At 40.4% G+C, this 288,358-nt stretch overlaps 3 protein-coding genes and 3 pseudogenes across 14 annotated transcripts; 4 read left to right on the top strand and 2 right to left on the bottom strand.

The window, feature by feature from the left end:
* The first annotated feature begins 68,102 nt into the window (after positions 1-68,102).
* CCDC90B (coiled-coil domain containing 90B) lies at positions 68,103-101,900 on the top strand. Of its 2 annotated transcripts, XM_004473849.5 has the most exons (10): positions 68,175-68,232; positions 68,483-68,603; positions 74,007-74,126; positions 75,972-76,075; positions 95,807-95,908; positions 96,472-96,513; positions 96,608-96,679; positions 96,791-96,844; positions 98,075-98,189; positions 100,238-101,900. In XM_004473849.5, exons 2-10 carry the CDS (start codon positions 68,504-68,506, stop codon positions 100,291-100,293), a joined length of 765 nt encoding a protein of 254 aa, XP_004473906.1. In that variant the 5' UTR covers positions 68,175-68,232; positions 68,483-68,503; the 3' UTR covers positions 100,294-101,900. The 2 variants fall into 2 exon arrangements, with proteins under 2 accessions (XP_004473908.1, XP_004473906.1); XM_004473851.5 differs by lacking the exon at positions 68,483-68,603 and having other exon boundaries at positions 68,103-68,232.
* A 1,154-nt stretch (positions 101,901-103,054) lies between these two features.
* ANKRD42 (ankyrin repeat domain 42) lies at positions 103,055-199,201 on the bottom strand. 8 transcript variants are annotated; one of them, XM_071218293.1, is made up of 14 exons: positions 198,458-199,201; positions 193,306-193,469; positions 180,958-181,099; positions 178,148-178,255; positions 174,274-174,420; positions 172,654-172,789; positions 161,001-161,201; positions 139,713-139,838; positions 136,855-136,960; positions 132,505-132,680; positions 127,697-127,823; positions 124,936-125,080; positions 112,845-112,927; positions 103,056-103,144 (listed from the first exon to the last, which is right to left on the bottom strand). In XM_071218293.1, exons 2-14 carry the CDS (start codon positions 193,368-193,370, stop codon positions 103,135-103,137), a joined length of 1,572 nt encoding a protein of 523 aa, XP_071074394.1. In that variant the 5' UTR covers positions 193,371-193,469; positions 198,458-199,201; the 3' UTR covers positions 103,056-103,134. The 8 variants fall into 8 exon arrangements, with proteins under 8 accessions (XP_023439007.2, XP_071074394.1, XP_023439008.2 ...); XM_023583240.3 differs by lacking the exon at positions 180,958-181,099 and having other exon boundaries at positions 103,057-103,144; XM_004473861.5 differs by lacking the exon at positions 180,958-181,099 and having other exon boundaries at positions 103,059-103,144; positions 174,301-174,420.
* LOC131273019 (vacuolar protein sorting-associated protein 54-like) lies at positions 106,820-108,940 on the top strand (annotated as a pseudogene).
* LOC101423855 (vacuolar protein sorting-associated protein 54 pseudogene) lies at positions 109,244-111,287 on the top strand (annotated as a pseudogene).
* On the top strand, positions 165,298-166,052 carry LOC101424298 (transcription factor BTF3 pseudogene; annotated as a pseudogene).
* Positions 199,202-206,952: 7,751 nt separating the features above from the next.
* Positions 206,953-231,635, bottom strand: PCF11 (PCF11 cleavage and polyadenylation factor subunit). Of its 4 annotated transcripts, none has more exons than XM_058306064.1 (16): positions 231,125-231,635; positions 227,224-227,349; positions 225,111-225,299; positions 224,588-224,782; positions 222,544-223,661; positions 221,951-222,131; positions 221,359-221,842; positions 219,267-220,834; positions 217,451-217,547; positions 213,681-213,800; positions 212,333-212,438; positions 210,704-210,887; positions 210,065-210,220; positions 209,589-209,681; positions 209,057-209,092; positions 206,953-208,073 (listed from the first exon to the last, which is right to left on the bottom strand). In XM_058306064.1, exons 1-16 carry the CDS (start codon positions 231,314-231,316, stop codon positions 207,858-207,860), a joined length of 5,061 nt encoding a protein of 1,686 aa, XP_058162047.1. In that variant the 5' UTR covers positions 231,317-231,635; the 3' UTR covers positions 206,953-207,857. The 4 variants fall into 4 exon arrangements, with proteins under 4 accessions (XP_058162047.1, XP_058162049.1, XP_058162048.1 ...); XM_058306066.1 differs by having other exon boundaries at positions 221,752-221,842; positions 231,125-231,629; XM_058306065.2 differs by having other exon boundaries at positions 212,333-212,435; positions 231,125-231,619.
* Positions 231,636-288,358: the final 56,723 nt, after the last annotated feature.

The raw sequence follows: 288,358 nt of genomic DNA, 5'->3' as shown, positions 1-288,358 counted from the left end.
TCCTTTGGAAAAAGGATAGCAGTTCCCTACAATACTAAATATATACCTATTCGATAACTCAGCTATCCCATCCCCAGGTATTAACCCAATAGACACAAAAATGTAAATTGCAGGGAAGCGGACTTGGCCCAGTGGTTAGGGCGTCCGTCTACCACATGGGAGGTCCGCAGTTCAAACCCCGGGCCTCCTTGACCCATGTGGAGCTGGCCCATGCACAGTGCTGATGCGCGCAAAGAGTGCCCTGACACGCAGGGGTGTCCCCCACATAGGGGAACGCCACACACAAGGAGTGCGCCCCATAGGGAGAGCTGCCCAGTGTGAAAGAACGTGCAGCCTGCCCAAGAATGGCGCTGCACACACGGAGAGCTGACACAACAAGATCACGCAACAAGAAGAAACACAGTTTCCCGGTGCCGCTGATAAGGATAGAAGCGGTCACAGAAGAACACACAGCGAATGGACACAGAGAGCAGACAACTGGGGTTGGGGGGGGAGGGGAGAGAAATAAATAAATAAATCTTTTTTTTAAAGTAAATATAAATGCAAATGGATGGATATTATAAAGAATAATGACAAAAAAATATCTTCATGACCTTGGGGAAGACAAAGATTTGTTAAACAAGACACAAAGTCATACTCATAAATAAATAAAAATAGTGTTAAACTTGACTGCCACTTATCAAAAACAGTGAGAGTGTGAAAAGACAAGCTATAGTGGGAGATGATATTTAGAAGATGTATAACCAATAACAAAGGTCCTGCATTTAGAATATTAAAGAAATACTATAAATCAGTAAGAAAAAGACAATAAACAGAACCTTGAATAGACCCTTGACTAAGTTGGCAAACCAAATGGTCAACAGATATAAGAAAAGATGCCCTCTCCCATATAATAATTAGGGAAATATTCTTTAAAACCTCAGGGGACTATGCAAATCTAAAAGATAGGCAAAAAAGATTTAAAAGACTGGTGGGAATAAGGAGGAAATAAAATTATTTTTCAATGCCATGATCAGTTTGGAAAACATAGTGGAATTATCTAGTGAGAATGAAGACAATTGTATTATTTATGGCTATTTAACAAATCACCCTAAAATACTAAGCAGCTTAAAACAATAAATATTTATTATCTCATTTTCAAAATAAGTACTTCAGATTACTCAACATAAAAGAGGGATTGTATCCTTGAAAGGAGAAAAAGCAGCCAAGATTACATATCTTAGAAATTAAGAATATACAGTCTTTTAAATCTGAAAAAACAGCTCAACAGAAATTTTTTAAAAAATAGTTTAGACACAGATGAAAGGAGATTGATGAGTTGGAAGACAGAATATGGAGAGTCACACAGAATGTAGCACAGATAAGTAAAGATATGAGTGTAAACTACAACGCAGACCACTATCCATGAGGTGCAGCAGTGCTCCAAAATGTATTCACCAAATGCAATGACTGTGCCATGATGATGCAAAAGGTTGTTGATGTGGGAGGAGTGGGGTGAGGAGGGTGGGGGGTATATAGGACCTCATATTTTTTTAATGTAACATTAAAAAAAAATAAAGAAGGAAAAAAAGAGATGAATAATATAAAGGAAAGATTATGAGCATGTGGTGAATACATGAAAGAGATTCAACATAGATCTAATGGACCTTTCAAAAAGAAAAAGAATAAATGGAGAAAAGAAATGTTCAAAATGATTATGGTTGAAAATCTTCCAAAATCCAACACATTTATGGGTTCCCATAATTCAAAACTCACAAATGTCAAGCAGAATATTTTTTTAAATATGCAAGTAGATATAATCCAGTGAACTTATGAAGATCAGAGATCAATGAGGGGAAGAGACTATTGTAGGGGATGATGACTGGGGCACTTGAGGCTGTGATGTAGTTCAGGAAGAAGAAGGCCTGGGCTGGAGTGATCTCAAGGGCAATGGAGAAAAGTAGACTCTTCCAGAATATATTTTTGAGGTAAAAATCAGCAGGAATTTATTCCTTTGTCTAATAAATATTTTTTTAAAGATTTATTTTATTTATTTCTCTCCCCTTCCCCCCATTGTCTGCTCTCTGTGTCCATTCACTGTGTGTTCCTTTGTGTCCACTTGTATTCTTGTCAGCAGCACCAGGAATCCATGTCTCTTTTCATTGCGTCATCTTGCTGCATCAGCTCTCTGTGTGTGCGGCACCACTCTGGGGCAGGCTGTGCTTTTTTCACGTGGGGAAGCTCTCCTTGCAGGATACACTCCTTGCTTGTGCAGTCCCCCTATGCAGGGGACACCCCTGCATGGCACAGGACTCCTTGGTGGGCCAGCTCACCACACGGGTCAGGAGGCCCTGGGTATAGAACCCTGGACCTTCCATATGGTAGGCGGATGCTCTATCAGTTGAGCCACAACCACTTCCCTGTCTAATAAATATTAATGAGTACCTATTATGTGTCCGGCAGTACTCATTACTAGAGACATAAAAGTGAATAGAAAAAAAAAATGAATAGAACAAAGAAGTGGAGTATGAGGAAAAGAAATGAATTAAGACTAATTATTAGATTTAGAGCCTAATCAACTGTGTCGGGAGGGGCACAATTTCATGGAACTGAGGAGGCAGTAATGAACATTTATTGAGCCCTTACTAAGACAGACATATGCTAAGGGCATTTTTAACATTATCTAACTTAATTTTCCCAATAAATTTAGAAGGTAAAGTAGTTCTCTGTTTATATATAAGCTAGTCCAAGGCATCCACTGGACTGAGCCAATATTCAAACCCGGATCTGTCAAGACCAGAGTCTATGGTGCTTTCCACCAGATGAAGCAGCTTACGGCTTACAACGTACTTCCACAACTGTGCCTTGATTCATCCCACAACAGTCTCATTAGATAAACAAGGATGTCTCGTCATTTTTCCCATTTCATGGATTAAGAAATTGAAAGCTCGAAGAAGCTACATAACTTGTAGGTAATAAATGACAATTTGGTTGCCCTTCAGCATCATCCGTAATCTCTCCACTCTACCTTGATCCTGCCTCCAAAACAAACCAGAGCCCAAGGGAATTTCAGAGAGGGCATTGTGATAAAGCACCATCCTTGCCTGGAGAGGAAACACTGAAAAGAGAAAAAGGCAGAAAGCAGAGAGAAGGAGGAAGGACATCTACTGAAATAAATCAAGTCAAGCTCCTCCTAAGTCGGTTTCTCTTAAAGACTGGTGTCCGGTTCATCAGCATCAGCATCATGTGGGAACTTGTGATAAATGCAGATTCTCTGATGCTACCCTAGACCTACAAAACTCTGGGTGTGGAGCCAGCAATCTGCTTTTACAAGCCCTCCAACGTGATTCTGATGTTTACCAAAGATCGAGAACTACTGTCCTAAATCATCACTTGCCTCGTGCCATGCCCCTTTCCTAGGACAGCTGAGGGAGCCCACCATCTTTCAAGTCAGCCCCTTCTATTTCTCACAGAAAATTATGAAAACGATGTTTAAATCTAACTCTGAGCCCTACACCTGAAGCTTCAGGGAAAGATATTTAAACAGAATTTCCCCAGTAAACCTGCAATAGCCAGCCTTTCCTCACTGTGTTTGTAAGCCATGTTCTTCCTCTAAGCTCAAGCTTTTTTACTTCATTTTTTTTTTCTTCCTAATCTTATTGTCTTGCCTAATTGCAAGTTCTTTCAAGGGTTCTTTCCAGGGAATACCCAGCTAAATTTCATTATGATTTCAAGGTTGATTTAAGCAGGATTAATTTAATAGTGTGTCATCACACATTCATGGATCCCATTCTTACATAATTCATAAATTTCATTTTATTGGATCTCCCTAAAATATGTTTCTCATAATTACTTTTTTCAAAGGATTCCTGGTATTTTTGGAAAGTCCCTTGGATTCTTAACCTTTGGAACCGAAAGAAGAGTACTAAACTTTCAAGGGCATTGTGAAAACTAGATACAATATAGTGTTTGTCACAGTATATACTTAATAAATGGTATCTAATGTTACCGGTACTTGCAGATTAGTCTATTTTATCTAAACTTCCAAAATGTCTGTTTCAGTTTCCCGGGCTACTCGTGCAATGGTTCAGCTTAAAAAATGGGAACTTACTTGCTTACAATTTTGAGGCTAAGAGAGAGTTCAAGGCATCATCAAGGCAATGTTTTCTTCCTAAAGACCGGCTTTCTGGGGTTGGCTGCCAGCCTGCCTTGGTCTTTAACTTGTCACATGGCAATGAACATGGCAGCCTCTGATGGTGTCTCCCTTCTTTTCTGGGTTCCACTGAGTTCAGCTTCTGGCTGCTCCCTCTGTGGCTTTCTCCCTCTGTGTCTGAATTTCATCCCACCTATGAAGGACTCCAGCAGTAGGACTGAGATCCATCCTGGTTGACCTGGGCCACATCTTAACTGAAGTCATCTCATTAAAGGTCCTACTTCCAATGGCTTCACACCCACAGGGATGGATTAAGGTTAAGAACATGGTTTTCTGGGGCTTCCAACTACCACAACAGCCAAAAAGAAAGCTTTTTCACAGTTAAAAAAAACTATGGGGAAACGGATGTGGCTCAACAAATTGGGCTCCCATCTACCATTTAGGAGGTCCAGAATTGATGCCCAGGGCCTTCTGGTGAGGGCCAGCTGGCCCATGTGGTGAGCTGGCCCATGCAGAGTGCCAGCCCATGCAGGGAATGTCACCCCTCGCAGGTGTGCCACCCTTCGCAGGAGCACCACCCTGCATGGGAATGCCGTCCTGCACAAGAAAGCCACCCCGCGCAGAAGTGCCAGCCGTTGTGGAGAGCTGGCACAGAAAGATGACACAACAAGAGACGTAGAGGAGAGAAAATAAGAAGACACAGCAGAACAGGTTACAGAGGTGGCGCAAGAGAGTAATCACCTCTCTCCCACTCCAGAAGTTTCCAGGATTGGTTCCTGGGGCCACCTAATGAGAATCCAAGCAGACACAGAAGAACACAGTGAATGGACACAGAGAGCAGACAATGGGGGGTGGGGCGTGGATAAATAAAAATAAATAAATAAATACCTATGAGTCAGCTGGAAAGATAATGAGAACTTAATTTTTTTGTTTTTAGGACTTTTTTTTTTAAATATTTACACATACTTTTTTTTTTAAAGATTTATTTATTTATTTAATTCTCTCCCCTCCCCCCCCCACCCCGGTTGTCTGTTCTCTGTGTCTATTTGTTGCATGTTCTTCTTTGTCCGCTTCTATTGTTGTCAGTGGCACGGGAATCTGTGTTTCTTTTTGTTGTGTCATCTTGTTGTGTCAGCTCTCCATGTGGGCAGCACCATTCCTGGACAGGCTGCACTTTCTTTCACGCTGGGCAGCTCTCCTTACGGGGCACACTCCTTGTGCGTGGAGCTCCCCTACGCAGGGGACACCCTGCATGTCAGGGCACTCCTTGAGCGCATCAGCACTGCGCATGGGCCAGCTCCACACAGGTCAAGGAGGCCCCGGGGTTTGAACCGTGGACCTTCCATGTGGTAGACGGATGCCCTAACTGCTGGGCCAAGTCCGCTTCCCGACTTTTAAATACTCAAGAGAATACTCCAATAAACACAGTAAAAGAAATTTTATATTTCTCTCTTTTTTAAGCCAAGTGGGTTTGTTCTTAAAGACCTATACGTTGCCCCACTATATAAGTGGGTTTTAAAGAGAAGAAATCACTCAAGAATGGCCCTAGCAGAAGATAGTGTGCTCACAGAGTGAGGGAACTTGAGGACTCCTAGGAAAGTGGGTGGTTTTCATTCTACCTCTTCTCTTCCAGAGAGGTGGAAAAGAGAATTTATACAGCCAGTGAGCTCTGGGCTCAGCTGCGAGCGTTGGAATCTGGGTTTCACCACTTCCCAGATGTGTGATTGTGCACAAATCACTTAATATCTCTGCACTTCCCATTTCCTCATCTCTACAGTGGAGACGATAGCTCCTAACTTGCTTGGCACATAAGAAGACTAAAATGTTTTTGAGAGCTTATTACAAGTCAAACACCATTTTCAATTCTTTATGTATATTAATTTACTTAATTCTTATAACAGTCCAATGAGCTGTCATCATTTTACAGCTGAAGAAACAGAGTTAAAGAGGTTGAGTAATATTTCCCAAAGTCCCATAGCCAGTCAGTGGCAAACCCAGGATGCAAACTCAGACATATGGCTCCAGAAACTACTCTTGGTCTACTCCCCTACGATATCCCCTCTCAACAAATAGGAGCTATTATTATTACCACTGTTACCCCCCTTCTATAGATTAGGAAGACATAACTTGCTTGTTCAAAGTCTCCAGAACCAACAACATTAATTAAGCACCCACTGTGTTCAGAACACAGTGTCAGGCATAACTCTGAAACTCTGCCCTTCCTCTAAGCAAATTCTAATCTATTTGGAGTAACAAGATACTCAAACATAGTGAGGCCAGAAATTGCTCACTACTTATCAGATGTGAGAAGGAAGAAGGGAAGGGTGTGAGAAAAGAGAGGGGAAAGAACCCTGTATCTTTCGTTTTCTCTAAATTGTCTCACCTTGCTCTCAAGTGCTCTACCATTGATGGGGGTGGTAGGGGAGTGTATTAGTCAGCCAAAGGGATGCTGATGCAAAATACCAGAAATTGGTTGGTTTTTATAAAGGACATTTATTTGGGGTAGGAGTTTACAGATACCAGATCATAAAGCATAAGTTACTTCCCTCACCAAAGTCTATTTGGAGCAAGATGGCTGCCGATGTCTGTGAGGGTTCAGGTTTCCTGAGTTCCTGTGTTCCTGGGGCTTGCTTTTCTCTGGGTTCAAAGTTCCTTTCTGGGTTCAAGGTTCCTTTCTTCCTGGGGCTTCTCTTTCCTTTGTGAGCTTACTGCCTGGGGCTCCAGCTTAAGGCTTCAGCATCAAACTCCAACATCAGAAGGCCCTCAACTCTGTTCTCTGCCATGCCTTTTTTATTTTTTTAAAGATTTATTTATTTATTTAATTCCCCCCCCTCCCCTGGTTGTCTGTTCTTGGTGTCTATTTGTTGCGTCTTGTTTCTTTGTCTGCTTTTGTTTCTTTGTCCGCTTCTGTTGTCATCAGCGGCACGGGAAGTGTGGGCGGCGCCATTCCTGGGCAGGCTGCACTTTCTTTTCACGCTGGGCGGCTTTCCCCACGGGCACACTCCCTGCACGTGGAGGCTCCCCCACGCGGGGGACACCCCTGCGTGGCACGGCACTCCCTGCGGGCATCAGCATCGTGCATGGCCAGCTCCACACAGGTCAAGGAGGCCCGGGGTTTGAACCGCGGACCTCCCATATGGTAGACGGACGCCCCAACCGCTGGGCCAAAGTCCGTTTCCCTCTGCCATGCCTTTTAATGTGAGTCCCCACCCACTGAAGGGTGGAGACTCAACACCCTAATCATAGCTCAATCATGCCCAGGTAAGATCAGATTACAAGCATAATCCAGTATCTGTTTTTGGAATTCATAACCATATCAAACTGCTACAGGAAGGGTTGGAATACTTAAGACTTGGGAGAAGATGTGCTTCTGCCTCATGCTGCCTCTCTGGTTCTTGCTGCTACTGCTGATGGGTCCATGACCTGTGTCCTCTGGGTCTATCTCTCACCATAGCTGCAGACTGAGGTCTTGCTCGCTGACTTGGCCCCCATCTTGGCTTGCACTGGAACTACTGCTCCTCTGAGGACTCTGCAGTTGCTTTGAGATCCCCAGCATGGGTGGGCTGCCCTGCTCTCTGCTACAGCATCTCTTGACCTCTTACTATTGTAAACAGTCCCCTTTGTCCCTCTGAGCTTATCAGCCAATGCCTTTCGGAAACCCCAATATCCCAAGGGGTGCATAATAATTTTTGGACCCCATGGGGAATAGACTATAGGGCATGAAGTCCCATCACTTAGGCCCTCTTTCAGTCATCCCTACCTTACTAGCTGGCACCTTGTATGCTGAGTGACATGGCAAATTCTGGGCTTCTCTATGGGTTTTACAATATCTTTGGGTCAAGTCTGGGGAAAGCATGGCACCACACCACATGGTTTCTATCTTTATGCTTCCATCATCCTGTCTACTAAGTCCACCACCAACTTTGCTCCCTGACCCCGGGCATGGAGAGAGGAAGTTCATTTGCCTCTGACCTTAGCCTCCCTTCCTCTTTCTCATCTCTTCTGCCCAGTACTGGAAGGACTTCCAATCTCCTCTTCCCTTTAGGAAGGGGTCTTCCTTCTGTCATAATCTCCTCCTCTCCCATCTTAGCCTCTTGGTGTAGTCTTATTAGAGAAGGCATTTTGGGAAAAGTAACAGAATTAACAAGAAGTGAAAATATCATAGGAGTTATTTTTAAAGTAAAGCTGTTACATACATTAAAAGTTAAGTAGTCCAAGAGGGTTGTGCTCAATATTTGATAAGGTGTGGAAACACTCAATGCTACTGGAGCCCAGAGGAGTTTTAGGCAGAACAACCACAAGCTAAGATAATCCAGGAAGACCTCATGAAGCAGGTGGGAATTCAACTTGTCTTGGACAAGCAGAACAAACTGGAGCTGTCATTCCGGGAAAGGATAACTACGTGAGCAATGGCATGGCATTTGTAAGGTGTCACCAGCATACCAGCTTGGTTGCAGCGGTGCACCAGTTTGGTTGTTTAGGGGAACAGTTCAAGACAGGTTAGAGAGGTCATTAGTGGCCAGATTAAGATGGACTTGATTAAGGCTGAGCAGCCAGTCAGTTACAAAGCCTGCTGTCATCAAAGTTTCATTCTCGCACAGACAAAAGAAATATGTATTTGATCTTCCCCAGTGATGTCATGAGGAGAGGTTATTCCTACCTTAGAGTCATTTCCAACTCTTGTGTGCACACACAGTTACCTGAGTCAACATAAAATCTTTGTGCAATCTGAACTTTGTGCATATGAAAATGTGTATGACAGGCATGACAGATACCATCTGCAACTAGCAGTTGAAGGCAAATTGAATTTTTTCCTCAATCTCTCCACAGGATGTATTTCCAAGTAAAGTCCTTCTCCACCTGCCATAGACTTTGAAAGCAAGGTGCACTCATATAATGCTGCTGTTACAAACTCCAATCAATCTACTTTGAAATGTCATGAAAAATTGCTTCTGTCAGAGTGTAGACCTTGGACATGAGACAGTTCTACTGGAGCGTTGCTGGAGCTCATTGATGATTGCTATTGGCCATGGATGGAAGTCCAGGTAGGACCGAGAGCTCAGTGTAAGGAGAGCCTTCAGGCAGGGGAGCTCTAATAGGTATGTGAGTGGCAGATCAGCTGCCCAGAAAAGACCAAGCTAGCACACACACTCCCCCAAGCCTCCAATCCATGCTCCAAACAAACCTATGATGGATAAGACTCTCAAATGGCACCCACTCTCTACTCAACACCTCACCTTAGATATCTAAAAGCAAACTTAGTGTGTTCCAAGGGAACATTGTTATTCTGTTCCCCCTTATCCTTATTGTTTCACTTCCAGTCTTCCCCATCTCATGAATGCCACTCTATGTATTCACGCCAAAAGAACTTCAGAGACAACTTTCATTCCTCCACTTTGCTCACCTCCCCCCGTACCCAATCCGACAGCCTTTCCTGTCTATTTCACATCCAAAGTATATCTGGAATCCACCCAGTTCTCTCCATCACCCCCTGATCTGAGTTACTTCAGCTTTTACCTGGAAAGCTGTGGCTGCAGTAGCCTCAGAATAGGTGGGCATCTTTTGTTGCCCACTCTATTGTCCATTCTCCAAACAGCAGCCATTTACCAGGTCATGTCCTTCCCATGCTTAAAACCAATACTATAAAGCCTGAACCCCTCACCATGGCTTTCGGGGCCCTCTGTGGTCTGGCTTTCTCTTTTTGCTGCTCCTCAGACAAGCAGAGTTTATTCCCGCTTTTGGATTGATGCTTTCTCTTTCTGCTGTCTGGAAAGTTCTGCCCCTAGATCTCCGCATAACTGGCTAACCACGGCTGTCCACCTAAGATGCGCAGGTTGTACATCCTGACTGGTACATCCTTGCAATTTGGGTTACGGTTCAGAAGTCGCTTCCTCAGAGAAGACATTCCTGACCACTCAAACTGAAAAAGGGCCCGCTCTTACATGCCCAAAACAGTTCTTTACTTTCCCTTCAGAATGATCACCCAGTTTCAGGTTCATTTTCTTGGCTTTCCCTTTAGTACCCTCTAGAACACCCACAGCACTGGGTGCAAGGCTGAAGGACCCTAAGGAAGGATCAGGCCCTTGCCTACAAGGAAATGCCCCCAAATAATTTATTCCTATGGGGTCAGAGTCCCCCGGGATGGAAAGCCTCAGAAGTAAAAAGTGTCCATGTTAGAGAGGGCACACCCATTCCTCTGCCTTGGGACAAGGGGCCATCATGCAGCGCAGGCCCACCCAGGCTTCATTTTAAAAAAGGCTGGAAGCAGGGTTTAGCAAGCTTGGCCCTCAAGCCTGGCTCACAGATGCTTTCAAGTGTTATGTCAAAGGTCTCTGAAAAGTGTAAATGTGAGATTTGGTTCTCCCTCCTCTGTTATTTTTGTTACCCCATCCATTGCCCGATTGTAAACCCTTAAAAAGAGGATTTATGTACTTGACTTTGGGTGTTGAGGACAGCAGAAGCTGGGGAGGCCATGCCCTTTGCCACAGCCAAGCTTGGCGGAGACCAACCCCAAGGGGCAGACCTAGGGGCGGCAGATATGGAAAGAGAAGGGAGCACTGGAAACTCCAGGGCCCCTAGGGAGAATAAAAAGGAGAGTCAGCAAGCTCGCTTAGGCCCAAGGGGTTGGGGAATAGGCTGAGCAGTACAAATGAGGCCCTTGGACTAAGGCTGTCAGAGGCTGGATCAGAACGGGGAAGAGGAGAAAGAAGGCAGGGATAGGGCAAGGTCGGGAAAGACCAGGCAGGTGACCTGGGTGCAGGCTGGGGCATGAATCTGAACTTCAGCCCCTCAGGGACACTGGAGTGCTAGGAGGAACCTGCCCTGAAACCAAATCCCATAGACTCATGGATCACAGAGGACACTGTGGATGGAAAGGGGGTGGGGGCTCACGCAGGTACACGGAGTACTCAGCTTAGGGAAGGGAGCGGGACCAATTCCATTAACGCCCATTGCGATGCTGGGGGTGGGCACACTTCCCCTGATGGGCTTTGATCGGTGGGGGTGGAGGGAGTTCGGGTGGGAATTGTGCTTGTGCATCTTTGAGGTCTGGGGCTGAGTAGGCCTGAGATAAACAGGAGCAGCAGTCACCATGTGCCAGAACCACATCTCCAGCCGCGCAGGGCCGATGCAGGCAACTGCAACCCAAATCAATCCTTAGTCACAGAGACCTTTGTTCAATGACCAGACTACGTGTATCAGGTGTTCAGAGCATTTTCTAATGTGAAGGAAGAATCCATACTAGTCAAAAACAGAAGAATGTTCATTGAGCATTAAAACAGAGAAAAAGGGCATTCCTTTATTCATTCAACAAATATTTATCTGCTACATATCAGTCACTCCTCTCTTCTCACCTGGGACTCAACAGTGATTGACATAGCTAATGTCAGCTTCCACTTAGCTTATGTTTAATGGAGAGTGATAGACAAACAAATAAAATACATTTTCAGTGGTGATAAGTGCAATGAAGAACAATGAGGCAGAGTAAAGAGAGAGTAAGAGAAAGAAAGAATAAAATATTTTATAGGAAAGGTATGGCAGTTTGATAGTTTATTAAATAAAATATATATATATAGATTATGTTTGTAAACCAATCTATTTTACAAACCTTTAATACCCTTTGACCGATTTAAATGCAAAGGTGTTACGTTTACTCTGAAGGCCATTCTCTAGATGCCGTGCAGACTTACCTCCAGTTAATGCATTGTTTCTGATGTCGTTTGTCTGAAATGGTACCATGTATGTGATTAAGTTGCAGTTGGTTCAATTTAGCCTTAAGGATATGTGTTGAATCTACTTAGATACTCCTCCATCTTCTCAGCAGCACATTCACAAAGCCTTTCTCAGGATAAGCCACATCCACTGGTGGTTCAAATCATCGGATTGCCTTCTGGGGTCTTTTTTATCTCCATATCCTGGTATTCTCTTAACATAGATGCACAGCTCATCTGCTTAGAGCAGGGGTGAACAAACCCTTTTTGTCAAGCTTTTCTGTAAAGGATCAGATAGCAAATATTTTAGGCTCTGCAGGCTGTACGATTTTTGTCACAACTACTGAACTCTGCTTTTGCAGTAGAAGCATAAACAGCTACTCTCCTGGGAAGAAGCCAGAAAAGTGACGAGACCCCAGTTTCTCCATGCCCAGCATGAAGCTGGAGCAGATGTGGTCTGAGTACTTCCATTAATCCTTCCAGTTCCCTCTAGGCTGCTCCATCCTGGTCCACACCCTGGGTCCTGACCTGTGTGGACAGCATTAGTAGGCTCCCTTGGTCTTGGGGAGGGGGCACCAATAGGAGGGGGCAGAGAGAAGGAGAAGAACAAGGTTGCGGTGTTTGTCCACCCACCCCCAACTCCCTTCCACCACCCCCGGCCACGTCCACACAATGAGAAGTCCTCTGGTTGGATTCTTCCCTTTCCTCCTACAGTGGCCCCTCAGTGCAGCTTTCTCTCCAGATTCTGGGTGCCAGTCTTCTCCTATTGCCCCTTCAAGCTCAGGGGGATAACAGCTCCCTGCTGTTACTATCTCCAGGGTGCTCTATCATTCCTTGTAGCTCTCCTAAATTATGTCTAGACCTTTGAACAGAAGGAAAATCCCTTTACTGGCCTCTTCTCAAGTATCCAGCTCTAGAGCACCATCTGTTTCCTGCCAGGACCCTGAGACTCATAGGAGACGAGACTGTTGACTTAAGCCAGGTTTAAGCCCATTGTTAGAGAAAAACAGCGCTCACTGCGACACGGAGACTGATGAGTGCAGGCAAAAAGTTTATGGGGAAGCTCTTCCAACTGAGTGGGTCTGAAGAATAGACTTCAGCCTGCCCCTGGCAGAGGTGGTCATGAATTTATACAGTCCATCTATAGGCAGGAACATGCTGAGTCAGGGGGAGTGGGGTGGTGGGCTAGGGGTGTGTAAGGGAGAAACCCCTAACACTCCTAACCCTGTGACATAAGAGGCACATAGGGAGGGGCGCAGGAGGAGCTTGGCTTGCCAGGTCAGTTGAGATTTTCAGATTTTGGAGGTGGGTGAGAGGAAGATGAAAGTTTTTGAGGTGGTTTCTGATGGTTTGGGACTTGGGTAAGACCCGAGGTCCAATACAGATGGCTAGGGGTGGTGGGCTAGGGATAGTGAATTCTAGGGGTGTCGGAGGGGTTGGTGGTGCCATGTGGCTCCTCTGTCTATTCTCGTGAGGAAAGGAGCTGTATCTGAGCACGTAAGCTCTGGATGGGGGCTGCTCTATGTCACACGAATGCAAGTCACTGTTTGTCGACCATTGTAAGCTTTGTGAGGGAGAAAACTCAACACCCATAAAGCAGAGAAGCTCCCTCCACAGTCATGAAGAAGCAGTCGGAGGACCAGCAACTCTCTGAGGACTTCAGGAAGAGGAGAAGAACCGAGCAGGAAGCAGGGGAGACCCGCTCTAAACACCAGGCAAAAGTTCATTTTGAATTCCTCTCCCCCAGGTTTGTCTTGCTGAGTAAATCCTTCCTGCACCTATGAATCACTCTCTTCTTTCTGTCACTGAAAATTCTACCCTTGGCTAACTTTGCAGAATATCCCCACAATTCCATTCAGAATTACACTGTGTTCAGTAGGATTGATATAAGGACTTGCTATGTATCTGTTCTAGTTCCTGAGATGACAGAGAAAGAGGCTGCATCCTAGCCCTGGCATGCTTATTAGTGGGAAATCAAAATTTAGGAAAATAATCGCATAAATAAATGCTGTCGGTTTTGAGGAGGAGGAGGAGGATGCTGAGAGAGACCAGGTTGGGAGAACTTGTCCTCACGGGACAATGGGGGGGGGGCCTTCCCTGAGCAATTGTCTCCCTCCTCCCAGGGAATTCTTTACTGGAAAACTCATAGATGTCTAGATGCCCTTGAAATGGTGACACTTAAAATTTTCCCTTAACCTAATTACAGTTACTCCATTGCAATTATTTTATGTATACCTTCTCGTGATCCTAATCCAATCTGTAGCCCAGAGGTGTGGATTTTCTTTATACACATTTCTATCATTTCTGTCTCAGGATCTATGTTTAGCTTTTCCTCCCCAACTTCCTTCAGAAAATGGGGCAGAATTCTCAACTGACTGTGTCTTAATGGGTTACTTGTTCCCTTTTTCTTCTTTATCTAAGCCTATTTACGTATATTACATAATCATAGCTATAAGAATAAGCCCTTGCTTTTCTAAACCGTACACTAGTGAATCTGAGACGAGCAAAGTTTAGTAAATGTCAGTGCTTTTTACCAAACATCCACATTGAGATTCTGCCCTTGAGTGCCACAGATAGAAGGACATCCTAGTTACAGCTACTTGGGAAAGGGCTACTTCGATGTACTCTGAGCTCCCTCCGGCTTTCAGTTTCTGTAAGGCAGTCCACTTTCATTCGGGTTTGACACCAGCGTTACCTTGGCATTCGTCTGCCTTGTCTGAGCTGGACTTTGTTCAAATTGCGCCCCTTTTCAGTCCCCACCCCAAGGACAGTCTCTCCATTCCCAGTTGTGCACAGGCACATTATTGCTTTTTCTTAACTTCTGGGCACGTAATTGCTACCCCTTGAAATTCTATTTTGCACCGTTTCTTCTGTACAGATGATCCTCAGAACACATTTTGTTTCCCCATATCTTTAGGTATTTGCATTGTTGGTTTCTCTGCCTAAGACACTGCCCTCCTGGAAATGATCCCCTGAAAACCCTTCCTTCACTCCCCCCAGAGGAAGGCAAGTGCTCCTTTCTCTATGCTTTCATCAAAGTCTAAATATATAGCCAACATTTAGAGTAACTTTCGTGTTCAATTATAATGCTCTTCAGATGTCCATTCCAAGGGACACTGAGATGCTGGAGGACAGGGACCTTGTCACATTTGTCTTTGACATCCTTAGGACCCAGCACAGGATGAGCATACAAAGGACCTTAGAGGGTGTTTGTTGAATGAATGAATGAATGGAGACTCCATCTTCTCCAAGACTTGAAAAATCTAGTTCAGTATGACCCAGATATTTTTTTTATGTTAATGAATATAACCACAAGAAACCCTTAATGTGGCGACAGTGTTCTATTTAGAGATTGATGGATAATCTGAACCTGTAGGCAATGAATCATATAAAGGGAAAAATAAGTTTGGGTCCAGGGCTGAGAGAGGATATGCCCATGCCCAATAATATATCGTGAGACCATATATTATTTCCTCTCATGACCTTCTTTACTGGACCCCTGAGTGGAAGTGGAAATGCAGCCAGGAAAGGTTTTTGAATTGATCTCTGGGTACAGCTTGCACATTGCCTGCCATCTGCCCTGCTCCTACACCACATGAAACACAGGAGAGATGGTGATTGATGCAGTGTAAGGTTTGTCCAATAAATTCAGAGAGGCCACTTCCCTCCCTTCCCACCCCTTGCTCTATATTTGACTCTTCAATCCCTGTATACGAAGCCTTGAAGGGGAGAAGTGAGGAGTATTTGGAGGTGTCACCATGAATTTTACTAACATTATGTTTTAAAGTAAATATTATGTTTGAAAGACCTATAATGGTATCATAACAGAGAAGCACATGAGGATGTTCTACCTAACTAGCAATAAAGAAAAATTGCTGGGGTTGCATGGGGATTTTATTTGATTTATTACGTTCCATTTTTAATGACATTGGTGAATTGAGCTCCTACTTTGGAACTATTTTTTGTGGTTTGATGTGGTTCTATAATTCTGTAATTTACAAGAAGGGTGAGTGCCTTGACACTTATTCATTCATTCAAAACACATTTATTGAGGCCCTGCACTAGGCAATGAGGATACAGAGATGAGTAAGACTCAGCCCCTCATGGCTGACAGGAAAATCACATCCATGAGCCATGTGGGATCTAAGCCCTCTCTTGATTTAGAGGAGGAGTGGCCATCACTATCCCAGCATCCTCAGGAAGGAGGAATAAAATATGGACTAGAGTGGACTTACTGGTATTCTACTATAGAATTATTGTGGCTCTAGCACAGGAAGAAATTATGTCATTGATGGGAAGACAGTGGCCATGGGAGTTGCTGAGGACAGGGAGAGGGAGGAAGAGATGTGATGTGGGGGCATTTTTGGGACTTGGAGTTGTCCTAAATGATGTTGCAGGGACAGAGGCTGAGCATTATATATCCTGCCATAAAACAATGAATGTACTGGGGGAGAGTGTAAACTACAATGTAAATTATAATCCATGCTGTGCAGCAGTGCTCCAAAATGTATTCACCAAATGCAATGAATGTGCCACAATGATGAAACAGGGTGTTGGAAGAGTGGGGGTTGGGGTATGGGGTATATGGGAACCTCTTATATTTTTTAATGTAACATTTTTTATGATCTATGTATCTTTAAAAAAAAGACAAAAAAAAAATTTTTTAAGACTCAGCCCCTGACTTCAAAGAGCCCAGTGGGGCAAGGCAGCCACATATGAATGATCTTAGTGGCAGCACAGCATTGTTTGTGATAATGATACACTGGAAACAACTGAATCTCTACAGTGAAGAGAAAATAAAAACTAATTGTGCAGTAGGCCCACAATCCTTAAACTCTGGAAACAGAAAGTGTCTTCAAAGCTCATCTGGTAGCAATGCCTTACGTGAACTAAAACGGGCTCATTTGTGCCTTTATTATTCCATCTAGTGTGGTTATTTCCTACATTTTAACCAGAAATATCCATGCATTGCATTAAAAATGCTTCTCTAGATCCTCCGGGGGGGTATGTAATTGATGGAACATATATCTGTAACCTTTAATAAAGTAACCCAATAAAGCCTGTGTTTGGAAACACAAATGCCCCAAGAATGTGGGCTGAAGATTTGGGGACTTGTGTACTCATATAGAGGAATTCTGCCAGGAATGAAAACGAATAAGTTACAGTTATACATATCAACGTGGATAAATCTCAGAATATGTTGAATGAAAGCAAGCAAGTTACAGAAGAAAGCATTCAGCATGATATGGTACATAAAGTTCAAATTCTACCAAACTTAGCACTTTATGGCTTGGAAATACACATATTTATTGTAAAATTGTAACTATTGTAACAGACATAGGGAATGAACAGTGACCCCTCTTTGAAGAGGAGGCAACTACAGTTTTAAGGCACAGAACAAGTGTTGCAATGGTGGCAGTGGCACAAATGCTTGCATCCACAGACAGGTCCCTGCTTCGGGCCAGGAAGAGAGCCAGCTGGGGTGTGAGACAGGGTATGGGTCCTACAAATAGGGAGGCTGCCATCGTCCTCCTAAAAGGACTTCTTTGCCCAGAACTCTTGACTCATTGGCAGTACATGTTGAATACCGTGGTGGCAGTGGGCATTCTTGTCTTGTTCCTGACCTTAGAAGGAAAGCTTTCAACTTTTCACCATTGAGTACGACGTTAGCTATGGGATTTTCATACATGTCCTTTGTCATGTTGAGCAAGTTTAGTAGGTGTTTTTATTAAAAACGGGTGATGGATGCTGTCAAATGCTATTCTGCATCAAATGAGATGATGTGTTTTTTTTTCCTTTGTTCTGTAAATACAGTGCATTACATTAATTGATTTTCTGTTAAACCACACTTGCATCCCTGGGATAAATCTTACTTGATCATGGTATATAATTCTTTTGATGCACTATTGCATTTGGTTTGCTAGTATTTTGCTGAGCATTTTTTTCTTTCTTCATATGGGATATTGGTCTATAATTTTTTGTGTGTTTGGTGTCTTCATCTGGGTTTAGTATGAGGATAATGTTGGCTTCAAAGAATGAGCTAGGGAGTGTTCCCTCCTGTGGAATTTTTTGGAAGCGTTTGAACAGGATTGGTGGTAATTCTTCTTGGAATGTTTGGTAGAATTCCCCTGTGGAGCCGTTTTGTCCTGGGCTTTTCTTCGTTGGGAGGGTTTTCATGACTGAGTCCATCTCTTTGTTCTTTATTGGTCTGTTGAGATCATCTATTTCTTCTTGAGTAAAGGTAGGTATTCTTGTGTTGCTAGGAATTTGTCCATTTCATCTAGGTTATCTAATTTGTTAGCATGTAGTTGTTGATAGTGTCCTCTTATAAATGTTTTTATTTCTGTAGGGAGTATCCCCCTTTACATTTCTGATTTTAGTAATTTGTATCCTCTCTCTCTTTTTCTTTGACAGTCTAGCTATGGTTTGTTGAATTTATTATTCTTTTCAAATAACCAATATTTGGTTTTGTTTATTCTATTGCTTTATTTATTTATTTATTTTTGAGGTACCAAGGCAGGAGATTGAAACTGGGACCTCGTATGTGAGAAGCCAGTGCTCACACCCTGAGCTACACTGGCTCTTCTGAGTTTCGTTTCTTTGTTTCTTCATTTTAGTTGTTAGGAGGTCCTGGGCATTAAACCCAGGACATCTTATATGAGAAGCAGGCGTTCAGTCACTTGAGCTATATCTCCTCCCCTCTCTATTGTTTTTAATTCTCTATTCCATTTACCTCTGCTCTAATCTTTATTTCCTTCCTTCTGCTGGCTTTGGATTTAATTTGCTCTTCTTTTTGTAGCTCCTCTAGTTTTAAGGTTAGATCTCTGATTTGAGAATTTACTTCTTTGTTAATGTAAGAATTTAGAGTTATGAATTTCCCTCTAAGCACTGTCTTTAGTGTATCCCATAAGTTTCAATATGTTGTGTTTTCATTTTGACTTGCCTCAAGATATTTCCTAATTTCCCTTGTGATTTCTTCTTGAACTCATTAATCGTTAAAGTGTATGTTGTTTAATTTCCACATAGTTGTGAATTTTCCATTTCTCCCTCTGTTATTCATTTCCAGCTTCATTGTATTGTGGTCAGAGAAGATACAGTGAATGATGTCAATATGTTCAAATTTATTAAGACTTGTTTTGTGATCTGACATATGGTCTACCTTACAGAATGATCCATGTGCACTAGAGAAGAATATGTATTCTGCTGCTTTTCCTTTTAAAGATTTATTTCTTTATTTATTGCTCTCCCTTCCCTGCCCCCCTCGCCCCAGTTGTCTGTTCTCTGTGTCTATTTGCTGTGTCTTCTTCTTTTGTCCACTTCTGTTGTTGTCAGTGGCATGGGAATCTGTGTTTCTTTTTATTGCATCATCTTGTTGTGTTTATTGCATCTGCACTTTCTTTTGCGCTGGGTGGCTCTCCTTATGGGGCACACTCTTTGCGTGTGGGGCTCCCCTACGTGGGGGACACCCCTCTGTGGCATGGCACTCCTTGTGCGCATCAGCACTGTGCATGGGCCAGCTCCACACGGGTCAAGGAGGCCTGGGTTTTGAACCACGGACCTCCCATGTGGTAGACAGACGCCCTAACCACTGAGCCAATTCCGCTTCCTTCTGCTGCTCTTAGATGAAGTGTTCTATATATATATATATATCTGTTAAGTCTAGTAGTTTAGAGTTTTGTTCAAGTTTTCTATTTCCTTCTTGATCTTCCATCTAGATGTTTTATCATTTTTGAAAGTGGTTTATTAAAGTCTCCTACTATTAATGTAGAACCATCTATTACTCCTTTCAAATCTGTCAGTGTTTGCTTCATATGTCTTAGGACTTTTCTGTTAGTTGCATGTATATTTATAATTGTTTTTGTCTCCTTGTTGAATTGACCCCTTTATCAGTGTCAGTATATAGTGGCCATCTTTGTCACTATTTTTTTAAAAATATATTTTATCTGATATTAACATTTCTTCCCCAGCTCTCTTTTGGTTACTACTGGCATGATATATTTTTTCCATCCTTTCATTTATGTCTTTGAATTTAAGGTGACTATCTTGTAAACTAGCATATGGTTGGGTCATGCTTTTTTATTTTTAAGGCATTCACTAATCTCTGCCTTTTGACTGCAGTGTTTAATCTATTTATATTTAAAGTAATATTGATGATGTAGGACTTTTTTGCCCTGCCATTTAGCTCTTTTGTCTTCATACATCTTAAAGTTTTTTGGTCCCTCAATTCTTCCATTAATGCCTACTTTCATATTTATTTTTTGTATTGTATTTGTTTAAGTTTCCTGGGCTGCTTAAGTAAATACCAGGAAATGGGGCCAGTTAAATGATGAGAATTTATTTACTCATGGTTCTGAAGCCAGGAAAATATCTACATCAAGACATCATTAAGGCAAAGCATTCTTCCCAAAGACTGGCTGCTGGCAATCCTTGGCTCTTCTGTCACAAGGCAGCATCTTCTGGTCTCTTCCCTCTCTTCCAGATTTCATTGATTTCAGAATCATGCTTCAGTGACTTTCTTTCTCTGTGTCTGAATTTCATTCTCTTGTAAAGGACTCTTTTATAATAGGATTAAGACCCATCCTAACTGAAGTGAGATACATCTTAACTGAAGTAATATCATCAAAAGGTCCCACTTAACAATGGCTTCACACCCACAATAATGAATTAGATTTAAGAACATATTTTTCTGGAGTGCATACAGCTTCAAGTCTCAACAGCTCCATTTTGAATCCCTTCTCATTTCTTTCTGAATATGCTTTCCCTACTTTTTTGTGTGTTTACCATACTAAAATTTAACATACTAAATCTCTAATAATCCCATTGAGTTGATACCCACTTAACTTCAATAGCATACATGCATACTTTTCTATACACTTCCATCCTCTTACCTTTTTGTTGTTATAAGTTAGATAATATCTTTATAGATTGTAAGTACAAAATGATAGATCTATCATTACTTTTTATGCATTTGCATTTTAGAATCTGTAAGAAGTAAACTGGAGTTATATGCCAAAAATACAATATAATAGTATTGGCATCTATAATTACCCATATGGTTACCTTTATGGGTAGTCTTTATTTCTTTATGCTACTTCAATCTACTATCTACTGTTCTTGCCTGTCAGTCTGAAGAACTCCCTTTAGCACTGCTTGAAGGACAGGTCTGGTGATGATGAACTCCCTCAGCTTTTGCTTATCTGGAAATGTCTTAATCTTTCCCCCATGTTTGAAAGATAGTCTCACTGGATTTAAAATTCTTGGTTGGCAGTTGTCTTCTTCAGCACTAAATATTTCATCACAGTATCTTCTTGCCTCCATGGTTTTTAATAAGAAATTGGACATGTAATTTTATTGTGATTCCCATGTATATAACATGTTGCTTTTTCTCTTGAAGTTTTCTCTTGACATTTGACAGTTTTATTACTATGTATTTGGGTGTGGTTCTCTTCAAGTTTATCCTGCTTGGGGGTTGTTGGGCTTCTTGAATGTGCATATTCATGTCTTTTGTTAAATTTGGGAGATTTTCTGCCATTATTTGTTTGAATATTTCTTCTGCCCCTTTTTCCCTTCTCCTTCTGGGACTACTATAATGCATATATTGGCATACTTCATGATGCCCTGTAGGTCTCTTATGCTTTGTTCACTTTTAAAAATTTGTATTTCCTTCTGCCTGAATCGTTTCAGTGGTCTTATCTTTGAGTTCACTGATTCTTTCTTCTGTAAGCTCTAATCTTCTGTTGAAATCCTCTAGAGTTATTCAGTCTTCAACTCCAGTGTCTTTGTTTGGCTTCTTTTTAAAATTCCTATCACTTTAATGAGATTTTCATATAGCTCATTCATTGTTTTTTCCTGATATCCCTTTGTTTTCCTTAATCTCCCTGAATATATTGAAGATCATTTTTTTTAAGTCTTTGTCCAAAGTCTGGTCTTCTCTGTTGATGGCTTCTGGACTTTTATTCCTTTGGATGGGCTATCATTTCATGTTATTTCCATTGTTTTGTGATATTTTGTTACACAGTGTGCATTTTAATATTTTAAGGTGTTACTCTAGGATTTAGAACATATGTCTGCTCACTCAGTTTGAATCCAGCTAATGATATGTCAGAGGTTTCCTTGAGTGCCAGAAGGTAATAAATACAAATAAAGCAATGCACAAAACCCTTCGATAGTCTTTCCAGATTGGCTCTGCATTGGCTGGTGCTCTCCTTCAGAGTTTAGCCTTCATCAAAATCAGCCTGAATTAAATGTGAAGTGTAGGGTCCTCTCTGTCTTTTCTGAGGCTGAATCTTGTCTTGGACTCATGCTTGCTTGTGGCCTTAGGAAGTTCCCCATTAACAATAATCCACCTGTTTCCTCTATTCCCTATGAATAGACTTTCTCCTGAGTGCTCTATTTTATGATTTCGTCCCAGGCCACTTTAGCTTAATTGTTTCTTACACTGCTGTAGCTGTCCTCTAGCCGCTTCTGCCAGGAGGGCAAGTTCTGGAAGGAGTTTCCTGTTTCATTCTATCACCTGATAGATTGGCATTGGCATTCAAGCACCCCAATATGTGCCCGGGAGTTACTCTGTTCCCTCAGGAACAGGACCAAGGACCTGAAGTTGGAGTGCAGTTTGACTCCACACTGTGCCGGGGAGGGATTGGAGAAGGGGTCAGCAAGGACACTATGAGCTTCTCCTACTTTTTTTGAAATTGTGTTTTCTTGATTTGACACTGACCCAATTATTCTAAACCTTTTTTAGAGATCTAAAGATAATGGCTCCGTCAGTTTTTGCTAGTTCCTATGATTAGCTTTTTTAATTAGGTTAACTTATCTGTTCTGAATCTCAAGTTGGTTTGCACTCTCATTAGCAAGTCTCATAAATTATTTGAGATGTATGTAAAGGTGAGATGCAAACATAGACAAATCACTTATACCTTGGCTTCCTGTTGAGTGGAGATTATTAATTGCATCCATTCTCATCATCACTCCCCATACAGCTGCAGCCTTTATTTTTAGCTCACCCCCTATTGCCAGCTCCTATCTGAAACAACTGCACTCTAGTCTAATCAGAGGATGTAAAGTTAGATCTAGGACAAAAGGGAAAGGTGCTTCCTGGAAATGTGTGTTATAAATGCTGAAGATGCTACTAAAACATGAGGAAGTGGATGAGAAAGGGCAGAGAAGTCTCCTTTAGAAGGTAATATTGACCTGGGTTTTGGAGGATGAGTAGGAACTGATCTGTGAAGAAAGGAGATAAGGTAATGCACATGAAGGTACAGTTTTGATCCTCATGAAATAAGTTTTATTATTCAGCATGGACCATTTAGTCATGAAGATACAAAATCTATTTCTTGTTATTTCCCTTCATTCTTGAAACATTTTTCAGGTGTTAGGAATCCACAGACTCCAGTTTGGACAGGAATAAGTTTCATAGGGTCCAACAGACCTAGTGTACATAATTAGCTTGGGGTGCCTGGAGTTTGAAAGCCTATGAACTATAAGCTTACACATTAAAAGAATAATGAAAATATTTTCCTTTACTTGAATGTCAACTCTGCCCCAGGTTTCAGATAAAGCACATTAAGTAACATCTCAATTAATCTTTGCAAAAACTAGATGATATTTGACAATGCAACTGAGGCTCAGAGCAATAAATTTACCTGCCCAAAGTCAAAGATAGTAGGTGGAATACCTGGATTTATTTGATCTCAGAGCCTTCTGTTCTCATGCAAATAAATTAATAAAGAAATAGTAAAGCTTTAAAAAATCATATAAACTTCTCCCTATTCCAGATCACCTCAATTGAATTTTTACAGGAGAATTTCATCCACATACCCCCACCTCCAACAGCCCACTGAAGGACCCACTTCTGAAACAGAAATTTAAATAGAATAGTAGTTTTGAACGAGTGACCTTTTAGAGTTCCTCATATACATATATATATAATTATTAGAAAAGTTGTGAATTACAAAACAATCATGCATAATGTACAGAATTCCCACACAACACCCCTCCATCAATACCTTATATTGTTGTGGAAAATTTGTTACAGATTATGAGAGAGCATCATCAGACTATTAGCACTAACTTTGGTCTATTGCTCACATTTGGTATGTTTTTTCCACACCACACCATTATTAACATAGTACCTTCTTTGATACTGATGCAAGAATATTACAATATTGTTGTTAACTATAGTCCATGTGTTACATTAATTGTATTTTCCCCATGCATCTCCATATTCTTACCACCTTGTAATGGTGATATACATTTGTTCTAGTTCATAGATGAACATTCTTGTATTTGTACCATTATCCACAATCCTCATCCACCTCTGGTTCACTATGTTATTCAGTCCCTAGATTATTCTCTAGCTTTCTTTCAATTAACATTTACATCCCTAGACTACCCCTTTCAGCTACAATCCCATTTATAAACCACCTGTGTTAGTTATGCTCACTATAATATGTTACCATCAACTCCATCCATTTCCACACTTTTACAGTCAAGCTAATTATAAAGTCTACATATATTAAGCATCAGTACCCCTTCTCAGCCCTCATCCTATCTCTAAGTAAACTATACTCTAGGTTTTAACTCTATGTGTTTATTCTTTGTATTTAGTTCATGTTAGTGGGACCATACAATATTTGTCCTTTTGTGTCTGGCTTATTTTATCAGTATAATGTCTTCAAGGCTCACCCATGTTATCATATGTGTTCCAGTTTCATTTATTCTTACAGCAGCATAGTATTCCATCCTATGTATATACCACATTTTGTTTATTCATTCACCAGTTGATGGACACTTCGGTTGTTTCCATCTTTTGACAACTGTGAATAACACTGCTATGAACATAAGTGTGAAAATGTCTGTTCACATCACTGTTGTCAGGTCTTCTGGATATATCCCCAGTAGAGGGATTATTGGGTCATACAGCAGTTCTATATTTAGCTTTCTAAGAAACTGCTAAACTCTTCCGCAGAGGCTGCAAGATTTTATATTCCCTGCTAATAGTGAAGGAATGTTCCTATTTCTCCACATCCTCTCCAGCACTTACTGTTTTTTTAATAATGGCCATTTTATGCAGTGTGAGATGATAATCTCATTGTTTTGATTTGCATTTCCCTAATACCTAGTGATGTGGAACATTTGTTCATGTGCTTTTGGGCCATTTGTGTTTCCTCTTTGGAGAAATGTCTATTTAAGTCTTTTGCCCATTTTTTAATTGGATTGCTTGCTCATTTTTTGTTGAGTTGTATGACCTCTTTATATAGAATGGAAATCAATCCCTTATTAGATATGTGGTTTACAAACATCTCCCACTGAGTGGGTTGACTTTTCACTTTCTTGACAAAGTCCTTTGACTTTGTGTTTAAGTTTGAGGCGGTTCCATTTATCCACGTTGCATTTGTTTTTTATTTCTCTCCCCTCCCCCCCCCCAAGTTATCTGCTCTCTAAGTCCATTCACTGTGTGTTCTTCTGTGTCTGCTTGTATCAGCAGCACTTGGAATCTGTGTCTCGTCTTGCATCAGCTCTCTGTGTGTGTGGCGCTGTTCCTGGGCAGGCAGCACTTTTTTTGCACTGGGTAGTTCTCCTTACAGGGTACACTCCTTGCGCGTGAGGCTCACCTACGCAGGGGACACCCCTACGTGGCATGGCACTCCTTGTGAGCATCAGCACTGCATGTGGGCCAGCTCATCACACAGGTTAGAAGGCCCTGGGTTTGAACTTTGGACCTCCCTTGTGGTAGGCGGACACCCTAACCATTGGGCCAAGTCTGCTTCCCCATGTTGCATTTTGTTGCTCGTGATTTCACTGTAAGGTTTAAGAATCCACCAACATGGTAGGCAGACACCCTAACCATTGGGCCAAGTCTGCTTCCCCATGTTGCATTTTGTTGCTCGTGATTTCACTGTAAGGTTTAAGAATCCACCAACTACTACCAAGTCTTGAAGATGTTTTCCTACATTTTCTTTTAGGAGCTTTATGGTTCTAGCTTTTATATTTAGGTCTTTGATCCATTTTGAGATAATTTTTGTATTATATAAGGTATCACATAGGGGTCCTCTTTCCCTTTTTTGGATATGGCTATCCATTTCTCCCAGTGCCATTTGTGGAATAGACTGTTCTGGCCCAGCTGAGAGGACTTGACTGCCTCCTCAAAACTCACTTGACGGTAGTGTCTTTCCATTTAAGTCTTCTAGGGTTTCTTTTAGCAATGTGCTATAGTTTTCTGAATACAGGTGTCTTAGGTCCTTGGTTACATTTATTCTTAAATATCTGATTCTTTTAGTCAATATTGTAAATAGAATTTTTTTCCTGACTTCCTCCTCAGATTGCTCATTACTAGTGTATAGAAACACTACTAATTTTTGCATATTAATTTTGTATCCTGCCACTCTGCTAAACTCACATATTAGCTCTAGTAGCTTTGTTGTAGATTTTTCAGGACTTTCTAAGTATAGGATCATATCAGCAGTGAATAATAAAAGTTTTACTTCTTCTTTTTCAATTTGGATGCCTTTTATTTCTTTTTCTTGCCTGATGCTCTAGTTAGCACCTCTAGCATTGTATTAAACAATAGTGGTGACAGTGGGTATCCTCGTCTTGTTTCCGATCTCAACAGGAAAGCTTTCAGTCCTTCACAATTGAGTACAATGTTAGCTGTGGGGTTTTCTTATATGGCCTTTATCATGTTTAGAAAATTTCCTTCAATTCCTATATTTTGGAATATTTTTATCAAGAAAGGATGCTGTATTTTGTCCAATGCCTTTTCTCTGTCAATGGAGATGATCATGTTATTTTTCTTCTTTGATTTATTAGTGTGGTATATTATGCTGATTGATTTTTTAAACCAAAGTGTTGAAACACACTTGCCTGCCTGGTATAAAACCTATTTGATCATGATGAATAATTCTTTTAATGTGTTGCTGGATTTGATTAGCGAGTATTTTGTTGAAGATTTTTGAATCCATATTCATTAGGGAAATGAGTGTGTAATTTTCTTTTTTGTAATCTCTATCAAGCTTTGATATTAGAGTGATATTGCCTTCATATAATGAGTTTGGTAATGTTCCTTCGTGTTAATTTTTTGGAAGATTTTGAGTAAGATTGGTGTTACAACGTCTTTGAATGCTTCATAGAATTCATCTGTGAAACCATCTCGTCCAGGGCTTTTCATTTTGGGGAGTTGTTTGATGACTGTTTCAAACTCCTTACTTGTGATTGGTTTGTTGAGGTCTCTTTCTTCCAGGGTCAGTGTAGGTTGTTTGTATGTTCCTAAGAATTTTTCTATTTAATCTATGTTATCTAGTTTTTTTGGCATATACTTGTTCATAGTATTCTCTTATGATCTCTTTTATTTCTATGTGGTCAGTAGTAATGTCCCCATTTTCCTTTCTTATTTTATTTATTTGCATCTTCTGTCTTCTCAATTTGTGAATCTAGCTAAGGATTTGTCAATTTTGTTCATCTTCTTGAAGAACAAGCTTTTGGTGGTTTTATTAATTCACTGTATTGTTTTCTTGTTATTGTTCTAGGTTTCATTTATTTCTGCTCTGGTCTTTGTTATTTCATTCCTTCTGCTTGCTTTGGGAATAGTTTGCAGTTCTTCTAGTTCCTCCAGGTGTGTAGTTAGATTTTCAATTTTAGCTCTTTCTTCTTCTTTAATGTGAGCATTGATGGCTATAAATTTCCCTCTCAATACTGCCTTTGCTGCATCCCATTGCTTCTGATATATTGTGTTCTCATTTTCATTCATCTTGAAATATTTATTGATTTCTCTTGCAATTTTCTTCTTTGAGCCACTGATTATTTAATAATGTGTTGTTTAATTTCCATGTGTTTGTGAATTTTCCCTTTTTCTGCCTGTTGTTGAATTCCAGCTTTATTGCATTATGATCAGAGAAAGTGCTTTGGATAATTTCAGTCTTGTTGAATTTATTGATATCAGATTTGTGACCCAACAGATGGTCTATCCTGGAGAAATATCTATGAGCACTTTGGAAGAATGTATATCCTGATATTTTGGGGTGCAGTGTTCTGTATATGTCTATTATAATAGGTTTAGTTCATTTATCATATTATTTCAAGTTCTCCGTTTTTCATTGATCCTCTGCCCAGATGTGCCATCCAATGATGAGAGTGGTGTATTGAAGTCTCCAAAAATTATTGTAGAGATGTCTATTTATCCCTTCAGTTTTTCTAATGGTTACCTCATGTAATTTGGGGCCTCCTTATCAGGTGCATATGCATTTATAATTGTTATTTCTTCCTGGTGAATTGCCCTTTTTATTAATATATAACGTCTTTCATTGTCTCTAATAACAGCTTTAAAGTGTATCTCATATGACATAAGAACAGCTACTACAGATTTTATTTTTTATTTTATTTTAATTCTGCAGGTATGTAATATCTTTTCCAACCTTTCACGTTCATTCTATTTGTATAGTGGGTCTAAAGTGAGTCTCTTGTAGACAGCATATAAGTGGCTCATATTTTCTTATCCATTCCACCAGTCTGTACCTTTTGATTGGGAAGTGTAATCCATTAACTTTCGATGATATTACTGTAAGGTAGTTCTTTTGACTTTGGGGTTTTTTTCTATCATCCCTTATTTTCACCACTCTTTTTACACTTTTACTTCTACTGATATAATCTTCATTTCTACACTCCCTTCCAAACCTCTCTCTCCTGTCTTTTCTTTTCAGGCTGTAGCACTCCCTTTGGTATTTCCTGGAAAGCTGGTCTCTTCATTACAAATTCTATTTCTGTTTATCTGTGACTACTCTAAACTCCCCCTCATCTTTGAAAGACAATCTTATGAAACAGATGTGACATAAGCAATTGAGCTCCAGCTTACCACATGGGAGGTCTGGGTTCAGTTCCTGGCACCTCCTGAAGAAGACAGAAAGACAGTGAGCTAACACAATGGGCTGGTGCAGTGAGCTGATAAAACAAGAGGATACAACAAGAGACACAGAGGTAAACATAATGAGAGACACAACAAAGCAGGGAGCAGAGGTGGCTCAAGTGATTAGGTGCCTCCCTTCCACATGGGAGGTTCAGTTCCCAGTCCTTCCTGAAAAAAGAAGACAAACACACAACAGACAGACACAGCAAATGCAAACAATGAGGGGGTGGGGAGAAATACATCTTTAAAAATCTTTTTTTTAATAGTCTTTTTTAAAAAAGAAATCACAAAAAAATGTCACATTAAAAAATATAAGGGAAGAGGACATGGCACAACTGATAGAGCATCTGCCTACCATATGGAAGGTCCAGGGTTCGATACCCAGGGCCTCCTGACCTGTGTGGTGAGCTGACCCATGTGCAGTGCTGCCACATGCAAGGAGTGCTGTGATACACAGGGGCACCCCTGCATAGGGGTGCCCCATGTGCAAGGAGTGTAACCAGCAAGGAGAGCTGCCCCACGTGAAAAAACAGAGCCTGCCCAGGAGTGGTGCTGCACAGATGGAGCAAGATGATGCAGCAAGATGATGCAACAAAAAGAGATGTGGTTTCCCAGTGCTGCCTGACAATGCAAGCAGACACAGAAAAACACACAGCAAATGGACACAGAGCAGACAACAGGGGGGAAGGGGAGAGAAATAAATAAAAAATAAATAAATCTTTAAAAATATATATTTATAAGAGGTTCCCATATACCTAACACCCCACCCCACCCCTGCTCCTCCCACATCAACAACCTCTTTCATCATTGTGGCACATTCATTGCATTTGGTGACTACATTTTGGAGCACTGCTGCGCCACATGGATTGTAGTTTACACTTTCCCCCAGTCCATTCAGTGGACTATTCGGTGGGCTATGGCAGGATATATAATGTCCACCATCTGACCATGCAATATCATTTAGGGCAATTCCAAGTCCCAAAAATGCCCCCATATCACAGCTCTTCTTCCCTCTCCCTGCCCTATATGTTCAGTGGCAAGGCAATTTCTTTCATTCCTTCCTCAGTGTCTACATCCTTTTATTTTTTTTCTAATTTTTAATTTTGTCTTCAAAAAACTTTAGATCACAATAAAGTCACATATAAAATATAGGGGACTTCCATATATCCAACATCAAACCCTTTTCCCCTTCCCCAGCAATGGTCTTTTTACATGTTCATGTTATACTTGCTGCAGCTGATGTACAGCTATTAAAACATAGCTACCAAACATGGTTCCATTTTGGCTTACATCATGGTTTTTACTTTAGACTGTATACTTTTCTAAATTTTTAGTTACATTATGGTTTGCATTATGGTTTACATTTTATTTTTTTTTTTTTAATTTTTTAATTTTTTATTGACTTTGTAATAATATTACATTAAAAATATATATGTGAGGTCCCATTCAACCCCACCCCCCCACCCCCCCTTTCCCCCCCCCCAACAACACTCGTTCCCATCATCATGACACATCCATTGGATTTGGTAAGTACATCTTTGGGCACCTCTGCACCTCATATACATTGGTTCACATCATGGCCCATACTCTCCTCTATTCCATCATGTAGGCCCTGTGAGGATTTACAATGTCCGGTGATTACCTCTGAAGCACCATCCAGGGCAGCTCCATGTCCCGAAGACGCCTCCACCTCTCATCTCTTCCTGCCTTTCCCCATACCCTTTGTCCATTATGTCCACTTTTCCCAATCCAATGCCACCTCTTCTATGTGGACACTGGATTGGTTGTGTCCATTGCACCTTTATGTCAAGAGGAGGCTCAGATTCCACCTGGATGCTGGATGCAATCCTCCCATTTTCAGTTGTAATCACTCTAGGCTCCATGGTGTGGTGGTTGTCCTTCTTCACCTCCATCTTAGCTGAGTGTGGTAAGTCCAATAAATCAGATTGTAGGTGCTGGAGTCTGTTGAGGCTCAGGATCTGGCTATCACATTGTCAGTCCAGAGATTCAAATCCCCTAAATATATCTTAAACCCCAACATTAACTGCACCTCCAGCACATTAGCATGAAAGTCTTATGAAGGGAGATCCCATCTGAGTCCAGATTCATCACACGTAAACACCATTTCCAAAGACGGGCCATCTGCCCTGGTAGTTAACCCCATCGGCCATGACCATAACTCCCATGGGTCTCTTTAGCCCTCAAAGGAACCAATATCTGGGGGTTGTATCTGCTTTATCTGTCTCTCTGACTCTGCTCAGTTGTGCATGAGGGCAAACCTTCTGCCAGCCTCCAGACTCTTTTTTAGAAACTCGTAGCCATATAAACTCATTTCTCCTTTCCATTTCCCCCTTACTTTAGGTCAAACAGCATTTTAAAGTCATGGTATTTTATGTAGACATGGATATTCTGCTGATCCGCATTGAACCTTCCGTATAAGGTCATTTTCCAGTTGCATCATCAGTTGGTAGTTGATAGTGGTCCCTCGTTGCCAGGGAGGCTCATCCCCGGGTGTCATGTCCCACGCTGGAGGGAAGGCATTGCATTTACATGCTGAGTTTGGCTTCGAGACTGGCCACATTTGAGTAACATGAAGGCTGACAGAAGGAAATTCCCAGGCACAAAGTTGCTCTAGGCCTTGTTATTATTTTGGGTTTATCAGCTCACAAGCATAGTCATTAGTATCAGGGGCTCACTGTTGAACCCTCACTCCCTCCCGGTCCCCACCACTGTATCTGGGAGACTGTCACTGCTCCCCTAGGGACCACGACAGAGCACCACTGGCCAGGAACCCAGTACCCCCCCTACTGTGGTTTTTAATTGTTGCCACTATGAGTATATCCAAACATTATATGGTTTACATTTTAGACTATACATTTTTATAAATTTTTGGTGAAATTTAATATGTCCTATAACCATCATTGCACGATCTTGTGGAACACTTCCACTGCTCCCCAGTTACCCCCTCTTCCATCTATTCTATTCCTCTCTCCCCCTCCCCTCAGGGCCCACAGTGACAACCAAACTTCACTGCTTGAAGGACCAGATTTACAGGTATTTGCAAAAATGCTAAGGGCTTCACACATTAGACTGTCCTCCCCCATTGGGAGCTACCAATTCTCTCAAGAGACACTGTTCCCTCTGTTTGAGAACATCAGGCTTCCCCAGGATAGGGGTACATCTTCCCACTCATTGAATGGATCTCCACCCAATGATATAACACAGCCTATGACAACATGAGCACTCAAACAGTCCCTAGAAGGCTGCCTCTGTGCCAAATTCCCCCCATTAAGCACCTTAAACAAGTAACCCTTCCTTATTATATTTTCCAAAGGGTTTTCTCAATATTATAGTTTCAACCACATACCCATCAATCTCCCATGTTCTCCATGTTCCCCCATGCTCTCCCCAACTCTCCCTCCAATTCCTGGGGCCATCTGACCCATCCTCCCAACCCTAGCCTCCTCAGGCCTGCAAAGCCCCATCCAATAGTATCCCTATGCCCCCGCCATATACCTTCCATTTACAACTATGTACCTCCTCTTTATCATAGATTTCATCCATGTAGGCATCAGCTCACAACCTTCCTCCCCACCCCCCAATTTCCTGTAAGCTTGTCATCCAGTCTCTAGCTCTCTGAGACAGCTTGATTTGCTTAATTCATATCAGAGAGATCATATAGTATTTGTCCTTCAATGCCTGGCTTGCTTCACTCAACATAAGGTCCTCAAGATTCATCATGTTATCCCATGTGTTTGTACTGTATTCCTTCTTACACCTGAGTAATATTCCATTGTATGTATATACCACTTTTTGTCTATCCACTCATCTGTTGATAGGCATTTGGGTTGATTCCAGCTTTTGGCAATAGTGAATAATGCCACTATGAATGTTGGTGTGTATATATCGGTTTGTGTCCTTGTTTTCAGTTCTTCTGGGTATATACCCAGCAGTGGAATTGGGTCATATGGCAAATCTATAGCTAGTTTCTTGAGGAACCACCAAACTCTCCTCCAGAATGGTTGGATCCTTCTGCATTTCCACCAGCTGTGGATGAGTGTTCCCATTCCTCCACATTCTCTCCTTCACTTGTAGTCTTCTGGGGTTTTTTATAGCCACCAGTCTAATGGGTATAAGATGGTAACTCATTGTAGTTTTGATTTGCATTTCCCTAATAGCTAGTGATTTTGAACATCTTTTCATGTGCTTTTTAGCCATTTGTATTTTTCTTTGGAGAAGCGTCTGTTCAAATCTCTTGCCCACTTTTTAAATGGGTTGTTTGTCTTTTTATTTTCACAATATAGGATTTCTTTATATATGCTGAATATTAGTCTCTTATCAGATATATGGTTACCAAATATTTTCTCCCATCTGGTAGGTTGTCTTTTCACTTTCTTGACAAATTCCTTTGAGGTGCAAAAGCTTTAATTTTGAGGAGGTACCATTTATCTATTTTTTCTTTTGCAGCTTGTGCTTTGGGTGGGAAGTTCATGAAGCCATTTCCTACTACAAGGTCCTGTAGTTGCTTCCCTAATTGTTTTCCTAGGTCTTTATGGTCTTGACTCTTATATTTAAGTCTTTTATCCATCTTGAGTTGATTTTTGTATAAGGTGTGGGATGGTAATCTCTTCATTCTTTCACATATGGATATCCAGTTCTCTAAGCACCATTTGTTGAAGAGACCATTCTCTCCCTGTTGTGTGGGCTTGGTGGCCTTGTTGAATATTAGATGACTACCTATGTGAAGATCTATATCAGAACTATCAGTTCATTTCCATTGGTCAGTATGTCTATCCTTGTGCCAATACCATGCTGTTTTGACTAGTGTAGCTTTGTAGTATGTTTTGAAGTTAGGGAATGTGATTCCTCCAATTTCCTTTTTTTTTTTCAGTATATCTTTGGCTATTTGGGGACTCTTTCCTTTCCAAATAAATTTCATAGTTAGTTTTTCTAGTTCATTTTTAAAAATGCTGTGTTGGTTTCTATTGGGATTGCATTAAATCTGTAGAGTAGTTTGGGTTAGTATAGACATCTTAATGATATTTAGTCTTCCTATCCATGAACACAGAATATTTTTCCATTTATGTAAGTCTTCTTTGATTGCCTTTAACAGTGTTGCATAGTTTTCTGTGTATAAGTCTTTTACATCTTCAGTTAAATTTATTCCTAGGTATTTGATTTTTTTAGTTTACTATTATAAATGGTATTTGTTTCTTGATTTCCTCCTCAGATTGCTCATTATTGGTGTACAGAAATGCTACTGATTTTTGTGTATTGAACTTATAACCTGTGACATTACTGAACTCATTTATAATTTCTAGAAGCTTTGTTGCAGATTTCTCAGGGCTTTCTATGTATGGGATTATGTTGTCTGCAAATAGTGAAATTTTGACTTCTTCCTTTCCAATTTGGATGACTTTTATATCTGGTTCTTGCCTCAGTGCTTGAGCAAGTACTTCTAACAGAACGTTAAATAGGAGGGGTGATAGTGGATATCCTTGTCTTGTTCCTGATCTTAGAGGGAAAGATTTTACATTTTCACCATTGTAAATGATGTTGGCTGTGGTTTTTTCATATATACCCTTTATCATGTTCAGTAAGTTTCATTCTATTCCTATCTTTTGCAGTGTTTCCATCAAGAAAGGGTGCTGTATTTTGTCAAATGCTTTTTCTCCATCTGTAGATACGATCATGTGGTTTTTTTCTTCGATCTGTTTATGTGGTGTGTTACATTGATTGATTTTCTTATGTTGAGCCATCCTTGCATACCAGGGATATAGCCCACTTGGTCATGGTGTATAGTTTGTTTGATGTGTTGTTGGATAGGGTTAGCAAGTATTTTGTTGAGGATTTTCACACCTAGGTTCATTAGAGAGATTGGTCTGTAATTTTCCTTTCTTGTGGTGTCTTTGTTTGGCTTTGGTATTAGGGGTGATGTTAACATCATGGAATGAGTTAGGCTATTTTCCTTCTACCACAATTTTTTGGAAGAGTTTAAGCAAGATTGGTGTTAGTTCTTTCCAGAGTGTTTGGTAGAATTCACCTGTGAAGCCATCTGGTCTTGGGCTCTTCTTAGTTGGGAGGTTTTGTTTTGTTTTTTTATTCTCCTCCTTTTCTTCCCCCGCCCGCCCCCCCACCCCCCTCGGGCTTGCTTGCTGTCTCCTCTCCATGTCCATTCACTCTGCATTCTTCTGTGTGCCTGTATTTTTTATTTTTTATTAATTTCCCCCCCACCTTGTGGCTTGCTTGTTGTCTGCTCTCTGTGTGAATTTGCTGCATGCTCTTCTGTGGTTTTTTATTTGTCTCCCTTTTTTGTTGTGTCACCTTGCTGAGTTGGCTCTCTTCAGTGCTTGTGGGCCATGCAGCGCTCCATGGCATCTGTGGGCCGGGTGGCACTTGCAGGCCAGTGGCTCTCCACGGTGTTGAGGCGAGCCTGCCTTCACAAGGCCCTGGGACACAAATCCAGGGCCTCCCATATGGTAGATAGGAGCCCAACTGAATGAGCCACAGCTGCTTCCCAGCTGGGAGGTTTTTAATGACTGATTCTATCCCATTAGTTGTGATTTGTTTGTTGAGATCATCAATTTCTTCTTTCATCAATGTAGGCTACTTACATGTTTCTAGGAATTTGTCCATTTCCTTTTCAAAAAAAAAAGACAATCTTGCTGGATATAAGATTCTTGACTGGAAGTTTTTCTCTTGCAATTTTTTATTATATCATACCACTGTCTTCTTGCCTCCTTGTTTTCTAATGAGAAATCAGTATTTAATCTTATTAGGCAGCCCTTGTGTGTGGTGCATCACTTCTCTCTTGCTGCTCTCAGGATTCTCTTTTTTTCTTTGTCATTTGCTGTTCTGATTAGTATGTATCTCAGAGTAGATCTCTTTAAATTTATTCAGCTGGGAATACACTGTGCTTCTTGGACATACCTATGTCCTTCAATAGGGTTGGCAAATTTTCTACCATTATTTTCTCAAATATTTCTCCTGCTGCTTTTCCCTTCTCTTCTCCTTCTAGAACACCCATGACACATGTATTTGTATGTCTCTTGCCATCATTTAGTTCCCTGAGACCCTATTCAATTCTTTATCTGTTCTTTCATGTTTGCTTTCAGAGGCCATGCCTTCAAGTTCACTGATCCTTTCTTCTGCCTCTTCAAATCTGCTGCTATATGCCTCCAGTATAATGTTTTAGAGATATATTTATTTATTGAAAACCCCCCATTGTTTTTGCACTACTGTCTTCTTTCTGTGTCCATTCACTGTGTGTCGTCTGCTTGTCTTCTCTTTAGGCGGCACTGGAAAATAATCCTAGGACCTTCTGGAGTGGGAGAGAGGTGCTCAATCTCTTGCACCACCTCAGCTCCCTGGTCTGCTGCATCTTTTATTGTCTCTCCTCTGTGTCTCTTTTTGTTGCATCATCTTGCTGTACCAGCTCTCCATACAGGCCAGCACTCCATGCAGGTCAGCCCTCCTGCACAAGCCAGCTCTCCTGCATGGGCCAGCACTTGGCGCATGCCAGCACTTGGTTTGCGCAAGCTCTCTATTCAGGCCTGCTTGCCGCACAGACCAGCTTGCCTTCATCAGGAGGCCCTGGGAATCAAACCCTGGACCTCCTATATGTAGATGGAAGCCCAATCACTTGAGCCACATCCTCTTCCCATCCAGTGCATTTTAAATTTTATTTATTGTGCCTTTCATTTTCATAAGATCTACTATTTTTCCATGTTTGCTTTCAAACTCTTCTTTGTATTTCCTTAATATCCTTAATCTGTTTAGCCATCCCATTGAATTTATTAAGGAGATTTGTTTGAACATCTATGATTAGTAGTCTTAACTCCTTTATGTCATCTGGAGGCTTAACTTGTTCCTTTGGGCCATATCTTACTGTTTCTTGGGATGGATTGTAATTTTTTGTTGGTGTCTTGGCGTCTAGTTTACTAGATGTATTTAGTCTTGGTGCAGTTTCTCTTTTTTAGTCTAGGGCTTTCTATTTGATTGGCTTTGTGCTACAGCCCCTCTTTGATACTCGGTTCAACTTAATTTGGAACTTTATAATGGCTCATGTTTAGCCCATGTGAAATTTTTTCAGCTCTTTTTCATCTGTTTCTTGCCCTTTCTCCCTTGCTGGTGCCCAGTAGGGGCCAAGGAGGCAGTTGGTACTGTAAGCCACAGAGGCTGAAGATGTCCATGTTGCCCCAGAAACTGATGAAACTCTGCCACCTTTCTTCCCTGCCCGGGGTAGGGATGGAGCCATAGCTATGTGCACTAATCCAAGCTGTGCAAGCCAAGACCATCTGTAGTTGCTGAAAGAAACTGATGAATTTTCAAGCCCCTTCCTCTCCTGTCTGGGGAGGGATGGAGCTGTAGCTGTGGGCAGCAAACTAAGTTGTGTGGGTCAAAACCGACCACATTTGCCCAGGTAAACTGATGAAGTACCAGATCCCTCCTCCCCTGCCAGAGGTGGGGATTGAGCTTCAGGAGTGCCCAAAAATCTAGTCTGTGCAGGCCAAAAGTGCCTGCATTTGCCCTGAGAGGCTGAAGGAGTACTGTCTCTTCTGCTCTTTCAGAGGCAGGGATGGAACCAGAGAAGTGCCCAAATCTAGTCCGTGTAGGCCCAAGGCATCTGCAGTTGCCTGGAGAGGTTAAAGAAACCTGGCCACCCCTTCTGTCCTATTGGAGGTTGGGGGTGGAACCACAGGTTCCCAACAATCCAGTCCATGTGGGCTGAAAGTGCCTGCAGTTGCCCAGAGAGGCTGGGAAATGCCTCTCTTCTATTAGATTCCCTCTTACCTCAAGTGATCCACATTCCTGAGAAGAATTTCCAACATATCCTTACATTATAAATTATCAGTATAACTTCCAAAAAAGAACTCAGCAGACAACAACTCTGGCTTCAATAAAATAATTAGAAGTTATAGTGTGAGGTGGAGAATTTTAATACTGGTGAGAATTATACAAGTATATCCCACTTTCTCTAATATGCAGCAACAGAAGCCTAAAAGGAACAACATTTAACAACTCAAAGGAATAAGCAAACATTAATATTAAATAACACACCCTGGCATAAACAAAGAAATAAGCCCTCATTTCTCTTTTTTTCTTTTTCAACTTTAAAATTTTATTCTGGGGAAGTGTATGTGGCTCAAGTGATTGAGCACCTACCTACAACATGGAAGGCCCTGGGTTTGGTTCCAGGTGCCTCCTAAAGAAGACGGGCAAGACAGTGAGCTAATACAATGGGCTAGCACAGTGAGCTAATGCAATAAGATGACACAACTAGAGACACAAGGAGGAAAAACATATTAAGAGACACAAAGGGAGTGGAGGTGGCACAAGTGATTAGGCACTTTCCTCCCATGTGGGAAGTCCTGAGCTCAGTTCCTGATGCCTCCTAAAAGGAAGATGAACACACAATGAACAGATACAAAGAGCACAAATAATGGGGGAGGGGGGGAGAAATAAAGAAAATAAATCTTATTAAAAATTTTTATTCTGTGCATGTGATTTAACTATTCGAGGTTACCTTCACCTCTCTTAAAAATCCTGAACCATTTCTTCAGCAAAGTATTTCTGAACCACAACCTTGAATAAAAAAGAAATTCTCCTGCATTCCAAATCTCATGTACCCAACTTTCCAAACCAGGAACATGGAATTATTCTAGAACCTTTCTCCTCCTTTACCCACATACCAAAGTTGTGAAAATACAAACTCCCCAGTATTTCTAGACTTAGTTTCTTATTCTTTATTCCCATGCCTATTTCAAACCACATTCTATACCAGGTCTTCTAGCCTGATGCCTTATCTTCCTCTTACATTTCAAAACCATTAAACTCATTTCTTGCCTTACAAGCCTTCAGTGTTTCTTCAGTGTTTACTAGACAAAATCCAAGTTCCTTAAAGCATGGCCTAAAGGCTCTTCATGATCTTGCTTCTGTTTGCCTTTCCAGCTCATCTGCTACCCCTGAACCTTACTCACCTAAAACCTGGACAGCTATTTGGAAGTGCCAAACATCCCAAAACTTTTTCATAGAGCAGTGAAAATTCATGCACTGCTCTACCCTCTAGTAACACCTTGTCCACCAGGCAAATGCATACCCCTTCATCCTCATACCACAAATTTTCCTTCTTCCCTGACCATTCCCATCTTTGACGTCCATACTTCCTTCAATACAGAGGTACATTCTCCTTTCTTTGAGTTCCCATGCACTTTATTCTTACTTTCATAGATCACATTTCGTATGCACATTAAAATATACCTATTTACATGCTTGTCATCACCATTAATATGTGATTTCCTTGATTTCCTTTTTTTTTATATGTGATTTCCTTAAATGATTTAATTTTTGGCTTTATTCATCTTGGTATCCTCAGTTTAAAAGATAAAGCCTAGTACAGTGCATCTCATTAGTCAACAAGTAATAGATTTCTATAATGGTCTACTTATTTATTTATAAACATCTCCTTCTAGAATTACATGCCATAGGAAAATAATTGTGCCTGTTTGGTTTGCCCATTATCTAGTTAAGTGTCTGCTTTTAGAAGACACCTAACAAAGATCTGTTAGATGAATGCACACCTTAGCTATTAAACTTAATAATCTCAACCTCAATTATTGTGGCAATTTGATATTCTTTATGAATTCCAAGAAGAGATATTGATTATGCTGTAAATGGTCTGTTCCTCTGGGTATTATATCCTATGATTGATTTAAATTCAAAGGCTTTACATTTACATGATTAAATCAAGTTTAGGGCTTTGACACGACCACATCATTAAGGTGACTCAGTTTGAGTCCCTGCCCCCTTTGTGGGCTATATAAATGGATACTCAATCAAGAATATTCCTGTGAGAAAAGATACACGGGAATAGAGAGAGCTCCATAGACACAGAAGAGGGGGGATCCTGCAGCCTGAGGAAGAGAGATGAGCCATTCACCTGATAGTTTACAGCTGACTTTGTGAAGAGAACAGAGAAGCTGAGCCTGGAAAGAAATGAGCCCTCCAGCCTACAGCTGAGATAGGAAGAAGCTGGGACCGTGGAGCCTTTAGAGGAAAGAGGAAGGCTGAACTCTTGCAGATATTGGCAGCCATCTTGCTTCAACAAGTGCCAAAAGACATTTGGTGAGAAAGTACCTCTTAGGGTACTTTGAGTTGGACTCTTCAGAGCCTTGTAACTGTAAGCTCCTACCCAAAAGCCAGTAGATTTCTGGTACTTTGCCTCAGTGCCCCTTTGGCTGACTAATACAGAATTTGGTACCAGGAGAGTGGGGTAGTGCTTTTATAATTACCAAATATGCTGGATTGGTTTTATAAATGGGTAAGGGATATTTTTGGAAGGAACTGCAAGATGCTTGATAGAAAAGGCTAGATTGCTTTGAAGAGACTGTTGGTAAGAATATGGATGCTAAAGAGACTTTTGATGAGGACTTAGAAATAAATGAAACTATTATTGGAAACTGGGGGAAAGGTGATTTATGTTTTAAAGTCACAGATAGCTTAGCAAGATGAACTCCTGATGCTTTACAGAAGGCAGCATTTGAAAATGGCAAGCCTGGGCATTTAGCTGAAGAACTTTCCAAAGTAAACTCAGAGAAAGTGGCTTGGCATTTCCTTGCAGCTTATAGTTAAATGCTAGATGAAAGATATAAGCTGAGAACTGAATTTCTGGACACAAAGAAACAAGAAACTGATTCCAGAAATTACAAGCCTTTGAAAATCAAACCCCCAGATGATAGTGCCCCATTTGAGGAATTAACTAAACTTGAAACTTATATGCCAGGATTGAAAATGAAGTTATCCAGGAAGGACTTGTGGAAAGTTTTACTGTCTTATGGCTTGGACCCCTGCTTTTGGCATACTAAACCAACAGCTTTTTGAGAGAGCTGTATGAACAAAACCACTGTCAGCCTGGACTAAAAGGGACATAGAGAGGAGAAATGAATGGGAAGATAGTTTTAAGAGGAAAACCATGGGAGCTGAAGTATGGAATTAAGACATCTCCTTGGGCCAAGAGAGGAACCCCAACCATTTATACAGAGATGGTGGGTTTGCCCCACTGTTGAAGACGGTGGATGTTCCAGCCCACTGTTCAGGGAGAGTTTTGCCACCTCAGACTACAGAAAGGGTGGAGCACATTCCACAAGGGTTGGGGAGAGTGAGGTTGACACCCCATAAGTCTGAGAGGGGTAGACCTGTCAGCCATAGATTAGGGAAGGACAGGTCACAACTCATTGCTCTGAGAGGGTTGGGCCTGTACACCAGAGATTAAGGAGAATGTTGCCTCTGCCTCACTGTACTAAGGGGATTGAGACTCTACCCCAGAGATTGGGTGAAGTGTGGCCATCACCCCAATGTTCTTGGAGGGTGAGGTCTGGAGCTCAGTAGCCACCCTGATGCTTAATGAGAGTGGAACCAAGAAAATGGGCATTGGGCAGTTCTATGGAAAGTGTGGGCCCTTATAAGGTCCCAAGGATGAGAAGAAACCATCATCTTATGAATGACTCTCAGACTTTGAAATCTATTGAAGTATTCCCTGCATCTTTTCAGGACTGTAGGGGACCAGTGACTGGTGTTTCCTACCCAAATTCTCCTTATGGTAATGCAAATATTTATCCTTTATCTGTCCCTTTGTATATTGCAAGAAGATAATTGTTTTGTTAGCTTCACAGATCTATAGCCAGAGGGGATTTTGCCCCAAGACAAATTATATTTCTAGCCAACAGATTTCTGGTACTTTGCATCTGCACCCCTTTAGCTGACTAATACAATTATCTTCTCAATTTTTCTTGTACCAAAGTCTTCAGATAAGTAGAAAGGTTACCCTAGGCAAAGACTAATCCAATTTTGTTTCTTCTCCTTTCTGCCCCCGCTCAAACGGGGGTCTAGCATAGTACAAGGTACATGCTAGAGACTCAATAAATACTTGATGGTTAAATGATGAATATGTTTTACATCTGCGCATTCTTTTCTCTAAATCAGTGCTTCCTTATGTCAAAATTTTTCCCTGAGCCTGTTGTAGTGAACTGTGGAAAATCAGGCTGAGTGAGTCTCCCTAACTAGGTCAATTCTGCCCAGGAGAGATGGAGAGCATGTCTCTTGTGATTAACCTGCACACATCTCAGGAAGGCACACACCTATACTCTCCAAGAGGATTATATTTCATCATGATGATCAAATGAAGAATGAGAAGGGGAGAAAAGAGAGCTCCATATATGTTACTTGGGACTAAAATGCAGTCAGAGCTAATTGGAGCTAAATACCTTTAATGAAATTGCAGCTTCATCTGAGCCAAGATTTAGTAGTACCTCTTGGGCAATAACAGCCTGGAAGATGAAAAGCCTTTACATCAAGAGTCTCTGAGGGAAGTGGATGTAGCTCAAGCGATTGGGCTCCCATCTTCCATATGGGGGGTCCAGGGTTCGATTCTCGGGGACTCCTGATGAAGGCGAGTTGGGCCAAGCAGAGAGCTGGCATAGCAAGTTGATGCAACAAAAAGAGACAAGAGGAGAGACGATAAGAGATGCACCAGACCAGGGGGCTGAGCGGGCACAAGACAATAAGCACCTCTCTCCCACTTCGGAGGGTCCCAGGATCAGTTCCCGGTGCCACCTAAAGAGAAGACAAGCAGACACCAAAGAATGCACAGTGAATGGACACAGAGAACATATGGGGGTTCGGGGGATGAATAAATAAATCTTAAAAAAAAAAAGTCTTTGAACAGAGTTTTGGGCATCCCAGCCCCATACAAAGCAAGTGTCGTAGTCTCCCACATCTCATTCCCACCTTCGCTCTTCACTTCTACTCTGTTCTTTTTGCCTCTATCTAAAGTCTCTAGAACCATAGTCAACCCTCCCAGACCTGAAAACAAAAAAGCCTTCTCCCAAGTGACCCTCAGCCCCACTCTCAGCTGTGGTTTTGTGGGATAAGCAGTGTAGCAAAATGGAAAGAGCAGGGGCTTTGGAGTCATCAGATCTGGGCTTGAATCCCACTCACAACCTAGGCTACCTTGACCTTGCTTAATGGGTTAAGGTAGATTTAATAATATCTACCCCCTAGGGTAGAGTTGTATATTAAATGCTATAAACAGTATGTTATCAGAGACAGTATCCAGGTTCTTGTCTTTGTCATGAGAACGAATTCAAGGATGAGCCACAAATTAATCAGGCAGGCAGAGAATTTATTGGGGGTAGAGCAAGAGAAAGAAAGGTCACCTTCAGGAATGAAGGCAGGCATTTTCGAGGAAGAAAATGCAAGCTCTGCCCGGGGTCCCCTTCTTTATGGAGGTACTGGACTTCAGGGTCTGTGCTGATGAGCAAGAGCTTAGGGTGTGGGGACCCAGCGGTGTGGGGTGCCTAGGGGTGAGGGGGTTGCTGTCTGGTGGTGATTGGCTCCTGCCTGCTGTCCATGGCCTCTGCAGGGCGAGTTGCCTGGTGGTGATTAGCCTCCAGTCATTGTCCATGAGGTGTACTGTGGCCTGAAAACGAGGGGGGTGGGGGGTGGGGCCCCTCCTGTCCCCTCTCTCTTGGCTGGCTGCCTTCTGATAATACAACTTTTGGAGGAGTGTGCTGCAAGCTGCAGAGTGCGTGTCCTTGTAAGCTGTCCCTTCCTCACTATGTGACGCAGCAGGCTAATGCCTGTAAACTGGCCAATGCCTCAGTTTCTCTTACCAGGCTTCTTAGGTTTTCTGCCCCCTTCCTCCTCAGGTCCCTAGTCTATCCCGCCTCAAATAGTAGCTATTATTACCATCCTTTACCCACTTTCTCTAGCTGCTTCTGCCCTGAGATGAATGCCTTTCCCCAGCTGGCCTCAGTCTCAGGCACTCAACCCTACATTCCAACATGTCCCTGTGAGGGATAAATCACACAGGAAAGTTCTCTGTTCAGGTCCCTACTGGTTCCTTAAAAACACCATCTTGCTCTTCATGAGAGAATTTTTGAAAACTCAAGCCCTGAACTGAGAGCCTCATCATCGCCATTCGCCTTAGGGCATTTGGGGGTAAGAGGAGGCATTCTGCCTTCAGGTGGAGGGCGAGAAGGAAGGAGCAGAAAGCCCCAGATCTTTTTCGGGCCACACGAATTGAGAGAACCAGTGGTTCTTCCCTCCTACTGTTTACAGGACATCGTGGAGAGTCTGATCTTCCAGCTGCCAGGCTTCTGGAGCTAAATCACAGTCCTTTAGAAAATCAGTACCTTGTTTATCTGTTTTTCACAGATAAAATATTCTCTCTCTTAGGCCAGGGCAGGAAGCTCTCTCAGAAATTATCTGTGTTCTAAGGTGACTCCTTTCAGTCTTCCAGTTCATGGAAACATCTTTCCATCCAGGAATCCAACCGGCATTCCAGGCTCTTCTCCTTATGGAATTTGGACACTTGCAGAGATGTAAGGGGTCTTAGAAGTCTCATAATTCATCTCCAACCTTGTACAGAGAGAGGAAAGGACATGACCAAGAAGCAGAGCTGGCAGAGTCTAGATTCCTGTTTAGATGCCTGTCGTACCAGGCAAAGAGCAACCACGGCCATTCACCACCAGTGTTACTCGTTAGAAGTGCTCCTCAGAGTGTGACGTCTGCACGAGAGCACCAGCATCCCCTGGGTCCTTGTTGGAAATGCAGACTTCTAGGATCTGATTCCCCTGCCCTCCCCCCTCCGCATGGCTCCCTTGCCTGTTTGCTTGTTTTTGCTCATTGTTTGCACTCTTTGTCTGCTCGGGGGTTGTTTAGTTTGCTTTTTTCCCACTCACTTTTTTTTTCCTCATTGTCTGCTTGTTTTGTTTTTTTCCTTTGGTAAGCACTGAAAACTGAACCCGGGACCTCTGATTTTAATAAGGGTTTGAGAAGCACTGAGTTAAATTACCTAAGCCTCAATTTCTTCATCTGTTAAATGGGATAATAATACCGACCTTGAATTATAGTTCCAAGAGTTAGCAATCAGGAATGTAAGATGCCTGGATTTGAAAGCTCAGAGAATCTTTTCAAGGAGGTTTAAAACTCAGGCATTTGGCAGCATTAAAATAATGAGTATTTCTGTACTCCAATTTTTTTTTCTGTGCTCCAATTTTAATTCAGCTACCTTACAACTTAGGGTGATGATTAGAGCATGAGCTAGAAAATCATTCAAAACTGAGAGACAATATATATAGTTGTTGGTTCTGGGCTGAGATTGTCTTCATTTACTGGAGAGGGAACCTTGAGCGAAATATTTACCCTCAATAACCTCAATTTCTGCATCTGTAAAGTGAGAATAACAATGCCTTGTGTGGTGATGAAAACTCAGCAAGATAATCCATGCAAAGCGGTTAGCACAGGGCCTGGCACGTGGCACAGTCCCCGAGGTCAACTCCCACCACGGTCGGCGTCATCTTCATGACGATCATTCCCTGTACGACCGCTATGCCCTCACCCGATGATGGTGACTTGCAGAGGTCACAGCACAACCTTCCTGACGAGGGACAGGGCAGGACCTCCCCCTCTTTGATGTGAATGATCAGGTGAAACTTCCGTTTTCCTTCCTTCCATTAAGATCCCCTTCTCAGTGGCAAGTATGTACTCAGCGTCCTCATATTTAAACCAGACAGCTCCAATTCCTTTCCAGTTCTCTTTGTCCCGGCTAGGTAAGTGAATTTTCTTCTTGCCAAACATTTTATGGGGAAGATCTCAAGATGGTCACATGCAGCCTGTGAAATGTCTTTTTTATCTCCTCCCACTGAGGTGAAATGATGGCATTTCAGCACCTGAGCAACAACATTCGGTTCAGAATTACTAACTAGATTTTCACCAAGTTTCTGTACTATATGCAATGTAATTTTCCATAAGAGCTTTGTAGTATACTAGGATTCTAGTTACCTAACTCGTCCCCCCTCCCCCATGACTTATACAAAAAGGGCTGCCTCTATCATTCACATCAGAACAAGTGCCAGAAAAGTCTTGGTAATTGCCCAGAGTTACATTGTTGGTCAGAAGGGACAATACTTGGGTCTTAAACAGATTTGAGGTACATGGTCCAGTGTCCCCCAACCCTTAAAACCACGCTTACTCTTCCCAGTGTTCAATCTCATCTTTCCGACTTTAGTTCAAACCCATTGGCTCTTATCCTGCCACCTACACAGAAATCTTTAGTGATGTCTTTTTAAGCCTTACTCCCTCTGCCCTTTTCACAGGTAATTTCTTTTTGAAAAATCAGTTCACCTCATTAGCCCTATAACCCACCTTTAACCTGTTAGGGGGTATGGCACACAGTGTATTGAAATGCTATTAATGATCTTGAATACCCAAAACATTGTAAACACATTGACCGCAATTAGAATACAAACAAATAAAGAAAAGCATGTTTTTGTAACAAATAACAACAGACATTGGTGCAAGAATATGATAGGGACTCAGTTGGTGCCCACCAGAGGGACACTCCCTTGATAACTACATTCTTAACCAGACCTCGAAAGTATCAGGTAGGGACAGATGGACACCTGTCACTCTGACCCCAGCCCCAGTGCGCCTGCTGTGCTGCGCTACAGCCAGCACCTCCTGCCAATAGCTTTGGATCCTCCACTGACTGCAAGGTCAGACCAGCTTCCAAGACCTCTTGTGAAAGGTACCCACCTGCCTCATGTCAGCCCTCGGGCTGATGGTCGTTAGAGACTCCGGTATCCTCTACCTTAAATGTGTTGTGTGCCCTTGACCTGGATATTGCATATAGATTGCATTGGCAGCTTGAGATTAAGCAAGCAAATAGAGTGCATATATCCAAACTATCATCATGCCAAATCTGCCTTTAATTTCTTCAGGTCACTTTACAACCATTTTACCATGCATGACAAGGTGGAAGGAGAAGCAGCAGGGACAGGCAGTGTTGGGGAGACGCATCAAGCTGTGTATATTCACTCCTTTGAGAGTTGGAGGAAAGAAAGGGGCAGCCTATGAATTTTAAACACCCTGCAATAATGAGAATCCAGATCTCTGTCTCTGAGCAACAGAGAGCATGGGGAGTAATTACAGTCCCTTGCTTTTGTTTTCAAAGTACTTCTGCATCCTCTTGGGCAGAGCACAGATTATGATGACTCATACTTTCAGGTGAGTAAAATGAGGTGCAGAAAGGCTAAATGACTTTCCCAATGTCTGAAAGCTAGTGAGCAGTCAATCTAAGCGCAGAATGTAAGCGCTGGAAAAGAAAGTTCAGGACAGATCATGCCTTAAGCTATTATTAGAAATGTTCTGATCATGAGCTGATGCTTGAATGGAATTGAGCAGTTGGCTGAGAATAAGAATGGTACACGAATCCACCATCATAGGGAAGCATAGGCAGGAAGGATGGAGAACAGGGGAAGAGAGGGTCCCAAGGAAAAACATATCAGATTCCATCGTTTTATTGAAGACTATTTCTGACCACACCAAACCAACTTATCTGCAAGCTTTTTGCCTCTTGGGACCAGGAACTCCTGGAGTGTCAACAGGGACAGGGTTTCCAATAGCCAGTACCCTGCTGGGCACAGAGTAAATTCCCACACAGATCTGATGAATGAATGCATCCCTGTGTGTCCATGGTAACTAAATCCTGGTTTTGAACTTCACAAGGCCCCTTCCGCACACCTTTGGTTTTCTCCCCTTCATCCTCTGCAGCGTCTGACTAGTTCATGTCCTGTCAAGTCCCCTAACCAATGAGAGAATTATAGCCCAATAAAGACCTTGCCCTGGCCAAGCACAGAGTGAGCAACTCTGGTCCCAAAAGAGGAGTTTACATGTGGACCAAGCCACACAGTTCTCTTGCTCATTTGGCATATCATATTTGTCATTTCTTCCAACTCACTGGCTTCTTTCAAAACAATGTAGCATAATGAAAAACTTGGCAGGTCTTTGTCCCCAGTTCCTGGGGAGGTAACCTCTACATTTTTGTAATTTCCTGTAATTACAGCGTCTTTTGTTATTCATGGTGGGCCCAGGACCACACCTGAGAGCTCATATGAGATGCAGCCACACCTGCAGTTTTAGGTAAGGGCTGGCCACGCGGTGAAGACCAACCAGCTAATCAGGGAGTCGGGCCTTCCAGCCTAGAGATCCCACCACCTGCCTACATAATGGAACTCTATATAAGCTCAGGACACTTGAACCTCCAGTGAGCTTCCGTGATTGATAAGACCCTTCTCTTTGCAGAAATGTGCTGCTTTCTAACTCCATGTGGACAGGACACAGAAGCTAGCATTTGAGACCCTCCCAGTCCCAGACCTTGCCCTAAGTGTCTCTTCTTTTGGCTTATTTGTGTCCTTTTACTATAACAAAACTATAATTGTAAGTACAGCACTTTCAGTGATTCTGTGGGTCATTCTGGCCAATTATCAAACCCAAGGGGCTGGTAGGAACTCCCAATTCTGTAGCCAATTGGTCAGAAGTGTGGGTGGCTTGGGCAGCTGGTGTGTGTTTGGTGCCTGAAGGGCCATCTTGGAGGGGCCCTTGGGGTCTGGCCTGACCTGGGGTAGTTAAGGGTCTGAACTGAACTGAATTGAGTTACTGTGTATTCATTGTTGGTGTTAGAAGCTGTTGGAAGCAGCCTTTGGAGTTGCTAATGGAAATTTCGTACTGACATACAAAACTAAATCAATACAGTCTTACTAGCCACTCAGTGCTAATAAGCTCCGGGAGATGTCAGCCTCTAGGCCCCCTCTGCCAGGTCCAGGCAGTCTAAGACATCAGGGGAATGTGTGCACGCATTCCCCAGCCGTCCATCCAGCCGTCTCCCCTCCAACCTGAGCGGCGTGACCCGAATCCAGCCCCTCCACCTGAACCTCGGCAGTCTCTCAAGACGCCTCCCATGACCCAGGCTCTCCAGGCTTCCACACGCTGAGCTAAACGTTTCCCCCGCCCTATGACATTCAAGGTCCTTCTCAGTGTGACCTGCCTCTTCTCACTGGTTTCTCATCATCCCCCAAACGACCTACAGATCACTGGAATCACTCCCCAGACAGCACAAGAACTTTCCCCCCTCTTGACCTCTGCTAGTGCTAGTCCTTAGTCTTCAGGAAAAGAAACTCCTCATCTTTCAAGGCATACTTCCTCCAGGAAGAATTCCCCCAAAGGCCCCAGAGAGGTAGTTACTCCTGCCTCTATCCCAGTACTTTATTCCTATCTGGATTCCTGTCACATTGTCTTGTGATTTCTGTTTACTTATCTCTTCCTCTACGTCTAAGCTCCTTTAAGATGGTGTATTAGTCAGCCAACGGGGTGCAGATGCAAAATGCCATAAATCTGTTATTTTTTATAAAGGGTATTTATTTGGGGTAGAAGCTTGCAGTCACAGGCCATACAGCATAAGTTACATCCCTCACCGAAGTCTGTTGCCACATGTTGGAGCAAGATGGCTGCCGACGTCTGCAGGGTTCAGCTTCCCTCTTCCTCCTAAGGCTCCATGGTCCCAGCCTCTTCCAATATCAGCTGTAGGCTGGGCTAAGTCCCATCGCTCTCCTGGGACTAGTTTCTCTCCAGGCTCAGCCCCTCTGTTCTCCACGGGGTTGCTGTAGACTCTCCACAGGGTTGCTGTAGACTCTCAAGCTCTCTCTCTTCCTGGGGCCTCTGCCATGTCTAAGGAGTCATCTCTATTCCTCCGTGTTCTTCTCCTGTGTGTTTACTTCCCAGGGCTCCAGAATCAAAACTCCAGCTAACTCCTCGGCCATGTTGTGTTCTTGGTGGGCAGGGACTCAAAGTCCACTGGCATGGCTCAATCAAATCCTTAATCATTGTTTAACCAAGTAAAAGTGGAACCTCTGATTTTAATACAATCAAATATGCCCAGAGGAACAGACCAGTTCACAAATACCAATCCAATATCTATTTTTGGAATTCATAAACAATGCCAAACTGCTACAGATGGGGATGGATTTTTATTCAACCTTTAGACATCCTTGAACACCCTTTGCCTACCACAGTGTCTGTACCAGGCACACAAGAGTGTGTTAACCTGCTCTGAAAGGGCTATTAACAATTGTCCAAAAAAAAAAAATTGTCCAAATTTCTGGAGAACTCAGGAGCCTTTGATTCAGGCAATCCAGATGTTGCCTGCTGGTAAGAGTTCTTGAACGTTAATGAGCACCCTCATAAAAAGATATTAGTAAAACTTTCTGGGGTGCAAATAATATATTCCAATATTTTAAATATGCAAATTCTTTGACTTGACCATCCTACTAGAAATATTTTCTACAGATGCTCTTTCACAGGTGCACTGAGAAACATCTACAAGAATGTTCATTGCATCGTTGTTTATAATAGCACACAAAAAAAGCATATAACCTAAGTACATATAAATAGAGATTCCAGTTAATGAATAATGTTATACCTGTACCATGTAATGCTATTCAACCACTAAGAAGAATGAAATGGACCAATATGTAAGGATCTGGAAAGTTGTCTAAGATATAATGATAAGTGAGTAATTAAGTTGCACCACAATGGGAAGGAAATGCACCAAACTGTTTAACAGCGGTTATCTTCCGGGCATGGAATTAGAGAGTAATTTCATTTTCAACTATAGATTCCCATAAATTTTTCCCTAAGCAAGCAATACATTTATAATAAAATATTAGTATGTAATTAGTAAAATATAATATGTTTTCTAAGTCAAAGCCTACCCTCCCCCCATTTTCTCCTTTAGATGCTAAGATAAGCCTGGGGCTGTTTCCAGGAGCTAGAACCTGCTTTTCTGCAGGTGTAACATGGGGGGGGCAGGGGCCAGGTTTGGCTGCTGCTCCCTCCCAGCAGCCAATCACACCCCCTTTTCCTCTGCTGATGCTGGGGTGGAGAGCAGGCAGGGGGGGAAGCTGAGCAGGTGGGAGAACTCTGACATCAAAAGCTGCCTCTGCCTCTACCTCTCTCCTTTCCCCTCAAGGCAGCCCAAAACCAGAAGGGAAATGAACTGCAGGCACATCCATTAACTGCAGAGACAGTGCTCCCCCCATCCCTGCCAGTGGCATCCCAGGTCCTGGGCAGGCCCTCCCTCCAGGCAGAGAATTCTGCAGACTCACAGGCCGGCCTGCCCAGGCACTGCCTGCAGAAGGCAGAGGGGGCATAGCTCCTCAGAAGGAAAAGGACAGGAACAGCTGAAGGAGTGCCACGAGTTGGATAACTGCCTGATAGATCTTTCTCTTTGGATGGGTGTCCTTTTTCTCTGCTTTAAACGGTGAAAGAGGGCACTGGTGTGAAGCTGCTGCCTGGATTTCTTATTAAATGACAAGACTCAGGTCTGGCATCACCAATACTCCAGAAGCCTAGGGGAAAGGACACTTGGCCAAATGAGCCTCCTCTGGCCTCCTACTGTGTACTCTCTAGGACAAGGGGGTCTGTGAGCTTGAACTGAAAATTTTAAAAAAACCATTATTCTTGGGACGTGTTGGTGTGGATGTGATAAACTTATTATACAACACACAGTATAGTGTAGACTGAGTAAGGGGGTCCATGGTTTTCATCTGACTGGGGGCCGTGGAATAAGGAAGGTTAAGAATGCCTGCTGCAGGATCCGAGCTGGGCTGGACAGGCCTGAAATATACATTATGAATTAATTCTAATATTGCTGTAATAATAGCTCAAATATTACCTTGTTCCTCTCATATGATTCCTCTACACTGCAACCACAGAGATCTCTCCAGATTGCTCAGCTGGTCCTGTCCCTCCACTCATGACAGCTTGGAGCGATGTACCGGAGAAGAACGTGTTCTTAAACTTAGCCATTCCTGTGGGTGTGAGCCCTTGTAAATGGGCCCTTTTTTTTTTAAAGATTTATTTTATTTCTTTCTCCCCTTCCCCCCTCTTGTCTGTTCTCTGTGTTCATTCACTGTGTGTTCTTCTGCATCCGCTTGCCTTATCCGTCAGCACTGGGAAACTGCGTCTTTTTTTTGTTGCGTCATCTTGCTGCATCAGCTCTCCATGCGTGCAGTGCCATTCCTGGGCAGGCTGCACTTTTTTCATGCAGGGCAGCTCTCCTTGTGGGGCACACTCCTTGCGCGTGGGGCTCCCCTATGCGGGGGACACCCCTGCGTGGCACGGCACCCCTTGCGTGCATCAGCACTGTGCATGGGCCAGCTGCACACGGGTCAGGAGGCCCTGGATTTGAACCCTGGACCCCCTATATGGTAGACAGATGCTCTATCAGTTGAGCCACATCCGCTTCCCAAATGGGACCTTTTGATGAGGTTACTTCAGAGAAGGTGTCAGGCAGGGTGAAGTCTCAATCCTATCACTGTAGGCCTTACAGGGAAGGTCAGAGAAAGAAAAAGAGACAAATGGAGCAGCCAAAGCTAGAAGTCGACAGAATCTGGAAGAGAAAAGAGATGCCAAGAGAGACCGCCATGTGCATTGCCATGTGGCGGAAGGGCCAAGGACCAGGGACCTCTGGCAGCCAGCCCCAGAATGCCCTTTTCCTCTGCTGGAAGAAAGCATCGCCTTGAGGATGGCTTGACTGGGACTTGTCGTAGCCTCAAAACTGTGAGCCAGGACATCCTCATTGTTTAAGCCAACTCACTGCATGCTTGGTTTTTGCTTGAGAAGCCAAGGAAACTAATAAACCCTTGCTTAAAATGCTTCACTGTCGGTACTGAGGGGAAAAATAGGTGCAATGTGGGGGCATCTTCAAGACATTGGAATTGTCCTGCATGACATTGCAATGACAGATACAGGCCATTACATATTTTGTCATAACTTACAAAATTGCACAGGACAGAATGGAAACTATAATGGAAACTATAATCCACGGTTAGTGGCAATGCTTCAATATGTGGTTATCAATTGTAACAAATGTACCACACTAATGAGGGACATTGTTAATGTGGGAAAGTGTGGGAGGGGGAGCGATGGGGCATCTGGGAATCCCCTATATTTTTTTATGTAATATTTTTGTCACCTGAAGTTTTTAAAAAAATGCTTCACTGTTCCTGTCTACATTCAGAATAAAGGTCTAGTTCTTTGGCAGGGCGTTCAAGGTCCTTGCCTTCCTTGGCATCCTCAGCTCCCCCTTCCCACTGTGCTATTTCATGCTTCATGCTCTGCCACCCCCAATTCTGTGACTTGACTATTCTTTTCCGTTTCCTCGTTTGTAAAATTAAAATAATACAGTCCCCACCACATAGAGTTTTAGTGGAGATTAAGTGAGATAATGCAGTGTAGTGCTTAGAATAGTACTAGGCCTGTGGGAAGCACTCAAGACATTTAAGCTGTTAGTATTCTCATTGTTATTATTATCGTTATTATTCCACACTCCTGTTCATGTCTTTCCCTTTGCCTGGAATAACCTGTCTGCCCTTTTACACCAGCCAGCTCCTAATGGTCCCTCTAGATTCACTCCAGCATCACCTTCTCTAGGAAGCCGGCTCTGAATCCCCAAGCCGGGCTGATGGCCCTTCTCTGTGATGCATCGTTTCCATTGCTCACCGCTGTCTTAGCACTTATCACTCTCCAGCGTATTTGTCTCTCATTATCTTCTCACTGAATGGGGAGTTCTTCAAGGACAGGGACCAAGTCCTTTTTATCTTTGAACTGTCTGGCATGGCAGCATCAATGAAGCACAGCAAGTCATCAGTAAACTGGTATTGCATTAAATGGCACTGAAAGTATGATGAGCCCAGCACCGTATAAGATACTGTGAGGAGACAAAAGGAAAGAATGAATCTCTGGGCTAGAGATTATTGACTGATCCCAAACAATCCACAGATTGGGTTGGACCTGGAAGAGTTGGAGTTCTGAGATGAGGAACTTTCCTGTGGCTTCAGAACACATGGACTGCCCGCCCTCGGTCAGTCACCAGGTCAGCTCACCCAGCCCAGTTTCCAATGGATGGAGCCAAAATTGATTCCAAACGCCCCAATGGTCTTGAAGTCAACAAGCCAAAAATGAGGCCACCTCTGACCACACAACTTGGCACCATCTGGGAGGGCTAGCTGGCCATCACACACTGCTGGGGACTCTGAAGTTGGCACAGCATTTGGAAAACGCTCAGTTCACTGCAGCCAATTCTGAGGGAAACTACCCTGCCCATCTTACCTGCTGAGGAAAATGGCCACATTCTGAGCTTCTGACCAGCCCCTCCCATTCTGGGCAGAACAAAATTGGAAGGAGGCCAACTACTCAAGGACAGCCAATCCACAGGGGTGCCAGCCACCTGCAGAAAAAACTACACAAACAGGGACAATGGTAATTCACTGAACTAATCAGATTCTCTCTCTCAGGAACTTGGAATATAGGAGAGAATCAGGTACCAGGTAGAAAACAAAGCAAGAACACTATGCTGGTTACTCTCTGCTTTCCCTCCCCGCATCCCCCCATTCATTCATTCATCCATTCATTCATTCTCCACTCTTCTCTGCCCTGCGCTGTCCTGCAGGGCTGATGTCTATGGCCGCATCATCCAGGGTTCAGATTTCAGCCAGTGGGACAACTTGCAGGAAAGGTCAGTATTTATTCCCCCCAAACCCCATTTCTGGCAATGCCTGCTTTCCTCTCTTGCCACAGTCCCTGTCAAGCAGCCCCTCCATGGCTCCAACTTTCAACCAGACTGCAAGACCACCATCTCCTCTCCTTGCTCATTCAGGCCTAGGAGTGATAACGGCTTTCTGCCCTTGCTAGTTTCTGGGGTCACCTTGCTAGATTCCTTGTCCCTGCTTACACCTTTGCATTAAAAATTGTTTCACAATAGTCAAACAGTGGAAACAGTCTAAGGGCCATCAACAGGATAAACAAAATGTGGTCTATCCATACGATGTGAAGAGGAAGGAACTTTTGAACAACATGAAAAAAATGGATGGACTTTGAAGACATTAGGTTGAATGAAATAAACCAGACACAAAATGGCAAATATTGTATCTTGAATAAGCAAATTTACGAAGACGGAAAGTTTAGAGGTTACTAGGATCTGGGGTGGGGAGTTTTTGCTTAATGGGTACAAAGTTTCTGTTTGGAGTGATGAGAAAATTTTGATAATGGATGGTGGTGGTGGTAGCACAATACTGTGACAGTAATTAATACCACTGAGTTGTACCACTTCAGGATTATAATGGAAAATTTTGTGTTATGTAAGTTACACAATAGAATTTTTTAAAACTCCCTGCTGAATATGCCATCCATTTCCTGCTGGGAACTGGACTAATTCAGGGACTTATAAAGAGAAAGAGGATGAGTCATCCTAATGGGATGGTAACAATGCAAGGAGCTCCCAAGTCTTGTTCCTAAGGCGCTGGATGCTGAGTGTACCTCCTATTCCAGACCCCTTTTGCCCAACTCTACTAAGGATTCCTCTCTTCCCATGAGGGGAGGCCTTGTCTTTCAACTTTCTCTGAACTCTGGGGCTGGGCTGATGCGTGTTTTCTTTATTATTACAAGTCTCTTTTCAATTAATGCCCCATTCTCTTGTTCTCATACAAACTTCAGTAATGAAGCTGAATCAAGCCCCCATCCTGCTGGTGGCCCCGCAGAGCTGGCACAGCATTGGGGGAAGACCACGCCACAGCAGTCGCCGCTTGGCGCCATCTCAGGAGGAGAGGACCATTTGGGGACTCACTTCCAGGCCCACTGACTTTGCACCATCGTCAATGAACTAAAATAACTGAAGTAGGAGGAATCTGGGCCCATTATGACAAAGGAAGCTCATCTACACCCATTCCCTTCTGATTAAAGTGTTAATACTCTCCAGTTTTTTCTGTAATGATTATTTTCCCATCTTATGTCCCTCAGAGAGGTCTCACATCCATAAATTTAGAACCTCAGATATTAGACACATACCAAATTTGCAGTGGGAACCAAGCTCTTATGAGTCTTTTATATCCTGATTTTATTAACTTTTTTAAACTTGCCGTTACTTAATTTACGATTCTTACACATATTTTCTCTGGAAGGCAATCTACTGCAGATTATTGACCCATAAAACAAGAATGAAAATTAAATAGGAAACCAAGAGCCCAGATACAATAATTTCAGTCACTCTTCTGAGATGCTGTAGAGAAGGAAGTAGTACAACCACCATGGAGTTGAACTAGATAACTTCTAAGTCCCTTCTACCCCTGAGAATTCTTGAGAGAATGGCTTGATCTAGACTATCAAGTCTCAGGCTGGTTGGCTTGGCCTTAAACACACACAGAGAGTTCTTAGGGAATGTTTTCTGAAGCAGTGGAGGAATGTAGCTCCCTGAGCTGAATCTACATCCTGGAAACCTTTCTGTAATAGTAACCCCACCCTGGAGGACATGTGGATGAGGTGTTCCCACCACTCCAGGGAGCTTTTCTCCACAAAGGTTGCAAAACGGAAAACAAAATTTTCAAAACTTATTTTCACCTAGGTTCTGAATTTGATTCAGATTCTCAAATCAGATGCATTTGTGTGAGGCCTAAATTTCAGAACCGAGTTGCATGGGCAAAGAGACAAAGCATGACACACCAATATTTTTGTGTAGATCGGCGTCAGACTGACTGGGATCTAGAGCCAACAGTCACGACAGCAGCTCCCCGATCCTGCAGCTTCCTGATTTGGGCAGAGGCAGCAACTCTGCAGTGTAATTTTGGAGAGTCAATCCTGAAAGTTCGATTTAGATTCTTTTTCTTCAGTCCTTCCAACAATTCTGTGAGCCATAATTCTTTAATAAACCCCTTTTTGCTTAACCAGGTAGGACAGATTCTGTCGTTTCTAACTGGGATCCCTGACAACCATCTCTCTCACTCTCTCAGTCTGCTCTTGGTTTTATACCTTCCAAAGTTATTCCCCAAACTCTAAATCCTACACTTTTTACCTAAGCTATACTAAGCAGGTGTTTGGCTCCAAACCCTGGACTAGATGCTCCAGTTACTGAGATGAATGTTTCTGAAGCATTCCTAACCGTGCTGTCCTGTGGCTCTTCAACCCTTTGAGCAACAAGTTTCCCTTTTAAGCCACCCCAAGGTAAGTGTCTGTCACTGGCAACCAAAATATGCCTGCCAAAGGCAGTATCTCCCCAGCACGGAGCACGCTGTCCAACAACCTTCTCGCTCTGCATGTCCCCTTCCCATCTCCACTGGGTGCCAAATGGGATTCCAATTCCAGGTAAGGTCTTCTCATTCTCCTGCTTCAACCAGGATCCTAGGAAAACATCCTGACTTCTCTGTGTGACATACAAGGCTCCCCAGGATCATGCCACTGCCTCGTTTCTCACCACTCCCACGGCCCTGGCCCTGTCCCCTTGCCACAGAGCTCGACAGCTAGAGGGGGACGATGAATTCCTGGGCCCCACGTGCTCTCCCACCGCCCAGCACTCATTGTCTTGTCTGGACTCTCCACCTACTTATGGTGGGTTCTCCGCCAAAGACTGAAGCTCAGGACCACGGCCCTCCCGGACAGGGACTGCTCCCCCGGCTGACTCTCAAACACTACCCACCCATCGTTTCTGTCCAGCGAGCTTCAACTGCCTGCGCCTCTGTTACCTAACTGAACTGCGAGGAAGCGCCCGGCACAGTGCTTTGAGCTTAGGAGTGGCCCCGCATGTGACATTTGCCTTCCTTCCCTTTCCTCTTCTGGAAACCCTGCTATTGAAGGGCTACTGTCTTACAGTCTTCATCCTGACCCCACGAAAGCATCTTGGGCCAGCCTCGACTGCCACCTGGTGTCTCCAAGAACCATCAGGCCTCCTGTCCACGTCCTGGGAGCTGCCCTCATGCCTTGGGTCAAGGTGAGTGCTACTTTGGGGACTGGGTTTGCAGCTTCAGGTGGGCGTTGATGGGCCCAGCTGTAAAAGGAGGGAAAAACTTCAGAGCAGCCAGGCCTACCCACACGGCACTTCTCTCTGACCCTACATTCACAATAAAAGGAACAAGCTCAAAGCAAGGTGTTCCGGAAGCACTGTGTCACCTTTACAGTAATTCTATATATGTCAGCAGAAGAAAGGGGGTTGGAAGAAGCCATTCTGCTACAATTGGAACAATTACCCCTTAAATGTGATAATTACAGTTTGATCATTTGTAGGCAAAGGGAAGGCTGGTTCCAAGATTTTCTCATCCTTGTCGAAACTTTCCATGAAGACACTGCTTATGTTCCAGGACCACGATCTTCATATTTCAGAGCCAGATGTGACTGTCTCCCTGCGCCGACCTTCCCAAAAAGACACAATTCTGAAATGCCTCTTTTGTGCAATGCTGCTAAATTTAGGGGTGAGGAAATTGTTGCTTGTGCTACACTGCTAGAATTAGGGATGACCGGTGGCAACTGCCTGCATATTTTAAGTTAGGAGGATTAGATCCTTTACATGTGCCCACACCCCTTCAAAGCTGGCTATCTTATCAGAAACTACACTGACCTCTTAGCATCCATTTGGCAAAGATAGCAACATAGTTTCTTTATCAAGGTCCTGAATGGAAGAAAGTTATATTAAGATCCCATTTTGTATGGAAAGTTGAATAACCAGCCTGCCCATTCTGGACATTAGAATCTTACATGCAACATTCAAGCTTTGGAACCTTAAATTGGCTGCAAAAAGTTGAGAATAAACCATCTCAACCTGTGGAATGAACTATATACAGATTACAATGCAAAGTATTTAAGCCCAGTTATCTTTAAAACCAGTTACAAATACTGGATAGTGAGAGAAAAGGTTAACTCTTTCCATCTCATCTTCCTATGGAATGGTGAAAACCTTTATCCTTTGCTGGGAATATCTAAAAGAAATACTACCTATCTTGAGGTTTTGAGAATTCTTAGTTTCCCTAACTGTATTTGTTCCAGGTTCATTTCCCAAGAGCCGATAGGGTCATTGTATCCATATCAGAACGGTTCTAGTGGTTCTAACTTGCCACTGCAAATATCCACGCAATGCTCCCACTGAAGAGGTCCACGATCCCGCTGGCCTCTCTGCAGCTGCAGCGGAGCTGAGCAGCGTTCCGCACACACCGTGGGCTTCTGGAGGAAAGAGTACCATGTCCAGATGAAGTGCCAGCAGCAGGACTTTCCCACACCACCCAGAGGCCCTCTACCCCAGGCTAGTTTCGAGTCCCCCAAGCATGCCCTGCTGCCTCTAGCAGCTTGGAGAATCACGGTCTCTTCATTTCAAATTCTCTCACATCTGGCCCACACAGGTTCTCATAAATCCCTTTGATTATCCTTTTGTGATTTCTGGGTCTTCCACAGGCAAGCATCCAACCGTTTCACAAGAATTCTCAATCCATTCCCCTCCACATGGCCTTGGGGGTATATTAGGTGGCCCTGCCCAGGCAGCCACCCTTGATCAGGCAAAGATCTCATGTCTAGTGGAAGTGGAATCAGTCAGAGTTCCTTCCCTGGGAACTTTGAATTGGAACCATGTGAGTCAAGACTCAACTGGCTGTTCTTTGGAACAGGGGACATGTAATCTCAGGCACTGTGGCACGGTCATCTTTCGTCCCCTGTACTGAGTATCAGGGGAAACTAGTCTATAGAGAGAGATAAGGCTGCAGACAAAAGAGAAGGAGGGACAAGAGATAGAGAGAGAGAATCCTTGGTTCCTAGACACCCCCTGAGTCCCAATTCTAAGCCTTCCTGAGGCCCCTGTTGTACAACTGCCTTTGGGGTTCCTGAGCCACCCCAATATACTTATTTAATATTCTCTTTTTTTGCATGAGGTAGTTTGAAACAATTTCTGCATGTGCCAGTCAGAACAATCTTAAATGTGGATCTCCTAAACACAAGCTTTCTTCTCATGTCTCATAAAAATTTCAACAACATAGCTAATAACAGCCAGCTAGAAGGTCCTGGAGGAAGGCTATATGGCACAGCAGAAAGAATCTGTCCTCTAGAGTTAGACGTGCAAAGGCTCAAATCCCACAATAGAAGCTGTGTGGTACTGACCAACCATTTCACACTTCTGCCTCCTTGTCTGTAAAATGGGTGTAAGAGTCACTACCATGCAGTGTTGTCCCGGGAACTAGGGCTCTACATGGCACAGGGAATTAACATGATAAGAGAGTCCCTATTTCAGGAAGGTAAATGTAAACTTCAAACTTGATTTAGAGATTTGTAAAATAAAACCAATGAATAATTGGCTCAGAAAAAGCTGGCTTTTTCACTATCAATATGTACAATCACCTCTGATAAGGATCAAACAAAAAGAAATGGGCTTGAATGGCAGAAGGAGCTATCAAGAAAATGACCTGATGATGATGAGTTGAAAACAGGGTAAGGACAGTAGAGGTCAACTCAGTGCAGTGCCCCCAAATTTGATATGGCTTCTTGGAGTTCTCCCACAAGACCCTGAGTATGGCAGAAAAGGGTCTGCCACAGCAGTCATGGCTGTGCCACTGAGTAGGCAGCTCCTGCCTCTCAGAGCCTCAAGTTCCCTCCAACCTAGAGAACGACCTCACAGAGCTGTTGTGAGGCTTAAAGCCAACAGTGCATATGAAGGCACTCATTACCAACCATTAAAATGCACTTTTCAGGGGTTCACATTCTACTTTGCTTGTTGTGTATCCTTGTACAAGTTATTTAATCCCCATAAATCTTTTTATCTCTACATGTCTTACAGGATTGTTGTGAGGATTGGAAGTAACACACAAAAGGTGGCTGGCTCCTGAGAGCCTCCATGTTGCTCAAATGTGGCCACTCTCTAAGTCAAACTCAGCAGTAGATGCATTGCCTTCCCCCCAGTGTGGGACATGACTCCCAGGGATGAGCCTCCCTGGCACCAAGGGATTACTACCAAACACCAGCTGATGATGTAATTACAAAAAGACCATGAACAAAGGGGTCAACTCAGATCGGCAGAATATCTCAGCCTACATGTAATATCAGGTGTTAAAAACTGCTTTTTGACTTTGGATAAGAAGAGGGAATGGAAAGGACAAGTGAGTTTACATGACTAAGAGTCTCCAAAAAAGAATCAGGAGGTCATCAGGGGTGATGCTTATGCATGCCTCAGCAGGGTACCAGAGACAGCCAAGGTAGATGGAAACCCAGGCACTGGTTCTCCTGAGGGCTGCAGCAACCCACAGGTTCTATGGTCAAGGCAGATGGCTCTGGAGTTCAGGGCCATGTCAGTTGGCCCTACTTTGGAGTTTGTGTTCCTGTGTGTGATGGAGTTGGACTCAGATATAACCTTTCTACACATGCCTCTTCTGTTACTTTTACTGGACCTGTGGTTGGTGTTTGGGTTGGTGTATACTCAGGAGACCTGAATCTCTGAACTGTCCATGTGATGGCCAGGCTGTGGGCCTCAGCAGACTTGCAGCTCCTACCCTCTGGTTTCCTGGACGTACCCTGGCCAGCTGACAGGGAGGTGAAGAGGGTCGACCACCACTCCAGGGAGCCAAGAGTGCCTACAGCTGCCAGCAGGAGAATTGCATCCATCATCCATGTGGAATCTAAATCTCCTCTTGATGTAGAGGGGGACTGGACATAGCCATCCCAGGTCCACAAGATGGAGGAATAGAGTATGGATTAGAGTGGACTTACTGGTGTTCTGCTGGGGAACTACTGTGATTAGTAAGGGAAGAAACTGTAGTAGTGATGTGGAGAGGGTGGCCACGGTGGCTGCTGATGGTCAGGAGAGGGAAGAAGAGATATGGTGTGGGGCATTTTCAGGATTTGCAGTTGTCCTAGGTGCTGCAGGGATGGATGCTGGACGTTGTGTGTCCTGTCGTGGCCCACTGGGTGGACTGGGGGAGAGTGTGGACTACAAGGTGGACTACTGTCCATGTGCTGCAGCAGTTCTCCAGAATGTATTTGTCAGGTGCAGTGGATGTGCCACAATGATGAAGAGTTTGTTGATGTGGGAGGGGTGGCATAGGTGGGGTGGGGGTATATGGGGACCTCATATTTTTTAATGTAAAATTTAAAAGAAAATAAAGAAGAAGGAAAAAAATAAACATAAAAATAAATAAATAAAAGGTGCCTGGCACTCAGTACATGCTCAGTAAACTGAAGCTGTTATTAAATGGGCAGGAACATTTCCAGCATTATCCTGGGAAGGGATAGGGTTTTGGAGGTGAAGGTAGGTTTCAGTGGAAATGTCATGGCATCGTATGGTAGCCCTTAGGGAAATATATGATCTTGATGTTCTAGAAAGGGCAACGGCCTCTCCTTCCCTGTCTTGCATCTATAGTAGGCATTGCTAATTAGTCATGGGATTCTTTCCTGCTGGGCCATGACCTGATCTCATAATCCTTTTCCACAGTTTGCTCCAAGATAAGGCTTTGGTAGGAGCAGACATCCCTCTTGCACCCCAGTTTAGAAATTGAGCCCTGTGAGGAGAACCCCAAATCCTATTTCCTAGGTAGGGTCCTGTAGCAGTTTGATATTGTTTATGAATTCCAAAAATAGATACTGGATTATGTTTGTAAACTGGTCTGTTTTTCTGGGTACATTAGATTATATTGGATTCAGAGTTTTCACTTTTACTTGATTAAATTATGATTAGGGCTCCTATTTGGCCACATCAGTAAGATGTTGAATTAAGGGATGGGGACTCACAGAATAAAACCACACACCAGAGGAGAGAGTTGGAGTTTTGATGCTGGAGCCCCATAAAAAAAACACACATAGAAGCAGCTATGTAAGGAAAGAGAGAATTCTCCATTAGATATGGGAGAGGCCCCAGGAAGAGGCAAGGCATCCACCTAATAGTCTACAGCTGATCTTATGGAGAGACCAGAGCAGCTGAGCCCAGAGAGAAACAAGTCCCAGGAGAGAGAGGAGGCATGCCAGCCTACAGTTGATATTGGAAGAAGCTGGGACCATGGAGCCTTAAGACGAAGAGGAAGACTGAACCCTCACAGACATCATCCGCCATCTTGCTTCAACACACATGGCCTATGACTTTGGGTGAGAAATACCTCTTACGATAACTTGAGTTGGACTCTTTAGGGTCGGGTAGCTTTAAGCTTCTACCCCAAATAAACAGCCTTTAGAAAACCCAACAGGTTTGTGGTACTTTGCACAGCACCCCTTTGGCTGACCACTACAGGCCCTGTGAGGTCTCTGATCAGGTATGTGAGGCTGGAGCATGGGCTCTGCCAGGTCATCCCTAGCCAGGACAGTTCTCCCTGGTCAGTATCCAGGACAGCGTTCCCAGTGGTGTCAGTGGGCATTTTTGCTAAGAGAAAGTTCAGATAAGGGACCCCTTCTCCCTTTTTTTCCCAGTGCTGCTCCCCAGCCTAACACCCTTCAGTCATCCTTCTTTACCGAAGGGTAAAGCGAGAGAGACCTTGGGGGCCAGACCCTCCAACATCAACTTTGGAACCCCTGTTCCATCAGCCCATTGCTCTAGTTGTTCTCTCAGTACCCAAATGAGCCAGGCTCTTTTATACATACCTCTTGGCTTTTGCAAATGCTGTTGCCTTTTGCACACAACATACTCCACACTGTCATCTGTCAAATCTATTTAACCAAACTGTTTTGATTCATCCTTCCGAGCTAAAGCCTTCCCAGGACTCCCAGGTTGGGGTAACGTTAGCCTTTCTTATGCATTCCCTTATCAGCCTCTAACTTCCCTTCATCCTAGTATTTATTATTATTAGACTGACAGCAACCTGAGGGGAGGACTTTTTAAAAATAACTGTTTTATTAAGATTGAACTATACAATTCGATGGCTTTTAGGATATGCACAGAAATGTGCAAGGATCACTACAGTCAATTAGGACAGTGTATTTTGTTTTACACAAAGAGGCTTAGCACAGTGCTGGTACCATAACAAATGTTCATTAAAGATTCCCTGAAGGAATAAATGAGAGACACTGGTGGCGATGATGCAAAGAATATAATGTGTGAATAGTTTAGCCTTTCTTCTGATTCATTGTAGTCAGCAGCTTTGTCAGCGTGGGGTTCTCATCGCCAACTCACTAATACAATCAGGGAAAAAATGTCCACAGAACTGGGGAGGGGATGGCGGTCATTGTCAAGTCATGAAAAATGTGATATTAACTGAAAGTAACACAAAGCTTTCATGACAATGGGCTCCTCTGGGATGAAATCAGATGCAAGAGGAAGGGCAAAAGATTTTCCTCTGTTCTTTCCACAGACTCCCCCTAGTGTCAAGAACTCCAAGTGAGCTTAGGAAGAAAACCACGCCCATGGAGAGCAGTGCTCTTTTTTAAATGCTTTAAAAAAATATGCAGTCAGATTCTGCGTGTGAGTGGTCCAGGCTGTGTCCTCTCTCCCAGGAGTCACCAGAACTAGAGTCCCAGTGCTGGGTGGCCTCTGACCATCTCGTGCACGCGTGCCCCACCTGGGTCACCTGACCCCTGGACATCACAGCAATGAGTCTCGAGATTCTTGAGAGGGTTTGGGGGTTTCTAAATGACTAAGGAAATTGCACTGTCACTGGAGATAAACTGGAACTCACCAAGGAAATTGGCAAGTATTTCTGCCTTTGAGTGGGTTTTTATCAAGCTGGTATTGGACCAGCACTGCTTATCTACCACTGGTAATTATCCATGTCTCAAATTAATTGAAAATGGGAAAATAAGCAATGGTTTCAAAATGTGGTTCATAAAGAGGATAAAATATGTTTGAATTTGGGCTTCCTAAGGGGAAAAACTTGATAAAAGGGGTCCTTCATGATAGAAACACCAGGATCTAGTTCCCTAATAGTCTCTGGGCATTTGAGGTACAGATGAACTAGGCTGCTTTCATATAGGGAGTGTTTCTCTTGGCCAGGCCATCTCATCAGACAAGAGGAGGAGAAATTATTCATTAGCCTGTGCTAGTGAAAAGCAAATGGTTATTTTCTGGAAAGAAACTCAAACTGACTTTTACCATGTCACTCCTTGGCTCAAATATATACGTATTTTTAGGAGGTACTGGGGATTGAACCCAGGACTTTGTACATGAGAAGCAGGTACTCAGTCACTGAGCTACATCCACTCCCCAGTGAGAGTTGGTTTTTTCATTTGTTTGTTTTAGGAGGTACTGGGTTTGAACCTGGAGCCTCATACATGGGAAGCAGGCACTCAACCACTTGAGCTACATCCATTCCCCATGGCTCAAAAACTTTTGAAATCTCCTCAGCTACTACATTAAACCCAAATTGCTTAGCCTTTTCTTCTTCTTCTTTTTTTAGTTTGATCTCCCCCAATTCCACCCAATCCCCATATGAATCCTGTGCTCCAGTTTACTAATTCTCCTCCCCAAACCATGTTTTTATTTTAAACATGAATTTTACCAAAAGCTCATTGTGGACCAAGCCTTATGTTAGGTGCTAGGCATACAGTGACAGGTGTGGTCTCCACCATCCTGGAGGACACAAATGATAAGTGCAATGATATGGGAAGTTCAAGTTGCTATAGGCATCAAAACAAATGCTCCATATCTACTTGGGGGAGGGGGAATTTCCTAAAGACATGTATTTGAACTGAGATCTGAAGGATAGGAAGGATTTTAGCCAGGTAAAGACAGGGAGAAGATACTCCAGATTGTGAGGACACCATATGCAAAGGTTCATGGAGATAAGTAAAATGTCATTGCTCATGCTAATCTTTTTTCCTGGATCTCCTGCCCTACAATTTCTATCTAACAAAAACCTGCCCTTAGAAATAGGGTTCATATCCTATCTTTTCTTTTTTTTAAAGATTTATTTTATTTATTTCTCTCCCCTTTCCTCCCGTTGTCTGCTCTCTGTGTCCACTCCCTGTGTGTTCTTCTGTGTCCGCTTGCATTATCAGGCAGCACAGGGAAACTGCGTCTCTTTTTGTTGCATCATCTTGCTGCATCAGGTCTCCGTGTGCGCTGTGCCACTCCCGGGCAGGCTGCACTTTTTTCATGTGGGGCAGCTCTCCTTGTGGGGTGCACTCCTTTCGCGTGGGGCCCGCCTACATGGGGGCACCCCTGCGTGGCATGGCACTCCTTGCACACAGCAGCACTGCGCATGGGCCAGCTCACCACATAGGTCAGGAGGCCCTGGGTTTGAACCCTGGACCCTCCATATGGTGGGCAAACGCTGTCATTTGAGTCACGTCCACTTCTCACCTATCTTTTCTTGATAACCATGACCAAAAGTATTTTACCCTGAGCCGAATCAAAGGATTTATTTTCCATAGCTTTTAGTATTACTGCCTTGTATGGAAGCTATTAGTATACTTGTTCTGTTCTCTCAATTATTTTACAAGTTCTTGGAGAGCAGAAATCCCTAAGCATAGTAGAAACTCAGACAGTTGTTAGATTGAATTGTTTTTCTTCATATTCCTCGCAACATCTAGCCTTGAACCTTACTGGAGCTCAAATAATTCTTTGAGTGAACCTGAATAAATGAGAAAAAGAAAAAAGGAAAAAGTCCAGTAATGATTATCAAGAACCATGATGGGTTTGAGATGTTTCCCTATTTGCAAGCTAACAAGTTAACCTGCCGCAATGTGATGGATGGTAGCAAAAGACATGAAATTTCTTGGCCAGAGACAAAGGACTTAATTATACACAGCACAGTGGGAAGCTTGAGCATCAGCATATTTTCATCTCTCCCATGTCCCTAAGTCCCATGGAGGTGATGCAGTTGGGCCCAGGTAGAAACCTGTGCACGCAATGCTTGCAGTACAGAGAGGAACCCTGAATTTAGAGAAAGCAATCTTTTATAATGGGCATTAAGCAACCTTCAGAGGAAAACACTGTATATCTCAAGGCTCTTCAGTCTACAAATATCCTTGAAAAGAGAGTCCATAACAAAAGGCAGACAGGTCCTCAGCTTGCAAGACCCATGAAAGACCCATCAAATAAAGTCAACGGGCTTTAATTTAATAAAAATAGCTACTATTTATTAGGAGCATATACGTGCCAGGTACAATGCTAACTGTTGTACATTGTATCACCTTTGTTTGTCTCAACGAACTTCTGAGAAAATATTGGCAAACTTATGAGGAAATATTTTTATAAATTAAAACTTTAGACTTTCAACGTACACATAATAGTAATGGTAAACTGGATATGCACAGGAGACTTGGGGACGTTTCAGGACTAGGCTAAATCTATTAGCTGGATACCACTGGACTCTCAATACATCTCCTCCCCCTGATTCTTTCTGTATTTATCTGGTCCACGTGGCAGAATAGGGTTGTCCCTAGCTCTGAACTTACTTGCTACAGTTACATCCAGCTTCAGAATATGATTAAGAATCTCTGAATCCAATTGCCAGTTCCACAAAAGTGAAAATGACTGGCCAACTTTGGTCATATATCTAATCAACAATGTGTATGTGTATTAGAGAAAGAGTTTTATAGTAATAAATAAAAACCAACACTTCTTAACATATAAGGAGGTTCATAATTTTTCATAATCATTACTTCATTTAAAGTAAGTGAAGATATTGTGGTTCCCACTTACTGCTTTGTATCCCCCACTAGGTTCTAAGGCTTTCCAGAGCAAAGATCACATCATTTAGCAGAATTGGAATCATATTGGACAGATATAATTATATACATACACACATACATACACGTGTGTATATACAAACATGTTTTCATAAGAATTTTCCTGTCTCTAAAGTTATTGAAATAAAATACTTAATGATTGCATAATATTCCAACTTGGTACGTTTCTGCATTATTGATTCATTTTTGGATATTTAGATTATTTTCAATTTTCCACTATTATTAAGATGGATCATCATTCTTACAAGTATTAGCCACAGGTATGACTATTTCTTAGGATATATACCTAGAAGTGGAATTCTGGCTATTTGTTTTTTATTATTATTATTTTATTTTATTATATTATTAAATTATTGTCCAAATATGTTATACTAATTATACTCTGGTCAACATTTAGCATTATAATTTTTTTTAAAGATGAAAATGGTATATCCTTATGTTTTGCATTTTTTTTACTAGTGAGGTTAAACATTTTTTTTCCATTTTTAAATAGCTATTTATATTTCCTCTCCACTAATTGTCTGTTCAAGTCCTGGTTGTCAGAATCAAGCCTTGTTCAACTTTGCTCAGGGCTCACAACAGTACTTGCTACATAGCAGGCACTCACAGGGTGTTTTGAATACATATAGATAGGGAAACTAGGCATAGCTGCTCATAAGGATGTAATACTTGTAAGAATAGTTAAGCCTCTAAAGCATAATTATTGTGTACCATATAGGATTTACAAAGAGCATTCACTTATGTCAGCGCATTTACTCACCACAACTGTGTACGTTATTTTCAGCACTGTTATGAGGAGCAGTCTGGGTTAAATGAGGTCTGAGAGGTATTAGGGTGAAAATTAGGTCCACCCCAGAATTGGATGAATTCGGTTACTCTTAAGAGAGGAATTAAATAAATCAACTAAAGTTCGTCCTCCTGTGCACCAGAGGGCGAAGCAGCCAGGATGGTGGAGCTGCAAGAATGAGCCGCTCGTTGGACTACAACTCCCAGGAGGACTAGTAGCCTAAGTGCTGTGCGACCTCCGACATGCTCAGCGGCGGAGGAACACAGGTCCCAGGTTGCTGTGCGGTCGGGCCTGACTCCGTTTCCCATCGACCCAAGGGCGTAATGGCTGGTTGCTATCGTGGGGAACCTGTTGTGGACTGCACTTCAGTGCCAAGAAAACGGGCGCCGGAAACTTCTCCTACAAGGTCCCGGCTCTTAGGGCGGTATCGGCGTGCACGGGCGGGGAAGGGCGGTGGGAGAAGTCAGAGCACCTCTGACCCGTGCTAGTGAGCCGTGGGCCCGTTTGGGAAGAGGCCCAGCTCCGGACTGCGGTTCGAGCTTTGCTGGGACCTTTAACCCGTTACGCGCCGGGAACTACATCTCCCAGCATGCCTGCGAAACCCAAACTACCCTTCCCGAAAGCCTGAGCGTGACCATCCCTACTTCCGCCTCCAGCCTTCCACCGGAAGTCGCAGCATGAGGAGTCGCTGGGCTTGGTGGTTCCTTCGCTTTGAAGGCAGTGGGGGCCGCAGAGTTTCTCCCGGTTTTGGGAGTTACTCGCCAGCACTGCGGAGAGGTGAGGGAAGGCAGCGTGTCACCGATAGCCGAGCTGCACTGTCGGGAAACGACGCGCGTATGTCGTGCCTGCGCGGGCGGGCGGGGGCGAGGGTGCCACGCCGGGCACAGGCGACCCCGCTGCCAGAGTCGCTTCCGCATCCCGGTTCCCTGAATGGGTCCGGGGGCGGGAAGGACAGAGACCAGGTAGAGGGCCAAGACCCTTTGTGCTCTGAAAGCCGGTTCCCGGTCAGGCTTTTTTCTGAGCGCTTGTTTCCTTTCCTGTCAAAGGGAACTGGCAGTCCCTGCACTCGCAGGTCGGTCAAGAGCAGTAAGTGGTTGGGGGTCATGATTTTTCTCGTAGCTTGCTCTAACTTAGTTTGTGTTACGTAGATGCCGGCCTGGAGCCCAGGTTTCTGGTATACTGCAGCATATGTTTCAAGTTAGATGTGCTTTATTGTCCCTTTAATAGTCAGCACTTTTTTGTCATGTAGCCATTCAAAGAAAAAAAAAGTGAATGCCGGCACCCGTTTGCAATGCGTACTTAAAGGACATCTGACTTTATTGTAAAAAGACATTCCCAGGATCTTTTTAAATTTTTAGAAATATACTTTTGTGATGGTTTGAAGCTGGATGAACCCTAGAAGGTTATGTTCTTAAAGTTAATCCATTCCTGTAGCTGTGAACCTTTTGTGGGTGGGATCTTTTGATTATTTTATTTAAGTTAAGGGTCTTTTAATTAGGTTACTTCAGTAAGGCATGGCCCAGGTCTTAATCCTCTTACTGGAGTCCTTTATAAACGGAATGAATAAGGGGGGGGGGGGGTGGTTCGGAGTGCAGAGGAGGCACCAGCAGGAGAGACAGACGGAAAAGCCACAGAAGCAAGAAGGTGAAATGAGGAAACCCAGAAGAGAAGGGAGACACCAGCAAGTACCACGATGTGCCCTGCCATGTGACAGAGATGTCCCAGATCCCAGCAGTTGGTCTTTGGAGAGAAAGCACCCATTGATGGTGCCTTGACTTGGGCATTTTTTTCAGACTCCAAACTGTAAGCTTGTAGCTAATAAATCCTGTTGTAAAAGCCAACCCACTTTTAGCATGTTACTCTTGGCAGCCTACCACACTAAAACAAACTTGTTTACAAATTCAACTGAAAACACAGAATTAAACATTTTCAGGGAATGAACTTTGAAGTGCATGTCATATGGGATAATACAGTAACATAAGCAAATGTTAATATTACAACATATTTGTTCAGTTATCTTACTTGGGTCCAAGTGTTCTTAGAAAAACCTAAGGTCTCCCCTTAAGCCTAATTTGATTTGTTCCCCTTATCACTAAACAAATATTTTTTGAATGTTTACTGTGTATAATAATTTTAACTTTACTAATGTCAGCTCACCTTGGCCTATGCATGTGGAAGGACCTTAGTTATCATTTAGTCCAGTTCTTTTTTTTAAAGGTGAATAAATGAACGCACAGGAAATGATGTGATTTGTGTAAGTTCTATGACCAGAGGGCCAGATGGCTACTTCATTGCTACTTATCATAGAATTCAGAGACCCTCAAACAGAATCTCAGAGGAACACAGGGAAGCTTTAAAAATACAGATTTCCAGGCACTACCCCAGAACTACTGAGTCATGGATTTTTTTATTGAGTTTTTTTATTTAATTTATGAGTTCTCATAATTCTGATGTAACTAGCCTAGACCAGGTCAACAGACTGGCATTTAGGCATAGATACTATGATGCATGTTCTTTGAGTTCCTGACAGAAAATTAGTCAGCCATCTCATTTAAGTATTTCAACTCTCAAGTTCCTGGTAAATTAATATAAAATTAGCACCTTAGATTTAATGAGACAAAAATTTATATGTTTTATCAAAAGTAAAATCTCACTTATTTCTGGCAAAGAGGCAACTTGCTGCAAAATAGACCAGAGTTCCAATCCAAGTTGTCCTACTACTGATATCAAAGTGCTTTTCCAATTCCTTACTGCCTCTACAGTAGGAAGTAGAGATGGAGAGTGTCAACACCTACTTGCCTTACAGGATTGCAAGGACTGAGCAAAAGATTGCATGGATATTTGAATGCATATCAGGAAGTTAATGTTCTACATATCCTTCCTCTGGATTCTTAACCCCCCTCACCCCTGTAGTAAATAGAGCCTGAGGTGTGAGTAACTACAGCAGTCCATGCCTTGGTGAGTTTTGCTCATTTTGTTTCTTCTGTCTGGATAACTCCTCTTGAAGATTTTATGTAGCTGTAGTATCATTTCCAAATAGCTATTCTTGATTCATTTTCAGGGAAGGTCAGTGTCCCTCTTTCATATTCCCTATGGATATATTTTGATACTACATCGTAAAAAGAAACCACATCCTTATTCATCATTGTGTCTGTAATGCTTCACTGCCTTGCACAATGCTTTTCATTTAACAAGTATAGTGGAGCAGCAGAAATTATGTTAGGCATTGGGGATCCAGTGATGAACAAGAACAGATTGAGTCTTTCCTCTCAAGGACTTTACAGTCTAGTGCAAGAATTGGCAAACTTTTTCTGTAATTACTTTAGGCTGTGTGGGCCATACAGTGGATCGCAACTACTCAGCTCTGCCAGCATAGCACAGAAGCACCCAGATATAATATGTAAATGAGTGAAAACAGCTGGGTTCCAATAAAACTTTATATACAAAGCAGGCAGACATGGCCCTTGGGCTGTAGTTTGCTGACGCTTGTACTAGTGGGGAAATTAAACAGTTGAGAACCACAAAATGTGTAAATTGTGAGAGGTGTTAGAAAAGAACATTATAGAGTACTATGAAAGACCTAAAGAAGTCCAGGTAGGATTTGGGAGGAAGGGATATTCGGACTGAACTCTTGACGGGTGGATATGAACAAAGAAAAGGAGAGCTTTTTGAATATGGTCTGGGCAAAGGCCCTTTAATAGGAAGGGACATGGCATGGTTGTGGGATTAAAATAAAACTAGTGTGGCTTGAAAACAGAAGGTGAGAACATGGAAGGACATGTGACGGGAGAGAGAGGCAGGAGCTGTATCCTGCAAAGATTTGTTGGCAATGTTAAGGAATATGATCTATCCCAGGTTTGGCAGGAAACTTGTTTGTGGAAGGCTTAATGTTTATTGGCTAAAGTCAGAGGAACTGTGTACTAATCTGCCTAGCTATGAGACCGTGGGACTTATTTTTTATTTAGCTTCTCTAAGCCGCAATTTTCCTCATACAATATAAGGAATGTTGAGGATTAAATAATAATTGTGAAAACAGTTAAGTGTTATATAAATAATGTTACTGATTTTTTTTATCCTAAACACCAAATAAAAGAATGAACTTCTAACCAAGGATAGGTAACTAAGAGTACAAGTTATCACCTCTAACTGTTGTTGGAACTATTATTGAAAATCTGCCCCTGTTTTTCCCAATTTTTCCTTTTCTCTCCCACCTTATATCTCACATTGACATACAAAGGTGTATTGTTTAATCATTCTGAATGGCACTCTAAGCCAAAAAGACTGCTAACCGCTGCACTAATGTGTATTTTTTTTTAATTGGCCCACCTTTATAGTTGTTTCCTCTTATCTGAGAAATATATATTTTTTATATATATGTATATAATATATATATAAAATCTCAGGAAGTCATCTGAGAATTTTAATGAGTTATTATAAAGGACTCTACCCATTATCATTTGCATTTAGAGTTGATGTTTAGATTTTTTTTAACAACACATTATCTGTCTCCACTAGTCTGTAAATGAGGACGTCAGTTATATCTGATTTTGCCGATTATTTAATCCCCTGTGCCTAACACAGTACCTGACACTTAAATATTTGTTGGTTAGAAAGACGTATGGAAAGGAATCATGTTTGCTGTATGCTATACTAGCAGAAAAGTAATACTTAATGTTACAACTATGCCTATAAGTACCTGGATATCTTAGGGTAAGTAAGAGAGAAAACTTATGGTGATAGAATATGAGCTATGGAGTCAGATGAGTCTGAATTGGAATTCTGATTCCAATTGGAGTCAGTGAGTCTGTGACCTTAAGCAAACTCTTAAATCTTTTCTAGATGAATTTTCTTACGTAAAAATCTGGATAATACCATCTTGCCTTGGTAGTATATAAAGTATTCAGTACAGCATCTTGTGTTCAATTAGTAGTTTAACTAGTTAGCAGTTCTTTCACTTTCTTTTTTTTTTTTTTTTTTTTTTAAAGATTTATTTATTTATTTAATTTCCCCCCCTCCCCTGGTTGTCTGTTCTTGGTGTCTTTCTGCTGCGTCTTGTTTCTTTGTCCGCTTCTGTTGTCGGCGGCGGCACGGGAAGTGTGGGCGGCGCCATTCCTGGGCAGGCTGCTCTCTCCTTTCACGCTGGGCGGCTTTCCTCACGGGCGCACTCCTTGCGCGTGGGGCTCCCCCACGCGGGGGACACCCTTGCGTGGCAGGGCACTCCTTGCGCGCATCAGCACTGCGCATGGCCAGCTCCACACGGGTCAAGGAGGCCCAGGGTTTGAACCGCGGACCTCCCATATGGTAGACGGACGCCCTAACCACTGGGCCAAAGTCCGTTTCCCTCTTTCACTTTCTAAGCAATGATATTGTATATATGTAAAAGTCTACCCAAAAGCAAATACCTTTTATAAAATCAGCAATATATATGCAAGAGAATTTTATAGTATCTCAGTTAAAAATTGGGAATTTAATGAAAAAGTACTAAAAAGTTATTTCAAAAAATGAGAAACTTTTCCTAGGGCTCCTGCTTTGACACCAGTAAATACTCCAGAATTTTAAATCAAATTCATTGATTGACTGATTCGGCAATAAAACATTCTGACCCTATGTGTCCTAGGAATGATTCTGGTTGCTGGAGCACAGTAGTGAAAAAAGACAATCAAGAACTCATGGAGCTTATATGCTAGTTTGGAGAGACAAACAAGATAATTTCAGATTAAAGTTGAGAACTATGTAGGAAATAAATTATACAGATGTATGAAAGAGTAATAGTTGGAGCAGCTATTTTAGATACAACTACAGGTGTAAAAAAAAATTGTAGCTCTATGAAACTTCTGTTGAGCATGAGAGTAGTTGGGCAATTTCTCCTCTCCAATAATTAGAGAAGGGCCAGTGATAGTCAAAACATTTGACACATATTACAATTTTAGACTGAGGAAATAAAACATTCCTTATGCTAAAAGAGGGAAACATTTATTGAATGTTTGCTATTTGTAGAATAAGGTATTAGAAACTTTTCAGGTAAAAGTAAAGGACTTGGAAGTCAGTTAACTTCCTTTAGATTATAGAACTCATAAGAGTTGAAACTATTTCATAAATAGAGAAAATACTTCAGGAGCTAAAGTGTGTTACCCCTGTTGGTTACTAAGAAAAAACAAAAACACTGTCTTCTCTTTTCAGACTTGTTTACCACCATAACCAAGGAAGGATATGATATGAGGCGAGTGGACATAACTCCTTTAGAACAAAGGAGACTAACTTTTGATACCCATGCATTGGTTCAAGACTTGGAAACTCACGGTGAGAAACATGGAAGCAAACTAACAGCACTCATATAATGTTTCACAGACAATTACGGGACATTGTAGATCCCCCCAGGGCCCACTGGATGGAACGTGGGAGAGTGTGGGCTATGATGTGGATCATTGACTATGGGGGTGCAGTGATGCTCAGAGATGTTCTTACCAGGTGCAATGGATGTGTCACGATGATGGGAGCAAGTGTTGTTGTGGGGGGTGGGAGCGGTGGGGTTAAATGGGACCTCATATTTTTTTAATGTAATTTTTAAAAATAAATAATTAAAATAAAATAAAATAAAATAAAAAACAAGTCAAAACAAACTTCCTATTATGAACAACTAAGAGTAACTAAATAGTATTTCAGTCCATACAATGTAATACTTTACAATTAGTAAAAATGGTATTGTTGGAAGGATAGTTTTCTGATACGGGAAATGCTCGAGATATGTAAAGTGAAAAAGCATTATATAAAAGCACATGTGTAGGATAGATAGATGATAGAATGATGAATAGCTAGAATGATATGGCAAGTGTGGTAAAAATGTTAAAATTGGCGGCTCTTGGTATCTGGGATGATAGGGGTATTTTGGAATTCTTTCAATATGGTTCATATTATTTTGGTAACTGTCCTGCAAGTTTAAAAGTAGTTAAAAATTTTAAAAAAAGTTGTAAAGGAAAGTATATGTGCTGCATGATTTCATTTCTTTAAAAAACAAAACCAGCAGAACATGCAGGCTGATACAGAAGTCCATAGGGAAGTACAAATGTGCAAGAATAGCAAAAGTCTCAACAAACTAAAAAGAATTGCCGGATAGCAGAAAAGTAATACATTTCTGTAATATATTACAGATATTACAGAAATAGGAAAACAGCCTTAATAGGACAGAATGGAATTCAGAGACAGGTAGGTAGGTAGATAGCATGTGATAAAAAAGGCCTTTAAAATTATAGAAAAGGACTGTTTAATAAATGATATGAAAAATGACAGCCAGTAGAAAAAATACATAAGGTCCCCTTATTCAAAAATAAATTCTGTAAGGATTATAAATGTAAAACTGAAAGAACTGCAAAAAGTACTAGAATATAGAACAGTTTAGGAGCAAATACACAAAACTCAAAAGCAGTGAAAGGAAAGACTGACATAAAAGACTAAAGAAACATTTAAATCTACTGAGAGCAAAAGATACCACCCATAGGGAGTAGATGTGGCTCAAGTGTTTGAGCGCCTGCTACCCACATGGGAGGTCCCAGGTTCATCCCTGGTGCTTCCTAGAAACACAACAAAAAAACAAGCAAACAAAAGGGGCAACTCGGGAGCCTTTGTGGCTTGGTTGTTGAGCACTGGCTTCCCACATATGAGGTCCCGGTTCAATCTCCAGGGGCCCTGGTACCTCAAAAAAAAAAAAAAAAATCCATAAAGTTAAAAATGTTAGCGACACATTAATATACATGGTTCTTTTTAATAAGAAATTCAGCATTTGTACAGAAAAATAGTAGTTCACAGCAAAATAAATGTAAAAATAAAACCAACATATGTAAAGATGTTCAACCTCACTTCCAAACAAGAAAATGCACAGTTTAAGTACAAATTAAAATAACATTGCAAAACCAATTTTTATGTCAATTATACTCTTTAAAAAAAGACCGGTAATATCCAGTCTTGATGTAGATGTGGGAAAATGGGTCAGTGGGAATTAAGTTTTTAGAGTGCTTTTAGAGAATAATTTAACATTATCTGCCACATTTTTTATTGTAAACCTTTTTTTTTTTAAAGTATAACATTTTAAATGTAAAGAAAAGTTATTCTACCTACTATTCTGATTAAATACCTCTTTGCTTCCTATAGGATTTGACAAAGCACAGGCAGAAACTATTGTGTCAGCATTATCCACTTTTTCAAATGTGAGCCTGGATACTATCTATAAGGAGATGGTCACTCAAGCTCAACAGGTAATGCATGCATTTATATCAGTTCTGACAGTGTCACTAGACAATTTTTTATAACTACATCTCTGGCCCCCCCACCTTCCAAACACATATGCATTTTCCTTCTGCTCCCTAATGGGGCTGAATTTTTTTTTTTTTTTTCAACTTTGGTAAAGTTAGGTTCCAGAAAGACTAAGGAATTAGAATAGTCATAACAAGATTATGGGTACACATAGAATAGGATTTTGCCTTGTCTTTCCTTGGGTGAGAATATCATACTGTTTGAATTATGAGATCGTGGTAGATTGTGAAAAACTTTTTCCGTAGAAAGCCCAGCACAGGAGAAACGCTAAGCTTTCTATATAATAGATACGTTATTGCTGTAATCATATTTATGTGCTGGTTAATTTCACAGACTTACAGTCTTACATGGCTGGGTGGACATCATAAATCACCTGGTCAAAAGACTCTATTTGACTGGATACACAAATCCTTAAATTCATACTTAATGCCATTTAGCTAAGCACTTAAGATGTAGAAGGGACTATTCTGGATATTTCTCATATATTACCTCATTTAACCCTTCTAACAACCCTGAAAAGTAGGTGGAGTCATGAATTAATTTACTATGTTTAAGAGAATTTTGCTTCTTTTTTTTTTAATTTACTTTTCACATTTAGGCTATCTTCCTCAGATAAATATTTCAGAAAATTAGGATTCCTGTCTTACATAAAATTAGAATCTTGCATAAAACTTTATTACTTTAAGGGTCATGGAGGATCTAAATATTTACTCTTGTCTTTTACCAGTTAGACACTTTGAATTAAAAGCATTCAACCCCTAGATTTAACTTACCTTGTATTATTTTCGCTTAATTTATTCAGGATCATAGCAAACTACCAAATCCACTGGGGGAAAAAAAATGTCTTCGTTTGCCATAGACTGCCAGTGCAATAATACCAGAAATGGGTTGACTTTTATAAAGGGGATTTATTTGGGATGAAAGCTTACAGTTCCAAGGCTGCAAAAATATCCAAATCAGGGCATCATCAGAGATGCTTTCTTACCAGAGGTCTGCTGCTAGCAGATCCTCGGGTCCTGCCACATGGTGAGGCAAGATGGCAGGTCTGCCATTCTTGCTCTTTCTCCCAGAGCTCAGCTATAGGCGATCAGGCATCTCTTCCTGGGCCTTATTTCCTTGAGCCTCTCAGGGCTTCTCTGCCTTTCTGCAGCAGCTGTAGGCAAATCTGGAGTCCTTTCTCACACATGGCAAGGTAAAGATGGTAGTGGCTCTCTTTTTCTGTGCCTCTTCTTTCTATCTGTGTTCTCAGTTTATATAAGACCCAGCCAGAGGACAGAGACCCAACCTGGGCCACACTTCACTGACATAGTCCAATCAAAAGCCCTAAAGTGATCTAATCTTAACTGAATTTAATACAGTCAAAGGGCCCTATCTACATTGCAATTACAGACACAGGAATGGGTTAGCTTAAAAAAATAATTTTCATAGGTTCACAAAACACAAACCAGGGCACCAAGCATTTAATTCTCCCAGAGCTCTAAGCTATCCTGAAAGCTCTATGAAGCTTCAGACATTTTCAGTATACTAATTCTTCAACCAGTTTTTAAGTTTTCATAAATATAAACAGATTAAAAGTAGTTTAAAGAATTTTTATTCTGCCAGACCATTTACTCCTACATCCAAAGTGTAGGATTAGATGTAGGAATATAACTATTAAACTTTTGTCTTTTTTTATTTCTAAATAATGTATGAAATTTAAGTCCTGTTCCATCCTTGAGCCTAATCCCATTGCTATCAACACACAAAGTTGGCATGAAGGATGGGGCTGAGTCTCAGGGCCATCAAGCAACAAGCTATAAACTATACCACTTCAGAAAGGGCCATCCTAAATCAAGTCTTCAATCTGAGCATTTGATTAGATATGAATTTGTTTATAATCCGAATTATATTCATAATCTGTGATGGATCCATAGTAGTCACAATGGTCATTCTTATAATATATGTGGCTATTTAATAATGGATTAACTTTTTCATCTTAAAAATTTTAAAGTTGGACACCTCTGCTGTTTTGTGGGCTTTTTGAGTCACAGACTGTATTTAAAGGAAAAGAAGCTTCTAGGACATTATGATCCCTTCTTCTCAGGTCCAGACTACACAAGAAATTCACAGTTATGTTTTCAGCTGTTTTCTATGTAGAGTCAGTGATATATAGCTTATAGTTAATGTTATAGAACTCCTTTATAAAGATATTTTAGGGGAACAAAATGAACAACCCCTAGAGCCAGTTCTGAATGAATGAATTCTTAGGAATTTTTCAAGCAGAACCGACTAGAAGAAAATGAACTCCCTCCATGTGGATGAGGACTAGGGAAGGCTTAAGAATCAGGGATGTCTTTTGTACATAATAAAAAGTTATTTTTACAGTATGATACAATAAGTACTAAGGGAATCGAAACTTTCTCCACATCAAAACATTGGAGTCAGACTGCTGCTTTAGCTATTAGAGCCCTGTCTCTTTGATCATCGTAATAATGGCTGACATTTATGAAGTGCTAACCATGTGTCAAGTACTGTTGTTTTTTTTGTGTGTTTTTGTTTTTAATTAAAAGTATATTAGGGAGGTTCAACCTGGTCTTGACCTGCATATTTTAGATGCATAAGCATGTATTTCTTTTAGGGTTACTTAACAGACTACACTACCCAGTGCCTTCCTAAAGGAAGTTGCCTAAGAAATTCAGCACCTGGGGATCCTGTTAATTGCTTTCATTGACTTAGAGGTAAATCTAATTTTCATACAAAAACATTCATTTTGAGAAGTTTCTAAAATAGATTATAGAAATGAATCCTTCAGATGTACCATTTACTTGATGAGAGATTTGGGACAAATTATTTGATTTTTCTAAACCTCAGTTTTCTTGGTTTTAAATTGTGAATAATACAAATCCCAAAAGAGTGATGTGAGGATGATAACAGTTAAATATAAACTGTTTAGTACAGTGTCTGGTGTATAGGAAGTTCTTATGGTAGATGTTATTAATTTCTTCATCATCATCATCATCACCTAGCAAAAGAGAAAGGGTCTTTTTCATATATTTTTGATTCTTTGTTTCCCAATTGATTCCCATACTAGTTTACACTGAGAATGGATTCAGGATTTGGGAAGACACCTGAATATGTGAATAACTTTTGTATGTGTGTGTCCAAACACTCCCACTCCTTCTCCCTTCCTCCATCCCTTGGTAACCTCTAATCTACTTTTTATCTACTTTTTATCTCTGCAAATTTTCTATTTCTAGACATTTCTTACAAATGATAGAATACAATATTTGGCCTTATATGCCTTAACCTGTTTCACCTATTTCACATTACCTATTTCCTGATGTTTTCAGGGTTCTGCCATGTTGCAGCAACCATTAGAACTTCATTCTTTCTTGCAGCCAAATAATACTCCATTATATGTATGTATCACATTTTGTTTATCCATTATTTGTTGATGGACACAAGTTATTTTACCTTTTGTCTATTGTAAATAATGCTGCTATAAACACTGGTGTACAAATGTCTGTTCGAGACTTTGTTTTAACTTTTTTGGGTATATACCAAGAAGTAGAATTGTCAGATCATATGGTACTTCTGTACTTAATTTCTTAGGAAATGCCAAACTGTTTTCCACAGTGGCCACACCATTGCGCATTTCCTCCAACAATGCTTTAGTGTTCCAATTATTCCATATCCTCACCAACACTTCCTTTTTTTTTTTTTTTTTTTTTTTTTTAAATAATACCCATCCTTGTGGGTATGAAATGGTATCTCATTGTGGTTTTAACTTATATTTCCCTAATGGCTTATGATGTTGAATGATCTTTTCATATGTTTATCGGTCATTTATATTTTTTTATGTGGAGAAATACCTTTTATAGTACTTTACCTTATTTGGGTTGTTTGACATTTTTTTGTTACATTGTAAAAGTTCTCATAAATTATGTATATTAAACCCTTATTGGGTATATGCTTTGCAACAATTTTCTCCCATTCTGTAGGTTATCTTTTCATTTTCTTGGAAATTTCCTTTGTGTAAAAATTTTGAATTTTGATGAAGTCAGATTCATCAGATCTTTTGTTGCTTGTACTTTTGGTTTCATACCTAAGAATTCATTGCTGAATCCCAAGTCGTGATGATTTGCCCCTATGTTATCATCTAAGAATTTTTTAGTTTTAGCCCCTGTCTTTAGGTCCTTGATCATTTTGAGTTGATGTTTTATATATGGTGTGAGGTTCAGGTCTAACTTCAGTCTTTTGCATGTGGATTTCCAGTTTTTCCAGCACCATTTGTTGAAGAGACAATACTTTCTTCAATACATGTGCTTAGAACCCTTGTCAAAAATCTTTTGGGTGGAGTGGGTATAGCTCAGTGGTTGAGCACCTGCCTTCCATGTATGAGGTGCTGGTTTTAGTCCCTGGTACCTCCTAAATTAACTAAATATAAATATTTCTATTTACATTCATATATTTACATATGAATGAGCAAGTGTAGCTCAGTGGCTGAGTGCCTGCTGCTTCCCATATGCAAGGTCCTAGGTTCAATCTCCCTGGTACCTCCTGGGGAAAAAAAAATCAATTGGCCTTGGATGTTTGGGTCTATTTTTGGACTTTAAATTAAGTTGGTCTATTTGTGTATCTTTTTTTTTTTTTTAAGATTTGTTTTATTTATTTCTCCCCACCCCCTTGTTGAAAACTATTAGAGCTAGTAATTGAGTTCAGCAAAGCGGCAGGGTACAAGATCAAGACATAAAAATCCATTGTGTTTCTATATGTTAGGAATGAACAATCCAAAGAGGAAATGAAGATAATTCTGTCTTGTGTATTTCTATGTAAAATTTCATGTCATTTGCAGATAGAAATAGTTTATTTCTTTATTTCCAATTTGAACACATTCTGTTTTATTTTGCCTAATTGGCTAGAAAGTCTAGTACATTACTGAATAGCAGTGGTTAAAGCAGTCATCCTTGTCTTGTTCCTAATTTTAGGGGGAGAGCTTTAAGTCTTTAACCATTGAGTATAATGTTAGCTATAGGTTTTTCATAAATGGCCTTGATCATATTGAGAAAGTTCCTTTCTATTCCAGTTTTCTGAGTGTTTTTTATCAAGAAAAGGTACTGGATTTGTCAAATTATTTTTCTACATCTATTGTGATAGTCAATTGATTGTTGTCTTTGCTCTATTTATGCGGTATATTACATTGATAGATTTTGCTGTGTTTCACCATCCTTTCATTTCTGGGATGAATCCCTGTTGGTCATAGTGCATGATTTTTTTAATATGTTTTTGGATTTGGCTTGCTAGTCTTTTCTAAGGATTATTGCATCCATGTTCATAAGGGAATTGGTCTGTAATTTTCTTTCATTGTGCTGTCTTTACTAGGCTTTGGTATTACGGTAATGCTGGCAATATATAATGAATTAGGAAGTCTTCCCTTCTTTTGAATTCTTTAGAAGAGTTTGAGAAGGATTGGTGTTAATTCTTTAAATGTTGGTGGAATTCATCAGCGAAGCCTTCTTTCTGGTCCTAGACTTTTCTTTGGTGGAAGGTTTTTTCTTTTTTTTTTGTATTTTTAAATCTTTGGTGGAAAGTTTTTTATTATTTGATTCTCTCTCTGTGCTTGTAAGTTTTTTGAGGTTTTCTATTAATATTTCTTCAGTTGATTTAGGTAATTTGTTTATTCCTTGAAACTTACCCCTTTCATCTAGATTATCTCATTTGTTGGCATACAATTGTTCATAGTATCTCTTATAATTCTTTTTAATTCTGTAAGGTCAGTAGTGATACCATTTTCATTTCTGAAGTTAGTTATTTGCATCTTGTAGCCAAGTACTGTTTTAAGTATTTTACATGCACTATCTCATTCAATCCTTAAAATCACTCTATAATACATAGAGTAAAATGACTCTAATACATATTTCCTTTTTACATCTGAGGAGGCTGAAGAAGTTAAATAACTTGCCCAGAGTCTCATAGTAAATGGCAGAGTTTGGATTCAAACTGAGACATCCTGATTCCAATGCCTTTACTTTTAATTGTTACTCTGTGTGAAAATGTGAAAGTGTCACCATCTAAGTTGTTCTTGGGAAAGATACATGCTTTCTATACCCTTTGAAAATTGAGTCATTTCTTGGTCATGTGTTTGGAACTATTATAGCCTCCATTTTCTGAAAGTGAAGTCAGTTTGAAACAATCTTTCCTCCCCATACAAGTCAGTGGAGTATACAACCCCAGTAGTGCATCCCTGGTCACCACTTGTGACTTTAAAAAAATTTCTAACTATTTTACTTCCTTAGTACTGAGTCTTATCCAATACCCCTCTCAAATTTTCTGATAATATAACAATTCTCAAAGCAATAGGAAGACTATGGAAAGATGGTAGAGTAGGAAGCACCAGGAATCAGTCCCTTCACTAAAACAGCTATTGAAGTGGCAGGAACTGTTTGAATCAACGATTTTGAAACTCTAGAGTCTACTGAAACACTGTGTAGCATCCAAGGAAGAGCAGGGGGAAGGGGCTGGTAAATTGCGGTAAATACCAGTGCATTTCACCCTCTCTGCAGCAGTTACCATCTACATCATCCCCGAAATCTTTGGCAGGCTGCAGTGGGAACTACAGATCAGGATCCTAGTGCAGCTTGCACATGCCAGTGAGGGACATAAATATCTAGTCCTCCATACTCTGGGAGGGTGTTATCCAATCACTACTTAATACTTGAGATCACTGGGGGCTAGCTTTGAGGGTGGTCATTGTGCTATCTGCCATCAGGCAAAAGCGGCAGAGGAATCGTAAAAGACAGTAACCTTCCTCAAAACTATGGAAAACAATTGAAGGGCTGCATTAACTAGTCAAGTGCTGAATCAGGAAAAAGCACCTTAAAAAGCCATATAAGAAGCTCCTGGTATTCTTGGTAGCCCCTCCCCCTCAATTCAGGATGGAGCCAGCTTGTGCTCCCATTGTGGGTCCCTGGCCCTGTTCCAGAGGGAGCAGAGTAAACCCTATGCACATAGTTTGGTGCCTGTAAGGGAGCAGAGTAACCCCTATGCCTATACTTTGGGTCTTTAAGTGCTAGTCTATTGGGTGGAAGTTTGAAAAACTGAACGAGGAAATTTTTCTGGGGCTTGCCCTACCAGAATTTATCCTCAAGGCAGAGAAGCACACTGTAGACATTAAAGCAGTGTAAGAAACAAGCCTGAGTGGCCTGAGGTAAAGGTCTGCCTGCATTAAGTCACAAGAGATCACCCAGGAAGGGGTGAAAAGCTATTGCAAAGGGAGTAGAGGGGGCATTCGTTCAAATTTCTGTAAACTATAAATGCAGGGATTCCTAAGACCACTAGCAAGCCCAAGCCCAGAAAAGGAAGCACACTCCATAGCTCCACATAAGCATACACAAACCAGAGAGGACTCTGCACTTCGCATTTGCCTCAGGCTTATCATCTTACAGGAGTGCAGAGCTCTGAAGGAGACTATCAGCCAAAGCAGAACCAGTGTACAGAGTCCGTAAAAGGTGCTTTTTCTTCGGTTTGTTTCTTTTGATTGCCTCTTGGCATTCAAGAAAATCTCTCTCATATCAAGAGCTGGATGCATACTTAAGGAATAGTCATTTTGGCATATCCCAAAATTAGCACTTTAAAATATTAAAATGCACAGTGCAACAGTTACAAGACAAACAGGAAATGGTGACCCATCCAAAGGAACAAGATAAAAATACAGAAACTATCAATTAAGAGGACCAGATAGATGTTTGACTTACCAAAGACTTTTTAAAAAACTGACCACAGTATGCACAAGGAGATAAAGGCTTTGAAGAAACAATGAATGAACAGATGGGAATCTCTGAGATTCTCAGTAAGAACAAACAAGTACTGGAAGTGAATAACACAACAAGTGAAATGAAAGATTCCCTACTACATTTCAACAACAGATTAGAGGTTGCAGAAGAAAGAATCATTGCTCTTGAAGAGTAAAGCAATGAGTTATGTACAAGGGAATCCCAATAAGATTGATAATTTCTCAGCAGAAACCATGGAGGCAAGAAAGTAATGAGATGAAATATTTCAAGTGCTGAAAGTAAATAACTACCAACCAAGAATTTTATGTATGACATTGTATTTTTTGGTATATACTCAGCTTCTTATGTCTTGCATATGCTAAAATGCAAATGCATAAGAAGTAAAGATAAATCTATAGTTTGGTATATGTAGTGTACAAAGATATAATTTATAACAAGTAACCAAGAAAAGGGAGGGGATAGAGGGGTATAGGAACAGTATATGTATATGCTATTGAGGTTAAATTGTTATCATCAATTATGATTGTGATAGATTTAAGATGTTAAATTTTAACCCCACAGTAAATATATACAAAGAAAGTATATGAAAAATATAGCAGAAAGAAATGAGAAGGGACTCAAAATGGTACATACCAAAAAAAATCAGATAAATACAAAACTAAGCATTAATGCAAGAATTGAGGTACAGAAAAGGCATAAGACTTAGAAAGACCAGATAACAAAATGACAGAAGAAAGGCCTGCATTATTACTAGTTACTTTGATTGCAAATGGATTAAACTTCCTAGTCAATAGGCAGAGCTTGCAAGAATGGATAAAAGAGCATGACCTAACTCTATACCATTTATAAGAAACCTTAAGTTCAAGGACATAAATAGGCCGAAAGAAAAAGGATGAAAAAAAATATACTGTGCAAGTTCTGACTATCAAAAGAGAATTGGGATAGCTATGCCATTATCAGATAAAATAGACCTTAAGTCAAAAACTTACAAGGGATAAAGAAGGTCTCTATATACTGATAAAGGGGTCAATTCGACAAGAAGATATATAACAAGAATATATATGGCAATGAATGTACCATGATGATGAAAGAGTTTGTTGATGTGGGAGGAAAGGGGTGAGAAGGGTGGGAGGTATATAGGGACCTCTTTTATTTTTTTAATGTAACAGTCTAAGAAAAGAGAAATAATTTTTTAAAAAAGAATATATATGCCTTTAAAAGCAGATCCCCAGAATTTATGAGGCAAATATTGACAGATTTCAAGGGTGAAATAAATGGTTCTACATTAAGAGTAGAAAATTTCTTAAACTAGTTTGAATAATGGATAGGGCATCTAGATTCAAGATCAATAATGAAGTAGAAATATAGCAGACATACGTATATAACACTTCAGCCAACAGTAGCAGAATACACATTCTTCTCAGTGCACTTGGGTCATTCACCAGTCTAGACTATGTGTTAGGTCACAAATCAAGTCTCAGTAAATTCAGGAATACTGAAATAATATGGTGTGTCTTCTCCAACTACAGTTAAATGAAGTTAGAAATCAATAACAGGGAAAAATGGAAAATTCACAAATACATGGAAATTAAATGACATACTTTTTAATAATCAGTTGGTCAAACAAGAAATCACAAGGGAAATTGGGAAATTCCTTCAAGGTGAATGAAAAGGAAAATATAACCTACCAAAACATTTGAGAAGAAAATGATAGCTCTGAATGCTTACGTGGAAGAAAGAAAAAAGATCTCAAATCAGAGACCTAACCTTAAAATTTTGAGAACCTAGACTGAGAGCAAACTAAACCCAAAGCAACCAGAAAGAAGGAAAGAACAAAGATTAAAGATAATAGTACAAGTATTAAAATGTCCTGTCATCACTTGTAACAAATGTACCACACTCATGCAAGATTTAATAGTAGGGTGGTTTATGGGGACTCTATTTTATGCCTCTCTGTAAACCTACAACATCTGCAAACCTACAACATCTGTAATTAAATCAGTTCAATAGAAGATAACAGGGAATTGCGGGAAAGTGGCAGAGTATGAAGCTCCAGGAATTAGTCCCTCCTCTGAAATGGATATTGAACTGGCAAAAACTGTCCAAGTCAACTATTTTGAACTCTAGCATCTAGTAGAACACTTGCATTATCCAGGGAAAAGCTGGTTGAAGAGTCTGGTAAAGTTCTTTGGATTTCACCTCTTTCATTGGGGCTACCATACCCATTCCCCAACCAGCAGGTAGCTGTGGGCACTGCAGCCCACACATCTGGTGTAGCTTGCTAGTGCCAGGGTGGACAAATAAATACTTTGTCTTCCAAAATCAAAGTTGTATTTGATTGCTGATGACTGCTTTTGCAGCTGATGGGCCAGCAAAGAGGGAGGCCATTGTTTCAGTCCCTACAGGCTGAAGCAGCAGATATAGAGAAGATTTAAAGAAACAGTGCCTTTTTTGCCCTCTATTCCCATCTGGAAGCAAAAATAGTTTGGAAGAGTCAAAAAATGATAGCTCAGCCCACAATAAGCAAAAATCAGTCCCTGAGGAGTGGCAAAATTAGATTTCTAGGGTTACCATAACATGATACTCAGAATGTCAAGTTCCCAATAAAAAGTTACAGAGGATACAAAGACAGGAATCTGTGGTCCATTCACAGGGAAAAAAAGTGAATTTGATAGAGATCATTCCTGAGGAAATTCATACATTGGAACTAATATCAGAGATGTTGAATCTGTCTTAAATACCTTTAGTGAGCTTGAGGAAAACATAGACAAAGAACTAAAGGTATTTAGGAAAATGTCTGAACAAAGTGATTTTGTGTCTTCATTTGTGTTTATTTGGGTTTATCCTTATGAAGTTTTTGAGCTTCCAAGTGTATATTTATGTCTTTCATTAAATATGACAGGTTTCAGCCATTAGTTATTCAAACATTCTCTCTGCCACTGTTCTCTTTCTTTTCCTTCTCATTGATCTCTTAGGATTTGTTTTTTTAACTTCTTTTTTCTTTCCATTAACCTGTATGATTTCAGTTGTCTTATCTTCAGGTTCACTAATTATTTCTTCTGCTAACTGCCATCTGCTGGTTGATCCCCTTTATAGGTATTATTGTTTCTGTTACTGTGGTCTTCGCCCCTGGTTCCTTTTCATGATTTCTATGTCTTTATTAAAATATTCCTTTTGTATTTAGATATCATTTTCCAAAAGCCCTTTATTTTTCTCTGTTTTCCTTCATCTCTTTGGGCAGATTTTAGAATCATCCTATGCTACCAAAAATAAATACAAAAAATGGTAGTAATGAGGAACTGAGGAACAAAAACATGTAACATACAGAGAACTAATATCTAAATGGAGGGAAGTGGACTTGGCTCAACGGAGAGGGTCCACCTACCACATGGGAGGTCCGCAGTTCAAACCCCAGGCCTCCTTGACCCGTGTGGAGCTGGCCCATGCTCAGTGCTGATGAGCGCAAGGAGTCCCCTGCCATGCAGGGGTGTCCCCCAGGTAGGAGAACCCCATGCACAAGGAGTGCGCCCTGTAAGGAGAGCCACCCAGCGCGAAAGAAAGTTCAGCCTGGCCAGGAGTGGCACCACACACACGGAGAGCTGATGCAGCAAGCTGACTCAACAAAAGGAGAAACAGTTTTGTTTCTCTGTTCCCAATCTCTTATGTTTTCACTTTCTTGGTAATGTCCATTGTACAAAAGTTTTAAATTTTGATGAAGCACATTTTACCTATTTTTTCTTTCATTGTTCATGTTTTTGGTGTAAAGTCTGAGAATCCATCACCTAATACAAAGCCCTACAGACATTTACCTGTTTTGCTGTAGGAATTTTATAATTTTGGTTCTTTTATTTAGATTGTTGGTCCATTTTGAGTTATTTTTATATATGATGTGATATATGGATCCATGAAGAAACTATTCTTCCTTATTGAGTAGATTTGGCTCTCTTGTCAAAATCAGTTGTACAGGGAAGCAGATGTGGCTCAAGCAATTGGGCTCCCATCTACTATATAGGAGACTTAGGTTTCAGTACCCACGGCCTCCCGGTGAAGGCAAGCTGGCCTGAGTGGCAAGCTGGCTTGCATGGAGTGCTTCCCTGTTCAAGGAGTGCTGTCCCACGTGGACAGCTGATGGAACAGGGTGATGCAGCAAAAGAGACACAGAGGAGAAGAAATGGGAGACGCAGCAGACTAGGAAGCTGAGGTGGTACAAGAGAATGATTGCCTCTCTCCCACTCTGGAAGGTCCCAGGATCAGTTCCCGGAACCACCTAACAAGAATACAAGCAGACAAAAGAACACACAGTGAATGGACACAGAGAGCAGACAATGGAGGGAGGGAGGAGAAATGAATAAATTTTTTTAAAAAAATTAATTCACAGATGTGTGCGTTTATTTCTGTACTCTCGATTCTGTTCCTTTGGTCTATGTTTCTGTCCTTATGCTAGTACCCCAGTTTGGTTACTGTAAGTATATTAATTTTTTTTCTAGATTTTAATTTGCCTTTGATACATTGAAATATATTTTTAGAATCTGGCCCCATGATGATTATCACTTTTAATGCTGTGACAAAATAACTCAAAAGCCTAATCCCAAAAAAATCTTTTCTGCCATCTTGTGGTGACACAGGAAATAACCCCAGTGGCTATGAGCTTATTTATTGCATCTTGAAGCACTAGGTTCATAATTATAGAACAACTAAATATTTAGGTATCCTTTTAATCTCTCTTTTTTTTTTAATTTATTACAGTAAAATATGTTCAACTTCCAATTTCCCATTTTAACCACTCTCAAGTGGTTACATTCTCAGTATTGTGCTACCATCACCAATATCTATTACCCACCTTTTTTTTTAACACTTCAGACAGTAACTCTGCACCCATTAAGCAGTAACTCCCACTTCCCCTCCTGGGCCCCCGTCCCTATAACCTACAATTTATTATGTGTCCAAATGAAATTTGCTTTTTCTTGGTTTTTCATGTAAGTGAGACCATGCAATAATTTTCTTTTTGTATGGTTTATTTCTATGGCTTATTTCACTCAGCATGCTGTAGTCAATGTTCATCATCTTGTGGCATGCATCAGAACTTCATTTCTTTTTACAGATGAAATAATATTTCATTGTGTATATATATCACATTTTGTTTATCCATTCACCTGTTAATGGACACTTGGGTTGCTTCAGTCTTTTGACTATTGTGAATAACAGATATCAACATTGGTGCTCAAATATGTGTCTGAGTCCCTCCTTTTAATTCTTTTGAGTTTGTACCAAAACGGGGAATTGCCAGGTCATATTGTAAGTCTGTTTTCAACTTTCTGAGGAACTGCCAAACTACATTTAAGGTACTAGATACCCTGTCAGATATCAGTTGGCCATGGACCTATGTATGTATCTCAGAACTCTATATTCTGTTCCTTTGGTCTGTCCGTCTTTATACCAGTGCCACTCTGTTTGTCTTCATCATTTGGTTTTTGTTTCGCTTTATATAATTTTTATAAGAGCAATTAAAGGTTCACAGAAAAATCATGCAGAAAGAACAAAATTTCCGTAGGAACTGACACACACACTATTCCTTATTATTAGAAAAAAAAGTTAGTTTACGCTATACTGTTGTCTTTTTTTTTTTTTTTAAGGTTTATTTATTCCACCACCTCCCCTTGTTGTTTTTATGTTCGCTGTCTGCTTTCTGTGTCCATTTGCTGTGTTCTTCTGTGTCTGCTTGTCTTCTCTTTAGGTGGCACCAGAAACTAATCCTGGAACTTCTGGAGTGGGAGGGAAGTGCTCAGTCTCTTACACTGCCTCAGTTCCCTGGTCTGCTGCATCTTTTACTGTCTCTCCTCTGTGTCTTTTTTTGTTGTGTCATCTTACTGGGCCAGCTCACCACGTGGGCCAGCTTGCCTTCACCAGGAATCAAATCCTAGACCTTCTATATGGTAGATGGGAGCTCAGTCACTTAAGCCACATCTGCTTCCCTGTTTTGTTTTTTGTTTGTTTTTAACAAATTTATTTTTATTTTTAAAGCAGCTTTAGATTACATATATGCTACACAAAAAACATAAGGGATTCCCCATATGTCCCACTCCTTCCCCCTCCCACACTTTGCCACATTAACAACATCCTTCATTAATATGGTACATTTGTTACAATTGATGAACCGATATCGAAGCATTGCTACTAACCATGGACTACAGCTTACATTATAGTTTACACTTTATCCCAAACCATTACTTGTAAGTTATAACAAAATACACGGTTTCCTGTATCCATCACTGCATTGTCATGTAGGACAAACCCAATATTCCAAAAATGTCCCACACCCACCTGTTCTTCCCTCTCTCATCCCTCAGAACTTCTGGTGGCCACTTCTTTACATCAAAGATAAGAGTTCTTTCATTGCTAGAATAATAATGTCTATAGTAGAATAATAATCTGCTTTAGTCCATTGTTCAAGTAGCATTGTCTTAAAAAAAACAATGTCCATACCTTAATTTAAAAAAATACTTTATTGCTTTCAAAATGCTAACCATCGTCTGAGCCTTCAGTAAATAATAACCTGATTGATGGCTGTTGACTGGTCAGGTGTGGTGGTCGCTTAAGGTTGGGGTGGCTGTGGCAATTTCTTAAATAAGACAACAGTGAAGGTTGCCGCACCGATGGACTCTTCCTTTCATGAAAGATTTCTGTACGATGCAATGCTGCTTGATAGTATCTTACCGAAGTAAAAACAAATAAATAGAACTTCTTCCAAAATTGGTGTCAGTCCTCTCAAATTTTTCAACTAAATTTATGTAATGTTCTAAATCCTTTGTTGTCATTTCAACAGAGTTCACAGCATCTTCACCAGGAGTAGATTTGATCTCAAGAAACCACTTCCTTTATTCATCCATAAGAAGTAACTCCTCATCCATTAAAATTTTGTCATGAGCTTGCAGCCATTCAGTCACATCTTCAGGCTCCACTTGGTATTTCCATCTCCACTGAAATCTTGGTATTTCTGTGTCCACTGAAATAAATCTTGAATCCTTCAAAGTCCATGAAGATTGGAGTGAACTTCTTCCAAACTTAGGTTAATGTTGATATTTTCACCTCCTCCCTTGAATTATGAGTATTCTTAATAGCATATAGAATGATGAATCCTTTCCAGATGGTTTCTAATTTACTTTGCCCACATCCATCAGAGGAATCACTCTCTGTAGCAGCAGTAGCCTTGCAAAATGTATTTCTTTAAAAAAAACCTGAAAGCCAAAATTACTCCTCAGTCCATTGGGCTGCAGAATGGCTATTGTGTTAGCAGGCATGTGCTTATTGGCCATTTATATATCTTCTTTGGAGAAGTAGTAAAGTTTTTGCCCATTTTTTAATTGGTTTGTTTATGTTTGTTGCTATTGCATTGTGAGGTTTTTTTTTAAATATATCTATAACCCTTACTAATTAATAAGGTTTCCAAATATTTTCTCCCATTATATAGATTGCCTTTTTATATTCTTGATAAAGTCCTTTGCACTAAAGTTTTAAATTTTGATGATGTCCTATTTTTTTTCTTTTGTTGCTTTTGCTTTTGGTATAAAGTCAAAGAAACGATTCCCTAACAGAAGGTCCTAAAGATATTTGTTTATAATTTCTTGTAGGTGTTCTGTAGTTGTGTTTCTGATATTTAGGTAATTGATGCCTTTTTGTTCAGTTTTGTGTATGGCATGAGGATAGAGATCAGCCTACCTGCATATGGAATCCAGTTTTCCTAGTATCATTTTTTATTCTTGAAGAGACTATTCTTTACCATTGAGTGGACTTGATACCCTTGTCAAAATCAATTGGCCATTCTTAGGCTGAGACAAATTGGGAAAATCTTCAGCTGGATTTCACATCAGAAAACTCATAGTGGAAAATAAAATATTTTATATGGACCCTTGAGCACACAGTTCAACAAAGAATCAAAAATTTGAAAATGTAAGATATGGACTATAGTTAGTAGTACTACTTTGACCATGCTTTTTCAAAATTTGTTACAAATGTTTCACAGCAATGCAAGGTATTTGTGGTAGGGGTTTGTATGGGAACCCTATATGATGTTATGCTTGTTTTGTAAGTTTACAACTTTTGCTATCTACTTATTGTTTATGCATGCTCGTGTATGAAGATATACTTCAATAAATTGCTTTTAAAATGAAAAAAAAAATCAGTTGGCCAAAGATGTGGGGATTTTTGAATCTCAATTCAATTCTATTAGTCTAAATACCTGACCTTGTGTTAGTGCCATTCTATTTTGATTACTGTGGCTTTAATAAGTTTTAAAGTTGGGAAGTCTGAGATCTCAAATTTGTTCTTCCTTTGCAGTATTGAGTTATCTGTTCATATCCTTGTGATTCCATATGAATTTAAAGATCAGCTTTTCCAGTTCTGCAGAAATGGCAGCTGGGATTTTGATAGATATTGCGTAAAATCTTTAGCTCACTTTGCATGGAATCGATAGCTTAGAGGAGTAAGTCTTCCTCTTCATGAGCACAAGATGTCTTGCCATTCATTTAGGTCTTTTTAAATTTCTTGCAGCAGTGTTTTGTAGTTTTCAGTGTACAGGCTCTTCACATCCTTGGTTAAATTTATTCCTAGGTATTTTATTTTTTTAGAAACATTTGTGAATGGAATTGCTTTTTTAATTTACATTTCAGAATATTCTTTTCTGGTTTCTAGAAACATAACTGGTTTTTACATATTAATCTTATAGCCTGTAATTCTGCTGAATTTGCTTATTCTAGTTGTTTTCTGTGGATTCTTTGTTTTCTTTATAAAAGAGCTTGTCAAGAAGCAGATGTGGCTCAACTGGTAGAGCGTCCGCCTACCATATGGAGGGTCCAGGGTTCTATCCCCAGGGCCTCCTGACCCATGTGGTGAGCTGTCCCACATGCATTGCTGCCACACACAAGGAGTACCATGCCACACAGGGATATCCCCCACGTAGGGAGCCGCCCCATGCAAACAAAAATGCAGCCTGCCCAGGAGTGGCGCCGCACACATGGAGAGCAGACACAGCAAGATGATGCAACAACAGAAAAAAGCGATCACAGTTTCCCGGTCCCACATGACAGGAATGCAAGCGGACACAGAACACACAGCAAATGCATACAAAGAGCAGACTGGGGGGGGGGGGGAGGAAGAGAAATTAATAACACAGAACACACAGCAAATGCATACAAAGAGCAGACAATGGGTGGGGGGGGGAGGAAGAGAAATTAATAAATTTTTTTTTAAAAAGAGCATGTCATCTGCATCTAGAGGTAATTTTACTTTTTCCTCTGCAATTGAGAGTTTTATTTATTTTTTCTTACCTAATTGCTCTGGCAAGGAATTCGAATAAAGTGTTGAATAGCTGTGGTACAAGTGGGCATCCTTGTCATGTTTCTGACCTTGGGAGGGAAACCTTTTAGTCTCTCACTATTGAGTACAATGTTAACTGTGGGAAGTTTCCCCCATATATCCTTTATCATGTTGAAAAAGTTCCTTTCTATTTCTCTTTTTCTGTGGGCTTCTGTTCAGTCTTGGATTTTGTCAGAAGCCTTTTTCTGCATCAGTTGAGATGATCCTATGATTTTTTTTCCTTCATTCTATTAATGGTGGTATATTACACTTATTTTCTTACGTTGAAGAAGTATTCTTACATTCTTGGAATAAATCCTATTTGGTCATGGTGTGTAATTCCTTTAATATGCTGTTGGCTTTGATTTGCTTGTGTTGAGGGTTTTTGCATGTATATTCGTAAGGGAAATTGGTCTGATCTCATAGAATGAGTTAGGAAGAGTTTCCTACTTTTCACGTTTTTGGAAATGCTTGGTAAGGATTGGCATTCTTTTTTAAATGTTTGTTAGAATTTATCAGTGAAACTGTCCTGGACTTTTCCTTTTGGGGAGGTTTTTTATTACTGATTTTTTCTTTTTACTTGTCATTAGTCTTGTGACATATGCTTTTTCCTGAGCAATTTAGGTGTCTTTGTGTTTCTAGGAATTTTTCCATTTCATCTAGGTTATATAATTTATTGGCATACAATTTTTCAAAGTATTCTCTTATATTCCTTTTAATTTCTGTGAGATTGGTGCTAATGTCCCCTTTTCATTTTGGATTTTAGTTATTTACACCTCCCTTTTCTCCTTGTCTAGTTAAAGGTTTATCAATTTTAATGATCTTTTCAAAAACAAACTTTTGTTTTCATTGATGCAATTATTTTTATATTCTGTTTTCATTTATCTCCTACTCTAATCCTTATTCTTTCTTTCCTTATACTAACTATAGGTTTAGTTTGTTCTTCTCATTTTAGGTCTTCTAGTGTGCATTTAAGTTTTTTATTTGAGATCTTTTTTCTTTTTTAATATAGGCATTCATAGCTACAAAATTCCTTCTGATAACTGCCTTTGCTGCATCTCCTGAGTTTTGGTATGTTGTGTCTTTGTTTTCATTCTTCTCATGATCTCTTCTTTGGCCCACTAATTATTTAATTTCCACATATTTGTGAATTTTCAAGTTTTCTTCTATTATTGATTTCTAGTTTCATTCTATTGTGGTTAGAGAAGACAGTTTGTATAATTTTGACCTTTTTTAATCTGAGACCTATTTCATGACTTAACATGTGGTCTTTCTTGGAGAATTATCCCTGTACGCTTGAGAATAATGTTTGCTGTGGCATGATGAAGCATTCTATATACAGCCATTATGTCTAATAGGTTTACAGTGTTGTTCAAGTCCTCTCTTTCCTTATCGATCTTGTCTAGATTTCTCTGCATTATTGAAAGTAGTGTATTAAAGTCTCCAACTATTGTTGTAGACCTGTTTCTCTTTTCAAATCTCAATGCTTCCTTCATATATTTTGGGGCTCTGTTTTGGGGTGCATAAATGTTTATAATTGTATCTTCTTTAATTGTATCAAATTTCCTTTTACCTATCTACAATTTCCTTTGTGTCTTGTAAACTTATTAAAATTTAATGTGGTAAGGACAGTAGTATTGTATTTGTGCTCTGTAACTCCACTTCTTACTTCCTACATAATTTAAAATGCAAATCATAAAAGCCAATGATTTTGGACCCAAAAATCTAGGAGTATATAATGTAACTTGCAATAACTACATAAAGGTGGGAGACCGAGGGATATCTGAACATAAATTGCCCACGCTATTGAAGTCAAGTTGGTATCAAACTATGATCGTTGTAGATTGTGTTAGATTTAAGCTCCATGATAACCACAAAGAAAACAGAAAAATATGCCCAGAAGGAAATAGGAAGGGGTTCTAACGGTTTCATTTTCAAAGATCAACTATATATACAAAAATAGGAGTAATGGAAATATTGATTGGCAAAAAAGGCGTAAGACATTATCCTGAATGAAGTAAGACAGATATGAAAGGATAAATGTTGTATATTTCTGCTTACATGAGGAATCTTAGAATAGGCAAATTTTATAGAGATAAAAAGTAGTATGCTGGTTATCAGAAGGAGGGAGGCTTTGGAATTTTTGCTTAATGGATACAGTGTCTGGAAAGAGAATGGTGATGGTTACACAACATCGTGAATGTACTTAATGCCACTGAATTTGTAAATTGACAAAATTATTAAAATTGTAAACTTACGTACATGTTCAGGTTAAAAAAAAACAAGCAAACCTTATTGAGGAGCTCTTAGGGCACTAAGCATTTTATTAAGGGTTTTTGTTTAAACCTAGGATTTATTTCTCTTCACTGAGAAATGCTTTTTCTTCCTTAAATCTCCTTTTCAGTTTGGTATTCCAGATACATAGGCTTTTTTGTTTTATTGTTGTTTACTTTATTATACCGGTAGCATGTTGACATTCTTTTAACATAAAAACAGCAATTCTATAAAGTGACTGCATTTCATAGATCACCAAGTTATTTTTATTTTTAGGAAATAACAGTACAACAACTAATGGCTCATTTGGACTCCATCAGAAAAGACATGGTCATCCTAGAGAAAAGTGAATTTGCAAACTTGAGAGCAGAGAATGAGGTGATACTTTATTAGAAATAATTAAAAGCTTGTATCTGATCTCACACACATCCTATTTAACAGGATTAAATAGCAGTTTTACGTGGTTATTACATGTTTTTAGATTAAAATATACTGAATATATAACCATACCTAATCTTTTTATGCATAAATAATTTCTCACATAATAATAGTTAAATCATGTTCATAAAGGAAATTTTTGTTGAGCTCTGCATTTTATTCAAAATTTCTAGTACCAGGTCATCATGGTATAATGTTTTCAGAGCTGAACGTAAAGTGGCATTTTCCAACTAATTATCTCTGTCAGTTATGTTTCTGTAATCAAGTCAGAATTTTTAGAAAAATCAATTTTTTCAAAAGCAGAATTTTGTACTAAAATGTGTTTTCAAATTTTTGTTCATAAGCTGTTTTCTGAATATAATGGTCTATTGGTCTTTTTGTGCATATTTAACCTTTATCACATTGACAAATTTTGCTAATCTAAGGCTTCATAATTTTTGAAACAATCATAATATGAACTTTTGGCTTAATATTAATTGCATGTGATCATTCTTTTTTTCTAGAAAATGAAAATTGAACTAGACCAAGTTAAACAACAACTAATAGTAAGTGAAATTTTTTCCTCAGAATATTTTATTAATTTCAGAATGAAAAAATATTCATTGAGATCATTTTTAAGTATTTTTACTTTCTTTAAAGAATGAAACCAGTCGAATTAGAACAGATAATAAATTGGATATCAACTTAGAAAGGAGCAGAGTAACAGATATGGTAATGTGCTTTTAAATGTACTTTCTTGGCTACTTCTTGTCTACTTATTCCTTTCAAGTTCTATTTAGTCTTTTTTTTTTTTTAACATTCTGCTTGCCTTATATCCTTCAGTTTACAGATCAAGAAAAGAAACTTATGGAAACAACCACAGAATTTACCAAAAAGGTAAGCTAGTATGTAAAAATTTGTTTTGTACAGTTCTTTTGCCTTGTGTAACTGCTTTTATGTTTATCCTTTATAAGTTTGGACTTAAAAGTATTGGCTAACTACAATAGCCAACCAACTACTTTCAGAGAAACTGCCACTAGTGGATAGTAGTACCTGAGCATTGTGACCTCTGATTAGAACCCAGCTTTCCGTACAGCATACATTTTTTTAAAAAACAAAGATTCACTGTATTCATAAAAGTAATTCACAATTAGCACTTAAGAGAGTACCTAGGTTTAATAACATAATTACCTTTTTATTAAAAATTGTAAATATCAAGTGCTAATGTGCCAGATACTGTTTTACATACTTATCACATTCTTTTATCACATTTAATCCTCACACATCAGCCTCTTTGAAGTGGACACTATTTTCCTATTTTACCAATTTGGAAAAGTAGGCACAGAGAGAGAGGTCAAAGTCACCCAGTTAATAAGTGGTGGGGCTGGGATATCTCAGGAGTCCTAAAAGTTAATCATCACCTACCCAGTTCTCTGGCTCAGCCTTTTTCTTAAAAGTTAAAGCCATTTGATCTACAATCTAACAGAAGAGACACACTCCAACAGAAGAGACATCACTTTCTTGCTTATAAGTTAATATCAGGGAAGATCCATTTACACTTCTAAGGGATCCTTTTCTCTTCTCATTACTTGCTAGATAAAGGAAATGAAGATTCTAAACTCTAGGTGCCTTCTTATTTCTGCTTTCTACCCTTTGCACATGGCATTCATTGTTAACCATGAGAGATATTTCTGGCAGTTCCTTTAATATTGGTGCTAGTTCATATCATAAACCAGGTTAATTTTATTTATTTATTTTTGATGAATAGATTTAAACTTTAAACCATGATATCCTAAGGACTTCATACACACAAAGTGATAGTTCTGTGGCTAAAATTTTTCCTTTTCAGTTTATCACTGTTTTATATGTAGGCCACAGATTTAGTGGAATGTGTTCAGTATATGGTAATCTTAAGAAATGGCCTTCAACATCAAAGTAAAAAATAATGTGCTTTGTTATTTGTTCATGAATGTTATTTGTTGAATATACTGTTTTGTTTTTGCTGTCTTTCCCCAATTTCAAGACTTTTGTAATACAAAATTAGCCCTTAAAAGTAAGGGTTTCTCATGTAAACTTTTTTGTCCATAACACATAGGGACAAAATTTAGTTGTTCTTATTTACTACAGGATACCCGAACCAAAAGTGTTATTTCGGAAACCTGTAATAAAATCGACACTGAAATTGCTTCCTTAAAAACGCTGATGGAGTCCAACAGACTTGAGACAATTCGTTATCTTGCAGGTAAAAAGAAATGACTGTCATTGTAATTTTCGGACCCGCTAGCGCTTACCTCCCAATGTAACATAACAAGCACAGAAGAAAAAAAGAGGAGGCTATTACAAAGCTTCCTTTTTGCATGGTCCCCTGCAGTACTTAAAGATAATTCCAGTCTTGGAGTACAAGTTTAGCAGGCAACTCTGCAGTTTACTAATATATACTTATATATATCTCATGATATGTGTAAGTGTAAAAAATGGAAAAAAATGAAAATTTTACTTTTATTGTTTATTCCTTCCATAAGAATTTTAAGGGGGCTTAGAGAGAAAGATTATTGAAGTAGATGTAAGCTATTAAAAAGCAGGGTGTGGGGAGAAATAACCTCTTACCTTGAATCCAACTGACTGAGCAGACAGTTCCCTCAGAATTAGATTTTTTGTCACATAATGAGCTCCTAAAGTACCATATGACCTGACCCATTACAAGGTCCCAAGGAGTTAAGAATGTTCTATATAATTCAAAAGCAATAGAGTAAAAGTGAAAGCTTTCCAAATCAGTTTCCCCATATGTATTTACTATTAATGGTATATATCTTTCTAGTCATTTTTTTGTCTGTATATAAACATTACATATACTTTTTTTAAAAAATTAGATTATATTAGCATAAGCTCTGATTAAATTTAAGCAAATGTCTTAATATATTTCTATGTCAGTATATATTTGGGTTTTTTTTTTTAATCTAATCCTCTACTAATAACATTATGCTCCTGTTAAAACAATACTGCATCAAACAGCCATGTATGTGTGTGATTAGGTAAATACACACACACTATATACCTTTGTGCATTTAAATTTTTGGGTCAAAAAGATAATGCACATTTAAAATTTTGATAAACATTAATCGCCACCCAACAAGGATGTTGTTAATTCATACCACCAGTGGTTTTCTGGGCACCCACCACTACACTGTTGGGTGGCAGGAAGGGTGAAGGTAGAGCCTGCAGCTGGTACTTAGCCATTTCCTCTCACAACCTAAGTGTCAGTTTTTTAAACATTGGGCTTCTGCTTAAGATTTATTTTGAAGAAAAGATTCTAAGGCTAAAACAAGTTTTGAAAACCGCTATTCTAGCAGTCTCATCATAACACTTAAGGAAATTCCAAAATAGCCCAATTTGGAGCATTCTAGATCCCAGAGCAACACAGGTTAGGAAGGACTTTGGCTTCTGGAGTATTTATGTAGAGAATAAATACCTTAGTTAACAACAAAATCATTTTTACCTTCAAGTTGAAGATGGTGGTGATCTTCACAAAGCTTTCAGTCAGTAGTAGATATGCACAAGGCAGACTCCAATAAACTTAGTGGCAGTCACAAGAAAGATTAGCAAGTAATTGTTTAGAAAAAGACTTCTCCTTAGTCACCTCCCTTTCCTTTTTCCACTGCCTGGCACATAGTAAAAATACCAAGGAATGGAATCAAATGGACAGCTTTAATTTGAAAAGTTAATTTGTCTTTAATTATAAAAGTTTGCCCTTTATCTCACAGGTTCTCTCTTTTAAAAATCCTTTCAATCCTATTTGGACAAATTCAGAGTAGAGGGAGTCCCTAAAACCCTCACTCACTTCCTAATATTGACAGAACAGAAACCTTTCTATCCAAAATGATGTAATATAAAGAACAGCTGATACATTAACTATTAAAATCCCTACTGCTTTGTCTGCAGCATAGATAAGATAATGATTCATTTACATAGGATCTGAAATTATAGTTTATTTAAAGTAGTCATTGTTAATAGGGCTAGTGTTAATTATGATTTTAAATACTATTAATAGATTCTAAATGACATGTAATCTATATTTTTAGAGAACTTTTTTAAGAAGAGTTGGTATTAATTCTGCCCTTAATACCCTTTATACTTAGTTTAATTTTCTAGGTAATGGAACACTTAGGTTAGAAAATTGGTTGGATTATCTTTTTTATTTTTTGCTCTCCATTTATATTGAAGATGACATTATTCTGGATCTCTGGAATATAATCACAAATATATGACCTGTAACATTGTTTCTTTTCACAGCCTCAGTGTTTACTTGCCTGGCAATAGCATTGGGATTTTATAGATTCTGGAAGTGATTCTGGAAAAGCACTGAAACTACTATATTATACTCCTGCTGTTGCTGCTGTTGACTTTTTAAAGCACTACACCAGAACAGATTTACTTCAAACACTTGTCACTTCCAACAGAGTCTTACGGTAACAAGATTACTCAAAGCATATATTAACTAAAAAGAAGTGTTTTGCAATGAGAAGATCTGTTTGTTCTTATCCTTTTTAACCAGAGTTTTCTTGTGTTTGCTTGAACAACCATGTAAATCATATAGGATTTCTGTTATTGGTTGCAAATTTGAAAACTGCTCCCAAGCCTACATACTTTTTGTATTCAACTTTCTTGATAACTGTTGCATAACTACATTTTCATATAAAATAAAAGATTACAATAAAAAAGTAGTTTAGATTTTAGAAGTGACTACCAGAATTTGGTCAACCAAGATGGTAGAGTGAGATGCTCCAGGGTTCTGTTCCCACATAGCATCTTTGGACAACTAGCAAAAACTGGCAAAGTCACTTTTCTCAGAGCTCCAGAAAACAGTTCAAAGGTTGCACTAACTGGGTGAGTGCCAAATCAAGACAAATCAACTTTAAAAACATACAGAAACCTCAAGAGACCCCTGCTTGTTCCTCCCCATCCCTTCCTTGACTTGGTGGGTCCCTGTTCCCAGTTCTGGAGGAAGCAGAGGAACCCCTGTGGATTTACTAATATGCATGTATGGCTGTGCCTTCTGTCTGCTGGGAGCCGGGAGTACTGACCTGCCATCCCAGAACTTGCCCCGCACATTGGAGCAGCTTGTGCACAGCTAAATCACTTCAAGAGATAATCAAACTGTAAGGCCCTGTGGCAAGAGTATCAACTTTAAGACATACAAGGGGCACCTGGGACCAGGAATAAAGACATTTTTGTAGGAAGAGAGGCATTCAGATCCATGTAAACAGGGAAATTCCTAAGGCCATGAGCCATGGGCTCTTCTTCAGGTTCATTTTACTAGGATGACTAAACTTGGAAGAAGAGAACCAGCCAACACAGAACCAGTTTGCAAAGACTATATGAAAGGTGCATTCAAGGAAGTTTGTCATATCACTAGCTGGATACAAGCATATGGAAATCCCATCTGAAGAATTAAATTGAGTTAATGCATTTAATATGAAAATGTATAATGTGTAATCAAAGATTACAAGGCAATACAAAGAAACAGCAGAAAGGCCCATCCAAAGGAACAAGCTAAAACCTAAGGGAGAAAGATCAGATTTTGGGTATACAAAGAAAGGAAAGGAAAACACTGATAAATCAAAACAGCATAAAAAAATAAAGATCTCCAGTAAAAATAACTGCATGAGTAATTATAAATGCCATTACTATTTTAATTTTGGTTACAAAATCCACTTTTTACTTCTTAGGCAAATGCATAAAAGTAATGATAAATCTATGGTTTTGAACACTCACTGTATAAAGAGGTAATCTGTGACAAGAACATAAAGGTGGGGGAGATGAAAAAGTATATGAGGAACATAGTTTATGTACACTATTGAAATTGGTGTCAAATCAAGATTGTTATACATTTAGGATGTTAAATGTAAATCCAGTGGTCAAAGAAGATATCTGAAAAATAAACACTGAAGGAAATGAGAATGGATTCAAGATGTTTCACTACAAGATATCAAGTTAAATATAAAATAGGCAATGATGGAAGAATTGAGGGGCAAAAAAAAGGTATGAGGTTTACAAAATTTTCAAATGGCAAAAAAAAGTCCTGCATTATGAGGAATTACTTTAAGTGTAGATGGATTTAACCCTCAGTCAAAAGATAGAGATTGGATGAGTGGATAAAAAGCATGACCCAACTATATGTTGCTCTCTTTGTTTGCCAAGGTGCTAAGACAAATGCCACACAAATCCCAGGCTCTCGGGGAAGGCCCTGATGGAGCAGCTTCTGGCCCTAGTCTCAAAGCACACTATCTGACTAGGCTGAGAATTTTCCAAATCATCATTTGTTGGTTTTTTGGTGCTTGAGTTCAGTCCTCAGTTTATCCTTATCCTCTCATTTCACTATACGCAGCCAGGCAAAACCAGGCTGCAACTTCCACGCTTAGCTTGAAATTCCTCTCTTAGTGCTAACTATGCAAGTTAATCACTTACAAGTTCTGCCTTCCATCTGACATCAGAACACCATTTTGCTACTTTATAGAAAAGACTTCTTCCTATTTCCACTAACACATCATTACTTTCTAAAGCCTCACTGGAAATACCTTTAACATCCACATTTCTACCAGCATTCTGTTTTTGACAAAGAATGTATTCTGTAGGATAGAAACTTTCTGTATAGCTCTCATTTCTGTCCTTCAACAGATGCCTTTAATGTCCACATCTCTACTGACAGTCTCTTCAAAGCAATCTAAGCTCTTATCCAAGAGCCTCAATTTTTCCAGCCTCTACCCTTTACCTAATAATTTGCACAGCTGCTTCCATATTTTTAGCTATAATAGCACTACCCAACTTTACATTACCAAAAACCCAAAAGTGGTCTTAGTTTGCCAACCTGCCATGACAAACACTACACAATAGGTTGGCTTAAATAAGAATTTATTGCCTTATAGTTCCAGAGGTTAGAAGTCCAGAGTCAAGGTGCAGGCAAGGCAATGCTTTCTCCCTGAATTCTATAGTGTTCTGGCACTAGCTTGCCACAATCTTTGGAGTTCTTTGGCTTGTGTCGCTACCTCCTCTTACATAGTGATTTCTCGCTTTCTTTGTGTCTTCCTGTTTCACATGACATCCACCTTCTATTTGGCCTTCTCTGGTTTCTTCTATAAGGCTTCCTTAATAGAGATTGATTTGGCCACATCTTATTCTCAATAACATCTTCAAAAGGTCCTATTTACACAAATTTACACGAAGAGATACATGGATTAAGATTAAGAACATGTTTTAATAGTGATCTACAAGTGGTTTTAACACCTTGAATTCAAGTTACAAGTTGGTTGAAAATGAAAGGATGGAAAAAAAACTCCATGCAAATATTAACTAAAAGAGACTGGGGTGTCAAAACTAATATCATATAAAACAGACTTTAAATTAAAAACGTTATGAGAGACAGTGAAGGATAGTACATATTGATGAAATTGTCAATCCAACAAGAGGATATAACAATAATAAATATATATGCAACTACAGCAGAGGCCCAAAATACATGAAGCAAATACTGACTTATTTGAAGGGAGAAATGGGAGTTCTATATAAACAGGAGATTTATGGGTAGACCATCTAGGCAGAGGATCAAGGAAACAGAGAATTAGAATAATACTATAAACCAATTAAACATAACACATATATAGAAAACTATGCTTCCCAACAACAGCAGAATATATATTCTTCTCTAGTGCACATGAATTATTCTCCAAACTACACCATGTTAGGTCACAAAACAAATCTCGATGAATTTTAAAAAGATTAAAATCATACAATGTATCTTCTCTGACCATAATGGAATGAAGCTAGAAAATTTTAAAATGTGTGGATATTAAATAACTTACTCTTAACCAATGGGTCAAAGAAGAAATCACAAAGGAAATTAGGAAATACCTTGAGCAAGTGAAAATGAAAGCACAACATACAAAAACCTATGAGCTTGGCCCAATGGATAGGGCATCCACCTACCACATGGGAGGGCCGCAGTTCAAACCCCGGGCCTCCTTGACCCATGTGGAGCTGGCCCATGCACAGTGCTGATGTGCGCAAGGAGTACCGTACCACGCAGGGATGTCCCCCACATAGGGGAGCCCCCATGCACAAGGAGTGTGCCCGGTGAGGAGAGCAGCCCAGCCTGCCCAAGGATGGTGCCACATGCACGGAGAGCTGACACAAGAAGACGCAACAAAAAGAAACAGATTCCCAGTGCCACTGTTAAGAAGTGGTCACAGAAGAACACACAGCAAATGGACACAAAGAGCAGACAACTGGGGGCGGGGGGGAAGGGGAGAGAAATAAAATAAAAATAAATCTTAAAAAAAAAAAACTCTATGAGATGCACCAAAGGCAGTGCTGAGAGGGGAATTACAGGTGTAAATGCTTACATTTATAAAGGAGAAAGATCATAAATCAGAGATCTACTTCAAAACTGGAGGATCTAGGAAAGAATAAACTAGCCCCAGAGCAAGCAGAAGGAAGGAAATGAAGAGTAGAATGGAGAAGAATGACAGAGAATTTTTAAAAAGACAGCTATCCTTTTATTAGTATCTTGTATTAGTGTGGAACATGTATTACAGTTGATGAGAGCACTTTTTTTGGTCATTTGGGTTTTTTTTTTTATTAGCAGGGTTCTGTAAATCCACAACTTCTCTAATAAAAAAAACAACAATCAGTGAAACCAAAAATTAATATTTGGAAAAGATGAATAAAAGCAACAATTTTAGGTAGACTGACCAAAAAAAGAGGGAAAAATAATTAAAACCAGAAATGAAAGGGGGCAATACTACTGACCCCACAGAAATAAAACTGATAAGAGACTATGAACTACTGTACCCCCAACAAATTAAGGTAACCTACAAAGGGTGAACAACAAATTCTAGAAACAGAAACTACCTAAACTGACTCAAGAAGAAAAAGGTGACATCATCAACTTGGCTAAATAAGACATCCCCTGATAAAACCTCCCCAGAGATTCAGTGAAAACAGGACAAATCCTATTTGGTTAGAACTCTGGAGGATGGTCAGGAAAAAAATATATCAATCAAGAATTAAATGAAGAAGAGGTGAGAAAACCTGAGCAGTAAACTCAGGATAATCTAAAAGTCCAGAGTAAGTTGGACCAAGCATCAAGGAAGAGCCTTGGAGTGGGTGTAGCTCAGTGGGTGAGTGCCTGCTTTTCATGTATGAGGCCCCAGGTTTGAGCCTCAGTACCACCTAAACAAAAAAAGAAGAAAAGCCTTAACTAAAAGCTAATCAACAATAAAACACTGGACAAGAGGGAGAAACAGGCCTTCAGAGTTTCCTCACCAAGATAATCAGATGCCTAGACATGAGCGAACAATTACAAGCCACTCTAAGAAACAGGAAGGTATGGCAGTCAAGGGAACAAAGTAAAACTTCAGACACAGAATTTGGAAGAACTAATCAATTTCAAACAAATCTCCTAAATCTATTCAAGGAAAATAAAGAGAAAGGATATTAAGACACTGAACACACGGAAGATTTTGAAAGTATAAAAAGAAATTCTAGGGATAAAAGGCACAACAACAGAGATTAAAAATACACTAGCGGGTAGCAGATGTGGCTCAAGTGATTGAGCTCCCGCCTACCACATGGGTGGTATGTGGTTCGGTTCCTGGTGCCTCCTAAAGAAGACAGTGAGCTGCTGTGACAGGCAGGTGTGGCAGGCTGACACAACAAGATGACTGAACAAGAAACACAAGAAGAAAATCATAATGAGAGACGACAAAGCAGTGAACAGAAGGGTTCCCAGTGCCTCCTAAAGAGGACGAGCAGGACAGCAAGCAGACATGGCAAGATGACACAGCAAGAGACATAAGAGGAAAAGCATAATAAGAGCTGGGATAGTGATTATCAGAAAAATTAATTTTAAGTCAATAGCTGTTGTAAGAGACAAAGAAGAACACTATGTAATATTAAAGGGGGATACACCAAGAAGAAATAATCATGCACCTAACCAGGGTGCTCCAAAATACATGAGGCAAATACTGGCAAAACTGAAGGGAAAATTGATGCCGCTACAATAATATTTGGAGACATCAATACATCACTCTTACCAATAAATAAAACATCTAGGGGAAAAAGTCAATAAAGAAACAAGAGAACTTCAATAGTATAAATGAACTAAACCTATTGGACATACACAGAACACTGTTCCCCACCAAAAGAGCAGAGTATTCATTCTCCTCAAGTGCACATGGCTCATTCTCTAGAATGGTCATGTTGCGTCACAAAACTTTCAATAAATTTTAAAAGACTGAAATTATACAAAGCATCTTCTCTGACCATAATGGAGTAAAGATGGAAATAACAGAGAACTAGAAAATATACAAATATATGCAAGTTAAATAACACTCTTAATCAGTGGGTCAAAGAAGAAATTGCAAGGGAAATCAGTAAATATCTTGAGATGAATGAAAACAACACAATATATCAAAACTTATGGGATGCAGTGACGGCAATCCTGAGAGGTAAATTTATCGCCCCAAATGCTTACAGTGAAAAACGAGAGCTAAAATCAAAAACCTAGCTGGACACCTGGAGGAACTAGAAAAAGAAAAGCAAACTAATCCCAAAGCAAGCAGAAGGAAAGAAAAAACAAAGATCAGAGCAGAAATAAATGAATTGAGGATTAAAACAATTAACAAAACCATAAGTTGGTTCTTTGAAAATAATAAAAATGACAAACCCTTAGCTCAATTGGCAAGGATAAAAAAGAAGAGACACAGAGTAAAAAATGAGAGTGGGGACATTAACTACTGAACCCGCAGAAATAAAAAGAATCATAGATATAAGCAGCATATTAAGGGGGCTCCAGTGCTGTCTCCCCAACTGGCCAGAATGGCCTGGGCAAGTGGGCAGGGGGAGGAGAAGCACCGGAGCAAGGGGCAGCATGGTGGAGGCGGCTCTGCAGAGGCGGGAGAACTGCTGGCTGACCAGACACCCAGGAGAGGTGGGGAGGGGGCTGCCACTGCCCCCTCCAGTGGAGGTGGAAAGCAGAGGGCAGCCCTGCACACCCCGGGCCTAGGGGACGCCGAGCTTGGACTCAACCTGGGCCCCAGGCACCGGGAAGCAGCAGCTGAGGAGCAACCCTCGTTCTGGGGCAGCTGCCAGGAACCACAAGGTGAGTGATGATTTTATGCAATGGCTTCTAAGCTACAGTTCTTCACTGATGCCTCAAGGAAGCAGCAGTGATGTTTTCTTTAAAAAAAGAGGTAGCTTTGGGTTGGTGATGTCCACTCCACCTCTATGAAGAGAGGGGGCTTAGATCCCACATGGTAGATGGATGTGATTCTCCTGCTTGGAGCTGTAGATACTCTTGGTTCCCTGGTGTGGTGGCTGACCATCTTCACTTCCCTGTTAGCTGACCTGTGTAAGACCAACAAACCGGAGTCTCTGCTGAGGCTCAGGGCCCAGTTGGCACATGGCTAGTCCAGAGAGTCAAGTCTCCTGAGTATACACCAACCATGGAATCAATAAAAGTGACCTAAGAGGCCTGTGTAGCAAGGTCACATCTGAGTCCAACTCCATCACACTGAGGAGCACAAATTCCAAAGTAGGGCCCAGGGTTCACAAGATGGAGGAATAAAATGTGGATTTAGAGTGAACTTACTGGTATTCTACTATAGAATTATTGTGGCTAGTAAAGGAAGAAACTGGAGCATTGATTCTGGAGAAAGTAGCCACAGTAGTTGCTGAGGGCAGGGAGAGGGAAGGAGATGAGATGTGGGTGCATTCTCGGGAGTTGGAGTTGTCCTGAATGATATTGCAGGGACAGGTGCAGGACATTATATATCCTGCCATAACCCACTGAATGTACTGGGGGAGAGTGTAAACTACAATGTAAACTATAATCTATGCAGTGCAGCAGTGCTCCAAAATGTATCCACCAAATGCACTGAATGTGCCACAATGATGAAAGAGGTTGCTGATGTGGGAGGGGGGTGTCTCTTCTATTTTTAACATTTTTTTGTGTTCTTTGTGTCTGTTAAAAGAAAGACAAAACAAAAAAAGAAGTAACTCTAACAAAACACATTCAACCTGTAGTCACTGCCAGATGTGTGTCCCAAGGAAGCCACAGGTGATTCAAATAGTTTATGAGTTGCTCCATCTCTAGTTGTGGATCAACATAGATGGACCATATACCATATCAAAGTAAATCTCCCAGCAGCATTAAATGATCCTCGATGAGCAAAAAGAGAATCTGACTTCTTTACAAAAACATGGAGATGGGACTTTGTGGTCACTGAAGTCAGACCTTTATTCTCCCGCAGATCAGCAAGGAACATTTTACAGTATATCAACAGGAAATTTCTCATAAGATTAATGAGAGATGCAAGAATATTTGTCCTCCTAAAGAGATCTTTGACAGGACTTTGACAGGACTCTGTTACATACTCATAAATCCAGGACTGATCTGGAGCAAGTAAATCTGGTTTATGAAACCAGATTTTGCCTTAACTTTTAATTCATTTTCACCATGGTCTTATTAATACTGCTGGTGAAAAAGAAAATGGTGACGTGGCTTCCTCAAAGATGTTTCGAGAAAAGCTGAGCCAGTATCTAAATACTGTGCAAGTAAACAGTGCTTATCAGAGCTCCACCTTCAGAAGCATTTTTTCATGCAATGACCTCTCAACATGAGTCCAAGACTACTCAAGAAAACTGTGAAAGCACTTTAAGATAAAATTGCACAGATTAATAAACATGTGAAGGAATACCACATATTTTAAGACTGGCACTTACCAGAAATAATTGTGTTAAAGTATTGAATAACCTGAAGTTAATGCCACTCTACACCAGACTCAGCTAACAGTGCAGGTATTGTTCTCTACTTCTAAATTTGCTGCAGCATTGGACTTTTTATTTTTTTAAGATTTATTTTTTATTTCTTTCTTTCCTCCCCCTTCCACCCCCCTCCCCCCATTGTTTGCTCTCTGTGTCCATTCGCTGCATGTTCTTCTTTTTGTTGCATCATCTTGCTGTGTCAGCTCTCCGTGTGGGCGGTGCCATTCCTGGGCAGGCTGCACTTTCTTTCGCTCTGGGCGGCTCTCCTTACGGGGCACACTCCTTGCACATGGGGCTCCCCTAAGTGGGGGACACCCCTGCATGGCAGGGCACTCCTTGCGTGCATCAGCACTGCACATGGGCCAGCTGCACACGGGTCAAGGAGGCCCGGGGTTTGAACTGTGGACCTCCCATGTGGACCCCCCATGTGGTAGGCAGCCGCCCTATCCACGTCCTCTTCCCAGCATTGGGCTTAATATGCAACAACACAAGAGGTTCTACAGCAGGAACTTTACAGCATTCACAGTTTCCGGCATTTGGGATCACAGCTTTATGAATTAGAAAAACTGATAGACAAGACAGTTGCAAAATTTTCTACTTATTCTCATCATGGCTTAAAAACCACTGGAAAATGACTGTCAAATTTTAGAAGAAGACTCTTTTATTTAGACTTTTAAAACAAACTCAGTTTTTTAGAAATCTATGGTGATTTAGAAATAGAAAACTATTTCTTCAAAGAATATCATTAAACAGTGTGTTATTGATAAAGTTTCACAAAAAGAAATAGGCACAAATGTTGCAAAGCTTACAGATCAATGTTGAATTCTCTCCAGTGGTTTGATCTGTTAAGAGGACATTTTCTCTAAATTTACAATTTTCCTAAGAGAGTTAAGGCAACATTAAATACCATTCATTAGTGTTGTTCAGTTCCAGACAAAAACAAAGGACTTGAGAATTGGAGGAGATTTCACATCAGAAGAATGCTGCAGAAGACAATTCACTGGACACACACGTTGCTTATTTAATCCATGAAGGCAAGGCACGCTTATAAGAGATACATTGAGTGAGGGTGAATTAACACCTATAGCAGCCAACACTACCTCTCAAAAAAGGGCATCTCTAAATATGAGCCCTGCAGCAGTGATTCGGTATCTGAACTGGAATTACTACTGATTCTTCATCAAGCAAAGAACAGACATCATCTCTTACTCCAGGAGGATATTATGGTCAGAGAGGACATGAAATTAATTGACTTAGAGCTAGGAAAACTGGCAAATAGTATCAGGAGTTTTTGTGAAGTGACTCATACATGCCATGATCAAGCCGTCAAGATTTCTCATGTCAAGAGCAAGATGGTTTTCCTGAGAAGCTAAATTCTACAGAACTCTTAACACTTTCTAGAGTCATGGAAACATTCACTTTAGACACTGAACAGATCTATAGAAGAAAAAGCATGTCATTTCTTGGAGCATTTCAGAGCCAAGCTAATAAATTGGTAAATAGGTTTCACAAAGAGAGAAAAACCAAGCTCAGCCTCCTTTTAGACAATGAGCACTGGAAGGAAGCTGCTGTTCCTGCAAAATTTCAAGATCTTGTTGATTCTGTAGCAGATGGAAAAATTACTACACCTGAAAAAAATCAGGGCCACAGCAGAAGAGAAACCAGCTGAAATTCTCACTGAGAGGCAACAGTATGCTGTTGTTGGAACTATACTGCTGTTAAGAATTATCCTTAATACTGCCAATGTGTGGATAACATCCCATCTGTTATCACTGACATGCTTACTCTTCTGTCAGATTTATTGAAATACTTCAAGGTGTTGACAGTTCTTGGAGCTGGTGCATTGCAAGTTGTTGCACTAAAAATAGTAACTACAAAAAATTTGGCTTTTTCTTCACACTGTCTGCAGCTAACTGTGCACTACATTCCTGTGTTACAGGCTCATTTTGAAGTTTGAATGCTGCCTAAGCAATATAGCATGCTTAGGCATTTTGATCATATCACGAAGGACTACCATGACATGTAGCTGATATATCAGCGAAGCTTGTAAGCAATAATGAATAGGATATTTGACAAGCTGTTTTTTAAGTATGAGGTGAAAGCTCCTCTTCTGCTTGCTTTGGGAATATTTTTAAGCAAATGGCAAAAATGCATAAGCTATATCTGATCTCCTTCCAGGAGAACAAACACAGATGTTGCTTTTAAAGAATTAATACAAGTTACAAACTCCACTTGAAAAGACAGTATCTCACTTAAATGTGATAAATGCTGGAGGACCTCAAAATGGATTGGTCACAGCAGATGTAGCTTTTTACACTGGAAATCTTTAAGCCTTAAAAGGCCTTCAAGATTTGGACTTAAATATGGCCGAGATCTGGGAACAGAAGTGATGGCAGAAGAGGTGACTGGAAGACTAAGTAGTTCATCTGGCCATGTGAGATACACGCTTATGAAGAAAATCTGGATGCCTGTGATTCAAGCACTGAATCTGGAACCCAAAGAGAACTGGGGTAGGGTAAGAGGGAAATGAAAGTATCAGTGCTGAGAAACTAGATTCAGTGGGATCTACAAGGAATGCCATTTTTGTGCATCCTACAGTGAGGAATAACTGATCAGGTGTCTATAACACGTTTCATTCTCTCTGGAAACATGCAAGTTTCTTTGAGCAAAATAAAAAAGAACACATAGCTATAATTGACTAAAAGATAAATTATATTTTTAAAAATGTATTTCTTCCAGTGCAATGAAATTTATATGTTGTCCCACTTTATTTAATGATAGCACAGTTTAAAATATTAAAAATGTCAATCTCTGTAGAAAGCTATTTGAAAAATTATTTTTTACAGATCTTTCTATAAGATATTATAAGAAAAAGATGGGCATTTATTTGTGCTACTAATAATTTAAATACTATAAAGAAGTGGCATAAAAAAGGCTGCAGTACAACATCTGTATTTTCATAAAAGTATGAAGGGTTTTTTTCCCTGCTCTTTTATTTCTGGCAGACATAAGATTATGTATTTATATAATCCACTTTCTTATGAGTTCTCATTTTAATATTTAGATAACATAAAGAATGGCCCCTTTGGATCCTTGTTTTTAAGTTAATTTTGATGTGTATATGAACAAAGACCAGAGAGAAATAGAACTTTTAAAATATAGACTGGTGTGTTGGAGCCAGAAATATATATAAAATGATAAGTAGTTTAGAGACTTTTTTTTTTTTTAAGATTTTTTTTCTCTCCCCTCCCTGACCCCACGCCCTGTCCCAGTTGTATGTTCTCTGTGTCTGTTTGCTGTGTCTTCTTTGTCCACTTCTGTTGTTGTCAGTGGCATGGGAATCTATGTTTCTTTTTGTTGTGTCAACTCTCCGTGTGGGCGGCGCCATTCCTGGGCAGGCTGCACTTTCTTTCACGCTGGGCGTCTCCTTATGGGGCTCACTCCTTGCACGTGGGGCTCCCCTACGCGGGGACACCCCTGCGTGGCAGGGCACTCCTTGTGCGCATCAGCATTGCGCATGGGCCAACTCCACACGGGTCAAGGAGGCCCGGGGTTTGAACCACGGACTTCCCATGTGGTAGGCAGGCGCCCTAACCACTGGGCCAAGTCTGCTTCCCTAGAGACTTTTTTATAATACCTACATTCAAAATTAGAATCAGCAGCACTCACAAATAAAAATGCCAGTACCTCACTGCTGGTACCTCACTGCACACCAGGAATCCTGACTGCCCTGTCAGAGTGCCTAACTGTGTGATTATGTACAATGAGATAGTTTTATCCTGTGTTCTTCAGTTTCCTAAAGAAAGCATATTTTCTTTCCTTTCTCATTATAGAGATAGGTCACTGGTTCTTACACTATCTAAAATAAAGCTATAAAAAATTTTTTTAAAAAGTATATTAGGAGGAACTACAGCTGAATCCGTATAATTTTTTAAATCCCTATGATGATATGTAACATATTTATGCCTTCAGAATTGGGATAACAATAGAAGAGTTTATGTAGATACACATTTATATCCATTTTAAAAACAAAAGAAAACAAATCAAATTTATTTAAAGTTATTTTACTGATTAGTACCTTCTCACAAATACTCCCCTAGAAGACACCTTTTTCTTCACTCGCCTCTTCTCTTTGCTTGATTCACAAGAAGAGTCATCATCCTACAAGAGAGTCAGATAAAATTTCTATGTTAGCATATATTTTCATCTTTCTACATTACCTGTTCCAAAGGAAAAAAATAACATTGATAATATTTTAACTGTGGATTAAATTTCTTTTAGAGTGTGTATAAATTTCCAAATCTGAAGTACCAGTGCATACTATGGTTCTGAATTGTAAGACTGGGAGGCACCTTGAGATATCATTAAATTCTATCCCTACCTAATAGCCCCAAAAGATAACACCTTATTATTTCTGCTTCTATTCTTTTCTCTCTCTTTTTTTTTTAGGAGGTACCAGGGATTGAACGCAAGACCTCCTACCTGTCCCCATTGAGAGTTAGTTTTTCCATTTGTTTGTTTTTAGGAGATACCGGGGATCGAACCTGGAACCTCATACATGGGAAGCAGGCACTCAACCACTTTACAACATGCCCTTCTACTTCAATTCTTAAACTAATATTTGACAACATATTGCTACCTGAAATACAGAAGAGTTAGTATGGCAACCTCTGGATTCTTTGCAAGCACCACAGTTCTAGCAATCACATGTCCTGGCTCCTCCATTCCCTTCTCTGTTCCCACAACACACCATCTATCCCTCCATTGCTCTTGTCTCAGCTTCTACTTTGCCCCTCACCCCTGCCCACTGTCTCTAAATATTTCTCATTCATCATGGTATTCCCAGGACCCAGCACAGAATAATTACTTAATAAATGCTATGGGGGAGTGACTTTCGGAAAGATGGCAGACTAGAAAAACACAGGACTCTCTTCTCCTCCAGAAAAATAGCTAGAGGACAGGCTGAAACAGTCTAGAAAAAGATCTTCTAGGATTTAAGACACCAGGCAAAGGCTGGGCACCACCCAGAGGAGAGCGGAACTAAAGGAGGGGAATCACAATGACAGAACTCTGAGTTAAAACCAGAGGCTCCTGCTGCTGGCACCATCCCCCACGCTAAAGACACTTTAGAATTTTCAGGCCTCTGGGCCTGGTACTATAGACAAAGGGGCTCCAGGGATCCACCACCCCAGGAAAGGGGAGAGAGAGGGACACAGCCTAAGGCTGACTCACTTTTTGACTCACAAATTTGGTCTGCTGGGAAGAGAATGTGGCTCAAATGACTGAGCTCCCATCTACCACATAGGAGGTCCTGGGTTCAATTCCCAGGGTCTCCTGGTGAAGGCGAGCTGGTCCACGTGTAGAGCTGATACAACAAGATGACACAACAAAAAAGAGACACAGAGGAAAGACAAAGAGACAACAAACCGGGGAGCTAAGTGCCTCCCCCCACATTGGAAGGTGCCAGGATCAGTTCCCAGTGCCTCCTAAAGAGATGAAAAAACAAGCAGAAGCAGAAGAACATGCAGGGAGTAGACATGGGGCAGATAGCAAGTGCAAGCAGCAGGAAGGTGAGGGTGGAAAAAAATTAATCTTTTTTAAAACAAATTTGATCTGCTGTGTTCCAAGAGCCCTTCCAGGCTGGGTGGGGCTGTACCATTGTTTGCTTTGGAAACCAGCAAGGGGCTAAATATATAGGACTCTCCCAATCTCCTTTTCTACTAACAATGACTGATTGTTGAGGACTCAGAAGGGAGTGGAAATATTTCCTAACCAGGAAAAGGGAGGGGGCTGCCAGAGCAGGCTGGAGAACTCTCTCAGAGAAAGTTTGAAATACAAGGCTCCTAGCCTCCAGACAGGAAGCTCAATCACATTGATCTGGTCTGTGTTGCAACAAATACACTCCCACCAGGCACTGAACTGAGAGCTGCCAAAGAGCATGGTCTGCTGGCAGACCAAGGAAGTACACACAAGAAAATTAAAAATATAAGTAGGAGAGAAAAAGGCTTTTTCTGGCCCCTGTTACCTCTCTCCCCAAAACCCTAGGAGGCAAATCTTCAACCAATTACTGGGTCCAGTGCAGTTTTGAGCAACCAGCAGGGACAATCCTAACATGCTAGGTCAAGCCAAGACTCAAAGAGCAGTGGTAACACACAGTCTCCTGCCACTAAATCCCTACAAAAGAGAAAGAAACTAATCATCCTAATGATTCTAATCAGATGCCTAGACATCAGGAAAAAATTACAAGCCATACTAAGAAAATAGAAGACATGGCCCAAGAAAAGGAATATATCAAATCCCCAGAACAGACACAGAATTTAAGAGAACCAATCAGCAAGATTAGCACAAATTTCCATAATCAAATTAATGAGTTCAAAGACAATACCATTAAAGAGATAAATGACATCAAGAAGACATTAAGCAAGCGTAAAGAAGAATTTGAAATCCTGAACAGAAAAGTAACAGAGCTCATGGGAATGAAAGACACAATAGGTGAGATCACAAACACATTAGAGACATATAAGAGCAAACTCGACATGATAGAAGAAAGAATAAGTGATACAGAAGAGAGAACAGCTGAAATTGAAGAGAAAAAAGAATGGAAAAAATTGAGCAGAGGCTTAGAGAGTTGAATGACAACATGAAACACAACAATGTTCATGACGTGGGAGTTAGAAAGAGAAGAGAAGGGGAAAGGGGAAGAAAGTATTGAAGAAATAACAGCTAAAAATTTCCCAACTCTCACAAATGAAATGAACATACATGTCCAAGAAGCACACTGTACCCCAATCAGAATAAATCCAAGTAGACCTACTCCAAGGCACATACTACTCAGAATGTCAAATGTAAAAGATAAAGAGAAAATTCTCAGAGTAGCAAGGGAGAAGCAAACCATCATGTACAAGGGATGTCCAGTAAGACTTAGCACTGATTTCTCTACAAAAACCATGGAAATGAGAAGACAGTGATATGATACAAGTAGGATACTGAAAGAGAAAACCTGCCAGCTGAGAATTCTTTATCCAGCAAAACTGTCCTTCAAATATGAAGGTAAGTATAAAATACTCACAAACAAACAGAAATTAACAGAGTTCAAAAAAACAATCTACCTTTGCAAGAAATATTAAAGAAGCCTTAGAACCTGAAATAAAAATTTAAAAAACAGGAGAGAAGCTGGAAGAGTACAAAAGAAAAAATAGCAGAAAGAATAGCCAAAAGACTAAAAAGACAAACTAAACTATGATACATATGAAAACTAAATAATAAAATGGTGGAAGTAAATAGTGCATTCATGGTAATATCATTGAATGTGAATGGATTAAGCACCTCAATCAAAAGATACAGGCTGATAGAATGGATAAAACAACATAAGCCATCCATATGCTGCTTAGAAGAAACTCACCTTAGACTCAGGGATACAAAATGGCTGAAAGTTAAAGGCTTGGAAAAAGATACTCTACACAAATAGTAACCAAAAAAGAATACGGGTAGCTATACTAATACTGGACAAAACAGACTTTAAATGCAAAAAGTTATGAGACACAGAAGGCTATTACATATTAATAAAAGAGACAATCCACCAGGAAGATATAACAGTCATAAATATCTATGCACTTAACAAGGGTACCCCAAAATACATGAGACAAACTCTGGGAAAACTAAAGGGAGAAATAGACAACTGTATAGTAACTGATGGAGACATCAACACCCCACTCACATTATTAGATAGAACAACCAGACAGAAAATCAACAAGGAAACAGAGAACTTGAACAATAAGATAAATGAGTTAGACCTAATCTATATATATACAGAACACTGCATCCAAATTCAGCGGGTTATACATTCTTCTCAAGTGCCCATGGATCTTTCTCCAGGATATACCACACGTAAGGATACAATGCAGCTCCCAATAAATATAAAAAGATTGAAATTATACAAAGCACCTTCTCAGATGATAATGGAATAAAACGGGAAATCAATAATATAAGGGAACGAAGTAAATCTGCATATGTGTGGAGGCTGAACAACACACTCCTAAATAATCAGTGGGTCAAAAAGGAAATTGCAAGTGAAATCAGTAAATATACTGAGACAAATGAAAATGAGAACACAACTCGTCAAAACTCATAACATACAGCGAAGGCAGTCTTGAGGGAAATTTATAGCCCTAAATTAAAAAAGAAAAAAGAGCTATACACAAAGATTTAACTGAACTAGAGAAACTAGAAAAAGAAGAGCAAACCCATCCCAAAGCAAGCAGAAGAAAAGAAATAATAAAGATTAGAGCAGGAATAAATGAAATTGAGAACAAAAAAACTAGAGAAAATCAACAAAACCAAAAGCTGGTTCTTTGAAAAGATCAATAAAATTGACAAACCCCTAGCTAGACTAACAAAGAAAAAAAAGAGAGAAGATTCAAATAAATAAAATCAGAAATGAAAGGGAAGAAGTACAACTGACCCAATAGAAATAAAAAGAATCATTAAGAGGATATTATGAGAAACTGTCTGCCAACAAACTAGACAACCTAGATGAAATGGACAAATTCCTAGAAAAGCAAAACCAACCTACACTGACACTACAAGAAATAAAAGAACAAACTAATCACACTTGAGATTGAGCCGGTCATCAAAAATCTCCCAGCAAAGAAAAGTTCAAGACAGATGGCTTCACCAGTGAATTCTACTAAGCATTTCAAAGAGAAGTAACACCAATCCTGTTTAAACTCTCCCAAAAAATTGAAGAGGAGGGAAAATTACCCAACACATTTTAGGAAGCCAACATCGCCTTAATACCAATGCCAGATAAAGATACTACAAGAAAATAAAATTACAGACTAATCTTTCTAATGAATGTAAATGCAAAAATTCTCAACAAAATACTTGCAAATCGAATCCAACAGCATATCGAAAGATTCATATATCACAACCAAGTGGCATGTATTCCTGATGTGCAAGGCTGGTTCAATATAAGAAAATCAACCAACATAATACACCACATTAACAAACTGAAAGGAAAAAAAACACATGATAATCTCAATTGATGCAGAAAAGGCATCTGACAAAAAAATACAACATCCTTTTTTGATAAAAAGCACTTCAAACAATAGGAATAGAAAGAATTCCTCAATCTGATAAAATCACATATGAAAAACCCATAGGCAACATTGTACTCGGTGGGGGAAAGGTTGAAAGCTTTCCCTCTAAGTCTGGGAACAAGACAAGGATGCCTACTGTCACCACTGTTATTCAGTGTTGTCCTAGAAGTTCTAGCTACGGCAATTAGACAAGAAAAAAATTTAAAGGCATCCAAATAGGATAAGAGGAAGTAAAACTCTCACTGTTTGCAGATCACATAAATCTGCACTTTGAAAATCCTGAAGTATCCATGACAAAGCTAATAAATGAGTTCAGCAAACTAGCAGGATACAAGATCAACATGCAAAAATCAGTAATGTTTTTACACTAGTACTGAACCATCTGAGGAGGAAACCAGGGGGGATATCCATTTTCAATAGTAACCAAAAGGTTTGTATAATTAGGAATTAATTTAACCAAAAAAGTATAGGATCTATATGCAGAAACAATCGATGCTAAAAGAAATTTTTAAAAAACTAAACAAATGGAAAGACATTCCCTGTTCATGGATTGGAAAAATAAATATCATGAAGATGTCAATCTTACCCAAACTGATTTAGAGATTCAAAGCACTATCCATCAAAATCCCAACAGCTTACTTTACAGAATTAGAAAAGGCCATTACCAAATTCATTTGGAAGGGAAAGTGCACCTGAATAGCCAAAAGCATTCTAAAAAAGAAGAGTGGCGTGGGAGGAATTTCACTGCCTGACCTTGAAACATATTACAAAGCTACAGTGGTCAAAACAGCATGGTACTGTCATAAAGATAGACACATTTATCAGTGGAAGAGAATTAAGAACCCAGAAATAAACCATCATCTATACAGTCAACTGGTTTTTGACAATCCTACCAAGTTAACGTTAATGGGACAAAACAGTCTCTTCAACAAATGGTGTTGAGACAACTGGATATCAGTAACCAAAAGAATGAACGAGGACCCCTATCTCATTCCCTATACAAGAATCAACTCAAAATGGATCAAAGACCTAAATATAAAAGCCAGGGCCATAAAACTACTAGCAGAAATGTAGGGAAACATCTTCAAGACCTTGTAGTCTTGTAGTAGATGGTGGTTTCTTGGACCTTACACCCAACGCACATGCAAAAAAGAAAAAACAGATAAATGGGAACTTCTCAAACTTAAACACTTTTTCAACCTCACAGGACTTTGTCAAAAGGCAGCCAATTCAATGGAGAAAATATCTGGAAATCACATATTCAATAAGAGTTTAATATCCAGGATATATAGAGAAGTTACAACACAACAATAAAAAGACAAATGACTCAATTAAAAAATAGGCAAAAGACATGAATAGACATTTCTCCAAAGAAGAAATACAAATGGCAAAAAAGCACATGAAGAATGTGCAACATCACTAATGATTAGGGAAATGCAAATCAAAACTACAATGAGCTATCATTTCACACCTCGCAGAATGGCTGCTATTAAAAAGACAGAGAACTACAAGTGTTGGAGAGGATGTGGAGAGATAGGAACACTTATTCACTGTTGGTGGGAATGCAGAATGGTACAGCCATGGTGGAGGACTGTTTGGCAGTTCTAAAGAAAAAAGTATATGGTGAGATGCCAAATATATGAATCATGTTGCTCAGCCTCCAGAAGCAGTCCTAAAAGTAAATGCAATCTATTAGATAACAATCCCTGTCTGAAAATACATATATTTTAAATATAACTAGTATTTTTTTGCTCTGAAAGAATGTACAGGATTGTTGAGAGATTAATATGAACTGTTGATTGAGGTTATATACCTACAAATTATTCCCTGGGTATATGGAATTCTTATTTTTTAAAAATTCCACACAATTTGTGAGGTTCCATACAGCATGTGAAACTAACAGGTGATAAAACTCCTACTTCTGGAGAATCTACAATTGCTTACTAGAACAGATTCTTCATAATAAACAACTAAAAAGAAGAAAAAAAAATAAACCACAAACTTTTACAACTCTCCTAGGCTAAGAGCTGGGCCTGGTTAAGCTCACTTAAGCCCTCAAATTGCTCCAAGGACTATTATAAGAGCACACAGGCTAAGAGGTCAGAGGATACAGAGGAGAACTTGTCAAAGTCCTACCCAGGTCCAAATCCCTATAGGTAGAAAACAAGGATAACTGAACATGAAAGGTAATCGTGGAATATTACCATCTCTAGGTCCCCCCTCCTAGATTAGCAACCATGGCCCAAAGCTTTAGATGGATAGCTTTCTGAAAGATAGCTGCTCTGGAGATGGAAGCCATTAGGAAGACAATACTGCATTTATCTCCCTGGAGACAGGCATCTCTGCCAAAGCTATTTCATTCCATCGAGTTTAATTTTTTTTCTGTATGAAAAAAAAGTATTTTCATTTAAGTATACTATATATATAGAAAAGCACAAGAAAAAAAGCATTGAACATTACCAGTAACTCAGAAGCCTCCCTTTGCCTCCTTCCAAGATGACTGACTTGATTAATTTTACCTATTTTTAGAATGCACCGAATCACACTATGTACATACCAAAAACTCAATAACTCATGACAACGACAAATGTTATTTTTTAGATGAGTTAGCTGATCTCACAGAATGTAAGTTTTGGTACTGTGGATAAAAGTAAGTGCCCAATCAAACTATAATACTTACAATCGGAAGCTCTCAAATTGGCACAAAGTACTTTGGTGAAAGAAAGATCAGATGTGGCCAGGAAGATTAGAAAAGGAGTGACAAATGATATGGCTCCCAAGAATTTTGAAAGGCAAGGTTGATAGAGAGCCTTCAAGGTATACAGACAGTATGAACAAAGGTTTGGTGATGGGAAAGTACTGGATGTGTTCAGAAAAGATACGTGTTAGAGAATAGAAAAAATAAGGGTAGTAATTTGGTTAAGACTGAATGCCAAATTAAGGAATTGATATTTCATCTAGTAGGCAAGGAAGATTTTCAGTCCAAGGAGTGACAAGATGGAAGCCCCATTTTCGGAAAGCCAAGATGGCTGCAGTGAGTCAAATGGATTTGAACAGGGAGGGACTGAATTGGATATAGAAGTCCTATCACAATAGTTCAGACAGGAAGATACAGAAACGTAAATGAAGGCAGTGACAAGAGTAGAGAGTATGTTCAAATCTATGGAATGGGCTCTACTTTCTATATGGGACAGAGGAGAAATTACTTCAAGATTCTAAGATTAGGTAACTGAGAAAATGATGACATTAATTTAAATACAGAGATCAGGGAAAAAATCAGTCTTGAGGAGAAGATACCGCGTTAGTTTTAGACATTTCAAAATTAGGTACAGGAATGGGTGTAGCTCATTGGTTGAACACATGCTTCTCATGTGCTATGAGTACGGTTCAATCCCTGGTACTTCTTAAAAGCTGGGGGGGTGGGGGAGCTCCATCAAGAATTTCAGGCAAAAATGTCCAGCTGGCAATGAGAAATATAAGTTTGGAACACTGGTGGGGACATAGTGATAAAGTATGGGTTTGACAGTCATTTACAGAAGTATTAGAGAAATACACTCTGGAGGCAGAGATTCTGAGTCCCTGCTTCACACAAACTGTGATCTAACAAGACATTCAACTTCTTTGAGCCTCAGCTTCCTCATCTGTAATATGGGGTTAAAAATATATCATTCTGTAAACCCACAACTTCTCTAATAAAGAAAAATTATATGTATATCCATTCTGACTCTTCACAGTGTTCATATAGATGAAATATTTGATAAATCACCATAAAAACAGGTGATATTATTATCAAAAATAATTGTTTTATTTATGTCAAAATATGGTAAGAATTTGTTTTCTGAATAAAAGTTATACTATTGCAGATTCTTTGGGGAGGAGAAAGTCTTAAAGGTTCAGTTGTATACAATTATAGTTCTGACCAGAAGGTAGCAGAAGGGCAGCGATGTGACTCAAGTGCCTGGGCTCCCATCTACCATATGGGAGGTCCTGGGTTTGGTTCCTGGGGCCTCCTGATGAAGGCGAGCTGGCCTGTGTGGCATGGAGAGCAGGCGCGCATGGCAAGCTGATGCAACAAGATGACACAACAAAAAACAGACACAGAGGAAAAGACAATGAGGGATGCAACACCACCAACAACAAAAAGAAGGTAGCAGGAAAAAGGTATCATCAGAGTTTTGTGATGAATCCATTCATATAAACGGATATTGAATGAAAAGTTTATTTATATTTTATATATAAACAAACTATATATATATCCAAACTCTATCTTCAGTTGCACAGGGTTTTACACATTTATTTACCCACTGACTAAATCTATTCATCTCTAACACAGGAAATGAAAAGGCAGGAAAAGGAGAGAAGGATTTGAGGAAGGGAGAAAATAGTGCTATGAATACTAGCATATAGTGAGTACCCTCTGTGTGCCAGTAACTGCACTCAGGATCTCTAAACAGTATTTCATTTAACATCAGTACAATTCCATAAGGTAAATATCACCTCTCATTTTAAAGACAAGGAAATTAAGATTCCGAGTAGCTTTTATGTAAGAGAAGATAAGCAGTGCTGAGGGTTTCGGCTGCCAAGAGAGGTCGATGACATTTGCTCATTTGCAAAAATTGAGTATAACTTAAAAAAGAACTGCACAGAATGATGGACCCTTAAATCTTCTGAAAACCTGTCAACTGTTGGTAGGGGGAGTTCTGAGGGTAGTTGGGCTGTGGAGTATGGAGACAGACCAGCTCAGAACAGGTATTTCTGAGCAAGAAAAGAGAAATTTTAAGTAGCTAAAAAGCAAAAAATTTCTAGGGAGACAATCAATTTGGAATGGCTCAAAAGAAGGTGTACAATTTAGATGACTCCCGAAAGGCTCTCCCATTTAGGCAACAAGAAGAGAGCAGTATGTATTTCTACCTTTCAGGATAACATGGAAGTTGACAGTGTCCCTGCCACAAGATAGGGTGGTAACAGATTTGGAGTGTAATGCCAGAGTTGGTAGATGGTACTGTCCTGACTGCACAGCCTGGCCTCTCTTAAACTAAAGTTTCCCCAGGAAGCTAAAAGGGGCACAAGAAGAATGTTACAAAAATGTAAAGAAAGGATTCATCACTATAATTCATCATATCCCTTTAAAAATTAAAACACTGTGGGAAACGGATGTAGTTCAAACAGTTGGGCACCTGCCTACCACACGCGAGGTCCCACGTTTGGTTCCTGGTGCCTCCTAAAGAAGATTAGCAAGACAGTGAGCTGATCCAACAGGTTGGCACAACGAGCTGATGTAATGTGGAGGCACAACGAGTGGATGTGGCTCAATTGATTGGGTGCCTCCCTCCCACAGGGGAGGTTCCACATCAGTTCCTGGTGCCTCCTAACAAGCAGACAAGAGACAGAGAGCACATAACAAACAAGCATAGAGACAGACAGTGAGTGCAAACAATGAGGGAAGGGAGGAAGGGATGGAGAGAAGGGAGGAAGGACGGAGGGAGGAAAGGACGGAAGGGAAGGGAAGGAAAGAAGGAAAGGAAGGAAGGAAGAAATAAATTGTTTTTTTTTTTAAATCAAACTCTGGTAAGATACTAAAACCCAGAGAAACTGAGCTAGTGTTTAGACATGTATAGGCATAGAAATATGTGTCTGCATATGAATAGAATTTTGTCTAGTATTATACATGCCAAACTGATAATAGTTCATCCTCTGGAGAATGGAAACTTCTTTTTAACATTTTACAACAAGCACATACATTATTTTAATATATGTGTTTTTTTAAAAGGAGGTTAATGAATAGTTTGTGTAAAATAAAGAGGCAGGCTAAGGAGTTTGCATTTGACATCATAGGTAACGGGGCCAGTGGATGTTTCTGAGCAAAATATGAAATAATTCTAAGAAGATCGGTACAGCATCAGAATTCAGGAGAAGACAAGAGACCGGAGTCACGGGGCCTAACAGAAGTTTCTGTTACAGATCAGACTTGAGGTAGCAAGGACCTGAACAGGGCTGATTCATCTGTGATGCCTGAAGGAAAAGCTTCCCTTTGGGAGGGAACCAAAGGAACCTCCCCGACTCCCTACACCAAGCCCACAAAGGCCACTTCGTGCCGCCCTCCCTGGTGGGAGGGAATGAGGGCCAGCGTTTCCAGGCACTGCCTGCTCCACTCAGACGAGAGGACCCGAAATATATGCACCACTTGGGGTTTCTTGCCTTCATTTTCACTCTTTCCATACTTTTCTGTATTTGTTCTTTGTACCTGTTTCTCTGAGTTTCTTTTTAGCTTCCTCCATCCCTTTGTACGTTTTGTCACACTAGGCATTTTTTGTATTCCAGAGTTAGAGTCTTGAGTTACAGAATCCTAATTCCAGCGGGAAATGGGGAAAAAAGCCAAAGGTCGGGAGGCAAAAGACTAAAGACTGAATACTGATTCCACCATTACCAGCGGTGTGAACTGAGACAAGCTACTTGGGCTCTCTGAGCCTTGGATTCCTCGTATGTTAAATGGGGCAGAGCAAATGGCACACGGTAAGATGTGGAAGAACTCTGCCCAGGTAAAGTACCACACAAATGTTAGTTAGTAATACTCTAAAATCCAAGTAAAGGATGCTATGACAACTTCTACTCTTTCTACTTTCTCTTTCAACTCCCTTAAAAACTGTTCTTTGGAGGAACTGAAACTATCTGAAATGAACTCCATTTAAAGTCCTTTGATTAATAATTTAGAATCCTAAAATATACATACTTTCTAGCGTTTTTAGAATTCTTATTGATTACTCTGCTTATGAAAAATACTTTCTCCTTATATGACACAACTAACAACAATAGCAATTACTGCACACTTGCTATGAACCAGATGTGTTTTAGCCCTGGTTGGAACACACACACTCTTTTAATCCTAACAATCTAGAAAGCATAAATTTTTATTATCCCCAGTTTACAAATGAAGCACAGAAAGGCTTAAATGACATGCCCAACCCACAAAGACTTGAAGCCAGAATTCGAATAGTCCAGTCCACAGCTCCTACTCTTAGCCCCTCTTCTATGCTACTTCTCAAGAAAGATAAGTGCAGTAAGGACACCAACCAGAGCCACCAAGGTGGGGACCTGAATTTTCTGCAGTGTCTCCCTGAGTTGATCCACCTCTGCTCGATACTCATCCAGCTGACATTCTAATTTTTCTCTACGTAGTCGTTCATACTCCAGCTGACCCTGCAGCTCTTTGATGGCCCTGTGAAAAATACAAATTTTTTTCAATCTCTCTCCAATTTTAATTAACAATTATTATTGCTAATATTGAAAAGCCTCCATGCATTGTATTTAAAGCAAATAAAACAAAAGAAGTCACTTCTTCAACAAACAAGTATTGATTGTCTACTATGAGCCAGCACTGGCTGAGGAACTGAGGATGCAGCAGTGAACAAAACAGACCAAAGTGCACCCTCATGGAGCTGACATTAGTAGTGGAAGAAGACAGAGACAATAAACAAAATAAATAATAAATAAGCATATGGTGAGTTAGCAGTTGATAAGTACTAAAGGGAAAAAAAATAAACAGGCAAGAGGGATATGAAATGTTGTTTAACCATATTCCGTGGCCAGGGAAGGCCATGAGGAGGAGCTCTGAGCATAATCCTGAAGAAAGCAGGGAGAAGCATCTGGGGGACAGCTCTCCAGACAAAGTGCCAAGGCCCAGCGCACCTGGTGCAGTGGAAGAAAACAAGCGGCCGTGTGGCTGGAGGAATTTAGAGAATAAAAGGGAGAGACATCAAAGGCCAGAACAAGGGGGGTCGTGGGAGTCATAGTTAGGACTTTGGCTTTTGCTCTGGAGGTTTGACTAGAGAAAGAACACGCTCTGACCTCAGGGTGGACACAATGACTGGAGGCTGGGCTGCGACTCGGCTGCTGCGTACGGGGCCAGGGGAAGCAGAGCCCGCCAGGCAGCGGGAACCCTGTCAACAGGCTGCTGAAAGCATCTAGGCAAGAGATGCTGAGGCCAGAGCCAGGATTTGGGTTTTTGTGATTTTTTTCTTCTACCTTAATAGCTGGACGGTGAGAGCAATGGAATTCCCAAGGCATGCTGAGCTGAGGCCCAGGTCCCGAGAAGAGCCATCTAAGAGCACCGTGGTAGCTCTGGGACAGAAGTGAGTGGAGTTAAGCTCGGGCATGAGGAAGACAGCATCAGCTGGGAGAGCGCAGATGTGCAAATAAAGGAGCACCAGCCCCAGAGCACAGGGATACTCGTTTTACTGTATCGGGAGTTTGATTTAACCAATACCACAAAATCAAAAGCACATCCCTCAAATCCACACTTACCTGGCTTTTCTTTACAGTGAGATCTAAGATAAAGAGTTTTGCCCACCAAAAGTCAATGTCTTAAAACACACTCAACACAAAGTGGAGAGCAAATGCTTGAGAAGATTTACAGCTTACTCAGGGTGCAATTTCAAAGAAAGCCGGCAATCTCAGCTGACCAGAAGCTACTTTGCAGCACAAAAGCTAAATCAATATTTTAAAAATAAAAATATTTCTGTTCAGAAATCACTTTTATCAACAGTACTACCACTTCACGGTGATGGTCTATTCAGTAACGATCAGAGTTAAAACTTCATGAAGGACTACTGAAATCGGAGATGACCGTAAAGCAGAACAGACTCAGACTGGATGCCGGCTCCGCGCCCTTCACTCTGTGACTTTAGGCAAATTACTTAACCTCTGTGTACTCTGGGTTTCTAATCTGTAGAGTGAGGATAATAACTATACCTCAGGGAGTTGTAAAAATCACGAGATAATGCCCGAAAGGGGCTTATCCAGGCTGTAAGTGCTCCCCGAAGCCCCTTCCTGTTCTCTAAGGGCTCTAGGGATTTGCAGCGAGGCTCTTCAAGCAAAGGTCAATGCTAAAAATAGTCTACATCTCAAAATACTTTACGCAAAACAGAGGTGGTGGGCAGTTAGCTACCTATTCAAAGTGATTTGTGACATACTAGGAGGGTCTCCTGATTTTTTAAAAGCCCACCTCAACTTTCCAGGGTCTAAAATCCCCTTAAGAGACAGAATACCTCTGCTTAAGGCTCTGTCTTCTGTTCAAATTCCCAAGGACCCATGGATGGCTAACACATTAACCCTTATCTAGGATTTAGACTTTAGTCTGAATATACTTACCAAACCTCTTATGGAGGGTGAAAGAGGATAAAAGAAAGGGAAACAGGTTTTAAGAGCTTGAACAAAGATACAACCAAGAAAAGGGCAGGGAAAGCGGAAAACGAGTTAGAGAACCCATGTGCACTGCTCCTTGCAGATCCACGTTTTGGTTAAACTACAAGACTCCCGTCATGTCCTCCTCTGTTCCCTGTCCTCTCTGGCAAGCAGACAGACAGACAGGCGGACAGACGGGCAGACGGGCAGCAGAAGGGAGGAAGCCCTAGGCATCCTCCATTCCAGCAACCATTAACTAATGAAGGCAAGTGGGGCCAAAGATGCAGAGAGCCAGGTTAGACACAGGAGCTGACAGGTGAGGGCAGCTCTACAACTGCTCGCTGCGCCCGGGCCCCAGAGCGTTCTCCGTCGGGGGAACCACAGCAAAGCAGCACAAGCCTGGGCCGCAGGCCGTGAGGAGGCAGTTCACTCTGAAGGGATGTTTAGAGGTTGTGTCACCCGTGCTGGGGAGAAGCTCAAAGTAGCTGTGGTCTCAAAAACACTGTAACTCTCTCCATCTGGGGGCTTAGGAGGAAAATGAGATGGAATGTAACACCCTTTGGCAAAGATGACAGCACAAGCTGCTGGTCAACAAACCCTCCCGTGACATTACGGAGGCAATTAGAAACAAACTAAGTTTGGAGCACATTACTTTTCGGAAGCAAGCCGTTCTTTCTTCTGCTTTATATCTTCATCTGTTATCCCTCCCAAGTGTTTATAGTTGCTTTCAGCAATTTCCAGGAGGTGTCTCAATTCAACAATTTTCTTATAAGCTCTCACTGCAAGACAGAGTTGAATAGAGTGTACTTTAGACAGCTAAAGGCTCCTGTGCTCACGGGGTGCTGGCCCTCAGAAGCACAGTCCTCCTCTAGAGCCAGGGTCTGCGGGGTGGGGGTGACGGCACATGCATGAAAGGAGAAATACCAGTAACGGCCTGGAGAGTGGTAGTGGCATCACACCTACATAGGGGATTCTTCCCCTGCTATTAAAGAATGTGTCAGACTGTTCTGCTAATACTACGAATAAAAGATTTAAAGAGGACTAGTACTGTTTTAGGACTAGCGGTATGTTACAGGACCATGTATACCCACTGTGTGTTAGGAAATTAGAAAAAATGAAATATGCCTAATTGTTTAAAGTAAAAAAGATTTAAGCCCCCTAAATTTTGTGATTAGCCACTTTTAATAAGAGGATACTGAGAGAAGGAACTGTATTGAGAGCTGCTTTTAGCTATTCTTCTCCAACCATCAAAACTACGATTTTTCCATCCTTTCTGGCAACTGCTTTCCGTCTGGGGTGGTCTTCTCCCCCACAGGACCTCTGTCAGTATCTGTAGCCGTTTTCCCTTGTTACAACTTAGGGGAAGGCGGAGGATGGGGAGAGTATGTGGGCTAGTAGGTGGAGGCCAGGAACGCTATTAACCATCCTATAATGCACAGGACGGTCCCCACAACACAGAACTATCTGGTCCAAAACATCAGTGGGGCAGAGACTGAAACTCTGCTCTACAGGGCCAGTTTAGCAAATCACAGCTTCTTCTCCCACCATACTTATTACTTTGATTTACATAACTATGGGTCAGCACTGCAGTTTCCAAGCCAGACTACGCACAGAATCAAGTGGGGCACCTACAAATTCACCTATCTGTATGTAGTAAAAGCTCGGCAGACACTCCAATGGGCAGACAGGGCTGTAAATCACCATGTCACATGAGTAATGACTGAAAGAACTGTGGCTATTTTCATTACATAATAATTTCTCTAATATTTGAAAGGCTATAATTTGAAAAACCTGTTCTAAGGGGTCCTCAGAGGTAAGAACTAGGCATAATGAGGCTTAGCTCCAGGAAGACAGATTTAACTCAGTGGAAAAGTATTCGACAAAAGCAGTAAGAGCTACGTGAGTACTTAGGAGTGCTCAGGTTGTGCCAGACACTCACTCACTCTACGTGCACCTTGTGCATTTTATCACAAGAGCCCGGTCAGCGATGGAAACGGGCCCCCTGGGCAAAGGGTGCTCTATCACTGAGAGCGAGTAAGTGGAGGCTGGACCACAGTGACAGGAATGCTGGGCCAGCAGTCAGACCCTGGCATTGTTCTCAGAGTGTTTAAAAAAAATTTTTTTAAGGAAACATCTAGACATGAATTAAAAATTTTCCCTGGAGAATACAGCTTTGTTTTTGTTTTAAAGACTATTTTTTTTCCTTCCCCTCCCCCTGCCCCGCCCTGCTGTTTTTGCTGTCTGTGTCCATTCGCTGTGTGACCTTCTGTATCTATTTCTCTTTTTGTTTTGTTTTCGTCTTTCTCTTCTAGGATTGACTGGGATTTGATCCTGAGGACCTCTACATGGAGAGAGGTTCTCTGTCAATTGCACCATCTCAGTTCCTGGTCTCTATTGCGCTTCACCCTGACTCTCCCCTTTGTCTCTTTTGCTGCGTCATCATCTTGCTGCGTGACTCACTTGCACAGGCACTGGCTCACTGCGCAGGCACTCGGCTTGCCACATGGGCACTCGGCTTGCCACACAAGCACTAGGCTCACCACGCAGGCACTGGCTCACACACGGGCACTCACACGGGCACTCGGCTCACCGTGAGGGCACTCAGCTCACCACGCAGGTACCGGCCTACTGTGCAGGCACACTTTCTTCTCCTTTTTCACCAGGAGGCCCCAGGGATTGAACCCGGGTCCTCCCATAGGGTAGGTGGAGGCCTTATCACTTGAGCCACATCCACTTTCCAAGAATATAGTTTTGGTAACACTATTTTTTTCTTGCCAGAGTAAATAAATACACTCTCCACAGATCAAGAGGAAGGGAATGGATGTTTATTAAGCCTCTACTATGGGCTAGGCACTTTTCATTCTCTAGTTCATTAATTTAATCTCTATCATGACTCTGGGGGTGACATTATATTAATATTCTCATTTTATAAATGAGGAAACTGAGGCTCAGAGAGTAACACACAGCTAGAAAGTATTGATGCTCTGATGTCTGAATCCAACGTCCAAACTCTATTCACTTTTCTATAGCTGCCTCTGCTTTCGCTAGGCTCAGTTCAAATAGATCCTTCCTGCCTTCCTTCTGTGAAAGCACAGAAGTAAAGTAAAAGCACTCCCTCTTTTACTCACTGTAACCATTTAATGAACTTAAGTTTGTCCTTTGGCTGGTTATGATAAAACCTACATCACTGACATATGTCTCCCTAATGCAATTAGTACGAAAGGAAAAGAACAAAACTACAACATAGTCTACAAAACTTCACTAACATATGGTAATTAATCTTGCTATTGTGGGGATTAAAGAGAAGACGATCATCGCTAGCATAAAACATCAGGCCAGTAAACAAGCAAATCTGGAGAAATTATTTATCTCTTTGTTCACCAGTATAACCTTAGCACCTAGAGCAGTGCCTGGCACAAAGCAGATGTTCAATAAATAATGTCAAATAAGGGAAGGAAAAAAGAACTGACACAATACAGTTTCAGTCACTTCTTTAAGTATTACAATGGGTAGATTCTGGAAGTTTTCTAAAGCCCAGAAAGCAGGACTATTTCTGTTATACTGTCATAGCCCTTTAGCCTAGGGCTCTGAACACTGAATGTACTCAAACATAGGTTGGATGAGTGAAATACTCACCTTATCCATTTTGCCTATCTATACTGACCACAAAAAATGAAAATAATTTTAAAAAATTAAAAATTAAAGATAAAAAATTTTTTTTAATTTAAAAATCTTGACCACCGTTTAGGAAAAGCCCAAATTCCAACTCTTAAAAGCCCACCCTCATACTCTATCCTGAATGAAAAGTCCTTTTAAACTCACTACCTAGTTGCCAGGAATCTAGGATTCATCCTTGATTACTCTTATTCTCTAGCACCTCCTACCTAAATCTATTAGCAAACCCTATTAGCTCTACCTTCTAAATATCTGACCATTTCTCAGCACCTCCACCCCTAAAAGGAAATTTTCCAGTATCACCAAGAGTTGCACACATATACCAGGGACTCTAGCAGCCCAGGAAATCTATGCAGAAATGCATCTACTCTTGTACAATTCTAATCCAATATCCTTGCCAAATTTAAGCTACAGTAGGAACTTCATCTAATCTTATATTGGTAGGTGAGTATGCTCTCTTTCCACCCATTCATAATCCACCTAAAATTCTATACTTTCTCCCACCTCTAGTCCACTCTCCACCAAGTGACTAGAGTAGTAATTTTTATGACATAAATCAGATCATGTCACTCCCCACCTCAAAGCTCACCAATGGTTTTCCATTTGATTAATTTCATGTGTCAACTTGGCCAGGTCATGGTATCCAGGTGTTTGGTCAAGGAAGCACTGGCCTGATTGTTACAATGAAGGTATTTCGTAGATAGGTTTACATCTATAATCAGGGAAATTTCATCTAGGATTAATTGCATCTACAATTAACAATGAGGGGCATCTCCTCAGCCGATCAGATGGAGATCTTAAAGCCAGGACTAAGGATTTCAGAAGCCAGATTCTCCTGGAAGTTTCCAACTTGAGGCCTGCCCTACAGAATCTGGACTTCCCAATCCCCATGGTTACACAAGCCAATTCCTACAATAAATCTCTTAGTATTTACACACACACACACACACACACAACTATTCATTCTGTTTCTCTGGAAAACCCTGATTAATACAAATGAATTCTAAAATCCTTATTAGGCTCTAATGATCTGACTGGACCCCTACTCCCTTCTTCAATCTTGTTTCTCACCACTTCCTCAATTCTCCTCCAGCCACGCTTATTAAGTTCAGTTCCACCTCATGGCCTTTACAGATACTGCTCCCTCTGCTTGGAATGTTCTCCTAGTCTCTTCATAGGGCTCACTCTGTCTTGTCATTCAGACCTCTTCTCAAACACAACCTCCTCAGAGAGGCCTCCTCTAACCCTCTTACACAGCACCACCATCTCCGTTACTGCTTCCTTACTACTGCCTTATTTTCTTTGTGTGTCTGTTTTCCTTATTACTTCTTGCCCTCCCCTCAACCACCACCACCACCAGAATGTAAGTTTCTTGTGGGCAGGGCAGAGATTTGGGAGTGTTCACCATTTATCCAAAACTACAATCATCTCTGGCACATAGTACCTACTCAATAAATATTTGTTGCCATTATCATCTGTAAAAATCATTTTCCCATGAATTGACATCTTTGAGATGTCTCTTTCCCTGTTTCCTAAAGTCTACTTAAATTTTTTTTTCCTCATTTAACTTTACCCTCCCTTGAGGGACAGAGAACACATATTACACTTCTTTATATGTTCCACAACCTCTAGTACAAAAATTTGCATGTGATAAGTTACCAAAAAATATCATATTATTTTACCTTGTAGGCTTGTAATTATCCTTAGAATAACTTAACAATTTTTTGGTAGAACTGGCTATGGTATTTCCGAACGGATAAACCACAATAGGGGAGGTACACTTACTTCTGGCCTCGGTTTTATCCAACTCACTCTGACATAAATCGTCCTTGGCATCAGTGCTTCCTTCAACGCCATGTCTTATAAAAAACTCCATATCACTGTCATCAATATCATTCTCATCATCCATATCATATTTCTGCAGCCCCTCTAATAACTTTATTGCTGCCAAATGGGCAAACCTGTACAAAAGAATCAATTAACAAAATCTACAATATTCTTCAAACGGAGAGTGCAATTTGCACTCAACTTAGGGAGTTACACTCTCTAAGCTCTGCTCCCAACCCACCCACCAGCCCAGAAGCAAAACTGTACTTGAAGCTGAGAGACAATCTGAGGTGTATCCAGCTCTGTGGGAAGCTAAAACAATCACTGTTTAGCTAAGGACAGTTATTCATATAACAGACTGATTCTGTAAGTTTTACTGGCAAAGTAAAACTGGGAGAGGAGACACAATATCAAGGAATACTTTATATATTAATAGGTTTGCCTCCAAACAGAGCTGACGAGAAAATCCAGAACCACCCTACTTGGTAACCTGTTATTTCCTACATTTTGTCGAACTAATTTCAATTGTAGAACTAGTTCTGGTTCCAGTTTTACGGCTAGCCCCTTTAATCTTCATCCTTCCTCATCCCACAGCACTCAGCTTGGCTTTGAAACTTAATGTTAAAGTTTGGCCTTTCTGCCCTCATTTTCTATTCTCTTTCCTCTTTCTCATATATCCCTGAAGCTTCCAGTAACATACTCTTGGTCTTGGAGTTGTGGCTGTTGTGACTGAAAGTAATTTAGGTATTTTTCTAAAATTTTAATAACTGAAATGTTCACTACTTTCTCTTAGGACATGGAATTTTATTGACTAAACATAAAACCTTAAATCCTGTCTCTTTCACATACTTGCATAACCTCACACACATACACACACACTTCCTCACCTTTCATCAGGCACTACAAATCATTAAAGACATGGTAATAAGCACATGTGGGAATCTAGTTTATCAGAATTCACTATCTCCACTACTATGTTGTAGTATAATAGAGCAGCTATCATTTATTGAGTATCTGAGTTATACCAGATTCAAAATCATCTCTATAATAATACTTCACTCACACCTAGCATTTTAGAGTATGAATAAGAAAGAAATGCAGACCAGAAATTAAGGATAACTCTAGGTACAGCAATGGAACTAAATTACCCATGTGATACTGATATTAACAGAGACATTTAGATCAAAGAATAGAAGACAGCCCAGAAATAAACCCACATATATAAAGACAAGTGATTTTTACAAAGGCAATGCAGTGGAGAAAGGATAGCCTTTTCAACAAATGGTGCTAGAACAATTGGATATCCATAAGTAAAATACACACAAAAATTAACTTAAAATGGATTATAGGCCTAAATGTAAAAGCTAAAACTATTCAACTTTTTAAAGTAAAACAGGAGAAAACCTTTAGATTTCTGAATCTTACCAAAAATACAACCCTTAAAAGAACAAACTAATCAACTGGATTTTACAATTTTTTAAAAATTTAAAATGGTTGCTCTTCAAAAGACACTGTTAAAAGAATTAAAAAAACAAGCCATAGACTGGCACAAAATCTTTGCAAAGCATGTATCTGAGAAAGAACTAGTATACAGACTATGTACAGAGCTCTTAAAACTCAACAATAAGAAAACAACTGGATTTTTTCAAATGGGCAAAAGATCTGAACGATCACTTCACCAAAGTAAATATACAGATAGCAAGTAAATATATGAAAAAATGCTCAACATCATTTGTCACTAGGAAAATGCAAATTAAAGCAATAGTGAGATGCCACTACATACTTTTATCAAAGGTTCAAAAAACAAAAACCTGAGAATACCAAGTGCTGGAGAAGATACAGAACAACAGGAATTCTCATTCATTACTGGTGGGAACAGAAAATGGTGCAGCCACTTTGGAAAGTGGTTTGGCAGTTTCTTATGAAGTTAAACATAGACTTAGTACATGACTTAGCAATCCCACTCCTAGGTATTTATCAACGTGAACTGAAAAACTTATGTTCCCAGAAAAATCTGTACATGAATGTTTGGAGCCATTTTAGTCATAGTGGCCAAAAAATGAAAACCATCAAGATATCTTTCAATAGGTGAGTAAATAATCAATCTGTGGTACACTCATACCACAGAACACTATTCAGCAATAAGAAAAGAATTAATGCACAAAACATGCATGAATCTCAAAATAATTACGCTGAGTGAAAGAAGTCAGATACAAACATATATATCCTATTATCTCATTTATATAATAATCTAGAAAATGCAAACTAATATACAGTGACAGAAAGCAGATGGGAGGAAGGGGATTTGGCTCAACTGATAGAGCATCCATCTACCATATGGGAGGTCCACGGTTCAAACCCCAGGCCTCCTGACCCATGTGGAGCTGGCCCATGTGCAGTTCTGATGCATGCAAGGAGTACTGTGCCACGCAGGGGTGTCCCCTGCGTAGGGGAGCCCCACACACAAGGAATGTACCCTGCAAGGAGAGCCATCCCACACAAAAACAGCGCAGCCCACCCAGGGGTAGCACACATACACAGAGAGATGATGCAGCAAGATGACACAACAAAAAGAGACACAGATTCACAATGTAGCTGACAAGAATGCAAGCGGACAGAGAAGAATACAAAGGGAATGGACACAGAGAGCAGACAACGGTGGGAGGGAAGGGGAGAGAAATACATAAATAATAAATAAAATTAAATTTTAAAAAGGCAGATGGCTGGCTATTTGGGGAGGGGATGGAGTGGGAGGAAAAGAGATTATAAAGGGCACAAGGAGACTTTTGGGGGTGGAAGATATGTTCACTATGTTGATTGCAGCGATAGTTTCATGGGTATAAACATAAGTCAAAACTTATCAATAATTTGTCCTGTACAAACACATAGTTTATTCCCTATCAATTATACCTCAATAAAGCTGTTTAGAAGACTAAAAATCAAATGGTACGAAGTTGATAATGACTCCAGGTGCCTGGAGTCTGAACCACACACAGTGCCTAAAACACACAAGATGTTATCTCGCAACTCCACCTCCAATGTCAACATAAATATTGCTTCCTCAAAAATTAAATAAGGGGAAGCAGATGTGGCTCAAGCAGGTGGGCACCCACCTACCACACGGGAGGTCCCAGATTTGGTTCCTGGTGCCTCCTAAAGAAGAAAAGTAGGACAGAGAGCTGACACAATAAAGACACACAGTGAGAAAACATAGTAAGAAACACAGCAAGCAGGGAGCAGAGGAGGCTCAAGTGACTGGGTGCCTCCCTCCACATCGGAGGTCCCAGGTTCGGTTCCCAGTGCCTCCTAAAAGAGAAGAAGAACAGAGAGCAGACAGCGAGCACAACAGTGAGGGCAGGGGAGGGGGAAATAAATTAATTAAATAAATCTTTAAAAAAAATTTTTAAGTAAAGTCTTCCCTGACCTCCACTGAATTCTGTCCCCATGTAGTTTCTCTTCATAACCCTCATCATCATCTGTAATAATGATTCTCTTCCCAACATTCAAATAGGACAGTTTGGGGGCACTTTTCCTCCTCTGTTCAGACCACATCTTATATGTACCATGTATACATGCATAATAATTGCATGTGTATATTTGTCTCTCCACAAGACTATAAACTCCTTGAGGGCAGGGACAGTGTTTTTTACCTTTGTATTCTCAACACTTATCACAGTACCTTGAATACAACTGGAATGGGAAGTTGAAGAAACGAACAAAGAAAGAAGCAAAATGGATGGACTAAATATTTCTTGAGGACCTGACCTGAATGAGCTGGTAGTGTTCAATAATAGGCGTTAATTTTAATTCAGATGTAAGTACCAAAAAATGTTTCAAAACCCGTGTGATTTATTTTTAAGGAGGCACTGGAGAGTGACTGAACCCAGGCCCTCAACCACAGGAGGCAGGCGCTCAACCACTGAGCTCCATCTGCTCCCCCTTCCCACACTCATGCTGATGACTCCTTCCCATCACACATTTCTTAACAGGGACACTAAAGCATTTGGGTGGGATTATTCTTCACTGCGCAGCAAAACACTGAGCACAGAATATGAACCCCACTAAATGTCACTGATGGTCTCCAGTCACTGTGACAACTCCCTCCCATGCACATTTTCATGTGTCCCCACCCTGGGTTGGGAATCACTGCTAGAGAAAACAGCCAGTATACTGACAAATGGCAATTCAGCTTGAAAACTGTCATTCCATCAGCATGTGACTAAGTAAACCCTCAGAGTTCTGAGTCAAGAGAGTATATGCAAAACTTCAAAAACAAAACAGAAGCACAAAGCAGATAGGGATCCATACCTCTTAGCGACATCAGTGGGTTTCTCCCCTGCTTCATTGGTGATATTACTGTCCGCTCCCACTTTAATTAACCATTGCAAACACTCTATGTGGCCTTGTCCAGCAGCTGAAAGAAAATTGATATTAATAATAACTCTTTTCCTGCGTATTTCCCATTTTCTTTCAGAGTTGAGTGCCTGGTATATACAGACCTCAATAAATGTCTATAGAGTTAGCGAGTGAATGAATGGATGAAAAAAATGACAGAAACCTCAGCTCTGCTATTATTAGCTGTGTAACCTCAGAAAAAGCACCTAACCTCTCTGGACCTCAATATCCTGATCTTCGACAGAGATGATTTCATGTTTATAAGGACAGCATGCTGCTGCTTCATAAGATTGTAATAAGGGTTAAATGTGCTAAGAGCTTTACACTCTGTTAAATGCCCTATAAACATAAGGCACTATTACTAAATCTCCATGATTGCTTCCTCAATAATTTTGTCCTTAGCAACTTCTTCCAATCCTCAGTTACTATTCCTGAATTCCCATTGCACGTGTTTTAACATACATTTTTGTCTTTAACACACATTCTGCCTTATGATAATCTCTAGTTGTTTTACGATATAAATAGGTGGCTTTTTAACAGCAGCAGGTCTGGATCTCATACTGTCTCCATAGTGAAGGAACATGGCCAGCACTAAATATATACCTGCCTCTCCGATGGTGAATTTAGCCCAATATTTCTAATACATCAAACAGGTAATGTTTAAAAAAGGACAGGGCAGGAAGAAAAGAGCTAAGTCATTTATCTACAATGAAACACAATAAAAGTGTTTTTACCCAAAAGAGCTACTGTAGATTGATTTGGATATGTTGATTAATTAGATCATTTTATAAAAGAGCAATGTAAAGTTACACAGTGACTGGAAATTTTTAAGAAATGGTTTGAAATAATTGGGTTTAGGAAAAAATAAAAGAAAGGGGAAGCCATACTGGATTGAAACAATTATTAAATGACTAAGACAACTGCCTCTATAATAGCGTTTGCAGCTACAGAACCTAAATGAAGAAAAAGCAGACAGATTGTCAAAATGTGGGATTCTAAAATGCGAATTAAACTATAAGTAGGCATGATTTTTTGCTCAATATGGATATAATCTAAACACACAGATGGTCCCAGGAAAAGGCTAATGGCCACAAATAGGCTCCTCCCCAGCTGCAGCCATCACCGCCTCCCCTCCCCCCACCCACCCCCCACCCCCGACCAGGTGCCTCCATCCCTAACCCAGGTGTCCTTGATGGTCAGACTGACAGAGAAGGGATGAAGCGCAAAGCCCTTTTGGTCCCTCCTCACTTTCTTTCACCCCTCACCCTTTAATGATATGAGCACTCCAAATACCCTGTTGTGGTACATCAGTCTCTTTATAACCTTCTTCCAGATCCATCAGTTTCATCTCAGTTCAAGTGGTGAAGAAGTGACTGACATAGACTGAAAACCAGCAGTCAATGAAACTTACTTTAATTTATTGTCCCCCAAAGATGGACTATTAGCATACAGAGTGAGCCTATGTTTCACTACTGTGTCTAAATTATAATCCCCACACGCACACTAGAAATAAAAACTGGTTATATCTAGGGTATCAATGGGGGCTTTGCTACAAGGCACCCATTTAAAAACAAAATACAAAAAAACAATTATTTTTTGTGCACATTTTAATCCTCGCCCCCATTCACAAATACCAGGGTGGAGAGTTTAATCTCAGGGCAGCCAGCAGAGATGGATGAAGGAAGGTACTACAAATCTAGGTCAAGCAACTCTTTGGTTTGGGGACCTCTCTACATGGAGGAGAAAAATCTCTTATTATTCCCCCTCTTGCCAGTCCACCCACCCTCTCTCGCTTATAAAACTTGGTATAAATAGTGCTTGGATTCTGTACTTCAGACACATTCGGATACATTAAATGAAGTTAAATTTTAGACTGTAACTAACAGAAACCGAATCTGTCATTTGAGGGTTGCCAGAAGTTATTTAGGAAGTGAAGTATAATTCAAACACATATCAATAAGCCTATTGTCTTTTTCCTCTTAATAAGAATTTTAGAAGAATTACCTGCCATCAGGGCATGAAGTAACTCTTAACATAATTTTACAAATGAAGCAGAATGGAATATTCAGATGCAGTCAGTTATAGATTATGATTTTGGTTTTATAAATAAAAGGAAGATTGGCAAGAATAATTTCTAGAGTATATACAAGGACACTGAGCCAACAATCTAACAAAGGTTAAAAAACAAAAACCCTAATCAGTAGTATAGAATTCTCACACAAAAGGAAGGAAAGTGTAGAGAAAAGCAGCAGACATCTTGAGAATTCATCGAAATCTAATGTTCATTGATTTCTCTGCAAGTAAAGCCATTTTCACACAGGCCTAAAGAAGAAAATACTGCATACCATATTTCAAGAGATACTGCATACCATATTTCAAGAGATATGGTTTCCATTTTAGCATAAATTAATAGGTTATTTTTAGTCCAAAGGAAATGTTAATACTAAGAAACTTGTCTAGCAGTGAATTTCACATCTTAACATGAGAATGTCACTGCGGAATTTTCAATGGAATTACCCTCAAATATGAAAACGTGAATGTCTGTCACCAAAAAAGGAACATCATACTTGAATTAAATCAAGCACTCTGAATACCATATAACTTAGACCTATATCTTCTAGAGCAACAAAATAATTTTCCATTTTCATGTGTTAAGAAAATTATTTTTTAAAGTAAATAAATCAGCAGCAATTGTGTCAAAAATGAAAATGAAAAAAAAATTTAAAAAGAAAAAGAAAACTGAAAATGAAGCAGGGATCATAACAACTCACCTTTATGCATAAGAGTAGATCCACTATTGTCACGTTCATTCACATTGATAACTCCATCTTCTACTAATTTCTTAAGCATTTCCAAATCACCCTTAAAGGCTGCCACATGACCTGGAAATGCTAAAGCTATGAATGAAAAAATGCAGCATTTCAGAAAACACAAAAATTCATTCTTCCCCCTACCTTTAAGTGGTCACACATTTCAAGTTTTAATATTCTCCCAAGTACGAGGCTGTTATATTGGACTTAGTTCAGTCGATGCGATGACGAGGTAATAAAAAAGAGAAACCTAAATTAAGATGATTATTAAGTGTACAGCCCTTCTCCTCAAGACTTCAAACGTGCCAGGCAAAGTATTATGCCACAACTCTTCCTAAACAACTTCCTTTTTGCCCCATGCCACTACGAAACACAAGGGAATGGTAATTTTCAACCCTTCATATAAAGACACACTTGGTCTCAAGAAAAAAGCACTTACTGTGGTGCCTAGCACAAAACAGGTGCTTGAGAAAATGTTTTTAATGATAATAACTACATACAGCGAGCCCTTCATGAATGCCAGGCACTGCAGTGAGCATCATAAGGATTGTGTCAATTAAAGCTCTTCCCAACTGTGAATTACAGCTAGTCCCATTTTTATAGATGAGGAAACGGAAGTTCATAAAGATTAAGGGACTTTCCCAGTATCACATAATAAACAGCAGAGCCAAGACTGACCTGACTTTACTGCTGCTTTTCATCATTCCTTTTGGCTCCTAAAGGTAAATGGATGGGTCTGAATTTGAGGAAAGTAGCAATACGCACTAATCTCAACAAGGGTAGTCAGTAGAAGCTCAGAAAGGAATTGAAAAATACAAGACAATTTTATTTAAGAAAAAAAATGCATGAAAAGTATTAACTATCATTCACTATTTAAAGATTGTCTTTTATGTATCAAGTTCAGTGTTAGATGAAAAAGACGTATCCTGACTTCAAGGAACTAACAGTTGTAGAGGTAACTGACATGCAAAAAATAATTTCTATTCAAACAATCCAAATGCCAATTTCCCCTAAATTAATGTATACATTCAATGTAATCATAACAAAAATCCCAGCAGATTTTTTTAAGGGAACTTAACAACCTGGTGCTAAAATTTATGTGGAAGAATAGTCCAAAAATATTCAAAAAAGAACAAAATCCAAGGAACCAGGTTATCATTGAGTTACAGAAATTATGGCAAGATGGCATTACTATAGGAATAAAAAAATCAACATATTAGACTAGAAAACCTAGAAAAAGACGCACACATATATATAGAAACTTTACAAATAACAGGGGTGGCATTACAAAACAATGCTGGGGCAATGGCGTCTGGGTGATGAGTTATCCACAGAAAAAATAAAATAAAATTAGATCTCTATCTGTGAAAATAATTAAAAAATAATTTATCACCACAAGGGAAACATTTCTTAAATCAGACATAAAACATAAAGGAAGCAAATATAAATATGATAATAATATAACCTAAAATTTCTATTTTTCAAAATATACCACTTGAAACACTGAATATTTTCCCCCGAAGAGTGGGACCAAGGCAAGGGTTTATTACTCTCACCATTTCTTTTCAACAATGTGGTAGTGGTCCAAGCCAATGAAATTAAACAAGGAAAAAAAATAATAAAAAGCACAGTTACTGGAAAAGAAGAACTAAAACTGTCTTTATGCACAGACAGGATCATTTACATTAAAAATCCTTAAGAACCTACAAAAAAGCAATTATAAGTAATAAGTGAATTGTAGTTACTAAAGGATACGAAATCAATATACGAAGTTAATACTATTTCTATATAATAGCAACAAAAATTTGAAAGCTAAAATAAAATTGCCTTTACAATAGCATCCCAAAATACAAAAGTTTATAAAATATGTATAAGAACTATAAATTTAAAACTATAAAACATTTCTGAAAGAAATTAAAGAAGACCTAAGTAAGTGGAGAGTACATTCCTGGATTGAACATTGCAATGTTCATTGCAAACCAGCATGCTTCCTTCTGTAAACAGATTTGCTGGTTCAAAAAATTTAATGGATAGTGGCAAACAACCTAGAATAGCCAAAGAATATTTAAAATATACAACCTAGAATAGCCAAGGAATATTTAAAATATACAACCTAGAATAACCAAAGAATATTTAAAATATACAACCTAGAATAGCCAAAGAATATTTTAAAAGAACAATATTGGAGGATTTATACTAGTTTAACACTTACTATAAAGCTGCAATAATCCAGTGTAGTAATGGCAAAGAAGTAGACATATATATCAATATGACAGAATAGAGAAGCCAGAAACAGATTCACAAATATCTGGGCAAAAGGTTTTGACAAAGGTGCCAAGATATTTCAATGGGGAAAGGAAGTCTTTCCAAAAATGGTGTTAGAACAATTGACCATATGTAAACATATACATTTTTTTTTAATCAACACTTTATTCACTCCATATCCCAAAATTAACTTGATATAGATTGAAGATCTAAATGAAAACACTAAAATTATAAAACTCCTAAAAGAAAACATAAGATATCTTGCTGAGTTTGTGGTAGTCAAATATTCCAGAGATTGGTCTGGTGGTGAAATAAAGTAATACAAGTACTTTGGAAAACATTCGACAGTTTCTTAAAGTTAAATATAAACCTACCATACACTCCACTCCTAGGTATTTACCAAGAGAAATGCAAACATACATCTACATAAATGTTTACTGCAGCTTTATTATAATAGCTCAAAACTAGAAACAATCCAAATGCTCCTCAGCAGATGAATGGCTAGACAAAACGTGGAACATCCATACAATGGAATACCACTTGGCACCTGGCAAGGACAAGGACTGAAATACTAATATGCACAACATAAATCAAACTCAAAATAATTCCATTTATTTATAAAACTCTAGAAAATATAAGCAAACCCTTAGTGGCAAAAAGCACATTAGTGGTTACACGAGGCCAGTGATGAGAGGAGGAATGAATGAAAGGAGTTACAAAAAAAACCTCTGGGGTGATGGAAACGTTCTGTGACTTAACTGTGGTGGAGGTTTCATGAGAATGAATCTATTTCAAAACTCATCAAATTGCACACTTTAAGTGAATTTAGTTTATTATATGTCAATTACACTTTAATGAAGTTTTTTTTTTAATGGATACCATAATCAAAGTGCAAAAACAAGCCACAGTGGCTGGGTAGTCTATGGATGTAATATTTCAATTGAGAGGAAGCTAGAGAATAATGCAGGGACTGTATAACATAGTGATTTTGATGGAGGATAAAGATTGTGGTTAATACTGTAAGTATAAGAACATTCTTCCTTTACAGTGTGAAGTACATGGTAAAACATGGGGAAATTACAACTAATGTAACTCAGAGGTTATAATTAACAGTTAATATTGTAATAGTTTTGCAGCAAGGAAGACATTTCAGTTCTAAGGGACAATAATAGGTGGCTATAAGAGGGCATGAGATTTTTCCTTTTGGAGTAATGAAAACATTTTAAAATTGACTTAGGTGATGACAGCACAACTCTGTGATGAATATGATGGCCACTGAGTGCACTCTGAATGTACTGTACAATCCATGGGACTGTATAACAATGAATCCTGTGGTAGAAGATGGACTGTGGTTAGCAGAACACATATAAGAACATTCTTTCATGAACTATAACAAGTATATAATAATAATACACGTGTCAGTAACTGGATGGGTTGGGGAGAAACTACACCAAATATAATATACGGACTATAGTTAGTAGTAATGTTTTGATGATGCTCTTTCATAGTTTATAACAACTGTTTCACAGCAATGCAGGGTGTTGGTGATGGGGTAATGTATGGGAGTCCTGCATGATGATACGCATGTTTATTTTGTAAGTTCACAACTTATACTATACACTTATTGATTATGGATGTTTGTGTACGAATGTTGTACTTCAATTAAAAACGTATCTCAGTAAAAAATTTTTTAAAAATCAATGAGGGAACAGATGTGGCTCAAGCAATTGAGTGCCTGCCTCCCACATGGAAGGACATGGGTTCAGTTCCCAGTGCCTCCTGAGAAAAAAAGCAAAACAAGCAATAAAACCAACTCAGGGAAGTCGATGTGGCTCAATGGTTGAGCACCAGCTTCCCACATAAGAAGTCCCAAGTTCAATCCCCAGCCCCTGGTACCTTAAAAATAAATTTTAAAGTCACAGTGTGAAAGAAAATAACTGTACCAGATAAAATTAATAAAGGACTGGTATTGGAAATATAGAAAAAAACAAATTTACTAGAAAGGGCAAAAAATGCCATTTTTTAAAAAAGGGAAAAGCAGGGAAATCATAAAAAAAACTAGACTAGCCAATAGCTTTACTTTTTTAAAAAAAGATTTATTTTTATTTATTTCCAGAGACGAGCAGGACAGGGACTGAGAAACAGTGGTGGAAAAGTTGTGAGGAACTTGCCCACCCACAGCTGCTGGGGCCCATCGCTGACTCCCCGGCTGGTGGAGGCTGCTCCCTGCCTGGCAGACTGCTGCAGACTGGGGGGGCTATGGCAGCCCCTCCTCCCCAAGAGCAGAGGGAGACATAGCCCAATTCTGATCCAGATACTCACCAGCAAATTTAGACCCCTGGATCCCCCTGGGTAATCCCATCCCAGACAGACGGCTTGTTTTGACCCACATCAGAGACAGTGTCAACAGAGGACTAAAAATGCCCTACCTTTTTAGTGTTCTGGGGAATAGGCCGCCAAAGAGTGCCATCTTTTGGGCAAGCGAGGCAAGTGCAGCCTCGGGGAGCTGGGAAAAAAAGGCTGTTTGGCATCTTTCTGGACACTTTGGAACTGGTTTGCACCCCCTCTGTGGTTCTCTAGCCTTATTTTGGCTGGGAAATACTGACAAACCAAGTGTTCATCACAAATAAAACCCCATCAACAACAAAATCGTAGACAAGAGAAAGGAAACAACCTTCAGAATAAACTTCATGATAATCAGATGCCCAAATATCAGCAAAAAATTATAAGCCATATTAAGAAACAAGAAGATATGTCCCACTCAAAGGAAAGAATTAAAATGTTTGAGGAGATACAGAGTTTGTAACAACTAATCAAAGATGTTCAAACAAGTGTCCTAAATCAAATCCAGGAGTTAAAAGAAAATATGGCTAAAGAGATAAAGGATATTAAGACAATACTGGACAACTAACATGGAGGTGATGATGGACATCTACCATACCAAGGAACTGAGAGAGACTACAACTGCTAGCAAGAGAGGCCATCCATTGGCCCTATGAGATCGCAATTAGAGGTGAACTGGGCATCACCATTCCAGAATCCTCAGGACTGGGGAATGAACTATGGTACTGGTATCTACTGTAAGCTTACTGTGATTATAGCAATGTTAGAAATTATATCATTGATGTGGAGGCAGTAGCCACTGGAGGTTCTGAGGGCAGGGAAAGGGAAAAACAGGTATAATACAGGCTCATTTTTAAGACTTGGGAATTGTCCTGAATGACACTGCAACAACAGATATAGGCCATTATAAATCTTGCCATACCCTAAAAATTGGGTGAGAAAGAGTATAAGCTACAAGGTAAACTTTAATCCATGCTTAGTGGCAATGCTCCAAAATGTGTTCATCAATTGCAATGAATGTACCTCACTAAAGAAGGATGTTGTCAATGTGGGAAAATGTGGGAGGTGTGGGGAGCAGGAAATATATTTTTTATGTGATATTTGTATAATCTAAGTTTCTTTAAAAAAATAAAATTAAAAGACATCACTGGGTGAGCATAAAAAAGAATTTAAATGCATGCAAAGAAAAATAACAGATCTTATGGAAATGAAAGGCACAATAGATGAGATTAAAAATATACTAGAGGGAAGTGGACTTGGCCCAGTGGATAGGGCATCCATCTACCACATGGGAGGTCCGTGGTTCAAACCCCGGGCCTCCTTGACCTGTGTGGAGTTGGCCCATGTGCAGTGCTGATGCGCACAAGGAGTGCCGTGCCACTCAAGGGTGTCCCCCACGTAGGGGAGCCCCATGTGCAAGGAGTGCACCCCGTAAGGAGAGCCGCCCAGCGCAAGAGAAAGTGCAGCCTGCCCAGGAATGGCGCTGCACACAAGGAGAGCTGACACAACAAGATGATGCAACAAAAAGAAAAACAAGATTCCTGGTGCCGCTGATAAGGATAGAAGCGATCATAGAAAAACACACAGTGAATGGACACAGAGAGCAGACAACTGTGGGGGGAGGAGGGGAGAGAAAATAAATAAATAAGTAAATCTTTTTTTAAAAAATACACTAGAGAATTTAAAATAAAAGAAAAAAAGACAAAAAATACACTAGAGGCAAAAGATAGACTGTGGTTAACAGGACAAATATGAAAATGTTTGCTCAAGAATGATAACTAATAATGCTAAAATAGGGTATTAACAATCAGGTAGGTTGGTAGAAAATATGCTAAATGCAAGATAAGGGCTATAGTTAGTAGTAATATTTTCTTTTAGGAGGTACCAAGGATTGAACCCAGGACATCTTGCTTGGGAAACAGGCATTGAACTACTGAGCTACACCTACTCCCCAGTAATTATATATTTTTTAAAGATTTACTTAATTTTTTTAAAAATGTACCCCCCCTTCCCCAGATGGTTCTCTCATCTGTTTCTTATTTGCTCACCTTCTCCAGGAGGCATAGGGAATTGAACCTAGGACCTCCCACATGGGAGGCAAGTGCCCAACAGCCTGAGCCATATTTGTTCCCCATGGGCTGCAGTTTCTGTTGGCTTGTGGCATCTGCTTGTTTAGACATTTGCTCGATGAGGCGGGTACAGCATCTAACTTGTTGAGGCCAGTGTGGCATCTAGCTCATCTTCTTTAGGAGGCACCAGGATCCAAAACTGGGACCTCCCTTGTGGTAAGTGGGCACCCAACTGGTGAGCTACACCTGCTTCCCAGTAATAATATTTTGATGATTCTCTTTCATAGATTATATCAAATATTTCATAAAAATTCAAGGCATTGGTGATTGGGCGATGTATGGGAAGGGTCTTGTATGATGAGATGATGTGCATGTTTGTTTTGTAAATTCACAACTTGTACTATACACATTGTTTATGTATATTCATGTATGAAAGATATACTTCAGTTAAATTTTATTTGGAAAAATACTTGAATCTGCAGGAAAAAGGATCTGCAAGCTAAAAGACAAGGTTTCTGAAACTGGACAGAAGAACAAATAGAGAAAAGAATGGAAACAATAGTGCAAGGGCTCAGGGAACTGAATGACAGTGTGAAGCAAGTGAATATACATGTTACTGGTGTCCCAGAAAGAGAAGAAAAGGGAAAGGAGGCAGAAAGAATATTTGAGAAATAATGGTCAAAAATATCCTCTTATGAAAGACAGATAATCAGCATAAGGGAAAAGTACACCATACTCCAAACAGAATAAATCCAATAAACCTACCCTGAGACCCATACTTATCAAATGCTGAAGATAAAGAGAGAAATCTGGAGTCAACAAGAGAAAAGCAATTAATCACATAAAAGGAATACTCAATAAGACAGTGCCAATTTCTCATCAGAAATCATGGAGGCAAAAAAAAAGTGGTATGATCTATTGAAGACACTGAAAGAGAAAAACTGCCAGCCAAGAATTCTTTACCTGGCTAAACTATCATTCAAAAATGAAAGAAAGTTTAAAATATTCAGAGAGAGGCAGAAACTGGAGAGTTCCCTACAAGAAATACTAAAGGGAGTTCTGCAAGATGAAAGGAAAGGACAGGAAAGAGAGAGGCTTGGAAAAGACTGTAAAAATGAAGATTATCTGTAAGAGTTACTAAAAGGGTAAAAAGAGAAAAAAATAAGATTTGACAGATAAAAACCAAAGAATAAAATGGTTGATGTACTGTCTTTACAGTAACAACATTGAATGTTAATGTATTAAACTCTCCAATCAAAAGACACAGATTGGCAAAATGGATAAAATAAGTAGTCCACCAAAACATGCTCTCTGCAAGGATTGACCTTAGACCCAAGAACACAAATAGGTTGAAAGTGAAGGGCTGAAAAAAGATATTCCATGCAAACAGTAGCCAAAAAAGAGCTGTTTAATAAAAGATAAATATAATTATAGAATTATTATCAGACAAAATAGACTTTAAATGCAAAGGTGTAAAAAAGTCAAAAGATACTATATATTAATGAAAGGGTCAATCAATCAAGAAGAAATAACAATCATAAATACACATACATCTAACCTGAGTGCCCCAAAATACATAAGGCAAAAACTGGCAAAACTGAAGGAAGAAATAGACACCTTTACAATAATAGTTAGAGACTGGTAAGTCTCATCAATAGATATAACTAGATAGAGAATCAATAAGAAAATAGAAAATTTGAATAATATGATAAATGAACTAGACCTAACAAATATGCAGAGCATTGCGCCCCAAAACAGCAAGAGACACACTCTTCTCAAGCGCTCATGGATAATTCTCTACAATAGACAACACAAAACTAGTCTCAATAAATTTTAAAAGACTGAAATTATACAAAACACTTTCTTGGATCATAATGAAAAGAAACTGGAAATCAATAATAGGTAGAGAATGGGAAAATTCACAACTATATGGAGGTTAAACAACACACTCAAATAATCAGTGGGTCAAAGAAGAAATTGCAAGAGTAAATGAGTAAACATCTCAAGACAAATGATAACAAGAACACAACATTTCAAAACTTAAGGTGCAATGAAGGCAGTGCTGAAAGGGAAATTTATAGTCCTAAATGCCAACATTGAAAAGTAAGAAATTTTGTGTGATCTATGTATCTTTGAAAAAAAAAAAAAAAAGATAAAAATTTTTTTAAATTAAAAAGTAATAAAGGGCTAAAATCAAAGACCTAATTGCATACTTGGAGGAACTAGAAAAAGAAAAGCAAACTAATCCCAAAGCAAGCAAAAGGAAAGAAATAACAAAGCTTAAAGCAGAAATAAATGAAACAGAACAGCAGCAACAAAATAGAATCAACAAAACCAAAAGCTTCTTTGAGAAGACTGATAAAATTGACATGTCCTTAGCTAAACTGACAAAGGAAGAAAAAAAAGAGAGAAGATGCAAACAAATAAAATCAGAAATGAGAAGGGGACATTACTTTCAAACCCACAGAAATAAAAAGATCTTACAAGGAAATTACGAACAATTGTATGTCAACAAACTGTTGAAATGCACTAACTCCCAGAAACACATGAACAACCTATAATGACTCTACAAGAAATAGAAGACCTCAACAGACCAATGACAAATAAAGAGACTGAATCCGTCACCAAAAACCTCCCATAAAAGTAAAGCCCAGGACCAAACAGCTTCACAGGTGAATTCAACCAAGCACTCCAAGAACTTATACAAATCCTGCTCAAACTTTTCCAAAAATTGAATAGGGAACACTACCTAATTTATTCTAAGAAGCCTATATCACTCTAATACCAAAGTCAGATAAAGATACAAAAAATAAAAACATAACAGACCAATCACTCTGATGAATATAGATGTAAAAAACCCTTAACAAAATACTTGCAAATCAAATCCAACAGCACAAGGAATAAAACACAATTGGGTTTTATTCCATGTATGCAAGGATGGTTTGAGACAAGAAAATCAACTAATACAGTATACCACACTAACAAATTGAAGGGGAAAAAAACCACATGATCATCTCAATTTTTGCAAAAAAAGCCATTTGAAAAAATACAGCATCTTTTCTTAATAAAAACAGTTCGAAAGACAGAAACTTGCTCAACATGATGAAAGGAATATATGAAAAACCCACAGCTAACATAATTCTCAGTGGGAAAGATTGAAAGCTTTCTCTCTAACACTGGGAATAAGACATGGGTGACCACTGTCACCACTACTGTGTTAGAAATTCTAGCTAGAGCAATTAGGCACAAAAAAGAAATAAAAGACATCCAAATCAGAAAAGAAGTCAAACTTTCACTATTTGAAGATGACATGATCCTATATATTTAGAAAGTCTCAAAAAATCTACCAGATAACAAGTTCAGCAAATTGGTGGGATATAAGATCAACATGCAAAATCCATAGTTTTTTTATACTGTTGTAACAGTTTGAATTTGGTGAATCCCAAAACAAAAAAATATCAGTATGGAGCCCTTTGCAGTAAATTCAGTTAAGGGGCCTTTCATTAGATTACTTGATAAGATCGCTTTGGGGCTTTTGGTTGGACTATATCAGTAAGGTGTAAGTCAGCTTGGGTCTCTGCCCTCTTGCTGGGTCTGATATAAATGGACACACACACACAGAGACACACTGAGAAAAAGGAAGCTACCATACTGATCCTGCCATGTGAGAGAGAGGATGCCAGGAAAACAGAGAAGCAGAGGCTGAGAGACGCCCTGTAGTCTGGAACCAGCAGAGCACAGAGGCAAGGAAAGAGGACCCAAAGGGGCCGGGCCCACAGAGCATCTCAAGGCTAAGGAGACTGTCACCTGAGAGGACACCGGGATCAACAGCAAATGACTCTGGTGAGAAAGCATTTCTGATGGTGCCTTGATCTGGACATTCCATGGCCTCAGAACTGTAAGCTTTTACCCCAAATAAATCCACTTTATAAAAGCCAACTCATTTCAGGCACTTTACTTTGGTGACCCTGTGGCAAACTAAAACACTAGTAATGAGCAATGTGAAGAGGAAATTAAAGGGAGAAAATTCCATTTACAATAGCTCAAAAAATAAAAAATCTAGGAATAAATTTAACCAAGGATGTAAAGGATCTATATTCAGAAAACTATGTAACATTGCTAAAAGAAACCAATGACATATAAATGGGAGGGCATTTGTATTCATGGATTGGAAGACTAAACATTGAAGATGTCAATTCTACCCAAATTGATTTACAAATTCAAAGTAATCCCAATCAGAATCTCAATAGCCTACATTGCAGATATGGAAAAGCCAGTTATTAAATTTATTTGGTAGGTTAAGGGGTCTTAAACAGCCAAAAACATCTTGAAAAAGAATGATGTTGGAGGACTCACACTTCCTGACTTTAAAACATATTACAATAGTAATATTATTATTCTACTATGGGCTTATTATTCTAGCAATGGAAGGCAGTTCTGAGGGACAGGAGAGGGAAGAATAGGTATAATATGGGGGTATTTTTGGAATGTTAGATTTGTCCTGCATGACATTGCAGTGACAAATAAGAGGCTATTGTATATTTTGTCATAAAATTGTGTGGACAAGGTATAAACTATAATGTAAACTGCAGTCCATGGTTAGTAGCAATTCTTCCACATGGGTTCATTAATTGTAACAAATGCACCACACTAATGAAGGATGTTGTTAATGTGGGAAAGTGGGGGAGAGGGAGGGAGTGGGGCATATGGGAATCCCTTATATTTTTTATGTAACATTTATGTAATCTAAGCTTCTTTATAAATTTTTTTAAAAATTATTAAAAAATTACAGAGCTACAGTGGTCAAACAAAACAGTATGATATTGTTATTATAGATATGTATATGTATAGATAGAAATATTGACCAATGGAATAGAATTGAGAGTTCAGAAACAGACCCTCACTTGTATGGTCAACTGATTTTTTATAAAGTTGTCAAGTACATTCAAAATATTCTCTTCAACAAAATATGCTGGGAGAAATAGATATTCATATCTAAAAGAATGAGAAGGGACCCTTATCTCACACCCTATACAAAAATTAGCTCCAAATAGATCAAAGACCTAAATATAATACCAAGACCATAAAATGCCTAGAAAAAAATGTAGAGAAGTATCTTCAAGATCTTGTGGTAGGTGGTGATGTCTTAGGCCTTATTCTCAAAGCACAAGCAATGAAAGAAAAAAATAAATAAATGGGTCCTACTCAAAACTGAATACTTTTTGTTCTTTCAAGGACTGTGTCAAGAAGATGAAAAGGCATTCTATTCAACAGGAGAAAATATTTGAAAACCACATATCCAATAAGGGTTTAATATACAGAATATATAAAGAAATCCTACAACAACAATAAAAAGACAACCCAATTTAAAAACAGGCAAAAGACCTGAATAGACATTTTTCCAAGAAGAAACACAAATGGTTAAAAAGTACATAAAAAGATGCTCAACATCATTAGCTATAGGGAAATACAAATCTAAACCACAATGAGATATCATTTCACACCTACGAGAATGGCCACTATTAAAAACAGAAAATTTCAAGTATTGGAAAGGATATGGAGAAATAGGAACGCTTATTCACTGCTAGTAGGAATGTAAAATGGTGCAGTCACTGTGGAAGACTGTTTGCCAGTTCCTCAGGAAGGAACAGCCCAAGTGTCCATCAGGAGATGAATGGATAAACAAAATGTGGTAAATACATATAATAGAATATTATTCGGCTGTAAGAATTCAACTCCTGATGCACGCAACAATATGGACGAACCCTGAGGAAATTATGTTGAGAAATAAGCCAGACACAAAAGGACAAATATTGTATGATCTTACTAAGTTCAATTAAATATAATGAGAAAACTCATGGAGTTAATATCTAGAATATAGATTACCAGAAGATAGACTGTAGGGACAGAATGCGGAGCAGATGCTTAATAAGTTCAGAATTTTGAATAAGTTTGACTGTAAATGTTTAGAAAGGGTTAGAGGTGATTGGAGCACATTATCATGAGTGTAATTAACAGCACTGCATCATGTGTGTGATTCTGGTTGAAAGGCGAAGTTTAGGGTTGTGTATGTCACTAGAAGAAAAACTAGAGGATGAAACATGTGACATATAACATAGTGGATGTCACAGTAAAAATACAAGAATGTTATTCCATAAACTAGAACAAATGTATGTCACTAATACAAGGTATTAAAAACAGGTTGGTTTATCAGAAAAAAATACACCTAATACAAACTAAAAAAAAAGTTATTATCTTTGAGTAAGTGGTTTATTTTTCTTTTGGCAGCTCCAGGCTTGAGAGTATTTTTTTTCTACTTCCCTACTGGTTTTAGTGTTTTGGAAATCTTCAGATGACTTATTTGATCTCTGCCTTTGGCTAGATATAGTAATCTGAATGAACAATGATTTTCATTGAGATGGACAGTAGAAGAAACCCAAGGGACATGGATTAAAGTGGATTTCTGAATCCAAGAAAGGAATTAGATATTTATAAAATAGATAAGTTTTGGTTTTCCATCACAAACCACCCTCCCTTTTTTTAAATAAAGGGCAGCATTATTATGATTTTAGGTTTTAGATATCGGTTTGATTTTAAACCCAAAGGTATACTATGTATATGTTTTCATTTTAAATAAGTAACTGTGGGGAAACGGACTTTGGCCCAGTGGTTAGGGCGTCCGTCTACCACATGGGAGGTCCGCGGTTCAAACCCCGGGCCTCCTTGACCGGTGTGGAGCTGGCCATGCGCAGTGCTGATGCGCGCAAGGAGTGCCGTGCCACGCAAGGGTGTCCCCCGCGTGGGGGAGCCCCACCCGCAAGGAGTGCGCCCGTGAGGAAAAGCCGCCCAGCGTGAAAAGAAAGAGCAGCCTGCCCAGGAATGGCGCCGCCCACACTTCCCGTGCCGCTGACGACAACAGAAGCGGACAAAGAAACAAGACGCAGCAAATAGACACCAAGAACAGACAACCAGGGGAACGGGGGAAATTAAATAAATAAATAAATCTTTTAAAAAAAAAAAAAAAAAGTAACTGTGGGGGAACTGATGTGTTTCAAGCATTTGAGCACCTGCCTCCCACACGGGAGATCCTGGATTCGGTTTCTGGTACCTCCTAAAGAAAATAAACAAACAATGAGCAGACAACAAGCAGACATTGAGCAATGAGCAAAAACAACAAGCAAACAGATGAGGGAGTCATCGGGGTGGGGAGTAGGCTAAGTAAGTGCATTGTAAACATCCAAACTTCATATCTAAAGTTCTTCCCAAAAGCTTGTTTGCTTTATCTTTATATTTAGTATTAGAAAATTTGTAACTAAGCTGTTTCAAAATTTATAGCTCAAACTGAAATGACAGGTTAGAAATGGCTTCAGGGAACAGATGTGGCTCAAGTGGTTGAGTGCTTGCTTCCCACATGGGAGGTCCCTGGTTCAGTTCCCAGTACCTCCTGAAACCAAAAAAACAAACAAGAAATGGCTTTGTAAAATTGCTATTTCAAGTGGAAAACCTTTCTATTGGATTCTGAAAAATAATTGAACACATTTATTACTAAAGTATTAAAAATCTAAAAAACATAATTTACCTTTTTTCAATGTACTTTAGAGAATGCAACCTGCTTTTGATTTGTTTTCTCTGTTGTTTTCTTGTTCTCAATTTCATTTATTCCTGCTCTTATCTTTAATAATTCTTTTCTTCTTCTTGTTTTGGTAATGGCTTCTTTTCTTTTTGTAGTTTCTCCAGTTGCTCAGTTAGATCTCTGATTGTACCTCTTTCTTCTTTTTTAAATATAGCCATTTAGGGCTATAAATTCCCCTCTCAGGACTGCCTTCACTGTAGCCATTAAATTTTGATAAGTTTGATTCTCGTTTTTATATATCTCAATACATTTACGAATTTCACTTACAGTTTCTTCTTTGAACCACTGATGGTTTAGGAGTGTTTAGCCTCCACACATTTGTAAATTTACCTCATTCCCTTCTATCACTGCTTTCCAGTTGCATTCCATTATGATCTGAGAAGATGCTCTGTATAATTTCAATCTTTTTATATTTATTGAGACCTACATTGTACCCTAACATGTGGTCTATCCTGGAGAAAGATCCATGGGCACTTGAGAAGAATGTATAACCCACTGAGTTTGGATGCAATGTTCTGTATAAGACTGTTAGTTCTAGTTCATTTATCCCACTGTTTCAGCTCTTTCCTTGTTGATCTTCTATCTAGTTGTTCTATCTAGTGATGTGAGTGGTATGTTGAAGTCTCTAATGATTATTGTAGAGATGCTATTTCTTCCATCAGTTTTGTCAGTGTGTGCCTATGTATTTTGGTTCATCCTGGTTAGTTACATATATATTTATGACTGTTATTTCTTCTTGTCTTTAATTAATATATATAGTCTTCTGTATCTCTTGTAACTTTTTTGCATTTAAAGTTGTTTTGTTCAATATTAGTAAAGCTACCTCTGCTCTTTTTTGGTTACTGTTTGAATGGAGCATCTTTTTTCCAACCTTTCAGTTTTGCTGGTTTGTAGCCCTGATTGTAAGGTGAATTTCCTGTAGACAGCATATAGATGGCTCATGTTTTTTATCCATTCTGTCACCCTAAATCTTTTGATTGGGGAATTTAATCCATTCACTTGCAACAATATTAATGTAAACGTATTCTTTATTTCTACCATTTTATTTTTTTGTTTTGTCAAATCTTATTTTCATCTTTTTACTCTTACTCTTTTGGTTATCCTTTCTACTATTCTTTCTTCTTCACACTACTTCAAATCTCCCTGTACTGTCTTTTTCTTTCAGGTTGTAAGGCTCCTGTAAAGGTGGATCATTTTTTACAAACTCTCTTAGTTTCTGTTTGTGAATATTTCATACTCACCTTCATATTTGAAGGACAATTTTGCTGGATAAAGAATTCTCAGCCTGCAGGTTCTCTCTTTCAGTATCCTAATTGTATCATTCCACTGTCTTCTCTCCTCCATGGTATCTGATGAGTAATCTGCACTAAGTCTTACTCAGCATCCCCTGTATGTGATGGTTTGCTCCTCCATTGCTGCTCTCAGAATTTTCTCTCTTTATTTTTTTAAGACTTTTTTTTTATTTATTTCTCTCCCCTTCCCCTACCCCCCCCCCCCCATTGTCTGCTCTCTCTGTCCATTTGCTTTGTGTTCTTCTGTGTCCGCTTCTACTCTTGTCGGCAGCCTGGGAATCTGTGTCTCTTTTTTGTTGTTGTTGTTGGGTCATCTTGCTACATCAGCTCTCCGTGTGTGCGGTGCCACTCCTGGACAGGCTGGACTTTCTTTCACGCTGGGTTGCTCTCCTTATGGGGCACACTCCTTGCGCGTGGGTCTCCCCTGCGTGGCACAGCACTCCTTGCACGCATCAGCACTGTGCGTGGGCCAGCACTACATGGGTCAAGGACGTCCTGGGTTTGAACTGCAGACCTCCCATGTGGTAGGCAGACACTCTATCAATTGAGCAAAGTCCACTTCCCCTCTTTATCTTTAATATTTGACTTTCTGAGCGGTATGTGTCTTGGAGTAGGTCTATTAGCATTTATTCTGATTGAGGTATGCTGCGCTTCTTGGATATATATGTTCATTTCTTTCTTGAGAGTTGGGAAATTTCAGATATTATTTCCTCAAATACTTTGTTCCCCTTTTCCCTTCTCTTCTCCTTCTGGAACTCCCATGACACATATGTTGTTCTGTTTCATGTTGTCATTCAACTCCCTGAGCCCCTGCTCAATTTTTTCCATTCTTTTCTCTCTTCAATTTCAGCTGTTCTATCTTTTGTATCACTTAGTCTTTCTTCTATCAATCGAGTTTGACTGTCTGACTCTAATGTGCTTTTTATCTCACCTATAAAGTTTTTCATTCCCATAAGCCCTGTTACTTTTCTATTCAAGTTTTCAAATTCTTCTTTGTGCTCACTCAATGTCATCTTTCTTTTCTTCTTTTATTTCCTCTCCCCCCCGCTTTGTGGCTTGCTTGCTATCTGCTCTCTGTGTCTGTTCGCTGCACGCTCTTCCGTGTTTTTGCTTGTCTCCCTTTTTTTGTTGTGCTACCTTGCTGAGTTGGCTCTCTACGGCACTTGCAGGCCAGGCAGCACTCCACAGCACCTGGGCCAGTAGCTCTCCGCAGCGTGCAGGTGAACCTGCTTTCACAAGGAGGCCCTGGGACGCGAACCCAGGACCTCCCATATGGTAGACGGGAGCCCAACTGACTGAGCCACAGCCGCTTCCCCCTCGATGTCTTCTTGATGCCTTTTATCACTTTAGCCATATTGTCTTTCAACTCATTAATATTTAATATTGGAAATTTGTGTGCATCTGGTTAATTAGTTGTCTCAAATCCTGTGTCTCTGCTGGGCCTTTGATACATTCCTTTTCTTGGGCCATTTCTTCTATTTTCTTAGTATGGTTGTGATTTTAAGCATATGTCTAGGCATCTAATTAGAATAGTGAGATTACTCAGATGCTCAAATTCCTTTTCTTTTGTAGCGATTCAGTGGTGGGAGGCTGTGTGTTACTGCTGTTCTTTAATTCTTGGTTCAACCTCTTCTGGGTCTTTAGGATTATATCTTAATTGCTCAAATCTGGGCCCTGGATCCAGTAATGGGTTGCAGACCTGCTTCCAAGGGACTTGGGAAGGGTATCTGTAGAGGCCATAAAAAGCCTCTTACATGCTTACTTTTAATTTCCTCTTGTATACCTCCTTGGCCCACCAGCAGATTGTGCTGTTTGGCAGCCCTCTCAGTTCAGTGCCTGTTCCAAGTGTGTTTGCTGCTATACTGACTGGATCAGTGTGAAACAGGATTCTGCCTTGAAGCTAAGAGATTCATAATTCAAACTTTCTCAGAGGCAGTTTTCCAACCTTTGCTGACAGACCCTTCCCTTTTCCAAGGGATGAAAAAATTTCACTCCCCTCTAGGTCCTTAACAATCAGTCCCAGTCAGTAGAAAGGGAGATTGAGAGGATCAAATTGAATTTGACAATATATTAGGCTTCATTTTTTAAGAAGTTTTGGATCACAGAGGCATTCAACTATGGCAGGGGAGGAGCACTGGTGTGGGGTGTCATTGATGGGGTACACATGGCTGGGAGGGAGTTATCCAGGGCATGTATATAGGGTATATAAAAATGGTTAGATATTTTTTGGGTATTGTCATAGTAGGCAGACAACTGAGGGAGTGCTGAATTCCTAGCCAGGTGAGCTCTGTCACATTCCCCAATGGAAGAGCAACAATCCCCCAAGTAGAAGGGCAAAGACCAGGGAAGAAGGATGGTCCAATGATGGGCTCTTGATACTGATGACTATGCTTATGAGCCTGTGTGCTTGAAATTCCAAGTAGGCCTAGAGCTACAGGGTGCCTAAGAGTTACCTCCTGAGAGCCTCCATGTTGCTCAAATGTGGCCACTCTCTAAGCCAAACTCAGCATGTAAATGCATTACCTTCCCCCCAGCGTGGGACAAGCCTCCCTGGTGCCAAGGGATTATTACCAATCACCAGCTGGTGATGCAACTAGAAAAAGACCTTGAATAAAAGGGGGAAATGGTAAAGACAAATTAGTTTATATGACTAAAAGACTTCAAAATGAGTCAGGAGGTCATCAGAGGGGTCGCACTTATGCAAGTCTCAGCAGGATCCCAGACACAGCCAAAGTAGATACAACCCCAGATACTGGGGCTCCTGAGGGCTATGGAGAGACACAGGTTCTATGGTCATGGCAGATGGCTCTGGAATTCAGTGCCTTGCCAGTGGATCCTACTTAGGAAGTTGTGCTCCTGCGTGTGATGGAGTTAGACTCAGATGTGACCTTTCTACACATGCCTCATCTTCACTTTTACTGAACCTGTGGTTGGCACTGGGATTGGTGCATACTCAGGAAACTTTAATCTCTGGACTGGCCATGTGCCAGCTGGGCCCTGAGCCTCAGCAGAGTTGCAACACCTACTCTTTGGTTTGTTGGACTTACCCAGGTCAGCTAACAGGGAGGTGAAGATGGTCAACCACCATTCTGGGTATTCAACACCAAGAGTGTTTACAACTGTGAGCAGGAGAATCGCGTCCATCAACCACATGGGATCTAAGTCACCTCTCGATTTAGAAGTGGAGTGAACATCACCATCCCAGGGTCCACAGGATGGAGGAGTAACATACGGTTTAGAGTGGACTTACTGGTATTGTACTATAGAACTACTGTGACTCTAGCAATGGAAGAAATTGTATCATTGATGCGGAGACAGTGGCCATGGGAGTTTCTGAGGGCAGGGAGAGGGAAGAAGAGGTGTGGTGTGGGGACATTTGTAGGCCTTGGTGTTTTCCTGAATGACATTGCAAGGACAGATGCTGGACATTATATATTCTGCCATAACCCACTGAATGGACTGTATACTACATTATACTACATTATACTACAATGTAAATAATCCATGTGGTGTAGCAGTGCTCCAAAATGTATTAATGTGCCACAATGATGAAAGAGGCTGTTGATGTGGGAGCAGTGGGGTGGGTGGGGTGTGAGGTATATGGGAACCTCTTATATTTTTTAATGTAACATTTTTTGTGATCTATGTACCTCTTTTTAAAAAAAGACAACTAAAAATTTTTTTTTAAAATTTTTGACTGTATTAATAATCAAACGCAATGAATGTACCACACTAATGAAAGAAGTTGTTGATGTGGGAAAAGTAGAGGATGTGAGGAGTGGGGCATATGGGAACCTCCTATACTTTTTAATGTAGCATTTTGTATGATCTATATATCTTTTAAAAATAAATAAAAAATACATTTTGAAAAACAATATGTTAAAATACACTTCTAAAAATAAATAAACATTTAGATTTGGTGATTTTAAACAAAAATAAAGATGTCTCATCTCCTAAAACTGATACTTGCTTGGTATCAGGTGTCATTCCAGATTATCTTCTCTTCCTTGTGCTGTATAAGCACTAAAGATTTTTCCAGGTATTAACTTCTACTATTCCGCATTTAAAAAAAAGAAAAAGAAAAGCTGCACTCTTAACTTTGTCTTCAGAGAGGACAGACAAAGATGCCAAGATGTCTAGTCCAATGATCCCAGTGTGCCATCCAAATATTATCATTTTCTACATAGGTTGTGGGTGAAAAAAGTAGGGAAGCACTGCATTAAATAGATTCTCGTATGTACATAAGGAGATGTACAAGATTATCCATTACCATATGGACTGTAGTAGTGAGAAGTTGCAAACAACCTAAATGTGAAATTGGAGAATGGAAAAATAAGTAATAGTTTTCATAGAATAGAATGCATTGCTATGCAACACTTAAAAAGAATAAACTAGAATATATACATAGCAATCTAATCTCAGAAACAAAATAAGCTATGGATAAAAGCAAGTCTTAGAAGAATATGTAATGTTTTATCCCATTTTTATAAAGTTTTAGAATTTGTTTCAAAGACTGCTAATTGTACCCCAAAATCCCCCTCCTTCAATAGTAGTAGAACTGCAACTGGGACACAGGTGCAGCAGCTAGGTACTGAACTCTCTAGGCTTTTTCAATGTAGGTATGGCCATGTGACTAAATTCCTGCCAATGGAGTTGACAATCTCTCATCCTAGCCTTATAATACCCTCGATCACTCTCTACCCCAAGCTGGACTAGCAACAACTAGAGAGAACTCAGAAGATCACAAGTCCCTGAATGACTTCACGGATTCACTCTCCTACCCAGGCTGTCACATAAAAGATGTCATTTAAGCCTGAATTTTAGGATTTCTTTGTTATGACAGTTTAGCTTATCCTAAAAAATACATAAAGCATGCTATATGTTTTTGCAGATATATATATAACTAAAATGTAAAACCATAGAATAGGATGATTAATCCAAAATAATAGTTACCTCTGAAGAAGAGGTGAAGAGAAGGGTATTAGGGAGAGAAATCTAAGGGGCTTCATCTGTACCCACAATATTTTATTCTTAAACTTAGATATAAACTGTCTTCCTTATGTGAAACCTCTATATTTGTTTCTAAAATATTTCATTATCAAGAAAATCTAGACAGGAAGCGGATTTGGCTCAATGGATAGAACGTCTGCCTACTACACAGGAGGTCCATGGTTCATATGCAGGCCCTCCTGACCCGTGTGATGAGCCAGACCACATGCACTGCTGATGCGCACAAGGACTGCCGTGCCACGCAGGAGTGGTCCCCACATAGGGGAGCCCCACGCTCAAAGAATGCGCCCCAAAGGAGAGCCACCCAGCACAAAAAAAGTGCAGCCTGCCCAGGAGCGGTGCTGCACACATGGAGAGCTGATGCAGCAAGATGACGCAACAAAAAAGACACAGATTCCCATGCCATGGACAAGAATATAAGTGGACACAGAAGAATACACACATCGAATGGACAGAGAGAGCAGACAACTGGGGGGCGAGGGGGGAAGGGGAGAGAAAAAAAGAAAAAAAGAAAATCTAGATGAATGTGTGGACACATATATGCAAGACATTTTAATATAACATTTTTCTTATAACTGCTTTCATTTCCATCGATTCTACTTACTACAGGCTAAAACACTTCAGGTTTGTCACTTACTCTCATTATCTTCTGGATCATTTCCATCATACTCAGCCCCCTGAATAAACTGTAAAATGTTCTGCTTGAAGAACCTCTGGGCCAGGTCCAATACATTTTCTCCATTATCATTGAAGGCTTTTAAAGCTTGTGTTGCTTGGTTCATTCTGCTGAGTAGGAACTTAAAACACTGAAGGTGGCCTTCCATGGCTGCCAAGTGAACTGCAAGCAAGAGGCAGAAAAAAGAACTTAATTTTTAAATTGAAAATAAAATAACGTAAAAAAAAAAAAAAGAAAGAATACATTGGCTCTAATCTTCATAGGGAGGTAACTATTTCTGGCCCATATAATAAGAACTTACCCCCGGCAAGAAAAACAGACCTTTTTTCCTAGCCTGCATCTCCTTATTCAGTCTTCTCATCACGTCAAAGTCACACTGAGTATCGGTGTAAAAGACCAGCTGAGGTTCAGAAAAGAGCAGTCCCCAGGAAATTGTCTTAGAAAGTGAAATCCCCATTTTGCAGCTTATAATTACATGAAAAAATGTTCATCATGTAAATTTTTAAAATTAAGTAAAATTTAATATTTTGGGAAAAACGAATAAAACAATAATCGCTATGTAAATACGAATGATTACTTTTATCACTGTACATCTGCCCATTTTCTACAATCATTTATTATATTTAATATATAACAAGGGGACAGGATCAAATGGCAGAATGGGCACACACACCTACCTCACCATTTTCTATCCTAAGTCCTTGAAAATATAGAAAAAAAGACATTTTTTAAAGTATAAAGGACTAGAGGAACTAACAAGAATGCCAATAACAGACAAAAAATGTCAAGAAAGAAAGCAAATTAGATCAGATTGATGGAGAGATACAACCCAAAGCCTTCTTCAAGAGAATATTAATGGCTTGTATTAGTTAGCCAAAGGGGTGCTGATGCAAAATACCAGAAATTGGTTGGTTTGTATAAAGGGTATTCATTTGAGGTAAGAGCTTACAGATACTAGGACATAAAGCGTAAGTTCCCTCACCAAAGTCTATTTGGAGCAAGATGGCTGCCAACATCTGCGAGGGTTCAGGCTTCCTGGGTTCCTGTGTTCCTGGGGCTTGCTTTTCTCTGGGTTCAACGTTCCTTTCTTTCTGGGGCTGGCTTCTCTTTCCTCTGCATGCTGACTTCCTGGGGCTCCAGCTTAAGTCTTCAGCATCAAACTCCAACATCAGAAACCCTCAACTCTGTTTTTGCTATGCTTTTTTATCACCAAGGGGTAAGGACCCTAATCATAACTCAGTCATGCCCAGGTACAGATCAGATTACAAATATAATCCAGTATTTCTTTTTGGAATTCATCAATAATATCAAACTGCTACATGGTTCTAAAGTGTTACAAGCTTTAAAAAATCCATGCTTGAAGAAGAAATCACGAGAGAAATCTGAAAGTACTTTGAAGTATGTGAACATTGTACAGCAGATTCTAGGCAGGGCAATGTGACAAGGGGAAAAAACCATAATACACATTGTAGCAGTTTGGCATTGTTTATGAATTCCAAAAATACATACTGAATTGTGTATATAAACTAGCCTGTTCCTCTAGGCATATCAGATTGTATTAGATTCAGAGGTTTCACTTTTATTTGATTAAATAATGATTAAGGCTTTGATTCAGTCACGTCAGTAGGACACTGAGTCCCCGCCCCCTTGGTTTGAGTCCCCTTGGTGGGCAGGGACTCACAGAGAAAAAGACATGGCAGAGGAGAGAGTTGGAGTTTTGAGGCCACAGGAAGTAAACAGTCAGGAGAAGGACACTGAGGAATAGAAACAGCTCCATAGATATGGCAGAGGCCCCAGGAAAAGAAAGAGTCTGATAGTCTACAGCTGACCTTGTGAAAAGAAGAAAGCAGGAAAGCGGATTTGGCTCAACTGATAGACCATCCATCTACCATATGGGAGGTTCAAGGTTCAAAGCCAGGGCCTCCTGGCCCATGTGGTGAGCTGGCCCATGCACAGTGTTGATGCGTGCAAGGAGTGCCGTGCCATGCAGGGATGTCCCCCGTGTAGGGGAACCCCAAGCACAAAGACTGTGCCCTGCAAGGAGAGCCACCCTGCGTGAAAAAAGCGCAGCCTGCCCAGGAGTGGCACCACACAAATGGAGAGCTGACGCAGCAAGATGACGCAACAAAAAAGAGACACAGATTGCCAGTGCCGTTGACAAGAATACAAGCAGACATAGAAGAACACACAGCGAATGGACACAGAGAGCAGACAACGGGGATAGGGGGAAAGGGGAGAGAAATAAGTAAATAAATAAAATAAAAGAAGAAAGCAGCTGAGCCCTAAAAGAAACCAGCCCAGGGAGAAAGCCTTATCCCAGCCTACAGCTGAGAACAGAAGGAGCTGGGACCACAGAGCCTTAAGAAGAAGAGGGAGGGTGAACGTCGGCAGCCATCTTGCTCTAACATGTGGCAACAGATTTTGGTGAGGGAAGTAACTTAAACACTTTATGGCCTTGTAACGTTAAGCTTCTATTCCAAATAAATATGCTTTATAAAAGCCAAAAGATTGCATCAGCACCCCTTTGGCTGACACATATACATATCACATACATTAGAAAAGAAAGACACTGTCAGTATTTTCAGATTGTATACCTAGAAAAACCAAAAGATTCCACAGATAAATTATTTGAATTACTGAGCTCAGTAAGGTTGTAAAATACACAATCATATTTTTGTATACCAGCAAGAAAGACTTAGAAAGTATTTACATATTTAAAATACCACAAAAAAATTAAAATATCCATAAAAGAGAAGTAACACCTCTACAGAGAAAACTATAAAATATTACCAAAAGAAATTCAAAAAGATCTAAATAAGGAGAGATATGTGATGTTCATGAATTAAAAGATTCAATATAAAACAAATATCAGTTCTAAAATTGATGCATAAAATCCCAAAGTCCTAGTAGTTTTTAATATATTTTTTATTTTCTATTTTTAAAAGATACATAGATCACACAAAATGTTACATTAAACAATATAGGAGGTTCCCATGTGTCCCTCTCCCCCCACTTGTCCCACTTGTCCCACATCAACAACTTCTTTCATTAGTGTAGTACATTCATTGCATTTTGAGGAAGACATTTTGGAGCATTGCTACATCGCATGGATTATAGTTTACATTGTAGTTTACACTCTCTCTTAGTCCATTCAGTGAGTTATGCCAGAATAGATAATGTCCTGCATCTGTCCCTGCAATATCATTCAGGACAACTCCAAGTCCCAGAAATGCCCCCATATCACACCTCCTTTTCCCATGCCCTGCCTTCAGCAACTCTAGGGGCCACTGTCTCCACATCAATGACACAGTGTCTTCCATTGCTAGAGTCACAATAATTCTATAGTAGAATACCAGTAAATCCACTCTAGTCCAGATTTTATTCCTCAATCCTCCAGTAGTTTTTTTTTTTTTTAAAGATTTATTTATTTATTTCTCTCCCTTTCCCCTACCCCCTCCCACCCAGGTTGTCTGTTCTCTGTGTCTATTTGCTGCATCTTCTTTGTCCACTTCTGTTGTTGTCAGCGGCTCGGGAATCTGTGTTTCTTTTTGTTGCATCATCTTGTTGTGTCAGCTCTCCGTGTGTGCGGCGCCATTCCTAGGCAGGCTGCACTTTCTTTCGCACTGGGCAGCTCTCCTTACGGGGCGCACTCCTTGCGCATGGGGTTCCCCTATGCGGGGGACACCCCTGTGTGGCAGGGCACTCCTTGCGCGCATCAGCACCGTGCATGGGCCAGCTCCACACAGGTCAGGAGGTCCAGGGTTTGAACCGCGGACCTCCCATGTGGTAGATGGACGCCCTAACCACTGGGCCAAATCCACCGCCTCCAGTAGTTTTTTAATAAAAATTTACAAGCATATTGTCCATGAAAATTGCAAAGAACCAAGAAAAGCCAAAACAAACTTGAAGAAGAAAAACTAAGTGGGAGAACTTACTTTCTTAAAATCCAAGACTTATTATAAAGTTACAGTAGTTAAGACAGAGTGGTATAGCACAAAGAGAAATAAATCAGAAGAACAAAATACAGAATCCAGAAAACAAGCCCACACATATATGGTACTAATATATGACAAAGACACCAACTGCAAAGTACTGAGGAAAAAGACAGTCTTTAGTTTCAACACATGAAGCTAAGTTGACTATATAGCTCTAGCTGCCATCTTGCGTCCCCGCGTGTGTGCGCCTGGTCTCAGCTGGTCTACCTGAGACCCGAGTGCCAACCCTAGTCCCCCGCGTGGCCCCATTTCCGCTCAACAAGATGAAAGAAATTACCATGAACCAGGAGAAACTCGCCAAACTGCAAGCACAAGTGTGCATTGGTGGGAAAGGAACTGCTCGCAGAAAGAAGGTGGTTCACAGACAGCTGCTACAGCAGATGATAAAAAACTTCAGTTCTCCTTAAAGCAATTAGGGGTAAACAATATCTCTGGTATTGAAGAGGTTAACATGTTTACAAACCAAGGAACAGTGATCCACTTCAATAACCCTAAAATTCAGGCATCTCTGGCAGCGAACACTTTCACCATTACAGGCCATGCTGAGACCAAGCAGTTAACAGAAATGCTACCCAGCATCTTAAACCAGCTTGGTGCAGACAGTCTGACCAGTCTGAGGAGACTGGCTGAAACTCTGCCCAAACAATCTGTGGATGGAAAAACACCACTTGCTACTGGAGAGGATGATGATGATGAAGTTCCAGATCTTGTGGAGAATTTTGATGAGGCTTTCAAGAATGAGGCCAACTGAATTGAGTCAACTTCTGAAGAAGATAGAATTTGACATTACTTGGAGCTATTTTATATTATGACTGCTTTTTAAAATTGTTTCATTTATGGATCTAATAAAATCTAGATCTCTAATATTTTTAAGCTCAAGCCCCTTGGACACTGCAGCTCTTTTCAGTTTTTGCTTATCCACAGTTTCATTCTTTGCAGCTAATTAAGCTGAAGAAGCCTGGGAGTAAAGTTTGAAAATAATATTAATAAAGTTCTTTGCCTAGTAAAAAAAATAAAATTTAATTTAAAAAAATAAATAAGTCAACTAGATAACTACATGGAAAACAAAAATGCAACTTTACTCCTGCCTTGCATTATGCACATAAAAGTATGTTCCATCTGGGTTGGAGGTCTAAATGTGAAAGTAAAACAATAAAATTTATAGACGATAACAGAGAAGAATGTCTTCATCATAATCAAAGAAGGGTGAAAAAAAATTTACACTGGATATCGAAAGCACTAATGACAAAGGAAGAGATTGCTAAACTAGACTACACTAAAATTAAAATTATTCCTCAAAAGATACCTTAAAAGAAAAGGGAGGCAAGACTTTCAGGAAGATGAAGGATTAGAGAGGCAGAAAAAATTGCTATAGGACAGGTGGAAATAGTCTGGAGGGCTGCTCTGGGGCTCAGGACACCAGGGGAAGGCAAGGCACACACAGGAGAGGGAAGAAGGAAGGGAGTCTCATCTCAGCTGGTTAAAACTTCCAGTGAGTAGAGCCACAAAAGCAGCAGTGGGTGTCCCTCCCCCCACAGTCAGAACCAACAAGTCTGCGGACTGGAGCGGCTCCTGACTGAGTTTGTTGCAGGAGTCCTCCTCCCCAAAAACGGGAGACAGAGGGACACAGACTACAGCCAGTCAACTTGGTCAGCTGCATTGGAGGAGTCACACACTTCCAGGCCAGGTGGGGCCAGGACATGGCTTGCACTGAGAGCTGGCAGGGAGCTAAAGAGAATGTGCCTTCTCAAACACCTTCCCTCCTGCCCCAGGCTGGTTGCTGAGGAGGCAGGGGGAGGGTCCTGCTGGCTGTGGGAGAACAGCTTCTGAGAGGTTTGTGTGTGAGGGCTGGCCAGCCCTGAGGACACTGCTTCTGCACTGCCCACCGACCTGAGGAGCTACACGGAATGCATTTCACCCCTAGCACCCGAGGTCTGAGCTGAGAAGTCCGCCAAAGAGCACAATCTGCTGGCAAGACTGGAAAAGTGCATGAAAAGGGAAAAATAATAAATTTTTAAAAAGAGTCAAGCAGGTGCCCTTATTGACTCCATCTCCAAGGCTTGTGGAAACTGGCCTGCACCTCAATACTGGTTCCTAAGCCCTGGTTTGAACAGTTAAAACAGGGCAATCCTAAATATCAAGAACAAGTTGAATCAAGAGTCAAAGAACAGTGGTAGCACAGAGCTACTTAATAGTAAATTCCTAAGCATGAGAGAGAAACTGAACATCAGAGTAAACTCAGCACAGAATCAGATGCTAGACATCAGCAAAAAATTATAAGCCATTTTAAGAAAGAAGATACGACTTGGGCAAAGGAACAAATTGAAGCTCCAGGCAAGACACAGGACCCGAAACAGTTAGTCAATGAGTTTCATACAAATCTCCTAAATCAAATCATGGAGGTGAAGGATAACATGTCCACAGAAATAAAAGACATTAAGAAGACACAGGTAGACTTCTGGGAAGATGGCAGATTAGAGAGACATGGGACTCATTTCTCTCCCAGAAAAATAGCTAGAGGAAAGGCAGAAATAGCTTATGAAAAAATCTTCTAGGGTTTAGGACACCAGGGAAAGGCTGGACACAGCCCAGACAAGGGCAAAGGAAAAGAATCACAACAGCAAAACTGAGTTAAAAGTCGAAGCTGCAAATGCCAGCACCCTCCCCCACACTAGACACTTGAATTCTCAGACCTCAGGGTGGGACAGGAACATCTGTCATATTGATCTGGTCCATGTTGAAGCAAACACATTCAGAGGCAGCACTGAACTGAGAGGGCTGCCAAACAGCACCAACTGCTGGCAGACCAAGGAAATGCATGTGAAGAAACTAAAAGTAAATAAGTTAAGAGAGGCCTTTTCTGGTCTTTAAAGCCTCCTGCCCCAAGGCCCTTGGCAGTGGGTCTGCAACCCATTACTGGGCCCAGGAGCCAGATCTGAATAACAAATAGGGACAATCCTAAAGACCCAGAACAGGTTGAACCAAGAATCAAAGAACAGCAGTAACACACAGCCTCCTGCCACTAAAATCCTATGAAAGAGAAAGAAATTGAGCATCTGAGTAAACTTGCCTTCCTAATCAGATGTCTAGACATCAGCAAAAAATTATAAGCCATACTAGGAAAATGGAGGAAATACCTGCAAATCAAATCCAACAGCATATTAATAGAATTATACAACACAACCAAGTGAGTTTTATTCCTGGTATGCAAGGGTGGTTCAACATAAGAAAAGCAATTAAAGTAATACACCGCATTAACAAATCAGAAAGAAAAAAAAAAAATATGATCATCTCGATTGAGGCAGAAAAGGCATTTGACAAAATCCAGCATCCTTTATTGATAAAAACACTTCCAAAGATAGGTATAGAAAGAAAGTTCCTCAACAAAATAAAGTGCATATATGGAATTCCCACAGCCAAAATCTTACTTAATTGGGAGAGATTGAAAGCTTTTCCTCTAAAATCAGGAACAAGACAAGGATGCCCACTATCACCACTTTTATTCAGCATTGTACTAGAAGTTCCCACAAGAGTGATTAGGCAAGAAAAAGAAATAAAAGGAATCCAAATTGGAAAGAAGTAAAACTCTACCTGCAGATGACATAAAAATTCCAAAGTATTCACAACAAAGCTATTAGAGCTAATAAATGAGTTCAGCAAAGTGGCAGGATACAAGATCAAAAGCAAAAATCAGTAGTGTTTCTATACACCAGTAATGAGCAAGCTAAGGAGGAAACCAAGAAAAATTTTCCATTTACAATAGCAACAAAAAGACTCAAATATCTAGGAATTAATTTAACCAGGAAGGTAAAAGATCTGTACTCAGAAAACTATAAAACAAAAGGTTTGTAGAAACTAAAAGAAATTAGAGAAGGCCTAAACAAATGGAAGGGATTCTGTGTTCTTAGAATGGAAGATGAAACATCATGAATATGTCAGGTATACCCAAATTGATATATAGATTAATTAATACAATACCAATCAAAATTCCAACAGCCTACTTTACAGAAATAGGAAAGTTATTTACCAAAGTCATTTGGAAGGAAAATGAGTCCTGAAGAGCAAACTCAGCAGATTCACATTTCCTGACCTTGAAGTGTATTATAAAGCTACAGTGGTCAAAACAGCATGATATTGGCATAAAGATAGAAACACTGATCAGTGCAATAAATTGAGAGTTCAGAAATAGAACTCCACCTCTATGGTCAACAGATATTTTTCTGTAAGCCTACCAACTCACTTTTTTTTTTTGGAGGTACTGGGATTGAACCCAGGACCTTATACATAGGAAGCAGACACTCAACTACTTCAGCTACATCCATTCCCCCAAAGTCCAATTTTCCAAGACAGAACTGTCTCTTTAACAAATGGTGCTAGGAGAATTAGATATCTATAAACAAAAGAATGAAAGTGGACCCCTAACCCACTCCTTACACAAGAATCAACTCAAAATGGATCAAAGACCTAAATATAAAAGCTAGGACCATAAAACTGTTAGAAGAAAATGTAAGGAAACATCTTCAAGACCATGTAGTAGGTGGGGGTCTCTTAAACCTTTACACCCAAAGCACGAACAACAAGAGATAACATAGATAAATTGGGCCTCCCCAAAATTAAAGACTTCTGCACCTCAAAGGACTTTGTGAAGAGGGTAAAAAGACAGCAAACTCAATGAGAGAAAATATTTGGAAATCACACATCCAACAAGGGTCAAATATCCATGATACATAAAGAGATACTATAAATTCAACAATAAAAAAACAAATGTCCCAATTAAAAAATGGGCAAAAGAACTGAATAAACATTTTTTTCTAAAGAAGAAATACAAACAGTGGGGAAAAAAACACATGAAAAAATGTTCAACTTCATTGGGTATTAGGGAAATGCAAATCAAAGCTACAATGAGGTAGCATTTCACACTTATTAGAAAGGCCACTATTAAAAAGATAGAAACTACAAGTGTGGAGAGGATGTGGAGAGATAGGATGGCTTATTCACTGTTCGTGGGAAATAATATGGTACAGCTACTGTGGAATTCTGTTTGGCAGTTCCTAAGGAAGTTAGATAAAGATCTGTCCTGTGAATATGCCAAGAACTGAGAGCACGTATACATACATCTGCACACTAATGTTCATAGTACCTTTATTCACAATTGCCAAAAGATGGAAACAAACCAGGTGTCCATCAACTGATGAATGGATAAACAAACTGTGGTATATACATAGATGGAATATTTTTAAACTGTAAGAAGAAATGAAGTTGTAAAATATATGACAGGATGGATCAACCTGGAGGAACTATGTTTAGCGAAGCAAGCCAGATGCAAAAGGACAAATATTGTATGATTTCATTATTATGAACTAAGTATAATGAGCAAATCTCATGGAGTTAGAAGCTAGAATATAAATCAGCAAAGAATAGAATGTGGTTAGAGAGTGGAAAGCTGAATTTAATATGTGGAGAACTGGTAAAAAATTGTAAATGTTTGGAAATTAATAGAAATGGTGAAAGCACATCACAGGATTTGTGATCAGTAGCACTAACGTATGGGTATGATAGTGGTTTGGGTTTTGTTGTGTTGTGTTTTTTTTCTTTTCTTCTGGAGTTATGAATATGCTCCAATACTGATTAAATTGATGAATGCACAAATCTGTGACTATACCAAATGCTGTTGATTGTACACTTTATATAAATATATGGTTTATGAACAACAAAATAATAGTGTGGTTTAGGGTTAAAATACACCAAATGTAAAAGAAATGGACTATAGCTAGTAGTAATACTTTGACAATGCTCTTCTATAATTTGTTACAAATGCTTCACTACAATGCAAAGTATTCCTGGTAGAGTGATATATATGAGAGCCCTGTATGATGTTATGCACCTTGGTTTTGTAAATTCACAACTTTTACTATACACTTATTGTTTACCTAAGTTGATGTATGAATGATATACTTTAATAATTTTTTTAAGGAAAAAGAATCCCTATTATAAAAACCAACCCATTTCTGCTATTTTGCATTGGCAGCCTTTAGCAAACTAAAACACAATCCAAGAGAAAAATAAGGGAAAGAGTTGAACCAGTATGTCACAAAAGAAGATAATCAAATAGCCAATAAATATATGAAAATATGTTCAACATCATTAGTCATCAGGAAAATGTAAATTAAAACCACAATTATCAGGAAGCGGACTTGGTCCAACGGATAGGGCATCCGCCTACCACATGGGAGGTCCATGGTTCAAACCCCGGGCCTCCCTGACCCGTGTGGAGCTGGCCCATGCACAGTGCTGATGCGCACAAGGAGTGCCATGCCACACAGGGGTGTCCCCAGCATAGGGAAGCCCCATGTGCAAGGAGTGCGCCCCTAAGGAGAGCTGCCCAGCGCAAAAGAAAGTGCAGCCTGCCCAAGAATGGCGCTGCACACATGGAGAGCTGACGCAACAAGATGATGCAACAAAAAGAAACACAGATTTCTGGTGCTGCTGATAAGGATAGAAGCGGTCTCAGAAGAACATAACAGCAAATGGACACAGAGAGCAGACAACTGGGGGGAAGGGGGCAGAAATAAATAAAAAAATAAATCTTTAAAAAAAAAACCACAATTATCACTATACATCCCTCAAATGACTAAAATTAAAATATTAGTACCAAGTGTTAATGATAATACAGAAGAACAAACTCTTAAATACTACCAGTAGATGTGTAAATTGGTACAACCACTTTGGAAAAGAGAAAGAAGCCAGACAGAAAAGAGCTGGTTTGTGATTCCACTTCACAGAGTTCCAAAAGTGAAAAAACTAATATACAGTGTTAGAAGTCAAGGTAGCAATTCATTTTGGAGAGTAACTGGAGGGGAGAGAGACCTCAAAGTATAGTATAGTATAGTATAGTATAGTATAGTATAGTATAGTATAGTATAGTATAGTATAGTATAGTACAGTATAGTACAGTATAGTATAGTATAGTATAATGTATATAACATAACATAATATATAACATTCTACTTCTTAGTCTGGCTGATGGTTACAGGGAAATGTTCATTTGTGAAAATTCAATGAACTGCACACTTGAGTAAGGCACTTTTCTTATGCATTTATACTTTAATTTAAAAACTAAACTGTTTTAAAAAATGAACAAAGTCAGAAGCTTCAAAAAAACAGAAATGAGGGTAAAATAAAGCCTTTTCAGATAAACAAAAACTGGGAGCATTTACACCAAAAGACCTGCACTAAAGGAACACTAAAGGAAGTACTTCAGAAAGAAGCAAAAACGATCCCAGAAGGTAGTGTGAAGGGATGGAGATGAAACCAGGGAGGTAGGTGTCTGGGAGTCCAAGTTTAATTTGGCCAGTCCCTGTTTTGCTGATATGGCTCTAGAAAAATATTAAGCACAGGCTATAAAACAAATGGAAAAAAAAAAAAAAGACAAATTGCGAAGTTTGATAGGGGTACATAAAATAGGGAAGATTTAAATAAAAACTGTTTATGTCAACAGATTTACTACATTAGTTTTGTGAGGGACTAATAGAATGATGATAGTTTAAATTACTTAAACATGGTCTAACCCTTAAAAGTTTAAAACAAAACAATACAAAATATTTGCTTTTGTTGAGTACCTGGAAGGTTTCCATTGCAGTCCACATCTTCTATGCCACAGCCCCATTTAACAAGCAGTTGCAAACAGCCAAGCCTCCCATGAAAGGCTGCATAATGTACAGGTCTCCACTCTCTCTTATCCGTCAAGCTGGGATCCTAGAAGTAGCATTCACAAGGACTCAGTTTCTTGCCATTTGAGGAAAGAGTGGAGAAGGGGGGACACTAAGCCTAGCAGCCTAATTCTGCAAATTAAAACTATAAGGCAAACACTAAATATAATAGAAAAAGTGGGCCTAACAAAATTTACACTGCAACTACTGATTTGAACATGAGTTAGTAAGGTACTAGTGAAATTTCATAAAATAGGCTTTTAAAAAGCACACAAGTTATACAAAATAGTGTTTTTAAAAAGGAGCTTAGTCATTTTGCTGGTCAGTTTCCTGAGCAGTAACAGAGAAGGATGGATTAAAAAATCAAACCATATCTCTGAAAGCATAAACAAAGAGTCAATGAGGGAAGATGTGGCTCAAGTGATTGGGCTCCCATCTACCACACTGGAGATCAAGGGTTTGGTTCCCAGGGCCTCCTGGTGAAGACAAGCTTGCCTACACAGAGGGCTGGCCCAAGTGGAGTACTGGCCCACACAGGAGTGCAGGCCTGTGCGGCAAGCTGGCCCAAGTGGAGAGCAGGTGCAGCAAGATGACACAAAAAAAAAAGACACAGAGGAGAGACAATAAGAGACACAGCAGATCAGGGAGCTGAGGTGGCCCAAGAGATTGAGCACCTCTTTCCCACTCCAGAAGGTCCCAGGATCAGTTCCCAGGGTCACCTAAAGACAAGACAAGCAGACACAGAAGAACACACAGCAAATGGACACAGAAAGCAGACAGTGAGTGCAAAAACAATGGGGGGGAGGATAAATAAATAAATCTTTAAAAAAAAAGTCAATGAAAAAATATTTAGTAGGCTCTTCACTGTTTTTCTAACTTATAGAAACATCAATTCTTACCATAATGTCTTCAATATTGGTAGTTCCCATTAACAACTTCTTATTATTAAATAAGAAGTTAGTAATATTAAAAACACGGGCATATATAAATGAATTTTCTGTATATACAGATCACTTTTCAAATTAGTACATGAGATAAGAGTTACAACAGAAACACACAAGTAAACACCCAGAAAATCATAAAGGTTTATAATAACCTGGTTAAGATTTGTTTGAAAGATTCAGTATCTTCCCACTTAATCTCTGAACTAACATGAAGAACCCAAAGCCTGTGAAATGTTTTGTACTAAACTGCTTTCTTGAAAGATTAATCTGAATTGTTCTGAAGTTCATCTGAATAACTGTCCCATGTTAAAAGATGGATATACTTTACCAAGTGCAATGAATGTCTCATGATGATGGAGGAGGTTGTTGTTATGGGGGGAGGATTAGGGTGAGGGGGGGTGGTATATGGGGACCTCATACTTTTTCAATGTAATGTTAAAAAATAAAGACAAAAAATAAAATAAAAAAAAAAGATGGACATATTAAAGTGAATGATTACATTACTTCCCCAAAGTCACATAAGGGGTTCAAAAAGTGAAGAGATAACTGGACTATAAAATGCTATTCCATCTGTATGATTACACACTCTCACATCTAAACAGGAATCCCTCACCACTCCACTTCGAAGCATTATTTGCAAAGTGAAAGAATGTCCATGAGTGGCAGCAAGGTGTAAAGGAGTACATCCATGATCATCCTGGGCCGAAAGATTTGCTCCATTGATCATAAGAGCCTAAAAATAGAGAAATAAGAATCTGTGTTTACATAAGCATAGATGTGCAATTACAAATGCAGATGTGGATTATCTGAAAGTAGGCAATGTCTTAATCCATAGCTGAATTATTACATTTGGACTCTGTGCTACAGGCAAAATAAGGGAAATTCTTAGCTTATTCTAAGAAAACGCTTGAGGTCTTTTTGAACATTGCCTAGAGACATTTATGATACCTGATTACACATTCTGATTTGAGCTTATATAAGGCATACTTTTCATAAGTACAGATTAGCAACCCCCAAATTAAATACTTTAATGCTAAGTAATAAAACTGAAATTTAAATTTCTACTCTTTCAAAAGCAGAACTTTTAATAACTGGATTTGAACACAATAAGATGATTTCATTATTTAAGTAATCAGTTCTAAGCTTCTAATCAAGTTTATAACTGTACTTAAGGAATTCTTTCTGAATTTACAAGTGGCCCAGTTTCTAAATGTGGGTTCTATCATACACAGCACTTCTATGTAATAGAGTAGCTGGTTCAAAAGAATTAGTCTTAATATTTTTAAGATTTTGTTCACTGGGCCTTTCTTCTTCTTCTTTAACCAGCCTTTATTTACCAGTATCTCAGCAAAGGAAACTCAGTCATAATTCCTATCAAGAGTTTTAAGAAGACTATTCTCTATAATTTTGTCTGATTACCATTAACTAACTAGTCTATAATCATCATAAACGATATTGAGTGCTACTGTGTAAAAGTCACTATGAAGAATACGAAGATAAATCATCAAACATACTCAGAGACAAAGATAATCAACTATACAAAGAAATCTTTGATAATCAACAACTATATAGTTCAAAAAGCACTTCAAAAGTTCTAAGAAGGGATCACTTTGAAGAAGGGAAGGCAGAGGAAGTGGCTTAATCTAATGTTTGGAAAGCATCAGGTAAAGCTTCATCTGACCCTGATGTCCCCTAAAATTATGGTTGTCTTTTCTCCTTCCTTTCACTGCCTAGCCTCTCAAATTAACACCTCAACACCTCAACTCCAAATCTATCTACCATCCCTACCATGCAGAGAAATACACCCAACCTTCCCCAGTAAAGAGCTCTCATCCACTGAGTTTGACAGCCTTTCCACAAGCTTTATGCACCTTAGTTTTCTCCTACATCTGACACTTTGCCGACTTTCTTAGAATAAACTTCTTTCATTTGCAGAGCCCTTACTCTTCCATCCCTCGAACGTTCCTTCTCTGAAATGAATACTCATTTCTCTGCTTCTTCCCATCCCAACTACTAACATTCTTCAAACTTCAATCCTCAACACTCTATACTCTTTGTCTATTCTCTCTTATCTGTAACCTCCTGAAATCTTTGTCTGTGGTCCTCTTTTCAACTGCCTTGACCTTCTGCATCTAGATAACCTACAGGCATCGTAAACTCAACTGTGCCAAACTCAACTCAACACCTTTCCCCAAACCTCCCCTGCCTGATTTCTCCATTTCTATCTATGGAGTCATAATTATCTCTCATTCTGACTCAAAACTTTAAATTCTCACCATACTCTGTCAATGCCTGCTTTGCAAGATGTCTTGAATCATTTTCTTTTCTAATGCCACTACTTAAGCTTGCCGGCTCTAGTTAGTGAGTATAGCAAGTCTTCTAGCTGGCCTTTTTGCCTCCAGTTAATCTTGCTAGAATAATTTCCTGGAATATGAATTTCATTACCTCATTCCCCTGTCAATATACATAAATGTGTATGTATGCATGCGTGTACATACATATATACTGACACATATTTATATATATACACACATACATATTATGGATTTAATTATTTACCTTCAAAATATATGTTGAAGTCCTAATCCACACTACTTCAGAATGTGACTTTATTTGGAAATAGAGTCATTACAGATGGAATTAGGCAAGTTAAACGAGGTAATCCCGGAGTAGGGTAGATCCTTAATCCAACATGACTGTTGTCCTTATAAGAGGAAAGTTAGAAACAGATGGAGAGACAAGGCGAGACTCCAGGGAGAACACTATGTGAAGACTGAGGCAAAAACATCATGGATTGCCAGGGAACCTCCAGAAGCTGGAGGAGGCATGAGACAGATTATTCCCCACGGACCCCAACGGAGCAGGGCCCTGCTGACACCTTGATTTCAGACTTCTAGCCTCCCCAAGGGTGAGAAGATAAATTCCTGTTGTGTTATACAACCCAGTTTGTAGTAATTTGTGGCAGCAGCCGTAGGAAACTGAAACATAAGTATATTTATATTTATGTGTCTTGGTGTGTATATAAAAACTCTCTTTCCTATACAATTGACTCTAAATTTTTTTTCTTTCTTTTTTTTAATTTCTCTCCCCTTCCCCCTCCCGCACCCCCCCAGTTGTCTGCTCTCTGTGTCCATTCACTGTGTGTTCTTCTGTGACTACTTCTATCAGCAGCACCGGCAATCTGTGTTTCTTCTTGTTGCATCATCTTGTTGTGTCAATTCTCCATGTGTGCGGCACCATTCCTAGGCAGGCTGCACTTTCTTTCGCACTGGGAGGCTCTCCTTACAGGGCACACTCCTTCGTGGGGGTCACCTACGCGGGGACACCCCTGTGTGGCATGGCACTCCTTGCACACATCAGCACTGCGCATGGGCCAGCTCCACACGGATCAAGGAGGCCCGGGGTTTGAACTGCAGACCTCCCAAGTGGTAAGCAGACGCCCTATCCATTGGGCCATGACTCTCAATTCTTTATTCTACTTCTAAGACATTTTACAAGTCTGACCTATCCAAATTTAGCTCATGACAGACCACACTCCAAACCACCTACACTCAGTCAAACTCAGATAATTATATATTCCCTGAAACATCTCATTTTTCCAATTAGGTACATTCACACAGAAGTATATCATAGAGGTTAACAGGACAAAGTCTAGGTTCAAATACTGGCTCTGAAACTTATATTCCATCTATGAAAAGGACACAAAGGATTCACGCATGATGCATGGCAGGCTGTGACTGGTATATAATAAATGTTCAATAAATGACAACCATTATTTTTATTTTCCCCTAATACGTTTCCCACCTGCAATACTTTCTCATTAGTACCCTCTTTAAAATTAACCATTCTTCTAGGCTTAGCTCAAGTTTTACGTCCGCCTTTTATGATTCTTCCATGTCCTCCTAATTTCTACAGTTCTTTTCATCTATACTTTTAATTATAAGTTTAATCATAGACTGTGCCTATACTGTTCCATAACTCACTGGACAGAGGTCTTGTCACTCCAAACAGAATCTCAGCTTCTTACAGGCAGAGACTAATTGCTTATATGATTTTGTATTCCTCCAACTTCGTCTATTTTGTAAATTCATTACATCTAGTTACTCTAATAAACTATATCCTGCCAAATATTAATGTGTTACTCTGGCCAGGATTAAATAAGGAATTTCAGGAATGACAAACTATAAAAGAGGTATCTGGGAGTGACAAGACAGCCCACAAAAAAACTCAGACAGAAAACCATTTCATCACAAAAAAGAATCTCATACCATCACATAAAAGGTCTCATACCATTTATTTAAACAGATAATTGGTACCAAAATACTTGAGTCATGGATTCCTGTAAGTTCTTGTTTCGAACATATAACTATATGGTATAAAATAATTAGAATAATTATAACAACTCAAGTACTTTGCTAAAGTATAACTCAATAAAAAGACAATGTAGCTAACATTATTACCTGCATACAAGCATCCTGACCTCTGATTGCAGCTATGTGAGCTGCTGTCCAACCTTTCACAGTTACTCGTGTGATATCAGCTCCATGCCAAAGCAGCCAATGAAGACACTAAATTAAGGAAACAGCCATGTGAACAAGTGATTATGACTTTCAAACATCTTACTATCTTTTAAATTTAGTCTAATAAGATGAAATGCCCACTGCAGTCTAAAAATCATCGTAAGTGTATGGGAGGAACCAGGTTTAAGAAAAACAAAAGCACAAGGGTAATAATAAATGGTAACCAACACTTGATCTCACTGTTGGGTAAACAATAGGGAATAGTGGGAACTAAGGCAAACTGGAGACCACATTCCTTGTCTATAAGGTGTAGATACTACCGAATTCCAGCCAGTTGTAAGGAAAACTCAGATCCAATGTTGGCAAATATCCTGCAGGACTGATAATGTGCAAGGAAAATAAAATACATCTGTGAGACAAAGTCACTCAATGACCACCAGTTTACAACCTCTGCCATAAATCTTCCAATGAGTTAAGAGCTTTCTATATCAAATCAAAACTTTTCATTCCAATGACACTCTCTAAAAAATAAGTGGTTTATGAAAAGAAGGAAAAGGAGGGGACTTATATACATCTTAAGACTTTTAAATAGCCAACTAATACTCTGTGCCACATATGGTGCTACCATCTTTATACATTCAAGCTTATAGATTCTACCTTCAAGAAGTCTCTTTTTCTCTAAAAGAATTGCTGAGATCATTGGGATACATTGTCACATCAGTCAAAGCCACATCATTTATTTGCAAAGGCTACTGTTTATATATCATTTACTGTCATGAAGATTAATGAGTCAAAATATGGGGGGGAAGCTCAACTTCATTAACAATCACATGTCATTCATTTATTCATTACACATTTATGTAGAGCTTTATTACATGCTAAGCACTAAACAAACCTTCTGCTCTCATGGCAGTCATGTTTACTGAGAAAAGACAGATAAAAGACAAACAAAAATATATACTACATGAAAAGCTATAATAAGGAAGAAGAAGGGAGTGGAGGTGGCTTAACTGATTAGACACCTCCTTCCCTTATCAGAGGTCCTGGGTTTGGCTCCTGGTGTCTCCTAAAGAACTAGGGAGATGAACAGACTTTGCAAGTGAAAAACAAGGGGTGGGGAGAAATAAATAAAATAAATGTTAAAAAGTAAAAAAAATAAGGAAGAAGAAAAAGAAGTCCAGGTGACTTTGGAGTGTGAGCAGTGCTAACTCCTGAAAAATAAAATGTTTTAAACCTACAAAATAACAAAAATTAAAAAGGCCAGCAATATCCAGTGATGGCCAGGTTGAGGGGGGGAATTGTCATTCTCATACACTATTGGTGGTACTATAAACAAGTAAAATATTTTTGCTATATAAAAGAATCTGATTTGTCACGTTTCAAAAATACAGCAAAAATATTTTGCTAAATAAAAGAGGGACAAGTATTCCTCAGGCCCACCGCAATGGGAAGTGACTGCGATTCAACTGAATTTCAGCTGGACCGAAAGAGAGGACATAAGGTCTGCTCACAAGCACCCGCAGCCATGGGACCGAATGAGTAATAGCCTCACCACCCCAAACTCACTTCCCCATCCGCACCACCTCTCACCTGCTGTCACCTGGGCCTCCCCCACCGCACCTGCACCGGCTACCCACCCTCCTCCTGCTTTCCCCTTCGGATAGCTGGAAGGGATTGCAGGGATCAAGGCTTAGAGTTAAGGTATTAGCAAGCAGGGATTAACTACCTAAATGGACAGTAACCACTGTGTAGGACCTTGAGAAACAAAGGCTGCCACATGTGGTCTCTGAGACTGACAGAGTGCTGATCTTAAGTCCTTGACTTTGTACAAGCTGGGGATTTCTGAATAAGCATGCAGATAACACCAGGCATGCCAAGAAAGTCTCAAGTCTTTAGGTATTCTGGAGATTTTATATTTCCCCTCCTGCTCTCTCCCCATTTCAAGTGAGGAAATATTTGAAGTTGTCTTTGAGACCAACTTTATGGAATACATGAGCTAAGATGCATTTCAGTTATTAATACCGTTATTGATGAACAAAGTTGATAAAGAAATTAAGAAAACTGAAATGTGACATAACAGAATATTAGAAATAGTGTGGTAACTCACCTAACACAGTGCTGGCACATAGTAGGTACTCAATAAATTACACCTGTAATTTTTTTTAAAGTTAAATTGTATATATACCTATACTCTTTTGACCTTGCAAATTCCATTTCAAAAATCTGTTCTAAAAATACTCAAGTGCACAAAGGTATACATTATAAAGATGTCCAACTGGCATTCTGTAATAGTGAAAAACTAGAAATGATCTAAATGTTCACCAATCCCATGGAATACTATGCAGAAACTTACAAGAATGAGGTGAATACACATATATGGACACAGAAAATGCCTAATAAGGCAGTTTTGTTTTGTTTTTATTTTTGTAAAAAGTAAGTTGCTGGGAGATCCAAGTGGCAGAGGAGGGAACGGCAGGCTGCACTCCTTCAGAAGCTGCGGGAAGACAGGCAGGCTTGCGGAGCATACAGGAACCTGTGGGGGCGATCACAGAGGGTGGCTGGAGAGAGGCGGCCCAGACAGGCCCAGGGGAGGAAGGGAGCCGCAGGTGACCAGGACAGGGCAGGGTGCCCTGAGGAGCGGCAGGAGCAGGAGACCCGCCTGTGAGGGGGAACTAGGAGATGCCTGGCTCAGAGGGAGGGCCATTCACAGCTTTTTTTCCTTTTCGTTCTCCCTTTTCTCGCCCAGGTACCTGGAGAGGGGCAGGCAGCAGGGTGATTGGTTGGCAGGCACGGGCAGCAGAGGAGAGGCTAGCTGGTTGCTTGTGGCCTGAGAGGGAGGACCGGCTGGGGTTTCTTCTTTCTTCTCTCCTCTCCCTTTCCTCACATGGGTACCTGATTGGCAAGCATAGACAGACAAAAGGGGTAGCCTAGTTGGTCCCCGGTGGCCTCAGAGGAAGGTCCAGCTGTGTTTTCTCGTTTTTGTTTTTTGCTTGTTCCTTTCTTTTCCTCTGCTTCCTCATCCTGATACCTGCAGCCAGGCATGACTAGGAGGACTGACTGGCCAGCACAGGTGGCTGACAGCAGGGAGCCTCGCTGGAAGCCTCTGCCTGAAAGGGAGGCCCTTTTTTTTTTTAAAGATTTATATTTGGGAAACGGACTTTGGCCCAGTGGTTAGGGCGTCCGTCTACCATATGGGAGGTCCGCGGTTCAAACCCCGGGCCTCCTTGACCCGTGTGGAGCTGGCCATGCGCAGCGCTGATGCGCGCAAGGAGTGCCGTGCCACGCAAGGGTGTCCCCCGCGTGGGGGAGCCCCACGCGCAAGGAGTGCGCCCGTGAGGAAAGCCGCCCAGCGTGAAAAGAAAGAGCAGCCTGCCCAGGAATGGCGCCGCCCACATTTCCCGTGCCGCTGACGACAACAAAAGCGGACAAAGAAACAAGACGCAGCAAATAGACACCAAGAACAGACAACCAGGGGAGGGGGGGAAATTAAAATAAATAAATAAATCTTTAAAAAAAAAAAAAAAAAAAAAAAAATTTATATTTTTTATTATCATTTATTACTTTCTCCTTACGCCCTTGTTGTTTTCACTTGCTGTGTCTGTCTCCCCTGTATCTTTAGGAGGCACCAGGAACTGAATCCAGGGCCTCTGATGTGAGACGGAGGTGCCTAATTGCTTGAACCACCTCCATTCCCTGCTTTTTGTCTCTCTCATTATGCTTTTTTCTTCTTGTGTCTCTTGTTGCATCATCTTGTGTCAGCTTGCTGCGCCTTCCTGTAGTATCATCTCGTTGTCTTGCTCATCTTATTTAGGAAGCACCAGGAACCTCTGCTCCCTGCTTTGTGTCTCTCATTATGTTTTTATTCTTTGGTCTCTTGTTGCCTCAGCTTGCCATGCCTGCCCATCTGCCAGCTTCCTGTCTTCTTTAGGAAGCACCGGGAACTGAATCAGGGATCTCCCGTGTGTTAGGCGAGAGCTTAATTGCTTGAGCCACATCTGATTCCAGAGACCCTCTTTTTATTTCCCATTCTTTTTCACTCTCTTCTCTATTTTTTTGTCTTTCTTCCTTTTCCTCTTTTCCTTCATTTCTTATTTATTTCCTATTACTCCTGTCTTTTTCTTTTATATTTTCTTTATTTATCTTCCATATTTTTTTCATTTTTTCCCTTTTTTATTTTTTAATTTTTTTCTTCCTTTATTTTTCTCTTTCATTTTTCTCAAACATAGACAATTCTAAAGATTTAGAATAAGAGAAACCAACTCTCAAAGAAGACCCTTAACACAAAGACAATCAAAAACAAAATCCTGAAATAGAAAATAAGAAAGCACTTGAAAAGATAAACAAGACCAAGAGCTTGTTTTTTGAGAAGATCAACAAAATTGACAAACCTTTAGCGAGACTAACAAAGAAAAAGAGAAGATGCAAATACACAAAATAAGAAATGAGAAAGGAGCTATCACCACTGACCCCACAGAAATAAAGACTATCATAAGAGGATACTTTGAAAAACTATATTCCAACAAAAATGACAATTCAGAGGAAATGGACAAATTCCTAGAAACACACACGCAGCCTGTATTGACGAAAGAAGAAATTGATGATCTCGACAAACCAATCACAAGCAAAGAGATAGAATCAGTCATTAAAAATCTCCCAACTAAGAAGAGCCCAGGGCCAGACAGCTTCACAGGTGAATTCTACAAAACACACCAGAAAGAACTAACACCAATCCTGCTGAAACTCTTCCAAAAAATCGAAACAGAAGGAACATTATCTAACTCATTCTATGATGCCAACATTACCCTAGTACCAAAGCCAAACAAAGACACCACAAGAAAGGAAAATTACAGACCAATTTCTCTAATGAACCTAGATGCAAAAATCCTCAACAAAATACTTGCTAACCATATTCAACAACACATTAAACAAATTATACACCATGACCAAGTGGGATTCATTCCGGGTATGCAAGGATGGTTCAACGTAAGAAAATCAATCAATGTAATACACCATATAAACAGATTGAAGGAAAAAAATCACATGGTTATATCAATAGATGCAGAAAAAGCATTTGACAAAATACAGCACCCTTTCTTGATAAAAACACTACAAAGGATTGGAATACAAAAAAATTTTTTGAACGTGATAAAGAGTATATATGAAAAACCCACAGCCAACATAATTTACAATGGTGAAATCCTAAAATCCTTCCCTCTATGATCAGGAACAAGACAAGGATGCCCACTCTCTCCCCTTCTATTTAACATTGTCTTAGAAGTACTTGCTCGAGCGCTGAGGCAAGAACCAGATATAAAAGGCATTAAAATTGGAAAGGAAGAAGTCAAAATTTCATTATTTGCAGATGACATGATCCTATACGTAGAAAACCCTGAGAGATCTACAACAAAGCATCTAGAACTCATAAATGAGTTCAGTAAAGTCGCAGGTTATAAGAGCAATGCGCAAAAATCAGTAGCATTTCTGTACAACAATAATGAGCAAGATCAGGAGGAAATCAAGAAACAAATACCATTTACAATAGTCAATAAAAAAATAAAATACCTAGGAATAAATTTAAAGATGTAAAAAACTTAATCACAGAGAACTACACAAGACTATTCAAGGAAATCAAAGAAGATCTAAATAAATGGAAGAATATTCCCTGTTCGTGGATAGGAAGACTAAATATTATTAAGATGTCTATCCTACCAAAACTGATCTACACATTCAATGCAATCCCAATAAAAATGAACACAGTATTCTTTAATAAACTATAGAAACCAACTATCAAATTTATTTGGAAAGGACAGAGGCCCCGAATAGCCAAAAACATATTGAAAAAGAAAAATGAAATTTGAGGAATCACACTACCTGACTTCAAAACATACTGCAGGCTCAGGATTGAAACAGAAAGCTCCCGAGTCCGTCCGGCCATCAATAAACCATTTTCCCTTCTCAAAATCATTCCTGAGTCCTGGCCTCTCTATACGCAAATAATTGAACCTCTCTCAAATTCTACAACATTTTTGGCGACCGCAGCAGGACTGCAAATGAAGACCAGAGATGGTAGCATTTTGCTGCCCCTTCCAAATCGCCGAGGAACATGGGAGGACTCGGGTGAACCCCAAATCTGGGTGCCCCTGGATTAAATTTAATCCAGAAACAATGTGGGGTCCACAAGAATCTTCCCAACAAAAATTGAGGGCAATGGAAGGTCTGAAGAGAAAGATTTTGGGAACAAAAAAGAACTCCAAACATGGAAGAAGGCCTTGAATACATTGCAGGTTGCCTCTCCATGTGAGGTATTGGCTAGGCTGGTCACTGATCCCTCAATTAAAAATATTTGCTATATCAGCCTCTGGTTCTGCTCCTGCAGTCGATGGAAACTACGCTGCAGTTTCAAACTCCTGCAGCAGCCAATGATGACTCAGTACAGCCAAGGTACAATGGATATCGCCTCCAGACTGGCACTGCTCCATAGTGCCAGAGAGCACTACGCACCAGACTAGTACAATACTGGAAAATCTCTGCAGGATTAATGATGCTGCGACTTGCTCACTGCAGGAAGAACATGCTAAGTGGAGCCATAATACCAGGATACTCTGAAAACTAAGGGAATTTCCAACTTGGTGTGCTAATCCTGAATGAAGATAGTTGCCCAGGGACTGCCAGTTCACCAGGAACATCTGACGGAGCGCTTGAGTGCCAATCATTGAACAGCCTGGATGTGTCTTCATACAAAGCTAAGTGTCTGTTGCAATTTCTCTCTAAAGATAACTTTAAAAAGTATATATATGCTGTTCCCACCAGCTTTTAAGAAGGAGTGCCATCTTTGTAAGCACCTGACCTTGTCTGCCTCTGTGGTCCAGTGTCCTCTTTTAGAAGAAGGTATTCCAAATTTTTCACTAAGTTTGTTTCTTTCAAAATGAACATCTTATTAACCATATGAAGACTTCATCCAACTTCGTACAGAATACCAGATCCATCTTCCTCCAGTTAAAATAAAACAAGAGTTTTACACCTTATTAGGCAAGGATTACAGCCCATGACCAGCAGAAAGCAGTTACAGAAAAGAGATCATCTCCCTTCAGTACCTCTTTTAAATTAAAGATGTAAACACTTTAAGGGTAAAATAAAATTAATAGATGGATCTGGAACCTGACTGGAAATTCATGTGAGCGCCGGTGGCCCCAGGATGACTGCAGGGGGCCTCCGCCCCATTCTGCTGTCCAGAATGAAAACTTCTAAATTTCTAAAAACAGTCCTGGATGCTACACTAAAGATTGATAAATAATCAATCAAAACAACAAACAGCCATCCACCTCATAGCTCCAACAATAATTATGCCAAAGCTTAGCAAGTTAATCTTTGGCAAAGGGGGGAAATGACGTGGGCTATGGGTGGGAGGCTCTTTGTCTCTTCAGAGATAGCCTAAGCTGTCTGACTTGTGGGTATGAAACCGTAAGAGGCTGCAGTCCTGCCCTTGGTGACCATGGCAATGACTCCAGTCCCAGGAAACAGTTTAACAATGCAAAGTCTATAAACTTTAAGTATTCAGGGGAAATGCAAACAAAATATGCTAAAAGCTTATCCAGAATGTATGAAGTCCATACTAAAAGCTTACCTAAGATGTGGAAGATATATATGCTAATTCAAGCCTATTGAGAACTGAAACAAAGGGATTATTTTACCTTTCTTCTCTGTATAAAAGAAACTCGAAAGTCTTGTTTGGGGCTTGGGATTGAAACAGAAAGCTCCCGAGTCCGGCCAGCCGTCAATAAACCATTTTTCCTTCTCAAAAGAAAAAAAAAAAAACTACTACAAAGCTACAGTAGTGAATACAGCATGGTATTGGCATAAGGAGAGACACACAGACCAATGGAACCGAATTGGGAGTTCTGATATAGATCCTCATATGTATAGCCATATAATATTCGATAAAACCACCAAACCCTCTCAACTGGGAGAGAATGGCCTATTCAACAAATGGTGCCTGGAGAACTGGATAGCCATATGTAAAAGAATAAAAGAGGATTACCATCTCACACCTTATACAAAAATCAACTCAAGATGGATCAAAGACCTAAATATAAGAGCCAAGACCATAAAGACTTTGGAAAGCAGTGTAGGGAAGCATATACAAGACCTTGTAATAGGAAATGGCTTCATGAACTTCACACCAAAAGCACGAGCAGCAAAAGAACAAATAGAAAAATGGGACTTCCTCAAAATTAAAGCCTTCTGCACCTCAAAGCAGTTTCTCAATAAAGTGAAAAGGGAGCCTACACAATGGGAGAAAATATTTGGTAATCATATATCGGATAGGAGACTTATAATTTGCATATATAAAGAACTCCTATTTCTTGGAAATAAAAAGATAAACAACCCATTGAAAAAATGGGAAGAAGATTTAAACAGACACTTCTCCAAAGAAGAAATACCAAATGGCTAAAAAGCACATGAAAAAATGCTCCAAATCTCTAGCTATCAGGGAAATGCAAATCAAAACTACAATGAGATACCATCTTACTCCCATAAGATTGGCAGCTATGAAAAAAACAGAAGAATACAAATGCTGGAGAGGATGTGAAGAAAGGGGAACACTCATCCACTGCTGGTGGGAATGCAGAAGGATCCAACCATTCTGGAGGACAGTTTGGCGGTTTCTCAAAAAACTAACCATAGATTTGCCATATGAAAGATGGCAGAACTGAAAACAAGGACACAACAGATGTATGCACACCAATGTTCAAAGCAGCATTGTTCACTATTGTCAAAAGCTGGAATCAACCCAAATGCCCACCAACCGATGAATGGATAAATAAAATGTGGTATATACATACAATGTAATACTACTCAGCTTTAAGAACAAATACACTACAAACACACGTGATAACATGGATGAATCTTGAGAACCTTATGTTGAGTGAAGCAACCCAGGCATTGAAGGACAAATACTACATGACCTCAATGATATGAAATAAGTAAACCAAGCTGCCTCAGAGAGCTAAAGATTGGATGATAGGCTTATAGGAAATTGGAAGGTAGAGGAAGGATGTAAGCTGACATCTACATGGGTGAAATCTATGATAAACTGGAGGTAATTATGTGTATAAGGAAGGGATAAAATGGGGGCATAGGGTTACCTTTGGGTGGGACTTTGCAGGCTTGAGAGGGGCTAGGGACGGGAGGATGGGCAATATTGCCCAAGAAATTGGGGGGTGGGACAACATACGAACATAGGAGATCATCAGGTGTTCGTTGAGAGTATAATGCTGAGAAAACCTTTTCAAAAATATAATAAGGAAAGTTACCTGTTTAAGATACTTAAAGGGGATAATCTGATGCAGGACAGACTCCGAGGGAATATGTGAATGCTCATTTTGCCAGAGTGGGTTATATCATTGGGTAGAGACGCATATAATGAGAGTGAAGGTATATCCACATCCTGGGGAGGACTGAAGCCATCAAATAGAGGGAACTGTATCTCTCAAGAGAAATGGTGGCTCCCAGGGCATTAGGGCAGTTGAGCATGCCAAGCCCTCAACACTGTTGCAAGTATCTCTGAACATGGCTCTTCAAGAAATGAAGATTGACTGCCACTGTGGGCCCTAAGGGGAGGAGGAAATAGGTATTGAATAGATGAAACCAATGTAACTATGTGGGCAATAGAAGTGTTTCCCAAGAGTACACAAGGGTGGATATAAGACATGTAAAATTACACCAAAAATATATAGGGGCTAATAGGCTAAAATGTAAATCATAATGTAAAACATAAGATAACTAAAAATGTAGAAAATTGTATAGTCTAAAATATAAACCACAATGTAAACACAAATGTTACCTTGTTTGAAAGCTATTGTCTCAATATCTGTACATCAGTTTCAGTAAATATGGTATGCATATGTTAAAAGATCATTGCTGTGGAAAGGAAAATGTTTTATGTTGGATATGTGGGAGTACTGTATATTGTGTATATGAATTACTGTGATCTAAAACTCATGTGAAGATAAGCTTATTAGGAAAAAGAAAAGAAAATGATAGGATATAGAATTTTTCCAAATTAATATGTATTCTATATCTAACCTTTAAATTCATTGCTATATTCCATTTTACTATTAAGGGAACCTGGCAATATATTGGGCTTCACTTTTTAGCAAGTTCGGGATCACAGAGAGGTCCAACAATGGCAGCGGAGGAATACTGGTGTGGGATGTTATTGACAGGGGATACACCGTTGGCAGGGAGTTCTACAAGGCATATATCTAAGGTACATAAAAATGTGTGGATATTTTCATAGTGGAAACAATTAAAAACAACTGAGGGAGTGCTGAGTTCCTAGCCAGGGGAGCTCTATCACAGTCCCTAAAGGAACAGCAACAATCCCCCAAGTGCAACGGCAAAGACCAAAAAAGAATGAAAGTCCAACAATGAGCCCCTGATACTAATGACTATGCTTGTGAGCCTGTGCACCTGAAATAAGAACAAGGCCTAGAGCAGCAGTGTGCCTAAGAGTTACTTCCGGAGAGCCTCCGTGTAGCTCAAATGTGGCCAGTCTCTAAGCCATGCAGTCTCTAAGTCAGCATGTAAATTTGTTGCCTTCCCCTCAGCATGGGACGTGACTCCCAGGGATGAACCTCCCTGGTGCCGAGGGATCAATACCAAGTACCAGCTGATGATATAACTAGAAAATGACCTTGAATAAAAGGTTCAACTCGGACCAGCAGAATATCTCTGTCTACATATAATAACAGGAGTTAAAAATGCTTTTTGACCTAAATCTAGGGGGAAATGGAAAGGACAAATGAGTTTATATGGCTATGAGTCTCTAAAAAAGAGCCGGGAGGTTATCAGAGCGGTTGCCCTTATGAACACCTGAGCAGAGTCCCAGAGACAGATAAAGTAGATACAACCCCGGGTATTGGTTCTTCTGAGGGCTACAGAGACCCACAGGTTTATGGTCATATCAGATGGAGTTCAGCGCCATGTCAATTGGCCCTTCTTTGGAGTTGGTGCTTCTGTGTGATGGAGCTGGACTCAGATGTGATCTCTTTTCCCAAGCTTTTCCTGTTACTTTACTAGAATTATAGTTGGTGCTGGGGTTTAATATATACCCAGGGGATCTGAATCTCTGGACTGATCATATGATAGTCAGGCCCTGAGCCTCAACAGACTTCAGCTCCTACACTCTGGTTTATTGGACTTACCCCACTCAGCTAACATGGAGGTGAAGAAGGTCAACCACCACACCATGGAGCCAAGAGTGCCTACAACTGAAAGCAGGAGGATTGCATCCAGCATCCATGTGGAATCTAAGCCCCCTCTTGACATAGATGTGGAATGGACACAACCAATCCAAGGTCCACAGGATGGAGGAATAGAATATGGATTAGAGTGGACTTACTGATATTCTATTCATGAACTATTGTGATTAGTAATCGAAGAAAATGTGGCATTGGTGTGGAGAAAGGGGCCATGGTGGTTGCTGGGTGTGGGGAATGGGAGGAAGAGATGAGATGTGGAGGCGTTTTCGGGATTTGGAGTTGTCCTGGGTGGTGCTGCAGGGACAATTACCGGACATTGTAGGTCCTCCCATGGCCCACTGGATGGAACGTGGGAGAGTGTGGGCTATGATGTGGACCACTGACCATGAGGTGCAGCGATGCTCAGAGATGTATTCACCAAATGTAATGAATGTCTCATGATGATGGAGGAGAATGTTGCTATGGGGGGAGTAGTGGGGTGAGAGGGGTGGGGGGGTATGTGGGGACCTCATATTTTTTTAATGTAATTTTTAAAAAATGAATAAAGACAAAAAAAAAAAAAAAGATCTTGTGGGAGCTGATAGCTTCTTGGATCAAACACTCAGGCATGAACAAAAAAAGAAAAAAAAAAAGATAAATGGGACCTCCTCAAAATTACACACTTTTGTCCCACAACGGACTCTGTTAAAAGGGTGAAAAGGCTGTTTACTCAAGTGGGAGAATATATTTGGAAATCACATATCCAATAAGGGTTTAATATCCATGATATAGAAAAAGATCATACAACTCAACAACTAAAAGAAGAATGACCCAATTAAAAAATTGGCAGAAGATTTGGATAGAAATTTGTCCAAAGAAGAAATACAAATGGCAAAAAAACAAACGAAAAAACGTTCAACATCACTAGCGAATAGGAAAACGAAAATCAAAGCTACAATGAGATATCATTTCACACCTATTAGAATGGACTATTAAAAAGACAGAAAACTACAATTGTTGGAGAGGATCTGGAGAGAAAGGAATACTTATTCACTGTTGGTGGGAATGTAGAATGGCACAGCTACTGTGGAGGACTGTTTGGAAGTTCCTAAAGAAGATGATTATAGTTTTGCCACGTAATCCTGCAATACCACCACTGGGTACCTACCCAGAAGAACTGAGAGCAGTGACATGAACAGACATGTGCACAGATATTCATAGCAGCATTATTCACAATTACCAAAAGATGGAAACAACCCAGGTGTCCATCAACCAATGAATGAATAAACAAATTATGGCATATACACAAAGTGGAATATTATGCAGCTATAAAAAGAAATGAAGTCATGAAGCATATGGCAACATGAACGAACCTGGAGGACTTTATGTTGAGTGAAGCAAGACAGACCCAAAAGGACAAACAATTTATGATTGTGCTATTATAAACTAAATACATTATATAAACTCATGGGTTTAATAACTTGAATAGGGGTCACAAGAAAATAGAATGAGGTTAGGGAATGGAAAGCTGAGGGTTAACTTGTGCAGAATTGGTAAAAAGTTTGTATGTTAATCTTCAGAAATTAATAGAAAAGATGAAAGCCAACACAAAATGTTTGTAACTAGCAGAGCTATTATTACATGGGTATGACGGGTTGAAAGGATGTCTATGGTCATGTACATTAAAGCTAAAAAATGTAACATGGGACTGTACAGCATAGTGAAACCTCATGTGAAATACAAATAAGGGTAATATTGCATATACAAGACTGTTTTTATTTGAAACTGAACAGATGTTATTTATGTTAATGTTATAAGATGCTAATAGCAGGCAAAAAAAAAAAGTTATTCTAAGTGAAAGAAACCAGACACACAGTACTTCATATTGTGCAATTCCATTTATATAAAACATAAATATAAATCAATTTATAAAAATGGAATTAGATTAGTGGTGATGTAGGGCTGAGGAAGGATAGACGGAATGAGAAGTGACTGCTAAGGGGTATGGAGTTTCTTTTTAGAGCATGAAATTGTTCTAAATTTTTTGTGGTGATTAATGCCCAACACTTTGATTATACTAAAAGCCATTGATTATACACTTTGGATAGATTGTATGGTATGTGAATTTGTCTCGACAAAACTGCTTTCAAAAAAAGAGACTTATGAGAATTAATCATCAAATTTGATTTCTACCTAGTTTGAACCAACTGACTAAAAAAGATATTTTGGGGACAATCTGGGAAATCTGTACCAGGTTTAAGATAACATTAGGGGGAAGCAGATTTGGCTCAACTGATAGAGCTTCCACCTACCACAGGGGAGTTCCAGGGTTCAAACCCCGGGCTTCCTCGACCCATGTGGAGCTGGCCCACGCGCTGTGCTGAGGCGCGCAAGGAATGCTGTGCCACGTAGGGGTGTCCCCCGCGTAGGGGAGCCCCACGTGCAAGGAGTACACCCTGTAAGGAGAGCCACCCCGAACAAAAAAGGTGCAGCCTGCCCAGGTATGTCACTGTACACTTGGAGAGCTGATGCAGCAAGATGACACAACAAAAGAGGCACAGATTTCCAGTGCCACCAACGAGAATCCAAGCAGACAAAGAGGAACACACACAGTGAATAGACACAAGAGAGCAGATAATGGTGGGGAGGAGATGGGGGAGGAGAAATAAATAAATAAATCTTTTAAAAAAAAAGATAACATTAGGGAATCATTGCTAATTTTACACAGAGCCATAGAATTGCTGCTATGAATGAAAATGCCCATGGTTTTTAGAAACACAAAACAAAATATTTAAATAGGAAATATCATGATATCTGTGATTTGCTTTAAAAGATTTCAAAAAAAAATATTAAGATAATGGCGTATATGGCAAAATGTTATGTCTAGGTGATGGGTACTTGCCTGTATGTTGGTAAAACTTTCGTAATAAATTGTTTTTAAAGTGACTTGGAAATAAATGGAAGATAGCTCCTTCTTACAAAAATAATAATAATAATAAGATAGTAATACGAGGATAGCAAAATTGATACTGTATGACTTCAAAAGGCAATGCGGCTTCCACCTGGCTCTCTCAGGATGCCTGCCTTGGAACTAGCCACTTGGTTGTAAGGAAGCACAAACTGCCCAAGTGAAGAGACCACATGGAAAGGTTCACATGGAGAGGAATTCAGGTGCCAGCCTACAGACAGCACTGATCACCAGATATTCGAGACCAGCCATGAGCATAAATAAATGGTTGTTTTACGTCACTAAGGTTTTTTTTGTTTTTTTTTTAATTTATGTATTTCTATCCCCTTCCCCCTCCACCCCAGCTGTCTGTTCTCTGGGTCTATTTGCTGCATCTTCTTCTTTGTCCACTTCTGCTGTTGTCACCCGGCACAGGAATCTGTACTTCTTTTTGTTGTGTCATCTTGTGTCAGCTCTCTGTGTATGAGGCACCATTCCTGGGCAGGCTGCACTTTCTTTCAGGCTGGGCGGCTCTCTTTACGGGGTGCACTCCTTGCGTGTGAGGCTCCCCTACGCGGGGGACACCCCTGCATGGCACAGCACTCCTTGCGCATATCAGCACTGTGCGTGGGCCAGCTCCACACGGGTCAAGGAGGCCCAGGGTTTGAACCGAGGACCTCCCATGTGGTAGACGGATGCCCTAACCACTGGGCCAAGTCCACTTCCCTGTCACTAAGTTTTTGGATAATTTGTTATGAAGCCACAGTATCCAGAACATCCAAATATTAGACTGAATTGAAAAGAATATTTGCAGTGCCTAGTATAAGGGCTCAGCCCTGTTTGCTGAATTTACAAAACTGCTACAGCTATAAACTTAGCACAATTTAAAAATTTATAAAGCTTCTTACCTCCAAGCTTCCAGAATGTGCTGCCCAATGTAAAGGGGTAAATTTATGGAGAACATCAACTTCATTAATGCTAACTCCTTTTTCCACTATTTCTGAAAGCTGCTTTACATCACCAGCTCGTACTGCATCTTGCAAGCTACAAAAATGCACCTTCTTCCTGATGCCTGTTTAAAAAAACAAATCAAATAGTTTAAAGTATATTACACAACTGTGGAATAAAAGACTACAGTGATAATTAAAGAGAATACCACTTTGGCTTTCCAAATAATTTACTGCAAGGATGTTCGTGATTAACATCTCAGTCAGACTTCTGCTTTCTGTTCCACTATGTAAAGAGCTTGGAAGTCATTACTTCTATCCTTATAAGAAAAAGTTGAGCAAACTGAAAACAACTTTACTTGGACCCATCAGAGAACTGAGGTCTCAGAGCAAACCACTACCCCAAAATCTGGAGAGACAAGTAAATATAGAGAAATAACCCAGATCAGTTTACCTGGAGCAGAAGCCACTAGAGTAAAGAATCAGTAGGAATACTTAAATGGTAATTTTGAGGAACTGCTAGGGCTGAATGCTGACTAGGCTATGACTGAGAAACTCCTGAGGACTGACAGTCAGAAGGACCCCTACACTTTCATGGATTTTACCTCCAGAGCTCCCACCAGGTTATCACTGTTAAGAGTCATGAAAACTTACTTTATGACTCCAGCAGGAGGGGGAAAGTAACTATTTGAAATACACAGGGTACGTGCACTCTGCATAACAAAGGATCCTGTAAAAAAGACTTTATCAGTGTTAGTGCACATGGGCAGGGCAATTACCCAGCTCCAGTCTCTTCTAGCCTTTCTGTCTCACCTAAGGAGGTGAAATTTTTTTTTTAAAAGGTTAGAAACAGTTGTGCAGGTAACAAATCTACTACAAGACTGAGATTTAATCATAAGATTATGGAATGCATTCTTCCCCCCTACTTTACCACCACACCAATTGGACTCCAGTATAGTAAAAGTGGATTGCAACTAAAAGAGCTGCAAGGATAATTCTTTTTAAGAAAGAGTTCACAGGGAAACCCAAAGACAACAGCAGAGGGACGCAGATGTGGCTCAGGGGACTGGGCTCCCACCTACCACAAGGGAGGCCACTGGTTCGGATCCTGGTGCCTTCCTAAAGAAGGCAGCAAGCTGACACAGTAAGAGACAGAAGAAGAAAAAACATAATGAGAGATACAATAAAAGCAAGAGGAGGTGACACAAATAACTAGGCATTTCCCTCCCACATCGGAGGTCCCGGGTTCAGCTCCCAGTGCCTCCTAAAGAAACAAGGAAGATGAACAGACACAGGAAGTAAAAAACAACAATGGGATGGGAAGAAATACATAAATTTTAAAAAAATAAAAGAAAACAGCAGAGACAAAAGAAAGGATAGTGCAAGAATTTAACCCTCTGGCACTTATGATTACAGCAAACATTAAACATTCAATCCCTGGCCAGATTAACATAAAACCTCACAACGAAAGTCTATTTACCTCAATTCCTACTGCCCAATATATCATGTCTGATTTTCAACACAAAATTACAAAGCATGGTAAAAGGCAGAAAAAACCACAGTCTGAAAAGACAAAGCAAGCATAAAAACCAGATCCATATATGACACAGATTTTGCACTTAACAGACAGGGAACTTAAAATAACTATGATTAATACGATAAGAACCCAAACAAAGTAGACAACATGCAAGAACAGATGAGTAATGCAAGCAGGGAGATGGAAACTCTAAGAAAGAGGCAAAAGAAAATACAAGAGATCAAAAATACTCTAACAGAAATGAAGAATACCTTTTATGACCTCATTAATAGATGGACATGGCCAAAGAATCAGTGAGCTTAAAGAGATGTCAACAGAAATTTTCCAAACTGAATTTTAAAAGAGAAAAAAGAATTAAAAAAAAAAAAAAAAGATTATCTAGAACCAAGGGACAATTTCAAAAGGTATAATATATACACAATTGGAATATCAGGAGAAGAGAATACAGGGCAAAAGAAATATCTGAAGTAATAAATGCTGAGAATGGTTCAAAAATGACAGATTCCAAACACAGATTCATAAAGATCAGAGAATACAAAATAGGACAGATATCAAGAAGTACACTAGGCATACAAAGGAGAAGACAAAACTGTAGAAGACCAAAGGCAAAGAGAAAATCTTGAAATAAGCTGCCAGGGGTTGGGGGGAGGTACTTCCATAAGAAAGAGATAAGAATTATCAGAAACCATGCAAACAAGAAGAGTGTGAAATATTTAAATTGTTGAAAGAAGAAAAAAATGAGGGAAAAAAAACCCACATTATTTCTAGATTTCTATATCCAGTGAAATTAGCCTTCAAAACTGAAGGAAAAGGGAACCAGATGTGGCTCAAGTGATATGGCCTCCACCTACCATATGGGAGGACCTGGGTTCAATCCCTGGGGCCTCCTGGTGAAAAAAGAAGAAGAGAAAGCATGCCCACATGACAAGCCGAGTGCCCATGTAGCAAGCTGAGCGCCCATGTGGGTACCTGCGTGGCAAGCCGAGTGCCCACATGGTGAGCCGAGGGCCCACACGAGTGCCTGTGTGGCGAGCCAAGTGCCCGCGGGAGTACCATGTCATGAGCCGAGTGCCCACGTGGTCAGCCGAGTGCCCACACAAGTGCCCAAGTGGTGAACGAGTACCCACACAGTGAGCTGAGTGCCCACAAGTGCCCATGTGGTGAGCCAAGTGCCTGTATGATGAGCCGAGTGCCGGTGCAGCAAGCCAAGTGCCCGTGCAGTGAGCCAGTGCCTCCACAAGTGAGTCACGCAGCAAGATGATGACGTGACAAAAGAGAGAGGACGGGAGAGTCAAGGTGAGGCTAACCAGAGATCAGGAACTGAGGTGGCACAATTGACAGGGAAACTCCTTCCACATCAGAGGTCCCCAGGATCAAATCTGGATGAATCCTAGAGAAGAAAAATAAGAAGAGAAGACAAAAAGAGAAATAGACACAGAAGATAACAGTGAATGGACACCAACAGCAAAAACAGCAGGGTGGGGGAAGGGGAGGGGAAGAAAAAAAAAGTGAAGGAAAATAGTTTCTTAAACAAACAAAACCAAGGGTTTTCACCAGCAGACCTGCCCTACAAGAAATGTTAAAAGAAATTCTTCATGAAGAAGCAAAATGATAGGTCAGAAACTCAGCTCTACGTTAAAAAAAAAAAAAAAGAAATGCATCAGAGAAGGAATAAATGAAGGTAAAGTAAAATAATTTCTCTTGTTAATATATTTAATAGATGTTTGTTAAAAGTAATCATGGTGACAATATATTTGTGATTATAGCTTATGAATAATGAAATGAATGACAACAATTTTATAAAGAATGGGAGGGAGGAATTGTTTTATGGTACCAGCACTCCCTTTGAAAAGGTATAATGCTATTTGAAAAGTAAACTTAATGTATACCACAAACTCTAGGTTAACCACGAAAAACTTTTAAAAACAAGTAAAACTGGGAAGCTGCTGTGGCTGAATCAGTTGGACTCCCGTCTACCATATGGGAGGCCCTGGGTTCGCGTCCCAGGGCCTCCTTGTGAAGACAAGCTGGCCCATGCACCGTGGAGAGCTGATGGCCTGTGCACCACAGAGAGCTGATGGCCCGTGCACCGCGGACAGCTGGTGCAGCAAGATGACCCAACAAAGGGGGATAAGCAGATACAGAAAAAACATGCAGCCAATGGACAAAGAAGAGACAGCAAAGAAAGGAACAAGCCGCAAGGAGGGAATAATCAATTTTTAAAAATTAAATTACAAAAAAAAAGTAAAACTGATATACTAAAAGAAGTTAAAGTCAACCATAACAAAGCCTGTCATTTCATTTACCAGCTAGTATTTACTAAGTACCTACTATATGTGAGGCGCTTTGCCAGGCCCTGGGGATGTACAGTCCCTACACTAGGAAGCGTGCAATTCTAGTGATATCAAAATAGCTTACAGCTATTAACTGATATATATATTATCAATATTTGTCTTATCTTTCTAATTCATTTGCCCTACAAGAAAGAAATGGCAGGTGATGATTTTTAGTTCACACTCTAGCATTCTGTTTTATAATTCAATGTTCCAAACATCAAGAGTTCATTGCCAGGGGCAGTGGACTTGGCCCAGTGGTTAGGGCATCCATCTACCACATGCGAGGTCCATGGTTCAAACCCCGGGCCTCCTTGACCCATGTGGAGCTGGCCCATGCGCAGTGATGTGCGCAAGGAGTGCCCTGCCACGAAGGGGTGTCCCACGAGCAGGGGAGCCCCACGCAGAGAGCCGCCCAGCATGAAAGAAAGTGCAGCCTGCCCAGGAGTGGTGCAGCCAGATGATGCAACAAAGAAACACAGATTCCTGTGCCACTGACAACAACAAAAGCGGACAAAGAAGACGCAGCAAATAGACACAGAGAACAGACAACTGGGGGGGGGGGGAAGGGGAGAGAAATAAATAATCTTTAAAAAAAAACAGCAAAAGAGTTCATTGCTTATGGAAGACTTATGGAATTATGAAACATGAATCCAAGCACGAACAGGCACAGTTGGTGGAGGCAGGAAAGAGTAAGTAGCTCAACTGAACATTTCCTCAACAAACGAAAACAAAACAAGGCATGATTCCTGACTTCAGGAGTTCCATGATCCTGTTTCAAGAACAACTCACCAAACTTGTGGCATATAATCAATGCAACTCTGTACTACTATTTATCTATATGTGTGTCCCCTCTGCACAGTTAGAATGTTCATTTCTCGAGGGCTGGAATCACATCTTATATTGGAATCAGATCTTATAAAAACCCTTAGCAAAACCTTAGCAAAGAGCTCCACAGGGTCAAATGATGCGGAGAAGTCAAGAAAGAACTTAAAAGGGTCCATAAGATTTAACCAGAGCTGATGTCAACCAGGGCAAGAAGTCTCAGGGTGGTGGTGGAGATGGAAAGAGAAGGAGGAAAGCTGAAATGAGGGAGAAGAGGGGGACGGCTGAACAGCTTTGCCGACCCACTGACAAAAGGGCAAGTAGGGGTAATAAGCGAAAGGTGAGAAAGGGAAATGCAAGAAAGGGCTAGAAAAGTAGAGGAGGCAAAGGCAAGGGCCGAAGAGGTGGGCTGACTCACACGGGGTTGCTGTCACCAGAGGAGCGCTGGAGGGGGCTGAATCCGACACCCCAGGCATGGTGCAACTCCCGGGACTCTGGGGAGGAGCTGAGTCTGGGCTCCTGCTCCCGCGGCGGTCTTCAGCTGCTCTGGCCGACGAACCACTGCAGCGGCAGCTGCCGTCTTCTGCGTCGTTGCTTGACCGGGGGCCGCCGCGGCGCTCGCTTGTTCGCCCGCAACGCGAGGCCTCCTCTTCACTTTGGCTCCCAGAAGCCGCCGCGGCAGCTGCCAGCGTCCTGGCCGACCACCACGGCGGGGTCGCTGGCCGCGGAGCCGCAAACTCCACTCACCCCCGCCCGAGGGCTGCTGAGGCCGCGGCCGCCGACGCCCCGTCCCGCGCAGGCGGCACGGGGGCGGTGGCCGTGGTCCCTCACTCTCCCGAGAGCCGCTGCTGTGGTGGCCACCACCAGCCCTAACGCCCTCCCAAGAGACCCTGTGGCTGCCTTCACGTCCTTCTCGAGCCACTGCAGGAGAAGCGGCCGTCTTCACTTATTCTTCCCGCGGAGCCCCTGCGGCGGTGGCTGTCGTTTTCGCGGCCTCTTTCCCCGCGACGGCCTATCAGCGGCTTATCCTCCCCTCGCAGTGGCTGAGGCGGAGGCCGCCGACTTGGTTTGCAGCGCTACGCTCTCCTCGAACTCGCCGTCCAGCGGCCCGCGGCCCGCCTCCCGGCTGGAGCTTGGCAGCGCCGTCGCCTTGGAAACTAGTGTACTTCCGGCGTGCTGCGGTCATTTCCGGTTCCTCACGGCCTCGCGTTACTTCCTGCTCCCCTCCCTTCGCTCTCTTCAAGGCATCGCCTCCAGGGAAATCGCGTGGTGCTGTGGGCCGGTTTTCGGTGGAGTTCTCCTCGGTATTCCAGCCGGCCTGCCGAGGCTTCGTCGCTGTAACAGCCTGGCTTCGACGGCGCCCTCCATCGCGCGGCGACCCAGGGGGAGGCCCCAGGACTGCATCCCGCGTTGAGGATCTGTGGCGCCGGACGGGCGGGGTCTTTCCCCTTTTCGTCCTTGGCAGATCGGGCACGGCTTTTCAGCGCTGGATGAGACGTTGTGTCTCTCTTCCTACTCTATCATTTCACAAAAATCGAAACAGGCCGAAAGGAAAAATTAGCAGCTGCAGCCGCCGTCAATACTGAGTGCTTTTCCTAGTGCCAGGCTCTTTGATAATACGTAATTTTGCATGGTAGATGTTACCCCATTTTACAGGTATAGAGACTCAAGGTATCAGTAATATGCCCGAGGCCTAACCGCAGGTAAGTGGTAGAGGCTGTATAAAAACTAGGTTTTTAGATCAAATACTGCTCTAGGTCTCCGGACTCCATAGCCAAGGGTTTCTTTCACTGTAGTATGTTTACTTTTAGCAGCTTGGCCGCAATCTTTCTTCAACTCTGCTGCTTAACCTGTATTCCATTTATTATTCGTTCTAAACATATGGGTCAGGTGTTATGCCAAAAGCTGAGAATATGTAAGAAGAATTCTCTGCCCTGGACGGACATCACCCCACCCCTCCTTGGTTCCCCTGTCAATCTGTTTTTTCCATCCTTACTGCCTTCCCATACCTGTCGTCTCGCCCCAGAATAATGAATTGGAGCCCTGGAAACATTCCATACTTTTCAAAACTCTTGTGCCTTTGTATATACTCTACCTCCTACCAGGAAGCTACCTGTCTTCTCCCCAGTATTAAAATTCTGTGAACACATTTGGGAAATTCCACGAACCCTCCCTCTTCACCTTCAAGATAAAAAAATTGCCCTTTAACTTGCCTAGCCTTTTTAATATTCTTACTAACACAATAGTTTTAATGTGAATAACTCAATAATGCCATTTATTGAGTTCATATGATCAGTCTGGCAGTATAGCAAATGCTTTATATTTTTATTTAATCATTATTAATACTAGTCAGGGTAGGTATTATTGATCCCTTGTACAGATAGAGCATAAGGCACAAAAGTTAATTGACTGAGGATATACAGCTAGTAAGTACCTGAATTAAGATTCTAAGGTAGTTCTTTAATTTTGCTGCAGATGCTCCTCAAATTCTCTGAATTCACACGGCCACTAATCACATTGCAATTACCATTTAACAGTTCATCCTCCACCTTTCACCCACCTCCATCCACTTCCACCTACCCCACCATGGACTCTGAGCTTCTGGAAGAAAGGAACTGTATCTTTTTCAGCTTAGCATCCCTACAATCTTGAATACTTAGTTCAAGGGAAGAGCTTGGTAACTGTTGTGTGGCTGGGTGGGAGGGTTTATCGGTTAATGGTCAAGTGGATGCACTGACAGGCTGAAAGTAAAGTTTTTCAAAGTTGGGAGGGATTTGGAGATCAGTCATTCCATCCCCTCATTTTTAGAATTAGGGCAGTTGAGGCCTTTTGTCTTGCCAGATGTCCATTAAGTGATTAATGTCTTCCAGTTTCTATGCCAAATGATTTGCAAGTAGTTTCAATTTTAATCTTTATTTTTGTTTCTGTCTTTACAGATGAAGAAACAGTTTTGGTCAAGATCACATAATTAGGAGGTGGGGAAGTGGAACCCACTTATGACTGACTTGAAATTAATACAGTGCCTATAGCCACTTATGTAATAATGGTAAAGGCTCTATTTCCTGCTGTGCTGTGTGGAGTGGATAAACTCACGGAGAGTATAAGACAGCACATGACAAACACTTAAAGGATGGCAGAAAGAATGAGAAAGGTCAACAGAGAAACAGGTAGCAAGCTGAAGAAGTAAAATTTCCCCAAACTTATAAGAAAAGGAGTAAAAATAAAAGCAGAAAATAATGAAATAGAAAATAAAACTGATCATAATAATAGCTGGTTTGAAAAGAACAATAAAGTAGATACTCAGCAAATCTGAGGGAAAAAAGGGGATATTAGAAACAAAGGGAACATTACAGAAATGAAGGCAACTTTGAAAATCAGAAGTAACTTATGATTTTGTATACCCCTATACCAATAATTTTGAAAATTGCAGTGAACAAGTTTCTAGGATAATAATTTTTTAAAATTGACTTAGAAAACCTTAATAATCATTAAAAAAAGTCTACCCCCACCCCACAATATGCACCAGGATCAAATAATGGGGGGGGGTGCTTCCGGACTATGAGCTAGCATAATCCTAACAGAATCTAAACAAAATATTAACAAAGAAAGATAGCTCAGTCTCACTCATGAATATATAGCAAAAATCCTAAGTAAAATATGAATGAAGACTTAAGTGCCTTAAGAGAATAATAGCCAAAGCCAAGTTGGGTTTATTCTACCATTACAAGGATGGGTCAACATTAGATGATAAGGTAAATTAAAGTTGCTACATTAACGGAAAATAGGAAAAACATATCTTAGTTGATGCTGAAAAAGCATTTGAAAAATTAGCGTCTATTACTGAGGGAAAAAACTCATAGTAATCAAGTAATGAAAGGATACTTTCTTAACTGGATGGAGGGTATCAATCCAAAATAAACAGTGAACCTACTGTCATGATCCAGGGTATCTACTATCATTCCTACAATTCATTGTATGAGATTTCATGGATCCAGGGTAATGAACAAGGTAAGATATGAAATTGGGAAAGAAAAAATTAGACAAATGATATTGTTTACCTGGAAAATCAAAGACAGACAACTATAAAACATTAAGTATTAGAGCTAATAGTTCAGCAAGATGGTAAGCTAATCAGAGCAACATATAGAATTTAAATTAGCTATAAACTAGAGGTATATAGCTATATACAGTTATAAAATGTAAAGAAAAAGATTTCATGAAAGATGTAATTCACTTCAGCAATAAGAACTGAAATATTCTGGGAATAAACCAAGAAATGAGCAAAACCTACACAGTAAGAGACTAAAACTTTATGGGCATTACAGAAGAACCAAATAAATGGAAAGACATCCTATGTCCCTATTTGAGTAGACTTAGAATTGTAAAAAAATGATATTCCTCAAACTAAATTTGTTGCATTTCTAATCAAACTTCAGTAAGGAAAATGGCAAGATGATTTTGAAGTGCATCTGTAAGAATAGATGGTCAAGATTAACCAAAACATTTAAAAGAAAAAAGGGTGGATTTACCAAAATCCTTCTCAGAACTATAAGGCAAGGATATTTAAAACGGTGGTAAGGACTAAACAAATAATGAAACAGAATAGAGTCCAAAAATGATCTATGTCTATGTTTATGATAAAGGTGACATTGGAAATAGAGGAATGATAGGCTCTTTTCTATTATGTACAAAAATGAGTTTTAGAAGAATTAAAGATATTAACATAAGTATAAAGTACTAGAAGAAAATACAGAAGCCACGGGATGGGGGCAGAATTTTACATAAAAACATAAAAGGCTGTTTAGAAAACTTTAACTCAATAGAAAAAATAGAGAACAAAGAATATAATAAATGCACAAAGAGCAAATTAACAGGAAAAAGCAAACTCAACCTCAAGTATTTCGAGAAATTTGAAACTGAAAAACTGCCAATCCCAATGGTAATTATGGATAATGCATGCTTGAAGGGGATGGATAAACAGGCATTCTGCTAACCCTGGAAGACTAAATTGGTGTGACCCATGAAGGGCAATTTGGCATTATCTGTCACAATTTTAAGTATACATTACCATTGAACCAGCAACTTCAACTATTCAGTGTAAAAATCTGAACTTGCTTAGGTGTCTAATTGGGTATTCACTGCAACACTGTAAATAATTAGAAAAAACAAAATCCAGTATGGCTAAATAAATTGTGCTAGTCATATGAAATATTTACAGAGTGGTAGAGATAACAGGACAAAACACATGTGATTATACTCAATTTGTTAAAATACTTTGTAAAGGAAATTTTGAAGTTTGGGAAGAATATCAGATTTGTTATTAACTCATGTTCCTTTATAGAGAAAAAAATAGGGTGTGAAAGACTTCTATGCTTGTATTTTTTTAATTGTAATGCTTTGTAAGAGTATAGAGGCATAGTTTTAAGAGAGTGCATTGCCACATAAAGCAAAAGAAGATAGTTTTAAATGTGTGTCAGCCAGGAGAGATTAAAAAGCTAAGAAAAGCACATTGGTTTGGGCAAGGGGTGATTGATAGAACTTGGGAGAGCAATTTAAATAGTCAAGAGGCAAAAACATCGCACAGGATTTCAAGGTAAGTGAGGAACTGAACATCAAGGAAGTTTCTCAAGTGGATCAGAATACAGCAGTGGCATTCTTCATGCTGGAGTTCTAGAGAACGGGAACCCTGTGTGCAGTAGGCGGCTTATGGTTCCAGTAAAGTGGCTAAAACTGTTCTCTACTTCAGTTTTTTCAAAACGGAGATAAAGCAATCTCTCCATAGTCCCCCTTAAGTCAGCTCTTCACATCTAGTTTTAAAGGAGGGAGCAGGGCCAAACCGGCCAAAAATTAAGTGGGTTTTGTTAACCACATCTACTACTCTCTGTCCATGTACCCTCTTCTCTCGCATCTCAGGCATTCTTGCGCTCTCTTTGGTGCCCATCCCCAAACCCTCACCCATGCTTCTTGGCTCTTAATTACCTCTCTCTTCCCCACCAGCCCAACAAAGTGCTCCTTATCTCAGGGAGCTTGACCCCATATAGGCTTAGGACATAACTTCCCACCCCTACAGTTTAAGAGCAGGCCTTTCTTGTCTTGACAATAATCCTGATTTTCCATCTCTACGTCCAGTTTACCTCTTCTTTAGTCCCAGCTAAATCTTCCTTCTGAAAGGATAACTCAGTAGAAGAAAAAGTAAGCAAAAAATATGCTAAAAATACCATGAGCAAATGAACAGAAGGATGCTTAAGTAGTTGGAGAAACGTAAAACTGAAATCTCAACTAAATCTTCATTATACACAAACCTTATTTTCCGTTTCAGGCATGGTTAGATGCCTCCTTGGACTTCCCTGTGTATTTTTTTATAAACTTAGAGCACTTAATAGGTGCTAAATAGACTATAAAGAAAGTCAGCTGGGAAAAGAACTAGAATTTTCTATTAGGTTAAGCTGCTACATGAGGATCTTTTAAATTTTCAGCTGAATTTCAGAATTTTAGGAAAGGCATTACGTAATAGTCCTTTTCTAATAAAAATCCCTTTTCTGCAAACATCAATTCAACTCAAAAGACAATATCCCATCTTCCCTGAGGCTTCCATTTTCCTTGCTGTATTTTACAGTGAAGATTACTACTTCTAGCTCCCGTTTTGTGTGTTGACTCTTATTTTTCTATCCTCCTTTGAAGCTAAATTCTAATGTTCCTCACTTGTAGGTTAGTTTCCAAATCTGCTTATTCATTAGAATCAGCTGTGACACTTTTTACACCTTAGTGGTGCACTCCAGTCCTGAATGCGCCTGAATAAGAGCCTACTTAGCCTTCACCAGAGATGAGGAATGTGTCAGCATTCACTGTAAGTGGTTGCAATACACAATTTTGGGAACCACAGATACAGATCACTACCCATCTAACCTAAAAGAAATGAGGAACCGAACTTTTCAGTTCTCCCCAAGTCCAACTATAAATATCAGTAACAATCTCTGAAGAACAACTGACTCTACTCCATTCCAAGGCTAACTCCAATGCTATTGAGACCATCTATTTGAAGTCAGACTGTTCTACCAATCATCCCTTTTAACCTGTTTCTCCACTTGGCTCCTGACACGCATACTAATGCCTCTCCTGTTTAGCTCATTCTAACTACAATTTAATCCCTACACTTAAATTTCATGGAAGAGTAACTCTTATCTCCCACCTACACAACTCATTGTAACTGACATTAGCACCCATATTCAACTAAAACTGTTCTTATGTCAACATTGATGGGAGTATTTCTCAAACCAGTATTTCCTTGACTTACTGAGTATGTTGACCACTCATCCTTTGGAATTTTTTTCTCTCTGCTGGTTTTGCTTTACTTCTTCCAAAATGTTTCTTCTCATCTTGCCACTGTTGTTGGTAGTGATGGTTTTTTTTTTGGGGGGGGGGGGGGAGTGGGGGGCACAGGAAAACAAACCTTTGGTTTATGTTGTTCAGAAAAGCCTGATTTTATTTAGCTTTCTGACTGTGAGCCTTTAACATTTCCAAAAGTTTTCTGTTCCTCAATTAGGAAACCACTGCATCCTGTCATGGACACATTTGGCACATGTGGAACCATCATAGGCTCTGCTGACATGTTTTTTTAATTTTAGATAATCCTTTAAGAACTTTAGGTCTCAACACACATCCCTCGAAGAACAGCCTGGGCACATGCCGCATGTGGATTTTGGTGCTTTCGCAAACTTCTCTGTATAAGGTAAACAATTCTCTCACCAGGGGTCCTGGAGAGCCTAGATTTTGGATGCAGTATGGTAGGCTCTCCTACAACTGTTGTCAAATGCTGGACCATTTTTAATATCTCTTAGAACCGTCCCCAGAAGAGGAAAAGGAAGCACTTGCCAGTTCAAAGGTCAAATATGACTACTGGTCAGGAAGGCTACATACCAGTTTTTAAATGCCCTCTCCCTCCCCCAGAGCCTGTCCTTCGCTCTTTTACCCCGTGTGTGAATACTCTTGGCATACTTACAGGTTTAAATACCACCTTCCTTTTGAATGTCATATACCTTTAAAATTTGATAAAAGTTGCAGATTGTCTCCCCCAGAAAAAGACACCACAGGATATTGTGCCTACATTTTGGATTAACAGATCCCAGCATTTCTTCTTATAGAATAGTGTTCAACTAACTATAGTAAGTTCAGCTCACACAAGTGGTTTACATCTCTCCAAATTAATGTTCTTCTGGAGCTCTCTCTGCATCATTTGATAATCTTTTATTTAAAAAAAAAAAACTTAGATGCAGGTCTGATGTTACTTCTAAAGGCTCCCATGATTATCAGGGTAATATAGACTCCTTAACCAAGGAGGTTCTTCATGATCTATTCAAAATTAGTGGCTCTTAGCCATATAAAAATTAATTTTTGAAAAAACTGGAACTGTTTTAAAGCCTTCATATTTGCTGTTCAGTCTCCCTATAGCCCTTACCACCCAAAAAACAAAACAGATCCACTGTTAGTTATCTACAAACACCACCACCTCTGTAATATCTTCCTTAACTCACCTTCAGGCAGTTTGGTGTGTCTTTCTATCCTAGCACTTTTTAACTCAATATAATATTATCAATTAAAAGGAAGCAAGGCTAATTTCAAATTCTTGTTTTAAGTGGGTAATTGCTTCATCGGTAAAATAGAAACACCATCCACCATGGAGGACTGATTAGTTGTAAGTAGAGAAAATATATGTAAACAGTCTTCCAGGACCTACCTACCATGTAATGTTTTATATACATATCACCTCCAATATATATGGCAGACGATACTAGTTCTCAGAACACCTATCTCAATAGAGGTGCTAAGTCCACGTTTTAAAGAATGAGGATGAAAAAAATACGTAAGAGAATGAAAGGTAAGCCATTCAGGAAATAAAGAGATACAAACTGGGAGTTTCTTCATCATTCTATTTATTACATATATGAATATTAACATCTCATGGTCTCCATCTAATTCAGTCAAAACCAACAAGGAAAAAGGTTAACCATGTTTCAAATGAACATTCTTACAGATTCCCCCATAACTTAAAATAGAAATATGTTCATCTCCATTAAATTGTCTGACAATTTGAAAAATGCCATTTTTAAAAAATCACTTTTACTACTTAAATATATTTGTTAATAGTTTGATGGCATCAGTGTCCACATTGAAGAATAAAACTTGCTGCATTAGATACTTTCAAAAATGGACATCTGGATAGTTCTTTATAGCTGATGTATGTGGATGTATATACACACACATCCACACAATTTTGTCCTACTTAAAAAACTTTTTTCAAATCTGGCTTTTCTATTTGAAGATCCTACAGTGCTTTCTCTCAATCCCCTTTTGAAGGATAAAACTAACTTCACGCTTTGCTTTTTAATCATGTGAAGCTACTAGAAAAAAAATCTTATGTGAGGTTGCTGTTTAATTCCATCTTCACCCAATAAAAAGTACAGAAACACTGTATTTGATGGTGTGCATAAATATTACACTCCATAGATAGCAAAAATATTTTTATTTATAATTTACAGTTTCACAAGTGAAAATCGTACATTTTTTTTACACATACAATTTCATTTTGTTAAATTTGCACACATCTACAGAACTTTCACACAACAAGCACCTGAAACTGTGCAGGCAGTAGGAAATGCAAATACTAAAATGTATTTATTAACCAAATGATAGCTGATGGCCCTGCCTCAGCTAGACAATTTATATAGATATGTGTCTATACATACATAAAAAAATTCTTCACCACCTAGATCCAACAGCAGCTTTTTTTAAAAAAGAAAAACATACCTTTCTCATTTTATTTAAACTGACTCGACTGTATCATTTTCTGCTTTAATTTCAGTAGGTGTGGCTATGCTTTCTTCTGTACAAGCTGGTGGGGTTTCGGTTTGTTCTTCCTTAACTTTGGGACTTTCACAGGGTTCCTGCAATTCGTTTTTGACAATGTTCAACATAATGTTCAAGGGGTTTTCAACTGGTGTCTTGCTGGGAGATGGTGTACAGTCAAATGAAGATGTCTACAAGATGAAAAGCCCTCTAAGTGCTGATAGAAGTTTGATGTTATCACATTAAATGACATTTAGTTTTGTAAGGCCCTTGTATACGCAAAGGAACATACACACAGCACTTCAAGTTAAATGCCTGGCCTGCTTCCCACAAAACATGCTATAGAGACAGCCAGATAATAAAAGTGCATATTGAGCATTTAATATCTACTCAGCAATGAGTTAAGCTAAGGAAAGCAGTAATAGATAGGAAGCAAAAGAAGCTGATTAGACATGCTACCATATTTAATTAACCCTGATACATATAGTGATCACTACATATATCCTGTGGATTTTGTGACTCCTACTTCCAAATAGTCTTCTCATTTTTTAAATCACCACCAACCATGAAACATCTTGAAAAGTCTAGTCTTTTGATGACTAAATATAACTTCCAAATTGCCTCTTAAACTTGTGAAATATTCTTTGAATGTCAAGGTGTTCCACTGTTTGGTTTAAAGAGGTGTTTACCCTACAAATATGATAATTTGAACTTTTATGGTCAACAGACGATGGCTTTTTCCAATTTCATAAGTGAGCATTTAAGTTACTCCTATCTTAGATGGCTGAATGGAGTATTAAAAAAAGAGCAGTAAATGCTACCCATAATTCTAGAAATCCTATTCCTATTGTGATCCTTCTTGTCTTCCTTTTTCTTATTTCTTTGGGCCTAGAGGTCTAGCAAAGAATACAAACATTCAAATGAATGAAATGCAAGAAATGATCATAAGTTTTAAAATCTACATTGTTTACATCTTTCTATGATTAAGATGCCATTAATATATACCAGATCCTATCGCTCTAGCACTAATATTTACTGACCAACCTAAATGCTATAAAGAAACAAACAAAAAAAAACCCACAGCTCATTGCTAAGACTAAAATAATATTGCTGACAAAAAAAAAAAAAATTAGCAACTGAAAAAATTTAGTAATGTAAATGAGAAGAAACTTACATTTTGATAATCTTCATAACATGATGGATGATAAATCTAAAGAGAAAAGAAAAAGGTATTCTTGTGCATATTCATTTCTAATAGGGTAGGCTGATATGATTTTCTTTTTAAATTTACACCAGAGAATATCTATCTTTGGTCACAAAAATGGATAAAAACAGCTTTTACCCTTATAGTCAAGAGTTTAAAAATTTGATTTCTCCTTAAACTTGCTTTACACAACACTGTTTTCAAAAACAACATTTTGCTAATGAAATATAAATTCAGAATCAAAGTAAGTGTGGTTAAGTGAAAAGAAAACTAACTAGGATTGGGAGACCTAATCCTGGGTCTGTCATTAACTAGTTGTGTAATCTCTTCTATAAAATTAGTGTATACCAGATGACTGCTAAGATCTCTTCTAACTCAAACATTCTCTAAAGTCCAATACCTTAGAAATACCTTTCTTACAAAAATCAAAAAACCTACTTGTTTCAGAGTGGTGAGCCAGCCTTACAAAAGAACACTAATCTTAATAAACACTGAAAATTACCTTTCCATCTACTCTAATAGCATTTTTTAAATGCCATTCCTCCTCTTCTTCATCCCAGTATTGTTCAAACTGTTCTTGACAGATTTCACAGCTCTAAAATAGAATCATATAAAATGAAATTTACTTAACTAGAACATATTTAATCTCAATAATAAAAATGTATCATTTTGTTAAGTGGAGGAAAATATTCAAGAGTTTTCAAAAAGTTAAACAATATCCAATATATAATAGAGAAACAAATATTAAACATTCTTACAGGCAAAAATAGTTAACATTTCACTAGTCTTAGTCACCGATATTATGTAACTACCTTGGTTATGAAATGCAAAGCCAGATTGTAAGAATAAAATTGAAGAGCAGAGTTTACAAGAAACCTTAAAATCATTAAAAGATGGATGTAAATAGAGTGGTATGTTTATTATTTAATTATAAGAACATGAGGGGCACTCCCAGAGTAAAAAACATTTTTCTCTTACCTCAACTGCTCCAGCTGGTCCAGCAGGTACACTTTGGAATTCCTTTTCTTTAGCAGCCTCCTGAGTTTTGAGCACAACTTCTTCGTGCACCTTTTCAAAAAACTGGCTCTTTGCACGTTCCTCCAGATCAGCTATTTCCTCAAATTCTATCCAGTCCTTAAAGGAATTGATTTTAAAAAGAATATTTTCATTTTGTTTCTAGACTTTTACTGCATATCTTCAATATAAGCCCATTAAAAGGTAAGGGTACATTTTTCTACAATATTCTTCAATAGTAATTATTAAAAATTATAGCTTATTTTTTAGTATAACTAATAGCATAGCAACTAATGAAAAATGAGGATCTAAATGTTAATTGCCTATTACCTCTAGAGTTAGAACTACTAATTTAAACAAGAAAATGTCACATACAATATTTTCCAAATAAATTCAGTCTCAGAATCTTGGAATTGTAGATCTAGAAAAAACTTGTGTCCTACTCTAATCTCAATAAAGAGCAAACACATACTCATGGAAATTCATTTAAAAATCTTTTTATATTTTAAGAGTAAAATTTTATTCAGAATTACAAATTAGCCCTCAGCAATTATTTGAATACACTAGCCTAAAAGATAGTTTTAGAAGCATATAAAAACTTACTGTTAAACTGTAATACCATCGTCTATGAGTGACTTTTCTGCTAACATCTTTTTCAGTTCTATTTTGTCGGTAATGCCAGTCCAAGTGATCTGCATATACATCTGTTTGTGATGTTGTAAACCTCATTCCACAAGAGTAACACTGAATACCAGTGTACAGTCGATTTATAACACTATCATAACGTCTATTTTGGAAAAGACAAGAAATAATCTTTAGTTTTGATAACGTGGTTTAACGGCCTTTAAAAAAAAAGCCAATTACAAATCTTTCAATTTTCCCTATTTTAATAATGGTGAATCCAAGGCATGCCTGAAACAGTTAATAGCCAAAGATCAATGTTATTCTCTAATAGTATGTACGGATCTTACTTATCTTAACTTTGGGGGAAAAAAATCAGGTGAATTTTGGAACATGGAGTCTATCCTATTACTGGTAGGCCTGGCCCAGTTTCTAATTTCCTTCTAGTTAAAAACAGAATAGTCATCTGCCATCTAATAAGGCAACAGTTGGCCTATTCTCAGAGCTTACCTCTCCTTATCTTTGGAATTCTGAATAACTCAACTGTTCCACCAAGGTCTAAAGAACAGTAAAAAAGGTACAGAAGAAATATAGTATGATGGATAACTAAAAAGACAAATTAGAAGACCAATGGGAAACAGATCAACAATAATCAGATTTTAAAGTTCTGGTCCTATGTTTGGTAAGAATTAGGTATACAGAGCAAGTAAGTAAGGAGAGGAGGAGAAAAAATAATAAAGCAAAGCATAGTACACACTGATACTTTGCATATCATCAAATATTTATAGTCTTATTATTTGAGTGATTTAATAAAAATATTTTTACAACCATATGGGGAAATTGGTAGGAGAGTAAGATCTAGCTAAACCTTCACTTTCAGTATCAGGAAGTCAAGGGGTGAATAAACAGCAAACTATAAGAAATTTAGAATTAAAAGGGACTTTCATCATAACCTTATGTGCCAAGTATTAATTTTAAAAATATATTGATTGTTAAAGGTTGAGACACATGCTATTCTATTTTTATAAGGTAATCTTAAGGATATAATGAATCCATGTACTGGAAAGCAGCTTAAACATTTTTTTTTAATATATAGGTAATAAAAATTTGTAAAAAGATATACCAAATGTTAATAGTGGTTATTCCTAAAGTGGGAGTGGTTGGTAATTTTTATTTTCTTGATCTTATTATTTTCTAATTTTCTATAATGAACATGCATTACTTATGAAATGAAAATAAATTCTAAAACTTTTAGAATACTGAACTATAAAATTATTTTTGCTAACTTCAAAAATGTAAAAATATCAATACAGAAAAAATTATTTAAGAAAAAAGATACAAAAAGGAAGACATGAAAAATTATTCATACCTAGTATCTAAATTCCCTATTTTTGGTACCAAAGTCAGATATTTTAAAAAATGGAAATTCTAAGGAGGCCTTTTAGCCTAAAGACTTGTACAGCAGGCAAATTTTAAAGGGGGATTGAAAAACAGGCTTCCTAAATTTTAAATCAGTTAAGAGGGATAAAGTATAAAAGCACTAATAATACCCACTATTTTAAAAATAAAATCATGGTCCCTTTTATCTTAAAAACAAATTAGATTACATACTGTTTCAATTCTTCAATTGTAAAATTGGTAAGATCTGGAACATCTTGATCTTCATTTTGATCCTCCTCCTCTTCAGTGGGAGGCTGAGCAGCAACTTCATTTACTTCTTTGATGAGAAGAGACATACAAATTTCTCAATACCATTCTGCATGTATTCTTTATAAGGGAACACTATAATATTACAAGCATACAGAGAAACCCACCTCGTCTATTGAGTGCTTCTGATCTTAAGTTTACAAGCCAAGGAACCTAATACTACTCTATTTTGATAAGTGATGTGAAATCTGATCTCTTAAAAAATCTTCATACAATTTTACTTCATCAACATTCAAATCTTTTTAAAAGCTAAATATAGTAAAAAATGTGTACATTTTCAGTTAATTAAATTAATATCCCCTATAAAGGTAATAGGTCAATCTTAGAAAGTGTGAGAGAATATCATTATAAATCATTATATTTTATTTTCAAAAAAACAAAACGAAAAAGTATACCTAAAAACTCAATTTTTTTAAAAAATTGGGGGGAAGCAGACTTGGCCCAACAGATAGGGCGTCCGCCTACCACATGGGAGGTCCACAGTTCAAACCTCAGGCCTCCTTGACCCATGTGGAGCTGGCCCATGCGCAGTGCTGATGCACGCAAGGAGTGCCCTGCCACGCAGGGGTGTCCCTTATGTAAGGGAGCCCCACATGCAAGGAGTGCACCCCGTAAGGAGAGCTGCCCAGTGCAAAAGAAAGTGCAGTGCCCAAGAATGGCGCCGCACACACAGAGAGCTGACACAACAAAAAGAAACACAGATTCCCGGTGCCGCTGATAAGGATAGAAGCGGTCCAGAAGAACATGCAGCAAATGGGCACAGACAACCAGGGGGGGTGGGGGTGGGGGTAAGGGGGGGGGGGAGAAATAAATAAAAAATAAATCTTAAAAAAAAAAAAATTGGGAACCAGATGTGGCTCAAGTGGTTGAGCTCCCGTCTCCCACAGAGAGGTCCCAGGTTTGGGAACAAACCAAAAAAATCAACTCAGGGAAGCTGATGTGGCTGTGGGTGAGTGGCAACTTCCCAAATACAAGGTCCTGGGTTCAATCCCAGGCCCCAGTACCTCAAAAAAAAAAAAAAAAGAAACACAAAAAGGGTGTAGGGTGATTAGGGTATAATTCATCAGTGATTGAGTGCCTGCTTCTCATGTATGAGGTCCCAGGTTCAATCCCCAGTACCTCCTAAAAAAACACATGAAGAACTCAATTATTTTAAGAACTTTTATCCATAACTTGTATCTTTACATGATATATCACATATCTTCTTAACTTAATGAGACTTTGTGTAGATCAAGTATAAAGTCACACTTACGTGGCGTAGTTGAATCAGGCTGGGACAATTTGAGAATTCCTGTTTTTAGCAGTTTGGAGAACAATTCATTTACATCCACCTGACTGAGATGATTATCAGGATATGCCTTAGGGAGTGCTCCTTTAGACAAAATTGACAAAATTTTAAAGGTGAGTTTAATTTTCTCAAGATAATCTCATTTAGGTCAGCAAATCACCACTTGAAAACACCAAAAACACTTATACTTTGGAAAGGCATATATTACCTACAAAAAAAAAACTATTACACTTTTTCCTAACTAAATCCATGCCAAAGAAAAGAAAATACAGAGAGCAGAAAACCTCATGCTCCTTCTACACAAAGCAGCACTACCTCTAGACCCAACTTTCCATCTTTCTAATTTTCTATTCCTTATTGTCTAACCACATTGGAAAAGGAAGTTTTCCAATAGGTGAAGTTGAGCCCCATCTCCTAGCACAGATGTCTGGGAAAAACAAAACCCAAGTGGAAATACCCTTGACGCGCCCCCCCCACAACATGTCTATAAAGAGGGTCCCCATTGCCTTTGCTAAACTGCTGCCCTTCCAAACCAACGCAAGCAAATTGCTGAACAGCTGTCTGGCTTACTAAACCCTTAGTAACTTGAATAACTTAGGCAAGGATAACAATTTTCTTCTTAAGCTCACTGGTCAGGAACCAGTCCAATTCCATATTTTCTTAAGACCATAATGTCTAATAATTACAATAATTCAATCCAAATATGATAGCAATATTTTAATGTATTTGTATGTCTCTTATGCATTTCATGACAACTCCAGAAAAAAGTTCTGAATCATTAAAATTATTCTTAATAGCAGAAATTAAATTTGTATTCACAATACACATAACCGTTGTCCTTAACCACATCATAATCTACGCACTTAGCACAAAGCCTTGCACACAGTAGGTTAATGTCTGTTGAATGAGTGAATACAATACATCAACTTCAAAAATTAATCGATGACAAGAGCATTTCACATACTAGTTTAACATTTACATTTCAGTAGAATTGGCTATTTATATGTCTAAACTATTCACATGTGTATTGCAGTAAACTTGAGTGGTTAAGAGCATGAACTCCAGAACCAATCTCCTGGGATTACAGCTAGAAATGCCACTTTCTAGCTATATGATGTGATTAAGTTACTTCTATGCCTCAGTTTCCTTTATCTGTGAAAGGGTTCATACTTAAGGCTGTAATGAGGATTAAATTAATATTTATATTGACGTGTTTGGTACTATGTACATACAGTACTTGTTAAATAATATCAATAAATCTTGCTACACTATAAGGTGAAACATGAACCTTATTAAATTCATCCTAGCATAATGACTAGCATACAGCAAATGAACAACATATGTTTGAATGAATAAACATGGATATATTTTCTATTCAAAGACTGTAAGGAAGAAAGAAGACTCATACCTAACATCTCACTCAGTACCCCCAACCCAGGGTAATACTGTGTGATTTCTTCCAAGACATTACTAAGCCCTATATGCATACACCTGCAACCCAACCTTGTAAAAGCAAAATAAAGAAAAACTTCCGGTTTTAGCAAACAATCTCATACCATTAACCTAAATACAAAAAAATTCTCTACTGAACAAGAATGAGGTTAGAGAATGGAAAGATGAGGGTTAACATCTGCAGAACTGGTAAAAAGGATGTGTGTTAACCTTCAGAAATGAATAGAAAAGGTGAAAGCCCAACGTAATGTTTGTAACCAGCAGTACTATTATGTGGGTATGAAAGTGGTTTAAAGGGAACATCTAAGACCATGTATGTTACCAAAGGGAAAGCTAAAAAATGTAACATGGACTGTATGGCATTGAAACCTAAGTGAAATATAAATGAGTAAAATTGCATATATAAGACTTTTTCTTTGAAACTGAACAAATTTAAGTACAAGATGTTAATATCAGACAAAAAATGTATGCTAAGAAGCCAGGCACAATATATTATTATTATTACTGAAATAATGAAAATATTCTAATAATGATTGAAGTAATGAATGTACAACTGTGAGTGTACACTCTGGATGAACTGTATGCTTTATTAATATGTATCAATATAATTGATTTGTTTTTAAAAAATCCTCTAAAGAAAAACTGGGCTCTCAAGGAAAATACATTAAAACAGCACTTACATGTTAAAAAATACTTCTGCATATACTAGCTCATTTGATTCTCATTAAAAAAATAAAATCCTAGGCAAATGATAACACTATCATATCTTGTTTACAGAGGAAGAAATTGAACCCTAGGGAGGATATATTTGCTTATTCCCTGCCCACCTATAAGTGGTAGAGTGGTAATTCTAACCGTGGCCTTCCAACTTAAAAATCCCAAATATTTTCCTTTCTTTTCATTATAGTAAAAACAAAAGATAAAAAATATTAATTAGTCCTAATTGTCCATTTTGAAATTAAAAACCAAAAGCTTTCAAATCAATTGAACAAATTTCTCAAAATAACATAATTTAAGAGCCAATGCATTAAAAAGAGCTTGGTTAGGACTTTCCTAGTTATTTAAAGCTTTGGAAAACTCAAACTCCCTAAATTTGTAAACCAATACTTCAGTATTTTCCTATGTTTTTTTTTTTTAAAGATTATTTATTTATTTATTTATTTATTTATTTCTCTCCCCCTCTCCCCCCCCACCCCAGTTGTGTGCTCTCTGTGTCTATTTGCTGTGTGTTCTTTGTCCGCTTCCGCTGTCAGCGGCACGGGACTCTGTGTCTCTTTTTGTTGCGTCACCTTGCTGCGTCAGTTCTCCGCATGTGCGGCACCATTCCTGGGCAGGCTGCACTTTCTTTCGCGCTGGGCGGCTCTCCTTACGGGGCGCACTCCTTGCGCGTGGGGCTCCCCTACGCAGGGGACACACCCCTGCATGGCAGGGCACTCCTTGTGCGCATCAGCACTGCACATGGGCCAGCTCCACATGGGTCAAGGAAGCCCGGGGTTTGAACCGCGGACCTCCCATGTGTTAGACGGACGCCCTAACCACTGTGCCAAGTCCACTTCCCTTCCTATGCTTTTTGATGATTCAGAATTAAAGCAAATACCACTAGTTCTCAATACATTAAAATTGCAGTTACTTTACAAATTACCATGATGTACAGGCTTCCCATTTATCACATATTAAAATTACATTTCTTTTTAAAGACCTCGTATCCAATTATTAGTCATGCCCCACCCCACAGAAACAAAAGATTCTTATCAGGAGACTTGGCTAGGGAATCACAAAAGTTTTGTTCTACTTCTCTACCTCTCTTTTAATATATTGTATTCAATTATTATTTGAGTGGCCATTAAGACACATCAATGAAACAACTCTGTAAGGCAGCATCCCCAGCATTCACTTAATAGATGTGTTTTGGATCATAACACACACGCACAAACTCAAAATACAAATAATTGAGATTTCTGAGGTTTGTCGTCTATTTCATTCTACCCTCATCACAAACATCAGGTTCTCGCGTCCCCAGTTCCTACCAATAGGTTTCCTTCCCTATTTCTTATGGCCTACAAGTCCTTGCTAATGCTCTCTAGTGGAAAACACGGTGAGTGTAAATGCACATCAACAATGTAAACTCAGAAAGCAAACAAAAAAACATTTCAGCCAGAAATAAAATTCTCTACATTTTGAATATGACCCCTCAAAATTATCATTTTCTAAACCAACAAAATTAGCTAGGCAACAAAGCAATAATTGTCTTTTGAAAAACAGAAAGTTTAGAAAATACATACCTGAAGGATTCTGAACAAATGCGCCAGGATTCTGTGGATGAATTGGTAAAAACTGTCCTTGGCCAAATGCTACTGGCTGAGCAACACCAGTCAGAACCTTTAAGATAAATCTTGGTTTTAAGAACAAAATTTCTCTATTTTAAAATTTTAATATTCTAAATCAACATAAAAATATTCAGTGTCATTAAGTCCTGGTTTCTAAGCTAATAAAGATTTAAAAGGTAAACTTGACTGGTCACTTCACTTTAAGTCTTCTACAAGCAGGGACAGTAGTACCTTCCTTTATTTGTTTCAGAGAGTTATAAGGAACTGGAAATGAATGTGCACTTATTTGAAAACTTTAAGATAGCATGCAGACCAAGTAGCTTACACAAGTCACTTAATTTACCTCATTGATGCTTTCCCTTATTTTACAAATAAAAGAACTGATATCCAGGAATGTGACCTGTGCATAATAAGGGTTAGGTAGCAGCAAAGCTGAGGCCAGAACTTCTAACTCCTTTCCACCAATGTTAAAAAGCCTGCTTCAATCAGTAAACAACTCCATGTTTGGCCATTTTTGGGAAAGGTTGCAAAAAAGTAGATTGTATCGAATACTAAAAAGATAAGTCAAGAAAAACATACTGTATTGGCATAGAAATACTGTATTCTAGTTCAGAGGAGGTAATGCTTCTACATATTGCTGCTATGTAAATACATATCCATATAGAAGTCCTGCTCAGCATCCATGTGAATTTTCAATGGTATGTATGCATAATAAAAACCTCAACAATTCTGTACAATGTAGGAATAAGACTGGATAAGTCAAGTCCTATTCAAGAGTATCTGTTAAAAACAAATTTCATTGCTTTCATGGACATAAGTAAATCTCACTACGCATACCAACTGTTTTTTCAAACTTAAATATGATCAGAAGACTGTTTTCTATCAATAACAACTGTATTCTGCTTCTGAAATCCTTAATATTTTATATTTTCTTCTATGCAATCTTTACTATAAAATGAATTTGAACTAGTAAGAAAGTGTCAGTAGCCATAAAAAAGTAAAGTTAGCACAGGAGAATTTCAAGTAGGCAAGCAAAAGTAGGTATTCAAGTATAAACGGAATTAATCACAAATTGTAAACACTCTGCTTTAAAATTATTTCAATATGCATTTTTAAATGTATGCCTAACAAGTGGAAAAGAACACCAACAGGTGACTGGGTATGTCTAGGTAATTTGTGTATCTTTGGGAGGCAAAGAGCTAATCTGCCATACTAACATCAATATCAAACAACTTGTATTTGACTTGAATGACGGGAAATGTGGTGAAAAGTAGCAAAAGAAGATGAAAAAGAGAAACCATAAAAGCATGGGCAATTTGTTTAACTCAGGATAAGGAAGTTCTGGGTCAAAAAATAGACTCTAGAAAGTCATGTCTGTGGTTACTTTAAAGCTTATCAGGGCTCAAAAGTTCTATAATGTAGCAGTCTGCGAAACAATTTCACAACTGTATAATACTTGAAAGCCAAGAGAGAAACAGTGTGCAATGAGAGACAAGGGGTGGGGCAGAGCAGGGGAGGGAGCAAGAGAGTGAGAGGGAGACTGAATTTCCCTGGATCTTTGAGGAGGTAAGATCACTTTGGGTTTAGGTTGCAAATTTCAGCCCCAAAAGACTCTCACCTCACTTCCCTAACATAGGATTCTGGAGTACAATAAAAGCATCTTTCCAGAGAAACTATCTCCTGAAATCTTTCCTCAAACACTGGAAACATTAAAAAGTTTTTAACTTATGTGCACACAACATAATTTTAGAACAATTACAAAAGACCTTACCTGTTGAGAGGCCTGAATATTTCCTACTGTTAATGGAGCAGGTAAATTGCCAAAGTTTCCAAACTGAGAACTCTGTAAATTCTTTTCATCAAAATAGTGTCCAGAAGCTCTGTTAAGGGGATTCGAGAAATTCTGGTTTCCAGGACCATGTGGTCCATTAAAATTTGGTCCTTGAGGTGACTCAAATATTTGTTCATGTCTCTGGAATTGTAATCCTTGGGATGGAGCATTAAAAGCACTGCCAGGTGGATCATTATATGGACCAGTCTGACTGAAAGATACTGATTCAAGTCTCTGTGAAGGATGATTGTCAAATCGTGTGCCTTGAAGACCAAGAGGTATATCAAACCTTGATGCCTGCTGGTGTTGTGGACCATCAAATCTTTGAGGTACACCATCAAATCTTGGTTGAACCTGCTGTCCTGGTGGTCCATCAAACCTCTGTGGGCCCGGCTGACCGGGAGTTCTTTCAAATCTAGGACCTGGCTGACCATGTAATCCATCAAATCTTGGCAAGAGTGATGGCTGACCTGGCTGCCCATCAAACCTTAAAGCATGACAACCTTCAAATCTTGGACCACCTTGACCCAGAGGCCCTTCAATTCTCAGGCCACCTCCTGGCACAGAAGGACCCTCAAACCTCATTCCACCTCCCTGTTGGACTAAAGGTCCTTCAAATCTGATCCCAACCCCTGGTTGACCATGTGGACCCTCAAACCTAAGGTTCCCACCAAGCTGATTATGTTGTCCTTCAAATCTCAGGCCAGCTACTGACTGACCATGGGGACCCTCAAACCTCATTCCAACTCCCTGTTGTAGCAAAGGACCCTCAAACCTGATCCCACCTCCTGGCTGACCATGAGGTCCATCAAACCTAATAGCAGCCCCTGATGGACCATGACCACCCTCAAATCTAAGTCCACCTACAGGCTGACCTCGAGGACTATCAAATCTAAGAGTACCCACAGGCTGACCATGAGGTCCCTCAAATCTCAGGCCACCCACAGGTTGACCACGATGTCCCTCAAACCTGAGACCACCCACAGGCTGGCCTCCTGGTCCTTCAAATCGCAAACCACCTGCAGAACCCTCAAACCTCAGACCAGGGGAACCTTCAAACCGAAAACCACCTCCTCCTCCTTGACCAATTGGCCCTTCAAACCGTAGAGGTGTCCCTACTGGTCCTGGAGGTCCTTCAAATCTCAAAGGACACCCACCTCCTAGCTGACCTTGTGGTCCTTCGAATCTCAAAGGGCCTCCTCCCCCCATTTGTCCTGGTGACCCTTCAAACCGAAGAGAACCTGCTGTAGGAGGCCCATCAATTCTAGGGCTTAACTTATTAGGTCCTTCAAAAATCATCTTGGTTGGGCCATCTCTGGTTACTGATGGCCTACTAGGTCCATCAAATAATGGTCTGTCTTCAGCTAAAGCCGTAAGTCGCTGATTTGTATCAAGGCCGGCAAATCTTGATGCTGGACTATCTACAAATGGTTTATCTGAATCTTCATATCTAGGTCGCTTAAGTGGGAAACGATCATTGAATGGAGATCTCTGCTCTTCTCGCACACCTTTAAAAATGAAAAAACATTATTTACCCTAAATCTGACTTTATAGCAAAATACCTTAAAATCTTTTTTCTACATTCACATATTTACCAAAAAACACACATAACTAACTCCCCCTTTATTAGAAGGAAGAGACAGACAAAGCATAAGCAGTAGAAAAAAGGATGCACTCTATAGAGTCAGACACACCTGGGTAAAAATCCCCATCCTGTCAGCTTACTAGTTATTTGACTTCGAGCAAATTATTTCACTTCTCTAATCTTGCTTCCTATCTTTAAAATTGGGATCATAAGTATTTCATTGGTTGTTGTGAGGATTAAACTAGATTACATATATAAAAAAACCTAAAAGTGGCTGACACACAGTTGGCCTAAAAAATACTAGCTCCCTTCCTAAAGGGAAAAAACAAAACCAACAAAAAAAAAGGATGTCTGAACAGTCGAAAAAATCCATCCCCACTTAGCTTGTTCATTTTCCCTTCACTGCTGTGTGATTCAATAGGCATAATCTGATTTAACTTTTTCTACCTTTAGCAGAGACTTGCTCGTCATGTCTTCTCCGGCCCTCATGGGGTGAAAGATTCTCAGCATAAGTACGACTCCCAGATATAGGAGAAAGACGTCTTGCTCTTTCACTAAATTGTTCTTTTCTGTCAAACTGTGCTCCACTATTCCTACTTGCATGTTTACTTTTGGATGGCTCACATTCTATTCCAGACAACAAGGCATCAGTCAAAGGGTAGTCAAAAATATCAGGATCTAAGAGATCAAGTCTTGGAAATGAATGCTGAACCTGTGTCCTTTTCAGTTTTGCTTTATGTTCATAGTAGGTTAATTCAGCATCAGATAAGAGAGGTTTCTTTTTTAATCCACCTTTATTTTCTTCTGTAGGACTATCCCGTACATTGCATCTATGTTTACCTTCTTGATACTGAAATAGCTGTCGAATTTGATGAACAACAACAAGGAACTCATCCTGTGTAATTTCACCAGATGCTAAACGTTCACTCGTCTGCATAGGGATGATAAAAAGAAATCAAGTATTTTAAATATAAAAAGTAGTTCCAAAAAACTAGACAAAAGAGAATAATGATTACATGGAATTAATCATATTAGCTACCTTTTGAAGTAATTCTCTTTTGCTTGCAAGAGTTAACTCTTTAGGAATCTGAAGATTGGCATCTACACTTAATCGATGCTGCTGCTTTGGGGCTCGAGGTGACAATATTCCCTTAGCGCTTGACCAGCTCTCCCTATGCCTTAGGTGAGGAGATTTACTATGTTCATCACCCGGTTGAAGGCTGAAACCATAATAAAAGCAGTTATGTTAAAACGTCAAAATATTTTTAAAAATACCCATAGCCACATTTAAGGATCCTTTTCAAAGCACCTGGTTAAAATGGATATATGTAACCATGAAAAGTAATTAAATGATTAAGAGTACAAGATCTGAAATCAGGAAAATCAGATATGAATTCTGATTCTTGCAAGTCCTGGACGGGCAGCCTTAGGTAGATTAACCTTTCAAACTTTCAGTTTCCTTATCTGTAAAATAGGAATAATAATGGTATTTAACCCACAGCATTGTTAAAATTAAGTGGAAAAATAAAGACTAATGATAGTTCCCAAAAAACATTATCCAATTTTTAAAGTAACACTAGCTTTTAAAATGCATACATTATTCTCCTACTTGACTAAAAATGTAAATCATACCTTTTGTTTTCTTCCCAACCAGATTTCCATCTTTTGGTGGACTTGGAACTTTGCCAACTTTCTACATTCTCCTTTGGTTCAGTGCCTGACTTTGCAGAATGTTGATTTGCAGTTTCTTGTGGTCGCTCCTCTTCAGTCTTTTTTATTCGCCTGGGATCTCTAACATCCTGTTTAGTACTTCTTTTAGCATTTCTTTCTTCCCTGGAAGGTGGTATAAACTCTTCTACATGTGACTGCTTAACTCCTGACGGGCGAACCTTTCCAGTTTTGGGTGTTGAAGTTGGAGACATACTCCTTTGCCTTCGTTTCGGGGATCGCCTATCTCTTCTTTTCGGGGAATGTATAATTGGTGACCGAGACTTGGGTGATCGTGATCTTGAACGCTTCCTAGTACTCGATCTCCCTGGTTTTGTCCCCTGTTTTTCTGATTCTTCTGTAATTATATCCTGTTTCTGAACAATGCCATTTATGATTTTATTTCTACTTCCAACCAGTCTATGTTCAGATGATTTTATGTGCTCATCTTTATCCTTTTTTTCTGCAGTTTTTCTCTTCTCTTTTACATCATCATCTTTGCCATCAGTCTTATCCTGAAGATGTTTTTTTAACCTTGGATCTCTTTTGCTCATATCAGACACCCTCACATTTTCAGATTCCTGATTTTTCAAGTCTTTTGTATGGGAGAATTTGTTTTTCAAGGGTGATGGTGATTTAGATTTTGACTTAGATTTAGAATCTAACTGATCAAGTTCTTTCTTGGTTATTTTTTCACCTGATTTACTTTTTTCCTGCTTGGATGAATTTAGTTTTTCAGAGGATACAGTTTTACTTGCCTTGTTATCAGACTGGCTCAGTGCACTCATTAGGAAGTCTTTTCTATGACTTTGATCTTTTCCATGAGAAGAATGTTGGCTCATCCTATTAAGACGGGGATCCCGGTTAGTTCCCTTCAAATCCTGAATCTGTAATGATGGACCTGGACGGCTTTTGTCAGGTTGCACAGGGACCTGATGGGAAGCTTTAACTCCCAAAGTGGGAATCGGTGAAACATGTAATTTGGATGCTGCTGATGCAGGGCCTAAATTGGATGTCTCCTGTTGAACACTCAAAGAAACTGCCTGAAATACAAAATAAATGTTCATGTTAATACTGTAAAACACAGATTTGTGAAGAAATTTGAAAACAAAAAATATAATGCCTTATTTATTCAAGAAATCCATTTACTCAATACTGTATTTATATTGTGTATTTCTAGGGTATAAATGGAAATTACAACGAAAAGAAAAAGTCCATGTGCTTAAGTTACTTTGTAACTCCAATAATGTAACCCCTAGACAGAATTGGGCAGGGGGGGATCGTTCCTCTTCCTAAGTAAGTATTCAGGATTTGGCACCAAATTGCTCCTAAGAAATTGTGGTCACTACACTACAGAACAAGAGTCGAAGAGTCAGTCCAGTTAAATTCCATCATAAAATTTAGTTCCCTCAAAAGTGGCAACTTGATAATGAACTTAAAAACTTCTTCTGCCTTCCTATACCTCCTCATTCTCAAGTAAACTCAAGTACTAAGTAAAATAATTTAGTATAAGGCCACTCATGCATGGAAATGCATAATTTTCCTGACCTTCCTTAATTTTGTGATGGCTTTTCTTTTGTAGTTCTAAGAATCTTTATTTCTGTTCATGAGGCATAAGCTCATAAAACATTAGACTATGGGGAAAAAAAACATTTTTCATAGCACATCTACCATTTTGGGACTGAAATATTATTAAATCCACATGATATAATTATTATATAAAACTCAAGTGCCACCTTATGTGTTATTAATCTAAGAGAAAAATGTTTGCAGGAAAATGTTGTTTACTCAACTGAGTTTGACAAGGATATAAAAATTAGATGTAATATACTTTATTTGTAAAAGAAATAAGCATGGGGGAAAAAACACAAAACACGTAACATGTTAATTCAACTGAAACACAAATAATTACTTCTCTACTGGGAAAAGAGATTCAAAATATTTACACTACCAAATCACCCCTACTTACCAGTTGTGCTTTAGCTTGTTCTAGCTCAAGTTCTAGCTTTTTCTGCTGAAGTTCTAACAACTGTTTCTGCTTTGCCAGTAACTGCTGCCTTATTAGCTGTTCTTGGGTAAGATTCTTTTGTATATCAGGAACAATTGGAGGAGTGGAAATGCTAGGGGAACTGACCACTGCACCAGGTGTTGAAGGCTCCTCAGGCTACAAAAAGAAAAAATAATTAAGAAAAATATAACTAAAAAGGAACGTAATGGTTAACCAAAAATTATCAGCTTAACTCTTAACACTATTAATAATCTTAAAAGACCAACCATGTTTAAAGCTCATCATTCGGGAATTTAAAATACAAACTAAGCATATTTCATAATACCTAAGTAAGCCAAATATCTTTTTAAATGCTCTGTAAATCTGAGTGGAAAAAAAGTTTTTTTTTAATGTTTTAACAAAACTGATTCAGCACAGGAAATATGAAAAGTCAAAATTTGTGATTTAAAAGTATTAGTTATGCATCAATCATATTAAAACTTACCGATTTATTTAAAAATTTAGGATTCACATGGATGCTAGATGTATTCACATTGGGGGGTAGAGGTTTAATAGGCCAAGCAGGATCTAATGAATTGACTCTGACATCCAAGGCATAAAGTTTCTTCAAAGGGAATATTTCATCCCATGTTGAACGTAATTTAAATAAACTTTTTCTAGTATTTTCATCCACCTAGAACAACAGAACAATTCTATGGCTTTATAAGTTACTATAGAATGTTGGATATATTAAGTATAAAGCTAGAGAAATCGCTGTTCAACTCCACATATAGAACTATACTGCCCATTCATAAATATATGCAACAGCAATGGTCAATTAAAGGTATATTTACAAATCTGAAATTAATAAACATAACCCTGAAAAGTTGACTGCAACACCGCAAGTCATTATCACCCAGCTTTCACACAAGCAACTAAGCAAGTCTTTGTAATTTTTTAAAGTTATGTATCCGCATTTTAGGGCTTGTTATGTTCCTAATGTTACTCTTTCGAAAAAAATACTAACAGTAGAAAATGGTTTACCTGATGGCTTAAATTTTATTTGCATGGTAGTACAAATTTAAAATTAAGACACAACTGTCTCACTAACCAATCTTCTCTGATACAATGAAAAAGCTATTTATGGTATAGACCTCACCTTCATAATTGAAATTCACAAAATCTTAACCACTGATAAGCTTTAGTTGTATGTAACGTATCTGCTCATTCTTGTGATGGGCAAAATAGTAAAGAGTTTGTTTTTTTAAATTAGCCATCAGAGAAACCTAGCATTTGGGAACACTAAATCAGATTTTCAACTTCAGAATAATGAAGGCTTGACTATTCTCAAGTCTTTAAATAATAATTGTATTTACCACAAGGTCGTTTTAATCACAGCACTTTAGGCCCAGTTAGACTTCAGGAAAGGGATTCTACCAAACACTCAACTGAATCTGAATGTACTGAAACTGAAAGCAAGAGGTTCCTTAAGTTGCCCCAATTTCTATAATGCAACGCTGGCTTCTTTCCGACGATAGCTTGAAATAAGCAGGATCTAGCTAGAGTCTTCAATACACTATTAATTCATAAGCTCCTTATTATCTGAAATATAGTTTTTCCCAATTTCTTCTACATATACTTACTCAGCAGTATTTCTTTTCTTTAAAAACTTAAGGGAAAAAATTACTCAAATAGCAACTACACATTTCCTGTTCTAATAAACAAATAAAATCGAATAGTTAATAGTTCTTTCAAAATTATCCCACTACTAGAAGTCTGGCAACTCTAAGAGCTCCGGATACAACAGGAGCAACTACTAAAATTTAAGCACAAATGCCAATTATTTGTTAGGGAACAAAGGAATCTTTAAACTCTTTCATAAATGTGCTTTTGCTGGGTAGGAAAGATAAATCCTGACAGGCACAGACTACCTCAACAAAGCCCTTATCTTTCTCAACAGAATACTGTATTATCCAGACTACTAGATACAATGTTACCAACTTAAGACATCTAGATACAGAAACATTAACAAGTCTTTCTTCTAAACAACTAAAGGGGAAATATAGAATTTCCAAAATAACCTAAAGCAAATAACCCATCCATAATTCAAACATAGCTAAAACATTCACATAGAACATACTTAAACAAAATAACAAAGGAAACATTTCCTGAAATTTTTTTAAAAATCACAGAAAATTCAGGCATTAATCACAGGTTGACACACTGGAAGATTATGCTATTTTCACAGATTAGAATATTCAATATCCTCACACCAGAAACATAAACAATGAAATCTGAAGTAGTAACAATTTCAGATCTTTTTGCCCATATTCTAGTGATGGAACAGATAGATCTCCAATCAAATGAACTAAATTTTTAAAAAGCAGATAACTCTGAAAGCAAACCTGCCCATTCTTTAATGTATAATTAAAACCCCTAAAAACTGCTTTAAAAACCTAACATAAAAACTGTCACTGCTTTCTCTGAAATGGCACTTGATAATGAAATGTCCAAGAGAATAAAACATATCACCACCCAAGAAAACCCAACACAAAGGCAGGTATTTATTTAATCAGGAACACTTTTTTTAATTCAAAGGTTTCTAAATGCATATATACCTTTTCAAACACACAAATAAATGTTGCAACTAGATTTTTAGTAAAGGCAGTGAGATACTCTCTTCCAACGTTTTTCACGATAGAATCCATGAGGTACATAACAGGAAGCTTCTCTGAGGAAGGAGCCTGAAGTAATAAAAAGAAACTGAAAAGTTTAGTATAATGAATTGTCACCAAGTAATTACTTTTAAAAAGTGAGTTTTTAAACCTACAATACAGACCTCTATTTTTGGTTGATACTACTCTTCAAGTGATATTAATCTTTATGAAACTTAAGTGTTCAATTAAGTTCTCATCTCTTAATATCATCTTTAATTGAGCACATGAAATAAGCTCAGCATTACCAGGGAAGAAAAACCATAATCTCTAGTATACTCAGTTAATACTCAAAGGAATTTCAGGTTCATGTGATTAAAAAAAAGATCTGTGTTTTAAATGAGCAAAAAAGAGGAGAATATGAGGAAAGGGAAAATTTTTCTTCAATCAATGTGTAAGCTCTGTGACCCACATAAAAATCTAATGGTGTGCCTAAATTCCACCAAGTAGTTTTCAGACTTCTGGCAGAAACCCTAATTTTACAGGCGTATTTTATATGTTGAAGTCTATGGCGCTTTTGTTACCCATAAAAGCATAAGGATTACTTCTCAATAATCCAAATGGACAAAAAAATTAAAACATTTTGAAACTTGCACATGAACATGCAGGAAGGTGCAAGTTTATTAATGATACAAGAAAAACTGGATGGAGCAGCAGCTGAGTCATGTAAATCAGGTTGAGCTTGACTCTGGAAACGAGAACTCGTCCTGAAGATTTTCTTCACAGCACGGACTCTCCGTCGAAATATTTTCCTCTGACCTGCACAAACTTTAGGGGTTCTAAATTTGCGCAGTCTGTGTGGGGATGTTGATACAGGAAACCCTTTCCAAAGCAAAGCAATGTTGCCCCAGTCCAATTGCAATGCCTACCCATCACTGGATTTTAGAAGGCACAGCAAGCTTCCAGAAAGCATCAGCAAGTTCACAGACTTGTTGAGGAGCATTAAGGAACACCATATAAACTTAAGTGTTAACTCTGACTCCACAGGAGCACCCATGATTTAAACAAAAAAAAAAGCAAAAAGTTTTCCCCAATTACCCACCCCATGTGTATAGGAATCTTAACCCAGAACAATGCTTACCCATAGCTAAGTGTAGCAAGGGTAGGCTCACAGTTATGGAGTACACAAAACCATCACATTTCACAAAACCAATTGCCCATACAAGTGTGTGGAAGTGCTCTTGCTTCTGATTACACCTTTACAACCAAAGTTGGCTAAGAAAATCTTTGATGAACTTTGTATGAAAAAACTTTTGACTCTACTAATAAAAGGGTTCAACAAAGCCACTGCATGTGGGTAAACTATTAAGTACCAACACGTCAAATGCTTTATTACCGTGTCTTTACCATTGCCATGTCATGTTTTACACCATTTTAGTCATTGTTGTACCCTAGGAAGATAAACAGGCCCTTTAAAACCAATCTGTTCAGAAGGCTAATTTTTTTTTTATTGTACAAGTAGGTGACGTCCTTATATGTAATATTATTTTACTACTGCTGCCTCATGGGAGGAGTCAAATTAGGTGTGAATCCTCGTTTTAGTAACCCTGAGATGCTACAGAGTAAGGACACAACCTTCACCTCCAGAAACACAAAACCAAGACGGTTTCCTACTAAATGATGGAAAATCCCTCCCCTCACCCTCAACCCCAAACCCGATTAAGGTAGTTCCCCCAAAGTGACTTTTTACAGCTTTTCCTCAATCTGGCCTTATAAAAATAACCAGGAAAAGTGTGCCCCCAAAATTTTGGCTCTTTTACCAGCGAACAGTTCATCTATTTTCACCACTTTGTGTAGCTATACACAAATATAAGTTTTAAATGTGGTCACTACATTAAGCATTTCGTTTTCAGTCTCGTGGGTCTTCTGGATCCATTAAAAACCAGCAAGGAAACTGTTCTTTGAGTGACAACCTGAGCTGCTAAATATTTGGCTCCGTGGAATATTAGTCATCCCCCAAATAAAAGGTAATTCGATTTTTTTAAAAAATCAATGTTATTTTAAAAGAACCTAAGTGCAGTTTCGTTATTAAAAAAAAAAAAAAAAGCAATGTCAAGTTAGGCCTTCCCAAGGCAATAACTCTTCGTGTTCAACAGGTTTGTGATATCAATACAAGGGATGTTGAGTTATGAGAAATGCTTCCTTTTTAAAATTAAATTTCATACTTTAAAAAAAAGAATAACTGTTCCACACAGACATTCACAGGAAAAGGTGAAGGAATACTGTATTTTAGCTGTCAGACTGAGCATGATATACCTGTTGGGCCCTTAAAATAACCTTACTTTTTGTCCTCTTTAAATAAAGGTATGAAAGGACTGCCTGAAACCGTGTATCTTGTGAACAGATTTACCCAAAAGAGTGGATAGAACCTAAAGAAGAATGAACCCAAGTCACTTAAAGACTTTTGTTTAAAACACACAACCACGTAGATAAAAATAAGTCTTAGAAACAGATTCTACACCTTACAAAGGTAAATAAAAAAGACAAATACATATTTTATATGTTTTATTCACAAATTTTATAATACCAGTCACACATTTCAAAACCATTTATTAAAGAGTCAGACCACTCCATTTTACACTAGACAGAAAACGCCTCTCAACAATATATTGGTGGTTGTTGTTAAAGTGGCCTTTTAAAAGGGGTTCACTCTGCTAAAAGGAGGCTCATCCTGATCATTGCAATCACTAAGAACTAGGAAAAACTAAACCGTAAAGTACAAGCTTGAAAAAATAACGCAATTAACTTAAGAACTGGGCAAGCTATGAAAACTCATCATGATAACGAAATTTAACAGTTAGCTTTACTTCAATGACATGTAACTCCCACAATGCATCCCAAGAAAAGGAGGACTACGGGGAAATACAGGGTGGCAGAGGACCACTTCTGTCAAGGGGTGAAGAAAGGCACGCCTTCGCTACTAGGGAAGGGAGAAAAGAGAGAAAAAGGAAGGAGGAGGAGGAGGAGGAGGAGGGCCGAACTTTTTCAGGAAAGAGCTGAAAAGTACTGGTTACCCACTGGGCCGGTTCTCCGCCTACAGGTTGGATAAGATCTCCCCACCCCGCCGCCAACCCCACCCCTCCACCCCGCGTTCCCGGATCCCGGGGCGCCTGAGACCCTCCGGGGGGAGAAGGGGCGTGCCGGGCGGGCCGCCCCCACCCCGGGCCGGGGCTGACGGGTGCGAGCAGCTGCCCGGCTGGCAGGGCTCGGCTTCTCCGCTCTTCCCCTCCGCATCATGTGCTCTCCGGGCGCCATGTTGGGCTCCGGCCCGGCGGCTGCTGCCCTCGGGCCCCGCTCCCGGCTCCCGCCCCGCGGCAGCTCGCTCCCAGGTCCCCCTTCGCCTCCCTCCCACCCACCGAGCACCGGCACCCAAAAGGGGCGCCGGGGCAGGAGGGGCCTGGGGCCGCTGCCCAGCCCCCCCCCCCGGGGGGAGGAACGGGGACCGATTTAACTCTTCCTTCCCCCAAGCCACCAACTGCCCTGAGGTGCCCCTCCCCGAGCCCCCCCAGCGCCCCGGGCTCTCCTCGCAGCGCGCGTGTGTGGGTCGGGAGCTCCGATGCGGGGGCCTGAGTCGGGAGTTGGGGAGCGGAAGTGGCACTCCACCCTCTCTCCTCCCCTCTCCCTCCCCCGCCGAGAGGCCCACGCTCCCAGCCGGGGCCCGAGACCGAGCCGGAGGGGCAAGGGGGGCGGGTGGGAGGAGGAGGAACGCTGTCCCCCCGTGTGGACGGAAGCGAGACCTGGGATGAGGCAGACACTAAAATCAGGGAGTATGAGAAGAATAGGAGGCTGCGGGGTGTATAAAAACCTTGGCGGTTTGGGCCTCGATGAGAGAGACGATCTCCTTGGCGAAGGGCAGGTTCTCCTCGGCTAGAATGGTCAGCATATTGATGTGCGGTTTGCTATTGAAGGTCAGGTCTTCGAGCGACGACTGATAATCCCGACAGGCGTCCTCCCGGGCCCCCGCAGCACCGGCCTCGGCCGGCGTCTGCTCTGACATTGCGCCGCGGCCCCCCTCCGAGGCCCGCCGCCACTGAAGCAGAAGCCGCTCTCGGTACCCCGCCTCCCTTCCGACTCCTCTTCCTCTCCCCGGCTCGCTCGCGGCTCCGGCTTCAACACATGCTGACCGCGGAGGGGGGGTGGGGAACGACACAGGGGGAACCACGGGGACGAAACGCCGCCGTCTCACGGGGGATCTCCGTTCACTTCCAGCCGCCACAGAAGCTTCTTTCTCCACTCATACAAAATGGCGGCGGCAGCGGCGGCTCCAGCTCCGAAAATGTCTGTGTTCCCAACCGCTGCGTCGTGCGAAATGAGCTAGGGGAGGGGAAATGTGCCGTAAGAGGGCGGGGCCGTTGGTAAGCTCGGGCGGGATTGGCTCTCCGGGTGACGTCACAAGCCCCGCCTCCGACCCCTCCGCAGGACGTCCTCGCACCGCCTTCTTCTCGGGCCCCTGCCGGGGCTTTCGCAACACCAACCGCTTAGAGGCGCGGCGGAAAAGACGGCCCTTCTCATTGGCCGATTCGTAAGGGACTGTTCGGTCATTTGTTACCATAACAACCCATTCCGAGAGACCAATAGGCCGGGGTCAGGCTGTTCCCGAGGCCCTGGCCAACCAGGTTAAGGAGAAAGCGCAGCCATCCCCGTCTTTGTCCCGCCCTCTGCGCTTCCCCACGCTCGGAACGGCTCTGTCAATCATCAGCGCACTGGCCTGCTCGGGCGCGCCCCGCCGGGGACCGGGAAGGGAGTCGCGGGCGGGGAGCGTGCCCCCTGACGCCGGGCGCCCTCCCTCGCTGCTCTGGTCTAGGGTGCTCCCCGGAGTCTGGGCGGATCCAGCCGCCAGGCTCGGCGGTCCCCCCGGGAACCGAGATGGGAGGGAGGCGGTGAATTTACCCGGAACCTCGGCAGAGTCGCTAGAGAGTCGGCTCCCGCACGCTGCTTCCCACAACCACAAACAAACAGCCAGTCCGGCTGGCTGGAGTTGAATCCCCAGGAAGATGCCTTATTTAGATGTTGTGCGTGAAAGGCTGCTCCTTAGGGGCTTACGGGAGATCTTTGGGGAGCCCGCTCTGGTCTCTAGGAAAGGTTTCTCACAACAGCCACACCCAGCCCGGCGCCTCTGAATCTTCTGCGCTTCAAAACAGTCTTAAAATAGACGATTTGGGGGACGTCGAAACAACAATAATACTTGCGACGATCTTTTCCCAAGCTTCGTAAAATTTGGAGGATGAAAATGCTGCCCTCGAAAACACAAAAAAGCATTCAGACAGTTCAAGCGTGAAACTGCAGCATAATAAAAAGGACGTTCTTTTCAATGAGTAGAGATCTAAATGTAGGCTTAAGAAAATCATATTAATTACATAAAATTTGCTTCACCACTGGGTTCCTTAGGCTACCAGGCTCTGTAGGGATACTTTGTTTTACCCCAGAAGAAATAGCTTTTGAGAAGGAAATGAAGCAATTCCATTATTTGTCCCATATAAAGTAGCAAATTTTCGTGTTTTTTTAACAGATTTATTGAGGTTTAATTGATATACGATTAACTGCACATATTTACAGTACACAAGATTAATTTTTTAAAAAATATTTATGGTGGTAAAATACAACATAATTCCCATTCAAGAATAAGTTCGACGTATATTATTTTCTTGTTAGCATATTGCATATAAATGAGAAATAAAGCTTGAGGAAAACTTGTTTTCTCTCACTTAAAACTAAGAAACGTGGTTGAGTAAGGGATGTATTGCTCTAAATTAAATGTCAGTGTTAATGATTTAGCTATCATGGGCATAGTTAAAATTAAGAAACTTTCAAAGTTCCTATTTTCTGAGAGAAAATGTTACGTGATAAAGTGTTCTCTGATAGTTTTCCTTATAATTTTAAAGGGGACTTTTATAGAAAATATCGGCCTTTCATTGCCTTTTTTTTTTCAAAGACGGCATTGCCTTTTTTAAATACGCTTTTAACAACAAAGTGAACTGTACAAAAAATTTTCAGACCTCTGATTTGGCTCCTATTTATTCCTCCCAGACTATACACAGTAAACAACTAATACCAGCTTGGCATATAAATCAACAAACTATGCCCCCACAAAGGACCTGGAAAACTGAGTGACATAGTAATCTTTGTCAAATCATGTGCTAAACTACAACACGATTTTTTTTTCTTAAAGTCCTCAGTGCAGAGCATAAACTAGATAATCAGTATTTTTAAACGTGCAATGAATGAGTGAAACTTCTCTCCTGTTTTCAGCACCAGCTATTTCAGAATATGCTACTAATTCCTTCTTCCCACCAGCATTAGGCCCCTGTTACCTGCCTATCTCTATGCAGGTGCAGTGGTGAACATGAAGACCCCTTGCCCCTGCCTTCATGAAATTTATAGCCTAATCATAATTTCAAGGAGTAATGTGAAGAACTACATCTGACCAGGAAACGCTGGGTATCCCAGAGAAATTGTTGATTATTAAACACAGTCACTACTGTGTTTCCACAGTATATGAAGCTCCAAATTTTTCATTCTCTTAAATTGTAGGTTTACAGAGAAATTACGTACAAAATACAAAATTCCCATATACCATGCTATTAACACCTTCCATTAGTGTGGTACATTGTTATTACTGATGAAAGAACATTTTTATTCTTGTTCTATTAGCTATAGTCCCTTATGTAAGGGTTCACTGTTTGTCTTCTGCAGCCCTAAGGTTTGTTTTGTTTTTTTTTCATTTTAGTAACACACATACAACCTAAAATTTCCCCTTTAACCACATTCAAACATATAACTCAGTGTTGTTCTCCATGTTGTGCTACCATCACCACCATCCACTACAATTTTTTTTCCATCAGCACAAATAGAAACACTGTATAATTTAAGCATTAACTCCCCATTCCCCACCCCCAGTCTGGCCTCTGTTAATCTCTATTCTAGCATATGACTCCTTGAATTACTTTATTCTAATTATTTCATGTCAGTGAGATCATACAATATTTGTCCTTCGCCTTTTGTATCTGGCTTGTTTCACTCAACGTGATGTCTTTGAGTTTCATCCATATTGTAGCATGTATCAGAATTTCATTCCTGGTTATGGCTGAATAATCCATTATATGTATATACTCATCTTGCTTGTTCATTGATTGGTTGATGGACACTTAGATTACATCAATCTAGTTCTGATTCTTAAATTTAGGTGTTTTTGATGCATTTTTAGTTGATTTTTATATCCCTTCATTTTGAAAAATGTGATGTTATTGATTTTTTTATGTGGAACCATAAGATAGGGTGTGAGATAAGGGTCTACCTTCATTCTTTTGCATATGGACATCCAGTTTTCCCAGCACCATTTGTTGAAGAACATATTCTTTCCCAAAAGAGTGGACTCAGCACCCTTGTCAAAAATCAGTTGGCCATAAACATGAGGGTTGATTTCTGAAACCTCAATTTGATTCTCTTGGTCTGTACGTATGTCCTTACACGAATACCATGGTGTTTTTATTACTGTGGCTTTGTAATAACTTTTTTTTAAAGATTTATTTTATTTATTTCTCTCCCCATCCCCCCTGTTGTGTGCTCTCTGTGTCCATTCGCTGGGTGTTCTTCTGTGTCCACTTGATTCTTGTTAGGTGGCACCGAGAATCTGTGTCTCTTTTTTGTTGCGTCATCTTGCTGCATCAGCTCTCCGTTGTGCGGTGCCACTGCTGGGCAGGCTGTACTTTTTTTTTTCATGTGGGGTGGCTCTCCTTGTGGGACGCACTCCTTGTGTGGGTGGATCCCTACGCAGGGGCGCCCCTGTGTGGAACGGCACTCCTGGTGCACGGAAGCACTGCACGTGGGCCAGCTTACCACATGAGTCAGGAGACCCTGGGTATTGAACCCTGGACCCTCCATATGGTAGGCGGATGCTCTATCAGTTGAGCTAGGTCAGCTTCCCTGTAATAAATTTTAAGATTGGGAAGTGTGAGTCCTCCAATTTCATTCTTCTTATTCAAAATGGCTTTGGCCATTCAGGGTCCCTTACCCTTCCATATAAATTTGATGATTGGTATTTCCATTTCTGCACAGAAGGTTGTTGGAGTTCTGACTGGGATTTAATTGAATTTGTAAATCACTTTGTGTAGACTGGATATTGAAACAATATTTAATCTTCTGATCCATGAGCGTGGTCTGTCCTTCCATTTATATAGGTCTTTGATTTGCCTTTAGCAAGGTTTGTAGTTTTCTGTGTTCAAGTCCTTGACATTGTTGATCAGATTTATTCCTAGATAGTTGATTATTTTAGTTACTGTTGTAAATGGAATTTTCTTCCTTATTTCTTCTTCAGACTGTTCACTAGAAACACTGATTTTTGCGTATTGATCTTGGACCCCAACACTTTTCTGAATTTGTTTATTAGCTGCAGCAGCTTTGTTATGGATTTTTCAGGATTTTTGTATATAGGATCATGTATTCTGTAAATAGGGAAAGTTTCACTTTTTCCTTTCCAATTTGGATGCCTTTTATTTCTTTCTCTTGCCTACTTACTCTGGCTAGAGTTTCCAGTACAATGTTGAATAACAACAGTGATGATGAGCATCCTTGTCTTGTTCCTAGTCTTAGAGGGAAAGCTTTCAGTCTTGCACCTTTAAGTATGATCTTAGCTGTGGGCTTTTCATATATGCCCTTTATCATGTTGAGAAACTTTCCTTCTATTCCTATTTTACTAAGTGTTTTTCCCAAGATAGTGTTCTGGATTTTGTCAAATGCCTTTTCTGCATCAATGATCACGATATTGAGGTTTTGTTCAAATTTGTTGGCATATAGTTATTCATAGTATCCTCTTTCTTTTCTTTTTTTTTTTTAGGATGATTGAACCCAGGACCTTGTAATGTGGGAAGCAGGCACTCAGTCCCTGGGCTGTAACCTTTCCCCATTGTATCCTCTTATAATTTTACTTCCGTGGGGTCTCCCTTTACATTTGTGATTTTAGTTATTTGTGTCCTCTCTTTTTTTCTGTCAGTCTACTAAAAGTTTGTCAATTATATTGATCTTTTCAAAGAACCAATTTTTGGTTTTGTTGATTCTCTTGTTTTTTTCTCTTTCTCTTTCATTTATTTCCACTCTAACCTTTATTTCCTTCCTTCTGCTCACTTTGGGTTGGTTTGCTCTTCTTTTTCTAGCTACTAGATACTTCATTGTTGGGATTAGGTCTCTGATTTGAGATCTTTCTTCTTTTTCAATGGAAACATTTAGAGCTATAAATTTTCCTCTCAGCAGCACTTCCTTTGGTGCATCCTGTAAGTTTTCACATGCTGTGGTTTCATTTTCATTCACCTGAAGGTATGTCCTAATTTCCATCATGATGTTTTCTTTGACCCACTGGTTGTTTAAAAACACATTGTTGGGAAGCAGATATGGCTCAACTGATAGAGCATCTGCCTACCATGTAGGAGGTCCAGGGTTCAAACCCAGGGCCTCCTGGCCCATGTGGAGCTGGCCTATGTGCTGTGCTGCTGCCCACAAGGAGTGCTGTACCACGCAGGGGTCCCCTGTGTCGAAGAGCCACAAACACAAGGAGCGTGCCCTGCAAGGAGAGCCACCCCACATGAAAAAAATAAATAAAAATAAAAACACATTGTTTAATTTCCACGTATTTGTGGATTTTCCATTTCTTCCTCTGTTATTGGTTTTTAGCTTCATTTTCATGCGGTTGGAAAAGATACATTTTATTATTTCAGTATTTTTTTAATGTATTGAGGCTTGTTATCTAATATATGGTCTGTTCTGAAGAATGACCCATGTGCACTAGAGAAGCATGTGTATTGTGCTACTCTTGGTTGGAGTGTTCTATATATGTCTGTTAAGCCTAGTTGGTTTAAAATATTGTTCAAGTCATCTATTTCCTTACTGATCTTCTGCCTAGATGTTCTATCCATTATTGAAACTGGTATATTATCCTACTATTAATGCAGAATCATCTACTTTTCCCTTCAAATCTGTCAATATTTTCTTCATGTATTTTGGGGCTCTGCCTTTAGGTACACATATATTTATAATTTTTATATCTTCTGTTGAATTGACCCCCCCTTATCTGTTGTTCCTCATAACAGTTTTTTACTGAAAGTCTATTTTATCTGACCTTAATGTCACTATCCCAGCTCTGTTTTGGTTACTACTTGCATGGTGTGTTAGTCAGTCAAAGGGGTGCTGATACAAAATACCAGAAATCTACTGGGCGTTATAAAGGGTATTTATTTGGGGTAGGAGCTTACAGTTACCAGGCCATAAAGCATAAGTTACTTCCCTCACCAAAGTGTATTTCCATATGTTGAAGCAAAATGGCTGCTGATGTCTGCAAGGGCTCAGGCTTCCTGGGTTCCTCTGGGCTCAGCGCCTCTGGTTCCTCCACAAGGTCAGCTGTAGACTATCAGGCGAACAGCTCGGTCTCTTTTCCCTGAGCTGCAGCTTAAGACTTCAGCATTAAACTCCAGCATCAAAACTCCAACATCAGAAACCCTCAACTCTATTCTTTGCCATGGCTTTTATCTATAAGTCCCCACCTACCGAGGGGTGGGGACTCAATGCCCTAATCATAACTCAATCATGAGAAGCGGACTTGGCCCAGTGGTTAGGGCATCCGTCTACCACATGGGAGGTCCGTGGTTCAAACCCCGGGCCTCCTTGACCCGTGTGGAGCTGGCCCATGCACAGTGCTGATGAGCACAAGGAATGCCGTGCCACGCAGGGGTGTCCTCCACGTAGGGGAGCCCCATGCGCAAGGAGTGCGCCCTGTGAGGAAAGCCGCCCAGTGTGAAAGAAAGTGCAGCTTGCCCAAGAATGGTGGCGCACACAGAGAGCTGACACAGCAAGATGACGCAACAAAAAGAAACACAGATTCCCGTGCCGCTGACAACAACAGAAGCGGACAAAGAAGACAACGCAGCAAATAGACACAGAGAACAGACAACCGGGAAGGGGTGGGGGAAGGGAGAGAAATAAATAAATAAATAAATCTTGAAAAAAAAAAACTCAATCATGCCCAGGTACAGACCAGATTACAAACATAACCCAATATCTATTTTTGGAATTTATAACCATGTCAAACTGCTAACATTGTATATATTTTCCCCATCCTTTCACTTTTAGTTGCTTCTGCCTTTGAAGTAAAGGTGAGTTGCTTGCACACAGCATATAGTTGGTTCATGCTTTTTATCCATTCTGCTGATCTCTGCCTTTCGACTGGAGAGTTTAATCCAGGATAATACAGGGCTTTCTGCCATTTTCTATTTTGTCTCTGTAAGTCTTATACCTTTTCTGAGCTTCAATTCTTCCATTAACACCTACTTTTATATTTATTTGATGTTTCAGTATTGTACCATTTTGAATCTCTTCTCATTTCTTTCTGAATATATTTTTCAAATATTTTTCTTGTGGTTACCATGGGGTTAAAACTTATCCTAAATCTGTAACAATCGTATTTGACTTGATGCCAGCTTAACTTCAATAGCATGCACATACAATGCTCCTATACTCTTCTGGCCACCAACCTTTTTTGAACTTATTATAAATTATATCTTTGTACATTGTATGTCTAACCATAAATTCATCATTACTTTTATGCATTTGCATTTTAGCACCTGTAAGAAATAATAAGTGGAGTTGCACACCAAAAAATACAATAGTCCTGGCATTGATAATTACCATACGGGGTTACCTTTATCCAAAGTCTTTTTTTCTTTACGTCACTTTGATCCAGTGTGCTTTCCTTTCCATCTGAAGACCTCCCTTTAGCATTGCTTGTAGGGCAGGTGTAGTGATAATGGACTACCTCAGCTTTTGTTTATCTGATAATGTCTGAATCTCTACCTCACATATGAAAAAAGTCTTGCTGGATATAAAATTCTTAGTCAGCAAATACTGTCTGTTAGCACATTAAATATTTCCTATCACTACCTTCATGTCTTCATGGTTTCTGATGAGATGTTGGCACTTAATCTTATTGCGATTCCCTTGTACATAACTTGTTGCTTTTCTCTTGTAGCATTCATAATTCTCTCCTTACCCTTGACATTGGATAGTTTGATCACTACTCATGTACACACGGTTCTCTTTGAGTTTATCCTATTTGGGGTTCTTTGGGCTTCTTCAATGTGCATATTCATCTCTGTCAGCAAATTTGGGAAGTCTTTTCCCATTATTCTTTCTGCCCTTTTCTCTCTTTCTTCTCCTTCCTGGAATCCCATAATGTGTGTATTGGTATGCTCGATGGTGTCCCTAGGCCTCTAGGGTCTTTTCTGTCCTTTTTTTCCTTCTGCTTCTCAGCCGGAATCATTTTAATTTTTTTGTTTTCAAATCACTGATTCTTTCTTCTGCCACCTCTAATCTGCTGTTGAAACCCTCTAGGGAATTTTTCATTTCAGTTATTGTGTTCTTCAACTCCAGTATTTCTGTTTGGTTCTTCCTGAGAATCTCACAGAAATGCCCATATTGCTCATTCATTGTTCTCTTCGTATCTTTTAGTTTCTCCTTCCTATTTTCCCTTATGTCCTTGAGCATACTTGAGGATCATTCTTCTGAAGTCTTGTCTGGTAAGTCCAGGTTCTGGTCCTCTTCATTGATGATTTCTGGACTTTAATCTTATTCCTTCTGATGGGCCGTCATGTCCAGTTTTTGTTGGTTTGTTTGTCTTGTAATCTTTTGTTGTACATTGTACACTTTTAAAATGTTAACGTGTTAACTCTGGAATTTAGTCCTTGAGCTGTTTATTCCTTAAGTATGTATGTAACTATTGATCGGACAGCGATTTTCTTGACTAGGAGGAACTATTCAAGATCAACAAATCAAAGCAAAACCCACCTTTCACTACCTTTGCAAGCAGGCTCTGCTTTGGCAGGTGGTTTCCTTCCGAGTTAGCGATCCTATCAGAAAGACCAGCCTGAGGCAAATGGAGGTGCTGGATCCGATCTGTGTGATCTTAGCCAGACTGAAGCTTTGGAGCCTGCTTCTTTTCCTGGACTTGTGCCTGCCAGGGGCCTTAGGAATTCCCCATTTACAGTTTCCTAGAATTAGAATGAATGTCCCCTCTCCTCCCTTTGCAATAGACTTTCACACCCTCCTCTGTGACTTAAAGCAGGTAGTCCTTTGCCCTAGGTAGCTTTGACAAAATTGTTTTTAACACACTTTTAATGTCTGCAATATGCTTCTCTGCCTTCAGGACAAATTTTGAGATGGTGAACTCTAGAAAGACTTCCCAGTTCAGTTGCTCAGACTTCCTCCCAAGAGAATGGCACTGACATACAAGCACCCTACTATGTGCAGAGGGGGTTCCATTGCTCCCTCTGGAGCAGCGCCAGGGACCCACAAAGGAGCACAAGCTGGCTCTAACCCCTGTCGTGGAGGGGCTGGGAGAGGGGCCGGCAAGGGTGCCAGAGCCTCTATGGCTTCTGAAGGTGCTTTTTCTTGTCTCAGTACTTCCCGGTTTATGCAGCCTGTATACCATTTCCCACAGCTTCCAGGAAGGTTACTGTCTTTAAGATTCCTCTGACACTTTTGCCTGAGGGCACTTGGCCCTCAGGGGCCACCGTCAGAGCCTGCTCCCAGAGATCCGAAGTAAAGTAGCTGATCCACTGTAGTGATCAGCGGTCAGACCACAGACTCCTGGAGTTTGGAGGAGCAGGTCTTTCTGTCCCACCCTAGCATCCCCGAGGAGCTGCAGTCCTACTGCTGCTGGGGGAAGGGGTGTGGTCGCCACTGCAGGGAGGATGAAATGCACTGGTATTTACCCCAGTTTACCAGCAGCTTCCTCCTGCTCTTCCTTGGGTGCTGCACAGTGTTCCACTAGACCCCAGAGTGCAAAACAGTTGATTCATGGGAAGCAGACTTGACCCTACGGATAGGGCATCCGCCTACCACATGGGAGGTCTGCGGTTCAATACCCCGGGCCTCCTTGACCCATGTGCAGCTGGCCCATGTGCAGTGCTGATGCGCACAAGGAGTGCTGTGCCACGCAGGGGTGTCCCCGCGTAGGGGAGCCCCACGCGCAAGGAGCGTGCCCCGTAAGGAGAGCCGCCCAGCGCGAAAGAAAGTGCGGCCTGCCCAGGAATGGCACCGCACACACGGAGAGCTGACACAACAAGATGACGCAACAAAAAGAAACACAGATTCCTGGTGCCGCTGATAAGAACAGAAGCGGACAAAGAAGAACACACAGCAAATGGACACAGAGAGCAGACAACTGGGGGGGCGGGGAAGGGGAGAGAAATAAATAAAAAATAAATCTTAAAAAAACAAAAACAAAAAACGAGCAGTTGATTCAGACAGCTCCTGCCAGTTCAAAAGTTGTTTTGGTGGAGAGACTGGTTCCTGGAGCTTCCTACTCTGCCATCTTCCTACAGTACTTTCCCCTTCCCTGTTTTTTCCTACTTCTTCCTTGGTTCACATCATATGTAAGAGAGAAGTTGATTTCTCCTAGAAGACCTCACACTCAGTCCTAAACAATCAAGTACCCTTCTCGTGTAAATTTTTCATGTCATCAGAAAGTCTGAAATGTGTATACTAAACATAAAAAATAGGAAGGAAATAAGGAAAGAAGAATGAAAAAGCAATCCTTTAAAAACAAATATTTATCTACAACTGCCTTTTAATATGTGAATCCTGTTTGTGTAAATAATACTTAGGGATAATATTTTCACATGATATATGTGTGTGGGTGTAAGTGTATATGTTTATATATACATGCATATATATCCATATATATCATATGAAAGCTCTTTTGCCCATTTAAACATTATTATTAACATGTTTTGCAATTATAAAAATAACACGTGCTTATTCTAAGGAATTCAAATACATGCACAGATAAAAAATGAAAGTTTCCCCTCTCTACCCTTGGCCTTGAGATTATCCTTCTCTGTCCTGAAGGCAGAGAAGCATATTGCAGACATTAAAAGAGTGTTAACAATATGTCAAAGCTACCTAGGGCAAAGGACTACCTGCATTAAGTCACAGATGAGGGTGTGAACGTCTGTTTCAAAGGGAGGAGAGGGGACATTCATTCCAGTTCCAGGAAACTGTAAATGGGGAATTTCTAAGGCCCCTGGCAGGCACGAGTCCAGGAAAAGAAGCAGGCTCCAAAGCTTCAGGCTGGCTAAGATAAGACAGATCGGATCCTGCACCCCATTCTTACTAGAGGCCTTTATGAACAGGATGAGTGAGAAAATGCAGTTAAGGTATTTTCTTCCTTCTCTCAATGTACACACACATGCACAAATCCAATGTGTATAGCTTCTTATTTTTTATTTTTACAAAAATAGGATTATCCTACATACATTGCTTGTAACTTGCTTCTTAAATTCCAGGTATCAGGCTTCACAGGCAATCCTAATGCTATTTAATTCAAAGCGTTCTCCCCCCAGAGATGGCTCCCTCATCTCTTGTCGTCTGCTTATCTTCTTTAGGAGGCACCAAAGCCAGGACCTCCCGTGTGAGAGGTAGGCATCCAACTGCCTGAGCCACATCCACTCCCCTCAAAGCATCTGTTTTTACAGTTCGTGGCTTAGAAAGATATCCAGGAAAAAAATCAAGCCATTCTTGCATTCACTCTGAAGAGGACATAGTATTTGGCACATAGAGGATATGCGATGGATATTTCTTGAATGATCCAGGCTCCCTAATTTCAGTTTCATCTTACTTATTCACTGTGTATTCCACCAGCTCAAATAGGCAAGTGCAAGGATAGCTGAGAAACCAGGGCAGAGGTTAGACCTCATGTTATGGAATTTAGAGATGGAAGTTATCTGGAAGGGAGGCTGGCTGGCAATTCAAATAGTGTGTTCACCATATTCCAAAAGCTAGTTCATCATATTGGGGCTCAGAAATTACATTTGCCAGCACTCTTAGTCTTAGCAATCTTTTCACTTATTTGCAGAAAAACATAACTTAGAGGATAAAATTCCTCAAGGTCAAAGTTTGTATTTATCTTAACCATTTAACATTTCCTTCCAGTTATGGATGACAAAAGAAAAAGAACATGCAGCAAATTAATACTAATAGAAAAACTGCAAAATATGATTTCATCGAAGATTCTCTATACACACACACACCTACACACATATACATATACATATATACATGCAAATATACATGTATTTCTATATATAGAGAAAGAGAGATGCTGGAATTTGCATACACATAATGCTGACTTTTTTTTTTTTGCTAAAAAGTTGTTCATTTTGTTCATTCAACAAAATCGATCAACTCAGGGAAGCCGATGTGGCTCAGTGGTTGAGTGCAGGATTCCCACATACAAGGTCCCAGGTTCAATACCCGACCTCCCATAGCTCAAAAAAAAAAAAACTTGGGAAGCAGATGTGGCTCAAGCTACTGAGTTCCTGCCTACCACATGGGAGGCCCCTGGTTCAGTTCCTGGTGTCTCCTAAAGAAGACGCTGGCACAATAGGCAGGCACAGTAGCCTGATGCAACAAGATTGCACAACAAGAGACACAAGAAGAAAAAACATAATGAAAGACATGACAAAGCAGGTAGCAGAGGTTCCCCGTGCCTCCTATAGAAGACAGCAAGCTGATGCGATGGGCAGGCACAGTGAACTGCCACAGCTGAGCAACAAGGAGGCTCTCATGAGGTAATGCTTAGGCACCCTCTAATACTAGGCTAAGTTTCAATTTCATGAGTGAAATTTCATAAGCACAGTCATCAATATCAAGGGCCCATTAATGGACCATCCTTCTTCACTGGTCATTGCCCGTGTACTTGGGGGATTACTGCTGTTCCATTAGAGAATATGACAGAGCTCTCCAGGGTGGGAATTCAGTGTTCTTTCGTTTGTTGTGTGAATCTCTACCCACTGTGGCAATGCCCCATGAACACTTGAACATATTTATATACCTTATATGTTTGCCCAGGTGAACTTCCTCCCATACGTCCTTCATCACGGACACCCACACCACCCATGATTCTCCCTGCTATAGGTGAACCCTTCTGTGATCCAAACTTTCATCAAAAATGAAGCCAAGTATATTGCCGAATTCAATTAATAGGAAAGTGAGATAGTAATGATAGGTTTAAACATAAGAAATAATACATAATAAAAAACTAAAAGTTAAAAATTGGCATATTGAAAAAATGAAAAACATAAAACAATTTTTTTTGACATTTTGCCTTTCATCGCTCTAATAACAGTTACCCTGTATGTACAGTGGCCATCTCTTCCATTTCTTCCTCAGTGTCTTTTGTGTTTCATTATGTCTTCAAAGAAGTTTTAGGTCACGGTAAAGTCACATACAGAATATAGGGGACTCCCATATATCCAACATCCTCCCCCTTTTCCCCCTTTCCTATTAGATGATCTTTTTACATGTGGGTGGTACATTTGTTACAACTGATGTACAAACATTGAAACATAGCTACTAACCGTGGTCAATAACTTACATGATATTTTACATTTTAGACCAAAAACATTAAACCAGCAATACTGCACAGTGTGACAAAAGCCATGATAGCAGTATGACAATGGATTGTGGGAGCATGAAAGAGCCATCTAAAGCAGACTGGGAGTGCTCAGGGACGCCCTCCCTGAGGTCAACAGCTGGCAGGCTTCAAAGGCGTGAATAGGAATAACTAGGTAAAGGCAGAAAATGACATTCCAGGCAAAGAGACAGAGGTGGACCCAGGGGTGGTGGGGCCAAAAGCATATATAATTTGGAATAGCTGCATGAAGAAAAAGAAAACAAAACTACAAACATAAAATGATATGGCCCACGTAAGGGCAGTTTCACCATATAGCCTCCTGTGACAGTTTGAAACTGGAGGGACCACAGAAAATGATGTTCTTAGAGCTAATCCACTCCTGTGGGTGTGAACCCATTGTGGGACATTTGGTTAGGCTGCTTCAGTTAGCGTATGGCCCAGCGTGGGTCTTAATCCTCTTACTAGAGTCCTTTATGAACAGGATGAATACAGAGAAAGAAGGGAGAGAGCCACTGAAGCCAGGAGCTGGAAGCAAGCGCATCAGAAGAGAAGGGCGAGACCAGCAGACACCGTGCACGCAGCTGGCCATGGGGCAGAGGAGTCCAGGATCGCTGGCTGCCAGTCTCTGGGGAGAAAGCATAGCCTGATGAAGCCTGGATTTGGACATTTTCATGACCTCAGAACTATAAAATTATAAGTTAAGAAATCCCCATTGTAAAAGCCAACCCGTTTCTGGTGTATTGCATTTCAGCCGCCTAGCAAACTAAAATATCACTTATTCAAAGAGACCAGCTTATGAAAAGGAAATAAACTTCTGGAAGGTTAAGGGATTTGCAAGTATTTCAAAACAGAACAAAAGATGTATGTGGGAGAATGGACAAAATAAGAGCCAGATCATGGGTAACATCTTGTTAGCGCAATAGGACAAGAAATGGGGTTGACTGAAGGATTCAGAGGGGAAAGAGGCCTGATTTTTGTATTACCAACTTAATTCTGGCAATACTAGGTTTAGTGGAAATTATATTACATTTGTTTAAAAGTAATTTGGGATAGTCTGGTTTGTGTGTTTAAGAGTAAAATAATGTGGATGAATCAACAGTAGAAGTAGAGTGTAAGTTTCATGGGGAAAAATGGATATACATCATAAAATGTTATTTAGACATATAGGTCCAGTTAAAAAGTTTACTCTGGGACATATATTTAACGGGTATAGTGCTAATTACAGGTTCAAATAAATGGGGCAGAAGAACAATGTGTAGGAAAATTATAAATGAGACTCTCTGAGACTTAAATCTTCTGGCTATTCATAGGCCAATTGAGCTCTGAATCTCAGCAGAGGTGCAGCCAAAAATCTATTCTCTAGTTCATCAGACTCACCCAGGACAACTCTCAAAAGGATGAGGACGGACACGACAAGATGATGAACTGTAAGCAAGATAGCTCCATCCATCTGCCCCATGGGATCTAAGCCCCCTCTCAGTTAGAAGCAGAGTGGGCATCACCATTCCAAAATCCTCAACATAGGAACAAACAAACGTAAGGGGGGAATGCAACTATGGATTAAAGTAGACATTATTATTCTAGCAATGGAAGAACTTTTAACATTGATATAAAGACAGTGGTCACCAGAGATTCTGAGGGCAGGGAAAGGGAAGAATAGGTATAACATGGGGCATTTTTTGGACATTGGAATTGTTCTGCAATGACAGATACAAGTTGTTATACTTTTTGTCAAAACCTATAAAACTGTGCAGTGCAAAGTATAAACCATAATGCACACTATAGTCCACGGTTAGTAGCAATGCTTCAATATGTGTTCATCAGTTGGAACAAATGTACCACACTAATGGAAGACGTTGTTAATGGGGGAAAGTGTGAGAAGGGGAGGAGGTGGGTATATGGGAATCCCCTACATTTTTTATGTAACATTTATGTAATAAAGCTCCTTTAAAAACAAAGGAAAAAATTTAAAAATTATTTTTAAAAAGTTTACTCTGAAAAGTATTTAGAATTATATAGAGCATCACATTTTAAAATTCACTTTCCAGATTGTTTGGTGGTTAAAATTCTTGCAAGTCAAATAAAGGCTCCCTTATTCTTACCACTTAAGTCATTCCCTGGTACTGACGTTTGCCTTTGAAAGACCCATTCATCTATCTTAGTCCAGCACTGCTCTGTGTCAGGAAATAACTTAGGCCAAGGCAAGAATAAAGTTGTTTATAAGATAAGTGAATTAAACTGAAGGACAAGTCCAAGTGCTACATGAAGAAATGATAACTCAGAATAGTGTTTCAAAGCATGAAGTCTGATAAAATGATTTGGCTCCTGACTTCGTAGCAACTTCCTGGCCCTAGAACACTGGGAAAATCATTTCACTTCTTTAAGCTTTCCTCTTGTCATATGTAAAAAGGAAATGATGACATTTCTGACCTCACCAGGTTACAAAGATGGAATGAGAGGATATATGCTACTGTAGGACTTTACTGAGGTTTGTTTGACCTGGCAACTCTGCTCCTAAGAACACAGCCAGAACATTTATTCACACAGGTGGGAAATAAAGCGCAGAGAAGGTTATTCCTTTCAGAATTGTTTGTAGTAACAACAGATGGAAAGCAAGTTAAATGTCCACCAGTAGAGGACATGGTAAGTTACGGAGCCTCTGCGCAATATAAAAAGCAGTTCTCAAACTTCCTGTCTCAGGATGTTATACTTGAAAATTATTGAAGACCTCTACCCCAAATAGCTTTAGTTATTATGGATTATGGATTATATAAACCAATGTTTACCATTTTAGAAATTAAAACAGAAATTTAAAAAGTATTTCCTCATTTCAAAATAATAATAACCCCTTTACATGTTAAAATAATTTAATCTATCTTTCAAAAAAAAATAACTGTGCTATGCAAAACATAAAAAAATAAGTGAGAAAGGTGGCATGGTTTATATTTTTGCAAATCTTGTTTAATGTCTGGCTTAACAGGGACACCTGCTTTCTCAGATCTGACTCTGCATTCACTCAGTTGCAATTACACAGGTCAGTTAGCTTCTGGAAAACGCCATTGTACAATAGTGAAAGAGGAAAAATAACATCTTGGTGTTATTATGAAAATAATTTTGACCTCACAAACCCCTTGTCACTTTGAGATCCACTGCAATAGAATACCATGTGACTATAGGGGTAAAAAAGAAGAAACTTTTTATGTGTTGCTGGAGAAGAATCTCTAAGATATGTAGTTGAGTGGGGGAAAATAAGCAAGGAGCAGAACCCTGTAATAGTAGAATAGTACTGCATTATTTTTTAAAAACCAGGGGGAAAGAATATGTACATATAAATGTGTATTTTATCAGATATGCATATAATATCTCTGGAAGAATATGCACCAAAAAAAAACCCCCACAAAAAACTGGTAACATTAATTAACTCTAGGAAGGGAACCTGGGAAATAAGGTTAAGAAGAAATCTTTTCTTCATTCCCTTTTGAAATGTCTACCTTGCTAACGTATTATTTAGTCAAAAAAATTTAAAGAAAGAAATGATGCATATACTTTCCAAAGGGCCTAGCAGATGCTCAACAAATTATGTATAGTGACTTTCTATTCTAAGATTAAATATTTTCTTTGGTGACTTTCTATTCTAAGATAAAACATTTTTTAAAGCTTGTAACAGCAGGAAAAATGTGGGGAAAAAATGAAAATCTTTTGTGCTGAATTCATATACTCTTATTAAAGTGTCTCAGAATTAAATACATAAAATACAAAACAACCCGATTATTCTAGTTATTTAAAACCCATTATTAGAATGATCATAACATTGAGATAGTCAGACAAAAATCTAAAGAGTATCCAATTCAATCAGGCAGTTAAGAGATAAGCTGAAACCTAATCTACCAAGTGAAGAAATCACGAGGTGAATTGCAAAATTTCATAAAGCCAAATCAGCATAAACTTAAAAATATGTTTAATACCGAGCATTGGTTGTAAACATTTTTTTTTGTTATTGTGTATCAATCAACTTTAAACTCCCAGGGGTCATAGCAATGAATATCTATTTCTTCTCATGGATCTTCAGACTGGCTGTGGTCTACTAAGGCTGGCCAGAATCAGCTGGACTTGGCTCAAGGCTGTTCCACATATTTCTTCATTCTCCTTGGACTGGTGGCTACCTAGAACATGTTCTCCTTGTATAGGGTCACTGGAATCCAAGAGACTCAACAGAGACATAAGATACCTCTTGAGGTCTTGCCCTGGAACTGTCACATTGTCACTTTCGCCCCTATGTCATTGACCAAGACAAGTCACATGGCCAAACACAATATGGGTCAGGAGGGGAAAGATGTCCCCTGCCTACTCTAGTGAGAAATACTACAAAGTCATGTGGCAAGGACATGGATGTAGAATTTTAATACAGGGCAGTTGTGAAGCATGGGCAACAAGGATTCCATCTACCAGACCATCTTAAAAGGGTTCAATGTGCTCCTTAATGGCTCAAGAATAATGAACTTGGGCATCTGTAGCCCCACAAACAAAATCTCTGGCTCGTAAACTGCCTCATCCTGCCCAGCAGGTAACCCCAGTTTCCTTGGGTTGGTAAATACAGAGACAATGAAGTTAGTCAAACTCTTATAGTCAAACTCTTATGTGTATTTTGAATTTTCTACTACCTGGGGGAAGGGGAGGCAAGACAGTGGTGGCAAGGAGTGGTTGCAGCCGTGTGTACTGCCACTCTGGCCCCAGGCTGGCCCCTCAGCTTCTCAACGTTGCTGAGTGTGGTCGCTTGAGGAGCCTTGGCCACCACGCACTGGGTCATCGTAGGCAGAGGGTTGACCAAGCAACAGGAGTGTTGCTGGGTATGCAGTACGGCCTAGAGCTGCAGGCTGGGCTTCCTGGCAAGGACAAGGTCTTGTGGTGCTCAGGTCTCGACGTGCAGCTAGTGGAGGGTCCTGTAATCCAAGCGACCAGCTCCTCATGTGATGCCTGACGGAAAAGTTGGTGTCTTCTGGGAGGTAGGGGAGATAATACATACTCCAGTCTCTATGTTGTTGGTTTTTTTGGTTTTGGTTTTTTTAAAAAGATTTATTTTATTTATTCCTCCCCCACACACTGTCTCCTCTCTGTGTCACCTTGCTGTGTGTTCTTCTGTGTCCGCTTGCACCCTCAGTGGGACCAGGAAATTGAATCTCTTTTTTGTTGCATCATCCTGCTGTGTCAGCTCTCTGTATTTGCAATTAACTAGGTTAAAAATAGGGTTAATTATTTAATCAACTTTTTTTATTCAGGTGGAATTGATTAAACACTAACCAAGTAATTTTGAACATTTCCTAGGTGTATAAATAGAAACAATGAATTTATTATTTTAAATCAGAGCCTTAATGAAAACCAAGTTTTCTCAAATGCTGTATTACTATATTTGTAGCAGTTTAATATTATTGATGAATTCCAAAAAGAAATATTGGATTATGCTTGTAATCTGATCTGTACCTGGACATGATTGAGTTAGGATTAGGGCACCAAGGGGTGGGGACTCACAGATAAAAGGCACAGTGAAGAAGAGAGTTGAGGGTTTGTGATATTGGAGTTTTGATGTTGGAGTTTGCTGCTGAAGACTTAAGCTGGAGCCCCAGAAAGTCAGCATGCAGAGGAAAGAGAAGCCAGCCTCAGGAAGACAGGAACCTTGAACCCAGAGAAAAGCAAGCCCCAGGAACACAGGAACCCAGGAAGCCTGAACCCTCGCAGACGTCGGCAGCCATCTTGCTCCAAATAGACTTTGGTGAGGGAAGTAACTTATGCTTTATGGCCTGGTATCTGTAAGCTCCTGCCCCAAATAAATACTGTTTATAACACCCAGCAGATTTCTGGTATTTTGCATCAGCACCCCTTTGGCTGACTAATACGATATTGAATATTAATTTTTTTTGCTTTTATTTTATTTTATTTTTTGAGGTACCAGGTGGAGGATTGAACCCAGGACCTTGCATGTGGGAAGCCAGCGTTTAACCAGTGAGTCACATCGGCCCACCCAAATATTAATTTTTAAAAATCCCAATACCCATGAAAAGTTTTGTGTTTTTTTTTTTTTTTTGGCACAAAAGCCATTCTTGGATGGTTAAAAATTTCACATTAATGAAGCCCTTCTTTAAATCAGGTTAGGTCATAAAAATTAAAGATATAACTGATTATTTGAAATGAGTATGTCATTCTTTTGTGTTTTTTTTTAAAGGTTCATTTATTTCTCCCCACCCACTTACTGTTTGCACTTGCTGCGTCTGTTCATCTTCCTTGTTTCCTTAGGAGGCATCAGGAACCGAATCCAGGACCTCTGATGTGGAAGGGAGGTACTTAATCACTTGAGCCACCTCTGCTCCCTGCTTTGTTGTCTCTCATTATTCTTTCCTCATGTCTCTCGTTGTGTCATCTTGTTGCATTATCTTGTCGTGCCTGCCTGTCACACCAGCTCGCTGTCTTCCTTAGGAGACCCCAGGAACTAAACCAGGGACCTCCCATGTGGTAGGCGGGAGCCCAGTCGCTTGAGCCACATCTGTTTCCCCATTCGTTTGTTTAAATATAGGAATATTGGTCTTTTAGATACCTTGGAAGGTATTCTTGGCAGCCTGACATTCTCCACTTGGAAATCTCCAAAGAACCTGGGGACTAGGCAGCACAATAGGCTCCTGCTTTCCCCGCTCTGCAGCCAAAGGCCATCGTTCTATACATCTACTGCAAAGACGTAAATCCTTCCGCAGCTTCCTATGCCCGCAGAATCAAGTCCCAAGTCCTGCAAGGCCCCACTTTCTCGGGCCCTTGCCTACCTCTCAAGCCCTAGGGATCCAGGTGTCCTGGTTCTCTACATTCCAGCTACATACGCCTTTTAGCCCCACCGAAGCTCCCAGCCTCTTCCTTTCTCGGGGCTTCAGCAATGCTGTTCCCTCTGCCTGGACTGGTTCCCCAGGGGCCCTTCCCCCAACACCCTTCTGGCTACTGCCACTTTCCCAAAGAGGCCTTCCTTGAGTTTTAAATTTTTGAAAAAAGCTGAACAGAAACCATAGCTCCTTGTCACATGTTTGTTTGGGCAAGCTGAATCCCTCCCCTCTGAAATATATTTAGGTTGTGCGTAGGATATTACTCTTCTAAAGAATGATTTGGGAAGCAAATGTGACTCAAGCTGCTGGGCACTCACCTACCACATGGGAGGCCCCAGGTTTGGTTCCTGGTGCCTCCTAAAGAAGATGAGCAAGACAGCAAGCTGACCAAACGAGCTGACAAGACGGGCCGGCGCGGCAAGCTGACATAACAAGATGATGCAATGAAGAAACAGGAGGACACAACAAGCAGAGGGTGGAGATGGCTCAAGCGATTGGGTGCCTCCCTCCCACATGGGAGGTCCCAGTTCGGTTCCCAGTGCCTCCAAAAAAAAAAAAAAAAAAAGACAAGCAGACACAGAGGGCAGACAAACAAGTGCAAGCAGCAGGGGGGATAAATAAAAATAAATCTTTAATAGAAAATGATTCAACATCTTTGTACATTAATAAAGTACAACAGACGTTGTCAATGCCCTGCCGAGATTCCCTTGGCGCTCGCTGTTCCTTGTACCCAAGGATCTCTCTCTCCCTGTGACACTCGGCTTTAGACTTTCTGGGCAGGAGGTAAGAGCTTGGTGCACGCGTGGGAAGGGCATTAACAGCCCTTCCGCAACAGCCCACCCTCCAGTGACACGCGAGAATTCCTTGGGTGAGACACCTCTGAGGCCAAGTCTGTAGAGGGTTCCAGATAGAGACCTCGTTGCTCACCTGCTCGTTGCTCACCTGCTCATTAACCTCCCGCCTCGTTCCTCCACTCCCTTACCAGTGATTCCAGGATCAGCGTCCAGCTGAACCATTGACGCTCAAATCCTTGTATCAGGGCCTGTTTTGGGGAGAACCCAACCTAAAACCTTGTATGTCCTTACTTGGATTCATAACCATAGTAGAAATGCATGGGTCAAAGATGAAACAGTTAAAATGTTGCTATGTAATGCCAAATTGCTCTCCAAAAGTGGGTATAAGGAATGCCTATTTTACATGGACCATTTCAAATTTTAATTTTTAGTGTATGTCATATTTTATTCAAACAGTATATGAGGCATGTTTTCTGCAGTGAGCACCTGTTATCCAAATTCTTTACTAGGATCTTTTGGTAGCTGGTTAGGAAAACCTGAGTTAAGAGTCCCAAATCTTACTTATTACTCTTACTTACAATGCGACCTGGGCAAGTTACTAACATCTCTAGGCATCATTTTCTTTAAGTCTAAACCCAATAAGGCATAATACCAATTTCAAAAGGCATTTGCGGGTTAAATGAGATGCTACATTAAAAATACTTCATATAGTGCCTGGTAAATACAGAGAGTTCAATAAATTGTGCTTATTATTATTACTGGAGAGAAAGAACGATGGCATTTATATTTTCACCCTTTAGTACTAAGCACAGTTCCTTGGACCTAGAAAATGCTCAAATATATATCGAATTGGGTTATCTAAAATACACAGTTATTATAAACATCAAATGACAGAATGGGCAGGTGAGTGTTTCGACAACTGTTCAATACGGTAGAAGCATGGTGCCACCTGTCCACTACTGACCCTTGACGGGTCAAAACCCTCACTTTTTTCAGAGAACAACTGTCTACACGGATCCCCTGTTCCCTGTTCTTCTCTAATAATATTTTGAGACATTTTTAGACTTCACTTTGTGTGAAACTGCCTTTTTAAAAAAGATTTATTTATATCTCTCCCCTTCCCCCCACTCCCCCTTCCCCCCCCCCCACCCCGTTGTCTGTTCTCTGTGTCTATTTACTGCATGTTCTTCTTCGTCCACTTCTGTTGTTGTCAGCAGCAAGGGAATCTGTGTTTCTTTTTGCTGCATCATCTTCTTGTGTCAGCTCTCCGTGTGTGCAGCACCAATCCTGGGCAGGCTGCACTTTCTTGTGCGCTGGGTGACTCTCCTTACGGGGGCGCACTCCTTGCACGTGGGGCTCCCCTGCATGGGGGACACCCCCGTGTGGCAGGGCACTCCTTGCGCGCATCAGCACTGCGCATGGGCCAGCTCCACACGGGTCAAGGAGGCCCGGGGTTTGAACCTTGGACCTCCCATGTGGTAGACGGATGCCCTAACCACTGGGCCAAGTCCGCTTCTGAAACTGCCTTTTCTCCACCTAGTCTGCTTGCAGCAGCCCTTTGACGCAGAGACAACTGCTTCTGCATGGTGTCCTCGGGCCAATCCTCTTCAGTAGCACTCCATTAGACTAGTGTGAACTGTGAGTTTGTGCCACAGGCAGATGCATTGGGACCAGAAGAATTCCATTTTGATCCGAGTTTTCTGAGATGGTCCCAATTTCAAATATTCGGGTATTTTATACTAATTTTTGTGTTATATTCATTTTTATATACATTTATTATCTTCAATTCATTCATTCCAAAGATTGGGTGGGGGTGAGTAAAGAGTTTATTAAAAAACAAGAAGAGAAAAAAGTACACAACCCCAAGCACAGGTGCAGGTGTGCTGTGGGGTGAGACGTGCCTCCACAGATTTTTATCGCGTGCTTATGACTAGATAAGTGCAGCTTTAGTATAATACTAAGGTTATACTGATGACCAAGGCAGACATGATCCTTTTCCTCATGGAACGTAAAACCTTGTGATTACATGTAACTCAGTGTGATTTAATTTGTATGCTTTTGCAAGACTTTTCATATGGATACATTATACAAATTGGAAAAAATGTTTTTCATAGCTTGTGTCCATATTTTTGTTTTTTAAAAATAGGGTCATTTTAGCTGTGGGAAGGTGCAAAGGATCATAACTTTCCCAATATTCCTCTTTGAAAGAGGAAAAGGAAAAAGGAAGAGAATTTTATTTAAAAAATACTTTGCTTAAGTTATCTAATTTAATCATACCAATTTGGGAGAAAGACATTCTTATCTCCATTTTAAGAAGAAGACCTGAGATTCAGAGAGGCTAACTGTCTAGCAAAAGTCTTTCACTCACAAGTGCCATTACTAAAATTAGCATCTATGGGAAGCGGATGTGGCTCAACTGATAGAGCGTCCGTCTACCATATGGAGGGTCCAGAGTTCGATCCCCAGGGCCTCCTGACCCGTGTGGTGAGCTGGTCCATGGGCAGTGCTGCCACACAAAAGGAGTGCTGTGCCTCTCAGAGGTGTCCCCCGCATAGGGGAACCCCACGCACAAGGAGTGCGCCCCGTAAGGAGAGCCACCCAGCTTGAGAAAAGCGCAGCCCGCCCAGGAGTGGCACCGCACACAGAGAGCTGATGCAGCCAGATGATGCAACAAAAAAAGAGACAGTTTCCCAGCACCACCTAATAATACAAGCAGACACAGAAGAACACACAGGGAATGGGCACAGCAGACAATGGGGGAGGAGAGAGAAATAAATAAAATAAAATTTAATTTAATTTAATTTAAAAATCTTTTTAAAAAAAGAAGCTAGCACTGCCTGATTCCCAATTCCAACAACCTACTATCAAGCCATACGAGTGTTATCGACTGTTATGAGCTAAGGGTGGGATACAAAAGAATACCATTCTTAAACTTACAGTGCACAAAAATAACATGAACTAGGTTAAGTGGCCCCAAGTATAAGAGTTCCCAGGAAATAGACATAAATGTGGACTTGAGTGGTTGGAGACAGTTTCATGGAAAATATACAAATTGCTCTAAACTCTCCCAGGCATCAGTGTCTCCCGTACAGCTAAGTGCTAGCCTTCATCACAGATATCTGATTAGCTTTTCTGCTTTCCTTCCCTCCAAGAGTATGAGCCCAGGAATGACTTTTCATTCGCCTTGTGTCGCCCCAATCAACAATGCCTATCATAACGAGATAGTGCTAGAATTAAAGGGAGATGGCCCTGAGAACTGGGTCTATCAGCCGTGACAGCTTGAGATTATTTTATGAATTCCCAAAAGAGAAGGGTTATGTTGGTAAACTGACCTCTTCCTTTCAGCCTGAGACCCTTTGCTTGCCTTCGACTCGGCTGCGACGTCTCTGATCAAATCTCCTGTCAAGATGAGGGCTTTGATTCAGCCACGTCAGGAAGGCATGACTCCGGCTGAGTCCCCACCTCCTTGGTGGGTGTGACATAAATGGACCCTCACTCAAAAAGACGCACAGAGGAGAGAACGTCGTCCTTGTGATCCTGCCACGGGACGGAATGGGGAAGCTTCCAACAGCCGGGGCTTTGAGGAGAGACGGGCCATCTGCCTGACAGCTTAGAGCCGACCCTGGGAAGAGAGCCGAGGCCGATACAGCAAGGCCCGAGACAAGCCCTGTGCCGGCCAGAAGAAGCGGGGCCCACGGAGCCTCGAGAGAAAGAGGAAGCCGGGGGGAGAGGCCAGGCGGCCGGCGGCCATCTTGCTTCGGCACGTGGCAACCGACTCTGGTGAGGAAGCAGGCTTGAGGGCTGTAACTGTCAGCTCGGACCCCAGATAAAAGCCAGCAGATGCCTGGCACTTCGCGTCTGCACCCCTTTGGCTGACACACGTGATTTAAGATAACAAGGGCAGAGTGTTCTGGGGTGGGGGCAAAGGTGAGGCAGTAAGCGTGAATGTGGACAGTGCACGGAAGCAGCTTGAGGAGAGCAGGGGGGGAGTCCGAGAAACTTATGGCCCTCGCTGTCACTGTGTTGGCAGGGACCCCTGAGATTAGCAGCTCCACAAGGGGACACGGGAAGAGCGGTCGTGACCATCGTGGAAACCGGAAGTGTGGGAACCCTGGAGAAACCTGCCAAACACTCATGCTTTCCCAACAGGGATGGCGCCCTCCGTGAGCAGCCGGCCTGCAGGAATGAGGATGCGGCAATCACCTCACCCGTGCGCCCGGGCTGCATTCCAGGGCCGGCCTGACGAGCCCATCTTTCCGTGTGGCCCTAAGGGTAATGCCTGGGTGAGCCCAGGAAAGCAGCCTGGCGTGCTACAGGTGGCCAGCTAGGGGGCACTTCTCTCATTGCCCGCTGCCCCCGGCCCCTCTTCCACCCTGCCCACTCAGTGACGCTGACTTTCCCTCGATAATTCTTTTAGCCTGTGAGAGGACATGGAAAATGAGGAAAACAAACGAGTTTACTTTACACCGGTTCTGACTGTACTAAAAGGTCCAAATTTGAGGGGCTGGGGTCTGCCGCATACTGGACTCATTTAGCCCCGGCCTTCCGGTAGGCCTCAGATTTTTGGCTGCTATTTAGTATTGGATTTGCAAGGGGCAGGAAACGGTCTTGTCATAAATATTAATCCCAGAGGAAGGAGATGCATTTCTGGGTCTAGCTTCATCAGACAGGAGGAGACGGAGTCAAGATGAGGGGCCCCAAGACTTAAAGGCTGGGAGTGGATGTGGCTCAGGCGGTTGAGAACCTGCTTCTCACAGGGGAGGTCCTGAGTTCAGTTCCCGATGCCACCTAAAAACGAACAAACAAACAAAAAAACCAATTCAGGGGAGGCGATGTGGCTCAGTGGTTGAGTGCCTGCTTGCCACATACGAGGTCCCAGGTTCAATCCTCAGCCCCAGTACCCTAGGAAAAAAAATGGAAAGCTATGCCATCCTTACGGAGGATCTTTCAGAGTCTAAAAATAAGGAGGAGAAACCTAAATTACATCATAGTTTGTGCCTAGAGGACTGGGAGACTAATTTTCTGGGGATTTCTGATGTCAAATGGTAGAAGAGTCCTTCCATCCTTTCCTTTGGTGTATTATTATTATTGTTGCTGGTATCATTGTATTGTATAATCTTTTTTTCTTAAATAGGACAAACTCTCTACTTGGGCAGTTTTCAGTTTGTTCTTGCCTGACGTTTAACAGTTGAGTTTGCAAAGAGCTTTTCCCCACAATTGTTGGCTTCAGCCTCACAGCAGCCCTGAAAGATCCTTCTACCCCAGTTGACAGAGGAGGATTGAGATGTTCAAAGAGACCAAGGTCACAGGTAGGAAGTCCCAGGACTGGACCAGATTGGGACCAGAATCCAGGCTTTCTTCCAGGTGCGGTAGAGGTTTTTGTTTTGTTTTGCTTGGCTTTTACCAATGATGACGGCTTTGTGGTTTTTATTTCCCCCGGCAGCTTCAAATCACAACCTCGAATCTGTCATCTTTCTAACTGCTCAGCAAATACCTACTGAGCCCTGACAACGAGCCAGGCTTTAGGCTGGGTCCGGGAGTACAGAGATAGGCGTCCTAGACTTGGCCATTGAGGGCCCAGAGCCTGGCCAAGGAGGCAGGCGTGTAACACTCCACCGCAGCGCAGTGTGGTGAGTGTTACAGGTCAACTAAGAGCTGGATATAAAGTTGAATAAAGAGAGATCAGCTCTATCGGTGGTAACTGGGGGATAGCGTCCCAGAGAGGATGGTGACGACGTTACAGCTTCGCTCATGCAAAGGCAAGGGAGCGTGAAACAGCTTCTTTTTTTATTTTATTTTATTTTTATTTATTTCTCTTCCCTCCCCCTCCCCCCCACCCCAGTTGTCTGTTCTCTGTGTCCATTTGCTGTGTGTTCTTCTTTGTCCGCTTCTGTTGTTGTCAGCAGCACGGGAATCTGTGTTTCTTTTTTCTGCGTCATCTTGTTGTGTCAGCTCTCCGTGTGTGTGGCACCATTCCTGGGCAGGTTGCACTTTCTTTCACGCTGGGCGACTCTCCTTACGGGGTGCACTCCTTGCACGTGGGGCTCCCCTACGCAGGGGACACCCCTGCGTGGCAGGGCACTCCTTGCGCGCATCAGCACTGTGCATGGGCCAGCTCCACACGGTCAAGGGGGCCCGGGGTTTGAACCGCGGGCCTCCCATGTGATAGACGGACACCCTAACCACTGGGCCAAGTCCACTTCTCATGAAACAGCTTCTTGACCTCAGTGGATTTCTATCATCAGACACTGGTGAGTGTCAGAGTCACACAACCTGGTATGGGTCCTTCAAGCTGCAGAGCTCATCCCTGCAGTTTGACCCAAATACCATTCATTCATTTCACAAATGTTTTTTGAGCCCCTATGAAATGGTGAACTCATTTCATAAACAAAGTCCCTGCCCTTAAGGAGCCTACAGTCTAGGGGAAGGAAATGGCAATTAAAAAATAATAATACCTTAGAGGGTATAAGGACTCTGAAAACAGGGAGCCACCACAGCAGAGACTCTTAGTTCCAGGACTGTATTATTTAGGGTTAGTTTGCCTGCACATAACAGAAAAATCCAAAATGACAGACACTTACACCATGTAGACTTTTTTCTACATATGTTAAAGAAGTCTTGGGATAGGCAGCGTGGGGCTCTTATGGCAATTCTATACAGCAGTCAGGTTGTCAGACAATCAGACCTCGTCTAACCATCCTCATGATCCAACACTGATGCTGGTGCTCCAGCCATCATACCATTATCCAGACAGCAGGATGGGAGAGCAGAGAAAGGTGGGTCCTCGTCCTTCTAAAGAGACTTAAGGCAAACCATATATCATTCCTACTTACTGTGGCTCTACCTAACTGGAAGGGAAACTTGGAAAAATCGTTTCTTAGCTAAATAAATACCCTCACCTCCTGCCTTGCCCTCCCTCCACTCTCCGGCAGGGTCTTCCCCGGACGCTGACATAAAGAGAAGGAGGAGGGCACCAGAGTCCTGTGCATGGAGTGGGATAGAACAGTGGAAAGCAGATCTGGGGGTCAAACCAAATCTAGCAAAGAAACAACAAGCACCCGTGGCCCCAGGGTCAGGTCTGGAAACAACAGACACTCCCCTTCCAGCCTGTGTTTCCCATCTGGTCCTGTTTTTCTTTCACAGGTCTTCTTTTCTACTGCTTCTCAGAACCAGAAGACTCAACGCCTGTTCCTGACTGTGCGCATTTGGCTCTTCCGGGTTAAGTATTGAACAACACTTATTTAGATCACTTCCAAACTCTTGGTCTGGCACTAAGTACCCCCTTACTCAGAAACCATCCTCACCGGGTGTGCTCCTGCTTCAGTCTATTTCTATCCTTGGAACAGGATAGTGCAAGTTTCATAGAAGTTTACAAACTCCGACACATGAAGAGTTCATGAACAGCATAGTGAATTCACTTAAAGAATCAGCGCTCCTTAAATTTCAGAACTTTAGTCTTCCATTTTGCACCTATCATTTTATTCCTAATCTGCTGTTAATTGGAACGTCCTGTTGGCCACCTCCTTTGAGCTGGCTTCATTCCTGGAGTCGAGCAGCTAATAATAGAAAACATAAATACATCCTCAGGGCTAGCAAGCACTGGCTTGCAGTTGCTTATTGAAGATGCTGATGATCAATTCAATAATTAAACCCTGGGAACAGGGAAGCCAAACTAGGCGCAATGTCCAAAAATAACCACGCGATTACAAAAAAAAATGTAACATTTCCTAAGATTGTGATTATTTTTATAGAGAGAAACTACCACAAAAACTTCAGTATTTTATTTACTGAGAGCAGAATTTGGAATCAAGAAGAATGAATGTCCAGATAGTCCAGCCATCTGGTGTATATATGACTTTGGGCAGGACACTTCAACACCTAAATCTCAATTTCCTCATCTGTAAATTCGGGATAAGAACACTCTTCTCATTGGAAGCTGTAAGGATTACGTAGGAGAATGTTTGTAAAGTTGACATCATAAAGCTCAGCAGTCAGTAGGCACTCAAGAAATGTCTTTTGTTTCCTCCATCCATCATGAAACTATCATTTGATGTAAAAATCTGTAGTTATAACATGTCCACTTTCTATCAGGACTGGACAGAGACTTTGAGGTCATAGAAAAATTCTTGGCAAACACAATAATATTCAGTTAAAATTTTCCTTCAGATTTTCTTTCTGTTTAATAACATAGTACTTGGCAGATAGTAGGTGTTCAACAAACTTCTGTTGAATGAATGAATATAATATTAACAGAATTCTCTCTTCTCCGAAGCCTTATATCATGTGACTTACATTTTCCTTTTGACATACCTTTTTACATCTTATTTTAGTGGCATTTATGCACTTATCTATATTATTAGCTCCACTCTATGACTTCCCCCCTCTCCAATGATACTATAACTTATTACATAGTATTACAAATTATTTGTACAACATATTCCAGGAGAGCTTCAATTTCTTTCTTTTTTATAATTTTTCTACCATTGTAAGACTTTTCACATACAGTCCCAAATCAAAACCAAAATAATAATAATAGAATCCTGCATCAGCTGTGTTTCAAGTTTTGAATCAGATAGCTTCCATGGATATGTTAGACCAAAATGTCTAAAAAGAAGGAAATAAATCCATATGACAAAAGAAGACAAAGAGGTACAAGGCTAAAGCACCTTATATAGCAAAACTCCTCAGGAACCTGGGCATACATTTGCAATCAGTTTTTCTTGAGTGATATGCCAATGATATTTAACATTGTGTCAACATTCCACAAGCACTTTGCCCAAGGCAGACTACATGCTAACCAGCATCTCTCTAGGGCAGGGGTTTAGCTGGCAGGCTGGTTAAAAATGCCGATTTCTGGGCCCTACCCCAGATATTCTGATTCAATTAGTTTACGGTGAAACCCTGAAATCTACATTTTTAGTGAGTGAAACATGAAGAGAAACTTCTCTGTGGTGACTATTGTATTATCTTGCTTTATAATTTTGTTTCATTTTTTGGTTGTCCGACATTGATCACGTAGCACTGCTTTTAAAAAAAGGAAAAAGACGCAATACTTTGTTTTTATTAAAAATAAATCTTCCAGGGAGCAGGTGTAGCTCAGTGGTTTTGAGTACCTGCTTCCCATATATGAGGTCCCTAGTTCAATCCCCGATACGGTCCTAAAAATAAATAAATTTTCCAGGTTAAAATCATTTTGGCTATAACCCAGCATAAAGGTTGGAGATTTAATTGGCTCATTCCCCTGGGTGTTGAAGTGACCTTAGAGTTACTTCTTGAGAAGATTCTGTGGCCCTGTCTTGGGATACACTCTTAGCCTTTCAGATCACTCACAATTGCTTTCTGAAGTTGTAAGCCAAGATCAGATTCAGGTCCCAATGAGTCATTCTACCTTTAACCTGAAAGTATTAACTGAGGAGTGTTGGTCTCAACGAGGTGAAATAGGGAAAAGGTAGAGATTCGAAAGGCCTTGATTAAATAAAACAGATAATAAATAAATGTGTATAAATTAGTGTTTTCTAAAATACGTGCTTGGAAATCATGGTCTAACTTTTAATTTTAAAAAAGTATATATAATTACCATCATACATGAATGCACACACTCATTAAACACAATTTGGAAAACACAGAAAAAAAGGAAATAATGAATTGCCCATCGACTATGATCCAAAAACAATCACTGTTACATTTTGGTCATTTCTGTCCCACCTTTTTTGGAGATAGACCTAAAATCATACTATAATTTACACATTCCTCTGTGGTCTTGCCAATTTTAATAAATTACAATCTGGGATGGTAATTTCTAAACTTTTAAAGGAACTTTTTCTGTGTGTGCACATGGGACCCATCCTCCCCGTCTTCGAGCCCAAATTTTGAAAAATTTTGTTCACCAAACTCTATTAATTAGTAATAATTATTTGTTGCACTGTTGTAAATAATCAAGAACATCTGTGGCTGCCCTTTGGCGCTGAGAAGGAGGCATTCACCAGTGTTATCACACTGAGTAGATAACTATAGCCCCTGCGTTAACATTTGATTAGCCTGGGTGGATTTGACTTGAGGTTGAGAAATGCTCTGAAACCTCCATTAGCACTTCACCAATCCCTTAAGTATACAGAAATTCCATGTTGTGGATTAGTCTTAAGAAGAAAAGGTTTTCCAAATTATGACAAATTTATCCTAAACCCAGACAAAATTTTTGCCAAGTCTAACTAGGTGATATCTACATTACTGAGAATTCAGGATCGTTTTTTTTCTTATGCTAAGAGCTGTATCTTCACCTTGCAACTAGAATACTTTTCCTCATTAAAACCTGAGATGTAAACATTCTGGATTTTTTTTTTTTTTTTTGGATAGAGTATAGATTATAAATATAAATTTGTGGAACTTTTAGAGGTTATATTGTTTTCTTCAACAAATTCAGGGACCATAATGCTTTCGATAAGAAGCAGCAACATTATTCCTAGCCCTACTGCCAACATCTTAACGAGGCACACCCAGCAATTCACAGCTAGCAGGAAGAGATGGTAACGTTATTGAATCAGAGCAAAATAAAATTGCAGACCCGGGCCTTTTCTGATAGCAATCTGAATTTTCAAGGTATTTTTGGTGCCATTAATTTGATGGGTAGAGCAACAGACTTGCTAGAACAAAATGCTCTCTGCCCCTTATCTAGCCTCAAATCAAAGCTACTAGCTTGATGTCCTGAAGACTTACTCTTAATGTTCTGTTTTAAGAGAACATGTTTCTGCCAGAGCTACTCCTTCATTTTGATTGAGAACACAGAGTGCCTCTAAACGTTTCTAAAGATAGGTTCATCCTCCTTCGCAACACACCTGGGTTCCCAAAGGTGGCCCGAGCTCTGAGTCCGCAGGCGAGGAGCCTGGGCCCCCCGGGGAGAGAAGGGAAGATTCCCGGTCCACGTTAGAGCTACTCCATCTCGAAGGCTGGGTGAATGGAACCGCAGCAGCTTCGCACAGTCCAAAGTTCAAACAAGTCCTGTGTCGTTTCCCAGCTGATGTTCTCCAAGGAGAACTGAACATCTATGAGTCCCAATTTCCTCACCAGTATAAATTAGGCCTAGAAATGGTAGGAACTTCCTAAGGCGGCTAGGAGAGTTAAATGAGAAAACACATACAAGAGGGGCTTCCCAAAGGAGATCTCTGCGAAAGAGACCGAGGAACTGGTGTCCAAAGAGACTTAAACAAAGAAACAACTACCGTCCTCCTTTCATTCTGGACTGTTTATTGTTAGAGTCACAGCCCTAGGGGAACCAGACCCCTGACAGTAAAAGGTGCCCTGGTTGTCCCCAGGCTCCTTTGGACCAGATTGGATCAGTTTTGCCCTGTGTGCAAAGCAGCCACCTGTTTCCACCAAAGGATAGGCGAGGGAAGCTTTCCTGGGAAGGTGTGGAGGTCGGCCTTTGTTTTGGTCAAAAGGAGTTCGAGGGACTTGAAGCTATTTATTGAGTTTCTACTATGTGCGAAGCATTAGTGAGAATTTAATCACGGACACTGGAACCAGACCGTCTGGGCGTGCCTCTACCTGTGGGGCCTGTCGGGGTATCGGGGTATCGGCCTCCTCATCTTATAATTAGGGTTATCAGGTACCCAAGAGGATTGGTATGAGGATTCAATGAAGAAACGTTTGCAAAGTGCTTGTAGCAGAGAGACCAGCATGTAGTAAGTGTTACATGTTTGATAAATTCATTTTGATCGCTATCCATGTTGATTTCGTTGGTGTAGCTCTTGTTTTTCCCACTGAAGTACAAATGCTCGATGGAATGAATGAATCTTAAAGGGAAAAGGCAATTTGCCGTCCTCTTTGCGTTCACGTCTGAACACCTGCTCTCTGTTAGGTAGGGTCTTATAGGCTTTACACACATTATGGTCTCACTGAGCGCCCGCCTTTTTTTTTCCTCCCCTCTTTCTCTGCTCATTGCTTCTGCTCCTTGTCCGTTTGTCTGCTTTAGGAAGCATTGGGAACCGAACCCCAAACCCGGGACCTCCCCTGTGGGATGTGCTTGAGCCACATCCGCTCCTAACTCTCCCCTTTTGAGGTAGATTTTATTATCTTCTTTTCACAGACAAAGAAGTTAACCCTCAGAAAGGATAGGTGAATTGTCTAAGATTGCACAGTATTAGAGAATTCAAATCTTGTCTAACACCAAACCTCTTACTCATATTCTTTAATAGTTTCAAAGGTATTTAAGGGAGAATCCAGTGCTTGTTTCATGAGCACATGCTGCTGTTCTTATTGTCTCTTACCAGTTGCTCTAAAGTGTTTAGAATGTTTCTCAAATAATAAAAGAACATATTCAATATTGTGCCTGTGGATCATAGGATAGTATTAAAAGCACTCTAAGCAAATAAAAACCTATGTCAAAATAAAATAAAATAAACCTATGTCATTAAAAGAAGAACATAATAATTACATTCCGAGGGGCCAGGGTGTGAGTTAGGTGTTAGAGGAGTGTAAGGGACAAAATGGGGGGATGAGGAGGAAAGGAAGGGAAGGTATTTTGCTGACCAGTAAATGCCATAAACTTAATATACAAGACTAATGAACACAAACATGCAGGACGCATCATAGCAGAGAGCTAACTTCTGCCTGGAGGAAAGAAAAGGTCAGCAGACCTACAAGCCACAGGCCTCCAGGAAGCACCCACAGGAAAAATCGAGGGCAGGCAGGCAGAGGAGGCTAACCAGGAGAGGCGGGTTTTGAGCCGCGGATTCAGGAAATAAGGAGCAAGAGTAGGCAGAAGAGCGGGGCCCGTTGTCCTCGCAGATGACCCTCAGGTAAGGCTAACGAGCCGGCGGCTTCCGGAGTTGAGTTCTGAAAGATGCTCTTAGAGCACCTGGCAAAGACTGTGCCGTGAGACACTGGATAATGAGAAGGAGAAAGGAGACGGAGAGGGCAGATGTGGAAGAGGCAGAAGGAAGTGAAAGAGAGGAAGGAGAGAGCAGGGTCAGTGGAGAATATTAAAAGCGCAGATTTTAAAAATCAGGCAGTTGATGTAATCGAAGTTTCTTTTAAAACATAAAAAAGAGGGAAGGTCATGATGGAAGTGTGTCGTTGTTACATAAATGAGCCAAAGCTCCCCCAATCAGGTAATAGTCAGATATTTTAATTAAGTACCTACTATATGCAGAAAACTGAAATTCTATGCTCTCTGAGGATACAACAGAATAATTATGAATGCTACCACCTTCTGGATGTTTACAGAGCGCCAGGGACTCTGAGGTGAGGATCTTAGGCTTGAGAAGCTAATCGTGGCTAGCTAGTGGCAGTCAGGAATTCCTAAATCAGGTCTTTCTAGGTTAAAAAAATAACAAAAAATCTCTTCTTCTCTTTCCCCCATCTTCCCTTCAATTTCTATAGTTTAAAATGTGTGTATACATGTATTGTTAATTATAAATATGATATTCTTTGAAGAAAAATTAGATAATAGTAAGTTTAAAGTTAAAATATATAAAATACTAAGATTTTTAAAATTTGTGTTATTTTAAAGAGGAACAAAGCTTGTCTGAAAGAACCTGTTCTTGTACTCTCAACACTGAGTATCATCCTTTTGAAAAATGCCCATTTGATAAAGGGAAAGGGAGGCTCATTGTTATTTTAATTTGCATTCCTTCTATTAACAGTGAGGTTTTGACATTTTTCATGTTTTTGTCCCCTTCTGCTTTATGTGTGCACGTCATCAACTACGATCTTTTCCTCATTTTCTCGTGGGAGGTCTGTTTCTTACTGATTTGTACAATCCTATTATGAACATTACCTTTGACTGCTCTATGTAGCAAATAGTTTTCCTAGTTTCTGTTGTTTTATTCAGAGTACACTTTGACATAAAGAAGCTTTTCATTCACGTGTAATCAAATCTGTTTGTGTTTTCTTCTTTCGCTCTCTTCCCTTTGGAGAGAACTTCTCCAGCCTCTGTCATCTTCCCATGGGCTGGATGTGAAGGAAGCAAAGCCCACGCATTGACCCGGGAAGGAGGGAGCGGATTGGAGGGTTCGAGGCGGAGGCAGCGATGGGGCTGGTGTGTGCAGAGAGACGAGGGCCAGGGGCTGGCAAGCGGGGCCTGGCCGGCCTCAGCCTCAGCGAGGCAGACGGCGTGAACACGCGCTGGCTCAGGGCCCTGCAGGCTGGACCGTGGAGCCTGGTATTAAGACAGGAAACGGAGACTCGTGCCCCCTTGCCCCGTGGGGCAGCCCCAGGTGGGAAAAGGACACTATACAAGAAGAAGTTTGCTGCAAGGTGCCCAGGCACCGGCAGCCAGGAGAGCCAGGTCACAGTGGCTGCCGTCCAGGCCACAGGGGACGACGGATGAAATCCGTAGGGCCGGCCGCAGAGGTGGAAAGCAAGAGGCAGGTGCCAGAAATGTTCCTGGGGAGGGGAGGGGGAAGCAACAAACACAGGACTGTGTGACTTGGTACCCTAGGAGGCATACGACAGAGAAAGGCCAAAATGCCTCCGGCGCTGGGAGACGCGGGCAAGGTTTCTGTGTTTCAGCGACAGCAACAGGGAGATGTGCAGACATGAAATGGTTTCGGGAGCAGTACCAAAGGGGAGAGCTTTGGTTTCTGGGTGGATGGAGTATCTGCAGGAGCTGTCCCACCCCTAAGGGGAGAGAGAGCAGATCCCCCACAGAATGAAGGAAACCTGAGATGAGGCGGGGAACTGAGGACCTGAGCCCCCTTCCCAGCATGTGACTCCGAGCACGGCCTGGGCTGAAGGAAGAGGCCGAGGCCGGTGGCCTCCCCGGGGGCGCTGCGGGGCCTGGCTACCTGCTGAGGGCGGAGCCGAGAAGGGGCAATGCTGAGAAAGGACAAATTCTGTAACAGAGTCAATGCTTGGGGTGAGACCCTAAACGTGGGGTTCCCAGAGAAAACACAACGCATGTTACATGGTGTACTTCTATCAAAAATTATTTGTGATGATGAATACACAACATTGAGATTCGACTAAAAGCCATTGATTATTCACTTTAGATAGATCGTAGGGTATGTGAATATATCTCAGGAAAACTGCTTAATAAATAAATGCGCAAGAAGAGCCAGAAGTAACAGCTATGTACAGCAGGGAAACAGAGAGACTGAGAGGTGAGGAATTTTCTTGTCTGTTTTTTGTTTATTACTATTATTAAGGAAATAATGAAAATGCTCTAATAATGATTGGAGCGAGGAATGCACAACTATGTGTTTATACCAGGTACCATTGATTACACACTGTGGATGCATTGTATGCTTTATTAATACGTATCCATAAAATTGATTTGTTAAAAAAATTGTTTGTTTCTCTGAAGTTCATATTTAACTAGGTGCCCTATATTTTTATTTGCTAAATCTGACAACACCACCTACAAGGGGAGTTTCTAGAAGCCGTTTGTACAGGCAATTGGTGGCATGTGGGAAAAGAAAAAACAGAGCAGGAAATCTCAAGTTCCCCAATAAGAGAAGATGTTCACCAAGCGTAAAGAAGAGATGATAAAGGCAGTATAGATGAATTAATGGACTTGTGTTTCCCGAGCGTCTGCTGTGCACTGTTTTGCACAGTGCTGGACACTTTAGTAGCTTCCCTCAAGAAGCTTACGATGAGTTTGAAATGAATGCCTGTAGTCGGTCATTCAGTAAGCATGTGCTGAGAAACTGCCATGTGCTGGGTTCAGGCCTGGGACTAAATTCTCAGGAGAATAAGATAGCGTTGGTGCTCACAGCAATAAAGAAGGCTAGACTAAATTAGGAAAAGATGTGCAGAACCAACTCGAGATAGACTGTAACTGTGAACTACAGTGCGGCTTCTAAGAGCAGCAGAGTGAGCCAAGAAGAGATGTTTTCTCTATGTTTGCGGCTTCCAGTGGGAGTTCAAAGGAATTAGCGATCAGCTGCGGGTTACGCATGAATTAAAAGATGGGGCTTTGTGCCAAGCTCCGACTCCCTTCAAAGTTCTTTCCATGTCACCGCTGCTGTAAGAAACATTTCATGGACCATGCCTGAAAAAGTCAGATCTCACTGGGAAAAAAAGTGCTGAGCAAGAGTGTTCCCGCCCCCCGCAGCACCCCTCTTCCTCCAAGTTCCTGGATCTTTTAAGAGAGGAATTTCTTCTATGAGAAATTTGAGTGTAGGTGAGTTTTCCTGTGCAGGAGGAGAGATGGTGAAATAGTTCTTGCTTGACCGACCTGGGAAAGCTGGCCTAGAACTTTCCTGCCTGCCTTCTTCTTTATGTCCCCTTGTACTCTCAAATGCTGACGGCTCAGCATCTGCTACAAGTGCGGCTCTGGGGCCGTGAGACCCCTGCGGCCCACCTGATGGGGAGCCTGGCACAGCACCCTACCGCGTCGCCTCTCCTTTCTTAGGGCATCACTCTTCCAGGGCCAGAGACCAAGGGGCTCACTAAAGTTTTGGGGCCCTTCATAATTTATCAAGGGCTGTTACATTAGCTCTCAGAAAAATTCCAGAATTTTTTTTTTCAGATGGGGAACCCAAATCTCAGAGACAATAAGTGATTAGACCAAGTTCACTCTGCCTAAAAGTATCAGGGTCAGGACTCGGGCCCTGGATGCTTCTAATCCTAAATCTCCCACTCTCCCACGTCACAGCAAGCTGTCTTGCAGGCATTTCCTTGATACACGCCAATAAAATGCTGCTTCTGAGGCCCGCCTCCTGAGCCCTTGCGCCCTTGGCCTGCGCTCGTGTCCTTCCTTCTCTAATAAGAACTCCTGTTTACTGAGCACATTCTGTGTACCACACAGCCCTGGGCTCAGGAGTTTACAGTTGCCATCTACTCAGTCATAAAACAAGCTTTTATAGATGCAGCAGTTGGGGTGCTGCAAGATTGACTTATTCAATCTCATCTTCTTAGTAATTGATTGGGCCAGAATTCAAGTCCAAGACTGTCTGACTCAAAAGTCACTATACCATACTCTGTTTTTTACTCCTGCTATTGCCCTGATTTTGATATTCTAGGAAAAACTTCCCACAGAGAAACCAACTCTCCTCTTTAATATCCATTGGACACACATGCACATGAAATGTGTTTTCTTCCAGAAACCTAATTTAAGTTGGAGTTAAGTCAATTCTTGTGTATTGTGAGGGTTGTATGTGTAAAGGAGTAAATGTGCTTTGTAAACAATTTCAAAATCTTTTGCGACGTATAAGATTGATTGAATTAATGTGCATTTGATAACACTTAACTCATAAAGGAACTCATAGTTCTTTTGGCTTCTCTTTTTTTTTTTTTTTAATTTATTTATTTAATTTCCCCCCCCTCCCCTGGTTGTCTGTTCTTGGTGTCTATTTGCTGCATCTTGTTTCTTTGTCCGCTTCTGTTGTCTTCAGCGGCACGGGAAGTGTGGGCGGCGCCATTCCTGGGCAGGCTGCTCTTTCTTTTCACGCTGGGCGGCTTTCCTCACGGGCGCACTCCTTGCGCGTGGGGCTCCCCCACGCGGGGGACACCCTTGCGTGGCACTGCACTCCTTGCGTGCATCAGCACTGCACATGGCCAGTTCCACACGGGTCAAGGAGGCCCGGGGTTTGAACCGCGGACCTCCCATATGGTAGACGGACGCCCTAACCACTGGGCCAAAGTCCGTTTCCCTTGGCTTCTCTTTTAAAGAACCTTCATCTCTTCAGACCAAATGGAATAACGATGTTCACCCACTGTACCTTGTCATTACACCCAAATGAAGAAATAAGTCTTTCCTTTTTCAGATTAAGCTTGCTTTTGCAATTCCTTTGTGGGTTCCTTGACTCTAATCCCAATTCTAGGTCAAGGTGACTACCTGCTTTTTTTAAAGACAAATCCATTTTATTGATACATTTAATAAAATACACAATCCATCCAAATTGTACAACCAATGCTATTATTATAATCATATAGTCGTGCATTCATCACTTCCATCATTATCAGAGCATTTTCATTATTTCAATAATAATAAAACACAAAAAACAGATAAAGGATTCATTGCCTCTCAATCTCTCTATGCTTCTCCTGATGTCCATAGCTGCTATTTCTGGCTATTCTTGTTTATTTATTTATTTTAAAGCAGTTTTATTGAGATATAGTCACAGACCATACACTCTACCCCAACTATATAATCAATGGCTTTTAGTATAATCACGGCGCTGTCCGTTCATCATCAGGGCTGTACATTGTAGATCAATTTCATTACCCCAAAAAGAAAAACTCCACACCCCTTAGCAGTCACCTCTCAATCCCTCTATCCTTCTCCAGCCCTACAGAACCACTTATCTAATTTCATCTTTATAAATTGATTTATATTTTAGATAAATGGAATTATACAATTTGTAGTTCTTTGTGTCTGGTTTCTTTCACTTAGCACAATGTGGTTTTTTGGTTTTTGTCTGATCTTAACATCTTGTAACATTAACATACATTTGGTCAGTTTCAAAGAAAAACAGTCTTATATATGCCATATTACCCATATTCATATTTCACATGAAGTTTCACTGTGTTTTACAGTCCCATGCTATAATTTTCAGCTTTCCTTCTGGTCATATACATGACCTTAGACTTTCCCTTTCAACCGGTGTCATACTCACAGAATAGCCCTGCTCGTTACAAACGTTGTGTTGTGCTTTCACCTTTTCTATTCCTTTTCAAAGATTAACACACAACCTTTTTACAATTCTATACAGCTTTCCATTCTCTAACCCTAAATTCTTTTTTGTTTCTAGGTTCTGATACTCGCTGCAAAGTTTCCTTTCTGACAGTTCTAACCCAAGATATTTAAGGTGGGTCTGCTGATTCGGGCCTACTTTTCAGATACTTTATAACCTTTTTCTGTTAGCCTCTTTAATGTTTTTACGGTGTTTTGATTTGAGGCTTCTTGGATTTTACTCCCTGTAAGTACATCGTCAACACAATGAAGGAAAAGTCCTTCTTGGAGTGGTACTCCGTGTTAAATCCTTGAACAGCAGTTGCCCAAAAAGAGTTGGGGCATTTTTTAATCCTTGGGGCGATACAGTCTACTCCTGTATCAGGATCTTCCCATTCAAAAGAAAACAGCGTTTGTGATTCTTTTCCTAGGGGTATGCAATGAAAAGCATCTTTTAAATTTATAACAGTGAACCGAGCCCAAGCCTCTGAAATGTTGATAAGGAAAGCCTGTGGGTGAGGCCCTGTTGGATGGATGTTCTACTACTTGACTGACAGCTCTTACGTCTTATACCCGCAGGTATTCTTGTGTGCCAGGTTTTAGGAACCAGTCGACCGGTGTGTTGAAGTCCGACGGGCAGGGTCCGATTAGGTCCCAATCAGGGGTGTGCTGCCTACTCTTGCTCCGTGTCTGAGGGATATCGTTTTAAGTGTGGAGCTGTGCTGTTCATCGCCGTCTCAGCTTCACTTCTCGCAAACCCCTGGCTCTTCCCGAGGGCCCCCAGTGGCCCAAACTTCCTCTGGTACCTGTTGTTTTGTTTCTTCGGGTAAGCCACACTTCTCCGTGCTTTCCGCCAGACCCAGTGGGGCTGCTCAGAGGGCGCAGGGCTGTGCTTCCGGAACCTGTGCGTTGATCTCAGCGGGCGCCAAGGAGAGTGAGGCTTGTAGTTTTGAAAGAAAAGTCCCGACCGAGAAGAGGGATAAGGCACTCAGGCCTGTAGAGGAACTCGTGCCTTCACTGGATGTCTCCAACCCAACACGGGAAGCGTGGTGCGGAAAACCGTTGTCGGGAATTCCTGAAACTCCAGTCATTGGGAGGGACTCAGCTGTCCTATGAGTGAGTTTTTTATTTAGATCTGAAAAAGTTCCTGTATCCACCAGGAAAGGTGTTAATTTCTTACCCACTTGGAGAGAGACCCGAGGCCCTGTGTGGGTGAGGAGATTATTTCCCGACTGGTAGAAAGCACGCCCCGGCTCCGTCATTCCATTGCCATCTCCATCCCAGAAAGCTGGAGGCACTGAGCCTTTGGGAGATAGGACATTCTCCCGCCCAGCGCCCTTTTCCTTTGCGGTGGGCACCTTGCGGGGGCCCGAGCATTTTCTAGGGGCCTCAGGGGTCTTACCTGTCATCAGTTCATTGGTTCCTTCCTCAGCTGCTGCTGGAGGGTTTCCTCAGGCCTGCTCCTTCTAGGTAAGCATTTACGTTATGCTTACATGCACTTGTTTTCTTTTTTAGAAGAATTTTTTAAAATTTATTTCTCTCCCCTTCCCCACCCCCACCCCAGTTGTCTGCTCTGTGTCCATTCACTGTGTGTTCTTCTTTCTCCACTTCTATTCTGTGTCTCTTTTTGTTGCGTCATCTTGCTGTGTCAGCTCTCCGTGTGTGCGGCACCATTCCTGGGCAGGCCGCGCTTTGTTTCGCGCTGGGCGGCTCTCCTTATGGGTGCACTCCTTGCGCGTGGGGCTCCCCTACGCGGGGGACACCTTGCATGGCACGGCACTCCTTGCGCGCATCAGCACTGCGCAGGGGCCAGCTTCACACGGGTCAAGGAGGCCCGGGGCTTGAACCGCAGACCTCCCATGTGGTAGACGGACGCCCTAACCACTGGGCCAAGTCCCCTTGCCCAATTGTTTGCTTATGATGCTTTTCTTGGGTTGCTTCCTGGTTGTAATATACATTGGAAACAATTTCTGCTAGGGCCGAAATGGGCAGTCCGCCCCCTCCCTCTACTCTTTGTAATTTGCAGCTCCTGTCAGGAGCACTTTGGCAGGTGAACGGCTGATTAACAGCACGCTGCTCAACGGGATCTTCTGTCCATAAGCCTTGAGGAGTCTCTCATGGAATACAGATGAGTTTTCATCCGGTTTCTGGATAATTTCTTGGATTTTGCTTAGATTTTTCTGTGCAGGAACTCCATTCCTGAGTCCTACAATTATGCAAGCTTTGTAATAATCTAGTTTAGTTCGGTCCCCTTGATCATTTGGGTTCCGGTTGGGGTCAGTTCTTGGTACTGCTTGGCTTCCTGGGACGTGAGTGGGGTGCTGGGGTTACCACTAGCTAGAAAATCAGCATGATCTTGACCTTCTTCTGGCACAAACTGCTGCTTCTCTGAGGTTGAAAGTGTTTTCAGTAAAGATTAAATGTCTGCCCAGCTGGGGTGGTGAGTTCCCACTGTGGACTTGAAAAGACTTGCCATCCTTCTGGGGTCCTCTCTGTCGCTAGGGACCAGCTCTTTCCAATTGTATAGCTCCGATGTTGAAAATGGAGTAGGCACATTCAGATAGCCCTTTGGTTGTCCTTGCTCACCCACTGCTGCAGGTTCTTCTGGGAGGAGAAATTCACGGCGGGGGGGGGTTTGGGCCTGGCCTTGCCCGCCGGAGGCACAGGCACCCTGGCCAAAACTTGGACCCCTTCGGGCGTGGGGTGGAAAGGACATTTCTGGGGGATTTAATGGTAATTCAGGCTTGTTTCCGTCCTCCTGACGTGGGGATGGAGTGGATACTGGCGCTGTGGCAATTTCAAGCCTAGAAGTATTAGAAACAGTGATGCTCCCTGAAACTTCATCAGCACCAGTGGGGTTAGAATCAGGAAGAGGTTTTTCTCCTGATTTTGCTTCCCTTATCTTTATTTCATTTGCTTTGAAGTAGCGGGCTGATTAACCAGTTCCTTAGCTGGTTGAGACAGGGAGCCCTTTTCATCTCTGGCTTTTGAACACTGGGAGCTGGGGCCTGACTGGCAGTGCACCGTACCCGAAATATTCCCTTTGAAGGTTTTCATTTGGGGCTAGGCCGTAAAATATTGGCTATAGGAGTTTCATCCTCTTGACTTAGTCTCCCGCAGACCCAGTCTTAGTGTGGAGTGGCAGTAGAGTCTAAGGAGCCGTGGGCTGGCCCTTTCTGTCCATCCTCCAATCACAGCGAGACCTTACGGAGACGGAGCATTCTCTTTTTAGTCATAGGTTCACGCCCAAGTTGTCCCCAATGCTTAATAATGCACCCTCGGGGGTTCGGAGAACTCTGGTTATTTCCCATTCCAGTTAAAATTGAATCAAACCAGACCCAAGAAACAGAAGCCCAGGCAGGGATCTCCTCAGCGCTCCTCTGCCAGGGCCGCTCCCTTCCCACCGCAGGCCCCAGGGCCTCGTGCCCTTGCCCAGGCGCCCACGGCTTTGTAGGAGTCACTGCGCTGCGGAGAAGGACAATCGTGTCTCACCTACAGCGCCCGGAGCAGAACCGGCTCCCTTCACCACCAGGGCCTTCAACGTCCTGGGCCCCGGGCCAGAGCCTCCCATCCTGCTTCTGAGAGTAGAGCCCTCTGGGGGCTGCGGGGCAGGAGCCCGCACGTCTTAGCCCGCGCCCAGGAGTGCTCTGGGCAGCTGGGCTCTCGGGAGCTCGCGGGCCGCCTGGGTGCTGCAGGGAAGGCGCCAGGAACCCTCACCTGGCTGGTGGCCTGGGGCAGCAGGACAGACGGACGCACGAGGACACGCTGTACCAGCCCCGGCAGGGGACGGGAGCTCGCGTCCATCTCCAGCCTGCCGCCCCGCCACGGGGTTTCCTTTAGGCTTTTATACACGTTTCAAACAAAGAGAACGAACCACAGACGTGACTGGAAACAAAGGAATTAACCACAGACTTGACATCCTTGGGCAGGGGTTTGGGGAGCTTGTCTAGTTTTCGGCTCTGGCTAACACCTAAGATCCATACCCAACCTGCTGACTAAGTCCCCTGGTGCTAATCGGGAAGGAGTGAGCATTCCGAGGCTGTGCCATACATTCTCTTTACAAAGAAAGGGAAGTGAAAGGGCTGGTTAATATTAAACTTGACCGGGCATAGAAACTTTATGCCTATGCTAAAGTGCTGGCTAGGTTTGAAGTACAATTTGCTTTGCTCCTGCTCCTGCTCCTGCTCTGCTACAAAACCATGATCCCCGAAAGGATCTCAAATTTGGACTTTATTTCACTAATTGAACAGGTGCAATAATTTGCAGAAATATTTTAGGATCATAGTTATACTCTTATTGTATGTCAAAAAAAATCCGTTTATTTAAATACCTTGACATTGAATTATTCAGACTTTAAATGTGGTCCATTGAAAAATTATATGAGGGAAGCAGACTTGGCCCGGTGGTTAGGGCGTCTGTCTACCACATGGGAGGTCCGCGGTTCAAACCCCGGGCCTCCTTGACCCGTGTGGAGCTGGCCATGTGCAGTGCTGATGCGCGCAAGGAGTGCCGTGCCACGCAGGGGTGTCCCCCGCGTAGGGGAGCCCCACGCGCAAGGAGTGCGCCCCGTAAGGAGAGCCGCCCAGAGAGAAAGAAGTGCAGCCTGCCCAGGAGTGGCGCCGCACACAGGGAGAGCTGACACAGCAAGGTGACACAACAAAAAGAGACACAGATTCCCGTGTCGCTGATAAGGATAGAAGAGGTCACGGAAGAACACACAGCGAATGGACACAGAGAGCAGACAACTGGGAGGGGAGAAAAGGAATAAATAAAAAATAAAAAAAAGAAAGAAAAATTATATGAGATCTGTTGGTCCTCAACCATGTTACAAGCTTTCTAATGTTTACTTTTTTAAATAAAAGATTTATTTTTTATTTATTTCTCTCTTCTTCCCCGTCCCCTGCCCCAGTTGTCTGCTCTCTGTGTCCATTCGCGGTGTGTTCTTCTGTGTCTGCTTGCATTCTTGTCAGCGGCACCAGGAATCTGTGTCTCTTTTTTGTGTGTCATCTTGCTGCGTCATCTCTCCATGTGTGTGGCACTGCTCCTGGACAGGCTGCACTTTCTTTTGCACTGGGTGGCTCTCCTTATGGGGCGCACTCCTTGTGCGTGGGGCTCCCCTACACGGGGACACCCCGGCGTGGCCCGGCACTCCCTGCGCGCATCAGCACTGTGCATGGGCCAGCTCCACATGGGTCAAGGAGGCCCTGGGTTTGAACCCTGGACCTCCCATGTGGTAGGTGGATGCTCTATCAGTTGAGCCAAATCTGCTTTCCTCTAACATTTATTTTTAAGGAAGAATATACCACAGTGTATTAGTCAGTGAAAAGGGGTGCTGATAGAAAGTACCAGAAATCTGTTGGCTTTTATAAAGGGTATTTATTTGGGGTAGACACAGTCACAAGGTCCTAAAGAGTCCAACTCAAGGTACCACATGAGGTACGTTCTCACCCAAAGTCATTGGCCATATGTTGAAGCAAGATGGCGGGTGACATCTGCAAGGGTTCAGGCTTCCTTCTTCCTCTTAAGGCTCCATGGTCCCAGCTTCTTCCAATCTCAGCTGTAGGCTGGCGCAGGGCTCCTCTTTCTCCCCAGGAATTGTTTCTTTCTGGGCTCAGCTGCTCTGGCCTCTCCACAAGGTCAGCTGTAGACTCTCAGGCTCTTTCTCTCTTCCCAGGATCTCTGCTGCGTCTTTGGAGCTGTCTCTCATCCTCTGTGTTCTTCTCCTGTGTATCTGCTTCTGTGTGAGAGTCTGTTTTATCAGCCCCCCAAGGGGACTGGGACTCAAACCCTGAGTTGCACTCTAATGACATGGTTGAATCAAAGCCCGAATCTTAACATAATTTAATCAGATGTTTCAGCTGAATCTAATACAATCAAAGGGTTATCATACCTGGAGGAACAGACCAGCTTGCAAACATAATCTGTATCTCTTCTTGGAATTCATAAATAATATCCAACTGCCACACAGTTTCTCACTTAGATGTGAACAGTGCGTATTTTGAAGTTAGGGTGAAATATGCAGGGTTGACATCTCCAAGGAGCGCCATGTTTTTGGTTTGAGGCACACACCATTCAGCGAGGAAGGCCCTGTGTTAGTCTCTGAAGCTTTAAGATGAAGAAGAAAGTAGTAATGAAGAATGGGGGTGTAGCAGTTGGATATTATTTATGAATTCCAAAAAAGATATTTGATTACATTTGTAGTCCTTATGCCAGCCTACAGCTGAGATTGGAAGAAGCTGGGACCATGGAGCCTCAAGAGGAAGGAGGAAGGCTGAACTCTCACAGACATCGCCCGCCATCTTGCTTCGATACATGGGAAGAAACTTTGGGTGAGAAAGTATCTCTTACGGTACTTTGAGTTGGGCTCTATAGGGCCTTGTGACTGTAAGCTTCTACCTCAAATAAATACGATTTATAAACGCCAACAGAATTCTGGTACTTTTCATCAGCACCCTTTGGGTGACTAAAACAGGAGGACTGAGGTAGGAATGGGGGCTGGTATAGTTCCTGAGAGGGTAATCTCAGAGCACCTGAGTTCTCACCGCCTCCACTTACTTGAATGACAAATAGTTACTGAGCACCTAGGATGGCTGTGTGTTAGCTGTATGGGGCCTCTGGCATATCCTTCTGGCACATGAGAGTGGAGAGACAAGTTAACAGGTCATTTTAGTTTCCTCTTCGTATGCAAAATATCTCTAGACCATAGAAGGTCTGTACCCACCTCTACATTCTAACTGCCAGGCCTGATCTGCAGGTTGGAGACCGATGATTTTTTCTTTTAAGTTCTCATATGTTGAGCTTTACAATTTGCCTGGTGATGTACTAAGTATTTTTATATTCACCATTTAAGACTCTGGTTTTTTAAATTTGTTGTTCTTTTTGTTTGTTTTGTTTTTTTCTGTCTGTAAAACAAGTGTAATGGTAGCGACTTCACGGAGTTCTACCAAATGAGATGATGATAATAATAGCTATGATTTGTGGAGCGTGAACCCTGTGCCAAGCACTGTGGCAAGGGCTTTCGACCTATTGTCTCATTTACTCCTCACGAAAACCGTGAGCTGGAACTCTTTATTAGCCACATTTCACAGATGAGCACATTGAAGCTCAGACCGGCTAAGTAAATTGCTCAGACAGAAAATAAAGGACAGAGTCTGGACTCTAATCTAGGTTGATCAGAGGTTAGAGCTACGTGCTCAACTGTTGCTCTGTGGTGTCTTCATAATAAAAGTATAAAAAGATTTGAACGCACTATTTAGCAATGAGTCCCCTCTGGCGGTTACCTCAAATCCGTTTTGAAACAACACTATAGATAACCATTTTAAAATATTAAACCTTAAAATTACCTCTGCTAATCAGCCCTGAACAGCTTTATCTGTGACCAAACATGTACAACAGCAGGACTATTCCTTGGGGGCTTGAGATCTAAAATTAATACTGATAGGTTTCCACCGCAGGCTCCCTGTTCGCTCTTACTAATTTTTTTTCTGGTTTAAAACAGACTTTGGAAGGGGAGCGGGTATAGCTCAGTGGTTGAGGACCTGCTTTTCATGTACAAGATGCCAGGTTTAATCCCTGGTACCTCCTGGAAAAAAAAAAAAAGGCTTTAGTGACTTTTGAGGGCAGACTTGAAGCAGGAAAATCTACCACAGTGCAACATGTAGCCTGACTAAGTGGAAAAAGGTGGACCGTGGGAAGGGAATGAATATTTATTTTATTTTATTTTTTTCAGTCTTCCTCTTCTCTCTCTTTTTTTTTTAATTGACTTTGTAATAATATTACATTAAAAATATATATGTGAGGTCCCATTCAACCCCACCCCCCCACCCCTCCTCTCCCCCCCCCAACAACACTCGTTCCCATCATCATGACACATCCATTGGATTTGGTAAGTACATCTTTGGGCACCTCTGCACCTCATAGTCAATGGTCCACATCATGGCCCATACTCTCCTCCGGAATGAATATTTATTAAGCTCCTCTCTGTGTCGGTCATCTTAAGCACATTATTCACTCATTCTGTTCAACAAGACTTTTGGAGGACCTACTGTGGGCCTGGAATGGTGCTGAAGGTGAAATATCAAATTCTTACCGCAATATTGCAAAATGAGGAAACGGAGGCTTAAAGAAGTTGAGTAATCTGCCCGAAGTCATTCTACCGGTTATTGCGAGAACCTAGCTTCAGGCTCAGGTCTGCCTGTGCTTTCAGCCTGAGCGGTTTCCCCTTCGCCTCTCCGCCTTGCCCAGGTGGTGCCGGGAAAGAGCTCCCTGAGAGCCTGGCCGAGCAGCCTCAGGTGTCAGCCCCAGTCCATGGTCACCCCCCTGGTTTCCTCCTGGTTGACACAAGCTTCCAAAGCAGCTGGAAAGCTAGAAAGACCAATAAGAGGAGATCCTAAAGAGTCAAGAATCTAAGCATTGTTTTAAGCACGATTCTGGAAAAATTAGCAGTAGCTTTGAGTTTGGCCTTGAAGGAACGCCGTTTAAGAGTTGCTTATTGCTCTGGAAAGTCCCTCAATACCACCGTTTTCCAGGGGCTGGAAGCTTTGCAGTGAGTGTAGTATCTTCACATGTCAGAGGCAGGTCACGAGAGCTGGTGGTGACACCTGCTTCTTCAGTGACATGTGATGGACAAAGTAAAAGTGTATCTGTCAGGGGCAAAGAGGCTGGGGCCAATACCAGCTGTGAGCAGTGCGGATGGAGCTAGGAACAAGAGGCATCTAGTGAAATGTTTCCCAGCTATGTGGAGAAGGCACGTGTTTTTAGACCATTTTGAACTATTTTGTTGTGCACTGGGAAACTAAACAGAATCGAAGAAAGCAACTTGCTCTTGAGTTTTGTGGCTGCAATTTTTCCCATCACCATCCTATTTCCTCCTCCTTAAATTTTTTGCTCTGATGAAGACAAACCCAGTCTACCTTTTAGAAAAGATGGCAGATTCTAGAATTTACATCTCATAAATATCTGTTTACTTTAAAAAGAAAACAACTAAACGTTCACTTTAACAAACATGTGCTGAGCATTTGCCATGTGCCAGTTGTTGTGATAACGGGTGATGATCAGGTGATGAAGGGCTTCTGCCTTCAAGAAACCTCTGGTCTAGAGGGGAAACGGCCCAGACACGCAGGTGACCCTCAGAATTCGGGGGGTATTTTTCATGATTGAGGCACTATCCAGTCAGGCAGGGAGCTGGTACCGGAAGGCTGGGGACATATCCCTACTCTACCTCTTCACGATGCAGGGACCTTAACCAGCTGCTTAAGCTCATCAATCCTCAGTTTACCCCTCTGCTAGGGCTAAACACTACCGTGTCATGGGATTGTTCTGAGATGCAGCACAGTACCAGACTCATATATCAAGATAATCTGCCATAATTTACTTATCTGTTCCCCTGTTGCTTGAAAAATAATACATGTGATGGGTGAAAAAACTTGCAAACAGTATTGAAGGGAATGGAGTTTAATCCACCCCTAATCTTTTGTCCCTGGTTCCTCAGAGATAACTGCTATCTTCAATCCTTATATATCATTCTAGAGATATTTTACTATTTAATATATAGGCATATGTATCTTTTCAAATTTTCTACAAATAGTAACATACTATACATACTACCCTGCACTTAACTTTTTTTAAAAAGTATCCATTTTATTTATTTATTTCTCCCCACCCCCTCATTGTTTACATTTGCTGTGTCTGTTCGTTGTATGTTCCTCTTCCATTTTAGGAGGCACCAGATACTGAACTTGGGACCTCCTATGTGAGAGGGAGGTATCTAGTCACTTGAGCCACCTCCGCTCCCTGCTTTGTTGTATCTCTCATTATGCTTTCCTCTTTGTGTCTCTTGTTGCATCATTGTTACATTGCCATAACAACCCATCACACTAGCCCATTGTGCCAGCCCATAGCGTCAGCTTGCTGTCTTGCTAGTTTTTTTTAGGAGGCACCAGAAGCTGAACCCAGGACCTTCTGTGTGGTAGCTGGGAGCTCAATTGCTTGAGTCACGTCTGCTTCCCTGCACTTTAGTTTTTAACTTAATTATCTAAGAGATTTTACATTACCAGTACACATAAATTGCATCATTCTTCTTAATAACTTCATAAAATTACATTTTACGGATATACAGCAATTTATATAACCAACACTTTCTTGACAGATTTTTCACTTATTTCCCATCTTTTGTCTTTACAATGTTGCAATGAATATTTTTCACATACATTTTTGCATGTTTAAGTATCTCTGTAGGATAAAGGAAAATGTTGGCCGTTTTTGATAGATCTTACCAAATTGTTCTCTAAAATGCCTGCACCAATTTTTACTTCCATCAAGAATGTAGGACAATGTTTCCCTACACTCAGAACAAAGGAATATATTATGAAACTATATTGATCTTTCCCAAACTGATAAAAAAGAATACTTTACTTAGTTTTAATTTGACTATCTCTCATTTTAAGTGAATTTGAAGATCTCATCTGTTTAAAAGTCACCTTAAAGCCTGTTGTTCAGAAAGTTTGCCATAACCTAATCTAATCACAGAAAACTGAAGAAGCTAATAGAAGGGCGTGTTTAATAGGGGAGACTGTTTGATTTTAGAGATGCAAAGGTGAGTTAGACAAGATCCACACAATAAGGATTAGTCACTAAAAGAATTTAGGCAAGAGAGACTGAGGCATAATCAGAACAGTGTTTTGAAAGCTCTGGACGGCGTGGAAGATGGATGGCAAGAACGGAAGGAGGAAATAAATGAGCTAGAAGATTGGTGCAGTGCTCTAGGAAAGGGAGGGCAATAGCCTGAACTAAGGCATTGCCAGAAGGGATGGAGATGATGAAACCAATTTGAAAAGCACATCAGAAGCAAATGAAAAGAACTTGATGGCCCAAAGAAATGCAAAACATGAAGGTCAGAGAAAAGATATTTAGGCAAATGAATGGATACAAAGAAAGGGACCACGTGGTAGTGAATTTGGCCTCTAACCTTACTAAGCACCTACCAAGGGTTTGTGTTCATTATACATATGGATATACGTATATGTACAGGCACATCTCATTTTATTACATTTTACTTTATTGCGCTTCACAGATTCCATGTTTTTCACAAATTGAAGGTTCATGGCAACCCTGTGTGGAGCAACGGCGTGTACTCACTTCACGTCTCTGTGTCACATGTTGGTAATTCTTACGATATGTCAAACTGTTCCGTTATTATTATGTCTGTTACGGCGTCCTGTGGTCAGGGATCTTTTGCACTGCTGTTGTGCAGGCATCCCTAGCAGCTAGTGCAGGTTCAGTTCCAGACCACCGCAATAAAGGGGACGGCAAAGTAAAACTAGCCACACAGACTTGCCGGTTTCCCAGTGCATATAAAAGTTACGTTCACGCTATACTGTAGTTTATCATGTGCTCTAACATATGTCTAAAAAAATAATAATGTACATACCTTAATTAGAATTTGACACATTGGTAAGCGGATGTGGCTCGAATGATTGGGCTCCCACCTACCATATGGGAAGCCTCGGGTTCCATTCCCAGGGCCTCCTGGCGAAGTTGAGTTGGCCGGTACCGCAGAGAGCTGACAGCCCAGGAGCAGCAAGATGATGCAACAAAGGGAGATGCAGAGGAGAGACAGTGAGAGGCACAGCAGACCGCGCAGCGGAGGTGGCTTAAGTGATGGAGCGCCTCTCCCCCACGTCGGAGGTCCCAGGATGGGTTCCCGATGCCTCCTGAAGAGAAGATGAGAAGACAAGCAGACACAGAAGAACACACAGTGAACGGACACAGAGAGCAGATAGAGAGCACAGGCAGCAAGGGGGCGGGTAAATAAATAAAATAAATCTTTAAAAAAGAACCAAAACTTTGACACAGAGACGCAAAGTGAGCACATGCTGTTGGAAAAGTGACGCAAAGTGAAGCAAAGTGAGCACATGCTGTTGGGAAAACGGTGCCCTTGGACTTGCACCACGCAGGGTTGCCACAAAGCTTCAATTTGTAAAACACGCAACATCTGCAGAGTGCAATAAAGTGAAGCGCGATAAAATGAGGTATGCCTGTAATTATTTGGGGCACCACGAACTCCACCCATATAAGAAGGTGAACTTAATTGATAAATGCGTGGGTTCTAACTTCTCCGCCACCCGCCCGTTCCCCATCTCCCTTCCTCTCCTTAGGCCTCCCTTTCCCTGAGACACAACAACATGGAAATTAGCCTAATTAATATCCCACAATGGCCTCTAAGCTTTAAAGTGAAAGGAAGAGTCCCACATCTCTCACTTTAAAACAAAAGCTAGAAATTAAGCTTAGAGAGGAAGGCATGCTGAAAGCCAAGATAGGCCCCAAACTTGGCCTTTTGTGCCAAATAGCAAATGCAAAGGAAAATCTCTTGAAGGAAATTAAAAATGCCACTCTAGTGAACCCATGAATGACAAGAAAGTGGCCTTATTGGTGGTAAAAAGAACATTCTAGTGGTCCAGATAGAAGATCAGACTGGTCACAATATTCCCTTTAAACCAAAGCCTATTCCAGAGCAAGGCCCTAACTCTTCAATTCTATGTATCTGAGAGAGGTGAAGAAACTGCAGCAGAAAACTGTGAAGCTAGCAGAGGTTGGCTCATGAGGTTTAAGGAAAGAAGCCATCTCCATAACATCGAAGTACAACATGAAGCAGCAAGTGCTGATGTAGAAGCTGAAGCAAGTTACCCAGAAGATCTAGCTAAGATCACTGATGAAGATGGCTACACTAAACAGAGACTTTCAGTGTAGATGAAACAGCCTTCTCTTGGAAGAAGATGCCACCTGGGGCTTTCCTAGCGAGAGAGGAGACGTCAAGTCTGGCTTCAAAGCTTCAAAGGACAGGCTGGCTCTCCTGTCAGGGGCTAAGGCAGCTGGTGACTCAGCTGAAGCCAGTGCTCATTGACCATTCGGGAAGTCCTGGGGCCCTTAAGAATGATGCTGAATTTACTCTGCTGTGCTCTATAAATCTATAAGTGGAACAACAGAGCCTGATGGCAGCACATCTGTTTACAACATGGGTTACTGCATTTAGACTACGACTCAGAAAAAAGAGATTCCTTTAAAAATATTCCTGCTCATGGACAATGTACCTGGTCTCCCAGGAGCTCTGATGGAGATGTACAACAAGATGAATGCTGTTTTTATGCCAGTGAACAAAACGTCCACTCTGCATCCACGGATCAAGATTTGAGTTTTATTTCAAGATTTGAGTTTTATTTTTGAAGAAGTCCATTTCATAAGGTGTAGCTGACGTAGATGGTGATTCCTCTGATGGATCTTGGCAAAGCCCTTCTGGAAGGATTCACCAGTCGAGATGCCACTAAGAAGATTTGTGAGTCATGGAAGGAGGTCAAAATACCAAGGTTGGGAAGCGGATTTGGCTCAATGGATAATGTGTCCGCCTACCACATGGGAGGTCCAGGGTTCATACCAAGGACCTCCTGACCCGTGTGGAGCTGGCCCATCCGCAGTGCTGATGTGTGCAAGGAGTGCCCTGCCACGCAGGGGTGTCCCCGCGTAGGGGAGCCCCACGCGCAAAGAGTGCGCCCCGTAAGGAGAGCTGCCGGGCACACGAGAAAAGCACAGCCTGCCTGGGAGTGGTGCCGCACACAGAGAGCTGACACAGCAAGATGACGCAACAAAAAGAGACACAGATTCCCGGTGCCGCTGACATGAATACAAGCAGACACAGAAGAACACACAGCGAATGGACACAGAGAGCAGGCAATGGGGGAGGGGGAAGGGGGAAGAAATAAGTAAAAAATAAATCTTAAAAAAAATACCAATGTTAATAGGGGGTTGGAAGAAATCAATTCCAATGCTCAAGGGCGACTTTGAGGGATTCAAGACTTCAGTGGAGGATGTGGAGGAAAAATAAGAGAACTGGAATGAGATGTGGAGCCTGAAGATGTGACTGAATTACAGCAAACACATGATAAAAAAATTGTAATGGATGAGAGTTGCTTCTTTTGGACAAGCAAAGCAAGCGGTATCTTGAGATGGAATCTACTCCTGGTGAAGTTGTGAACATTGTGGAAATGACAACAAAACATTTAGAATATTATATAAACTTAGTTGATAAAGCAGCAGCAGTGTTTGAGAGGACTGACTCCAGTACTGAAAGTTCTATGGTGGGTAAAATGCTACCAAAGAGCATCGCTCAAGAGAGAAATCGCTTGTGAAAGGAAGAGTCCATCCATGTGACAGACTTCTATGTTGTTTTATTTTAAGACATTGCCACGGCCACGCCAGCCTTCAGCAGCCACCACCCGCATCAGTCAGCAGCCTTCAGCATCGAGGCAAGACCCTCCACCAGCAAAAAGAGGACAACTCGCTGCAGGCTCAGGTGATGGTTAGCACTTCTCAGCAATAAAATCTTTTAAATTATGTGCATTTTTAGACATAATGTTATTGTATATTTAATAGACTACAGGATAGTGCAAACATAGCTTTTTTTTTTTAAGATTTATTTTTATTTCTCTCAGCTTCCCCACCACCCCCAACCCCAGTTGTCTGCTCTCTGTGTCCATTCGCTGTGTGTTCTTCTGTGTTTGCTTGTATTCTTGTCAGCAGCACAGGAATCTGTGTTTCTTTTTGTTGCGTCATCTTGCTGTATCAGCTCTCCGTGTGTGCGGCGCCATTCCTGGGCAGGCTGCACTTTCTTTCGCGCTGGGCGGCTCTCCTTACGGGTCGCACTCCTTGCGTGGGGCTCCCCTACGCGGGGGACACCCCTGTGTGGCAAGGCACTCCTTGCGCGCATCAGCACTGCACATGGGCCAGCGCCACACCGGTCAAGGAGGCCTGGGGTTTGAACTGCAGACCTCCCATGTGGTAGACGGACGCCCTAACCACTGGGCCAAGTCCGCTTCCCAAACATAGCTTTTATATGAACTGGGAAACCAGAAACTTCCTGTGACTCAGTTTATGGAGATATTCACTTTATTGCAGGGTTCTGGAACTGAATTTGCAATATCACCAAGGTATGCCTCTCTATATACATACATACACATAGAAATACATATGGGGAGGGGATGCGGCTCAGGTGGTAGGGCACTGGCTTGCCACATACGAGGTCCCGGGTTCAGTCCCTAGCCTGGCACCTCAACAACGACAATAACAAAAAATATATATATACACACACACATATATGTATAATACATATACAAGACATTTTCATTATATACATGTCATTTGCATGATACATTTTATTCATTTGATTTCACAGTCACTTTACTAGGGAAATGTTATAATACCCTTTAAATATGACAAAAAACAGAATAAGAAAAGGTAAGCAACGGGCAAAATCTTAAAAGAAACGTTGTCAGGCCTATCTGTCTGTAAAACCAAAGCTCTTTACAGTATTCCAAATTACCGAAAGTTAAGGAGAATATTCAGGAAGAAAAAATTATCTTATCCTGCCTGCAGCACTCACAAAGCACCCAAGGATTATTCCCTGAGCTATTGTATCATCAGTGTACTTTAAACATGACAGTTCTCAGAGGAGTCCATTATAATTCACAGCTGTCTCCATTCCAAATTGTCCAGGGTCACCCTCTTCACAGAAAAACAACCTTTATTCCCCCGCCCCCATCATTTCTCTGGCACTCATTTAGGAAAATGTCAAATTATAGTAAGATTTTGACACTGTAAATATGGTCATATTCAAATGCTACACAAAAATACAACCCTACCAAGAAAACGCTTTCATTAAGTAGATTGACTGTTAAATAGGATGGGGATTATGAGCACATAATTAGCTATAAGAGTAATGGGCTGTTGGCAAAAAAATAAAAGCCTTGCTATTAGGAACTGGTGTTATCGTATTATCTCTAGATGTAGACTCTATACCATTGCCTATCTTGAAGAAATCATACATTTACATTTCACTCTTCACACTCATCAACTTCAGAGCTTCCTTCCATATATGTATTATTTTGCTTTTCAGCCATTTCATTGGATAAATGCCTTCATCATTGTAACCAGTTAGTGTTTGCTGAGGCTGGGAAGGTAATTGATTTCATGTTTGTTTAGTCTCTTGTTCCCAAAGCTAATTATATCCTTGATACACTGAGTCCTTAATGAAGGCAGTTTTAGAAAAAAAGTAAACACTGAGTCAAAAACGAAAATATAAACAAGAAATCTGACTATAAATAAGCCAATGTCATTTCTCCAGGATTTGGACTATGGAGTCAAGGTACAGAAACGACGTCATAACGCTTCAGAAAATAACGCAACTGGGAAAGTGTCAAGGTTCTCCATTAGACCAGGATAGGGAGGGAATCTGATGCCAGATTAGGAAAGAAAACAAAAGGAGAAGGGGGACAAGAAACGCCCACGGGCTGTGGTCACCTCGTCAAACAGCTGAGGAGTGGGCAGCACAGGCCAGAGCCAACAGCCTTGTCCTGGACGAGAGTTCAGGCAGGGGAACCAGTGGGCAGAGCTGGCCGGGACAGGCTTCCTGAGAGCTCTTTGTCTGAGCTCCCCTAGAGAGGCCAGTGAGGCTCGATTGTTTCTAGTGCCCCGTGTAGTGCCTGACAAGAGTCGGGACTGTGGACTGAATTGTATCCACGGAATGGGCCGCCACGTGAGGCAGTGAGTTCTCTGTCCCTGGAGGTGGGGAGAAAGTTGCAGAGTGCAACCGAACACACCTAGGGTTAGAGGAGGCATTCGATTGTATATATATATATATATTTATGGTCCCTTCTAAGTAATATTTAAAGATTTTTATATACTAAGATTTCCAAGAAATTTGCAAAGCTTTAGCATAATATGATCGGCCTGTTCTTGCCACCTATTTTTGCCTCCAAACTTTATCTCCCATCTATCTACCTTGCTCCATCTCGGCTGCCGCTCTCTTAGCCCAAGCCACAGTCACCTGGTGCCTGGACTACCGTCCGAGTCTCCTGAAAGCTCTCCTTGATTCCTGTTTTTCAGCCAAAGGGACATTTTAAAATTTTAATTGGATTATATAGCACCCCTGCCTGCTTAAAAACCCTTAATGGAAGTAAACAAGTACAATAAAAAGTAGAAAGTAGGAAGCAAATGGTATAATTTATACAGATGACATAATTGTTTACCTGGAGAAAAACAGGAGAATCAACTGAATAACTATTATAGACAAAAGAGAATTTAGTTTGGTGATTGGATTACAAAATTAACTCACAGAAGAATTAACACACAGATTTCAAGCAAGCAACAACCAGTTTGAAAATAATGTAGAAGATATTTCATGAACAATAGCAGCAAAAATATAAATGTCTAGGAATAGACTGATAAGATCTATATTAGGATGCTTAGGAACACAAAAGAAGATTTAAGCAAT

The sequence above is a fragment of the Dasypus novemcinctus genome, chromosome 10, assembly GCF_030445035.2.
Source record: "Dasypus novemcinctus isolate mDasNov1 chromosome 10, mDasNov1.1.hap2, whole genome shotgun sequence".
In the NCBI taxonomy this organism is placed as follows: domain Eukaryota; kingdom Metazoa; phylum Chordata; class Mammalia; order Cingulata; family Dasypodidae; genus Dasypus; species Dasypus novemcinctus.
Note: the sequence above shows the minus strand (reverse complement) of the source record. Positions and strands in the feature narration are given on the sequence as shown.

Bases quoted from the DNA above. Each gene is read 5' to 3' on its own strand.
- CCDC90B (XM_004473849.5), top strand. From the start codon at position 68,504: ATGAGGAGTCGCTGGGCTTGGTGGTTCCTTCGCTTTGAAGGCAGTGGG. The intron at 76,076-95,806 runs GTAATGCATGCA...TTTTATTTTTAG, and splicing joins TGGTCACTCAAGCTCAACAG to GAAATAACAGTACAACAACT. The intron at 98,190-100,237 runs GTAAAAAGAAAT...TTCTTTTCACAG, and splicing joins GACAATTCGTTATCTTGCAG to CCTCAGTGTTTACTTGCCTG.
- ANKRD42 (XM_023583240.3), bottom strand. From the start codon at position 198,515: ATGCCTGGGGTGTCGGATTCAGCCCCCTCCAGCGCTCCTCTGGTGACA. The intron at 132,681-136,854 runs GTATGGATCCCT...TCTTTTGTACAG, and splicing joins CCCACTGATGTCGCTAAGAG to GTTTGCCCATTTGGCAGCAA. The intron at 112,928-124,935 runs GTTGGTGTCCTT...ACTCTCTTGTAG, and splicing joins TCCCCACCTTGGTGGCTCTG to GATGATGACTCTTCTTGTGA.
- PCF11 (XM_058306064.1), bottom strand. From the start codon at position 231,316: ATGTCAGAGCAGACGCCGGCCGAGGCCGGTGCTGCGGGGGCCCGGGAG. The intron at 224,783-225,110 runs GTAAGTTTTAAT...TTCTTTTTGTAG, and splicing joins CTAAATTTTTAAATAAATCG to CCTGAGGAGCCTTCAACACC. The intron at 222,132-222,543 runs GTATGATTTACA...TTATGGTTTCAG, and splicing joins GGTTGGGAAGAAAACAAAAG to CCTTCAACCGGGTGATGAAC.